Consider the following 288358-nt stretch of genomic DNA (forward strand, 5'->3'; position numbering starts at 1 on the left):
ATTTAACAAATTTTTGTTCATTGAAAAGAGGAAGTTTTGTAGATTTAAGAAAAATGTTATAAATAGAAACAAATTAAAAATATTTTTTCTATTATTTTTTGAAAAACAACGAAAAACCGCAGACCAGAGGTAACAATGCTGTATTATGAGGCCAGACCCGAATGTGTTAATGTGTGTACATTTGTTATATTATTTAATATTGCAATAAAATAGTTGTTCCCTGTCAGTGCAGCCCAAAATAACTAATCTTACAATCTGTTCATTAATATCTAGCTAGTTATGCAGAAGAAATATTTCAGTTTTACATGCATCTGTGCGTGTGTTCAAAACTGTGCGTGTGTTCAAAACTGTGCTTGTTCATGATTCTTTTGCATCCACCCACCCCCTTGGAAATAATACTGTGTATGTCCTTGCAATGTTGATGCCAGGTTATAAACAGCTTCCTTGTTATTACATTCAATTCCTCAAACACATATTGTACAAGTCAAGGTGAAAGACCCTAGTGATGGACAATTCATGTAGTAATATTTATCAATCATTTTTCTTTTCTTGTCAATTAGTTTTAATCTGCTCAGCTTCTTCATTTCCTCTTCTCTGAATATCAATGGGATTTGACATCACATGAATTATCAGCCTTGCGGCGAGTCTAAATGAATGAAGGGCAAGGTGGGGAAAAATCATTCTTGATTATTTTTTTTAAAATTTCAATCAGATTTTTGTTATTTAAATCGATTTTTTAATTTTCTTTTTAAAAAACCACACCTCAAATTGCTTGTGTGTTTTTCGGCACAGTACAGATATATACATTTTTTTATTATAGAAAAGTTTTTTCTGGTAAACAGCCCTGTAAAATGTTTGAACAGTTTGATTAAAGCAAATAATAAAAAATGTAATAAATATGTAAATATACATTTCTCTGTTTCTGACACTGTATATATGAACATACTTTGGAAAAGTTTGTTGAGTGTGTTAATGAAACTATCAAAAATTCAGTACTTTTCTTCCAGTCAAAATGAAACATTCTTGATATACTATATAATTGTAACTTCTAATATTTTTACAGTCTTTGTAGCTGAATTTGGCGATATTTTTAGAAATAGTTTGCAAAATATCAGCTGCCATGTTTATTTACAACTTAATGATAATGACACTAATTACGATTGAACATGATTAGTATTTTGTATATTATTCTACACAACATATTTGCTATTTTTACCTAAAAATTACTGAATTTTTAATCAAGAGAAATTTAATTGTGTTTACAGTTTACATATTATATTTTCCTTTCCTATGAGCTTCACCCCATCAGTACACATATTTTTTACCTTCATTTCCTATCTTAGAGCCTTATACACACCATTGAATGATTACGAGATTAATGTGATTCTGGTATCTACAAATTACTTATGCACATTATTCTATAAATTATATCCCTCTGTCCCATAATATGGTATACACACAGGATGAATGTGCTGATTTACTGCACATGCACATCCAAGTAGTTGTTGGATATGATTGTGTGTGCAGTAGTGAAGCGATCCTTCATCCAGTCAGACATTCACTGTGCAGAGCGTACCACAAGCCATGCAAAGGAAGCATATACGAATCTGAGTATGGACGTCAGTCAAGTGGGCACCCGTTGTGGCGTTCTAGGACGAGGAAACACACCAGTAACCAAGGCAAATGTGAGTAGAAACACCAAAGCAAAACAATTAACAGCCGAATGTCGTAGTGCCATTCTACAACTCCTACTCCAATTCAAGGAAAATGGAATAAATAATGGAATGGAAAAATACATTATTATGAGTATGAAATTGTAAACCACATTGTAGCCTATACCTAACATACAGCCTAACCCTCTAATGCTTTACAATGTAACATATCTATACCATATTGTGGAACAAGATTAAAATTTCACATATCTATACCATATTGTGGAACAACATAAAAGGCCTGTTTCTATACCATATTATGGAACGGAGGGAGTATCTTTAAAGTGATTTAAATCAGTGAATTTTTTTAAGTCACATGATTCAAATCAATCCACCTTGATGAAGAGGCTGTCTTCTTATGGCAACATCACAACCTTCAATACACGATTTTATATTCATAAGAATAATAACATCAGAATGGTGAAATAAGTAGTATTTTTAAAAAAGAAGTATGAAATTGGCAAAACTCTCAGCAAATTTACCAGTAAACTCACATCATTATCAGACCAATAATATCAGCTGATTAAAATATATATTTTTCAACATGCATGTGCAGTGTTGAAATGCTGTATTAAAGAAATATAAAATATTACTCACTAAAAAACTTAAAAGTTCAAGAGAGAGACAACACATTTTCATGACTTCTTTAATAATATAAGTACATTTTGTCAGCCACGCAAGGTAGAAAATGCCAATTTTACCTATCCATAACATTCACTAGGAAAAATAATGAATGCAGTTCTTATTATGACATAATATAAACGGACAATGAAGAATACATAATTAGCATACATGATGCTTAAATTTTAGGTAACACATTGTTGGCATTGCAATTAGAAATGTATACAACTATGCAATCCATTTCATCTCATCATTTAATAAAATATAATATTTTTTTCATGTGCTTTACATATTGATATACAGTCTCATGATCATTATCCTCTACATATGAAATCCGATATTATGCTTTTTATGGTATTTATACTTAAAAATCACATTTATTATGCTTCTTGGGGAAAATTTACTTTTTGAAGAACTTATACTGTTATTAGGTCAATGATACAGATACAGTTATCAGATCACATCACACATTCACATAAAAACAATTACTCAATGTCTTGTTTGTACTATTGAAACTTTCAAGAAGTGACTTCTTCAGTTGCTCCGTCAAATTCCAACTTCACATCCCCCGCAAGTCCCTCAACATCAACCTCAGATTCCGAGGCATTCAGCATGTTCAAGGTAACTTCGGCAGACTTCCCCATCATTGTTTGTTGGGGTGTGGCAGTTGTTGCAGCTGTGATGGCTGTCCTTACCGGAAGACCTGCATCCTCAAAAGCTTTCTTCTTCAAGGTTGTTCTGATCTGGGATCTGCCAATGAATTTGAATATAAAGTTAAAATTTTGGGTGTGTCAGCACTTAGGCTATTTTGCACCCGTCACATTATATGGGGTCGAGCCCCTTACCATAACTAAAAGAAACGTAATTGTTATGCCCAGGGCTTGAAAAATTGGCGACTAAAGATTTCAGCCTGGCGACTGTGATCTTTTGCTGTAATATGTACAAAATTTTAATGAATCTAATTGCAGTACATCGTAAGTTAGCAATTTTTTATATTTTTTTATCAACGTTGTGAACATTCCATAGTCAGTAACAATTTCTTACCCTTTGTCGCCCAACACCCCATTTCCTACTTTCTCAAATAATTTAACGATGTTTTGAATACCATGATGCTCAGCATCTTATACAGAGTGTTTCAAAAGTCGAACAACCCAAACTTTGGAAATGTATATCATGAAAACCGTAAGAGATATTTACACTGGGTTTTCTCCATTATAAAGCCTCATCATTCAGATATTTTTCAATGCTTAAAATTATTAGCTCACTCCGTACAGAAAATTATATAAATTAATAACCGACTGAAAGAAACATTCAAATTTTTCCAGAAATGAACTTCTGAGTAAGAAACATATGTAAGAAATTATCGAAGGGTCATATTTAGACATTTGATGACTGATGCCATGTCAGTCTGTCATTTGCGACCAATATTGGTCATGTGCAACATTTGATGAATTTTTGACTGGCGATTTTATGGGTAAGTGAAAAGTGCCATTTTTGGGACATATCTCCGTATATGGGAACACAAGCAGGTCAAAATATTGCCAACAGTCGCATGCAACATGTGTCTAAGTATTGGCTATACATATACGTGAAAAATCATAAATCAAGATTTTGTGCAGAAATTGAACTCTTTGAGAGAATACTAGACTGCCCCTGGTTACATTGAATTCTCTTCACTCACTTTCGCTGCTACTGTGCCTGTTTTTTTAATCGATTCAGCATGGCGTATTCATTGGAGCAGAGCATGTGCATTGTTGAAGAGTATTTTACTACTCATTCTTACACTCATGTGCAAGAGTTTTTCCATAAAAATGCCCTGCTTCTGCTGTACCTCACAAAGCCACTGTTTTAAAACCAGTCAAACACCAACATGTGATCCCACAAATTGTTTAAGAGTTGGTATTTATTGTTGAATATTAGTTCTGAGATGTTTTCAGCAAATTAACAATGTTTTTTAAAAATAATGTAATTGCTTTTATTTAGATAAATGCTAACATAAATTTATGAACCCAGTGATAGCCTACAGGATTAGTTTAGTGCAGAAAACCTGGTGTAAATATCTCTTACGATTTTATGATATACATTTTCAAAGTTTGAAACATACTGTAGTATGCACAATTGCTAATAGGTGGTTTCCTGGTGCTTGATTTTCAGAGCTGGTGCCTTACTTTGAAGAAAATTTTTCGAGCACTGGTTATGTCGTGTCACTAAAATATTAAAATATTCTGACTTCAGTTAAAAGCTGAGGCTGTAAAGGGGCATCAGCACACACAAGGACAAAACACAGGAAAACAGAATTATACTGGCCGGCCAGTCGCCAGAGCCTCGTTAGTCTGCAAAATGCAGTCCAGGGTGTACTACGTGGAAGTGAGGTTGACAATTTGGTGTACTATGTGGAAGGTTCACCCCTTAAACCCCGGATCTGCCAATCAGAAGAGACAATTAAAAACTATAAGATCGTGATGAAACAGACCCTCTACATGAAATACTCTATGGCTGAGAGCATTTGCAGATGCACTCAGAAAATCGTTGTCGTCCCTGATACCGATATTGCCAGTGACAGTAATCAATAGGATAAGTTGCACAGCTGCATATTCTGTCCAGGCTGACCATTAACAGATATGTGTAGTCAGTCCCAGCTCTCCTCGACATACAAGCAGCTCCTGTAAATACCTGTTAAAAAAGGATGGAGAGCAGACAGCCCCCCACCCCCACAACACACACTCCACTTTCCTCCAATCATTTACAGCTATGTCCAGTGCTGGACTGGTCATCTGACAAGGTGGCAAGGTATGGGTATGGAGACTTATCAATTACTTCCTAACGCAATCAATATGAGCATCATCACACAACATAACCTGTGGCGTAACTGCCGGCCTCACTCACACCTGCTGAGGTGGGAGATCATCCAACTGGTTGCAGGGAGACGTGTAGTCAGCACGATGAACCCACAGTTATTGTTGTAGGTTTCCATGACCAGGTTATGCTACTCATTCGTAACTCTCCAATTGCCTCACGCTGGTGAGTGGCTACCGGTCCCATACTCTCGCCGAAATCTCAGGAGCGAAGTTGTTACGATTTCCCCAGGAGACTCGAACCTGCACGTGTCACACAGCAGAAGCCCAAGGCTTGCACCTTAGACTGCACAGCCATGGTGTGGGACTCATCAATTACGAGGGCTGCTGAAAAAGTTTCTGCAATCAATATGGAAAAAGACATGTGAAATTCTGGGAATGGCTTTATTGTTTTTCAAAGTATTCACCCTTAAGATCGATACACTTTTGTATACGCTCAAAAAAACAATTTTGAAATAATTTTTTCCATTCTGAAGCTGATACCTCAGAAACCGCTGTTCGGAATGCGTCAACAGCAGCTTCAGGCGACATAAATCGGTCACCAGGCATCTCATTTTTCATGTGTGGGAACAAAAAGAAGTCATTAGGTGATAAATCAGGTGAGTACGGACAATGAGTCATTAATTCGACATTTCTACTGGACAAAAATCAACAGTTTGGTGTGCTGAGTGGGAACTGGCGTTGTCGTGGTAAAGAATAATGCGACGATTTGGGTTTGTTTTACGCAATTCATTAATGACCTCTGGCAAACAGATTGTTGTATATCACTCAGCATTTACAGTCCTTCGATCTTCTAAAGCTATTGTTGCCACATGTCTGGTATAACCGAAGAAACAAGCAATCATTTGCTTGGCAGCACTCCTCGAACGAACAACTTTTGTTAGTTTCGGCTCACTTTGAAACACCCAAACAGTTGATTGCTGTTTAGTTTCGGGTTCGTATGAATAGATCCAAGTTTCATCCCCTGTAACGATGTAGTTCACCAAATTTGACTTGCTTCGGTTGAATTTTTTGAGCATTTCTTTACACCAATTTACACGAGCCTGTTTTTGAGCTTCGGTCAAGTTGTGTGGGATCCAATGGCTTGAAAGTTTCCGTACGTTCAGATGACCTTGCAAAATCGTATGTATTGCTTTCATGTCCATGCTCAAGGATGCCTGAATCTCACGGTATGTCACATGCCGATCTCTCTCAATCATTTCACACACAGCATCAACATTACTGGCAACAACAGATGTGGATGGACGACCTTCACAAAATTCATCACTGAGAAATGTGACCATGCTGGAATTTGGAAAGCCAATTGTACACAAGTCCTATTGGATGGTCCTTCTTCCCCAGAAGCCAAATGAAGTCACTCGATGCATTGTTTCGGTGTTAAACTACATTTGAAATTATAAAAATTCATTGCCCGAAAGTGTTCACGAGAAATTTCCATTTCTCACATGAAACTACTTCTTCAAACTGCTGTGAAAAATAAACGAATACGCTTAAATAAAAAATCAAAGATAATTTAAACATAAAAAAGGTATATTCTTCAGAATTTTATAATAGCGGAACCCTAGTGCCACTGTTGGTGGTAGTTTCCAGAAACATTTCCAGCAACCCTCGTACAATGGTTCTGATAAAATGTACAAATCCAAACAACCTAAGGCTAGGATTTTCATGTCTTTGGATTTTTTTTAAGGTGAAATGTTATTCAAATTCATGTTATGAATGAATAAATTAAATCAAGGTGCTTCATTACAGAATTTGTACACATATTTGTCCATTTATATATGACTGAGAATGTTTTTACCAGTGATGAGAACGCTACATCTTTAAAAGTAGCTTCGCTACAGCTACTCTTCCAAAATGTAGCTTAGCTACAGCTACAGCTACATTTACCAAAAAGCAGCTTGCTATGCTACTCCTGTGTGCTACTCGCTACTTTTCTGCTACTTCTGCATAAAAACTTGAAATAATCATGTGACAGGCCCGTACCCAAGGGAGAGGCCATGTCCTTTGCCATCCTCGAGCTATGAAACATTTTAATTTGAACCTATAAAAACCTACAAAAATAACGATGATTTTTCAAATTTTGCAAGAATTTTGATTTTGTGCTTGCACAAATGAATGGCTTACTTCTGGGCAGAGACAGGTTAAAGAAGTATGCAGTCTGCAATATTTGGCAATTCTAACTTTATAACAACTGATGCAAGGCTATCAGACATCCATTCCTTTTAATTCATGTCCGACTTTTCCCATTTGGCTCTGACACTACTTGCTCTAAAGGAAGACTCTTGTGCCACTACAGATATTGTACTGTTTATGTAGGACATTCTGCAGACTACTGTGTAAATTTTAAAAATGGTCTGAATTTTTTTGAGTCAAAAACTGTTGTTTGATACTCGACAAATAGAAATCCATTGATTAGTTTCTTCGATTAGTGTCTCTAATGTTTCACATTAAATTACATAAAGCGGAATTTTGTATACTCTTTACATTATGGCACAAAGATTCCTCAATGATTGCAATGCAAAAACTACCATATACTAAGGGGGAGATTTAGCTCTCCACCCGAACTGCAAGGTCTGGTCCCTTTCTTTTCTGAGTTACATTCATCTTCATTTTCATGATTAGCAAAAGTTACAGAAAAGCGACGTACTGAGCACATTAATTGCTGGCACTATTGCTTTGTCATTATAGTGGGGAATGGATCGCTCGCTTTTGCACTGTAAGTTGTGTTTTACACAATAATTAATGACATTTTTCTGTCTTTTACACCATGGATATCCACAGGATTTGTTCCGGAGGTGTCGCAAACGAGGCTGTTGAGCGATGCAGCTCAAAGAAACATAGCTGTTAGCCTGAATATATTCAGTTATCTGTATATTAGAAATATTCAGATATGTAATAAATTACACAAATATCTATAATGTGCGATATTGGTATATTTATAATCTAGATTATCTGTATTTCCATGTAACAGACTTTGTCTTTACGAATCTCCTGCAAAGTAAGCGTTATTTTTGATTATTTTTTTTTAAGCTGTTGCCACATTGAAAATTTATGTCAAAATTCTGAGAAGAAATGTAGCTGTAGCAAATTTTTCGCTAGAACTACATGAATTTTGTAGCTTCGCTACAGTTACAATTTTCAAAATGTAGCACCGCTACAGCTACAACTTTTGTAGCTAGCTATAGTAGGGAGCAACTTCCGACCACTGGATTTTACCATTATTCAGTCACATGCAGCACATTTTAGCTTCTTCAAGGTACTAATAACTTTGTAGGGTCAACTGGGGGTAATTGTGAACGTGAAAAACAAATTTGGACTTTGCAGGTTCAGAACTCAGAATGTGTATTGTTTATTTTTTTTTTTTCCCTGGATAACCAGAAGGCATATGCTCTTTCGTTGATACAATAAAAAAATTATATTGAAATATTGCATAACTACGGAATAGATTGATGTTCACAATTACCCCTTCAGGTTTTGGGAGATTTTCAATTTCTGGGGTAAATGTGAACATGGTCTGTCTTTTCTATTTATAAGACCTGTAGAGTGTATCTGTGGGGTATTTGTGAATGGATGACATGTGGATCAATGATGTGCACAAACATTGTCCGTAAGTGTTCAATGTACCTGTGTTCACAATTACCCCGTTCACAAATACCCCTGATTTTTTACCATTACTTTAAATGGGGGAAATGAAGACACTTTCAAATATTTACATTTTGATATTTCTCCAAACATATAAACAGGACACAAGTGTACAAATAAATATTGGAAAGAAACAGTTGTAAGAAACATTCTTTTTCCTTTTCTCTGGAGTTAACTGAACTTTGTGCCTTGTTTGAAGAAACCTTACAAATAGCCTACTGTACTAATAAAACAAAGGGGGAAAATGTAGTTAGTAAAACAATTGAAAAGAAAGTAGCCTAATGCAAATGAAAAAAAGCATATTACTGTATATCACATTTTCTGCATAACATCTACCTTTCCAGGAAAGACGAGAGACAGTTTTTCCTGAAAATATTTTGTTTCTGGGTCTGGTAACACAGTGATGATGTCATTAAATGGAATGGAATATATTTTTTCCGTGCGTGTAAAGTTTGTTCCATTATCACCAACTATAGTTAATTCGTTCACGATCACTCCACCTTCTTCGTCGTCCCATTCATGGACACAGCATATGTATCTGTGTTCAGTTTTTTTCCTTACATTACCGAAAAATTTTGAGAATGTAACAACCCCATCTTGCATTTTCAGAAGAAAATTCTGAAACTTCAACAGTATGAAGCAAACCAAAAGCATCGCAAAGACTGATCAAAAAAAAAAGGTAAAGTGCTCCCCTGTGCTTAGCACCACGCCATGAAGGCGAATAGGGGGTGTGGGGGTAACGCCCCACACTTTCTTGATCCGGTCGTGAGTGGGGGTGATGTCATCAGCATCATGCCCCTGACCACCTTTACCCCTCCCCCCCAGGTACCCATGTCATTCGACGCTGGGTGGGCACCGGAGCCGCTTCCAACGTTAGAAAAGTTCCCGGATTTGAACCGGCCTGATATCGAACCCGGGACCTTGAGCATGGTAGTCAGACGCATTACCGACTGAGCCACCGCGGCCACTAAAATATTGGCGACTGATCAAAATAGGTTTTAATATTTAAAATAGCTGCTTTAAAAATAAAAATGGTGGCATAACTGAAGTATAGTATAGTACATGTAACAATTCCATCCAGCATTCACAATACCCCAAAACACTGTTCACAATTACTTCAAAAAGAGAATTTTAAATGGGAATAACTCTTAAACTGCACAAAATATTGGGTAAACATGCCTGCAGTGTGAAAGGCTAAAGCCTAAGCTACCAGGCACACCAAAATTTTGGAATAGAACTGCAACAGAATGCAACACATACCCGAGTTTTTAACAACTGAGAAAACTAAAAACCTCTTTTTTTTTAAAAAAAAAAAACCTTGGTTAAATGGACTGTAAAACTTAATAAAGTGGGAAAATATGTCCAAAAATCATCAGCTCCAAGAAAAATACATACATCACAATATTCAATAATAAAAATGGCCATACATCTAATAGCCTGTCTGTACTAATCAGTGTTCACAAATACCCCTGTTCACAATTACCCCAGTGGTCCCTACATTTAGCAATTTCTTAAGTGATTTTTGTTCCTATTTTCCACAAGTTGTCTTGGTGGCTGAGTTGTTTATATCACCACTGAAAGTTCAAGGTTTGAGCCCTAGTCTGTTCCAGGGTGTTTCTTTGTGAGGGTCTCTTCAGCAATTTCATCTTCATTATTGGAGAAGAGTGTGTTGAAAAAAATCATTCACTCCCTTTCTCCTATTGTGTATGTTTTTGTGGCACAAGGTTTTGTTGGCTGACAATAAATATTTCTTAATCTGGCCAAAAAGCGAAGGGCTGAAGATTGAACAGCATAGAGGTTGCAAGGAAAGACCTGCCCTGGGCAGAAAACAATGAATGAATGAAATTGTATGAAACACACAACTTCTTAATTAGAAATTTATGCCACTGTTAAGGCATTTTTTAGGAGATGTTTATGGAAATTTCAGGTCATAAATTACTTTTTTATTTTCCATAGTTTGGTGATTTTTAAGTTACAGAAATTATAGTCTCACACACACAATATAGGTTATTGAAAATGGTATCTCAACCATGGTGATTTATCCACACTCCTAAAATACGGCCCTCAAAAAAATTTCCACAACACACTTCTTAATTTTTTCACACAGATCCAATTCACAGTTATTTTGGCAAAATATTTACCTTGACCCCAAATATGAAGCACATTCAGAAAGTAGTACTCCTTTGGTAATAAAAAGAAGGAAAGAAGTTAGTTTGATTTTTCTACATAGGTGCACGCATAGTACTGAGGGACTTACAAGTTTTTTCATACCTTCGTCATACACTTTTATTGCCAGTTCATTGAGAAATGCAGTTGCCATTTGCTGCAGCTCTTCGTTGTCGACAAAGCATTTTTCCTCCCAAAAACTAATTTCATTTTGTAAAAAGATAAAAGTCCCTAGGGGTTAGATTGTAGCTGTAGGCCAAGTGCTCCCACCGAAACTTCTGAAGCAGTTGTTGTGTTTGTATGGTGACATGCAGCCAGACATTGTCATGGAGGATGATCAGACAAGAGGCCTTTCCTGTATTTTGAATGGCTCTGTTCCCTTCAGTCTCTTCACTGTCTCACAATATGTGTTCACATAGATCATCTGACCATAGGGCATAACTTTAATAAGGAGTGGGCCATATGTGAGTAGTATGATTGACTGTATTATAAACTCAGGAAAGTATGAACCCCCCTCAAGCAGATTTGGCTACACTTAAAACTAGCTCAACATGCCCATATGAGGTTTTTGCTCAAGTGTGGAACCCTGTCTAATCCAAGATTTTTGTAAAAATGTCCTTGGGAATTTCTCGGAAAGTATGACCCCCTCAGATTGATTTGCCCACACTTACAAAAGTTGCATCAGCCAGATTTTTGTCCATAAGCTTGTTAAAAATAAGTTTTTTTTTTATATTGTTTTGGACATACTTAAAATTAAGCCAAAAACCCATACCCACCCACACATATTTACTTCCGGTTTAAGTTTAATTGGATACCAGGTTCAATTTGTTTATCTAATATTAAAACAATGCAATATGCAGAGCCCCTCTAGAATTGCTCTGTGACTCTCTTATTTCTTACATCATATGTTTGCATGTTTCAAGTGATTCTCAGTATTTATGCTATTGAGATCAAAGTGATTAATGTGCACAATTCCCGACACGGTAGTATTGAACTTTTGCTTTGCATGTTTCAAGTGATTCTCAGTATTTATGCTATTGAGATCAAAGTGATTAATGTGCACAATTCCCGAGTATTGAAGCTTTGCATGCAAACAAAATTGCATCAGCCAGATAATTTTAATAAAAGCTCTCAGGAAATTCCCGTGAAAAATATGACACCTCGGGAATTTCCTGTAAAAAAGCCCTCGGGAATTTCTTGTAAAAACAAAATTCATGGGAAATTCCTGTTTTTTTCTTCTTGGCCCGGCTTAGGGTATATAAAGAGATTTTGCATTGCATCAGCCAGTATTGTGAGAGTGGCTGAGGAGTACAGATGTGTTGTTACAGTGCTTCTCATACTACAGGCCTGTTTGTTTTAATATAAAACATTTCCTATTATTCAATTTCTGATATATTGAACAAAAAGGCTTATATTTTGTATAAAAAATCTGATATTTGTTACATCCAGCTTGTTTGTTGTAATCCACTCTTATTTAGAGTCAGGCTTATATCTGTCCCAGCCTGTTATACAAAAAATCAATACATAACACAGTGCTAGGTCATTGCCATTCTAGACATGCATGTCCGTGCAGGTATTTGTGGAAGGTCAGTTTAGATCAATATTTATTCTCTTTTTCCACTTGTAGGCTATTGGCTTTACAACCTGTCATAATAAGCATAGAGTTTTGATTTAAAACCCAAAAAATTTTATATAATAAACCGAGGATAAAAATTAATAATATTAACATATTAAATATAGACAAGAAATATAGAAAGCATATTGCTGAACCCAACTGATATTTTTTATTAAGCATAGAATTTTGATTTGGACCCCAGGAAATCTTATATAATAAACAACAACAAAAATGCCGAATCAAAAATATTGTAATCAATGCAATAAAAATATATCCAGCCCCAATTGGGCTAAGCACCAAAAGATTTGTAATCCAGACAAATACAGAACTCCCACAAAAATATGCCCTAAATGCCATAGAGAATATAGCATGCAATACTTCACATATAAACATGCAGATACTTCTTCTGCACAGTCATCAATATTTCCAAACAAAATTGATTGGAAATATTTGTGTGATTGCCCTGTATAGCTTGGATTGCAAGGCCATATTTTGTAATTTTGTAGACCAGGAACTTGACCCTGTGCACCAGAAACAGGCCATAAGATGTTTATCTACAAATTATGCAAATATAATGGAGCATATAATATATTTTACAATTTTGATAACAGAAGATGATGAAAAATATAATATTGTTCCCCTATTACCCAGGCTGTGCTCAAATATTCAATATGAATACCTGATGATGTGCATGTATTTCCAGGATGACAATAAAACAATTACAGATGTGAGCAGGTGCGGGCAGCCCACTGTGCCCAATATTGAATCTGCAAAAATTTGTTGCACTGATGTGAAGAGCCTATTGAAAATTAAACTTGTTAGAATTGACAATGTTCGTATCATCGATAAGAATAATTATTATAAGATTACAGATATGTTTTCAGGTTTATTTTTTTGTTTAGATTATGAAGTTGTTAGAGCATATAATCACAGAACATGTGGCAGATATTATTACAGTGATGGCCCATATGTTGCTGAGTACATATACAGGGACAAGACTGAAGTGTTTGTAACAGCAGAGCTTGAAAAATACAGAAACATAAAATCAATAAAACATCTCATACATCCAAATTGTTGCAGGTTGTCTTATCTTATAGAGGTTTGTTCTGAGTACAATTATATCTTATCAATTATGAACAGCTCTGCTGCATGTTGTGATGATGAATATCTAGTCCCTAAACCTAACAGAGCTGTGCAGTGATGTTGTTATTGGGAACAGGATTCAAATCCTACACAGATTTATGGATAGGAGTGAAGAATTAATTTTTGCCATGAAATTATATCTAGATACTCAATATCCCTGTGCAATAATGCTGTTATTGGGAACAGGATTCAAATCCTACACAGATACAGATTCTTGCTGAGCTTAATAGGTGATTGTCATGGAAGATACTCAATATTTCTGCTGTTATTAGGTACAAAATTCAATTACACAGACACAGATATAATATCTAGATAAATAATAATGCATACAGAACTGTGGTTTCTATAAATCTATACTCAATATCCCTATACCTGACAGCTGTGCGGTGATGCTGTTTTTGGGAACAAGATTCAAATCCCACACAGAAACAGATTTTTGCTGGGCTTAGAACTATTATGGATAGGTGATTGCCATGAAATAATATCCCTATACCTGACAGAGCTGTGCAGTGATGCTGTTATTGGAACAGGATTCAAATATACAGATCCTTGCTAAACTTAGAACTATGCCATGAACAAAACTGTGCGGTGATATAATTATTGGGAACAAGCTTCAAATCCTCGCACAAATACAGATTCTTGCTGAGCTTAGAGTGAAGATACCAGTGATATAATTATTGGGAACAGGATTCAAATTTTGGAACTATTATGGATAGGTGATTACCATGAAGATACTGAATATTTTTGTTATTAGGTACAAGATTCAATTATACAGTTACAAAAATATTTATTAACAGAGCTGTGCGGTGATGTTGTTATTGGGAACAGGATTCAAATCCTACACAGATACAGAGCCTTGGAATTATTATGGATAGGTGATTGCCATGAAGATAGATACTCAATATCCCTATACATGACAGAGCTGTGCAATAATGTTATTATTGGGAATTGGAACTTAGGTACAAGATTCAATTACACAGATACAGACACGGAAATAATATCTAGATAATAATTTTTAACAGAGCTGTAGTTTCCATAAATTTATACTCAATATCCTATACCGTGCAGTGATGCTGTTATTGGGAACAAGCTTCAAATCTCACACAGATATAGAGCTTTGGAATTATTATAGATAAGTGATTGCCATGAAGATAGATATTCAATATCCTATTAGACACAAACACAGTATCAATAAATTTATAATATTTTTATATTTAATAGAACTGTGCTGTGATGCTGTTATTGGGAACAGGATCCAAATCATAGATAGGTGATTGCCATGAGGATAGATATTAGACACAGACACAGAAATAATATTTATCATTAAATTTATAATATCCCTATACCTGACAAAACTATGCAGTGATGCTATTATTGGGAACAAGCTTCAAATCAAGGATAGGTGATTGTCATGAGGATAGATATTAGACACAGACACAGAAATAATATTTTCCATAAATCTATACTCAATATTCTTATACCTGACAGAGCTGTGCAGTGATGCTATTATTAAGAACAAGCTTCAAATCATAGATAGGTGATTGTCATGAGGATAGATATTAGACACAGACACAGAAATAATATTTTCCATAAATCTATACTCAATATCCTTATACCTGACAGAGCTGTGCGGTGATATTGTTATTGGGAACAGGATTCAAATCATGGATAGGTGATTGTTATGAAGATAGATATTAGATACAGATACAGAAATAATATTTTCCATAAATCTATACTCAATATCCCTATACCTGACAGAGCTGTGCGGTGATGTTGTTATTGGGAACAGGATTCAAATCATGGATAGGTGATTGTCATGAGGATAGATATTAGACACAGACACAGAAATAATATTTTCCATCAATCTATACTCAATATCCTTATACCTGACAGAACTGTGTGGTTAATATTATTAGGAACAAGCTTTAAATCTTACACAGATATAGAGCGGAATTATTATGGATAGGTGATTGCTATGAGGATAGATACTCAATATCTCTGCTGTTATTGGACACAAACACAGAGAATGAAATAATATTTAATAACATAAATCTATACTCAATATCCCTATATTTAATAGAGCTGTGTAGTGATGCTGTTATTGGGAACAGGATTCAAATCATGGATAGGTGATTGCCATGAGGATAGATATTAGATATAGATAAAGAAATAATATTTATCTATAAATCTATACTCAATATCCCTATATTTAATAGAGCTGTGTAGTGATGCTGTTATTGGGAACAGGATTCAAATCATGGATAGGTGATTGCCCTATACCTAACAAAGCTGTGCGGTGATATAATTATTGGGAACAGGATTCAAATCTTACACAGATACAGAGCGGAATTATTATGGATAGGTGATTGTCATGAAGATAGATATTAGACACAAACACAAACAGATACAGAGCCTTGCTGAGTTTGGAATTATTATAGATAGGTAGTTGTCATAAAGAACACAGAGAATGAAATAATATCTAGTAAATAAATTTTTGGAAATCTATACTCAATATCCTTTTGACAGAGCTGTGTGGTCATAATGTTATTGGGAACAGGATTCAAATCATGGATAGGTGATTGCCATGAAGAGGTAAATAATATTTATCCATAAATCTATACTCAATATCCCTATACCTGACAGAGCTGTGCGGTGAAGCTGTTATTGAGAGGATTCAAATCCTACACAGATACAAATCCTTGCTGAGCTTAGAATTATTATAGATAGGTGTGTTATTGAGAACAGCATTCAAATCCTACACAGATACAAATCCTTGCTGTGCTTAGAATTATTATGGATAAGTGATTGTCATGAAGATAGATATTAGATACAAATTTTATAAATCTATACTCAATATCCCTATACCTGACAGAACTGTGTGGTGATGCTGTTATTGGGAAGAAGCTTTAATACTGAGCTTGGAATTATTATAGATAGGCATGAAGATAGATATTAGACACAAGCACAGAAAATAAAATAATATTTAGTATTAATTCTATACTTAATATCCCTATCTCTAACAATTACAAATCCCACACAGATACAGAGCCTTGCTGATATTTCTACAGCATGGAACTGTTATGAATCCCTAACAGAGCTGTGTTGTGTAGGTACAAATCTCACACATAGATATAGAGCCTTGTTGATATTGTTATTGTCATAATCCATATCTCTAACAGAGCTGTGTTGTGTAGGCTGCCTTGAAAATATTATTTACTCTTGCTGATATGTTATGGATAAGATGTGAATAATACATACCCTGATAATCTGATTCTGATATTTTCCACTATTGTTCCTTTATAAACGTTTTAACATACGTTCCAGCAAAATTAAAACAAAGCTGGAACGTATGTTGAAACGTTTATAAAGGAACAATAGTGGAAAATATCAGAATCAGATTATCAGGGTATGTATTATTCACATCTTATCCATAACATATCAGCAAGAGTAAATAATATTTTCAAGGCAGCCTACACAACACAGCTCTGTTAGAGATATGGATTATGACAATAACAATATCAACAAGGCTCTATATCTATGTGTGAGATTTGTACCTACACAACACAGCTCTGTTAGGGATTCATAACAGTTCCATGCTGTAGAAATATCAGCAAGGCTCTATTAGATGTTATTTCCATAGTAATCACCTGTCCATAATAATTCCAAGCTCAGCAAGGCTCTGTATCTGTGTGGGATTTGTAATTGTTAGAGATAGGGATATTAAATATAGAATTAATACTAAATATTATTTTATTTTCTGTGCTTGTGTCTAATATCTATCTTCATGCTATCTATAATAATTCCAAGCTCAGTATTAAAGCTTCTTCCCAATAACAGCATCACCGCACAGCTCTGTCAGGTATAGGGATATTGAGTATAGATTTATGATTTCATTTTCTGTGTTTGTGTCTGAAACAGATATACAAAATATTATGTAATCATGGTGAGTTGAGTCACGGATTATAATGAATCACATAATGAATTGAATTTATACTATCAAAATGTAAGAGGTATTAATACTAAGCTTAATGATGTATATCTAAGTATTCTAAATGAAAACTATGATGTAATTGTTTTTACAGAAACTTGGCTTTCCAATGTTATTAACAACTGTGAATTTATTGATACTCGCTATGCTGTATTTAGGCAAGATCGGTTACATAGAAGAGGTGGTGGCGCATTAATTGCAGTAAAGAGTACTTTGAGGACCAAGAACATTGAAATAACTATAGAAAATATTCAGATTGTTTGTGTTAAGATAATAACTAGTGTTTCTTCCATTATAGTGGTTACAGTTTATTTCCCACCTAATACTAAATTACAAATTTACAATATGTTTTTTGCCAGAATGGAAGAGCTATGTAATATACATTCTTGTGGTCTGATTATTGTAGGAGATTTTAATATTCCAGAAATTGTAGATTCTAATTACGACTTAGAAAATGGTTGTCCTCTTTCCTTAACATTATTTAGATTTTTAAGTTTACTGGAATTACAAAGCATAAATAATGTAAAAAATAACAACGGAAAAACGTTGGATTTGGTACTGACCAACTTGTCTAACAATGTCGTGGTTAATCATAACTCCTTCCCTCTTCTAAGCCCTGATGCTCATCATCCTCCCTTATTACTTCAAGTCAACCGCTTTTATGACAAAACTATTCATAATGTTAAGTCACGTTCTATTTATACATATGATTACCGTAATGCCGATTTTTTCAATATATATAGAAATCTTAATCAAACTGATTGGAATCCTTTAACATTATTTAAGAATCCCAACGTAGCATTGGACTACTTTTATGAAATTTTAGATAAAATTATTCGTAATAATGTACCCATAAGGAAGCGTAATAAGAGAAAATCTTACCCGCCTTGGTTTACACTGGATATTATAAGATTACTTAAATATAAAGAATATTATAGACATAGACGTAAATTGTCAGAATATAACCAGAAGAAATTTGTTGAATTACGCAGAAAATCAAAATCTATGATAACTAAAGCTTACAAGATTTACATAAAGAATTCTGAAGAATCCATAAAAAATAATCCTAGGTCTTTTTGGAGTTATATTAAGGGTAAAAAGAAATCAACTAATAATCAGTGTAGTTTAACCTATAATGGAGTATTACTTGACAATAACAAAGATATAGCTAATGGTTTTGCGCAATTCTTTAAGAGCGTTTTTAATGATTCTATTCCAACTTACTCAATTCCTAGTGAAGTACCTATGATAGTAAATCAACCATTAGTATTAGATAGTATTACTGAATCTGAATGTGAAACTTCTATTAGAAAACTGAAATCGAAGAAAGCTAGTGGTCCAGATAGTATACCAGTTTACATATTTAAAGGATGTACTGATTGCTTATTGTTTCCTCTATGCACCATATTTAATTTGATTATAACCACCCAAATTTTCCCCGATAGGTGGAAAATAAGTAAAGTAACTCCTATACCAAAATCTGGTAACGCCAATGAAATCATCAATTATAGGCCTATATCTTTAATTTCAACACCAGCAAAAATTTTTGAACACATTTTATATAATAGAATTTGTTATCATGTTAAACCGTATATAACTCACCATCAGCATGGTTTTATATCCAAAAGATCAACCTTAACTAATCTTATCTCATTTACCCAATTTTTGGCAGACTCATTTAACAATGGTTACTCTGTTGATACTATTTATACAGATTTTGCTAAAGCTTTTGATAAGTTAGATCATGATATATTAATATATAAGTTAGCAAATTTCGGTTTTTCGTTTCCACTGTTAAAATTAATAGCATCGTATTTAAAAAATAGGAAATTTTATGTCACCTACAATTTTGAATCATCCCCTTTATATTATGTTACATCTGGTGTTCCGCAAGGCTCAAACTTGGGTCCCTTACTTTTTATAATATTTATTAATGATTTATCCTCTGTTATAAAAAATTCTAATTATCTGCTTTATGCTGATGACCTAAAAATATTTAAATCCATTACAAATATAAGTGATTTAGCGCAATTACAGAAAGATATAAACAACTGCTTTCAGTGGAGTGTCACCAATAAGTTAGATTTTAATATAAGTAAATGCAGAACTATTACGTTTAGCAGACATAACTTATCTTATACTCATAACTATACTATGAATGGAATAGTTTTAAATAGAGTTAAACTTATAAAGGATTTGGGACTTTTACTCGACTCAAGGCTTACTTACAGAGAGCACGTACAAACATTAGTATCGGATGCATTTAGAATTTTAGGCTTTATATTTAGAACTACCAGAGAAATTAATAATATTCAAGCTATTGCTTCAATATACAATTCGATATTAAGAAGTAAGTTAGAGTATGTTAGTGTCATCTGGGATCCTTATTTTCAATGCTACCGTGATTTAATTGAAAATGTTCAGAATAAGTTCGTAAGATATTTATATTACAAAAAATTTAAAAGATCTTCATATTTAGAAAGAATATCCTATAATACTATTTTATCTGAATTTGGGTTCTCTTCATTACAATCAAGAAGAGAACTAGCCAAACATATTTTACTTTATAAATTTATAAATAACTTAATTGATGCTCAAGATTGTCTTCAGTTGATAGGATTCACAATTAAACCTAGAACGCTTCGTTCTTATTTGCCATTTTCTTTCGTTAATTCTAAAAATATTGTACATCAGAATTCAGTAATGGTTCAAATATGTAAAGCTCATAATGTACTAATACAAAATAATGTTAATATTGATTTTGCTATGTCCTACAAGAAATATTTATCTGTCATTAAACAATTTTATTCTTAATTAGTATTTTGTTTAAAAAATTGTAATTCTATATTTCAAGTTATTTTATCAATGCTAAATATAATTTTATAATACAATATAATATAACACAAACTGAAAATAGGCATTAATATCATTTAATTATTTGTGTATATGCAATTGGTTTATGTGTTTGTATATGTTAATATTTATGTTTATGTATATGTTAATATATGTTTATGTATATGGATATTATGTACCATAGTTTATTTACTTGTAAGCCCCCGTTGTAAGTGGAGCAATAGCTCTGTTATGGGGAGTATGTATAAATAAATAAATAAATAAATAAATATCTATTTTCATGCCTATCTATAATAATTCCAAGCTCAGTATTAAAGCTTCTTCCCAATAACAGCATCACCACACAGCTCTGTCAGGTATAGGGATATTGAGTATAGATTTATAAAATTTGTATCTAATATCTATCTTCATGACAATCACTTATCCATAATAATTCTAAGCACAGCAAGGATTTGTATCTGTGTAGGATTTGAATGCTGTTCTCAATAACACACCTATCTATAATAATTCTAAGCTCAGCAAGGATTTGTATCTGTGTAGGATTTGAATCCTCTCAATAACAGCTTCACCGCACAGCTCTGTCAGGTATAGGGATATTGAGTATAGATTTATGGATAAATATTATTTACCTCTTCATGGCAATCACCTATCCATGATTTGAATCCTGTTCCCAATAACATTATGACCACACAGCTCTGTCAAAAGGATATTGAGTATAGATTTCCAAAAATTTATTTACTAGATATTATTTCATTCTCTGTGTTCTTTATGACAACTACCTATCTATAATAATTCCAAACTCAGCAAGGCTCTGTATCTGTTTGTGTTTGTGTCTAATATCTATCTTCATGACAATCACCTATCCTTAATAATTCCGCTCTGTATCTGTGTAAGATTTGAATCCTGTTCCCAATAATTATATCACCGCACAGCTTTGTTAGGTATAGGGCAATCACCTATCCATGATTTGAATCCTGTTCCCAATAACAGCATCACTACACAGCTCTATTAAATATAGGGATATTGAGTATAGATTTATAGATAAATATTATTTCTTTATCTATATCTAATACCTATCCTCATGGCAATCACCTATCTATGATTTGAATCCTGTTCCCAATAACAGCATCACTACACAGCTCTATTAAATATAGGGATATTGAGTATAGATTTATGTTATTAAATATTATTTCATTCTCTGTGTTTGTGTCCAATAACAGCAGAGATATTGAGTATCTATCCTCATAGCAATCACCTATCCATAATAATTCCGCTCTATATCTGTGTAAGATTTAAAGCTTGTTCCTAATAATATTAACCACACAGTTCTGTCAGGTATAAGGATATTGAGTATAGATTGATGGAAAATATTATTTCTGTGTCTGTGTCTAATATCTATCCTCATGACAATCACCTATCCATGATTTGAATCCTGTTCCCAATAACAACATCACCGCACAGCTCTGTCAGGTATAGGGATATTGAGTATAGATTTATGGAAAATATTATTTCTGTATCTGTATCTAATATCTATCTTCATAACAATCACCTATCCATGATTTGAATCCTGTTCCCAATAACAATATCACCGCACAGCTCTGTCAGGTATAAGGATATTGAGTATAGATTTATGGAAAATATTATTTCTGTGTCTGTGTCTAATATCTATCCTCATGACAATCACCTATCTATGATTTGAAGCTTGTTCTTAATAATAGCATCACTGCACAGCTCTGTCAGGTATAAGAATATTGAGTATAGATTTATGGAAAATATTATTTCTGTGTCTGTGTCTAATATCTATCCTCATGACAATCACCTATCTATGATTTGAAGCTTGTTCTTAATAATAGCATCACTGCACAGCTCTGTCAGGTATAAGAATATTGAGTATAGATTTATGGAAAATATTATTTCTGTGTCTGTGTCTAATATCTATCCTCAAGACAATCACCTATCCATGATTTGAAGCTTGTTCCCAATAATAGCATCACTGCATAGTTTTGTCAGGTATAGGGATATTATAAATTTAATGATAAATATTATTTCTGTGTCTGTGTCTAATATCTATCCTCATGGCAATCACCTATCTATGATTTGGATCCTGTTCCCAATAACAGCATCACAGCACAGTTCTATTAAATATAAAAATATTATAAATTTATTGATACTGTGTTTGTGTCTAATAGGATATTGAATATCTATCTTCATGGCAATCACTTATCTATAATAATTCCAAAGCTCTATATCTGTGTGAGATTTGAAGCTTGTTCCCAATAACAGCATCACTGCACGGTATAGGATATTGAGTATAAATTTATGGAAACTACAGCTCTGTTAAAAATTATTATCTAGATATTATTTCCGTGTCTGTATCTGTGTAATTGAATCTTGTACCTAAGTTCCAATTCCCAATAATAACATTATTGCACAGCTCTGTCATGTATAGGGATATTGAGTATCTATCTTCATGGCAATCACCTATCCATAATAATTCCAAGGCTCTGTATCTGTGTAGGATTTGAATCCTGTTCCCAATAACAACATCACCGCACAGCTCTGTTAATAAATATTTTTGTAACTGTATAATTGAATCTTGTACCTAATAACAAAAATATTCAGTATCTTCATGGTAATCACCTATCCATAATAGTTCCAAAATTTGAATCCTGTTCCCAATAATTATATCACTGGTATCTTCACTCTAAGCTCAGCAAGAATCTGTATTTGTGCGAGGATTTGAAGCTTGTTCCCAATAATTATATCACCGCACAGTTTTGTTCATGGCATAGTTCTAAGTTTAGCAAGGATCTGTATATTTGAATCCTGTTCCAATAACAGCATCACTGCACAGCTCTGTCAGGTATAGGGATATTGAGTATAGATTTATGGAAACCACAGCTCTGTTAAAATTGTTCCCAATAACAGCATCACTGCACAGCTCTGTCAGGTATAGGGATATTATTTCATGGCAATCACCTATCCATAATAGTTCTAAGCCCAGCAAAAATCTGTTTCTGTGTGGGATTTGAATCTTGTTCCCAAAAACAGCATCACCGCACAGCTGTCAGGTATAGGGATATTGAGTATAGATTTATAGAAACCACAGTTCTGTATGCATTATTATTTATCTAGATATTATATCTGTGTCTGTGTAATTGAATTTTGTACCTAATAACAGCAGAAATATTGAGTATCTTCCATGACAATCACCTATTAAGCTCAGCAAGAATCTGTATCTGTGTAGGATTTGAATCCTGTTCCCAATAACAGCATTATTGCACAGGGATATTGAGTATCTAGATATAATTTCATGGCAAAAATTAATTCTTCACTCCTATCCATAAATCTGTGTAGGATTTGAATCCTGTTCCCAATAACAACATCACTGCACAGCTCTGTTAGGTTTAGGGACTAGATATTCATCATCACAACATGCAGCAGAGCTGTTCATAATTGATAAGATATAATTGTACTCAGAACAAACCTCTATAAGATAAGACAACCTGCAACAATTTGGATGTATGAGATGTTTTATTGATTTTATGTTTCTGTATTTTTCAAGCTCTGCTGTTACAAACACTTCAGTCTTGTCCCTGTATATGTACTCAGCAACATATGGGCCATCACTGTAATAATATCTGCCACATGTTCTGTGATTATATGCTCTAACAACTTCATAATCTAAACAAAAAAATAAACCTGAAAACATATCTGTAATCTTATAATAATTATTCTTATCGATGATACGAACATTGTCAATTCTAACAAGTTTAATTTTCAATAGGCTCTTCACATCAGTGCAACAAATTTTTGCAGATTCAATATTGGGCACAGTGGGCTGCCCGCACCTGCTCACATCTGTAATTGTTTTATTGTCATCCTGGAAATACATGCACATCATCAGGTATTCATATTGAATATTTGAGCACAGCCTGGGTAATAGGGGAACAATATTATATTTTTCATCATCTTCTGTTATCAAAATTGTAAAATATATTATATGCTCCATTATATTTGCATAATTTGTAGATAAACATCTTATGGCCTGTTTCTGGTGCACAGGGTCAAGTTCCTGGTCTACAAAATTACAAAATATGGCCTTGCAATCCAAGCTATACAGGGCAATCACACAAATATTTCCAATCAATTTTGTTTGGAAATATTGATGACTGTGCAGAAGAAGTATCTGCATGTTTATATGTGAAGTATTGCATGCTATATTCTCTATGGCATTTAGGGCATATTTTTGTGGGAGTTCTGTATTTGTCTGGATTACAAATCTTTTGGTGCTTAGCCCAATTGGGGCTGGATATATTTTTATTGCATTGATTACAATATTTTTGATTCGGCATTTTTGTTGTTGTTTATTATATAAGATTTCCTGGGGTCCAAATCAAAATTCTATGCTTAATAAAAAATATCAGTTGGGTTCAGCAATATGCTTTCTATATTTCTTGTCTATATTTAATATGTTAATATTATTAATTTTTATCCTCGGTTTATTATATAAAATTTTTTGGGTTTTAAATCAAAACTCTATGCTTATTATGACAGGTTGTAAAGCCAATAGCCTACAAGTGGAAAAAGAGAATAAATATTGATCTAAACTGACCTTCCACAAATACCTGCACGGACATGCATGTCTAGAATGGCAATGACCTAGCACTGTGTTATGTATTGATTTTTTGTATAACAGGCTGGGACAGATATAAGCCTGACTCTAAATAAGAGTGGATTACAACAAACAAGCTGGATGTAACAAATATCAGATTTTTTATACAAAATATAAGCCTTTTTGTTCAATATATCAGAAATTGAATAATAGGAAATGTTTTATATTAAAACAAACAGGCCTGTAGTATGAGAAGCACTGTAACAACACATCTGTACTCCTCAGCCACTCTCACAATACTGGCTGATGCAATGCAAAATCTCTTTATATACCCTAAGCCGGGCCAAGAAGAAAAAAACAGGAATTTCCCATGAATTTTGTTTTTACAAGAAATTCCCGAGGGCTTTTTTACAGGAAATTCCCGAGGTGTCATATTTTTCACGGGAATTTCCTGAGAGCTTTTATTAAAATTATCTGGCTGATGCAATTTTGTTTGCATGCAAAGCTTCAATACTCGGGAATTGTGCACATTAATCACTTTGATCTCAATAGCATAAATACTGAGAATCACTTGAAACATGCAAAGCAAAAGTTCAATACTACCGTGTCGGGAATTGTGCACATTAATCACTTTGATCTCAATAGCATAAATACTGAGAATCACTTGAAACATGCAAACATATGATGTAAGAAATAAGAGAGTCACAGAGCAATTCTAGAGGGGCTCTGCATATTGCATTGTTTTAATATTAGATAAACAAATTGAACCTGGTATCCAATTAAACTTAAACCGGAAGTAAATATGTGTGGGTGGGTATGGGTTTTTGGCTTAATTTTAAGTATGTCCAAAACAATATAAAAAAAACAACTTATTTTTAACAAGCTTATGGACAAAAATCTGGCTGATGCAACTTTTGTAAGTGTGGGCAAATCAATCTGAGGGGGTCATACTTTCCGAGAAATTCCCGAGGACATTTTTACAAAAATCTTGGATTAGACAGGGTTCCACACTTGAGCAAAAACCTCATATGGGCATGTTGAGCTAGTTTTAAGTGTAGCCAAATCTGCTTGAGGGGGGTTCATACTTTCCTGAGTTTATAATACAGTCAATCATACTACTTATGTGTTCCAGAACACATTGCTCGTTGTCTTGTGGACGGAAAGGGTCTGCTTGCCTTTCTTCGGTTTGGTGGAAAAGCGCAGACGATGCTATGCCATGGATTGTTGTTTACTCTTGGGTTTTGTCACCTGTCACAATGTAGGACAGAAAGTCATCACCTTCGTTTACATATTGTGTCAAAAATGCCAATGCAGCTTCCAAGTGTTTTTTTGTGTGTGTGTTCCTGTGTAAACATGCATGGCACCCACCTTTTGATAGTTCAGATAACTGGTAACGATGTCAGGCATTATGGATCATGATACGTGAGGGAATCAAAAAGTAAGTTACACCTGAGCCGTGTTCCAGTACTAAAAGAGATAAAATAATTATGCTTGGTGGCAACACTGTCTGGAATGTATTCTCCTCATACCCAAAGCAGCCATGCTGCAGCAGGTTTAGTATGTGAATATGGCACGTCGTATTGAGGGGTGCTGTGACGTCTGATTTTTGTGGGCACGAAGGCATAATCGGAGTGAAACCCATCGCCAAATTGTAGAAGTGTACGGTGAGAATGCAATGTCACACCCCCTGGTTAGGAAATGGTGCCAGATGTTCAAAGAGGAAAAAACGAACATGAACAATGAACAGTGTGTTGGGCAGCCTGCAACTGTGAACACTATTGACAAAAAGGAGCGTGTGCCAACTGTCATAACGTAGGATATGTTCAGTTCACTTGCAATCTCTTAACTGCCACATGAAAATTAAGAGATTGCAAATGAACTGAACATACCCTACAATAATGTGTCTATGCTGGTTCATTACCAGTTGGGTGTGAAAATTAAGAGACTGCAAGAGAACTGGACATATCCTACAATAGTGTGTGTATGCTGATTCATGACCAGTTGGGTGTATCGTAAACTGTGCTCTCGCTGGGTGCTGCGATTGCTAACCGATGAGCAAAGAAGTCAACGCAATTGAAATTGGACGGAATTTTTACACACAAGAAAAGAAAAACTGGTCACACGATTCGAAAAGTGCTTGGAATACCTTAGTGACTATGTCGAAAGAAGTTAAATATTCATACATTTTTGTCCAATAATAATTTTTTTCTAAAGTGTTTTGTTTGCTTTATACAGGGGGGGGGGGTGTAACTTACTTTTTTATTTTCCCTAGTACATGTGGAAAATGTGCATGCGTTCATCAATGGTGACACACCAATTGCACTGCATGACTTCATCCACATTATGCAGCAATTCATCAGTAATGACAGACAGTCAGGACATCATGGATGTTGGCCCATCCTGTTTGGAACTTCTACACCATTGTCTCACTGTTGATTCATCCCTTGCTTCATCACCATAAACCTGTACGATATGAAGATGAATTTCAGCTGCAAAAACCAAACGGCAGATTTCATGTCACACTTGACAGGATTCTTGATTTTCTAGTTTTCTGGTTAATCTTGACAGCCCACAGAAACACACACAACCACTAGCAAGATTCAACTCATGCACAACTGGCTCATACCGGGAGACCTTGGATTTCGCCTGCCTATCCTTTTGCCACTAGACTGGTGGCAGAAGTGCATGTCAATGGTACACAAAAACATGTCTCCTGGTGCGATAAATACCTAAATGCCATTGGTGACTATGTAGAAAAATAGCTCAATGTATGAACTTTCACAGTGAAAAGGTTTTGTTCAACTAACTCCATTCGTTCTTTTATTATTACCAAGCTGGACTACTTCCTGGGCATGCCTCATATGTGCCAGTAACCTTATTATACATTACTTTTCTACCTCTTTAGGCTAATTGAGATGATGAGGATGAAAGATGATCAAATGAAACTGATGAAGGAACAGACAAAATAAACATCCATGGCAGGACTTGAACCAACCAGTTCATCTTCATCATCACAATTAGTCCAAGAAGTAAAGAAGTGGCATAAAATAACCTCCATTGAAAGAAAAGGAGAAAATGAAAGTTATTAGAACACAAAGTAAGCCAATTTGACTGCCACAGTGAAAAATCTGACTAAACTGTCCACACATTCCTTCTAGAATCATGAAAGGTTAACTGATACAGCCAGAGGAATATATTTCCAGGTTCTCTGGATAAGAACAAGTCAAGTAGCATATGTTTCTGTGCAAAGGACACATTACTCTTAAAATCAGTTTCCGACTGTACTGCCCTACAGTTTTTACGTGTCATTTTTTTGTTTTATATTCAACATTCAGACTGCAATTATTTATTATTATGTGACTTCAAATAAAAGATGAATTCTCTTTCAAAATGTTAAAAAAAAATGTATTTCCAAATTGATATGTATTACATTTCAGAAAAAAGCTAATACAATACTACTGAATTATATCTCTTGCAGTCTTTCTGTTGTTTCTAGCATAAAAACACAGTTTTTGTTGTGACGTTTCAGGAGAACACATGCTCCCTTCATCAGACATTTATTTTTAGTTTGATTAAAGATACAGTTATAAATATCGTTAAAAATTTTCAACAAAAAGAATCAAGTTGAAGCTTTCCTGGTGACGAATGATGAAAAGAATCAGTTATACAATGGTTACATCATTGTAACATAGCAACTTAACTGTGAAACAAGCAATCTGTTATAATATTATTTTAGATGAAGATTTTTATCACGTTTCAAAATTATAGATCGCAAATATCATCATCTCCTTTACAGAGATTCTTGATGTATTTAGTTACATTAAATTTTACCCCACTTGTCAAAGAGATAACTCCATAGTGCGTCTATGTTGCCATTCTCATTATTCAATTTTGTTCAGTGTTCTTCTGCAATAAATGAAGCTTCCCCGACATTCAAATCTATGTTTCCCGTCACTCTTTTCAAAACCATTCTCTCTTGAATCATGTGCTTCTCCTCGATGATGTGAGCTGACAAACCCATTCTTGGATTTCAATTTATAATGTCCAAATCATGTTCGTGTCACCTCATTGCCATTTTTCTTGATGCTTGTCCTACATAATCTTTTGAACATGAACAACATATATTATATATACCTGTGGTTTCCACATTTGGGACAGATTTTCTCATTTTGTATTCATTAAATGTACATTCTAAACTTATTGGGGATTTAAAAACAATTTTTTTTAAAAAATTGCAATTTTATGTGAAAATCCCTATTGGAATGGAATACAAACTAATTTCTTTTCAACAGATTTCTCATCTCTGTTTACTTTTCTTTCTTCCCTTAGTTTTCTAGTAACTTGTTTTTTGATTTAGTTAGTTAGTCTGTTGGTGTTAGTCATTTTCTTTCACCACATTGAAAAGCTTTTCTTCTTCATTCATGATATTGAAAAGAGCTATTAAAAAGAGAATGGTTTTGAAAAGAGTGATGGGAAACATAGATTTGAATGTTCTGGGAAGCTTCATTCATTGCAGAAGAACAATGGATAAAATTGAATAATGAGAATGGCAACATAGGCCACCATCTTTAAAATTTAATGTAACGAAAGACATCAAGAATCTCTGTAAAAGAGATGATGATATTTGGGACCTATAATTTTAAAGATGTGATAAAAATCTTCATCTAAAATACTATTAAAACAGATTGCTTGCTTCACAGTTAAGTTGCTACATGTTATAATGAAATGATGTAACCATTGTATAACTGATTCTTATTTGTTAAAAATGTTTAACCATTGTTATAACTGTACCTTTAATCAAACTAAAAATAAATGTGTGATGAAGGGAGCGTGTGTTCTCCTGAAATGTCATAACACAAACTGTGTTTTTGTGCATGTAATAACCTTAGACTACAAGAGAAATAATTCTACAATGATAGCAATAGTACTGGTCTCAATATTAGAGTTATTAATATTGGAGGTTATGAAGCAAAAGGTTCTAGATTCAAATTCTACACAAGGCATGAAGCATCATACTTGTTCCTTCAATTATTGATCAATTTGCCTTTTGTGCGCATCATTGTGATTAATTTGCAGATGTGGAAAATAAATGTAAATAAAATATGGCAATACAAATAATAATAATAATAATACATGATTATTTGAACTTTTCCTTTCTCATTCTATTTTACCTTTAAAGGTAACAGTATCCATATCACAATGTAACATTATGTGTACGAGATATTACTATTCTGAAAGATATCACTTACACGGTCCTTCCTTTGATATGTTCACTTATTTTATTAAGATCATCTCCAAATCTTTTGACTGCTAGACGAAGCATCTCAATTTCTTCATCTGTCCACTTACCCCTACATGAGAAACAAACACGACAATTTTTATAAGTGATATCTTGTCTGTTGTTTAAGTGTTATATGGAATTAAAAAACAACAAATATCAATGTCTCTTATCAACATGTTACAAAAATCCTTAAATTATCTGATACTTAACTGACTAATCTAACCTCAATTACAATGAAAGAAATCTTTGTTTTGGGACAGAATTTATTCCCTCAAAATTTTCAACATCTGTAAAGTAAGGAATGTTATTACTTTCCTTGGTGTATATCCTGAGGAAAACAGCCTTAAGGATTTTTTATGTGGCGTATAAGGACACACGAATGACAACAGTCATACATGAGAAACAGGAACGTCAAAACCAGATTTTCCTTGTATATGAATTACTAATTTGTCCTAAATATTACTATTTACATACTTTTCCCAAACTTCACTATGCATATTTAACAACTTTACATTAGTGGATTGCTTTATGCAAGGCACGCACTTCAGTAACGTTTTTCTTCATTATACTGATAGCGGGCACAACTGGCAGCTGACCTATTTTTGCAACATAGCGATATTTGTCCACCAATCGTCTTCAGGGGTGTGCCTCGATGAGTGTGAACAACCAGTTGTGAAGTAGAAGTTTTAGGGATGACATCACTCTTCCATTACAACATTGCCAAGCATACGCCTGTTTTTGTTAGTTATTTTTATTTGCTTCTTTGTAGTGTTTGGCTGTTTTGTGTACTATTGAACAACTTTTATCCAGTAACGGCGCTGATCAATCCCCCCCCCCCCCCACACACACATGTTTTATAATACAGTTGGCAACAGGCTGTGTATCCGACGCTCATTTAGTTGGAAATGCGAGTGGTATAATGCTTCACCACACCAAGTAGAACCTTAACAAAGCATATTACATACGGAGAAGAAATTATATGGGGAAGCCAAATGAAACTGGGTCAGCCACCAAAAAGTTTCATTGAAAATGTATTGCCTCAAAAGTAATCTCCATAACTGTTAACACATCTATCTCACTGAAAGTCAAAATGGTCAGTTCCATTCTTGCAGAAGCTTGTCGACTCCTGATGGATCCACAATTTCACCCAGTCGCATATGTCCTCGTCCAAATAAAACCAATATCCACATGAATGTCTCTCTTCAAAAAAGTGAAAGTGAAAATCACATAGGGAACGATCTGGGATGCAGAGAGGATGTTGAAGGGTTTTCTAACCAAATCGCTGAAGTGTATCCCTTACCAGATCGGAAGTGTGGGGGTGGGTGTTATCATGGAAAAGATGATGCAGTTCGATAGCATTCTTAAATGTAATATAGATCAATTTGGAAAGTGTTTGTCAACTCTGCTAGAAATTTGTACCGTTTACAGTAGACAAACTCTAGTGTTTTCAAAAATGCCTTCTACTGTGTGCTATGAAATGTACTGAAAACTAATTGTAGATCTACTGTATAGCTACAGTACTTCAACAGTAGGGCTACTGTACTGAAAAAACAATGTGAATTAGAGTACTACATTCAAACACTTTCGCTCGCACAAACTCGATTGAATCTCCGACGCTCGAATGATTAGCTCGAATATATAGAATATCAAATATCATTTCAATGTGACAATAATGCTACAAATATGTGTAACATTAGTGCTGGTAGTTTCAGCCCATAATCATCTAAGTTTATTCATTTTCATATATTGCTATGTATTGGTCAGATAGACTAAATTACAATTTAACATGGAGTTGATGACTATATTCACTTTAGTTTCAATTTCACTGAATTTTTCACTTCACTAAGCATATTTAAAGGCCCACTACCACAGACAAATTACTGTTGTACGTATACTACTGGGCTTCGAACATACACCGATCGTTTGCCTGTTCAAGCGTTATTCGCTCAAACGAAGAAACAGTAAATTCCGTAAGCCATCTAGCATTATCCGTGCAAACTATTTGACGATCGAGCAAAAAAGCCTCGATGCAGCACTCTAATGTGAATAATAATGCATAATATTTGCTACAATATGTTAAAAAATACACTATGTTGCCATTTGTCACCGGACACCCTATACCAGTACGTTAATCTGGTCGCAGCACCACATCAGTAACGTGTAGGGCCACCTTTCGCCACAATGAAGTCCTCAACCCTTCGAGGAAGACTTTCCACCAATTTGCGATGGGAATCTTGCCCCATTCCTCCTGCAAAGCGGCAAACAGCTCAGTGGTGTTTTTTGGGCAGCATGGCCTGGCTCTAAAGCGGCACTCCAACTCGTCCCAAAGGTGTTCAATGGGGTTGATATCTGGACTTTGGGCTGGCCAATCAAGTTTTTGAACACCCATGTCCTCAAACCACGTATTGATAATGCCTGCCGTATGACATGGAGCATTGTCGTGATGAAACAGGTATAGGCCAATACCGAATTGTTCCCACAATGTCGGTAGCGCAGAATTGTCCAGAACTTTTTGGTACGCATCGACATTCATGTTTCCCCGAACTAAAACAAGAGGACCAAGACCAAACCACGAAAAGCAGGACCACACCATGATGCCACCTCCGCCGAATTTCACTGTGGGTACGATACAGTCCTGTAAACAGCGTTCACTGGGCATACGCCACACCACCACACGTCCATCAGACCACCACATCTGATAGCACGATTCATCACTCCATAGGATGGATTTCCATTCTTCGAGAGTCCAATGGCGGCGTTCCTTGCACCACTGTAACGGGCAGGCTGTTATATGCAGCTTGGGAACTGCTGTGCGACCATGAAAACCAAGTGCGAAGATCTCCCGGTGGACAGTACGATAACTTGCAGCACTACTGGAAGCTGATCGAAACTCCTGTGCCACCATCTGTAATGACACCTTCCGGTTTGACTTCACCACACGTTTCAAACATCGACGGTCACGATCTGTTAATATTTTCAGTTTACTGAGTCTGGGTCGGCATGTCATGACCCCCTCTCGCTTCCACTTCACGATAACATCACTCACTGTTGACCAGGGTATCTGAAACTTGTTGGAAATCTCACGGGTCGAATGCCCAAACCTGTGGGCTCCAATGATCATCCCTCTTTTCGACTCACTCAGTTCACGTCGTCTGTCCATATTGTCTGTTGTAGCTGGTATGTGTATTCTCAACCAGCAATGCCTTTTATAGGTTGCATGATGTGTACAGACGATCCCGAGCACTTTTTGAGGAGTGTCCGGTGACGAATGGCAACATAGTGTAATTTACAGACTCAAAGAATAAAGAGTTTAATTTAATTCTTGCAACCACATTTTCGGTGATTTTGAAGGGCATTGGAAAAACAGTACATGAACTGAATTTCTACTGTTTTCCTAATGAATACTACTGAAGTCAGATAAATCTTAATGAATAAGTTAATAGAACTCTTTCTTAAGAAATAACCCAATCTTAAAGCAGCAGTAGTTTGAATATATGATCAGAGGCCTGCACAAGACCTGGAGCAGACCCGTTCGCGAGACATCGCTCCTGAAATGCCATGCAACCTGCGCAACATCCTCGCTTGAGCAGCTTGTCTGCCCACCTGCCCAGATCGTTCCTGGCAGGCATTGTAGACCCGCCGGGTACCCGCAGTCTTACGATACCTAGTAGGTCTCAGTTCGTTCTTTCCATCAACTGCAGACCCCTCCCTCTGCATGACGTAGTTGCTTCGAGTAGAAACTGCACCGGGCCCCACACCATTCTGCAGTGTTGCCAACTGCAATAGATTTTCACTACTTAAAAAAGGGAACTCAAAGCTTCGTAAGCCACATCACCAATGAAATGAGATTTACGAATGTTGCTACCCCCCCCCCCCCCCACACACACGCATTGAAATAGGTTTTCCGTGGCACAGGATCCATAAGTATATGTCGTAAATAACCAATATACGTATATATAGTGATATAGGGCAGGACTGAAATATGTCACGTTCGACGCTGAGGTCGCGAGTCAAACAACACACTGTTCTACTGCGAACACCAGGACCGTAGCCAGCCAGGGGTTTTGCCGTTACCCTCGTTTGGGGGAGGGGGGGCAAGTACTTGGATAAACGTAACAACAACAACAATCACAATAATAGTAATAAAGTAGCATGAAAGGCATTATTATCCTCATAAATCACGCAAAAAGGGGGTAGAAGTCGGTTCTCACGCATTTGTGTTGAAACAGAGGATTAGAAATATTTTTTTTCAACACGTCAATTTCACATTAGCTAATAATGGAAAACAAGCACACAAACTATTTTTGAAAGAAAGAAAGTGCATGATAAATGCATTCCGAATGTACATACATATGGCATGTAAAATTTCCATCTACAATATTTTCTTTTCACATGGAGCGACGTATTACATAATTAATTCATCCAACTCGTAACAAACCAACATTAATAGCAAATAATATCACGGGCCGCCATAGCATTCTCTGTTTTAAAACTTTTCTCACTTAGATCGTTCGGCGCTCAGGGCCGACTCCCGCTACCCCTTTGCTACGGCATTGAACTTGATGAGACTTGTACTTTAATGTTTGACCCCCACCCTGACCCCTCCGCTAGACAATTTCCGTCCAAGGTTGTGAGCAATTCACCCTGCCCCCTCTGGTTGCGCCACTGCGTGCCTGGTTAAGGCACCATGCAATGAAAAACAATTAGTTTTCAGTGAGGAGATTTTTGTTTGCTCGATCATTCATTTAGATAAATGAAACTGTAATATTGCGTGCATTTCCTGGCAATAAGATAAAAACTGCTTACGCTGAACTGAAATCGCTAAGTATATAAATTCTCCTTGGAGAAGAAGCTCCTCCTAGGACTTCGTAGGATTTAGTAGCTACGTAAGTAGGCAACACTGGCTGCAGCCGTCCACGTGGTGATGAAACACCTGGAGCGACACGTTGCCGGAGGGCTGTTTCCTTCCAGCAGGTTTTGCAGGTGCCCAGATCTTGATGAATGCCCAGGTACCTTGTACGCGCAGAGCGCCTTGAAGACCAAGAACCCGGGTAAAGACGCAAGTCGACTCGTTGCCGTGGGCAGGCGAGCAGGTAAACCTGTTATCGCGTGCAGGCAGGCAGTGGGTAGGTAAAAGGCAGACTATGCTGGCTTCTATATATGATCATATCACTTCTTCTTTTCGGCATGGAATTTCAATGGTAATTATTATGTTTGTGTAATGCAATTGCAGACATGAGCAATCTTCTGGTCAACCTAGTCGACAGTGTTTGCTTGTTGGTTTTTCAAGCATTGAGGGTCAGGTCTTTACTAATTTTTCCTGTTTCGTGTGAATATAGGAAGAACAATATGTCAATTTATGTCTAAAACAGTATGTTTTTCAAATTTCTACAAGTGCGTTAACCACAATGAAGCTACACACTTAAAAACGTCTTAACTACATTTTCTTTTGTGTGTGAAACCATTCCTGAGTAGCAAATTCCACATGCTATACCATACAATAATTTTAGTTGTTTATCCAATTATTTAATTGCATTTTCAGTTGCATAGAATTTTTTTTTTTTCATTGCTGATAATAGTACTGTTTTCACATAGCAATATACTGAACATAATAAGAGATGTTAGTTGTACAATTATGTTACTGAAAATAATAAGAATACAGTTCAGCTACTGAAAACAGTAGACACAGTTGGGCTACTAAAACAGTAGAAAATATTAGCAGTACAGTTCATCAACTGAAAACAGTAGGCAAGCTCAAAATGGTGGCACCACATTTTGAATGCACATATCACTAACCTCACTTGCTGCACAATAAACAAATAAAAAGTGTGTACGTGCACATTGTTACTGTGCTTGCCTCCTTCCCAACAGATGGTAGTAGTGTTGGTAAACAGCAATGTTGCCAACTATTGTGCACCTTGAGTTCTATGCATGGTGATCCGTTTTCATCTACTGGGCCTTATACTTACACATATACTGAGACTGCAAATGCACGTTGTTACCAGGATTCGGAATTGGATCTTAATACTTTGTTCTATATACAATGCTACTACACTCAAATTTGCTGCCAAATATGTATCAGTTGTTACACTAAGTAAACAAAAAAAAATGTTCAAAATTATATGCTTATGTATACTGTAGGGGCACCAAAAAAGGATAATAAAGCCAGATTTTTAAAAAGAAATAGGCATTTCTTCACATTAGATTTTCCACATACGTTGAATATTTTTCTATAGTGATTAATTGATTCATTTGCTTTATTTTACTTCGTTTTTCTGCCACTTTTGCAAAGATGGGGATGAGTGATGATATGATGAATTGACACTAACAAGCATCCATACCCAGGCTGGGATTTGAAACCAGTACTCCTGACATCATAGCGCAATGTGCTAACCACTCCACCACAGGGGCCGGCTTTTATATAGTGAATATAAGACATCAAAAACTACCAACACTTCACTGAAGGGATGTAAATAATATGACCATCAATTGTGGATGAAGATGTAGAACAAATATATAAAAATTATAATGGCACGTTCAAAATACTCTTCCTAATATTTTTCTTCATATGGAGCTAATTCAAAGTCTACATAGACATTTTCTGCAGAATTATTTTATGTTTTATTTTGTTCATTTGCAGGGTAGGTTTATTTGTTAGGTCATGCAGTATGGATCAGTATCCTCCAAAATAAATATTCATCATGTATTCAGTTTTATTCCAAAGCATGGCTCAATCCACTGAAAACCATGGAACATGATATGTTTGCAAGGCAATAATATTTTCTGCAATGACATTCTGGGAAAATAGATAGGGGTGCACTGGCCTTGATAAGAGAAGATTGTACATTGTAGCTTAGTATGATGTTATTTTCCAACAGTGAAGAATACCTACGTGGTATCCAAAAAGTCGTCAGATTAGGCCATATGGTAAAATTGATGTCTTTTGTTCTGAGACTGTTTGGCTGGATATGTTTCTGGAACAACTGATTGGTTGCAAAGGACCTGTAGAATGGTTCCCATGTTCACAAGTACGTAACATTCATGATCTGGCCAACTACTGAACCAGGATCAAGGGTGAATGCCACGCCATAATCCCAGATTATGTTCCCCATGTGCTCAACAACCCTCAATTCCACCTACAGACCTGTGCGGAGCTTAAAGGAGGACATATTGAGGTCATTGGGCATTACTTTTTAGATACCGGCAGCAAGAAAAAATACTTTTGGCTGTAGTGCATCATCCGCATGCGTGTCCGAATTGTGTACCCTGGTCCCGTTGTTGATGATTTTTGTAGTATGTATTTTTGTACAATTTGTTCACTATTCTTTTAGTGTTTATGTTTTGTTGTGTGGGTAAATATATGACATGTGGATGCGTTGGTATAGTGTTGGTATAGGCTGGGTTGGCTGATCAGTTCTGTTCTTGTTGTCATATGCGATGCTTCTTTGAATTTTCTGCTGTAGCCATTTTCTTCCCTGCTTATTATCTGTGTTTTATCCCATTGTATTCTGTGTCTGTTTTCCCAGGCGTGGGTCACTAGTTTGGATCTTTCAAAGTATCCCAGCCTGAGGTTTGTTTTGTGTTCCCCCACCCTCGCTTCAAGTGTTCTGCATGTTTCTCCAATGTATTCCCTCCCGCATTCACATAGGATGCTGTAGATTACTTTTTTTTGTTTTTATATCGGGTGTGTGGGGTTTAGTGTGGACCAGGTTGGATCGAAGTGTGTTCCTGGAGTGGAATGTAGTTCTGATGTTATATTTCTTGGTTATTTTTTGGATTCTTTCGGATATTCCTTTTCTGTATGGTGTGTGGATCGTGGCCAGTGGTTTTTCTTTTGGAAGTGGGTCTGTTGTTTCTTCTGTCCATATTATGAGGTTTATTATTTTGTGTGGGTAAGCTATTGGTTTTGAGATCTTTGTAAAGTGATTTCTCTTCATTGGTAAGGTCCTGTTCGGTTTTACATATGGTTTTTGCTCGGTGCACGAGTGTTTTTACTATGCCGGTTTTTATGGACTTGGGGTGGTTGGAGATGAAGTTTAGATATTGTCCTGTATGGGTAGGTTTTCTGTGCACTTTTGTGGAAAAGGTGTGGTCTTGCCTTGTAACTAGTACATCTAGGAAGGGTATAGTTCTGTTTTTTTCCACTTCCATGGTGAATTTGATTGTGGGTCTTAGGCTGTTTAGGTGTTGCAGAAAGGTGGGCAATGCAATGTTCCCCATGTGGCAAGACTACAAAAGTGTCATCCACGTACCTGAACCAGGTGGACGGTTTGAGGTGGTGTGTGGTTAAAGCTATTTCTTCGAAATGTTCCATATAGATATTGCTGACTATTGGAGGTAGAGGAGATCCCATGGCCATGCCTTCTTTCTGTTGGTAGAATATGTCATCTATTTGGAAGTATGTAGTGGTCAAGCAGAGGTTGAGCATTTCCATTATTTGTTCGGGTTTTAGATTTCCTAGTGTGGTGTCATGTTCTAGGAGTTTCCCCTGTAGGATTTGCAATGTTTCATTTATTGGTACGTTGGTGAACAGGCTAACTATGTCAAAGCTGACTATAATTTCATGTCCAGTGAGTTGTATCCCTTGGATACGTTGAACGAAATGTTCTGTGTTTTTTGTGTGTCTTGTTGTGTTTCCTGCGAGGGGGGTGAGTGCTGGTAGTAGAAATTTTGCCAGGTTGTAACATGGTGAGTCCCTAGTGCTAACGATAGGATGAAGTGTTATGTCTGTTTTGTGAATTTTTGGTAGTCCATACATGTGAGGAGGTTTGCTGTAATATGGATTGATTTTCTTTCTTATGTTTTCAGGTATGTCTTTCTTCATTTTTCTTACAGGTGCTTGTACCTTTCTTTCTATTGTTGGAGTAGGGTCCTTTTTTAGTTGGGTGTAGCTAACTGTTTGAGTTTTCCTTGGTGTGCTGTTGTGTCAAGTACAACTGTGCAGTTGCCTTTGTCTACTGGGAGTATTGTAAAATCTCTGTTCTTTTTGAGGTTTGTGATGGCTGTTATCTCCTGTTGAATGATGTTATTCTGGGAGAGCTATATGATCTAACAGACTACACGCTACCCTGAAGACGGGAGGCAGATTCAGCCTTCGAAACGTAGGTAAATCTCTTTTAAAAAATAACAGTGGTTAAAAGTCCAAAAACTAGAATGAATAATAGATGGTATTTTAAATTCAATGTTGATTTAAAAAGGATTGTTACTTGGTTGCAAAATAACCATGTTTATTAACTCCAATAAGCCATTCCTATTTTAATTCCTTCCACAGAATTTAACACTGAACCTTGAATTCATATTCAATTTCTGTGATGTGCCCACAGGAGGGTTTGAGGATTCAGGTTGCATCCACCCAAATTTTGGGGGAAATTTTTAATTTGTTTTTTTTTTTATGATGGAAATTTGACTGAATAAACAATACAGCATTGGACAGAAGTTGAACTTCATTAACATGTACTAATCACTTCGTATACTGCTAAGGGACGGGTAATAAGTATTATTTGGGGGGGGGGAAAGGACAGTGCCCAGTTCTTATTAAGTTTTAAATAGCAGGTGAATTCTTGTGGGGAGATTAAGCATTATTTTTTGGGAAGCACTATAAAACTTATAATGACTATCAACGTTCAGTCTTAGATTATAACCGGAATTATACTGGGGGGAAGATTGAGCATTAAATTGGGGGGGACTCTTAAGGGGGAATATCCACATTTTGGATATCAATGTTAAGCCCTAGATTGGCACAGAATTTCCATAGTAAGGGGGGGATCGGACTTCGAAGTTCGGGGAGGGGGGGGGGGGATATTTAGCACTTTGGTACAAAATCCATGTGATGTTGATTTAGGTTGTAATTTTTCTGTATCATTTGGAAGTCGCATGGTATCAAGTGGATTTTACTCTGGATTATTGGCTAAGTGGGGTGGCGGTGAATGTCATAACCATTCGCCTTTGTTCTTTCACTCTAAAACAAACATAGGATACATGAAAATGCAGTGAAGTAAAATGTAGCACTCACTACTAAAGAAGAATTTTTCTATCTTATCATTAACTTGTGGGCTTTTTAACATTATTTCCCCTTCAAAAAACACTGTATATATGTAATTTATTTTCTGATATTTCAAATTAAGTGTCTAACCAATCAATTTGCTAGCTTTCTGCATGTCGAAAATTTACAACATTTTAAGACATAACTGTCGACCACTTGACAAGCTATTTCATCCAAATTAAAATCAGTTACTATATATTTATCAAAATAATTTTGGGGGGGATTATGATGAACAAATTTGGGGGGGAACTGTGTCCATGGACTTAGGGTGGGATGGGCACCCCTGGTTAAAGATCCATGGATGGTACTAGAGAGCAATTTATTATGGTCAAGTTCTCAAGTCACTTGATGGCATAACTAATTAATTAATGTACTATACTTCATGTGAGTCTACTGTTACTCAGGAATAACAACAATCATTTATTGAATTATCGTTTTTCTTAACAATGTTTCCATTAACAAAAAAGAAGGAAAGAAAGAAAATGAACGTACCCTGCAGGTGAATCAGCTGTTGGATGAAGTTGCATTGTAAGCTCACCCAGCTTGTTGAAAGCCGCACCAGCAGCAGTGAATATTTCACCAACCTGAAAAAAAAAAAAAACATTCTTAACATGGTACTGTAATATAGTGGAACCACAAGAAAAAAACCTGCGCAGACGCACGACTCCTGTGCACCGCACTCCCACGGGGAGGGGAGGGGCAGAGTGGAACATGATTTCTTATGGCCCGAGCTGAATGGAGGAAAGGAAAGGTGCGTGGAGATTTTTCACTCGAAGGTTTTTTTTTTCCTTGTGGTTGCTCTATACTAATATGGTCTGACTGTCATATACTGGATATATTTCCTCCGAAAAAGCTCTGTGCTAATACATACAACAAAAGAAAGAATGTTACACTTTCTACAAATGTCAAAAATAATTCACACTCGTTTTAAACCTTTCAAACTTTCCTCATCTTCCTACAAACCCTGTGAAAATCATCCAGCATATGTAAGTGAGATCCAGGGCCGCCGTTAGGGAACGTGAGGCTCTGTGCGAACTGTATCCGCGAGGCCCTTGTATTATGAAAATTGAAAATATCGAGATCATCAGTTTTTCGTAAAATTCTACGCTAAAGCAAGTATAGTTATTAGTATTATTATCTATTGTCATACCAACGTGCGTGTTCATCATATCCCCTTTTACCACCAATGAAATCTAAAATTTGACACCCTGTAGAGGAAGGTGTCATCAAGGTAAAGAACTTTTCTTAATGACTTTTGCTGATTGAGACCTTGTTTCTGCGCTATAAGCCCTAGAATAAATATCCTTTGTGTTTGCAGCCATGTACTGCAAATTTATTATTTAAAGCCGATGGTCACTCACCTGAGTCTAGAAGCAGCAGCAGAACTAACCTATCATCTGGTGCAGAAGATGAAATACACATTTCCTCGCAATTTGTTCCTACATTGCCACCTTGCTCACAGAAGAGTTAAATTTAAGATCACCACTGCCACTAGCACTCACGGCTGCGACTCACCACCAACAACGCTAACATTAAACCCCAGGATTTTGTCATTATTTCTGTTTATCCATCGTGGCGGAATTTGAAGCAAACGGTATTTAGAGATAGTAACATTTTTTCGAAGTCACCCTTCTAACTTTTTAAAAACATGTCCCCCCTTCTTTCCTTTTTTATAGCCTTTTGGAATCCTGACTAAAATTTACGAAATTTGTTTCGTTTCCAAGACATTTCATTTCCCACATTCGCGATTATAAATGAAATGTCTTGGGAACGAAACAAATTTTGTAAATTTTAACAGTACTGTCTCAAACAAGAATCACAAGGAAGTTATAGAATGATTTCATTGACTTGAAACTTGTTGGGACTTAGGCATAGAATCTGGCAAAATCTGCAAACGCCCCTTCTCTGGGAGGGTTTGTCAGGAAATAAAAATAAAATATCTCCAGATCTTTATTTCTATTCATCTGAGGGTAAACATGGCGAGCCAAGGCCCTTTGGCCTGCTCACCGCCTGCCTTGAGAGGTCTGTTTAAAAATCCCCTTTTTGGAAATGGATAGAGCTGTAAAGTTTGACGTCAGAGGGGTGAAAGGTCGCCACAGAAAACATAGAACGTGCCTGCTTAGAAAATGTAACAGGGCTGTAGCCAGGTAGGGGTCAGGGCGGCTCAGCCCCCTCTGAAATTTGGTAAAACTGCTTCATAAAATTTGTTTCCTGTGAAAATGTAGACAGCAGATATTATTTTGCTCAAGACTTGATCAAGGTTAAATTCACATAATAAAAAAACAAATATCACATTCTTTCATCTGATTTACGAGCCGAAGTCAAAGTAGCGGGAAGTAATTAGAATATTCTCTCGGCTTCAGCTATGTGCCGGGGTGTGTGCAAGATATTGGGGGGGGCGTATTAATTTGAATGATATTTCTACATTTTCTGTGTCCTCTTATTAACTTAATAAACCCTCCCCCCCAACACACACACACATATGTGTAGTACTGTTAAACGTTTGAAAATGGACTTGCTTTTCAAAGCTACCGCTGATAAACCGTGACCCCCTCCCCTCCCTGGACATAAATTCTGCTTACTGGCCTGAAGTGAAATATGCTTGTGTATTTTTTTATTATTATATTCGTTTGTTTCTTCTGAGAAGTAAATCTGTCCGCAAGTATATGTTGAAACTACTATAGTGGAACCACCAGCAAATAAACCTGCGCAGACCCACGACTCCTGTGCACCGTACTCCCACGAGGAGGGGAGGGGCAGGGTGGACCATGCTTCCTTATGGCCAGAGCTGAACGGATCAAGGTGAAGGTGCACAAAGAATTTTAGCTGAAGGTTCTTTTGTTTGTGGTCGCTCTATAAAATATAATTTAGAAAACCTGATATTTATGTTCCATGTTTCCTTCCGACAAGAAGTAGCGAAATCTTATTGAAAAGACAAATTTGAGGTGGGAAATTGTAGATTTGCCCTTTATTTTCTCACGAGAGTGCTACAAGCGCTGTTTAAAATCTGAAGTGCTTTAAGTAGCATCCTATAAGGAACTAAATAAAGATGAATTGCTCACCTCGAAAAGCCCAATGAAAACACAATGAAAAAATCTTGCAAACTGAGTGCTGTGCAATCACAAGTAAGAGGCAAATGATTGATTGTGCCTGCAATAGGACTGTTCTCAAACGTATGTTTATTCCACCTTTTCTTATTTTGCGTCACTTTTCTGCCTCTTTAAGCAAATTGAGCCCAAATGATGGTTAGATGAAATTAAAGAAGGAACGCTCACAAAGAAACACCCTTGCCCATCATTAGGTGAAATTTATGGATACTCACAATGAAATGAAATTAATCACTGAAGTCCAGGCCAGGATTTGTACCCGGAATTTTCGATGGGGTTGACCGCTCAATCACCTTGACCACTAAGATGGGATCATGTCTTAAAATCATAATGCATGACCTTCTTACCAGAGAACTCAATAAGAATGCCCTAGATAAACTTTTCTTGCAAACTTTGTGGGATGGAGAATTTTCATTAACAAAAAAGGAACCTGAATGATAAGCGCACAAATAAACTTGCGCCACAAGTAATGTAAACAGGTAGACAAAGTCATGTATGATTTACAACCAATGTATTTACCAATTTATCGTGTAGATGATGGCCTTGTCTCTTCCTCTACTCGACTATTACAAATTATGACAAGTTGTTAAACTATATTCACAAAGTCTTGCGGGGAAAACAATAATAGAACAAACGTAATTTGTGGTTTTCTTGGATTCTGAACAATAAATATTATGAATATGGCAAATTATTCTAAAAAATAGCGACAGCATTTTTTGAGAACTCGATATTTAATCATACTGGGGAGACATTAATTATGCAAGAGCACTGAACGTATCCATAATTTTGCAGTTCTTCACATTAATGCTGCTACAAACAACTCCAGCCCTCTGACGGCCAGGGCGTGACCCGTAGTCTGCGCATCGAGCCCCATCACCGCTGTTTTCTGCGTTTGGAGACCGGAGACCATCACATCATCTTTTCAAGAAGCTCCTCAATTGTCCTCAAGAAGCTGTGTCAACCCGAAATTTTAGGAGTTCCGACCGGGACCACTCGGTCTAAAACCAGAGCGCTAAGCACTATGCTACGCGGGAGCTATCTTCACAGTAATAGGTATGCTTTAACTAAATTATTTTTTTATCTAAAGTAACTTTTTTCTAATTTCATCTACCATCGTCATCACAATCAGCCCAATAACAGGATAGTGCGTCTTCTTATCATTGTGGTGCCCATTTGCCTGCTTGTTTTAGGAGTTTTTAGTGCCTACAAGTCCGCACCCATACTTAATACTTAAACGAGAGTGTTACGTGCTCTGCACTATTTGAAGTACCAAACACTCGAAGACAGTTTCATATTACCGGCAGAGAAACCTTGCTGCAGTTGTAAACACGGTGGTTTGAAAAGAGCCCAAGCGGTCCTTCGGGACTTTGATGCTGCCTCTTCTTTTCATCTTTTCTGAAATTGGCCAGATCGTAAATTCTAGACCCTAAAATGTGTTGTCCCTCGGCTTGAAGAGTAGACAAATAACCATTTTATGGTGTCTGTCCTCTGTCGAGCAACCATATATGACAGGAAGTCGAGGAAAGTTTGATTCACAAATACATGGCTGTTCCTTGTCGGCGAATTCTAACTGATGGCTTGACAAGAATGGACACTGTTGTCCCTTACGAGAAATTCAACTCTGTTATGGTGAAATTTTTCACTTCACAGGAATTATGTTTTTCTTCCCTCTCTTCCCTTTATTCGAATTCAATTTCGTTAGCACGCACAAGAAATTAATGAATTACTGATCTAGAAGCGCAAGGCCCCCTGTGCGGTGGCACGCGTCGCACACCCCTAACGGCGGCCCTGGTGAGATCTGACTGATTCTGACTTAATGGTGTTTAGAAAAGCATCAGAAATATATTTTAAAATATGTGCTAAAGTACTATAACATTTGAATACACCACAATGTTTTTTCTGCAGGTCTTAGAAACAATACTGCCTGTGTCACCACAGCAAAGTAACTGATGAGGAGTACTGGAATCTTATATTCTCACTAAATAAGCACTGTGCGTGTTTACCTATAGTTTTGAAAAGTTTTACACATAGCATCTTTCGGGTCCATGGTCACATTCTACACCCTCGATTGCACAAGGATTTTTCTTTTCATGAAGATTGTGTGTTTCAAATTGTGAAGAACAAAATTCGGTAACTGTTCGATCTCCGGTCAACAGATTTCTTCATTTTTACAGATAAAACTACTTACGAAAATGAGTTTCTGTAGCATTTTCAAAGTTCGTGGACGTATTTTCTTTCATCGTTGAATCTATTGGACCGGGAATTCATGTATTTTTGAAGAGAAATATATTTCCGACGCACAAATGCCATTGCTTGCAAATGCTTCCTCTACGAGTTCCGGATGTTGCATGTGTTCAACGACGTAATCCCCTGTCAGTGTTTTCAACCACGCCATTGTTTTGCAAGAATATGACAAAACGAAATATACATTCCTGATATTACTACGACCCCAAATTTTACCTATGTTTGCCTAACCTAACTGTGAATGGTATTTGGGACTATGCAGGAATGTTTCGTGGGGCATTTTTCGAACTATGTTTGCCTAACCTAACCTTACCGTGAATGGTTTGTGGGGCTATGCAGGAATGGTTCGTGGGGCATTTTTCAGTTAACCCTAGTACCAAGTGCATTTCTTGGAACTAGAATCACAACGTGGGGTCACCTATGACCCTACATTTGAACTAATTATTTAGGCATTGAATAACATTTATTCTACTTGAAATAAGGAAATTACTTACATTTGAGTATATTAAGTTCAAAACAGAAAGAAATTCATCAAAATGTCAAGTAATATTGTTTACAGAACAATGTTATTAACAGTGTTTTTTTTTTTGTTCATTTTAATATTAAGCATTTGTCTAGGTGAATATTTAGTTTCTTATTGCTTATATCTTCGCAATATTTAACTTAAAATAAACAAATCACTTATATTTGTGCACGTTAAGTTCAGATAAGAAAGTAATTAACTGTAATACCACACAATATGATTTACGTAACATTTTCACCATAGACGAATAATGTACACAAATTACAACGTGGGGTCGTATGTGACCCAAGAGCCTATAACTCTGAATATAAATAGCGGGACAAAACTTTACAACCACTAGTTTCGAGAACGTATCAAGCAGTGAAGGTACTAGAAGCACCAGCTTCCTTGATCATAGAGGTGCATGCGCAGAATCGTTTTAGTAGTCAAGCGTGTCGCCCATGACCCCACGTTGTGGTTCTAGGGTTAAGAAGGTTGGAAACACTGCATACCCACTCATGATCCACAGCTGTGCCGTCCATATTGTGTTACGGAAGTGGGTAAATTTTTAAAAGCTGGGAAACTGATGTCTTCAAATTTACAGGAGAAAGAAAGTACTTACGTAATTGAGTTTCTGTAGACTTGTGATAGGTCGTACAAGTGTTCTCTCTCATCGGTCAAGTTATTTCACCGTTAATTCAGGTTTGTATGTTGATTATTCACCGGTAATTCATGTTTTTATGTAGATTAATGTCTGCCCGATGCACGGAACATGTTTCCTGTATTTCCTCACAGTACGTCAACCGGATGTTGCGTGCGTTACATGACGTAACCTTCCGGTCAGTGTTTCAAACTACACGTTTTCGTAACTGTATGCACGTTGCAGAAGGTAAGAAACGTACGAAAATCTGCATCCGAATGTGCATGACCGTGTTGTAAATCTGTGAAAGATGATGTGTGCAGGATGCATCGTGAATTTGGACGGCATGGAAGATGCAGTAGATTTTGTAATTGAGCATGGAATTGTGAAGCAAGAAGCGGAATGTGATAAATGTGGGAGTACATGTAAGTTGCACATTGGACCTAATGGCAGGTGGAGATATTTGTGTATGAAAAGAATCCAGGGATGTGGGAAAATGACCTGTTTACATCTGTAAAAAACAAAGCAGAATATATGTTATCCTGAAATGAATTATGTTGAATTTTTGTGATGTTCAATAACTATTGAAACTAAGTTTGCCTTACCCAACATAACCTAACCTAACCTTGTCGTGCATGGTTAGTGATGAACAGGGCCGGTTCTACCGTACGTGCATTTGCACGGGGCGGCAAAATGTATAAAAAAATGGAAGCTGCATTATTTGAGGCAGTTTGGTCTTCTTGGGGCGGAGAAAATTCAAATTGAATCCATTTGCATATGTAGTATAAAGCAGAAACGGATGAGAAAAGCAATGGTTAACTGCGAAGGAAAGCGGTGTCGAAAGTTTATATTAGTTGTCGTCTTACAAAAGCAGCTATTATTGTTTTGTCAGTGAAAATTGTAAACAATGTCTACTGTGCATGTGCGGTGCCAAGTTACAACGCTATCTATTGTTTGATCGCACACCAGTCCGCCAGTCCTCAGCCCCCGCCCCCTGTTATCGAGGTTTGAGTTAAACTGACGTGTCGCATTCGGTAGTCGGAAATAGAGCTGCATTGTTCTTTGACGCGTTGATCGCGAAAGGAGGTGATGATAGATATTCTATTGCCAAATCGCACAAGATGCAATAGCAAGTAGGAATATCCGCTGTTTTTGTCGTTGCTGGTTGCACCTCATTTACGATCTTCACGGTATAACAATAGTGCAGTTAGTGTATGTCGTGTGTGAGAACGCGCACGCATTTGAGTGTGACAATGTATTGAGATGAGAGACTTGTGTATTTGAGCTGTGATTAAAACAACCGTTTTGTCAAGTCATTGTAAGAGATTTAAAAATTATTTGTTTCACTTGTAATTGTAAACGGAGGTATGTTTGATAAAAGGAAAACAAAAACTCTTGAGTGTAGAATATCATACACGCAAACGAAAAACATAGTTTTTCGAAACTGAAGCTTATTAAAACTTATTTACGTTTCACAATGGGCGAATCGTGGTTAGAAGGACTTCCCATCATCTCAATTGAACATGAAATTGGTCAAAAATTAGAGTATGGTTCTGTTATTCGCGACTTTGCAAATAGAAAAGCTAGAAAAGTTCATCAACTTAAGAGGGAAAAGGTACAAAGTGAATAGTGTAATCATGAAGAAATGTTGCGTGCTACGGAAGGGCAAAAACAAGGAAGATTAATTACTCGATATCTCAAACATGGAAATTATTTTCGTTAAAAAAAGCTAAATCCCTTGTTAAACAATCTTTCGCAATGCAAAATAGGTTAAGTATGAATGTCAACAATTACAGAATAAACGAGTTACAGACGTTTCCCGGCTTTGAAAATTTTACCATCCCACCTTAAACAATCTTTCGCAATGCAGAATCGGTAAGTTCGAATGTTAAAAATGACGAAATAAACGAGTGAGAGGTGTTGGCCGGAGATCGAACGGGTAATCAAAATTCTGGAGAGCGGAAACAAGTATTTACGACTGTACAGCTGTTTAAAGTTGAAATGTAGCCGTTTGAAGTTGCGAAGTGGAAGTCTACTTGCGGCCATGTTAGTTTCGTTGCACATGTACCGATGGATATATGTAAAAGTCTGTTTTTCAGGCTATACCCCAAGAAAGTTCATAAAAATCGCTGGCTCCAAATTTCCCGCCGATTCCGGGCTCCACCTCTGGGGTAATTAACCTTCCGCCCCTTACCGCTACCACAGACCTGTCTTCTCTATAGAGTCCCTTTTAAAGGCATGTTTTAATGTTATAAAAATTTAAGTTTCGTCGCACGTAGATCTCTAAAAATTACCAGAACGAGTTTACAATATCGGACCACTCTCCAATTGCTATTAAATCTTGCCTACTCACTAATTGAGACCTCCTAATCACGAATCTGCATGTAATAATTGGTGGTCAAGTACAAAAATGTAGAGAAAAACAAAATAAACTATGTTTCCCTAACGTAACCTAACCTTACCGTAAGAACAGCAGGTCCACTGAAGAAGACATTTTCCCAACATGAAAAAATCAGCGTGCAATACACCGTTGCCAAACGTACCTAATCAAACGAGTCCACATTCCTAAATAATAATTTTTCATTGTAGGCCTAACAGGCCTAACCTAATGTCATAGGCATTCCTCAAACACAAGGTAGGAAAACTGTTGTGAGTGTCTCTCGCCATTCTTACATGCTGAACACAATGTAACTGAGAATGTAACAGTGTGGCAACGCTGGATACAGCATAAATAATTGGGTCTCACTTATCACACAACACTTGACCAACCTTGTGTTCTGACGTCAAGGCAGAAAGCTTTTCAATTTTAGTGTGTTTAGTTCTCTTAGCGTAAACAATATTTTTTTGTCGTATTTATGCTAATGGAACCTAACCTAACAGGCCTAACCTAACCTTGTAGGCATTCCTCGTCTGACGTCGGAACACAAGGTAGGAAAACTGTTGCGCAACAAGAAATGCGAAAGAAACATGGTTGTCAATTGCTTTGCATGGAGAATCATCGTGGTATTTAACAAGGTTATTCTACAACTTCTACACGTTATTTTACAATTTCCATGCTTGACCGCCAATTATTAGATGCAGATTCGTGATTAGGAGGTCGCAATTAGTGAGTATGCAAAATTTCATAGAAATTGGAGAGTGGTCCGTTATTGTAAACTCATGACAAATTACCTTCCGCGCTAGTTTGAAACTACCTTTCTTAGAAGAAACTTCATTTTGGACGAAAATGTTTGAAATGTGTTCGAAATCGAAGGTGTAGGATGTGACCACGAAGCCCATCTTTCTTTAAAGCCACTGCTGATTATGTTAGAAACAGGTCTAACAATTAAATTGCTTATGGATTATAAATGTGTATACATATGAAAAAGTACTTACATACACACGAAACACACACACGGACAGTAACGAATCAGTGACAATGTGAAAACAAAGTGCGAAAACTTAATATAAATAATAAACATTACATTCTAACGCACGCAACTCCGTAAATACAAGTTTATGGGCTCTAAAACACTTCAAATTGCTATTAGAACACTAAAAGCTTACGATAAAATGGGATTTAAAAAGATGAGTACTCTTGTGTTCCGTACCAAAGGCAAAGTACAAGGAAGATATATTTCCTGGCATTACATTAATTGAATCTCATGTACGGGGACGTAATATTCGGGAGCAGGCTCGTAACAAGATCTGCATGATAAACTCCAAAATTAGCGCGAGTTAACTTCCTGCTAATCATTTCTTATTTTATTGTTAACCAACTATACGGTACTTCAACTGTCAAAACTAATTTATATTAGATAGTCTTTACAGCATTTTATAATCACCTTGCTTGCTGAATTCATTGTAAATTATGCTCCAGGTATTTCGAATTTGATTTTTGCGCCATGAAAAAGATTCCTCCAGTTCAAATGAAGCTCAAGCTTCTTGAATGCATTTTTCTTTCCACCAGCAAACAAACGCTAATAAAGTAACAGCGATGATAATTTTCAATCTTCGTGTCGGATCAAAAGATGATAGGGGTAGGTAGTTTACTGGAGAAGAGGAAAAGTGGTTAAATTCGTGATGGGAATCGGGCTATAGTGTCTGTACATCAAACAAATTATAGTTCAAATATCAATTGGTCGTTGTACCTCGAAAGCATGTCTTTCGCTACAGGTATAATTATGACATTGCATATTAGGCAAAGTGTCCAGCAGTAGGTTTTTCTCTTTAATGCAATGCTATGCTTCAGAATTAAACAAAAACGGCCAACGAATCAAATAACAATTCTGCAGCAGTAAAGAGTACAGTTCAAAGAGACATAATCTCATTGTCATAATTGTGTTCTATCTCTTAGATTGAGATTCTAAAGGTGAATTTAAGTGACAATGAACAATTTGGCTGTATCTCATCCGTAGTCTGCGCCCCCTCCCTGCTGTATCAGTTCAGTTCAGCTTCGCGCTGTGCGTGATTCGAGATGGGAGAAGAAATAGGATATTCTCAAATTAGAGAAATTCCATCTGAAGAAAATATTAATGATGAGCGTAGATCAACACATGGAAGGCTAGCGTGTTGTGATCCATCACATACTGTTCATAGGTTTATTGCATTAATTTTTATGTGCCTTCTTGGTTTTGGTAAGTTGCAATGACACAAACAACTTGATTCATCTCAGTAATTGTCATATCTTATCAGAATCAGATATATATATTTCAACATAGCCTGAGTCAAGGTTGTTTATTACCTTGTGTTGCTATATTAAATTAAAATGTTTCTATACGTCTCTGTAAGACACATATAATATAATAGAATACTTTCTTGGTAATGAGACAACAAAATTGCATGACAAGTATATAAATATTAATATAAAAAATTACAAAAGAAGGGAAAATTAACAGTACGTACGTTACAGTTGATAAACTAATGATATAGTGATCTTTTTAAATTTGTGTTGCATAGTTCGTGCAAATTTCAGAAGACCCGCTTTCATAAAAACAGAATGTAAACTACTAGAGTCAATTGTGGTGGTGTAAATGGGAGTTTTAATGGAGCATATACAGAATACCGGAAGTATCTTCAATTGCTTTCAAATTCGGCATAGTGTCTAATTTTGACCTCATAATCACGAATCTACAGTTAAAATTTGGCGGTCATGTCTAGAAAAGTGGGTCCGTAAACAGAGTAAGCACCATTGATTTATGAACAACTATTTTTTGGGTTGCAATGATTAGTGTTTCAAAACTATGTTTATGATCAGCCTTAATTTTCACTATCCTTGCCTAAGCTAACCTAACCTAACCTTACATGAATGGTTCGTGGGGTGAACATATTTTTCAACTTTGCGCAATACGTCATTTTCTCACATGCGAGAAACATGGTTTCCATCTTGTTGCATAGCGGTAATTGACAAGCTTATTTGCAATTTTTAACTGCAAATTCATGATTACGAGGCCAAAATTAGTGAGTATGCCAAATTTTAAAGTAATCGGAGATACTTCTGGTATTCCTAATATAGGGTGTTTTTTTTAGTGTGATAGAACTGTGAATTGGAATAAAACACATAAAAAAATAAGTTTGAAGCCAATTGTGTTTTCATTTGAAAGATAACTTTCTGACATTTACTTTTTGAAAGTAATTTCCGGCATATGTCCACCATGACTAGCTGTGATGAACCGGATTCGATCAGTCCAATTTTGAACCACTTTTTTAAGTAATTGGGGACGTATGTCGTTAATAACACGAGTTATGTTGGCTTCCAAAGCGTCAATTGTTGCTGGTTTATCAGCATACACCAGATACTTTAGATATCCCAAAGAAAATAATCCAGTGGCGTTAGGTCACATGATCTTGTGAGGCCAATTCACTGACAGCACCGATATTTCCCAAGTGCTCTATACAGAACATTGATTTTGGAAATATATTTCCGCAATTTGTAAATGTTGTTGCGGCGTCAGTCTTTCCATGATCATTTGCCAATGCTCACTGATCTGAAATGACAAAACAACATGTCATCAAAACAAAACAAATGACAGCTATCCCTATCGAAAGTTCTATCACTCTTAAAAAAACACCTTATATATATATCATTTTAATGAAATATTGAGCTCTTACTGTTGCTTTGTTTAATAGATGTGTGCGACTTAGCAATGAAATTATACTATGTGGTTCTACACACATTTCCTGGATGATTTTCACAAAGTGTACGGAAAGATGAAAGCTTTTTGAAGGTTGTAAATGGTGTTCGGCATTTGTAGAACTTTAATTTGGTGTTTTTAAGTTATGAGAAGCAGTAATTGTGCAAGGAATTCTGGAATATTATTGTTTCAGAATTGTCCCGTTTTAACCTTATATGCTGCTACTTTAGCTTGCAGAGTATTTATTTAAGTCAAGCATAAAGCTAAGTTTGCAGCAGGTTTTATGTATCAATCCGTGCGAGAACTGAGCTCAGAATCTTCCGTGCCAGTCTTGCCTCAACCACTGAGCTGCTTATATCGCAAACACTGAGAAAATCCGCAGTATTGCCAACCGCACAACACATCAAAACCCGCATGCATGTCAAGCAGAATGTATTTTTGCTTCTTTTTGTCTCCTAAAACATAAAATTTTAGAAGTACTTTCTGCGCATAGATTATTTAATAAATGTGTCATTACTTAATATAAATACGAAATATCTTCTAAACACGAGAGCATGTGTGTATATTTCGAGCATGCAAAAAGAAAAATAAACAAAGATAAAACTAAACAAAAAAATAAACAAAGATAAAACTAAACAACGATAGGCCCCTCTTCAATTTAATGACAAATTATTGTTTTTTTGTTTAGAAATACATTTATGAAAAACTTGGTTGCTTCGTTCGCAATTCATCCGTTACTGTAAGACACATGCACTTCAAGTTATACCAGCAAAAAAAGCATGATTTGTTGTTGGTGACAGGTGCATTGTCTGCTGCTATTACTCTGGTTTCAATTTATGAATCACTTCACTAAACCAGGATTCAAATCTTAGTCTGTTCATTTCTTGCTGATAATCACCCTTCCCTTTCTTTGCACAGAACAATAAATATGTGCTTTCAACAAAGACTTAATTGCCGCCAGTGGGTGAAACAATAAGCCTCCGCCTTCCCCTCTTCTTTTCTCGTCGGTTTCTTCAGCCGTGGGGGTGGTTTTGCACGGTGGTGTCCTTCAATGTTTGATTCAATGTATGCCCCCTCCCCCCCACAGAGTTAAAGCACGTCTCGTCCAAATAATAAACATTAGGGGATGTGCCGAAGCCGATTACAGAGGTATGAAAATCGGCAGAAATTGACATTTCGGCATCAACAAAAATTCGATATTTAAACCGGTACAGATTGTACTAGAGTTTTACCTTCTAATAAGTTGTATATTTTAGTTTTGTAAGATTTATTGAAAATTAGGTTATGATTCATCATTATTGTAGAGTGTTTATAGTAAAATTATTGGAAACTCTCATTCAGAGGATCAACCTAACTCAAAGAGAAGAAGTAGGTTACTTCCTGAAGTGCTTCCAAAACTCGTGTTTCTGAAGTTGAATCTGGCAGCTGTAAATTTCCAACATTAAGAACAGGAATTCATTTTGCATTTCAAAGAGCTGTTTGTGTACTAATGTTAAATCTCTTGAGAATCCATGTTCTTCTTAAGGGTTCACATAACCACCTTTTGTAGATGCAAATGTACATTCGCATCTCTTGAGAATATATATGTATATACATATGATATGCAATAGAAATGTACATAGCAAAGTTATTTTTGTCGTGCTGAAAATAACATCCCATTTCTGTTTAATAACCTTATGTATCGAAATCGGTTAAATATCAGCATCGGTTCCAAAAATTATCGGTGAGTACATCGGCATTGGTGAATTTTCAGCTTCTTCACATCCCTAATAAACATGTTTCTTATCACAGCAATATCTTTTAATACCACGGAGATTCATTTGTCGTCAAACAACAAAGAATCGTTTCCTCTTCCTAAACTTAAACCGCAAATCATTCAACACCCGTTATACAGTTTGTGCACATATTGACGGCAAATCACCTCATGCCCTGTTTTACTTTGATCATGTTGTCGTAAGGAGGATTATGCATTTAAAACAACTTGCTTGATTTGAAGAGCTTTTCCCTTCGGATGAAGCCCAAAATAACACTCGGGTAAAACCGCATGCTGAACAGGAGACCTCGATTCAGCCATTCTTGCTGCTGTATAGCACCATTATTAATCAATCACAATAAACATAGGGTTAAAATAGTGGGATGTGCAACACTGGTATCACGGATTTCACGCACTCTGCAATGTATTCAGTCTCGATCGACTCGCTCTTCATCTTCAGCGATTCTTCAGCGCAATACAAACTCCAGTTGACGAATCTGCGGATCCTATTTCGTCTGCACAGTGATTGCAACTGATCAAGTACATACCTGCTAATGGATGTATTATTTTGTCTGTATATTACAAATTATATAACTGATTTCTTGCAAGTATGCAGTTGTGTCTGAATAGAATCCATCTCAGTGGAACTATATTCTGCGTGCACGTTTGGATCTACATATGTGAAAACCTGCTGCAAAGTTGACTTGATGCTTGGCTTAAGGTCGTTATGTATGCTAGAAGTCACCCCACTCAAAGTTGCATCTGTGTCAGGCCTATTTGATGGGGACTTTGAGACATACCCCCCCCCCCACCTTAAACACTTGGTTCAAGAGAGGGTGGGTATTATGGTGTAAATGCCTAGCCAACTGAACTTTACAAGTCTAACGTACTTTAATGTTAAAAATACTAAACCTAACTACTTACAATGGCATCCAGCAATTGAAAGACCCCCCCATGAAAATAGGCTTTAAACAGCTGCAACTTCGAGCCAATTTTTTCCAAGACTTTTGACTACTGAAATCAGCTTCAAGGAATAAAAGATTTAACTTCTTATATTGCAATTTCTTCACCATCCCATGTACCTTGCAAAACACTGAAATCAGCTTCAAAGAATAAAACATTTAAATTCTTATGTTGCAAACAATTTCTTCACCATCCCATGCATGGAAAAAAATCATCGACCATTCTATAGACGTTAGTACCCCAAGACAAAATTGTAGCTATGATTTGTTGTTTATTTGCATTAATAGCATTTTCTTCTGCTTGCATCTCAGGTTCCTATTTCTGCTATGACAACCCAGGTGCACTGCAAGATAATTTTAAAAAGGACATGGACATCACAACGGCTCAGTTCGCAAATTTGTATTCCTATTACTCCTGGCCAAATGTTGTTGTCTGTTTTATTGGAGGATTTTTAATTGACAGGTATGTTTAGAGGAACAAAATTAATAAAAATAATAATACACATGGGCCCCTTGCCCCTATGTGCCCAGGTGAGCTTTGATCTACCATTACAGCTTCCATTTCAGAGACAAAAAGGGTGTCCTGGGACTTGAATCACCCTGTATTACTTGAATATGTATAATAAAAATAATATTAAACACCAATCTAAAAATATTTTTTTGTGGGCTCATGCTGTTTTATTGTCTTTCCAGTAAACAATGGGATCTCAAAAATTTAAAGTATTAAACTTCTTTTGTTATAACACATATCATGTCATATTAGTAGTTATTGAAAGATTGAAAGCTGTTTTCAATTTATATAATATTATATTTGGTTTATTTTCTATCTCTTGTACTAATTGTGGCAAGGAGGATGAATGATGAAATGGGAGATGAGACAAACACAATTATGCATCCATGTCCAACCAGGGTTTGTAATAAATTATTGTTCAGTGATTTAAGTAATTTATAATAAATAATGGCAAGTTTAACATTTTCATCATTGATATATGCGACCCGTGCTTCCATCTAATCCCATCGCTGTTTTCGGATGGCCACTTCCTGTTTCACGAAACTGGGCAATCAAAGACACGACGGTGCTGTGAGAAATTGTTGTTGAAGACAACAGCTATGACAGGCTGCTGCATTCCGGATTACCTCAAACCTCTCTTGCAGTGTTAATGCCATCATTCGTTACCTGCAACACACAAAAGTTATGGCAACTTTCAGTGTCAATAACTTTTGTACGGTTACAGCTTTCACAAAACTTATACAGCATTGCATTTCTTGGAAAACTCTAATGTGTTTTGATACCCCACATGACCCCCTTGCCATTTGAAAACTTTGACCTTGATCCAATATGGCGGACTTCAAGATGGCGACTATGTCCCGGAAGCACCCTCACCCTATGTGCCCAGGTGATCTACCATTACCGCATCCATTTCAGAGAAAAAATAGGTGTCCTGGGACTTGAATCACCCTGTATTACTTGAATATGTATTAACAAATATTTAACGAATAAAAAAAAGAATAAAGTATTTAACAAGACCACCTAAAATTATTATTAACGCTAAAATAAAAATAATGTTGAAAAAAATTATTTTACCTTAAAGCAGTAAAACAATTCCCTCATATTACACTACACCTTAATGTATTTTATATCTTATGCTACAAACAAAAATGACAGTGATGATGATGATGATGAATGCAATAATTATGAACATGACATGATTACGTTAAGGATCATGTTACTCCATTGTTTCCACAGCGAAAGAACATTAAAATCTTTCAATAGAAGAAAAAGATCCATTTAAACAGCACAATGTCTGATAGACACTGCTTGCCGGGATACGTTACAAAAATAGCTTGCCCGGACAGGGGTTAAACGTGACAATAAAAACGGTTAATCAACTCATAGAAATGATGGAAGACAGTCATAAACAAACATTCGTGTTGCCCTCTGAATTTACACATGTTTATTTATACAAAGTGTGGTTTCTTAAAATTCTGTGGCTTCCGATTTCAAAGTTAGTGATAATTTTGAATGTTAATAGGAAATCTAAGTTAATTAAATTTTTTCTATATTACATATAAAAAATGTTTTTGCTAACTTTTGTTATTATTACTAGAATATTGAATTTTTCTTTCAAAAAAATTGTTACAGAAAACCTTCATAAATGTGAGAAAATGTATTTAAAATGTAACATTACATATCTTTGAAAAGAGGATGTCTTGTAGATTTCAGAAAGATGAGGTAAATATTAACAACCTTAAGAACATATTTCCTATGATTTTTTTTTAAAAAAACAGCCAAAAACCCAAGTCTACATGGATAAACATGATGTTTTCAGGCCCATGAAAATGTTGTAGGGTCCAGGCCACTAAAAAGTATTTTTCAGTGACATTATTGGTAGGAAAATTGTATGCAGAAATAGTGAACTTACCTGATAACCATAATTCTGAGTATAAAAATGGTCAAACTTTTAACTTTCTCAGAGAATTTTGCATGTCCTGGTAAAATAATTATAACAAACATTTTTAGAAGAAAATTAAGTCCGAGGGCAACAGGGTGGTGTTCTGAATCCCTATAGCCCCCATTTGATGCTTGCGTGTGTGTGTGTGCAAGTGTGTAGCAAAGTGCAATCCAAAAATATTTTCAATCAGCATATTTGTTTATGTATTATTTTTTCCTGTCTATGTAATTGTGATGTTGAGATTTAATCTACTGTAGCATTAGATGCAAATCATGTTTCATTTTTGAAATGAAGGATTCAGTTATTTGCAAGCATGGATAACTAATATTCAGGTTTCATGACAAATCATCACTTCCGATGATTTAGGAAAATTTTTCATCTGTATTAAAACGATATTGCATTCAATGTATTTCTGTGTGGTGGGGGATGAGGTGAGTGCATGAGGCTTTAAAAATTTTCCCATAATCAGTTGCTACCCCAAGTACTGAGGTCACAGCACAACCCTAACCAATCCACCACAGGCCAGCCAACCATTTAATCTTTGTTTTACCATTCTTAATGTTTGTTTCGTGTAATGTTCTTCCAGTCCTGACGATTTTGCAATTTCTAATACACTGCTCAAAAGAATTAGGGGATAATGTGAGTTTAGACTTTGCGTGGACAGCCAGACCATAGATAGGTATGAAAACCAAGAATACCAGTCAATGGGAGGCTAACACATTCCAAACAGGCAAGGCAAAGGCCACTTGTGGAACATGAAGGCAAAATTAGTGGTCAACAGCAACATGTTACATGGGACTCACCAACGATGGAATGAGAGAGCAATGCCGCCGCATGGAGCTGGACCTCTAATATCGTGTGTGGTGTCCAGCAACCGCTAAACTGTTGCGCATCGCTGTGGCATAGAGAGAATCAGGTTATCCAACAGGTCTTGGAGGATTTTGTGCCACTCCTCGATGAGGACCTGTTCAAGCTCTTGAGGAGTCCGGTAAGGTGTTTGCAGACTTGCAATATGTCGCTCTAGTGCATCCCATGCATGCTCAATAGGATTCAGGTCAGGCGAGCACGCTGGCCAGTCCGTCCGCTCGATACCTTCCTCGTAAAGCATGGTGTCCACCAGCTGTGCCTGATGAGGTCGAGCATTATCATCCATAAAAAGAAACGTGTCTCCTATCGCTGCAGCGTAAGGTACAACTATGGGTCGCAAGATCTCATCACGGTATCGCACTGCTGTCAGCGATCCATTCCGGACACTGTAAAGGTCTGTACAACCACCGATACTGATGCCGGCCCACAAGAAAACTACACTACCACCAAACGCATGTCGTTCTTGCACAAATTGTGGATTGTTGCGTGTTCTTCTTTCTCGCCACACACAAATTCGTCGATTATCGGGATACGTGTTGAACCGAGACTCGTCATGAACAAAACCGATCGCCATTGTCCATGGTTCCACGCACGATGTTCTTCAGCCCACTCTCTGCGGGCTCTCCGGTGACGTGCAGTGTGGGGCACACACACCATCGGTCGATGGGCATACAGGCCTACCTGATGAAGGCGATTCCGTATTGTCTGCGTCGATACGCGTCTTCCCGTAGCCACGGTGAACTCACGTTGCAGTTCCGTATCATTCATTCGGCGGTTCCGACGGGCTTGTAATGCCAAATACCAGTCATCTTGTGGGGTTGTTGATGTTGACCGACCCTGCCCACGTCGTCTTCATACCGTTCCGGTATCCTGGAAACGCCTCCACAGTCTACAGATGAACCTTTGCGACACTCCACACGCTGCTGCCACAACTTGCTGTGTTTGACCAGCTTCCAGTCGTCCAATTGCTCTCCAAGCAGTGGACTCGTGTAATTCATGTTGCAGAGGCATCACGTAATCACCCTACAGCAGCACTGCCTTGTTCCAAGTGAACAGGATGACACAGAGAGGGCAGTACTTCTGCCCATTCGGCTCTACACTCCGGTCATGTGATGTGGAACGTCGGTAGCCCCCTGGTGCATATTCATTTCAACCGACTTTTGTGATTACATAACACTTGGATACGTACATTGACCCACAGAGTAATGATTTATGCATGTTAGTGGCGAATTCCATCAATATCGCATTATCCCCTAATTCTTTTGAGCAGTGTACATTGCTTAATTCATCTCTTGCTCTTGAAAATAACTCATCCATGTGTACACATACAGTAGTTCCAACTAAAAAGATTTTTTTTTTTTTATATTGGTGCTTCATATATAAATATTGCGGAAGGTACCAAAGTTCGTTTTAGTCTAATTTATGCTCAGATAGGCTGATTGAAACTGTAACTATTACAGTTCAGAGTAGGATCAAAACCACCATGTGATGTGCCTCCGCCAGAGGATCAGTTATTGTACACCTTGATTACAAGTTGATAGCATTACTACTGTACTATGCCATCGGAGAGGCCCATACAACTGAAGGTTCCATGTTCATATGTTACAACTGATTTTTTTGCATGCCGAAAACAATGATTTTTTTATTTAGTTGTACATTTTGATTGTGTACATACAGGAATACAGAGAGCAAGAATTGTTTGTTAATGATTCGTTGTTTGTTTTAGGATTTTTGGAATCAGGCTTGGAACATGTATTTTTGCTGCTATTGTTGTGGTGGGTCAAATCATATTTGCCCTCGGAGGCATTTTTGATGCATTCTGGTTGATGGAGGCTGGACGATTTGTGTTTGGGTAAGTTTGTGATTATTTTAAGTAGTCTGTATAATGAGAAATCCATGCATGGGTCACTGTTGCACCAGTGTTCAGAGATAGGATATTCAAGATGCCATGTAATTTTTAATTTGGGACCTAACTGAATATATTATGTTGCCCTTGTAGATTATAAGCAAAATTTGTTTTGAAGGAAACCCGAAATTTGAAGTAACTTGCTGTAATGTTCATTTTTCATGTTTTGAAAGGTGTGAGATGCATTCATTCATTTACATTTATACCATGTTTTGTCACAAAATAATGCAGAATGAACTGCCAAATGCAAAATTAACTCTTAAACATGAAATTTGGTGCTTATTTACCAACACGACACATTCTGAATTATCTTATGGGTTGTGCAAATCACGGAAAATTGATGAGCTCTGCTGTTATTATTTGAGAAGGAAAAATGGACTCCTTTGCAATGATTTGAACTTAATATTCTGATAATCACATAAATATGATTGGAAAATTTTTATTTTGTGTTATAAGTGCAATTTTAAAATGATATGTAGGTTTATATTTACCATTTTATCAATGAAATACCATGATGAATAATTTATCTCAGGCTATCAATTCTGGAACAGTTTCCAAGCTTTCGAGAACGTCATTCTCAGTGGAAAACACCTAAAGATGAGAGTGACGTTAGGTCTCAAAACCTTGGAATCTGTTCCAGAATGATGTATGAATTCTTCTGATTGCATATTTTGTGTACCAAACAGTGTTATAATACAAGACACTGTAAGTGGGCATTTGCCTGTAGTGTCATGTCTTTAAATAAATAAATAAAAAGCATAATATATAAAGTTTATAACTAGAAAATACTGGCCTGTCGCAAATCACGATGAAAATGGTTGAAAGGTTGTTCTAGACAAGAAATTTGGTAAAACTCCCTGATGATGACCCAGGGGAGAGTCAAACTCTAGGATGGAATGTTTTAATTTGGTGTGTGCTGTTTTTTAACCTACTGGATCCTAGATAACTCAGACATCAGATAGGTCTGGACCTACAGTTTAAAATTGAATTCAAACCACTGCAATGTGGCTTGATTACGGGGTTGGACTGTGTAGGAATCTATCCTAAACTACAGATTCTGGTCTCTAATAGATCCCTGTCAGTAAACAATGCACTAAATGATCTGACGTATAAAGCCAAGTTGTATCTCCACTTCTCATGTTTATCAGAAATCATTCATGAAGTGCCATGTGGCATTCATTGTTCCTTTGAGGTATAAAATGAGATGCTTGATTATTTATTATTATTATTTTTTTTGGTCATTCTACTTGAATGCAAAATTCACTGGAAGCAAGTTATGCAACTATATTCATGAACCACTGCAATCTAACAAAACTGGTATATGCCCTGCAATATTCGCATGCACGAGTTGGACAAAAATATGGAAACACCTGGTAAAAGCCAGACTCCCTCATCTACTACCCTGGGCATCCAAATAAGTGGGTATTCCCTCCTGAATTCACCTTGGAATTGACAAATATAAGTCCTATGTGGTCGATGATATACCATTCATCATGCAAAACCTGGATGCTGGAGGCATGTAACGGGTCTGAACTCTGTTCTCTGAAACCAACAATAGGGGCTCTATGATACTGAGGTCTGGCGACTTTGGTGGCCAGAGAAGGTGTGAAATCTCATCTTCATACTCTTCAAACCATGACAGGTATGAAAAGATTAGCTTGTCTCCTGCAGAGATTAATGTCTGGACCCGAGATGAACGTGGTCACTCAAAATGTCGTCAAAGTCCGTGTTAGTGACAATACCTTTCAAAGTGTAAATTTGGCCTGCAGAATACCATAGTGGCCAAGGTGGCTCAGTCGGTAACGTGTCTGACTACCACGCTAAAGGTCCCGGGTTCGATCCCCAGCCGGTTCAAATCCGGGAACTTTTCTAACGTTGGAAGCGGCCCCTGCGCCCACCCAGCATCGAATGACATGGGTACCTGGGGGAAACCCTGAGGGGTAAATGCAGTCAGGGACGTGATGCTGATCACATCACCCCCACTCCCGACCGGATCAAGAAAGTGTGGGGCATTACCCCCACACCCCCTATACTCCTTCATGGCATAGTGCTAAGCACAGGGGAGCACTTTACTTTTTTTTCCCCCATGATATGGAAATGCTTTACCGTTGACACGAGACAGTCTTGGTCATGCACTTGGTTTGGTGTTCTCCACATACAAACTTGTCATGTAGTTGGGACAATTTTAGATGGCAGTCTTTTTTTGCTCTGCAGGCTGCGATTTTTGTTTTTTGCACCTTTATTTTCCCTTCTTTGCATTCACCTTGTTCACCTGTAGTTTGGCAATTGCAGCTTGCACATGGTCATTCTGCTTATGGAGTCCCCTCCTCACTGCCTTTGTAGACACGGGGTTTGATAGTGATTCATTCATCTCCGATGTAGCTTTCACAGCTGTTCTTTTCATATTGGTGGTTACAATCCTCTTTTTTGTTGATCTCTCACACAGTTTACACTCCCCTTCCGCAATTGTGTTTCGCTGGTGATGCTTTTCCAGGAACACTGCATGCCATCATGACCTAGGATACAGTACCTCTTGATGAACTGGCTACTTTGGTCACATGCACCATCTAGGCAGGTAAAAAAAAGGTAAAGTGCTCCCCTGTGCTTAGCACCACGCCATGGAGGTGTATAGGGGGTGTGGGGGTAATGCCCTACACTTTCTTGATCCGGTCATGGTAGGGACCAACAATTTGCCTCCTTTGAAACGCTGAAGCTCTTTGTAGCTCAGACATGATTCCCTATGAACTGCGCAGCACAATGTCTGCAGATCAACTGTGGCAGGCTATCGGTTTGACAGGGTTCCAATCATACAGGGAAACCAACGCAAGTTGCTCCTTGTCCAGTTTCAGAGGGAAAAGTGCTTTAGTTTAACCCATTACCATGATGCAGTGTTTCCATATTTTTTTCTAACCCCTGTATGTGATATCGTTTGTAATGCTACATGTGTGTGTGTGTGTGTGTGTGTGGAGGTAGGGATGTATGCATTCTCGAGTGTGACCACATAAGAGGTAATGCGAAGTGGTTGGCTCATGGTCCTGCCACCAAAGATTCTAGGTTCAAATCCTGGCCTGGACATGGCTAATTAATAATCATTTGTGTTCATCGTAGCAATTAGCCAAAACTGGAAGTATACCAATGTAAAATAAGAAAGATACAAAAATATGTGTGCATTGATATGTTAATTTTTTTAAAAAAAAAACAGGATTGGAGGAGAATCTCTAGCTGTGGCACAGAACAACTACGCTGTACTCTGGTTCAAGGGGAAGGAACTGAACATGGTTTTTGGACTCCAACTGAGTTTTGCTCGAGTGGGATCTACTGTTAATTTCAATACAATGGGGCCATTGTACAAATGGATAAACCATTACTACACCGGGTACATGTGTACAGGGATAGTTCTAATGATTGGTAAGTATTAATAATAACATAAGAAAGATAAACATTACAGATGAGCTTTCAGCAGCCAAAGCAGTTATTGGTCAGTTGATTCAAATGATATTGCTCAAATAATGTTTTACCTGTGTCAAAATTTGAATAGAAACAGAGAAAGAAGAACAGGAGAACTATGTAAAACCCAATATGGCTATTAACTTTTTGAGGATATTCTTTCAGATTAGTCCTGTTGATGCCAGTAAGTAAATTATTGGATAAATTTGATCATCGATAAATTCATTCATATTATGCCTATATTTTTTACATCGTTTCTCTTCCACTTCAGAATAATTATGGTGATGAATAATGATTGGATGCAATTGATGAAGGTACACTCACTATGGATCACCAATGCCCAAGGCGAGCCTTTGTAGTGGAGTGGTCAGAGGGCCCAGGTTTGCATCCTGGTTAAGGCATGGGCGTATCGTTGTGTTTGTGCCATCATTCATCGTTATTGTGATTGACCCAAGCAGTGGAAAAATGATGGAAGATAACCACATGCCAAATTACTGATGGAATTCCAAGGGATGATATGTATTTTTGGTCTATACTGATGAAACACTGATAACAAAATTTTCTGATACTGATAACCAATTCTACCGATCCGATATAAAATTCCAAATGATCCTTGAATAACCTGAATCCTTGAATGACCTCCTTAATACATGTGTGCAAAAGAAGTTGCATATTTAAACATTTGCTTTTTAAAATTTATGACATGGGGATTATTCATTAAAATTACAACAAAATGATACAGGGTGGCTACTCACCTGGAATTCTGTGTATTATTAGCTCCATTAATTCTGCTTGAATTTTTCTCCGTAGATGTGAAAAAATTGCAGCTTTTATTAATCCAAGTCTCATTAAATTTATACATGTTTATAAATATCCTGAAGAAACTTTTTCACAGTTGAAGTTTTTTTTTTATGCAGGAAGCAAAAGAAAGCTCGGAGGAGACGTAATTCACTCCACTACCTGTTGATCTCTGGCCCTCTCTGTGGAGGAGAATAATTCATTCTACTACCTGTTAATCTTTAGCCTTTAGCCCTCTCTGTTGAGGAGATGTAATTCACTACACTACCTGTTGATCTCTGGTTCTCTCTGTCGAGGAGACTCAATTCACTCGACTACCTGTTGATCTCTGGCCCTCTCTGTCGAGGAGACTTAATTCACTCGACTACCTGTTGATCTCTTTCCCTCTCTGTGCAGGAGACTTAATTCACTCGACTACCTCTTGATCTCTGGCCCTCTCTGTACAGGAAACGTAATTCACTTGACTATCTGTTAATCTTTAGCCTTTAGCCCTGTCTGTAGAGGAGACGTAATTCACTCCACTACCTGTTGATTTCTGGCTCTCTCTGTGCAGGAGACTTAATTCACTCGACTACCTGTTGATCTCTGGCTCTCTCTGTGGAGGAGACGTAATTCACTCGACTACCTACTAATCTTTAGCCTTTATCCCTCTCTGTGGAGGAGACGTAATTCACTCACTACCTGTTGATCTCTGGCCCTCTCTGTGGAGGAGACATAATTCACTCGACTGTCTGTTGATCTCTGGCTCTCTCTGTGGAGGAGACTTAATTCACTCGACTACCTCTTGATCTCTGGCCCTCTCTGTACAGGAGACGTAATTCACTTGACTATCTGTTAATCTTTAGCCCTCTCTGTAGAGGAGACGTAATTCACTCCACTACCTGTTGATCTCTGGCCCTCTCTGTGCAGGAGACTTAATTCACTCGACTACCTGTTGATCTCTGGCTCTCTCTGTGAAGGAGACTAAATTCAGTCGACTACCTCTCGATAGCTGGCCCTCTGTGGAGGAGACGTAATTCACTCGACTACCTGCTAATCTTTAGCCTTTATACCTCTCTGTGGAGGAGACGTAATTCACTCACTACCTGTTAATCTTAGCCCCCTCTGTGCAGGAGACTTAATTCACTCGACTACCTCTTGATCCATTAGCCCTCTTGGTGGAGGAGATGTAATTCACTCAACTACCTCTTGATATCTGGCCCTCTCTGTGGAGAAGACGTAATTCACTCTACTACTTGTTGATCTTTGGCCCCCTCTGTGGAGGGAGGTAATTCAATCGACTAAATGTTGATCTCTTGCCTTCCATGGTGGAAGAAGATGTAATTCACTAGACTACCTTTTGATGTCTGACCCTCTCTGTGCAAAAAACATAATTCACTCGACTACCTCTTGATCTCTTGCCCCCTCTGTGGAGGAGACTTCGTTCACACGACAACCTGTTGATCTCGTGCCCCGTCTGCAAAGAAGAGAGATGTAATTCAATTGACCACCTGTAGATCTCTCGTCCTCTCTGTGAAGGAAACTTAATTCACATGACTAACTTTTAATCTCTTGCTTTCTCTGTGGAGGAGACGTAATTCACTCGACTACCTGTTAATCTTTAGCCTTTAGCCCTCTCTGTGGAGGAGACATAATTCACTCAACTACCTCTCGATCTCTTGCCCCATCTGCGGAGGAGGGAGATATAATTCAATCGATCACCAGCTGATCTCTTGCCCTCTCTGTGGAGGAGACGTAATTCACTCTACTACCTGTTGATCTTAGCCCCTCTCAGTGGAGGAGACGTAATTCACTTGACTACCGATTGATCTCTTGCACCCTTTGTGGGGGATAGAAATGTAATTCAATGTACTACCTGTTGATGTGTGGCCCTTTCGGAGGAGGGTACACAATTCACTCGACTACCTGTTGATCTCTGCCCCCCTCGGTGGAGGATACATAATTCACTCGACTAGCTGTTAATCTGTAGCCCTCCCTGTAGAGAAGACTTAATTCACTCAACTGCCTGTTGATCTTTAGCCTTCCCTGTGAAGGAGACGTAATTCACTCGAATACCTGTTGATCTCTAGTCCTCCCTGTGGAAGAGACAATTCACTCGACTACCTGTTGATCTCTCGCCCTCTCTGTGCAAGAGACTTAATTCACTCGACTACCTCTTGATCTCTGGCCTCTCTGTGGAGGAGATGTAATTCATTTGACTACCTTTTGATCTCTGGCCCTCTCTGTGGAGAAGACATAATTCACTCTACTACTTGTTGATCTTTGGCGCCCTCTGTGGAGGGAGGTAATTCAATCGACTAAATGTTGATCTCTTGTCTTCCATGGAGGAGATACATGTAATTCGCTCAAGTACCTGTTGATCTGTAGCCCTCCCTGTAGAGGAGACGTAATTCACTCAACTGCCTGTTGATCTTTAGCATTTCCTGTGAAGGAGACATAATTCACTCGACTACCTGTTAATCTTAGCCCTCTCTGTGCAGGAGACTTAATTCACTCAACTACCTCTTGATGTCTGGCCCTCTCTGTGGAGAAGACTTAATTCACTCTACTACTTGTTGATCTTTGGCCCCCTCTGTGGAAGGAAGTAATTCAATCGACTAAATGTTGATCTCTTGCCTTCCATGGAGGAAGTAGATGTAATTCACTAGACTACCTCTTGATGTCTGACCCTCTCTGTGCAAAAAACAAAATTCACTCGACTACCTCTTGGTCTCTTGCCCCCTCTGTGGAGGAGACTTCGTTCACACGACAACCTGTTGATCTCGTGCCCCGTCTGCAAAGGAGAGAGATGTAATATCAATTGACCACCTGTAGATCTCTCGACCTCTCTGTGAAGGAAACTTAATTCACATGACTAACTTTTAATCTCTTACTTTCTCTGTGGAGGAGACGTAATTCACTCGACTACCTGTTGATCTTAGCCCCTCTCAGTGGAGGAGACGTAATTCACTTGACTACCGATTGATCTCTTGCACCCTTTGTGGGTGATAGAAATGTAATTCAATCTACTACCTGTTGATGTCTGGCCCTTTCGGTGGAGGGTACAGAATTCACTCGACTACCTCTTGATGTCTGGCTCTCTCAGTGGAGCAGACGTAATTCACTTGGCTACCAATTGATCTTTTGCACCCTCTGTGGGGGATAGAGACATAATTCACTCGACTACCTGTTGATCTCTGCCCCTCTCAGTGGAGGAGACGTAATTCACTTGACTGCCGATTGATCTCTTGCACCCTCTGTGCGGAATAGAGCTGTAATTCAATCAACTACCTGTTGATCTCTGGCCCTTTCGGTGGAAGATACATAATTCACTCGACTACCTGTTGATCACCAGCCCGCTCGGTCAAGGAGACATAATTCGTTTGACTACTGGTTGGTCTGTAGCCCTCCCTGTAGAGGAGCCGTAATTCACTCAACTGCCTGTTGATCTTTAACCTTCCCTGTGAAGGAGACTTAATTCACTCGACTACCTGTTGATCTCTTGCCCCCTCTGCGAAGGAGAGAGATGTAATTCAATCGATCACCAGTTGATCTCTTGCCCTCTCTGTGGAGGAGACGTAATTCACTCTACTACCTGTTGATCTTAGCCCCTCTCAGTGGAGGAGACGTAATTCACTTGACTACCGATTGATCTCTTGCACCCTTTGTGGGGGATAGAAATGTAATTCAATGTACTACCTGTTGATGTGTGGCCCTTTTGGTGGAGGGTACAGAATTCACTCGACTATCTGTTGATCTCTGCCCCCCCTCGGTGGAGGATACATAATTCGCTCAACTAGCTGTTAATCTGTAGCCCTCCCTGTAGAGAAGACTTAATTCACTCAACTGCCTGTTGATCTTTAGCCTTCCCTGTGAAGGAGACGTAATTCACTTGAATACCTGTTGATCTCTAGTCCTCCCTGTGGAAGAGACATAATTCACTCGACTACCTGTTGATCTCTTGCCCCCTCTGTGGAGGATACTTAATTCACTCGACAACCTGTTGATCTCATGCCTCCTCTGCAGAGGAGAGAGATGCAATTCAACCGACCACCTGTTGATCTCCAGCCCTCTTTGTGGAGGAGACGTAATTGACTCGACTACCTGTTGATATTTAGCCATGTCTGTGGAGGAAACGTAATTCACTCGACTACCTCTTGATGTCTGGCTCTCTCTGTGGACGAGATGTAATTCACTCGACTACCTGTTGATCTCTAGTCCTCTCTGTGGAAGAGACGTAATTCACTCGACTACCTGTTGATCTCTGCCCCTCTCAGTGGAGGAGACGTAATTCACTTGGCTACCAATTGATCTTTTGCACCCTCTGTGGGGGATAGAGACGTAATTCACTCGACTACCTGTTGATCTCTGCCCCTCTAAGTGGAGGAGACGTAATTCACTTGACTGCCAATTGATCTCTTGCACCCTTTGTGCGGGATAGAGATGTAATTCAATCGACTACCTGTTGATCTCTGGCCCTGTCGGTGGAAGATACATAATTCACTCGACTACCTGTTGATCACCAGCCCGCTCGGTCAAGGAGACATAATTCGTTTGACTACCGGTTGGTCTGTAGCCCTCCGTGTAGAGGAGCCGTAATTCACTCAACTGCCTGTTGATCTTTAACCTTCCCTGTGAAGGAGACTTAATTCACTCAACAACCTGTTGATCTCTAGTCCTCCCTGTGGAAGAGACATAATTCACTCGACTACCTGTTGATCTCTTGCCCCCTCTGCGAAGGAGAGAGATGTAATTCAATCGACCACCTGTTGATCTCTAGCCTTCTCGGCAGGGGAGACGCAGTTTACTCGACTACCTGTTGATATCTGGCCCTCCCTGTGGAGGAGACTTAATTCACTCGCCTACCTGTTGATCTCTGTCCCTGTCTGTGGAGGAGACTTATTTCGCCCAACCACCTTTCGATCTCAGTGTTCTCTCGGTGGAGGAAGCATAATTCATTTCACCACTTGACGATATCCGCCTCTGTGGACAAAATTCCGCATTCATAAAATTCTAAAGTTGCAAAAAAGCCAATTTTTTTTGAATGGATGTTTTTTTTTTTTAATAAGAAGCTGGCTATTTTGTAAATAGACTAGAAATGTTGGCTTTTTACCAATTATGGTTAATCTATTTCAATTGCAGTGTCAGTTAAGGGTTTAGAGGTTCATTATGTCATATTTTTGAACTAGCTAATTGATTTTGTATGATGTGGCAGCCAGAAGACACATATTAGCCATTTCTTCTGCAGGGTCAAAAAGTCATGCAACCGAGACTTTGAATGTACTTAACTTTTGTATAAGCAGCGATAAAGACATGAACCTTGCATTGAGTATTAGCTTTGTCTATGTGGATATTTTTAAAACATGAAAAAAAGAAAATGATTCTCTGCATGAATGTTCAGTATAAGGATAAAGTTACTGAGGGGTAAATAAGTATTTGTACGAAGCAAGGAAAAACGTGTATAAAAGACAGACATGGAGGCACCCTCAAAAATTTTCGATGTTTGTCGATTTGCTCCTGTGTATTTATGGAATTCGCAGGGGAAGGAAAGAAAATGTCATGCATTTTGTGTATTATGGGGTTATTTATGGCATATTCATAAATTATTATTATTATTTTTTTTTCGAAATTACAATGATTACTGGCAACATTGGTCATGTCAGAGGGCTCTTCCAAGTGTGCCCAACATCTGGCTATGTTGTGCCATCAATGTCCAGATGAAAGAAAAGATTTGAAATTCATCATACAAAAAGCTAACCTACCTGTATATTAGGGCTGAGTCGATACCACTTTGAACTGATACAGATATTTATATTGGTACTCTTACCGATTCCCACCGATAGCAATACTTGAAAATTGAATTTTTTTTTAAAAAAATTTTGATCAGTATTGGTAAGTAAATAGTCTTCTTCAATTATATGCATGAATTTACTAATAAATTTGTTTTAAATCTTCAAGAATTACATCAGAATATTAAAATAGATGTTATGTAATCAAGAATACAGTTTTTCTTTCATAATTTGTGCAAAATAAAAAGAAAGGATAATTTTCGCATGATTTCCAAGATAATTAGACTCCGTGAAAATGTTGTGCAGCATTTTTGCGGACCCGTGAAAGATCAATATGCCGGAAAAGTATCGGCTGGTTTGGTGGATGATGCTTTCTGAACCGGTATCACTGGTATCAGATGATACACACAGATTGGTATCGACTCAGCCCTACTATATATTTGTTATTTTTTATACCTTAGTAACGTTTTCTCCATACTGAACATTTTTGCAGGTAATCAATTTCTTCTTTAATGTTTTAAAAATATCCACATACTGAAAGTCAATACCTGATGGAAAGTTCATGCCTGTATCGATTTTGGTTATGTACGTTCAAAGTTGCTATTCAGTGACTTTTTGAATACCCTGTAGTTATTAATTTGTTTGTGTTATACCATGTGAGTTTGTGTATATGCCCAATGCATGGTGGTAAGACTTGTAATCAAGGGGTACTAGGTCTGTTCCTCAGTGGAGGCATATCATATGGCATAATGATTTGGGTTCCATTTTAAAACTGTAGGACCAGTCCTAATTAGCCTATCAGAGTATATAATGAACAAACTCACATGTTTGTGCCATTGATATAAAAAATGAAGCAAACATTAATATTAAAGTATTAGATGTTTCAGGACAATTAAGAACTTTACTGTTCATAATACATATGCAGAACTACATGTGCATATTCTCCATTATATAATTAACGTTAGTATGCTACTACAAGGGAGAATTAGAGCCCCAAGTAACTTGTTATTGCGAATACTGTTGTTGAAAAATGGCCGGATTATTTGTTGAATGTTATAGCTCAGTGGCGGCGATTGGGTTCCAAAGAAGCTGGGGGGAGGGATTTGGTAGAGAAGGTTTAGCATAGTGCGGGATGCAAAAGTGGCAAAAAGTATGTGTTGGGGGGGGGGGAGGGGTAACCCAATGGAGACACAGTGGTTCAGGTTGCATTTTAAGCGGTAGGTCCAATCACAAATGGACTTAAACAAAATTTTACTGACAGAAAGCCAGATTATTTTTAAAAAAATAATGTACTTGTTTTTGGTCATTTTTTGCCAATGTATTTCAGTTTCTGCCTCAGTTTTAAGACCACACACAGTGTACTAGGCCAGTGTCTATTGACTGCCGGCTGTGGCCCTGTACCAGGCTGCGAGAGTTCATTAGATCCAATTGTATGAAACCCAATTTTATATTTGTCAACAAGTCGAGACATATACCAAATGGCATAATTTGTTTATTAATATTTAATTTCAAGGGTGCATATTAATGTATAAAGTTTAAAAAATTAGAAAGGGGTAAAAGTTTTGAAGAGGGCATCAACTATATAAAAAAAATTACTGTGCTTTGATCTCATAACAGTTAAGAACTACTACACGAGACTTGCTCAGTGACCCGGTTTAGCAGCTATTACATCAATACATGATACACTTGATAGCCAGAATACAAATATTTTATGCTAAATACAATTGTAAAGAGATATATATATATATATTTGAAAGTGTGATAAAACATGTAGCAATATATTCTTCCTTTCATCTTTTCTTTTTACTTTATATTCACATTCCTATGCCAAATTCAAGCATTGAAAATTATGTTAGTATACTATTAGATTCTATTTACAAAATATATACAAGACTACACTAAGTTAATGTGGGTGTGTATTTTGTATACACTCTGTAAGGAAAAAATAGCGACACTTGCTCGGATATGGTTCTCAACAAGATTCATTAACCAACACCCCAGTTCTTTTCAATTTTCATTAATTTTTTTGTGTTTCAATGCAAGAGGCTCCCTCTGGTGCTACTCTGTTGCATGGAGGCCGATGAGTGCTCGTGCGATGTGAACTTCCCGCTTGCACAATGCACCTCAAAAGCAACAGAGTAGCACCAGAGGGAGCCTCTTGCATTGAAACATAAAAAAAATAAATGAAAATAGAAAAGACCTGGGTGTGTTGGATAAATGTCATCGTTTTCGCAAAACCACCTCCCGTTTCTTTTGTGATGATAGGAGGGAGTGAGAGAGGCCTCACATGATGAGAGGTTTTCCATCGAACGAATATGGCCGACAATGCCTCCTGCCTCTCTCACTCCCTCCTATCCGCTTCATTTGAGAACATTCTTCAAAAATACGGCTGGTGGACAAAACCTGCTTTTCTTATTGTTTTAATTCACTTCATATTCTTGTGAAATCCATATCCGAGCGAGTGTCGCTATTTTTTCTTTACAGAGTGTATATTATGTAGATATCTCTAATAAGCCTACTGAAATATGAAGATTACACATGGATAAAACCATTCATTCAAAAAAGCAACTACTGCTTATGTCTAGCTGTGAATTCCATGTTGAAAGTTGTATTTTAAATTTAGATATGAGTGTCGTTTACAGTAGAGAGATAAATTGAAGCTGTGGAACAGGAAAATGCAGTCAAGTAATGTATTTTCATGGATTTGAAACACTTTGGTGAAAGAAGCCGAAAAAGCCCAACCAGAAAAGCCACGGAAAAAAACTCCAAAAAAAAAAACGTTTTTTTTCCGACCACTTCCAACTCTATAAAATTCACAATCCATTCCAGTTTGTTTCTTTTTCTGTGGGGTTCAAAAAAAGCATAAATTTCAATCCTTTTGGGTGTAATTGTTGGCTTGTAAGAAAACGTTTGGTATAAATACAAGCTTGTGGAAAATCTGTAACACTTTTCTCAAAGTAATGTGGTTCAATTTAGAGTTTTTCATTATACATCCACCAGAACGAAGTGCTTCACACTGATGCCATAGTTTTAGCACGACAACTTCTGGTTCATAGGTCCACAATATGTGGTTAATCGGAGTTAACATTGTGTCATATTGGAAGGAAATGAAAGTGTGTATGGCAGGAGGGAAGAATGTAAAATGGCATCAGGTCGAAATAATCTTTCACAGATAACCTTCTTTAATTTCCTCGAGATCTAGCATGCTGAAATTGTTGGTTTCAAGCTGGCAGTCATGAAAATTGGAAGCCGACAAATATCAGTAGACTCTGCAGTAATCACCGATTAGGACTACGGGTGTGTGGAATATTGAATAGTCAGTACTGGTACTGGATATAATACAGGGTAATTCAAAAGTCTCTCAACATTTTAATCTAAAAGCATTTTATTGACAAAATTGACAGCGCTGCTGAAAAGTATTCTAGAATATGTAACATACTACGTGGGTAGAATAATAGTTGGCAAAGGGAAGACGTGCTTAAGGCCACGGATCAAGAAAACTATACCCTATCCCAGTAAATTACAAATCAGTACTTTAGAAGCGTATGATGCGTTGTTACCCGTTGCTTCAGTCTTGTAAGAGAACCACGCCGATACCCGCAAGGTCAGGCTTTTAAATACACCCACAATAAACAACCCCGCAAGCAATTTCAATTAGTTAACGTTAATTCGCTTGACGTAGATACTCATCAAAAATACAATATCTCATCTAGATACAGTTCAGGAAACACCCTGTATGATAATGTTTCAATACCTTTGTACAAGGTGTAACTATTATCGTACATGAAATGACACATTCAACCTCATCAAAATTAATACTGCTTATTGCCAATAGAATTCTTGTAGGATACAAACAACATCAATATTTCAGATAATTTTTTACGTAACCAATTTATTATATTGTATCATGTAACAATTGCAAATGTTTTAATACAATTGATTAACAATATGTCGACGAACCAGCATCAAAATTGTAACTAGAAAAGGGTGCAAAAAAAATAACTAATTAATTACGTAAACAATCGTTTTACCAAGAATAAGCTGTAAGAATAACAACTTCTTTTTTTTTTGTACACAATGTACATTAAAACGCGTGTTGCTTGATTAAGCTAAAAATACTTCACCACTAGTAACATTAAATTAATCAGTAATACTGTACCAGCTGGAGATCGTCGACAGCCATACACTTCAACAAGGCACATTTCAGCTGACTTGCTGGATTTCTTCTTCTTCTGGGTCTTTCTGGATCCTGAACAGGTGGAGGTATTAACTTGATAGGTATACCTGAGTGCTGGTCCTTCCTAGAGAGGTGTCTGTTCGTCTTCGGCACTGGCTCACTCAGAACCTTCATCTTTGGGTTGGTTAATGTCAGTCTTTCCCTTAGCCTCTTTACGTCAGGAAAAACTTTACATACGCCATCCATCGCAATGTAGTTTCAGGAGCACTTGCAACACGTGGTTTACATGTCCCAATCTTGACCTCGACTGAGCTCTTACATGTCTAGTTATTTAGTAAATAAAGGAAGAAGCACAGCTGTGTGACACTAATGCCACCTATTGATACCAATGTCAACACCAACGTATTGATACCAATGTCAACACCAACATAAGGTTCAGGAAGAACGCATTCATATGAACTACAAGCTGTATTACTCTTTCACATTTTGTTGCCCTCGCACATTACAAAACTCTCTTTTCATTGTTGCTAAATAACATTTTCCCTTTACATTTGGGATTATTAATACCCTGGGAGCATCTTTAGCTTCCCGTTTCTTCGGAGACTCTCGCTCTGGCATGCCCTTTCATTTCGGCCTTTGTGCTCTCGAAGTTAGGTACCTCGACCCATATATCAACTCAGGTTTTACTTAAGTACACTTCATTTTGTACTTTCGTTGTCCCACTAGCCTTTCTTCGGGTTCTTCGTTTAGATATATATTTTGTTCACACACTAGCAATGACATCACTTTCTACGAGTCTTGTTTTCTGTTCACGAAGTTGTTTACATTTTCAGAATAGGGCCCAAATAGATTTCTTAACACATACTGGAAAACAAATAATGGTTCTTCTTCTGAATCAGACTAATTCTTCAGATGTTTCTCTTTATCACCAATAGCTAATGCTTCAGTCTTTACTTTCCTCTTGACCACACTGATGGTAAACTATGGACTCATGAATTTGGATCAACTTTCTCAGTCTTTTAGTAGTTCCTTATTTCCGTTCGTCTTCAAGGTGTATATGATAACAAACTTCTGCATCAGGCTTCATGCTATAAGTGCCAATGAAACTAGGCAAGGATGCTTACAGCTGTTTAACACTAAAACTGATTTCCTCAATGAATGTTCACTCTAGTTTTCCACTATGGGGCCTCACGTTGGGCACCATAATTTATGCAACGTTCTCGTGAGAGAGAAGCGGAGTCAACTGCGGTCACAACGGCACATAAACTAGTCGGCCTGGACAAAGCTCGACTTTCTCAACCACAGAGATACCTAGTTGCATAAACTACCCATAATACTAACTTTCCCTTCAGCGGCATCATGAGAATCTGTTGCTCTCAGGGTTCGGGTGTTAAGAGCGTTCACCGAAAGTTTCAGAGGTAAGGGGCCCGATAACACTAGTTCAACAGAAAACACAGCTGGAAGGACTTTTATGTCTGTTTTATTGTAACAAAATAATGTGTGTGTGTGTGTGTTTATTTATATATATATATATATATATATAAAAACCTAGAACAGATATTTAAGAGTTACAGTAAGATTGTACTCAGACACATAACTCTTGCTGACAGCTATTATTAGTCTCTGGTTAACAATTTCCACTACAGACCTTTGAACACATCAAAACTATTACCTGAATTTACAAAAAACAACATTCCAATATATATACAGGAAGGATAACTAAACAACGTTGGAGTGACGGGGTACCACACGGAATGAGACTGTGTCCAGGAAATAAAATTTTGCTCTACCACTGAGCTACCGAGCCGGCCTGGCTTCCCCTACATTTTTGCTGGCGCTGCTTTACCTGTGTGAAATCGTCTCTGCAAGTGCTACTGCTACGGGATCTGTTGCCTTTGAAACACTATAGGCTCGGTAGCTCAGTGGTAGAGCAATGGCACGGTTTGCCAGAGACCCAGGTTCAAGTCCTGGTCGAGCCTGCATTTTTCGCTGAAAATCTACATAGATCTTGGTTTTGTTTTGAAGCTCTTTGCAGCTGTTTTAAAAACCCATTGTCATTGTCAATTCGCATTGCGAAACCGATTTTATTCAGATTTTTATTTAACACTGTATGACTGCACATGCGGTGTAATGATAATAATAAATAGGGCTGAGCCAATACAGATGCCGATTACCAGTGGTATCAGTATCGGAAAGTATCGGTTGGAATTCATCTACCGATACCAGCCAATACTTTTCATGGGGTATGCAAAAATGCCTCATTACAATTTCGCAGAGCCCTATTATCCTGGAAATTATGCAAAATTCAAACTTTATTTTTATTTTGTAACAATTTTTCACCCAAATTGTATTTTGTCATTACATAACATCTATTTTAATATTCTGATGTAATTCTTGAATATTCCAAAGCAAATTTCTTGGTAAATTGATGCATGTAATTGGAGAATAATATTTACACACCAATATTTGATCAATATTTTGAACAAATTTTAACTAACTAACTCTCTAGCCTTCTTTAACCCGAAGGTTCATGGCTGCAGCAACACAGGCCTTCCATCTTTCCCTATCTTGAGCAAGATCTATATACTCTTTTCCATCGCTACCGATTTCCTTTAGGTCCATCTCAACGTTGTCCCTCCATCTTCGTCTTGGCCTTCCTACAGGTCTCTTACCATCAGGTTTCCCAACAAGAATCCTGTAAACTCCTCTTTCCTCTCCCATTCGTGCCACATGGCCTGCCCACCTAAGTCTTCTTGATTTAATTATTCTAATAATATCTGGACATGAATACAAATTATGTAGTTCTAAATTATGTAACCTCCTCCACTCACCTGTCTCCTCATCCCTTTTAGGTCCAAAGATTTTCCTAAGGATCTTATTTTCAAATACTCTCAATTTATGTTCCTCTTTCAATGTAAGGGACCAAGTTTCACATCCATATAATACTACAGGCAAAATTACTGTTTTGTATATTTTAACTTTTAGTTTCTTTGAACAAATTTTAATTATTACAATTTTCAAGTATCGGTATTGGTATCGGTGGTAATCGGTAAGAGTATCAACATCGGTATCGGTTCAAAGTGGTACCGACTCAGCCCTAATAATAATAATAGTATGTAATAATACTTTTATCTGCGCTAGTACCAATACATCACTATCTGAAACTGGCCTTGGTATTTGAGTGCGGTGAGTGGTCGACTTTCAATCTTGCTACTGAAGTTCCTGCCTGGGTATAGGCATTCTTTGTGTGTTCCTTCATCAATTTTGATCTAATCATCACTAATCTTCACGATTAGCAAAAAATGCCAGAAAAGGAACGCAAAATTACAGGAGAAAATGTCAATAACCTAAAAAACTTGTAAAGTCGGGAAATACAGTCCCTACCAAAAGTTTAAGACCACCAACTTTTTTCATATCAATGAATCCTGGCCGAAAGTTTTTGGTACAAATATGGAGTGAAATTGTATGGAAGTAATATAATGTGTGTGAGGCATATATTGCCGGAAAAGTATTGGTATACGTCTTGCAGTTCTTGAGATACGAAAGTGGAAAATCAAATTTCTTAACTGAAAAATCCAGCATTTTGAAGTACAGATGAATGTGTACACACGTAACCGACGTTGTTATGACAGTACTGAATTTTTTCCAGTATTGTGGAACATGCATGAAGATTTTGGTGCAAAAAAAAATCCAAAAACATTTTCTCGTGTTTTATATTTTTTAAAAAAAGAATTCACATAATAAAAAACATACAGCGAAAACTGAGAGGTCTTCAGATAACAATATCTTCCTCAGCGACTGGGCTGGAGTGAACAAATTGTATGAGTCATTAGTTGAAATGTGTGTCAATATATGGTGCAGAAAGACATATCTCGAGTAGCAGCATTGTGCAAGTCCAAACCTGTTTTCGTTGCGCTTGATAATAAACAGGCTGTTTGAATCACAAGCTACATGATAATGGGGACAAAATCTGTGCTCGTGGCCATGAAATGGCAAATAATTGGTATGTACAGATGCAATAGGTCTCATAGAGAAATTGCAGTTGCATTGAATGTGAGTAAAACCTGCGTGACGAACAATAAACAAATTCAAGCAGCAAGGTACATTGGTTGATAAACCATGCTGCGCCTGCCCCAGGGTAACGTCTGTACGTGAGGGCTGGATTATCCCAAGACTTGCCACACTTCAGAAGCAACAATGGCTTGGATTCAAGCGAGGGAAATTCCATTGTTGCCTTGGCCAGCACGATGTCTGGACCTGAATCCTAGAGAAAACCTATGGAATCCCATTGGTCTTTGTGTAGCCAGACTACAGCCAAGGAATGTCCAGGAATTTAGTGAACAGATCTCCCAACTATGGAATGAGATTACGCCCCAAGAATGCCAGAAATTGGTCCGTAACATGTGAAAACGTGTGCAAATGTGCTTGAAATTTAAAGGTGGACGTATTGACTATTAAAATTTCACACTTCGTTCATCTAATTTCAGGAGAAATGTTTGTTTCCAAGTATATTTTCAAAGTTCAGATTTAATTATTTTACAAATTGTACCTTTAGTTGCATCTATTAATTATAAGTACATTAATATGCCCTTACACTTTCTTGATCTTGATGTACTTTTCAATAACATTACATAATAATTCCAATTTTGTATTAAAGTGTTTATTTCATGAAAAGCACTCGCATATGTACTTTTTCTGTTTGTCTGAAAAACACATGACAAGGTGGTGTTAAACTTTTGGTAGTGACTGTATTAAATTTGAAGTATCACATAATTCCTTGAATTCTATGTGAATTTTTCTCCGTAACTTATATTAATCCAAATCCCATTGAATTTATACATATTTATAAATGCACTGAATGCACTATAAATGCGCAAGCTTAGTGTTTATATTTATGGGGGAAGGAAAATAAAGCTGCATGGAAAATAGAACAGAATTCTCTCAATCCCTTATTTTGTTAGTGTCCTTTGCAGATCAATCTACGAGGCGTATTTTTAAAGTAAGTACCGTTTTGAAATTCCGCCGCTGCAGCGCTGCGGTCGGTGTCCCGTGCATGCGCACTGTGTACCTACATCTGTTGGCAAGCCATAGATGCCATTGCGGCAACCATCGATCGTGTATACATTTGCTTTTGCATATTTAAAATGCCTCCGCCGATTGAGAATCCCGCCGACTGTGAAATACGCGCTGTTATAAGTTTTCTCAGTGCTAAAGGCGTGAAAGCAGTTGAAATTCACCGTCAGATTTGTGAAGTGTACGGACAAAACATTATGAGTGATGGAATGGTACGCAAATGGGTAAGAGCTTTCAAAGATGGCCGAAAGAATGTTCATGACGAGGAACGGAGTGAGCGAACCTGAGTGATCACTGTCGATTTGGTGCAGAAAGTCGACGAAAAAGTGAAAGAGAACAGACTGTCTACGTTTTCTTCGTTATCAAAGGAGTCCCCTGAAGTTTCAAGAAGTGTTATCTACGAAATTGTTACCGAACGCTTAAACTATTGAAAATTGTGCTCACAATGGGTACCAAAAATGACGACGATAGCCTCAAAACTGCCGTGTTGCAGTGGCTGTCAACTCAAGCGGCAAACTTCTATGACGACAGAATACAAAAGCTTGTTGTTCGATATGATAAGTGCCTTAATATTGGTGGCAATTTTGTGGAAAAGTAGATAAAAGTGTGGTCTTTCATGTAACAATAAAATTGTTACAAAAAGTTTACTTGTTTTTTTGTACATATCAAAACGGTACTTACTTAAAAATATCTGACAGACTGAAGATTGTTACAAGATAAGATATCTTGAAGTTGGTTAGGTAAATTTGAGTTTGTAATTCTTAAACAATTAACAATTATTCGTAGATTATCATTTCCCGTAATGTTTGTAGATGTATTTTAAGTCTTAGTATGTGAAAATATCAAATGTATACTGCACACCTTAAATTAAATATAAATATTGGAGTGTATGTACATTTTAAGTTAATTTAATTAGAATTATTGAACACATTGGAATCACAGAGACCCTTTATATTGTTAATATATTTGTGCATGTGTATGTGTGTGTGGGGGGGGGGGGGTTCAGAAGCACTAATATGTAAAGTTGAAATAGAGAGAACATCTGCTTGTACTCTTGATTTTTTTGCAAAATTTGCCTTGAAAACCAGAAATTATAGTTGAATTTTAATTATCATGGTCCTAGAGTGGCCAGCTTGTGGTAGAATTTTGCACTAAATATTAAGATATCTATACATATATCAGATCAGTAAAATAATTGGTAATTTTGCCAATACAAGTGATACATCGATATGCTTATATTGCCCGATACCATACCGATTAATCTGTACCATGCCTATTAAAAAGCAAAGAGAATAAAACCGGGACTTGAACCTGGGACGAAAGCATGGGTCCAGCACTTGGTGGGTGTGACCACCAAGGTGTCACTGCTGTACTCTGGATGCAGCGCACTGTAGCATTGAAGGAGTTTAGAGAGTGTAAATGTCAAAGCAAATTTATGGACAAGAATTGTATAGCGAATGACTCCTGTAACTATGCTGCAAGTATCTTATTTCCTTTCATATTTTTCCTTTTTATTTTTTAATTTTGAAAGGTGACAATGAGTGTGTTTGAAGTGATGATTTTTGATGCATCTAAAAATGCATTTCTAATTTCAGCTTCCTCTACCTGTGTTATGTCCTTCATATGTGGAGTTATTCTGGCGTGGATGGACAAGAGAGCAGAAAAGATCCTGAACCGAAAGGACCCAGGTGCAGGAGAAGTGATTAAGATAACAGACGTCAAGGATTTCCCACTCACATTTTGGTTAATCTCTCTGATTGGCGTTGCTTACTACGTGGCAATATTTCCCTTCATTGGCCTTGGCAAGTAAGTACTGAATCATGTGTTAAAATGCCACTGTTTATTAACCCTCATGATGATAATAATAATAGTTAGTAGTTATAATAATAATTATGAATAAATAAAATATAAAATGTTTGTAATTCAATTTTATTGAGTAATTGTTACAAAATTTCATTAAATATTGTACACCCCTTAAAATTAATTGGAGACGAAATAGCAGTTAGAACAATTTTTATTATAATTTTATTATTCATGATAATATTCATCAGGGCCCGGATTTTGATGGCATGTCATCTTTTTTTCCTTATGTACTATGCATTGCTTTTGAGTATTAAAATCCTGATTATGAACCTCTGATTATAAAAATGTGAATTTTATTGTGCATTTTTCATCATATTTTCTATTTTTTAAGTTTTAGGTCATTTTTCATGTTTTATGTCATTTTTCGATAATTTTTTTGCATTTTACTTCTTTTTTCTGGTCTTTTTTGTGTAATTGCAAAAAAAAAAAAGTCAAGTAATTGCATTACGTTTCACTCACTCATTTTTAGTCAGGAACTTACATTTATCGCCTTGATGTGTGTAACAATGAAAACTAAAATTCTATTGTCACATGATTGTAGGAACAAAGCAATATGCTGCTTGACATTACCTACTGCAATTGTTTTGAATAAGTTAAGATTTTTACAGAGTTATACTTAACATTCACATACATATCGAAATTTCAGTTCTGTTACAGAAATAAGAACTATGCCGTACTAATTGTCATACCCTGAAATGGAGATAAAATTTTTAAGTCATTTTTAGGTCATTTTATTGATATTTTATGTCATTTTATATATCATTTTTCAGATATTTGTATGTCATCAAAATCCAGCCCCTGTTAATAGTTATTATAATAGATACAAAAAAAATCTTCTAATCTAATTTTTTGATGCAAAAAACTCACTATAGGCTGGTCTGTTGCAACTTAACCCCTTAAATGTGGAATTTGTTGAACAAGTCGCTACTGGAAAATGTAGGTTTTTCACTGCAAAATGTACGTTTTTTCGTCAAATTCAGTATACGTCAACCGCATTGTGCTGCTGAAGTGCAGAAGGCGTATATATACACTTTATGTTTGTTTCAGCTATATACGATTTACTGTGGTGTATATAGTCACACAGACATTTGGTGAGATAGTTCTAGCTGTAGTAGAAACAAAAAATAGTAGCAAGAGAGGAAAAAGAAGAATATGAAAAGAAAGAAGGAGAGAAAAATTAGTTTTGTCTTCTTCTTTTTCGTCCAATTTTTCTTGGGAAAATTAATGCATATAATTGAAAAATAATATTTACACACGTTTTGAACAAATTTTAATTTTTGCAATTGTCAAGTATCGGTATTGGTGGAAATCGGTATCGGTTCAAAGAGGTATCAGCTCAGCTCTACTGTTATTAACTCAGCACTAAAAACGTTGATTTAACGGGTGCAGTTCAAGTTGTCCTACTCAGAGCCCTGTAGAACCTGCCCAAAGCAACAGATTGCCCTGAAACTTGGTATAGAGGCCACGGAGATCGAATGCTGACGGAAATAATTGTTCAAATTTTCACCACTTGGTGCAAATGTGGCACTTAGGATTATATTTCCCATACTCGAAGCCCAAACAAAGCAATGGATTGTGCTGGTGAAACTTGGTACAGAGTCCATGGAGACCATGTGGAAGAAAATGCTGATGGTAAAAAGTTCAAATTTTTACAACCAGGTTGAAATGTGGCACTGAAGTTACAACCACCAGTAGTTTGAGTTTATGTCAGTACAGCAATGTTCAATATTTATTTATTTACCACAGAATTCCAAATACAGCTTTGGCCATTTTACATTGGAATATAATAACAATAGAAATAACAAAAAATAACAATGGAAGTAACAATAAATAATAATAACAAACTAAAATACATAATTTTTCCCTTCATACTTCACGTTTGTGCATACATACATAGAGATGCCCTGTTAACATGAACGACCCTTGACAGTGTGATTAATGAATGCACGAAGCATTTCCCAGAATGTTGTTCACTGTGCACCAGACTTCAGCACCACATTCCAACCTGGTGGTGAAATTTTGAACTATTTTTTTATCAGAATTTGCTTCCCCATGATGTCATAGCCTCTACGCGAAGTTTCGGCGGAATCAATTGCTTCGAACGGGCTCCAGAGATCTCTGAGCAGGGCAGCTTTAATTGTGATCTCCCAATATGTAATCTGATGACCTGACCTGCTATAGTACGTATATTGTGCCAAAACAGTAGTGACGTAATGTGATGTTCAGCTTCGACTTTATATCTAAATGTCCTGTCAGCCACAGGTTGTAACTTCACTCTTCATGTAATTTTACTTTGAACACATGTTATTATTTCTTTTATATAATCTTGTTCTACTGGTGACAAAGCTTTGTGTGTACACCCCTGCTTTGTGGAGTACCACACCCTGATGACTTTCTGAAGACACGCTGCCTGACATAAATGATAAACAATAGTGCTAAAGACTAATGTACAGGGTTATTATAAATGATTGACCCGATTTCATAAATTCACTGTAACTTTATTATTTGACAATTAACCCGATTTCATAAATTCACTGTAACTTTATTATTTGACATATTGTCAATAAACTTTGCAGACATATAGAAAAACTCAAAAAGTTTTTTTGAGTTGCAGGTTCGCTTCTGATTTCTGCCACGAGAGCGCAGCAGTGAGAATTTATTCGATATGGCGACAGGCAGAGATAAAGCTTATGTTGTGCTAGAGTTCATAGCGCATGACTTTGTCATCAGGCGTCAGGGCTTGTAGCAATTGCAAGCGGTAAGGCTTCTTCTTCAATCGCTTCCGTAAGATCTTCCAAACGGTAGGCTATGGAATGTTCAGCTCTGGTTGCTTTGTTCGTTGACTTCTGTGGGCTTTGTGCAAAACTCGCTCGCACGCGCTCAACCGTTTCTTCAGTCACTGTAGGCTGACCAGTTGATTTCCCCTTACAGAGGCATCCTGAAGCTGTAAATTGTGCATACCATCGCCGAATGGACTTGGCAGTTGGTGGATCTTTGTTGAACTTTGTTCGGAAGTGTCGTTGCATTGTTACGACAGACTGATGTGAATGAAACTCGAGCACAACATAAGCTTTCTCTCTGCCTGTCGCCATATTGAATAAATGCTCACTGCTGCGCTCTCGTGGCAGAAATCAGAAGCGAACCTTCAACACAAGAAAACTTTTGAGTTTTTCTATACGTTTGCAAAGTTTCTTGACAATATGTCAAATAATAAAGCTACAGTGAATTTATGAAATCGGGTCAATCATTTATAATAACCCTGTATATTGATCCATTCTATTTTAGTGTATTGTGTAATACAAATTGTTACAAAATTCCATTAAATAATTGTACATTCCTTAAAATTAATGTGAGAATCATAAAATGTAACATTTAGTACCATTTTAATAATTATTCACAATAATAATAATAATAGTTACAAAAAATAAAATTCTTGTAACCAATTTTTTTATTTGATGCCAAAAAACTCACTGCAGAGGCGCTGAATTGAAAATTAATGGATGTACTGCTCAATGGGTTAAAGTGGATACAAACTAACTTTACATTTTCTGTCATTTTTGTTACCAGTGTGTTTCTTCAGTCTCATTAGACATACATTCAAGACCTTCAAAGTCAAATTCATGTCCTAAAATGATCCTTTTCTTACATATTTTTATTTGTCCATTTTTTCTCCAGGGTGTTCTTTGAAAGAAAATTCGAATTTTCACCAGATGCAGCGAATGCAGTGAACAGTATCCTGTACATAATATCAGCCATTGCTTCCCCTCTTCTTGGCCTTCTGATTGATAAAGTTGGGAGGAATGTGTTCTTTGTCTTCCTCTCTGTTTTAGTTACCATAGGGTGCCATGGGCTTTTGGCATTCACGTTTGTAAACCCATTTGTTGCTATGGTAAGCATTTTTGTATTATGTATAAAGAATAGAAACAATTTTCTACTTAGTTGTATTGCTATTTTGGGCACATATTCAGCTTTATTACAATATTTCATCAATAGATGAGATGGCACAGTGGGAGCGTAGTCACCTTGTAATTCAAGGGATCCCGGTTCGATACCCGGTGGAGGTACATAGTGGTTTGGATCTCTCTTTAAAACTGTAGGTCCAGTCCCGATTAGCCATTACTGTGCATAAAGTGGACTTAAAACATCATATCAATCATGAGATGGCGGGGGGGTGGTTATTTATATTAGTAGTTGTAATTTAATACTTGAATATCCATTGTAGTATATTTATGAATATTTTAAAACTAGGTTAGCACCGTATTTACTCATGTATAATGCACACTTTGTTCCAAAAATTTTGCCCCCAAAAACTGTGGTACATATTATGCACGAAATAATTCAGACAACCAACATTATAACCACACATATTTCCACTATGTCACTCCATATAACCCGTATATATCAACAGACACAAATAGAACTTACCAGGTTGAATTTCTTTGGTAATAATATTTAAAAAGAAAACACTACAGAAATGAAATGACCATTTCCCATAATTTTTCATTTTGTAATGGAACATTTTCCAACCGAGAAAAGAGCATAATTCGAGCATACACTTCACATCATACAGGATGTGTATCAGTGGTATTTGTTGGGTGAGAAATAATAGAAAATGACTTACTGAGTGCTGCAAATCCATAACATATTTTAGATCTCGCTTTTTTCTACTACAGAATAAACAAGGTGGTTATAGACATGAAAGCTTTGAGATGCTAAACAGTGGAGGGAGCAGTGGGAGGTGGCGTGGGTTTGTGACTCACTGTATGCACAAGGTGATATTCTTGTCTTGGTCCACATAGCAACAGGTGACTCACTGATTTGGTATGATGTAATTTGCTCTTGATCAGCATAGCAACAGCTTTACAACCTGCAAATAAGAAAGCCATTTGTTGAACCTGAATTGTACTGCCCATGTATAATATATAATTGTAGCTTTTCCGCATCAAAAGCCAGGGTGCACATTATACAAACACGCTCAATATTTATGCGTAAGTACGGTATTAGTATGGGACAGATTAATTGGTACTCTATTGGTATTGACCGATATAAGCATGTTGATACATTCATTTATCAGTAAAATTGCCACTAACTTTACTGATATGATATATATACAGGGTGTATCATAAGTAATAGCACAAACTGACACAGTTGAAAGTACACAATAATAGAAGCAAAAACGTCTCAGTAAACATTGGTCTACAAACGAGCCGTTTTCGAGATAATTCCAAATGTGTGGTTACAAGGTGCCACTGACTTCATTGTTTGTAAACGTCGGCCCAGTTGGTAAAATGCTAATAATACAATATGAAAAGTCATTGGAGATCTCATTGCTCTTATTGAACATTCTACTTACTTTAACAAGGAATACAGTTCTACGTTAGTATGTTACATGTTACAATTACTGTACACTCGTACTTGTTCAAGTAGGTGTTCAAAGTGTTATCCTTGCATCTGGATGCAATACTGTATGCAATTCCGCATTGAGTTTTGAATTTTTTCGAACACCCCCGGTTCATTTCGGAATTAGACTGTGTACTGATTGTATCCATCCTGTTTGATTAGAACACCACCTCTCAGAAATGGTCTGTTTTGTAAACAAAGAGCAAACCTCGGAACGCACAGGGAGTAAAGCACTCAGTGTTTACAAAATGCAATCAGTGATGTCTTCTAACCACACATTCGCACACACTATTAGCATTTTACCAACTAGGACGATATTTACAAACAATGGCGGCTTGTAACCACATATTCGCATTTACAGTGGTCCCTCCAGTAGTCCGGCATTGAGTGAGTGGGGAGCGTGAAAGGGAAAACAAGTTACTGCATGTACATACGTACATATTTTGTGCAATAAACATAGGTGTTGCTATCATTTTTTTTTAAATGAACCTCCACTAATCCGGCAGTCCTCTTGTCTGATATCTGCCGGATTACTGAGTGATTACTGTATCTCGAAAATGGCTCGTTTGCCGACCATGTTTACTGAGACTTTTTTTGCTTCTATTATCGTGTACTTTCACCTGTGTCAGTTTTTCGCTATTACTTATGAGACACTCTGTACATATATGTGAATAACCTGTAATTTAGTACAAATTTACTGACATTTTGTTGTTATTTTTATGAATATAAATGCATAACTCATACAGCCTGGTTTTGTAAAGCACATGCAATTTTGTTTTGAAAGCCAGGGCCCATTGCACACACCTTAAATAATCTATCCCATTTATGTTCTTCAAGGAACTTTTTAATTTTTTTTATTGGTATCGGTAGAACATCAGTGTTAGTAAAAAATTCATATCACGTTATCTGTAGTTAATATGTTAATGTTTCAAATCAGTTAGTTCATGTTGACTTGTGTACACAATTGACAAACTTGTTCATAACTATTTTATATTTATTTTTTCAGAGCATCATGGGTGTGTCTTATTCCCTGCTGGCAAGTGCTTTGTGGCCAATGGTGTCACTTGTTATACCTGAATACCAGCTTGGAACTGCATATGGAATGTAAGTTGCACTTTTCTTTATCTTTTATCTTGCATTTATTGTCTTTACAGCCATGGATCTTCAAGTAGGATTTGTGGTGCATGTTTAGGTTGTATTTTGTAAATATAATATTTAAGGCTGAGCCAATACCGATACCAGGGGTATCAGTATCTGTAAATATCGTTTGAATTTTTTTCGCCGATAGCACCCGATACCAAAGATTTTGAGTGGCTAGAGCAGCCAAGAGAATCTTCATTTGTGAAGATTTGTCCTTTTCAAAGGTTCGTCCACCCTTCCTTGTAACAGCTTGGTGTCCCACACAAGAATTCCATGTACATTTCCGAAAATGAACCAGATGACAAGATCAAAGGCAGGGCTAAAGTGACATTAAAGGCATGTAACTGCCTGGTGGTCAACACTATGTGGAAATAAAGGAAACCATTCGTTGCCAATTCTTGCTCACAACCTCGTGGGTTAAGAACGTGACATTTTGAAAACCAGCATAATATAATGCTAGGCTCATTCTGGAGTTTCTGAGAAAATGATGAATGTCACTGTGGGAGGGAGGGTTGTGGATTTTCTTCTTGTGCTCTACTCTTCTTTGTGACTGCTGCCCGATAACAACACTTCAGTGACTTGTTTTTATTGCAAATGACAGAGAATAATGGACAACAGGTCATACACAGAGCTGCCAAATGAGCATTAATTACAGATCTGTGTTTGTGTATATTTTTATGTTGTTTTCCTCCCTCTCCAGGTTAATCCAAACGATGAGAATGTTGTTTACATTTCTATTTATTTTGCATTCCTTGTGCAAGCTGTACGTTATACACACTATATAAATTTTATTTTACACACTGTAACTTTCTCTCTCCTTAAGGACATGTATAATGAAATTGAGGATCATGAAATAAAGCAGGGACACTTATAATAATTCACCAATTTTTTCGGTGTATCTGCAACACTATAACAATGCTTGCAACATTTCAAAAACTTATTCTTATTCTTTTGCATCCTCTGGGGGTAGAAGGAAGTTCACATAAAATGTCACAGGACATTTTAGATGATATAATGCTATATGAGGATAATTTTCGAGTATTTAATATCATTAATAGAATGTGATGTGATGAGTTTTGTGACTCACTAACTAGCCTTTGTTATTTTAAACTGGAATTATACAAGTTTCAGTATCGGCATCGGTATCGGTTGGAATCGGTTAAGGTATCGGTATCGGCTCAGCCCTAATAATATTGAAAGTCAGTAAATATTCAATTTAAGTGTCCGTGTGTATCTCAGAATCTGCAAAGAAGCATCCTGACACTTTTGCACTCTGTAAATTATGGAAAATGCATAATTTTCATAGTTTTGGTAACATCATTGTGGGAAGAAATGAATTTTGTGAATATAAAATTGTCTTATGTGAAATTATGAATATATTAAGCTTTATTCAACAGAGTCTTGACCTCACCAGACAGGAACTTTTCCAGCACATGTTTTTCAAACTTGTCACGAAGTACTAAAAAATCATAGCTTGAGAACTAATTGTTGTAGAGAGATGAAATTGGTGAGAGAATCGTAATCGGGTCAACCTCAATTGAAAGATTCTTTTATATTAAATTTATGTTTCGTTTTGCATTGTTTATAAAGTTTTATTCAAAGCAGTTTTAATATGTGCACGTGTTATTGTAACTTACTGCAATGTCGTATGTTTTCTTCCAGTATGCAGGCTGTTCAAAATTTGGGTCTTGCTGTGATAACCATGTTGGCAGGAATAATTGTGGATTCTGGTGGATACTTATTACTAGAAGTCTTCTTTTTAGCATGGCTGTGTGGTAAGCATTGCTTTTCATTGTCTCTGATGAAGATTTTAAAAATGGATTTCTTCTTGATTATATGGAAAACAAACATCATATTACTGTGTATTCTCGAGTACCCCATTCACCTTTCATTTTTTAATACTAAACTAAATACAGTTGACTCTTTTTAATTCTGAATATTGGAAATTCAAACAGATGTTTATTCCCCTTGAAATTCCCATTAAAACCAATGTCTAAAGTTCATATGTAATTCGAATTTGAGAACTTATTGTTTGGATAATTCAAAGGCAGCTATCTAGAGACAGCCATAGGAAGGAGAAAGTTCCTGTTTGGTGGTATGCAGCTTCCACCCTCTCTTCAATAATGTGTCATTGCCCACCCCTTGTGTGTGTGTAGGTGTTAATGATTCTTTTTTTAAATATATATATATAAGGTATATAAGGTAGATAAAAGATCGACGACACTTTGAGTAGAGGCACAGAATACTGACCGTAGCGTCTCTACGGTCAGTGTTGCCAGAAACAGTTGAAAGGAAACACGAAATATTTTAGCCAGTGTTTACTGTAAGGTGGGTGGGTAGTTTCGGGGAGGAGAGGAAAGAGTTACTGGTTGGCTAGGTTGAGTCCGGGGGGTATAGTGGCGTGCATTCCTGCTATATAGGCCCTTTCCCATCGCCTGCGGAAAGATGTGTCAGAGCGGGGGGGTAAAAGGTGGATGATGGCAACACGGAAGCAGTTATTGAAGGTGGTGTTATGGCTGTTGGTGTGGATGGCAACTGTGAAATCGGAGTTTTGGGTGGAGGAACGGTGATTATTTATCCTTAGATTCAAGGGGGTGGAGGTTTCGCCTAGGTAGAAGTTGCCGCAGATTTGACAGATGAGGGTGTAAATTAGGTTGGATGAGTGGCAGGTGCCCTTAGGGTGAAGGGTGAACTCACCTGCCGCTGTAGGGATCAGGAGGGTGGGGGAGGTGATGAGTATGGGGCAGGTCTTACATCTGGGTTTGTTGCACCTGTGGGCTGGGGGAAGGGGTGCGGAAGGGGTAGGGGTGTTTCGGACCAAGATGTTTTGGAGGTTGGGGTGGCGACGGAAGACGACCCTAGGTTTATCCCGAAAGATGTCTCTGGTCTCGGGATCACTGTGCAGGATGGGGAGGAGGGAGTGGAGGGTATGTCTGATTTTCGTAATGTGAGGGTGGTATTGGGTGATCAGAGTTGGAGGGTTGGTTTTGGGTTGTTTGGTGCGGTTGTGGGAGTTGGCTCTAGTGATTTGTTTGTTGATGAGGGTGGAGGGGTAGCCACGGTTGGTTAGGGCTTGGTGCAGGCGTAAGTTGTAGTTTTGGCGGGATGAGGGGGATGAGTTGAGGCGCTGGCCTCTGAGGGCAAGGGAAAATGGGATGGCTTTTTTGGTGTGGTAGGGGTGTGAGCTGGAGTAGTGGAGATACTGGAGGTGGTTGGTTGGTTTGATATGTATGGATGTTTCCAAGTGGTCTCCCGCAATGTGGATGTCCACATCGAGGAAGGTCACTTGGTCTTTGGAGTGGAACCAGGTGAATTTGAGGGTGGTGAACTCATTTAGTCGGTTTAGGAATGTTGTGAGGGAGGGTTCTATTCGTGTGGTGTTTACTGTCTCCTTCATTATTTGTGTGTGTGTGTGTGTGTGTGTATATATATATATATATATATATATATATATATATATATATATATATATATATATATATACATAATTTGTATTTATCTGCCCTTCTGGCACCATTTCTGACCCTATTCCTGTATATATATCTATACACAAATACAAATTATGAAGGAGACAGTAACCATTACCACACGAATAGAAATAATTCAATATTTCGCGATCTGAGTCGCATTTTCAAGAAGGAAGATAAAAGATCGACGACACTTTGAGTAGAGGCACAGAATACTGACCGTAGCGTAAAAGATGGATGATGGCAACACGGAAGCAGTTATTGAAGGTGGTGTTATGGCTGTTGGTGTAAATGGCAACTGCGAAATCGGAGTTTTGGGTGGAGGAACGGTGATTATTTATCCACCCCCTTGAATCTAAGGATATATATATATGTATACAGGGTGTTGTTTTAATGGTGCCCACGGACCACAGAAACATGTAGAGGACATCAAAACAAACAACTTTTCTCTGTTACATTTTATGGTTAGTTTTATCGTTTCAGTGCTACAGTCATTCAAAAAAGCTTGCATTGCCGCTTGAATGCTGGCAACCCAACACAGCATTTGATCGCATCTGTGACGTCATTTCCTGCAGCGAAACAGTACACGGCAGTGTTGCAAGGAACACACAAATTTTGTGAAAAGTGACAGACTACCAACCACATTATGAGCTGTAAAACTAAAATAGGAACACATCCAGCAGACTGAACACACAGGGTAACACACCCTACCAGCCAGAACGCTAGCAGTCATCCCAGGGGAAGGGGGAAGTGAACCAACGATACGAAAAATGGTAAAAAAAAACAAGGTATTCAGAATGAAGTGGCAATATCGGATTTTGTCTCTTAGCCTACATCTTAAATATAATCACCAACAACAAATTATATTTTACTTACAGTTTACATGTGGCTGTTTACGCCCAGCTACATGTCAAATATTTGCAAATCTCGTTGCAAGGTTGATATTTACAGGCTTGTATATCCATTTGTCCTGATACATGTGTTGTGGAGTCCTCCCTGATGGCGCAGTGGTAATGTTGTTGCCTTGTAATCAAGGGGTCCCGTGTTCGATACCCGGTGGAGGCACATAGTGGTTCGGATCCCACTTTAAGCTGTAGGTCCAGTCTCGATTACTCTTTCTGTGCATAAAATGGACTTAAAACACCATCTTAAAACAAATGTGTTGCGGTATTGTGGTGCTGATAACGGAAGTATCCGAGGTTCACGTTGTTACATTATGGCTAAAACACGTACAACCACAGTAACAATGTAATCATGAATCGGAAGGGAATATACAGTGGTACCTCAATTTTACGTTTTTCAGGGGTCAAAGCTAAAAAAACTTAAAATGTGGGAAAATGTAAAATCGAGGAAAATTTTACAGCATTTTGCAATGTCGGGACAATCAAGATTGAATGTATAATGCAGGAAAATATAAAATTGGGGTTCCACTGTAGTGCCATATTCGCAGTTGCAAACTATTACATGTGTATCTGTTGCCTAGATAAACACAGTCGTCGGAGAACTTGTTTTCCTACTACTTATATCCCTTTATTTTCAACCATTTTCATTTCTAGCCTACCTTTGGAATTTTGAGTTCTTTCATTTCTAATTTCTCAACTGTTTTGAGTGTCACAGACAACCAGTATCAGAAGGATGAAGTGGATAGACTAAACTGTAGAAACCAACGTGGCAATGAGATTTGCAAATATTTGACATGTAGCCTGAGACAATATTCAATATTACCACTTCCTTTGAATACATTGTTTTTCTACCATTATTCGTATCGTTGGCTCACTTCCTGTTTGATTACAGAATACATTTTGTTTTGTGATACATAATGTGGCTGGTTGTTAGCTATGTCATTTTTCACAGAATATGAGTGTTCTTGGCAACCCTGGCACGCATCACTTTGCGACAGGAAATGGCATCACAAATGCAATCAAATGCTATGTTTGGGTTGCCAGCATTCAGGTAGCAAAATGGGCTTTTTTGAACGACTGTATTGCCGAAACGACACACCAACGAGAAAAATGTTGCTGAGAATAGTTGTTGGTTTTGATGTCCTCCATAAGTTTCTCTTGTCCGTGGGTGCCATTAAAATGACACCCTGTGTATATATATGCTGGTAGATTGGAGTCAAAATGTGATTAATAAATTTCAATTCAGGGATCATAAATCCAGTAAACTGAAACAGGACTTAAGGGACAAAAAATGTCTGAAACAGGAAAATCTGATAAGGGAAACATGAACGTCATCCTAACAAAAAAATTTAAACATCGTCATGAAACAAAAATACAAGCAGGTTAAAAGGATTCCGCCTCCCTAGAATCATCTCAGAGACTAAAACTTACTTACAAAACTCCCTAACTTTCTGAGATGTGGACAAACTATTGACGGATGCACCACAACTAAGTTTCATCTATGGGGTTACCAAGAATAAACAAAACAGGATGGTCATTATGCCCGATAATAGCAGGATACTCCCACCCGGGATACAAACTTGCAAAAAGCCCTCCTAAATAAATTGCACAAATTGAAACCTACCTTCAAATATTGTGTGGTCAATATGAGAGATGTCAAAAAACAAATTGCAAGCCTTCCAAATACAGACCAAATCCACCTGGGCAGCATAGATTTCATTGTTCCATTCCATTCCATCCAAAGCCCTGGAGGAGGTAGAGAAACTACTTGTCGTAAAAGAATTGAACCCTTAATCAGAAGATTTCCTGGAAGCCTTTAAAATATTCTTAAACAACGAATTCTTCACCTTTGAAAAGAAAAAAAAATTCACCAAGCCGAAGGCCTAGCTGAGGAGCCCACTTCCCCCATGGATAGCAAATTTAGTATTGGAGGCATACAGAAATGAAGTCAGGTGAAAACACTCCTTTCCCCACATCATTTCACACAGATATGTGGACAACTTCCTTATTATATAAAAGGGACGAAGAAAAGTTGGAAGAACACGTCAATAGCTGGAGCAGTGTGTGTAGAAAGAAAGTAATGGTACCTAAATTTCCTCGACATCACTATTCAGATAAAATAATAGATTTGCAACAAAAATTTACCGCAAACCCACTTCAGGATCCTGATTCATACATAAAAATTCCAACCACCCGGACAAAATGATAACATCGGAACAACTTTGTCAGAAGAGCCTTGCAAGCAACAAAGTGTTAAAAGAAGAATTGGCTACTCTAAGGCAACAAGCCATCCTCAGTGAATACATTTCCAACATCATAGACCAGAACCTGCAAAAAGTTAAACATAAGGAAAAAATCGGTAGCAACGCTCCCATAAACGAAAAAGAGCACTCCCGACTATGGATAGCCATCCCATTTGCACCAAACTCCAACTCATCCTAGAAAAACGGGAGTAAAAAGTAGCATACAACAAACCAAGGAAATCCACAGCTTAGCTTAACGCAAAGCGAAGCTTAGCGGGCTTCAAAACTTACACAAGGATCCTTTAATGAACTCCAGCATCTACAGTATTTAATATGAATGTAACATGAAATATATAGGCCAATGCAAAGGATCAAAGACAAATTTGCAGACCACATAGGATACATACGCAGAAAGAAAGTTCTTCCGTGTTGGTCAAACACATCACAGAAACCAACCACCAATTACCACAGGATTGTGTTTCCTTTTTTACGCATGCTAAAGGAAAAAGAGTGCGGGATGTTAAGGAAGATGTACACATGATTAAAAAGACAAATTTATCTGAATGACAATTTATTTGAAAATTTTTATTTATCATGGTGTAACACAGTCAAACTTAAAACCCATCTCCCCTAACAATCAATCTCAACAACCAAGAACTTAACCAACACTGCAAGACCGCAACAACATTTTCTGCAGACAGAGCAAGTAGCATCGTCTTCGCCATCTCTCGACCAGCCCTCATGATGACTCCGAGATGGAGTCAAAAGCTTGGACAAACTTTAAAGTGTCTTTTTTCCTGCTGTTCATGTGTGTTGTGTTGTTTTTAACTAGTCATTAATATTAAAAGTATAATATAAAAATATATACACTATGAAATACTTGCATTTCGTGAGTATCTGTTTTGCGATAAAACAATGTTTCGGGATCCTACTGTTCCCTTCTTCAGGTTTTCGTCTATGCCAGAATGATCATTACGTAGCAGTGTCAATTAAGGCAAGGATTGAGGTGACAGGTAAAACAGGCAGGTAAAACAGTCCTGAAGAAGGGAACAGAACGATCCCGAAATTTTTGTTTTATCGCAAAACAGATACTCACGAAACGTAAGTATCTCATAGTGTATATATTTTTATATTATACTTTTAATATTCATAACGTGAGTAAGTCTCATATGCCTCAAATATAAGTAGTCATTAATTGTAATTAATCATAGAATAAGTATAGCAAGAACTCATAATTGAGCTCTGACTTTCCTAATGACATTAAAACTGTGACATGCCTAACATTACATGTATTTATACATACTATTGGAGTAAAAGTAATATGTAAGAAAAAAAAGATTTGCTTTTTTCTCATAGACTAAGCCGGGAAGAAAGAAACTGATTTCACCACTGTAATCGGCAACACTTATATTTAGGGCTCGGAAGTTGATGGCCTAAATAATGTCAAAATGTGACCTATAGAATAACCTTAAAATTCATTAAAGATGACCTAAAAATAATTTTCGCTCTGAAAATGAAAGCTTTATTTTTTCATGAATTACAAGAGAGCAGTCGAATAATTCGATAAAACCCGTTGCTTGGTGGAACTACTCAAGCAAGGGGTTAAAGCAATAAAGTGCTAATGTAGTTTTCTTTATTTTTACTTCAAGGTTACATAAAATACACAGCAAGGTTTTTCTGTGTAAGTCATTGGTCTTCTTTCAGAATGAACCTTCCACGGAACAGTTGTCAGCTATCATCTGAAAATACGGTTGTGTTTCACGTACATCAGGTTATATATTTTAAAATATTGACTAACTTTTACTTTTACTTTAAAGCCACGTATTAAACCGATAGGCTACCAAAGGAACCTCAAGGTAAGCTTCACACGAAGTATTTTAAATTTGCTGGCAGAAAAATAAATTTACTGCAATAAATTATTTAATGCATTGCGAAACATTCAGTTAAAATAATATTGTACCTTTTCATTAACCATATTTTCGATTAATGGTGAACTTGCTAATGTCAGGAAATTTAAATATGTAATTTATGCTAACAAGTGCATTTAAAATTCAGAAAACAACGAGGGAGAAGGAAAAAGCCTAAAAAATTCAATAAAACAGGAAAAAACACTAAAATGAAAAAGGAAAAAAGGCCGAAATATGCAAAAAAAACACAAAAAACTGTTTTCTAGTTCTAAATGAAGGAAAATGGACTGATATCAGATTAAGCGTTGTTTTCAGGGCTCAATAAGAGATGATTTGTTATCAACTTCCGAACCCTACTTATATTACAATAGTCAGACCAAGTTTCTCAGGAGAGAGAAAAAAACATGTAACACAGTGTATGAGCTTCAAAATTTTGATATTTACCCAGCCAGACTCTGGTCTCGAAAGTCAGGATGAGCTCACCATATATGAAAAGCTGCTTGGCAGACCTTGATCGTCAAGGCAGTTCCTCCATGGAGATTTTAATTTAGTGTAGTCTACTTTGTATCTCACCTGTCTAATTAAAATCTGTTGAAGCAATAATACTATAAGATTTTTTTAAATTTCTCTATGTATGTTTCCAGTTGCCTTAGTGGGATCGGTCCTCACGTGGATTCGTGATTCAGGGACTTCTGGGATCCTCAATATGACAACCACCGAGAGAGAGATCTATGATAGAAACAGACTGTAAGTAACCATGAGGTTATTTGATATTGATGGTTGAATTTTGAAAGTAATATGTGAATTTTTTTTAAAATTTCGTGTTCCACTGACACATGTTTCTGATTTTGCGTGCACGTGGCTATTCCTGAACTGGAAGTCATCACTTCGTCATGTGAGAACCACATGGACATAACTCCAATTTATCAGATTTACATGGGAGAGAAAATAATTTATTCTTAGCAATACACAGTGGGGCAATTTGAAATCGAGACTGGTGCTGTAAAAAATAAACAAGTCTTCATAGAAAGTTACTTACCAGGGATCATTCAAAGTAGGATCCTCCTGCATCCTCACATCGTAGCGCAATGCCTACCAGTGTATGGAAGGATTGCTGAAATTCGTTTTGTGTAACGCTGTTTAAAATCCAGTCGTAGCCTTCTTGATTGTTGGTAGATATAAAAGTAAAAACCTTTCAGTGCAGATTTTGGTTTAGGAAATAAAAAATAATCACATGGAGCCAGATCCGGTGAGTAGGCAGGGTGTGACAACACACAGTCTATTTAGGGCCCAAAAGTTATTCGCAATCACTGTCTTGTGACTTGGGGCACTGTCATGAAACAGACGCCAGCTGCCATCATCCCGATACTCGGGCCTCACATGTGTTATTCCTTGCATCAAACGTTTCAGTACCTCAAGATAAAATGCAGCAGTAACAGTCTGTCTCAAATTTCAGTCTTCAGTAATGATTGTCCTCACTTTCTCAACCAATTTTGGTGTTCTCATCATTCCTGCTACACCTGGATGGTAGTCGTGTTTAATTAGCTCTCGTCCTTCACTTAAATGCCTGACACATCCAAATACACGCGTATAGGATAAACAGTTGTCCCTATAGACTTGCTACAACATGTGCAACGTTTCCGCAGTAGTTTTACCCAAGACTGCACAAAACTTGATGTTTGCTCTTTGTTCCATGTTGAAATCACACTTCCACGACACGTGCCCACATTCAACAATGCCACAAGTGGCAATGTCGCTCAAGGTCAACGAGCTCTGCGTCGATTGTTCATGAGATACCCGTTACTTTTTCGCACCACAGAACTCTTGCACAGTGGCGCCACCTACCGAGCAAAAAAATCAGTCTCGATTTCAAATTGCCGCACTATGTATGTCTGACCAAGAAAAGTCAGAAAATTGGAGATAATGTGATTCTACCGCTAAGGAGAAGACATGGAGATACATCAATATGACTCCAATGAGAGCTCTTCAGAGGAGATGCATTTAACAAAACTGGAAACTGGATTTTTGGAGTTATGTTCCTCAGGTTCTCACACACAACTTACTCCAGTACATTGTTCCTTTTCTTTCTTTTTATTGGTGGCGGAGGGGCATCAAATATTTTGTTGTGTGTCTACTGACTGTGTAATATTCTGTTCAGAGTTGAAAGTAAAACCTTGTTGCTTCTCTTTATATTCATTTATATGTGAACTGCAATGCTATTTTGAACTTTTTGTGGGGATGTGTTTCTCTTGGACAGTGGACACATGTGCATACTTTTTAATGCATATTACGGTGGTTTAAAAAATTACCGAATTTGAAAGGCAGCAGATAAAAATGATGTTGGGTAGACAAACTATATTTTTCTTCCTGCAAGAAAAATGCAAGAGTCAGTCAACAATAGTTTTGCTGGTTGGGTCTGTGGGAGTTGTTTATCTTATTCATTTGCAGTGTGGAAACATAGAGGAAACATAGAATAAGTTACGTGTACTGCAGAAAGAACTTGCCCCAATTTTTATTTTGTTATTCAACCAATCTCCATGCCAGAGTGGTTAGTGTAGCATGCTACAAAACCAAAGATTTTAGCTTCGTATTATGATTAAGGTATGAATGTTTCATTGAGTGGTCAGGTTACAATCTCTCCACCAAGTTCCAGGTTGGGCATGGGTGTTTGTTTGTGAGGTGTCCCTTCATAAATTTCATCTATTCATCATTCAGTGGCCAACCTCCATGGCAGAGTGGTTAGCACAGTTCACTATGATGCCAAGGGTTTTGTGTTTGTGAATCCAAGCCTGTGCCGCTTTATCAATTTCAAATATGATCACTCATCCTCATCTTCACAATTAGGCAAAAGTGACAGAAAAGTGAAGTAAGAGGAACCAAATGAATCAGTCATTTAGTGTTGTTACCAGGCAGTTCCATGACTTTTTGTTCTTCTCACATGCTTCCCAGGTGAGTGGGGGTTTATCCAGCATTTCTCAGAAAATCTACGTGGCACTTCTTGTGTTGGCCTTTCCAACCTGTCACAAGAAGGGTGAACAAACCTTTGAAAGTTATAAAAATTCAACTCATTTTTTTTTTTAGAATTACACATTATTTTCTTAATTTGCTTTCTTTATTATCATAGTGGTATTTTAATTACAGAGCGGCTGAAGTTTTGGAAAGGGAAAAGCTTCTGGCGTCAGGTTCCATGTCAGACGTAACTCCTCATGACCTCCTGCAGGCAAACTCGGACTTCCACATCCGAAACAGATATTTGTCAAGGATCGGTGCAAATGTAAGTTAGCATGCACATTCTACATAACATCATGCATGATTTCTGTTTCTGTGTATAAATAGATAATTTGTTGTTTTCAGCTCTTTAAATATCATCATTGAGGGAACTATATTCTTCCCAGAAACTGGAGTGGACAGAGACATTACCTAGTAGAATTAACCATTTTTGTACACATACAGCTAATAATTGGTAATATAAATCTCACGCAAAGCAAACTTATTGGTTATAACAACTTGTAAATTTCTAAGAATGTCAACATCATATCACACACCCTGATGAAAAATGTACAAGTATAAATAAACTATTTGTATCAGAATCCTTGGAAACTTTACATCAGGCCTTGCACGAAATTATTTTATCTTGCATGCACCTCTGTAGGTGGTTTATACATAAGGTTCAAACTCTTTTTGAATACCTGGATGGTAAAGGAAACTATATTTTTAGAAAATACCATATTTTGCTTATCTATTAAAATAACTTACATATATTTTATTTGAGTTAAAGTTAATCTTTCACAATTGACTCATCATGGAAAGAAACATGTTTTATCACATGCTAAAGTGTATATCCAATTACAGTATTTTGCTATAAATTGGCACTTGTGGATTGAATTCATGGTATCATTCAAGATCTGTTCCCCTCTTGACAGAAATTCCCTCTTTTTCCAAGAGTTTCCTTCGAATAACTCTGATTAGTGTCTACATGGTGACGTAAGGATACCTACATTAAAACTTATTATTTATTGTAACAAATTTTAAATTTTGTTGGATCCTTCCACCATCAGAACAATAGAAGCTAAAACACTCAAACATGTGTGAACACAAAATAAAAACATGAACATTCAGATATGCTTACCTTACAATTATAATTATTTTGTAAAGTCGCTTGATTCCAGGGACCTGTAACGTAACGCAATTCATTGGTATTTGTCACCGTTCCATGTTATTTCCTTACCGGGTAGTGCGTACCGGCCCAAGTGCTGTAAACCATTCCAAGGAAAATACCAGAACCTCTTGGTAAGGCGAACAATAACGCTTCTGCTATACCATTCCGTTTGTACCCGAGAGTGCTTCAGGGATGACAGCTTTGGGTACATGGGTATTGAATGGATCAGAAAATTTATGTCACGTAACTCTTCATTTTAAAACTTTCATTGTTGAATTCTTGAAAAATCGATAATAACTAATATTAATGGAGGTTGTAGGTAATATATACAGGGTGATTGGTAATTAGATGTATTCCCTGAAAGGAGTTAAAAGTAGAGACAATTTGCAATAAATTTGACCATATGATACCCCGTCCGAAAATTAGTAGTTTTCGAGATAATCGAGTTTCTATTGTTTTTTCTAAAAATGACAATTTTCCACATAAAAAGATGAATTGAGAAAAAACTGATAATTGTAGGGAACTTATTTAAGCGTTTTCTGATAGCTAACAAACAAGTGGTTCGTTTAAAAAAAAGTTTTTTCCAAATAACAATCACTGTAAGTACCGGGTGGGTCTAAACTTACAAGTGATGATAAAAAAATGCACTCTTAGTTTACTTGCCAATGTATTAATAACAAAAATGGTATGACACGAACCGTACAAATTACTTAAATTACTTCCTTGTGTCATCAGCTATCCAACAAGGTACAAATGTTGCTAACATTTACATTTGTGTACAAGAAATAATACTTCATTCATCTTCATGTGTATGGAATCAATGAACAATACAATTAAAGAACATTACACGTCTTGCTCAAAGTGGAGCAACATGACAAGGCACCGGTAAACTCGCAAGAAGAGCTCAGGGAGAGGATCTTAACAGCTGGTCAACACGTCAAGGTAACCATCACATCACGAGTTAAGAGAACAAATGTCCGTAAAAACCCTGCGTGCCTGCATTCGTAACGGAGGTGCCCACTTTGAGCAAGACGTGTAATGTTCATTGATTCCATACACATGAAGATGAATGAAGTATTATTTCTTGTACACAAATGTAAATGTTAGCAACATTTGTACCTTGTTGGATAGCTGATGACACAAGGAAGTAATTTAAGTAATTTGTACGGTTCGTGTCATACCATTTTTGTTATTAATACATTGGCAAGTAAACTAAGAGTGCATTTTTTTATCATCACTTGTAAGTTTAGACCCACCCGGTACTTACAGTGATTGTTATTTGGAAAAAACTTTTTTTAAAACGAACCACTTGTTTGTTAGCTATCAGAAAACGCTTAAATAAGTTCCCTACAATTATCAGTTTTTTCTCAATTCATCTTTTTATGTGGAAAATTGTCATTTTTAGAAAAAACAATAGAAACTCGATTATCTCGAAAACTACTAATTTTCGGACGGGGTATCATATGGTCAAATTTATTGCAAATTGTCTCTACTTTAACCCCTTTCAGGGAATACATCTAATTACCAGTCACCCTGTATATAAAAATAAATATGGAATCGTGAGATTTGTTATTAATAATGTTACTTTTATATAACCAATACACGTAATATTAGGGTGCAATGTGATGCCAACATATTAAAAAAAAATCTTTTCAAGCAAGATATTGAAAGTTCGACATGATGATAGTTTATGTAATTAGAATATTACCAACTAATACATGTGGAAAAAAGGGAAAGTTAATGTACGCCATATTGAGAAATGTTACCATCTAAGTTACAGATCTTAAATTCGGGTTGACCTGGCATTGCCAATCAATATGAATTTGGTAAAACTGGAAATTACACGCCATATTGAAAAATATCACTTCTTAAGATAGAGAAGTAAAATTCGCTTTGACGGTAGCTTATGCTAATTAGTGTATGGCAAATCAACATGATTGTGGAAAACCGGAAGTTGATGGATGCCATATTGAAAAAGGTTACCTCTTAAGATAGAGAAGTGAAATTCGATTTGGTGGTAGATCTTGCTAATTAGTGTATGTTAAATCAACATGATTGTGGAAAACCGGAAGTTGATGGACACCATATTGAAAAACGTTACTTCTTAAGATAGAGAAGTGAAATTCGGTTTGATGGTAGCTTATGCTAATTAGAGTATGACAAATCAACATGATTGTGGAAAACCGGAAGTTGGTGGACGCCATATTGAAAAACGTTACTTCTTAAGACAGAGGAGTGAAATTCGGCTTGATGGTAGCTTATGGGAATTAGACCATAACAAATCAACATGGTTTTGAAAAACCAGGTCCATGCTTGATTCACTGTTTTATTGTCAACTCATTTAGATTCTATTACATACTACAACACTACAGGTCCTGGGTTCATATCCTGATCTGAGCATGGGTGTTCCTTGTGAATATTCCTTCATCAACTTCATTATATCATTACTCATGCTCATCTTCACAATTAGCCAAAAGTGGTAGAAAAGCGAAGCAAAATAAACTAAATCAGTCAGCCTATTGGAATTCTCTGCAAGTACTATGTTACCACTGATCAGTGACGTGCACTGAGGAGTAGCTAGTCTAGCAGAGATAGATCAATCAATCTCACATTTCGAATTATATTCAAATCACAATATGTATTGCCTTGTTAAAGCCACAGTTCATATGCAATACTTCCATTTCCACGCTCATCTCGTCCATCGGTGTGATCCGCGGGCTAAGCTGGCTGGATACCCTAGCTCGCTCTTCTTCCGCCTGACCAGTTTCCAGATAGAAATGGCCGCCCGAAGGAAAGAGGAAGATTTCTACCTCTACCTCCCTTGCCCCCTCGCCCCCCGTTGCAATGGTTGAAAGCCTAGGCTTTCAGGTCCCCCAGTCTATCTCCTATAGGACAAGTAGGGGATTGGTTTCTCATAGATTATTTTGTAAATCCTCTAAAGAACTCAGGGTAAAATTTTCTGCAGTACTTATGTTCTCTGTATTTACACAACCTTTTACACGTTGTACAATATGTATGTATAATATGGATGTAGTTTTATTATTTATGAAATGGGAACGTGTTATGTGCAGACAATAATGTTATGCTTTCTTTCTTTTAAATATGGAATATATAATGATTAAATTACAAATATTTGCTCAGGCTCTCACTCGTTTTAGTAGTGTTTTATTTAAATATACTACTCTTGGCCTCTAACAGTCATAAATACGGATGTATTTATTTGGGCAAGAGAATGCACATTCATATTGTTGTTGGTTTGGTTTATTTAACTCGCTTTTCTGCCACATTGGTTGTCGCGAAAATGAGGGTGAGTGATGATATGATGAAATTGATGAAGGGACCTCATATGAACAATCCAGACCGGGATTCGAACCCGTGATGAGTGCGAATTCTTGTCCTATGTGTTGTACTCTGCAGTGAATAATGAAATAAGCCAAATGAATATTATTGAAGAAACTACAAAAAAAGTGTGTTTTGTTACCTGTTTTGTTTCTGTGCATAAAGTGTACTTTAAACACCAAATCAACCAACCATGGGAGAGTGGTTATCACAGTGCGCTACGACACCAGGAGTTCCGAGTTCGAATCCCTACCTGGGCATGGGTGTTGATTTATGTTTGTCCCTTCATTAATTTTATCGTATCATCTTCGCAGTTAACCAAATGTGACAAAAAGCGACGCTAAGCAACAAAAATCAAGTCAAATCATTGATTGATTGTTTGATTTGGTTTATTTTACTTCGCTTTTTCGCCACTTTTGGCTAATCGCGAAGATGATACGATAAAATTGATGAAGAGACACACACAAAGAATACTCATGGCCAAGCCGAGATTCGAACCCAGGATCTCTGGCTTAGTAGTCAAATCAAATAGTTTTTTTATTTTCGAATGTGGGTGTGGTTTACGTGTACTTTTTTTTAGTACTCTTTCATCATTTTGCAATCTTTTCCTGTTATCGACATTCTTTTTTTAGGAATAGGGGTGTGACCCACACCAACCCCATCCCCCTTGAGCACGCCACTGACTGCTACCCAAAGTGTCGACGTCACCACACGTCACTGCCACTGATAGTTTTGTGAGATGATTTTCACAGAAATAACATTCCTTTCTCATTTCGTATTGTTAGTTATCATCACTTTTCTGCCACTTTTGGCTAACCAAGACTATGAGGATGAGTAGGCAAAAATGATGAAGGGTTACTCACAAAGAACACATTGACTAGGATTCAAACCCGGGAAATTTGATGGTGAGATCAAAAATCAACCACTTAACACGCTCAACCAATGGGCTGGCAATATTTCTTTTGTGATACAACTATTACATTTTTCTTGATGTTTCAAGATATACAATTTTATGGCATTTAAATAGTGTCTAAAGGCCTAACAAACACTTATTTTGATAAAATAGAACTTCATACAGTGGCCAGCGAGCCGGCCCCCATGGCGGAGTGGTTAGCACATCGTGCTACGGCACCAGGGGTCCCAGGTTCGAATCCCAGCCTGGGCATGGATGTTTGTGAATGTCTATTCATCAATTTCATCATATCATCACTCATCCCCATCTTTGCTAATTAGCTAAAAGTGGCACAAAAAGCGAAGTTAAATAAAGTAAATCAAATCATATCAAATCAATAGTGGCCAGCAAAATGATTAGAACTTTGACAAATCAATTTTTCAGGTTTCTTTGTTCCGGAATAGTAACCTTTAGCATCCGCATGGTTGAATTTGGAACCACGCCTGTATTTCTGTTGAGAACACATGGTCGATATTTCGACCAGCAGCACACGGCAGCAATTAACATGCCATTTCTTGAAAACTACACATGATATTTCAGTTTGATCTTTTTCTATCTGTAGTATACATACGATGGTATGACACACTCGAATTACAAAATAATATATCAATTGTTACTACTATTAACAAGCAAGGTTTGAAAAGGACCTTATTTTCCCTTCGTTATCCTCACATTATTATGCGATAGATCTATAAAACTTCAAAATGGCTGCATCTTATTGAAAATTTTAAATACTACAAGCAAGAATGAGTAAAAAGCAATATTTTAAGCAACGTCTGAAAATTAAGTATTCAGGGGGGATGTGGGGCAAAGACTTAATTGTCGAAGTCTGCCAGGACCACGTGGTAGTGCACAGCAGCAATTAACGTGCCATTTCTTCAAAACTGCACATGATATTTCAGTTCTGTCTTTTTTGTTCATTAGTATGTATACCTCTGAAAGTATTACATACTCAAATTACAAAAAATATCGATTTTTACTATTATTAACAAGCACTGCTTGAAAAAGCCCTTCGTTTCCCTTTTGTTACTATGGGATAAATTGAAGATAAAAGGTTATAACTGCTCAACCAGTGCATCTTTTTGAAAAATTTAAATTTTATATGTAAGAATGAGTAAAAAGCAACATTTTAAGTAACATGTGACAATGAAGGGTCCAGGGGGAAGCGGGGGCAAAAGCCCAAAGTTCAAATTTTTTGTAATTATGCAAAATTTCTGAAAGCTATAATTTCAGGGTTTTTTTTTTCAAAGTTGGCAACACTGCCGCTTTATATAATGTAATTATTTTTTTACTGAAGAAGAATCAGTCTGATTTCAATGAAACTTTGTGCTGTTCGAGGAATATACCACCACTATATACTACATTTTTTACATTCACTTCAGTCTATTGAGGGAGAGACAGGGGCAATTTTTAAAAAAAAATCAATTTTATTCTTCTTGCTTTAACACTAATTATGGGGAGGCAGAATGTATAAATTTTACTTCCACCAAAAAATTCCTGTCTTCAAGAAAGATAATAAAACCAATTTTATCTCTCTCGTTAGTTTGTTTTTCTTCTTCTTCTTTCTTTGCGGTAAGTTTGAAAAGGTGCTGCCATGCTGGCTTCAATGGGAAAACAGGCGCACAAGGCTCCATATGCTAAAGGTTAATTTGCTACCCTATTTATCATTCCCAGAAACATGCATTCATGAAATAAAGTTAACGAACACAACATTAAAACTGTTATATTGCTATATTTCATTTTACTTTTAATTTATTTTTCTGTCTTTTTTTATCTTATACTGTCATGTATCAAGGGTGCTAGGTATCATTTTTAATTTATTATTTTAATCCACTTGGCACTTATATTTTGTTCATTTCTATTATATTCAAAGCCTTACAAACTCATCTTGCATTTTTCATCTTGTTTATAATTGTTCTTTTATCCTATGTCTATTTATGAGAGCATGATTACTGATTCCTCTCGTGATTCTTTCTTCTTTGTTGTTACTCAAATGTTCTTTCCATCTCTGTTTTATAACTCTTCTTGCTCTCCAATATATTCTTTTTCACATTCCTCATATGTCATTGCATGTACCTCTGCTACTTTTATACTCTTGTTTTCTATTGACTATGATTCTTGTATGATCAGAAGCACCTTTCAATGTTTTGTCTATTTTGTATGCTGAGTTTATGTACAATATATTAATGCTTTTGTGTCTTGTTTTATTCTGTTGACCTATGTAATTTGTAATGTTTTAATTTACTACTATTCTGTGTGCATGCTCATGGTTAATATTGATTTGAAAAGCTTAGAAATTTCTATTCCATGGTATTGATTTCAAGAGTATGATGCCAGGTATTAAAGAGAAATGTTGTGTGTTACAATTCTAAAGAAGAAGAGGGGATATTAAATATCAACCATCTTTATCTGTGGAAAGTAAATACAGTACACTTTATTTATCTTTTACCTGATTATTGTAAAAAAATTGTGGTAAATAAAATGGCATTGCTTTCACTTAAAATATATATTATTTCAGACTGAATTTTTAAGTTCATAAAATCAGATATTCATTTCAATACGTATTAAGAAATATTTATTGCCCTTTTTTTTTATTTCTTCCATGCTTTATGAAAAATAGTATTCTGAATCTTAATTCAGATTGAACAGATACTGATGGCTTTATTTTTACATTTATATTATTTATTTATATTATTTATTTACATTTATATTTACATATATAATATATTAGGGATGTGACAGGTTAATCGGTACTATATTTTACTGATACAATATATCTATAAATATGTTATAATTTAGAGCAAAAATCTGCCATTTCGTTATCATTTCTATGGATAATATCTATGCCATAGTTTTTAAAAAAATGTCTAAATATGTAACGTCTTTAGCACTGCAGTCACCTGGAAACACACATTTATCAAGGAGGTCAATGATCCATGCAGGTTCTTCAAGAACCATTTGGGATTTTAAATCTGATCGGTAGAATATTGGTTATTGGTATTGGTATATTTTTATTGGAACTTTATCGCTTTCAGCCCACCACTATAATATATATAGTGATGTGACGAAGCTGAAAAATTACAGTTTCCAATATATGTAATTTAATATGAGCGAAGTGCAATTTTCAGCATGCTAGAAAAATTTAAACATTTGTTTCTGCAGAGATTTGTACACCAGCACAAAAGCAGAGGGCATGCATTTGTTATTAATCTTCTTACTTTGTTGCATATTTCTAGACTTGAATTGTAAGCCTCTACAGACAAAACAGAGAAAGCATCTGCTTGGACAGTTGAATTTTTGGAAAGTTCGCCTTGAAAAATGGGAATTTTACTTGAATTTTATCATGGTCCTAGAGTGGCCACCCTGAAGGCATGCTGAATAGAATACCATTTTTTTCTTCTCTTCTTCCCTTATTCATTACTCAGATGTACAATGTATAAATTTCACCTCTGCTAAAAGTGTGGGGCGTTACACCTACACCCCCTATACGCCTTCATGGTGTGGTGCTAAGCACAGGGGAGCACTTTACTTTTTTTTTTCTGCTAAAAGCCTTGTTATTCCAAAAAACAAAACCAATTGAATCTCTCATTGACAATTAGTTCTCGAGTTACTACCCCTTGCTACCCCAAGTTTGAAAGCATGCACTTGGAAAGTTCCTGTCTGGAGAGGCTCCCGTACACTAGAGGTTAATATCACTTCAACCTTAGTGATACCACTTCAACCTTAGTGATGTGATGCGATAGAAATGGTTACATATTTCCAACGTGTCTAATTGAAGGACATGAGGTATGGTTTCCTTCATGTAGCATGAGGAGCCAAACAGATGAGAAATATATGGGCCTGAGGTCGGACAGATGCTAGAATTTTATATGTGTGTTTACGGAAGTCTTGTTTTTCAAGTAGAAGAAAGGTTGAAGAAGAATTGGTCTACACGAAAAATTCCTAAGCATTGCTGTCATTAGTGAAAACCTTAAGTTGAATGCAGGTAAAAGGTAAAGGTAAAGTGTTCCCCTGTGCATAGCACCATGCCATGAAGGCGTATAGGGGGTGTGGGGGTAACGCCCCATACTTTCTTGATCCGGTCGTGAGTGGGGTGATGTGATCAGCATCATGCCCCTGATCGCCTTTACCCCCCAGATACCCATGTTATTCGACGCTGGGTGGGTGCCGGGGCCGCTTCCATCGTTAGAAAAGTTCCCGGATTTGAACTGGCCGGGGATCGAACCCGGGACCTTTAGCATGGTAGTCAGATGCTTTACCGACTGAGCCACCGTGGCCTAAGTTGAATGCAGAGTGGATGAAAAATCATGATTTTTATTTAAAAAATCATTTTTGATTATTTTTTTTATTTAAATGATTTTTTATTTTTTTTTAAAAAAAACATGCTTTAAATTGCTGGTATGGTTTTTTGCACCATACATATAGATATATGATTTTTATAGAAAGGCCTTTTCTAGTAAATTGCGCTGTAAAATATTTGAAAATTTTGATTAAAGCAAACAAAAAATAAATTATATGTAAATGTACATTTTTCGGTTTCTGATACTGTACATATGTACCTATTATGGAAATGTTTGTTAAGTGTGTTAATGAAACTATAATACATAATTTCAGTAATTTTTCTTCCAGTAAAATAAAAAATTCTGGATGTACTCTACAAGTGTAACTTAAAATATTTTGTAAGCTCTTTGTAGCTGAATTTTTGATATTTTTTAAATGATTGTTTGCTAAATATCAGCTGCCATGTATATTTACAGTTTAATGATGATAACACCATTTACTGTTTAACATGATTAGTATCTTGTACAGTGTGTGCCAGTGACCATTATTTAGTAATTGCTAAATTAAGAGAAAGGCTCTCAGTGATAAATCATAAGCAACAAAATCTAAAAGTTCTAAAATTTGATACAGGAAAGTTTACTGATGAAAGAATTAAGAAAGATTACCAAATGAAACTGTCAAATAGATTTGATGTTTTGCAGGATTTAAATCATGATGAAAATATAAATGAAACAGACGTAAATAAGAATTGGGAGCACATACGTAATGCAATAGAATCAGCAGCTAAAGAAAGTATAGGATACCATAAACCGAGAAAAAGTAAGCCATGGTTTGATAATGAATGTCATAATCTAATAGAAATAAGAAATCAGGCTAGACTTAGGTGGTTAAATAACTCTGATGATACAAATCTAAACAATTATAATAGAATAAAGCGAGAAGTTAACCACACATTTAGAAGTAAGAAAAGAGATTACTTGAAAAGCAAAATTAACGAAATTGAAACAAACAGCAAAAATAAAAATATCAGAGATTTATATAAAGGTGTAAATGAGTTTAGAAAGGGGTGGCAACCTAAAGTAAACTTGATAAAAGATAAAGACGGTGATTTTCTAGCTGACCCAAGTGATATTCTAAATAGATGGAAGAACTACTTTTATGACCTTTTAAATGTCCACGTAGGAGATAAATCAGAAGTGAATGAAGTACACACAGCAGAACCTTTAGTTCCAGAACCTAACTTGACTGAAGTTAAAGATGCTATTAAAAGGCTAAAGAATAACAAAGCACCTGGCATTGATTTAATACCAGCTGAGTTAATTAAATATGGTGGAAATTCATTAATATGTCAAATTCATAAATTAATTTGTTTAATATGGAATAAAGAAGAAATCCCTCAACAGTGGAAAGAATCCATAATTGTTCCTGTGTTTAAAAAAGGTGATAAAATGAACTGCAATAATTACCGTGGAATTTCTCTACTCTCAACAACATATAAAATATTATCTAACATTCTTTTAACAAGACTAACACCATATGCTAATGAAATTATAGGTGATTATCAATGTGGATTTAAACGTAACAGATCAACTACAGATCCAATTTTTCACATCAGACACACACTTGAAAAAAAGTGGGAATATAATCAAAATGTCCATCAGCTATTCATTGATTTCAAAAAAGCATATGATTCGGTCAAAAGAGATAAACTATATAATATATTAGTAGAGTTTGGAATACCTAAGAAGCTTGTTAGTATGATAAAAATATGCACCAGTGAAACAGAAAGTAAAATTCGTGTGGGTATTAATATGTCTGACAAATTTACAATTCATGATGGGTTAAAACAAGGAGATGCATTATCTCCATTGCTCTTTAATTTTGCCTTAGAATATGCTGTTAGGAAGGTAAAAGAAACTAAAGAAGGACTAAAATTAAATGGTGTGACTCAGTTGTTAGCATATGCAGATGATGTAGACTTACTGGGGGATGATGTGAATACAATTAAGAATAATGCTAAAATATTTTTCAAAACTGCTAAAGAGATAGGTTTGGAAGTTAACAAAGAGAAAACTAAATATATGCTTACAGGCCGAAACCAAGTGTTAGGTAATAATCAGAATCTAATTATTGATAACAACTCGTTTGAACCAGTTTCCAAATTCAAATACTTAGGAGTAATATTAACAAATGAAAATTATATTAAAGAGGAAATAAAAAGTAGGCTTAATTCAGGAAATGCATGTTACTTCTCTCTTCATAAACTTTTGTCTTCTCGTTTAATATCTAAGAAACTAAAAGTTAAAATATACAAAACCGTAATTTCGTACCATACCCCGTTCGGTTAAGAAATATTGACCCTGGCAGGCCTTGTCAGCTCCTGCTCAGAATGTGTAGAATAAGCTTTCTACAGGAAATGGTAAGAACACTGGCCTTTGGCAAGAGGTGACGAGAGGCCAAGCGAGGGTTTATATACGTGCGCATGAGAGCGACACGAGGTCTTTTAATCTGGAATCATCTGAGAAGCAGGAGCTACTGGTCTTATTTCTAAACCGAACAGGGTAAGCTAGTCTACACCCATTCTGCCATTTGCATTGCTCTTCAGTCTAGAAACGAATCATGAGTCTATTTTAATGAATATTTAGATATTTGTACCTGCCCGTTCAGGGCTGTCTCTACCATCAACTAGTATTAATAGTACATCCCTATTTAAGATCCCCGCGTCCAGAGGAACGCTACGTGGTGGATTGATGCAGGCCTTTTCATTTCCTTTTGGAAATGAAAAGCGTCAAAGACTTGTTTTCTTAAACAGACATGAAAATTGAAAGGATAGGCATCGTTACGTGGTTAGAGATGATTGGGCTTTTCATCCATTTTACGGAATTGTGATGAAAATTAGAGTTACGTGTTCGAGTTGCGGAATTTTTCATTTATATCATTCGAAATAAATGAAAATTGAAATTTGTTAAATAGTGACATGTCAGAATTGTTTTTTCTCCGCGAATCTTTATTTTTGGGGAAAGCTGCGTAGCACGCAGTTTTAATGTTAATGATGGTTAATGTCGATACTCAGCTTTAATTCAGTCCTTACCCACCACACCCACCCAATAGGCTAATCACCCGCTGCATTAAAGCACATTACAATGCGGAGGAAACGAAAATAGAATGTTTCCTTTGGTAGCCACGGGCAATGAGGCAACAGCTCTGCGCCCTTGCTTCGTCGCGGTTTCCCGCGTCGATGCGATCTGGCATAAGGTACGTCCGTCATTCCGCGCGCCGGAAGGTTCGATGTCGGACATTCGAGTGTCATATTCCGCCCAGAATTTGGCCAGCCCGGGCACGTCTACCGACGAGCCCTTGTCATTCCGCTCCTAGTAACGCCGTGGTTCGCTCGAACCCGGTACTTTCGGTCAGGCCCTGATGGCTATGACAGAACTACCACCTGGGAAATTATCATCAATTCCCAGGATTTTATCTAAATTTTGAAAGTGGCATTTGATTTTGATGACCCTTGTCCTTGCAATAGTCTCTTGAAATACAATTTGGTATTTTTTTATTTTTTTTTTACATGCATTTGGTGCGTGACTTATAATAGTTCGGCTATAAACGATACGACTCAATCACACCATGGTGTGTACTTAGTGGGTCACAGCAGAGAGTATTGCTGAAGTCAATTGTGGTTTTAATTAATTAAAGTCCTTTAAAGTTTCAATTTCATATATATTTTTAAAACAGACCGTAACTTGTTAATGATCCGAAAAGTAACGCCGTTTGTGTTTATGTGTTTTAAGTTTAAACTGTTAAAGATTATCATAAGGAGGATATTTAATTTTATCACGTATAGTTTTGAAATGCACAAGGATCAGTGGTCGACTCACTCGTAATTAAAATGACTGAAATCTCCTCGGCCCGAAGATGGGAGTCTTGGTACTAATAATTGTAGTGCAAATTGATAAGGAGATAGTCGAGAGAATACATGAGTCAGTCGCAGTGCATTGTTTATTTTACCTTATTTAAGGAATATTTTTTTTACTAAAGTAAAGTTAATATGTGAAAAAACGAAACGCTAATTATATTTCTAAGAATAGAGGAGCAATTATATGTCCGCTACTATACGCTGGCGTAAGTAGTAAGAGTGACGCTACCATTCGTTTAGAGTATATCCCGCTCGTTGATTCAATGTTCTAGCTAAGGATTAATAATAGGTGTTTTAGTTGTACGTGCAGAAATACCGGTAGTGAAATATAAAAGAGTGCGCAAGTGTTTATATATATGTTTTAAGGAATAGAGGAGCAATGATGTCAGCTACTAAAGGTAGTAAGTGTGACGCTCCCTTCCATTAGTTTTAAGGTTATGTCTTCCCCTACGAATTAATTGTGTACACAGAGGTACCCGTAGCAAGAGGAATGACACTGTCATTGTAGCGCAATGACATAAGAATGACTTAGTCTGCATGACTTTTAGTTTGTTAAAACACCATAGTTAGGCGTAAGCCAACTTGTAATGAAAAGTAGAACGAGACGTAAGCGGTATTCAAGGCGTGGAGTATTTCACATATTAACGAGATTTTTTTGTTATTATCCATATATTTATTGTCTCTTTCAGCTATTTATTAAAGGATAGCTTAATATTCCTCCTTTTGCGTTTTTTAGCTTTGAATTTTAAATACCTTAAATTTCATGTGTATTTATATTATGATATTTATATTTCAAGTTACGGCATTCCTTAATGTTTAAATAAACACTCTTCAGCATTATTCAACAGATTTCGTGTGGTTATTTAATCGCATCGCAAATCACTAAATAACTAAATAGAGATAAAAGTTAAAAAGGTTGTTTAAATTAAGGCAAAACTGGTTGTCATTTTTTTCATTAAATAACGATGAAGTATTGCGAATATTATAATCAATCAAGCCCTCCCCTTAGGTATAATCACGTTTACATTCCGTCAGCTTACGATAGGTTTAAACACGCAAGTTTAATCTCTGCACCGAAAGCACGATTCATTCGTTGTTTTCCTTTTGTTCCTTCGAACTCAGGATATGTGCAGTCGCAAGACTCAAGTCCAGGATTTTCCTTCCATGTAAATCGCCAGATTTCCGTGCGTAAATTTCCAGCTTCGCGTTAGCGGAAGAAACGTATCCTATTTCAGTCTCCACGAGAGAGAATTTGATGACACCTTTTTTTTTCCTTCAAGTGTCGGGATGGATGCGGAATTTGTTGTAGATGAACTTTACACTCAGCTGGCTTCGACAATGAAATTCCTAGTCTCCAAACGAGGTGTGAATAATAGCCTCTTCAAGGGCGCTTATTTATGCGATTTTTTTTCTCGTTCCTTCAGAATTTTCAAAAGTTTCCCGAATGAAATTTAATTACTTCTTACAGATTAATTTCATGTTAATCTTCGTAACGTAGGTAATAGCGAGTAATTGTGCTTATATCTTAATTTCCCACACGTCATAGACTTTAGTTGAAGTAATATCATACGAAAGGAACGTGATAGCCACCAAATGTTTTCTAAATCAATAACCCAGTTTAGTTTCAGTTTTGAATTTACTATTATCCTATTACTAATTTGGAACTTCATTTTAACTGTTTATTTATGCTATACGTCAGGCGTATGCAAGCGCAAACCAACCTTGACTAGTGAGCGTTTAACAGTGCGTCACTATGTCGCCTTGATTTATTCATCCATTTTTATGTATTTTTGTAATTAATGATCTTAACGTCATTGGAGCCATGTCATTTACTCTTTTATTATATCTTAGTGATCCCGAATTTACTTGTGGCTAGGTCCGTTTTAACAGCTGTGACGTTACCAAATTTTGGGTTAATTATTTTTTTTTCGTCAGTTCCTCATTTTTTACAATGTTTTGACACTTCTGACATGATATTAATGGATTTCGTCGGGTTAATTTTCTGATACCAGGGGATATATTTGATACCATCTACATATTACTTTTATATATTTATCAATATTTCAACCTAGATATTTTCGTTCATTTTTTTGTATAATGATCATGTCCCAACAAAGGGCATTTAGTGCCATGTCATAACTTTAGTTTATATTGCACATTATTTTATATTTGGGAGAAGCCAGGGGCTATATATATAATTTAGTCAATATAAACATATATTACTTTGATGAAGTCAGATTTTCATTTTAATGGTGTTCCAGTGTTAAGGCGTCAAATGACATTTTCCGCCTTTTATTTTATTTAGCCTTCATTCAAACTTTGTTTTATAATTTATATCACTTATTGGGCAGTTTATTTTATTTTAGTTTACTTATCTTTACTCATGATTTTCACTTGCCTATAAAAGACGATTACTTTACACATTTTTTATATATTTTCAATATTGAATGACTGTGAGCAATGTAGTTTATTCCTATGTCCAACCTGTTTCCTTCCCTGTTCGGGAATTCCAAGAGTTCAAGGAATTTCGAAAAGTCCAGTGATTTTTTTTGAGGCCGGAAGAAGAACGCATTCCTGAAGGCTTTGGAGCCCACCAGCCTCCTTTGGGCTTCAGCGGTGTATGTCACGTAGCAGCACCGAAAACCCTATTCCAAGTGACATCCCAGGACCAGAAGAGCGCCAGAACCATAAGAAGAAATGTCATCTTACAGAGCAAACCCCCCCCCCCCCCACGACTCTAACCCCCCTTAAGAAGAAACATGAACATCTTTCATGTATATCGTCCCCTTTTGCTCTGTAAGGCCAGGCAGAGTATTTCACCACATATTGGAACTTTCCGGGTACAGTCAACGACCCAAATGTGTTGAGACCCAGCCCTGTGGATCAGCAACCTGCCAGGCCACCTGTGACGTTTCATCCTACCAGTGGCCATAATTACAATATGCAATGGCGTCTGCTGTGAACTTTCGGGGGCCTATCCTAACATCCCCCCAGTGTTCGCCATTGGACAAGGCATATTTTTGGGGCTTGGAACCGCTACTTGGAGTGGCTTCCCATGGACTACCCTGTGTTCGCCCGCCCCACGGCCCACGTTTTTTTTCATCTGACCTTTGCTGACCAGTATTCCGGAACTTTCCACATCGGGATTCGAATCCGGTCCCCCAGTGAAAATGATCGGTCAAGGACCGTGTATGTCACAGAACAGTGTTTCGTACCCCAGGACTCCGGGGTTGGAATGTATTTGGATTGCCCTGCCGTCTCATTTCTCAGGTCATAGTGTGCACACATAGTGTGCTAAGAACGTCAGTGCCAAGTGCAAACATAACCTTCATCTATTTTTTCATCTTCGTGTGGTTGTGCGCAGTCCAGTGGAGTTTGGTGTTTACCACGGTCTTTTGCTCTCGCCTCGAACTGTCATCCTGATGAGGCGGAAGATTGCGAGCATGCGGCATTAAAGTTTCTCATGGATTACGTCTGGTGCTTGGTTAGCATTTGTTTAGGGGCCAGTCGCATGTATCGCATTACGCTGCAGTGTGTTGAACTTTCCGCTGACTCCACGGACCTGCGAACAACACTTTATATCGCATGTTGACCAACCGTCAGCATTGTTGATTACGAAAGACTCTTCCAGCGTGTGGCTAATGAAAACAAAAGACTTTCTTTCAGCTTTCAAGCTTGAGCTTAATTCTGTTCCATTTAATTTTCGGTGAAGGGTCTCCGACATTTTTTTATTATTTTATTTTATGTAACCTTTTTTTTTCATGTAATAAACAACAACCTTTTAAATTTTGGTGAATGGCAGAAGGTTCAATTTAAACTTTTCATGACTACAATTTCAATTTTAGAAATTGTCTTGCAAGAGGGGGTGTCGTACCATACCCCGTTCGGTTAAGAAATATTGACCCTGGCAGGCCTTGTCAGCTCCTGCTCAGAATGTGTAGAATAAGCTTTCTACAGGAAATGGTAAGAACACTGGCCTTTGGCAAGAGGTGACGAGAGGCCAAGCGAGGGTTTATATACGTGCGCATGAGAGCGACACGAGGTCTTTTAATCTGGAATCATCTGAGAAGCAGGAGCTACTGGTCTTATTTCTAAACCGAACAGGGTAAGCTAGTCTACACCCATTCTGCCATTTGCATTGCTCTTCAGTCTAGAAACGAATCATGAGTCTATTTTAATGAATATTTAGATATTTGTACCTGCCCGTTCAGGGCTGTCTCTACCATCAACTAGTATTAATAGTACATCCCTATTTAAGATCCCCGCGTCCAGAGGAACGCTACGATTTTGCCTGTAGTATTATATGGATGTGAAACTTGGTCCCTTACATTGAAAGAGGAACATAAATTGAGAGTATTTGAAAATAAGATCCTTAGGAAAATCTTTGGACCTAAAAGGGATGAGGAGACAGGTGAGTGGAGAAGGTTACATAATTTAGAACTACATAATTTGTATTCATGTCCAGATATTATTAGAATAATTAAATCAAGAAGACTTAGGTGGGCAGGCCATGTGGCACGAATGAGAGAGGAAAGAGGAGTTTACAGGATTGTTGTTGGGAAACCTGGTGGTAAGAGACCTGTAGGAAGGCCAAGACGAAGATGGAGAGACAACGTTGAGATGGACCTAAAGGAAATCAGTAGGGATGGAAAAGAGTATATAGATCTTGCTCAAGATAGGGAAACGTGGAAGGCCTGTGTTGCTGCAGTCATGAACCTTCGGGTTTAAGAAGGCTAGAGAGTTAGTTAGTTAGTATCTTGTACATTTTTGTGCACAAAATGTTTGCTATTTTTGCCTATAAAAATTATTGAATTTTAAATCAAGAGAAATTGAAGTATGTTTACAGTTTGCATATTACATTTCCTTTTGTATGAGCTTCACCCCATCAGTACATATAGTTTGTTTCCTTTCTTATACCCTAATAAACACTATTAAATGATAACGAGATTATTGGATTTTCACTAAAAGTGATTCTGATATCTACAAAATCCTTACGTACATTATTCTATAAATTATTTATTTAAATCAGTCCACCTTGGTTGAAATGCAAGCATTTTCATTCTTTTAATACGTACACTCCTGATCAGATAAAGTAGCACATTCTTCAACTGTTCAACCTTATAAAATGTGTCACTTTATGTGAAAACAAGTGTACATGTAACTTGAAACACATTTATTATTATTATTGATATTTTGTTAATAAATTTAATCTGGCTTGGAGCTATGATGTAGTCGGTATTGCATCTGACTGCCATGCGGGAGACCCACGTTCAATTCCCAGGGAGGGTGATGTAAAGTCAGCCTTATTCATGCATAAAGAAGCCTTGAGGAACATAGTGCTCATCGCATCACAAAAAAAAAGCATGAGATCGGGAATGTGTGGAGCTCTATCTTAACCACCTGTATATCTGCCTTCATGGTATGGTGCAAAGTGCACTGGGAACTCGACCTTACTTTTTACATATCAGCTTGCAATTGCAATATATGAGAAGAAATACTTAACCTAGAATTCAACAACTTTTTTTTCTGCACATTTTGGTAGAATTGAAATAAAAGTGCACCACTGCACAACTGTACCTCATAAACTTAACACAGGTAAAATTATTGTTGTTGAGATGTTATTTATTTTGTTGAGTTCCTTTTGACAAAATTATAAGTTCTGTAAGTATTTTTAATAAAGTGTTTAACATCTGTGTTAACAGTTATGTAATTAAAATGAATTTTGTATCTTGCAGCTGCCTTCTCATTACAATGTCAACCTAAAGGCCTTGGCGTACAGAGCATTAAGATGAGGCATTTAAGCATTACTCGCTACGCCCTTAGAGTAATACCAACGCAGGGTGACCATCAAGTTTCTTTAAACACGTGATAATGAATTCCTTTGGAAAGATCCTGATCCGTACTGTGTTCCTTGAAGAAAGTGTGTGTTTGTGTATGAGTGTGTGCATCGTTGCAATAAGTGAATGTGGCATCACGTTGGACAATTAAATTGATAGATATTGTGATTAAGCCCACTATGTGATATTTCTTATTTATAAGTCAGAATCTTGGAAGGTTTTTTACTATAAATAGTTGTCGAGATCTTCAATGAAGAAAGTGTCCGTTTGCAAGCCAATTCCATTTTGTTAGTATTGCCTAGGATCAAATGCTGTTGGAATAGCAAAGCTAGTATGTATAATGTGGTTTCATTATAAAGAAAGAAGATATTTTGGTATTACCAAAGAGAGATATGTGTTACTACATTTTATTACAAATAGCAATTTTTTGTGTGTCTTAATGTTGGCATTTGGCTCAGTCATGACTGTACAATATGGTCTACTGAATCACAACAGTACAGAGAAAGAAATAATTATACATATACTGTTAATATTTTTAAAAGGTATCTTTCTTACTTCGTTGATCTTTAAGAAGTACATATGAATTTCTGAAATTATTTTATCAACAATTATATATTGTAGAATGCATTTCCTTTACATAGTTATATGTACATATTTTTTTCATTTAAGGAAAACAGGTCATATATTCACTGTTCACAGTACAGACAAACTCTTGTAAGTGCATATGTGTGATCAGTGGTAAATAAGGGGGAGAGCAGGAAATAAAACCAGCATTTGGGCTTTCACTTGATATATGTACCTAAAAACTACTGGTTTATTACTCAAAATCATAGGAAAAGTTGAATCAAAATTCTGTTTATTTCATAACAATTGGACATAAAATTATAATTTTATCTTTTTTTATCACATAAAGAGTGACTAAAATAGTAGGGATGGAACAGATCCATCGTTACTCTATCGGTAGCGGCCGATAGACATATTAGTGTATCGGTAATATTACGGATTGTTTTACTGATCTCATATAAATATCTTATAATTTAGTGCAAAATTCTGCCATTTTTTAATAATTTTTATGGCTAATCTCCATCCCATACTTTTTAAAAAAAATTAAATGTCTAAATATTCAACTTCTTTTGCACTGCAGTCACCTGGAAACACACATCTATTAAGGAGGTCAATGAACCGTTCAGGCTCTTCAAGCAACATTTGGAATTTTATATCGGAACTTTATCGGTATCGGCCAAAGTTTTATATCGGCCCATCCCTATAAAATAGGCAATGTAAATAAACCTATCATTGTCTTGTGTTAAAGCAGTTTCTCTAGATAAACTCTCCTCTAAAACTTTTTTGTGTGTTCAAATAATACTTGCTACTATTGTAAACTAGATGGTAGAAATATGTTAAATACTATACCTGAAGTACAGAAAACAGAAATGCAAGAGTTGTTTTTTAATATAAGAAAGTGTTTTATGTATCATTGTAATGGAATTGTGGAAACTAAATCTTATGTTTTAATTAACTGCTTTCTTCCATTATCATGTGCAAAATTGTATTATATACAGAAAAAATCATCCACATGTGCAATTAGCAAACTGCATATACATTTCTTTAGAAACTTATTTCACCAGACAAAACTTGAAAGCATTTTGTAGTAGCCAAATTATGTTTAAAAGTGGAAGTCATTAGGAAAAATGAAATTACTGTTTAAATTATTTTAGAATATTTCGATTATTATATTTTGTTTGTTATAGCAATATTAGAGAGGTTGGTATGGCAACACTGTGTTTACATATTTATCTCAAAGGTGGTGTAGTTTTCTTCAGTTCTGTTCTTTTGTGACAATTATTTTAAGCGCTTTGACTATACATAATTTTACAGACATGTGTCTTCACTTAGGGAATGCCATATTTGACCAGTTATGAATAAGAAATATTTTTAAATTTTCCTTTTTTCTTTATTTGTAGAAAGTTTAATTTGCATGTGTAAGTTTTTCTTTGAAACATGTTTCCTTTATGGCAATGCAATAGTTGCCTGAATGTAGGAAATATTTAGTTGTGCTGTTAAATGCAAAATCCTAAACATATGCAAAGAAAAACAATTCCAGAAAAAAATTGGGAATAGGAATGTTAATATTTTTAAGTTTTACCAATAGAAATACTGTCATTCATAACTATATGTATATATTAGGGATGAGCTACAACTGATGTACCACTGATACCAGCCAGTACTTTTGCATAGCCTGGAAATTATTGCATAATTTTATTATTTTGACAACCACATTGTGGAGAGAAATGGAATTTATAAAACAAAAAACAGGATTTTACATTTTCCCACGTTATACATTCAATATTAAAAGTCCCAATAGAGCAAATTGTTATAAAATGATACTTCATTTTAAGTTTTTTCACCTTGGTCCCATGAAGAATGTTAAATCGAGGTTGCACTGTATTTTAAAGCAAAATATTCGCAGATTGATGCGGTATAGTTCCAAATAAAACCACAGTGTTCATCTGGAAAATCCAGACAAAATAAACAGTGTATTATAGTAAGTGTTTGTCAAAACGTAATGTTCTACCCTGTGCTTTGCACCATGCCATGAAGGCATATTGGGGTGTGGGGTTAGGGCCCCCACTTTCTTGATCTTGCTCGAGCTGGGGGTGATGTGATCAGCACCGTGCCTCTGGCCACCTTTACCTCCCAGAGTTTCCTCCAGGTGCCCACTTTATACAATGCTAGGTGGGCACCGGAGCCGCTTGAACAAGTTGAAAAAATCCCGGTTCTCCCCCACCGGGGTAGTCAGAAAATTTAATTTACAAACAAACTTTTTTACTTGCGAGTTCTGTCATTCATTGTGAACCCCTTTCACTTTGATCACTGCCTGAAGTGCAAGCATGTCCTCTTTAATTGCTTTCCTTCCAAATTTGTAAATGCTGCCTCAAAAGCAGACTGGAGAGATGCCATGTTTGGGTGCCTGGACTTGGTAGTAACCCTTTTAGTAATGCTCCAGATAATAGTCACAGAGAAACCTGATGAAACCTGCAGCTTTGATTTACAATGAACACATGGCGACCCTCTTGGTCTTGGCAGCCTCAGAAAGTATCTGTTCTTCACATAGGACATGTATCTCAGGTTCTCTTCAGCGACCCAAGATTTGCATGGTGGCCTCACTCACCCCTAAAGTATTTGCCAGTTTCCTAAGTGACATCCCTTGGTTTTCCTAATGAGCTCTTGGGCTATCTGGGCAACTGCCGAGGTTCTTGTCTTCTCCTTCAAATGAGTTGTTCTTGTTGAACGTATAACCCTCCTTGAAGTTCACCGAGGCTGCATACTGATGTCACATACAATCCATCTTGGGTACCCAAAGAATGTTATAATTTCAGTCAGCAGGCTTCCAGCATGAAGACCTTCAATAATCGCCGCTATCCAATTTTATTCCGCACTCAGCCATTTCGACATTCTGCATATCTTATACACACATCTGGTCTTGACACGTCAACAACCAACTACTGCTAAAGTCAAATTTAGTGGAAGCTTCATCTTGAACTTTGTCCAGTTTTTGTTGATACATGGTGTATATTTAAAAAAAAAAAAATATTCTGATGTACTTCAAAATGGTTCAATTTCCAACTATCTGCATTAGTATAGCTAAGACTATCAGCATAGATTGTACACTGCATGTGTATAATTTATAAGAATGTAAATTCTGATGTCATTTGCTGTTTTATAAATATTTTTGGTATTCTCTGAATTATTACATTCTGTTCTGATGTCAGTCATTTGTAGGGCTAGGATTTTAATGACCAAAAAATCACCAAAATATGCAAAATATGACCTAAAATTTTACAAAATATGCCCTTATAACTGGACTGTTTGAAACATCAGTATCTAACATATGCTGAAATATTTTCACATACATACTATTTTTAATTCACTTTATCGGCCCTGAGTTGTAATGCACAATGAATACTTTCTGTAAATTTTCAATTAAAAATTAAAAAGATTTTGCTGCAGTCCAAAGAAAAAACCTCAAGTCAACATGGGAGTAAGAACACATCCACTTCGAAAATGACTGTATATTCCTTGAAAAAGCGAAAATATGCTGAATATGACCGAAAATCCATCAAAATATGCTCTATCACATAGAAACGGTCAAATATGCCAAAATATGCCCTTAAGAAGCACCTTAATTCAATTAGTTTCTTCACAATATGAATTTCTATATATTTAGGGATCACATCACTCTTACCAAACAAAATATGCTAAGTCATGAAAATCCTAGCCCAAGTCATTTGTATTCAAGGGGTCCTGGGTTCGATACCTGGTGGAAGCACATAGTGGTTCGGATCCCACTTTAAACTGTAGGTCCAGTCCCAATTAGCCTTACTGTGCATAAAGTGGACTTAAAACACCAACGCAATCAAGCAGACACGGCAGTATTGAATACCATTGCATACTGCCAAAAAAAGCACTGGTTATATATCAGGAAGTTATAGAAGTCTCGGATGGATTTCATTAGTTAAAAACTAAAAACTGTTGAAGATAGCAACTTGCAGATTTTGCTTTGCAATTGGCAACTCAAAAATGTTGTATTGACTCTTATCTTCCACATCAACATGAGCTTTAGTACCTGCAGAATACGCATATGCGTTCGACATCTTCCTGTCTTGTCTTGAGTCTTCCACTTCTTTTCCTGTCAAGGTCACTGCCAGTCTCCATGCCCTTGTTGCACAAAGCCTTATTGCTGTTTTCCAGATAAAGGTTCTCACTGATACCTCGTTCAGAGATTTCTTTGTGTTTGGATAACCGATTCTGTCTAGATAAAACATATTGTACATTTTTTTTGTGCTGTTATGTTATTCTATATCAATACATGGTGTTGGTATGACATCTGGTGGAGTATATGGAAACTTTCTGAATAGACCATTGCAATGTGCAACACCTGAAGTGCTATCCTTAACAGTTTTGTAGTTATTAATGACTAGAATCCATCAGAAATGTCTGGGACGGACTGTATATATTTTCCATTGTTGAAGTTGGCATGCATGTAATATGTGTAGGCCATAGATTAGAGGACATAGGGAGATTAGCATAAAGTGATACTGTATGGTGTATGCAAGTTTGAAAAATGAATAATAACCACTTGGAAAAGAACAATTTAACTTAATTTTATGTAACATTCTCATCTCTGATTTTTAAAAACGGATGTAAAAAATTTGGCTAGTTGAAGAATGGGATTAATTTCATTTTGATGTAAAACATGTAGTCTGTGAAGAGAAAAATTCATTATTAATTTTTGTTCTTCCAAGTTCATGTGCACTAAAATTTTATTCACAGCAAATGATACCAAATACATTTAAAATCTTGTAATGGAATAATTGATTTATTGTAAGACTGAAGCCTGGGAAGTTGGAATTGTGCATGACAATATGTGCAAAAACACAGAAAATGTAAATTTATTTTCATGCACAATTTTGAATTAGCATCATTGCATAACATGAAATGTGGTTATGCTGTGCAGCAAGTTTTGGCATTTGCCCACTTTTCACCCCACTGAGGGAAATTCATACTGATTTTTGATTGTAGACCTTTTTTTTTATCTTTCCACAATGTATATTCTTTTTATTCTTGTTGTACTTTCTGTAGTCATTTTGTAAATAATAATGCATTTAAACTAGAATATCCACCTTGTTTCAAAACGATTTGAACGATTTCAACTTGTTATATTTTATTCATAAATGGTCAAGATACAATTTCACACATATGTAATGTAGCTGTCCAAGTTTAAGTTCCAATGTTTATCGCAAAGCACCCTTCGTTACTCTGTACACTTCAATATGGTAATTGTTAGCTGGATGCCCAATCCATAGATGTGATGTGACAGTCTCTCGTGGAGGAACTCACTTACATTAGGGTGGAAGTGGCATTGGACTCCATCGAGCTGATATATAAAGTTTGCACTGTCATGTGTCAGCTGTGGCACAAGCCACGTAGTCAGCATGTTCAAGAATGTTTCGCCAGTTACGGCAGCCATTTTACAACTGGTCAACCTGACACCTGGTGGCAGAATTTAGAACTATTGGGAACATTCCAAAGAAAACTTAAGGATGTGTTCAAATGTATTTCACAGCATATTTGATCGGTGATTATGTTGTATTGCTCATGGAACATGTTTTTATCTTTCAAATCATTTTGAAACACTATTTTTTTAGATTTGTAAATGGTGAATGTCTCAATCTACTTAATTTTCAGATCATTACTCCTGTCCTAATTTGCTGTAGCATTTCAAAGCATTTACAGTGATACTTTTAATAGTACGTACAAAGCATGTATGTGTTTGAGAATTTAAAAAAAATATTGTGTAACAATTTTTTAATATATAGAAAAGTACAGTGGAACCTTGATTTTACGTTTTTCAGGGAACTAAGCTGAAAAAACGTAAAATGCAGGAAAATGTAAAATTGGTGGAAATTTTATAACATTTTGCTATGTTGGGACCTTCAAGCTTGAATGTATAATGCAGGAAAATGTAAAATCCGGGAACATAATATTGGGGTTTCACTGTATATATTTTGAATCTGTTGCCTGGGAACTTTTTTGGCTACTAAGCAATCCTAATTACTTTAAGATGTGAATGTAAAACCTTCTGTATTTCTGAAAGGCTTTCATTATATGTTGTGATATTGTTATTGCAATTGTATAAATTGCAAAAAAAAAGGCTGAGAGTTAAATCTATGCTCATGTTGCAAACAGATGATATTTGTTAGGATGTGTATAATATTGTTTGCCATTTTTGGATTTTGTCTGATCTAATCTTCATTCAGAGATAGTAAGAAACCTTTTTGAAACATTTTATATTTATTACTTTCATCTTCTGATGACGGAATGAGTTGAAATAATTTAAGAAAAACATATTTCTTCCTTTAATGTATGTACGTGACTTGATACATGTTTAAGCCAACAATAATATTGACACCATATCTTTCTTGTTATGTTGTCGGTTTCATATCAAATATCATATGCAGGGATGAGTACTTATTATCCTTAAGTACATATATTGCTCCATATTTGTTTCCTTTGCAAAATTTGAAGCAAAATCAACATTCCACATACAATATTATATGGAAAGAAATGACAGTGATATTATTTATTTGCTTTTCATATAAATACAAATGTTAAAAACTGTCATTAATTACATATAATACTCAGGGAAAATTGCAACTTATTCTGATTCTAACAAAGAAGCATAGTTTCCAACAAGTACTTGTAGAGAGTTATGCAACAATCTCCCTATAAAGAATATTTAAAGAGATGGATTAATATGAACAATTGAAAATTGTACTGTGCCTCATAAATGTATATATTTTATAATGGGTAACTGCTGGTGTGCATTTTAAAAGAGAGGTATGACAATCTTTTTGTTAGTAGATTCATTATTTCTTAATAGTGATTTATGAGAGGGATGTTCTTTGGTTATACAAAGTATATATTGTATGTATTATTATGTAATACAGCATGTCCCAAAATGATTATCGGGGTTTCATAGTCGTTTAATTTCCCTTATATGTGGGGTACAAGGACAAAACTTATATGAGAGTAAACAATTCAAGTTTACATAGTGTGCTTTATAAATGTTCAATGTTAGCACCTTTCGTGACATGGCACACATCCATCCGGTAGTCCAATGCTACTCGGTGCTTTCGTTCAGCACACTTGGATGTCCGGAACTCTTCCCTTTGCAGACACATCCAGTTGTTTGAAACTTATTAAACTATCAACGAATGTTGTTATCAAACAGAGGATTACTTCCAAATAACGGTCGTAAATCTCAACTGAACTGAAACAGCAGAACCACACTTTGCAAATTCAATGACACAAATTGACTTCTGCACGGGAGTTGCCATCTTGTAATACACCTACGCCGCTGTGACTGATGGGGAAACAAATGATAGGGTAGCAAACTTCCACAGCCGTTCTTATCATACATGCACAATATAAACATTCATCTTTGTATACCAATTACTTGAAACCCTAATAATCATTTTGGGACATGCTGTATAAATATTATTTTCAGTTAAGGAGTGTACCAAATTGAAAATGGTCAATTTCTGTTCATTTTCCAATTCTGATTTTTCCTTCAGCAAACCTTTCTTTTCTCAATATGTAGTATAATGTTAAGTGAGATAGCCATAATATGCTTTAGTTGTATGTATGAATATTATGTTTAACTTACCAGTACTCTCACTACTGCAAAATAAGTGCACTTACATGTTGTAAGTAATACTAAATAAGTGTGTGGAAAAGAAGAATGCAAATCAGTATGTATTAAATCATTTGACTGGGATAATTAAAGAGAATTACTATACAATTGTACAACAAAAGATACGTGAGAGTGCTGGAAAAGTTAAATAAATTTGTTTTTTGAGTGAACGTTAGCATGGTAAAAAGCAGTACTGCATGTATGCTGTTTAAATTGGTATAAATCTGTTAATGTAAAGTTACACATGTTTGTGATTTATTTGAATCTATCAAATGTTTATATTTTGTAAGATGTCCACTAATATATTTCAAGCAAAAAAATAAGAAAACTAATTATTTTGGTAAGGAACCCATTATTAGTGCAGTTGAATTGAGTGATGCATCCTCAGTGACAGGTTGTGGTCATCAGGCCATTCCATCGAAAAACAATTTACACAGCAGAAACAACAGAAAAACTTCACGTATTTGGTGAAATGTCTTTCGAAATATGATGACCAGTTTCCAGAAGAACATTTCAGACGTACACAAATAAATGAGATTCACAATAATTGTCCACGTTTTGAAATTCAAAATGAACTGATACAGGCAAAGAGCAATGATGTCAAAATGGCTACATTAAAAATAAAAAAATTGCATTCTATATTAGTTTGTAAATGAACTGGACCTAACACAAAACAGCACAACGATGTTTAACATGCAACAGTTATTGTTCATTGTTGAAGCTCCTTACAGTAGCTATGAAGCTACGCAGCATGTATAAGAATTCTATTGAACTTTTACTTAAGGTAAAAGTTCTTTAGTACCGGATATCCATTCAAAAGTGGAGAGATGCTGGCAGCTGAGGGACAGTATGTAAGTTTTTGAATTTTATTATTTTCAGTCTCTTTTCTGTAATTTCTGGCTAATAGCGGCGATGCGAATTTACTGATGATGTGATTAAATTAAAGGACACTTACAAGGACACCCATGCCAAGATCGAGATTTGAACCCGGGAACTTCGGTGGCAAGATCAAAAGTCTGTCACTTAACACACTCGGTCACCGAACCAGCATGTTTATGTTGATTTGGCTTCACTTTTCTGCCACTTTTGGCCACTCACGAAAATGAAGATGACAGGACAGTCACAAAGAACACCCATTCCCAGGCCGGTATTTGAACTAGGGACCCGATCAATGCTATATATGTTCAAAGGTGTTTGTCTGTAAAATAGATAAACCTTGTGACCAACAGGTCTTATGCCAAAGCCTGCCAACCAGATTTCAGTTAGATGGCACCTAGTGAACTCATAGAATTCCATCACTGCTGCTGTATACAGCTTGATAGATTAGATTGCAGAATGAATACTAGTTATTCTCTTTATCTGCTATTTTATCTACTAGTTATATCCTGTGTGTTATATTTTGTGCTAACAAAATATAACACACAGGATTTTCCTGAAGTTACTTGGATTCTTGCTGTAACACGGTTATGCCTGGTTTCCATATTAAACACACGATAGTGCCTGACCAAGGCAGTTTTTTTTTTTTTTTTTTTTTTTAATAATTAAAAGTACTTTACATGTTAAATGTTTCCACCCTATATCTCATGGATTCTTGTTATTCGAATGACAAAAAAATCTGTAGGATCTCTCCTGATAAGGTTTTACCCTACTGTTTGGTAGGAGACGATGTGGAAGTTCCACCTAGGACAATGGGCCTGCCTCTGCGTTGGTGGCCCTATACTATGGTGCGATAGTACATGACGTTTTCCGAGCTGTACGAGTTTGACAGCTCTGGAATATTGCTGGGTCGGGAAGGTCGTATGTTTGCTCAGCATCCACTGTTGTTATGCTGGGGTGAACTTGACAAGCTTGCCGCAGTACAATTACAGTAATGACAGTAATCCCTGAAATTTTCCATGTCACTTCAGGAAATGTAGGTATGTAATGAAGTAAGTCCTCATAACCAGTATGTACAGTACTGTGCAAATTAATGCGGACAAAGAGAAAAATATACATTTTTTTTAGTTTTTACACTCTTTATGTGAGATAATCAAATAAATACGTAACAGATTTATACAAGTAGTATCAGCTAACTTTTTGATGCGTACTTGAGAATGTTTACAACAATTGCAAGGTTTGAAGCATTGTTGTTGGTGTTTCATTGTTGTCGTTGTGCAATGCCAATATTATTAACCAACAGACTTCTGTGAGAGCTTGGCTGTAGTAAACACGCTTTTGTTGGGCTCCGTGTTCCTACGAGTTTTCATTATGGATATAACACCCAGAAAACGTTCTAGAATTATTACACTGAGTGAGAACACATCCATGACTGTGCGGCAAATCGCTGAAGTGGCTGGTGTTGGGAAATCAGCGGTGTCAAAAATTATCAGAAACTACAGGGCAACTGGTAGTTTTTCTACAAAGTGAAAAGGAAAGTGTGGTAGAAAATGCAAAACAACACCTAGAAGTGACACGTTACTGCTAAGAAACAGTAAAATTCACCCATACAAAACAAGTGTGGACCTGCAACGTGATTTGCTTTCTGCTGGGATCAGTATTGATGCATCAACTGTTCGACGTCGCTTACTTGAAGTTGGAAGAAAATCCAGGAAACCGGTTAAAAAGCAATTGTTGACAGCTAAAATGAAGACGAAACGCCTAAAATGGGCTAAGAAATACCAGAAATGGACAGTCGCTGATTGGAGGAAGGTAATATTCTCAGATGAGGCTCACTTTGAAGTGCATGGCTACAAAGCATCTGTTGTGCGACGAAGTCCAGGTGAACCTTTACGACCTGAACATTGCATTCAGACAGTCAAACACCCACCCAAGCAAATGTTTTGGGGATTCTTTACTTGCAGTGGACCTGGAGGGCTCGTACCAGTGGATGGAATGATGAATTCCGCAAAATACATTGACATATTGAGGCGCAGAATTGTCCCACTCATTCAAAATCCCACTAACGACGGACAAGAAATTTTTCAGCATGACCTTGCTCCTTGTCACACATCAAACTCTGTACGTAAATTTGCTTCTGACAACAATTTAACGATTCTAGATTGGCCAGGGAATTCACCGGATATGAACCCCATAGAAAACTTATGGGGTATTGTGAAGAAACGTGTTGCAAAAATGGACTGTTCAACGAAGCAAAAGGTCATTACCAATGTGATTCATGTGTGGTTTCATGACAGTGATATCAAAGTTATGTGTTCAAATTTGGTTCAATCAATGCCAAACCGCATCAAGCAGCTAATAGCAGCCAAAGGAGGACATATTTCATATTAGTGTAAGTGTACGTTATGTACATCTCCAAGAAAGAGTAAAAAATGGAAAAAATATATATTTTTTCTCTTTGTCCGCATTAATTTGCACAGTACTGTAGGTATTCAAATAGTAGGTATGTAATGTTAGACCATTAATGGTTCTTTCTTTTGGGTTTGCGAAGTAATTCCTTAAGCTTGTAGGTTAGGTTGAGTGATAAGTATTTCAAGTGCTTTATGCAATTTTCATTACCTTAGATTTGTGTATGACAGTATTTGCACACTCTAAAGGAAGAATGGTGTATTATATTCAACACTTTTACTTATGTCAACCAGTGCCTACAATTTGGAAAGAAATATTTAACATTAAATAGACGAATTGCAGAAGGTTGTTCGGGATATATCCAAACAACTTTCAAGGTGTACTGACTTCAGCCAAGCTGCCACCACTGGTTGCATTCTATCAGACCACCAGCATTGTGAACGTACTGGAGTTTCCATTGTAGCAAACTTTGTTCAAGAATGGGCATAAAATTTCCTATCCCATTCCTCTCTGCAGGGTTCACAAAGACCGTGGAGGGTGCCTGGATGGCGATTTTTCAGACATCGTTTCAAGAGTCTGAATGCACTGGCCACCTTCTGCATATTTGATTATCTTTGATTTTAAGCAGCAACCTATAGATTTAATATCCCCCCAAGGAAGGAAGTTACTGGTCTCCTAATGGGTGTCTCTCCAGGTGTCAATCAAAATTCTCAGGGTGGACCAAAACTAGAACTGTTGGCCTGCAGTTAGTAGAGGGATCTACAAGGCCTAGGAGAAGAAAACCCTGAAAACAAATCACCTAAAATGAAAATATATAAAACGTAAGAGACCAGTAATTATGTACAGCTCTGAAGTGTGGACTCTCTCCAAGGAAGATTAAAAGCACCTGAGAGTTCTCGAAAGAATAATTATCTGGAAAATCTATGGACCCGTAAGGACGAATGATGAATGGAGAATCAGAAATAACAAAGAAATAGATGGAATACTCGATGGACAAGATATAGTTAGATTCATAAAATCACAAAGAATGAGATGGATGGGGCACGTTGAAAGAGTGGAAGAGGAAAGATTGCCGAAGAAAATAATGAAAGAAAGAATGGATTCAAAGAGGAGAAGAGGGAGACCAAAATCAAGATGGGGGATGAATTCATCCAGGACCTGAAGAAGATGGAAATATGAGAATGGGAGAGAAGAATACAGAATAGAGAAGACTGGAGGCACGTCGTGGAAGAGGCCAAGGCCCACCAGGGGCTGTAGAGCTGGATGTTAAGGTAACAAGGAAGGAACAAGGACAATTTAATAATTCAGTTTTATTAGTAGTAGTATTAAATGTTTATATCTACAGTAATTACACGTAAAAAATATACAAAGTACATATTCTTAAAGCTCCCACATCGATGCTGAATATGGATGGAGAAGTAATCAATGTGTTGACTGTCTCCTTCAGATAGCTTTTGCCTTGGTCTGACGCAATGGTTGAGCCTTTACAATTGGCTTCAGCAGCACTTCTGCAGGACAAAGTTTGCCCATCAACTCAACCTGCAACAAACATAGAAAGTGAAATGCATATTGCAATTGCAACATTAAACTATTCAAGGAAGTTTATGTAGAAATTTCAGCAAAAAAATGCAGGCTTGAGCCCAGGTCTCTGGCATAGTGTGCCTTTGCTCTACCAACTGAGCTATCAAAACTGAATCCTGGTCAAACCATATTTTTCACTGAAATTTCTACATAGTACATCTGTCTGTGCCATATTGTAGGTCAAGGAAATTTCTTTCTAAGTTCACTTTAATGCTATTGGGCCCACAGTTTAAGTGAAATACTTCATAATTATTGATGATCTTTGTAACTGCTGACTTTTTTTTGTGCTGAATACTTTATTAAATTTCAAATTGTTAAGACTGGCAATGAATGTTTTTCACATAATTTGGGGAGAAAATGTTCTTAATATAATACATATATAAAAATACCATATTTACTATAGAACATGGTGCCTTCTAAATAACTGCACAACATGATGAGGAAGTGCGTATTACTCACTATTGAATACAAAATAAATACGTAAAATAGTATTAAAACTTTTCAAACTTACATGAGTGAGTATATGTTAATCCGGACGACGTTTCAGTGGTAATACTTCCTTCCTTCTTCAGGTCTAACTAGAATTCTAGACACTGGACATGGTGTCACGTGAAATAGTGTAAAATAGGAATATGGTTAAATGGATCTGTAAAAAACACTTAAAAATCCTGGTTATTAAAATCGTAAAAATCCCTATCCAGGTGAAACACTCTAAAAAAATACTATAATCCAAAACTAAAAGATTAAAAACCAGGTGCCTACATGGCAGCCGAGGAACTCCCATCCAGCAGTAAAGTGAAGCGCATGGGTAATGGTCTACATGCGCAGAGTTGGAGATTACCTCCTCCCCCACGGGACTGATTCCCCTCAACCGCAACGTCACCAATCCAATGAGAATTTGCTTTCTTCCCCTACAACTCTCAAAACTTCGGCGGTGACATGAAAACCCAACTTAGCGTAATTTTTACCGGCATTATCCCATTTTCTAAGGAAATGTATCCACCCCTCTTCCAAATTACCATCATCCCTATTGAGGTTATTGCTACTTCCTGTGCATATATATGCTGCTTCATATATGTTCCAGTCCAATTTATTACTACTTTTTCTAATAACTTCCCTTTTTATAATTTTATGCTTGCTTTCAATAATGTGTTTTGCGAGGCCGGTTTTCGGAACCCCTTCTCTGATATCTTTATCATGCTCACCCCATCGGATTCGCATGCTCCTTCCCGTTTGTCCTACATATTCCTGTGCTATGCACAGGGGAGCACTTTACTTTTTTTTTTTTAATGGGATAATGCCGGTAAAAATTTCGCTAAGTTGGGTTTTCATGTCACCGCCGAAGTTTTTGAGAGTTGTAGGGGAAGAAAGCAAATTCTCATTGGATTGGTGACGTTGCGGTTGAGGGGAATCAGTCCCGTGGGGGAGGAGGTCATCTCCAACTCTGCGCATGTAGACCATTACCCCCGCGCTTCACATTACTGCTGGATGGGAGTTCTTCGGCTGCTATGTAGGCACCTGGTTTTTAATCTTTTAGTTTTGGATTATAGTATTTTTTTAGAATGTATCACCTGGATAGGGATTTTTACGATTTTAGTAACCAGGATTTTTAAGTGTTTTTTTACCGATTTCTTTAACCATATTCCTATTTAACACTATTTCACGTGACACCATGTCCGGTGTCTAGAATTTTAGTTAGACCTGAAGAAGGAGGAAGTATTACCTCTGAAACGTCATCCGGATTAACATATACTCACTCACGTAAGTTTGAAAAGTTTTAATACTATTTTACGTATTTATTTTGTATTAAATAGCTGCAGATCTAGATTTTGAGGGAAGAAACTTAATTGTTTGCTTTTTTAAAGTTGATTCCACTAGCAGTTTTATACTATCACTGCATGGTCTGGCAAATCTTTTTGGCCCAAATCCATTAATTTTTACTTGTAAATATTTTCCTAATTTTTAATGCTTCAAACTTAATTAATATGTGCCCTTGAAATTTAATGCTGATAAATAATTTTATGACATAATTGTAAAGAGTAGTAGTTTGACTTGGTCTAGGCTTGTTGACAAATATAAAATTAGGTTAGAATTAGTTGTCAAACACTTGGATTTAATGACGTTGTGGAGTTTTCTCTGGTCAACATCATGAAATTATGTTTGATAAGTCCTGGCTTTCATTGACATGTTGCATTTTGAATACCGAAAAATCCCAATTAATACTAACTGCAAAAACTAAGGTTATATTATTATACTCAAGAAAATTATAACTTATATACCGTATTTACGTGTGTATAGTGCACGTGCATGTATAATGCGCACTCTGGTTTTGGATGGGTAAAAGTGACAAAAAATTATACCTTGTATATATAATGCGCAGTACAATCCAGTTTCAAGGAATGACTTTCTTAGTTGTAGGTTGTAAATCTGTTGCTATGCTGATCAAGAGTGAATGACGTCATACCGATTCAATTGCTCATTCCTCCTTTTTCAAAATATATACTTTTTGTTTCCGTGACTAATGTAACATTTATACGAGGCACATTCAGGACCTTCCAAATAGCAGTTAGCAGCACAAGATTTCTTCCATTAAGGAATTTACACACTCCATGTATGTCATATTATTTGGCCAGTAATACATTTTAATTTTATTATTTTTTCCTTATGTTTTCTTTCATCCAAAGTACCATAAAAATCAGAATGTTCCTTCATTTTTTGATGAACTTATTTCAACCGCATTTCACATTAGTGTCGTTATCTTGTATGGAATACTGTTTCCATATGCAGAAACTGCAGGATTCAAGCTTTACAATGATATATAACAAGATAGGGTTCCATAATCTAGAAAAATCAATGCAAGTGTCCCAAAATCATGGAATGGCCCTGTACGGTTTCATGTTGGCTGTCTGAATTATTTCCATGCATAATATGCACCACAGTTTCTGGGGGCAAAAATTTTGGAAAAAAGTGTGCATTAAAAATGAATAAATACGGTAATATTATTATATAATTGTGTTTTATATAATATTATAGTATTAGTATTACAGGGTGATTCAAATGTGTCTTGACATTTTCCTTATGTCGCTATTGAATGGTTTTCAGAATGGGATAAAATACATTGTTGTTTTCCAGCAAGATGGTGCACCATCCCCATTTCACCGCAATCTTACAGGACTACCTCTGTGGCAACTTCCCTGAAAGGTGGATCTACCAAGACTTTGGGTGGCTCGATCTCAGACCTGAGTCCCCTAGACTTTTTTTGTCTGGGGTTTCATTAAATCTAGGGATACAAAGTAAAGATCCACACCATAGAGCACTGTCACAGCGAATGTCTGCAGCAACAGGGGAGATCACGCCAGCTATGTTGGAGCATGTGTTCCGATCTAAGCAAGAGAGGTGGATGCTATGTTTAGACTTTCATGGCCAACACATTGAAATGTACTGAGTTTGTCTTCTATTGTAGAGCACTTTTCAGCAGTACTGTTAATTTTGTCGATAAAATGCTTTTTGATTAAACAGTAGACAAATTTTGCTGTTTTCAAATGTCTTCTACTGTGTACTGTAAATTGTACTGAAATCCTATTGTAGATCTACTGTACAGCTACTTCTGTATAGTAGGACTACCGTACTGTGCAGTAAGGTTACTGTACTGAAAAAACAATGTGAATAATAATGCATAATACTTGCCACAATATATTACAAAATCATTATTGACTCTAAGAATAGACAATTTTTTTTCTTGACATCATATTTTCAGTGATTTAAAAGTGCATTGGAAAAACTGTACATGAACTGAATTTTTACCGTTTTTCTAATGAATGCTACTGAAGTCAGATATATGTTAATGAATAAGTTACTACAACTCTTTCTTAAGAAATGGGTTAACCTTAAAGCAGCTAGTAGTGTGAATACATTATCACATCAGTTGATTTTTTTTTTCAGCATGGAATTTCCATGGTTATTATTATATCTGTGTAATGCAATTGCAGAAAAGAGCCATTTTTTGATCAATGTAGTGAACAGTGTTTGCTTGTTTTGGTTTTTTAAGCATTGAGGGGCCAGGTCTTCATTTAAACTAATTCTTTGCTGTTTTTGTGTGAGTATAGGAAGAACAATATGTCAATTTATGTATAAAACAGGATATTTTTTAATCTTCTACAAGTGTGTTAATTGCAATGAAGCTACACACTTAAAAACGTGTTGACGGGTTGGATTTTTTTTGTTGTGTGAATGCATTCGTAAGTATCAAGTTCCACATGCTTTACCATACATTTATTTTAGTTGTTTATACGACTTTTTCATTGCATTTTCAGTTGTGTAGATAAGAAATTTTTAAATACTGATAATTATTGTTTTCATACAGCAATATACTGTACACAATAAAAGATGCTAGTTGTACAATCATGTTACTGAAAACATTAAGAGTACAGTTCAGCAACTTAATATAGAAGAAACAGTTGGACCACCAAAAACAGTAGAAAACATAAGCAGTACAGTTCATCTACTGAAAATAGTAGACACAATTGGACTACTAAAAACAGTAGAAAACATTAGCAGTATGGTTCAGCTACTGAAAACAGTAGAAGACAGTAGCATTACAGTTCAGCTACTGAAAACAGTATGTGTTTCTAAACACTCATTCATCTACTGAAAACAGTAGACAGAATTTTCAGTAGGGATGTCAAGATACTTTTGAATCACCCTGTATATACTTTTATTAACCCTTCGTTGGTATAAGTGTTCACCCTAGGATATAATCATAAGTTTTTGAGTTAATGGTATCTCCGTCTGGTCTTGTGTAGCTGTCTTTTGTAATGTCTGTGGCCAGACGATATCAGCTGTAGATCATAGCACTGCTCTCATTCTGGGTACACACACCATTTAGATGAAGGTCTGAGTTTTGTGAGCCCAAAGCTCACATATATACCAACCACGCAACCATTTTACTGATGCACTGACATGCCTATATCAGCTAATAACATTAGGGTACTGATTAATGTATTCAATCACTAAAATTTACTGATACTGATAGAAAAGTGACTTAAAATTTTGCAATTTAAATAATTTATTCCTAAAATATGAAACTATGTATTTAAACTTATATGACCATAAAGAGGCTTATTTTCTATAATTTACGAAAGGTCAGTAATAAAATTCGAAGTAAAGTACAGGTATCTTATAGAAATATGTGTAAAAATGATCACATTTAACAATAAACATACCATATAGTGTAAGGAAAACATACCTCAACTGTCGTGCCAGTTTCAGCAAGGTATAGCGGAACATACGCAAATGCTATTGGTTTTTGCAATGTGTAACTAAAACAACCAGATGTAGTGTTTCCAACAACCTGTAAGAACAGAGAATAATATACACAGTGCATCTACTAAATTTTAAGACAGTTGGCGCTGTGCAACTGTCAGGTGAGCCAACTACCGGCCAACTACGGAAGCAGTTAGCAATAGGTGTCAAGTCATTGCAGGCAGTGTCTGGTGTATGCGAGTGTGGTAATGTCTGTGCCTTGTGCGATTGAACAGAGTTGTGTCAAAGTTGCCCGTCATGAATGCTAGTGAGGAGCAGAAAGGCCGAAGAGTTGCAGCCTGTGAAGACTTGATTTCCACAGCTGATAGTGACCCTGATTTCTTCAAAAAAAAATTGTAATGGGTGATGAAACTTGCTGCTACAAGTACAACCTTGCCACAAAACGTCAATCGGCTGCATGGGTTGGGGAAAATTCACCACGACCGAAGAAAGTTTGACTTGAAAAATCTCGTGTGAAGACGATGCTAGTATTTTTCTTTGACTTGAAGGGTGTTATCCATGAGGAATGTGTCCCGGAAGGTCAAACTGTGAATCAACGGTACCACAAAGGCATAATGGAAAGGCTTCTTCAAAGGATTCGGCATGTCCGACCGGCTATGGCTGCCTCCAATGACTGGTTCCTGCTGCACGACAATGCCCTCGTGCACAACGCCACTACTGTCAGACAGTTTTTGGCCAAAAAAATGTGACTGTTTGACCACCCCCTTATTCACCGGACTTAGCACCTGCGGACTATTTTCTGTTCCAGAAATGAAAATCCCCATTGAAATGTTATGTTTTCGACTCTGTTTGTGACATTCAGAAGAGCATGATGCGTGTTTTACACTCGATTCCCGAAGGTGACTTCTACCACGGCATCCAGAGACTGTACGACCATGCAAACATGTGTGTGTACTTAGAAGGGATGTATACTGAAGAATAAACAATAAAAGTTTTGATTGCTTTCCTGTAAGTATGTTTTTCATTCCAGTCCTAAAACTTAGTAGTTTTAGTCTCTATCATATTGAAAAAGTAAACATTAAAATATTTGAGTGATAAGCAGTATTTTTACTAGGACGGAGCCAGTACCCATACCAGTGCCCTCTAACCAATTCCCACTGATACTGATGCTTGAGCATTGTAACAATTAGAAGTTGTTCAGACAGGGTGTACATAATAAGTATAGCAGTTTCAACATTTATTTCTCGTAGCGATGGGTATGCATTGGATGAAAGAAGAACTGAAAAATTTGTTTAAAAATATCTCATTGCCGTGGGCGACGACACTCACTGTCGAGAAATGGTGACTCCCCAGCATCTACCATGGCCATCACATTCTCCTGACTGCAACCCATGTGATTTCTGAAAGACTATGTTTACGTGCCACCAGTACCGACCGATCTGCCTGAATTGAGAAACCAGATTGTTTCAGCCATTTAGTCCATCACACCAGATATGCTGATACAAGTGTGGCAGGAAATGGAATTCTGACTGGTGTATGCTGTGTTACCAAGAGATCACACATTGAACACTTGTAAGCTGCTCAAACTTGGACAGTTCTTCTTTCATCGAATGTAACATTTGTTCTCATACCCTGCTGCTAGTAAATTTTTTTTAAAAAATGAAACTGATATATTATTTTATGTGCACCCTGTTTATATGGTGCAATATCCTTCTGAGAACCAGGCAGTGGCGGCTGCATAATACGTGCTACCGTGCTATAGCACATTACTCAATTTACTAAAATGAAAAGAAAGAAAGGGACACATTTCATAGATTGAAGAAGTTCAATAAAACATTGAAGTGAAATAAAATTTCTCATGTTAAGAGGCTTAAAATTTGCAGTGCGCTGTGTGTTTTCCACATGATGTTAAAATGTATACTAGGCTATTGGCTTCATAGCACGTTTTCGCCACCTCCCGGTGCCTAAATACTCCCCCATCGTGCTCCTCAGTTCTTACGGGGAAGGTAGGGTCTCAGCTCAGGAAAACCGTCTGCTACCGTGCTATACAGATCATCAGCACCTTTAAGTGTTGCCATCTCAATATAAGACAAAAGTTCACAGATTACAGATTCAGACACAATTTTTTTTTTGCGCGCTTCATTGTCAGTCACGCATGTGAAGCGGTTATTGTCAAGGATGAGTTGTGTTTTGTTGTTCCAAGCAGTGGCGTATGCAAGTTTGTGGCCAGGGACTCGATGGGGCTACATCTCATCTCGAAATTTTGAGTTTCGGATGAAAACATGAAGGTTTAAAGCGGTGATTGCAATTTTTTTTATAGTTTATTTTGCCCGTACCTAAAAAGCAGCTATATGATCCGACTTTTACAATTATAGTCCCCTCGGGGGAAATCCTTTTTATGCTAGCAGTTTAAAGTGAGAGTGTGTATGTATGTGTGTGTGTGTGGGGGGGGGGGGTCATTTTAAATGCAAGAAACATCTATATGCAACATGCATCTTTGAAAAGTCACGAGCCACCGCTGGAGCTAGGTCAGCTCATTAAGTCCCATAACTACTGTGTGCTGGCTTTAGAGAGTAGATTTCATTATTTTCAAGTACCTCTCCAATTATTCTCATGATGCTGCTTCAACACCGAAATTGTGAAGGCTTCCACTGGGACCACTCACAAGAGCACTGAGCATTTCACTTGCAGGAGACCACATCAATTTACTAGAGTATTGCTCTGCAACATTGAATTACGTTGGAATATTAAAATTATCTGTCCTTTAACCATGAAATCCATTTTACATATAATATTGATGCAAAATAATTTCCTGAATAATTATCCTCCGCCTCAAAAATGTTGCAAAGCATTCCATGATAAACACAAATTCCAGCAAAGTATTGGCCTGTATCAGTGATTAAAAAAAAAGGTATCACATTCAGCTAATTTCATGTGTATGTCTTCTTCCCCCTCTCTTTTTCCTATCTCTCTTTTCCACCAAATTTGGTTAAAGCATGTCCAACATCCTGTGCAGACCTACATACTACACCACACTACAACAACTTTCCTGACACAAGTAATGAAATTCAAACGTAACATGATATTGAATGAACATACATGGGTCAGTCAAATATAAACTGATTTTTTTTCCGTACAGCTACACAAGCAAACGTATCTACTTAAGACCAATCGGGGATCAATGTGGTTGTGTCTGACACTTGACCTATATCATCTTCGATTCAGCCAGTAGTGAGTGAGTGCAATGAGTAAGAAAGCAGTGTCAGTCTAAGTTGCACAATGTATTATTTTTAAATTATTTCTCCAAAGAGGGTGTAAAGCCAAGTCAAATTTTGCCAAAGATTAAAACAGCAATTTGGTGGTGATGCATTATCAAAATCCCAAGTGATTGTGTGGCATAACAAGTTTGTGAGTGAATGTGAACACTGAAGAATGCGGCCCAAAATAAGCCTAATGGCAGACCACATTCAAGCAGTTCGGCAGCTGAATCAACAAGACTGATGCATAACATTGGATGACAGTGAATGATGATTATTATTGTTTGCTTTTTGACCAAGCTAAGGCAGCCTACAAGTCCAAAAGACTCTTAGGCTGGCTTACATCCATAGTGTAATTCTTCTGCATGGCAGCGCGAGACCACATACCCTAGCTTTAACTCAAGAAAAGGGTGTCCCTGATGGAGCAGTGGTAGTGTCGTCCCTTGTAATCAAGGGGTCCTGGGGTGGTTTGGATCCCACTTTAAACTGTAGGTCCAATCCCGATTAGCCTTGTTGTGCATAAAGTGGACTTAAATCACCAACTCAATCATTCAGTCAATCAATTAACTGAAGAAAAATTTCCAAAATGCACTGAACTGTGATGAAACATCCTCCATATATCCCTGACCTCTCATCCTGAGATCATCGTTTGCTTCGACCACTTACGGAGGCATTGGAAGGTTAATGTTTCAAGAACGATGAGGAGCTGGAGGAGCTCTCTTGTAATCAGCTTTGGCACCAACAACCATCTTTCTACATTACTAACTAACTAACTAACTCTCTAGCCTTCTTAAACCCGAAGGTTCATGGCTGCAGCAACACAGGCCTTCCATCTCTCCCTATCTTGAGCAAGATCTATATACTCTTTTCCATCCCTACCGATTTCCCTTAGGTCCATCTCGACGTTGTCCCTCCATCTTCGTCTTGGCCTTCCTACTGGTCTCTTACCATCAGGTTTCCCAACAAGAATCCTGTAAACTCCTCTTTCCTCTCCCATTCGTGCCACATGGCCTGCCCACCTAAGTCTTCTTGATTTAATTATTCTAATAATGTCTGGACATGAATACAAATTATGTAGTTCTAAATTATGTAACCTTCTCCACTCACCTGTCTCCTCATCCCTTTTAGGTCCAAATATTTTCCTAAGGATCCTATTTTCAAATACTCTCAATTTATGTTCCTCTTTCAATGTAAGGGACCAAGTTTCACACCCATATAATACTACAGGCAAAATTACGGTTTTGTATATTTTAACTTTTAGTTTCTTAGATATTAAACGAGAAGACAAAAGTTTATGAAGAGAGAAGTAACATGCATTTCCTGAATTAAGCCTACTTTTTATTTCCTCTTTAATATAATTTTCATTTGTTAATATTACTCCTAAGTATTTGAATTTGGAAACTGTTTCAAACGATTTGTTATCAATAATTAGATTTTGATTATTACCTAACACTTGGTTTCGGCCTGTAAGCATATATTTAGTTTTCTCTTTGTTAACTTCCAAACCTATCTCTTTAGCAGTTTTGAAAAATATTTTAGCATTATTCTTAATTGTATTCACATCATCCCCCAGTAAGTCTACATCATCTGCATATGCTAACAACTGAGTCACACCATTTAATTTTAGTCCTTCTTTAGTTTCGTTTACCTTCCTAACAGCATATTCTAAGGCAAAATTAAAGAGCAATGGAGATAATGCATCTCCTTGTTTTAACCCATCATGAATTGTAAATTTGTCAGACATATTAATACCCACACGAATTTTACTTTCTGTTTCACTGGTGCATATTTTTATCATACTAACAAGCTTCTTAGGTATTCCAAACTCTACTAATATATTATATAATTTATGTCTTTTGACCGAATCATATGCTTTTTTGAAATCAATGAATAGCTGATGGACAATTTGATTATATTCCCACTTTTTTTCAAGTGTCTGTCTGATGTGAAAAATTTGATCTGTAGTTGATCTGTTGTGTTTAAATCCACATTGATAATCACCTATAATTTCATTAGCATATGGGGTTAGTCTTGTTAAAAGAATGTTAGATAATATTTTATATGTTGTTGAGAGTAGAGAAATTCCACGATAATTATTGCAGTTCATTTTATCACCTTTTTTAAACACAGGAACAATTATGGATTCTTTCCACTGTTGAGGGATTTCTTCTTTATTCCATATTAAACAAATTAATTTATGAATTTGACATATTAATGAATTTCCACCATATTTAATTAACTCAGCTGGTATTAAATCAATGCCAGGTGCTTTGTTATTCTTTAGCCTTTTAATAGCATCTTTAACTTCAGTCAAGTTAGGTTCTGGAACTAAAGGTTCTGCTGTGTGTACTTCATTCACTTCTGATTTATCTCCTACATGGACATTTAAAAGGTCATTAAAGTAGTTCTTCCATCTATTTAGAATATCACTTGGGTCAGCTAGAAAATCACCGTCTTTATCTTTTATCAAGTTTACTTTAGGTTGCCACCCCTTTCTAAACTCATTTACACCTTTATATAAATCTCTGATATTTTTATTTTTGCTGTTTGTTTCAATTTCGTTAATTTTGCTTTTCAAGTAATCTCTTTATTTACTTCTAAACGTGCAGTTAACTTCTCACTTTATTCTATTATAATTGCTTAGATTTGTATCATCAGAGTTATTTAACCACCTAAGTCTAGCCTGATTTCTTATTTCTATTAGGTTATGACATTCATTATCAAACCATGGCTTACTTTTTCTCAGTTTATGGTATCCTATACTTTCTTTAGCTGCTGATTCTATTGCATTACGTATGTGCTCCCAATTCTTATTTACGTCTGTTTCATTTATATTTTCATCATCATTTAAATCCTGCAAAACATCAAATCTATTGGACAGTTTAATTTGGTAATCTTTCTTAATTCTTTCATCAGTAAACTTTCCTGTATCAAATTTTAGAACTTTTAGATTTTGTTGCTTATGATTTATCACTGAGAGTCTTTCTCTTAATTTAGCAATTACTAAATAATGGTCACTGGCACAGTCAGCACCTCTATGTGTACGAACGTCAATTATACTAGTATGCCTTCTCTTATCAATGAGAATATGATCTATCTGATTATGAGTTTTACCATCTGGAGAACACCAGGTATATTTATGGATATCTTTATATTTAAAAGTGGTACTTTTCACAATTAAATTCTTTGAGGTTGCAAAAGTAATCAATCTTATACCATTATCATTACTTAATTCATGAAGACTTTCTTTACCAATCGTGGGTTTAAATGTCTCTTCTTTGCCAATCTGTGCATTACAGTCACCTAACAGAATTTTCATATCATACTGAGAAAATTTATCAAAGACCTGTTCTAACTCTGTATAAAAATCATCTTTAGTATTACCATCTTTATCTTCCGTTGGTGCATGTATGTTTATTAAAATAATTTTACACCACCTACCCTGTAAAACTGCATATGATATCCTATCATTAATAAATTCTACTGTTTTAAGAGCTGAGATAATTCTATTATTTATGAAAAAGCCTGTTCCAAAATTATGATTTTCAGTACCACCATAGAAAAAAGTATAATTTTTAGTTTTACAATTCCCTTCTCCTGGCCACCTAACTTCCTGAACAGCTACTACATCTAATTTATACTTGACTATCTCATTAACTGTACACTGAAATGCCCCAGATCGGTAAAGGCTCAGAACATTCCAGGTGCCTAATTTAATATCCTTATTCCTAACATAGATCTTATGCTTAGTCCAGGGACCTCCCAAAGTAGTCCCCACCCGGAGATCCGAACGGGGGACTATTTTACCTCCGGAATATTTTACCTTGGGAACATCCATGGCCTTATATTGCTGATTCTTGACATGGCTTTTTACAGTGCAGAGTTGTCAGCTCTACGCCTAACCCCCAATATGAATGGAGGAACTACTACACAAGACAAACACAAACACATTAGACAGCACAACTAATACACAAGACACACACAAACACATCACAACTATAACACAATATAAACACAAACACACCACAACTACTACACAAGACAAACACAAACAGATTAGACAGCATAACTACTATGCAAAACAAACATACTAGACTGCACAACTACTACACAAACATACTAGACAGCACAACTACAACACAAGACACATACATACACACCACCAATACTACACAAGACAAATAGAAACACATTAGACAGCATAACTACTACACAAGATAAACACAAACACACTAGACACCACAACTACTACACAAGACAAACCCAAACACACTACACAGCACAACTACTGCACAATACACCCAAACACATAACAACCTCTACACAAGAAAAAACAAAATTATGTAAGTAAAATATCTAATATGCAATCTTTCTACATTACAGGCATTAAAAATTAGCAATCTGCCGGTGGCAAAAGTGCCTTGATTGTAGTGGAATATGTACAGGAAAATGATCGATTTGTACTTTTGCAATATGTTCATGTAGTAAAAAGTTTGAGCAAAATTCTTGTTTATATTTGACTGGCCCTAGTAAAATGTTGCATACAGATATAAGCTGGGGACATTATAGCAAGACCAGACATTTATTTGGTAGGTCAGAGATAGAGCGTTAAGCATGGAACGCCAAAGACTCTAGTTCAATTCCTGGTTGAGCCACAGTTTTCACATAACTTTTCAATGAGTTGTATTAAATATCAATTAAAGATTTACCTTTCCACAACACCACACAGTCTCATCACCTTTAGGATCAACATTTTCACTGTCTATGACCACCGTCACTAGTTTACGCTGCAGTCCTTCTCGTAGCTCCTGTTCGAGGGCTTCTTTTCCTAAGAAATTTTGCTGTAAAAGAAGAAAAATAATTATTATTTTAGACAATAAGAACCAGATATGCTGATTATTAAAAATGAATTATTGCTGGGTTCACATCTTGGTCAGTTCCTCCTACCCGCTTCCCTGCAGAAAATTCACATTATTTATTTCAAATTTGAAAACATTTTGATAGCTGATAACAGAAATACATTGCAGTTATTTAGTACACCAGTAGAATACCTAGGGGGAAAATAAGTTAACTTGAAAAATGTATGTAAAATGCAGGAACCATGTCAGAACTTCATGTTTTCTTATACTACTTAATGTATGAGTTTTCAAAATTCCAAAATGAGATTTTTATGTGAGAAGCCACACAATATAAACTTCATGGCTAAAAATTTTTCCCTAATTTTCTAAGGTATTTTTTGAATGATGTATATAAAAGTTAATAATCATCTTGCTTTCCAGTACATTAACAATATGAAATGTGAAAAAATTAAGAAATAGAAGAAGCTTCCTGAGCATATAATAATAATGATCATGGAACGGATCTTCAAATGATGCTAAAATCATTCTTATTTGTATTATCATGGTGAAATCTGGTATGCAACTGCACACAGTCTCATCATCTTTAGGATGAACATTTTCACTGTCTATGACCCCAGTCACTAGTTTACACTGCAGTCCTTCTCGTAACTCTTGTTTTTAATTTTTAACATTTTTATACATTAGCTTTTAGCACATATTTTACATATTGTAGTTATTTTCACATATAATTTCCATATTTTCAAACATTTTCTGATATATATTCCACATGCTTTTACCACATTTTCTTTTTGTGTTAAATGCCAAAAGTTTTCCGTTTATCTGTATTCTGTTCGTTTTGTAGTCTCTATTCATTTTAAATCTTGACAATAGACAATACATCTTGTATTCTAACATTCTTGTCAAGAATAGAGAATGGTATCTTGAACTTTTGTGACGAAAATCATTGCATATTTTAAATATGCCTATTTCATGCAATATTGAATGCAGTTTTAGTCCATTAAATCTGTCTTTAGTAAAAGAAAGTTTGGTAATCCATTATTTTCGTTAATATAAAAACTAGCACATTTTATTTTTGAATTTTGCATTACAATTAATGTCATGTAAGCCTATTTTTTTAATACATTGTTTTGCTAACAGAAAATAAACCATGTTGGTATTTGAGTTTTGCATTACAATTAAAGTCATGCAAATCTAATGCATTTTATTTAGCTAGGCGAGCCACTTGTATAATGAAAATTGTCATTTTCCACAATTGTAAGTCCATCCACATTTAAATTAAAATAACTAAGTATACATTTACATATCAAACAACTTTTTAGTCCACATAAATCCATTTCCTGGTAATAATAAATTGGCATTATAATAATAGTTTATTGTTTTTGGTTTATAATAATAATTATTTAATTGAAGTGGAAGCTCAAGTTTACATTTTTTAGGCCATCAAGTTTAAAAAAATAAATTAGAATACAGGAAAAGTTTGTAACAATTTGATAATGCAGGGAAATGTAAAATGAGAGGTCTACTGTATTATTATGGCCTCCCCGATGGCGCAGTGGTAGCGTTGTCGCTTTGTAATCAAGGGGTACCAGGTTCGGTACCTGGTGGAGGCACATAGTGTTTTGGATCCCACTTTAAACTGTAGGTTCAGTCCCAATTAGCCTTACTGTGCATAAAGTGGACTTAAAACACCAACTCAACAACAACAATAATTCTATTTAACATTGTATCAGAAGCCTGATACTTCCCATAAAAAGAATCTCATGATGAACATGTTTGTGAGTGTCCTTTTATCATTTCATTTTTTTCATTCATCCTCATAGTCCCTAAAGAAGCATAAAAGAAATGGGAAACAAAGAAATATAAAGATATGTGTCATAAGAATAATTTTTCAGTATGATTAGCATATTTGCTTTATTGAGTGCTTTTGTAACAATGTCAGGTATTTCTCAAAAATGCTTCATAAATATCACCAGTGCATGTAATTCAATAAGTAGCCACGGTAGTTCAGTCGTTAGGGCATCTGACTACCATGCGAGAGACCCGGGTTCAATCCCCAGTGGGTGAGAACCGGGCCTTTTTCAACCTGTTCAAGCAGCTCCAGCACCCACCCAGCATAGTATAAAGTGGCTACCTGGAGGAAACTTGGGGCTAAAGGTGGCCAGGGGCGTGGTGTTTATCACATTACCCCCAGCTGGGCCTAGATCAAGAAAAAGTGGGGCCCTAACCCCACACCCCCTAAACGCATTCATGGCATGGTGCAAAGCACAGGGGAGCACTTTACTTTACTTTCTTTTGCATGTAATTCAATTTCATTATCATAGTTAATCTTGTAGTGTACATAACTAATTAAGGGCCTGCCTGACTCCACCACATACTCATATGTTAACTATTTATCTTGTATTCTTACCTTGTCCATTTTCAGAAACGGTTGAAGTCCTGCTTCCAGAGGTGATGTGTCTGTGTTCATTTCAGCTCCCCACATCCTAAATCCCTTCTCCATTCGTAGTACGTTAAGTGAGAAGGTTCCAAAATCACCCACACCTAGAATAGGAAATAATTTTTCTATGCAAAATTTAATTCAGTATCACGAGAAAATATTTCGTGAGCAATCTTAGTCATGTACTACTTCAATTGAATAAATAGTTTTAAAAAATAATAAAAGTTCAAGGGTTCCTACAGTCAAAAGCCACTCATTTATTTTCTTCTATAGCTCAAATGCAAGTCCAAATTTCTTGGGGCTGCATAATACACTTTATTTTATTTCATTTAAACAATGATCTATCAAGCAATTCTCAGCTAGACTTTGCATATACTTGTCAGTACAAACCATCATAGAATTTATCTACTTACTTTGTTTTCTTGTGAGCTTAGTGAAAGGGAATTTTTCATGTGCAAAATTACCATTGGGAAAAGGGATGCAATTATTTTACTTCCCTTTAAAGCTCAGGCTTTCCCAAAATAAAACAAGCTTCAACTCTCCATGACAAATAGTTCTCTTCCTACACTTTTTTGTGTGTATAAATGACAAAAGAAAACAAGTGAAACATCAACAATAGTTTTGGAGAAATGGTATGAATATTACATACAGTTCTGTAGCAGTGGGAAATGTCCCATACAAAATGAATTAACTAACACAGACAACTTTATAAAACTTACCGAATTCCTCTCCTGCTTCAAGAAGCTTTTCGTACAATCCTTTAACATCGGATTGCTTGCAATACAGCTCCCAACCAAGCTCTCCAGTGTATGATATTCTCAATGCTAGCACTTTGATATCTCCTATAGATAGCTGGGAAAATGAACAATAAATCATTTTGTGTAGTAAGCGTTTACTGATTTCCTCCATTTTTAACTCTTCTCTACTCTCTCTCTCTCTCTCTCTCTCTCTCTCTCTCTCTCTCTCTCTCTCTCTCTCTCTCTCTCTCTCTCTCTCTCTCTCTCTCTCTCTCTCTCTCTCTCCCCCCCCCCACCACAGGTGCATGCTTCTAGATATTTATTTAATAGTTGCAATTAACATTCATTGTTGTTCATAGTAAATAAAATTTCATAACCAAGACAGCTTTGTGCATATACAGGGTGTTTCCGAAGCTTTGAATCAAACTGGCAGGGTGGATGGAGACTGACCCAAGTACCAATATGAGATAAGGAACAGTGGCGGCTCGTGGTGAACCAAAGTGGAGGGGCGATAGCTCACAAATTTACTGTACTAGTAATGTGAGTTTATATGATGAATTTCATATAACAGGTAAAGTAATAAGAAATTGATATGTTCATGTTTTTCCAAATATCATATTTTACCCGTTTGCACATATTATAATAAATTAATAATTATTTAACAGTAATGCGAAAAAGAAATAGAATTCTAACAGATTTAGTCGTAGCATTTTTTTACTTAGCAGGGGAAAATTCAGAAGAAGGTATATTAATTTTTACACAACTTGATAAGCACAATAACAAATATTTATGTGCATTGATCATAAAAATTTCTAGTAAAAACTTTACACATAAAAGTTTCCTGTCCAACATGACAAATTGATATGTGAAATAGGGCACCAAAATAAATATCTCACTGCAGAGCATTTGTGTTACCAGAAGGTCTTCAGTAAAAACTTCAAACTTACCAAAAATCATCTTCAGACCTGCTTGTAACTGAAATTTATCCTTCTGTCCTTCAACGTAAAATTTGAGTGTGAACTCATGACCTCCCTTCTTGCACACTTGTTCTACAATCAAATTTTGTTTTTTCATCCAGACTTATGGTAGAAAACTTTGCACCAACAATTCCTCCACACTGTTCATCGCGATAAATGCACAACTACAGCACACAACTACCGGAAAGCTTCACTTTTGCATGGAAAATGAAGAAACAAGTGTCAATAGTATCGTATTCCGATCTGGTCGTTTTATTGCTTCGGGGTTGCCAGACAATTTGCCAAATTTTCAGAAATTTGTAGTTCACATTTTCCTGTAGCAGCTCTTGGTGAGTTTAGATGATGAGTTTCTAATTTATTTAACATCCGGCTTGAAAAGAAATTAGACAACTTTGTCACATTATCGGAATTTTTTCAAAGACGCTAATCAAAACATGTAATTAAATCTACATGATGTACTTCACATCATTGTAATCCAAATGTACTTTCCACTAAACTCTGAAAAAATACAATGCATATATACGATAATTTTGCATGTAACAAGAATCTACAGCCGACTTCCTTGGCTAGCATACCGCATTACAAAACCAGGGCTCCTGGGTTCGAATCTCGGCATCGGTACAGCACCTAGTGTGGAAAACGGCATGCTTCTGCACTCTCTGGCTGGTTCCACTCGAAAATGACCCGCTAGAGCCGCTGGTGTTGACTGCTTATAATGGAAGTAAATGGAGTTTTCGCTCCAACGTCTGATTCTTTTACATGAAGAATTTCTATGAATGTGATAATTGCTATGATATTAGGTACAGTGGTCGTGAAGATATTAACAAACATTCTAGACAGTCGACTACGTCCTGTTATCGTCATACTTTCGTTAATAATACGGGAGAAAAAATACGCGTGGAATGTTCGTGGCAACTAAATTTTTGTGTATGATTTAGGTTCATTATTATTATTAATATCACTGAAGCATTGATATTTACTGTCTCTTTTCTTCCGCTTTAAACTAATCGCGGCGATGATGATAGTGATGATTGCATGAAATGACAAGGGGAACCCCACAAAACTTTGTTAGTGCCATCGACATGAGTGTAAGGCAACTTTCAAACCAATGGGACAAGCAACACAGGATGTTCACACTGTCACACTAGTGACACACACTTCCAGACTGTAAAATACCATTCATTGCACATGAGGGTCCAAACAGTAAACGACACGTTCATATGGCGTATTCGCGTGCTACTTGTTACTTCGGTCGGAAAGCTCCTTAAAGGAAGGGTGCTGAAACTGAAGTGATGTGCTACAGGGGAAGTTCCCAACTAAGTGACAAGCGACATGGTGCCTTCAGTCTATTAGCAAGCGTTGCTTGCGAACAACAGATAGGTGACACGATAAACCGCACATTACAACAACAGATCTAGGCGACACGATAAGCCACACGTGTCGCTTTGTCGCTTCTGTGTCGCTCAAACTGGGCCATTTCCTCAATAGCTTGCAACATGTTGCCGTGGTTTGTTGTTCGCTAGTGTTGCCCACGAGACGAGACTTTGGCCTGTCTCGTCTAGTGAAAATGCTGTGAAATGCTGTCTCGTCTCGAAAATATTCGTTTGTCTCGGGACACATGATCAATCTCGTCTCGTCTCGAATTTTTAAAAGCCTGTCCCATCTCATCCCGTGGGCAACACTATTGTTCACGCATACGCGATGCAATGAGTGTCTTGCTTTAGTGAGACACTTATCGCTTGAGGATTTCACCAACCGAACGCTGGCCTGTGTTTTCCGTCATGCCGCTACGATGTGAAATGTTGCTCTTGATTGGCTCCTTTCCAAGTAACATGTGTCACTTCGGTATGAAAGTTGCCTTGGACCGAATGACCCATGTCGCTTTGGTGTGAAATCCTCGTATCATTTGTCGCGTGTCGCTTTGGTGTAAAATCTCCTTGAGGAAACGGTGCAGTCAGAGCTTTTGTCCCTACGGTTCGAAAGGCTGCATTGATTTCCGACTGCTCGCTTTCAAGCGACATTTGTGGTTTGTCACCTCGGTATGAAATATCTCTCAGGATACTATTTATATTCTAATAATATAGGAAAATAAATTCTAATACACAGTCCAAGACCTGACGTCCGGAATCACATTGCGATGTTTCTTCTTGTGTCACGCATGCTATTCATTTATTAATTTTATTTTACTTTTCTTTCCAAATTAATGCCATTTCGTGACTGCAAATCACTCCACAAATATAACTGTTTCCATCAATTCACTTACCGCCTTTCTAGAGAAACAAATCTACACAATATATTCCAAAAACTAACTAAGCCGCATTACTTTCATAACCAAATCAGCACCTGGGTCGATCGCACTGCCATCTACTTGTCATCGTCTCGGGGAACCAGTTTCTTGGGTCGTTTTCCACACTACGTTATTCAAGGCGCTGTAGCATCGGTATGTGTGTTCTTTGTGAGTGCCCTTCCATCAGTTTCATTATATCATCACTCCTCCTCATCGTCGTGATTACCAAAAAGTAGCAGAAAGTGACGATAAATAAAAATCAAGCAAAAGTCGGTAGTTATTCAGTTACCGATATTTTCTTTCCTCATTGGAAATTGCTTAATTTATTGCTCTACTCTTATGTCATAAGTGAATAAGATTATGGAATACAGAAAGTTTTTTTTTCAACGGTTGGTAATTTTCTATCTTCTGGAAACTGCATTGCTTCTGGCAACTCTTCATTGTTTACAGTTCTCCGGAGAGAGGGCCAGTTTCGCCTAGGGGGTGGGTTTGGGATAACAAACCCTCCATCCTCCCTTGAACAGATCCTGCGGGTGTTATTCCCCAGTTCCCTCGATTCTTACCCCTCACGGCCGCACCTGAGAATGCTCTATGTCTCATAAAGTGGGAGGATGGTGCCCCGCCAGATTTCTTATGTAGTTCCGTATTCCCCCGCACGGTGGTGTGTAAACTTCGCAATTGTCGTGGAAGAATGAATACAGAACCAACTAACCAATGATCTATAAGCAATGGAATATTTGCAATTCAGACAATGTAAAAGCTAATATATAAATGTTAATGTAATGTTTATTAACTTGTGGTTACACACGGAAGTGCGGTGTCCGTATCATCCTTATGAGCGGCCGCCGCTGATAAGGAACCTCGATCTGGAAATGCATCATTAAAAAGTTAAGAGCCTAAACTATTTGGGGCAGCCTATGGCAGTGGAATAAGACAACTGACAGACGTGGCTTGTAGATTTAATACAGACATTACTACATCATAGACTCTACAACAAAAATGTTATATTTGTTGTTGAAAATGGTAGCCCTCAGTGTCGCAGCATCGCAGGAAGCTCTGTGGTATACTCGAAAATACCTGGAGTCATTCTGACTATGTTTGTAGGACTCTGGGGTCTGCCATTTTGAACAACTTATATAACGTTTTCATCACAGAGTGCTATGATACACTGTAGTAATGTCCCATATTAAATCTACAATCCGCATCTTTCAGTTGTCTTATTCCCAAACCCAACCCAAAGTAGTTTTGGCTTATAACTTTTTAATGATGCATGTTCAGATCCTTATCTCATATTGGTACTTGCGTCAGTCTCCATCCACCCTGCCAGTTTGATTAAATGCCATGGAAACACCCTACATAGTCATAATTGCTGAACACAAAAATTTCTTTCAGAAGACATAACTCTTTGCCAACCAAGTTATTCTACATCTATATATACACACACACACATACACACACACATATAATCTCGACACATTTTTTTCTACTCTTGACAATGCAGCTAGCCACCATGAAAATTTGAAGTTTTCCTGTGTTTGGTGAGTGTTTCCTCTCTCCTCTTTCACTTTATACATAGAGTGCCAGAAGGGCGGATACACAAAATGGTGTAGGAGACAGTAAACACTTACCACAAATAAAAGGAGATGTTGATATTTTGCAGCTGATACCACATGATCACAGTAGAGTGACTCTGTTCTTCTACTCTACGGTGATCATGTGGTATCAGCCACGAAATATCAACATTTCCTATTTTTTGTGGGAAGTGTTTACTGTCTCCTACAGGGGTGGCACCAGGGGGGGCGTGAAGGGGTGCTTGTGCACCCCCTAATATTCTTCCACACCCCCTTCAGCACCCCCTATTCAAAACCTATGTTATTGTATACAACAGCCAAGCATTGAAAGAGAAGCCGCGTATATTTTCCTGTACTCTGTCGGCAATCTCTATAAAGATCAGAGGCTGTTGTCTTTTCTTTCGTCAGTATTGTTGTTCAGAATTGTTTCTTCTTTTATTTTTCTTCTTTTAAGTAGCCTGTTTGTGTTTTTCGATATTCGCCTACAGCTCAGTGAGTTCTTTCTTTTGGCATCATTGTTAAACGGCTTTTTTATTGTCCGCCTAGTTGTTGTTGCTCTTTTCTCAAAGACACACTGGAACAAAATTTCAGGTACTTTCAAGAAATCTTCGTGCTCGGGAAATTATTTAACACAAGTTGTATCGTGACCTAGTTTACCTGTTAATATGTTCCACGTAGTGAGGTACCATTTCAGACTTTGCCGAGGAGCCCAAAGTTTGCGAAAAAATGTTACAGTTAGTTGATGGGGATAGTGCGGCAGAAGGGGATTTGAACAAAGATGAAGTTGCCGTGCACTTTGCGTTTTGTCCTGGCACTGCAGTATCTAGGTAAGATGGAAGATAGCCAGTGGCACAATCACAGGGGGCATTACCTCCCACCCCCCAACCTTGGTCGGAAATCAATTCTAGGGGGGTCAAGGGTGCAAACATTGAAGTAAGGAAAAAGCAAGGCTAGCAGAATCTAAGAGCAGCAGGACAAAAAGATACGCAAGATGTTATAGTTTTAGTTTTCATGTATTTCTTTATATATATATATATTTCGTAATTTTTTCATACATTCCTAAAAGTTCAGAGCCGTAGCTAGGGGCGGCAAACAATCTACATTAAAACGTTATAAATAAGAGAGAATGTGGCACCCTATTACATTAATAGTGTTTTCAGTTTGCAATAATTTGAATCTATTTTTTTCTTTTACAAGCGAAGTGAGCAATATCATTATTTTCTGTAATGCATTGTAAATTACTAGATAGAGAAGTAAGATCAACTATGTACTTCAGATTGTTACTGGCTGGACCCTGTGACTGAGTGGTTTGGACATCACGCTGCGACGCCAATGGTCCCGGGTTCGAATCCTGCTCGGTATGATATGATGATATGATTTATTTGCATCCAAGGACTACAATTTTGTACAAATAGGTACATCTGTAGTATAGATCTTGGTTGCTTGCAAATGTCCATTCATCAATTTCATCACTCATCCCCATCTTCGCAAATTAGCCAAGAGACACAAAACGCAAAGTAAAATAAACTAAATCAATCAATCAATCAGATTGTTACTGCTAAGCAGTTTGGTCTTAAATGCATAAACAATTGTTTGGATCAAAAGGTGCGTGCACATTTCACAGATTTATATAATATTTGCTGTTGGCTTGTTATGAATCGGATGAATTGATTATGTAATGCTTTTAAATAATGTTATATATATGTATTAAAGAAACTTTTAATACGTACACAATTTAGTGTTAACATGTTGCATATGTATTTTGTTATTTTTTACGTAGCTCCATGTCGCATGTGTATAAAATATGTTTGTTGTACATGAAAGTTATATATGTCATATGTACAAAAATAATTATATTCGTCATGCATTTTCTGTATTTCAAAAATACAGTTTGTATGCTTGTTTTCAATTATTAGCTAATGTGAAATTGAATGTGTTTAAAAAATATATTTCAAATCGTTTGTGCAACACAAATGCTTTGTTACCGACTTCTCCCCTTTTTGCGTGATTTTCGAGAATAATAGAGTCTGCTGCTGCTGCTACTACTACTACTAATAATAATAATAATACTAATGTCATTATATTATTATTATTATTAGCATTATTATTATTGGCACATTTATCCTGGTACTTGCACCCCACGCCAGACAAAAATTCGTGGTTGCGCCTCTGCTAAACATGCATGCATATTTCATGCTTTCTTTATGTTCAGCATCGCAACCCCTAAATTTTATTCTGCATCCCCTCAGCACCCCCAGATGATTAATCCTGGCACCGCCACTGCTCTCCTACACCATATTATCTTTGTGTGTGTGTGTGTGTGTGTGTGTGTGTGTGTGTGTGTGTGTGTGCGTGTGTGTGTGTGTGTGTGTGTGTGTGTGTGTGTGTGTGTGTGTGTGTTTCAACCCAGTTTTCCATTTGTGTTTAAGATATTTATTATTTTGGAAATAGAAGTTACCATTGTGAACTTCATTTATTTACCTTCATTATACGAATCGAAAATTAACATAATTTTAAATTATCACAGTACTTCAATAAGAAAGGGTTTACTTATTAGCATCCAGTATATCTTATCAGAATTTGGAAAGAGTGCATTTTATTTTATTGAAGTTCCTGCATCAGCTTCTTTTATACACAAATCGAAAGGCTATTTTGAAGTTCTTATTCTTTTTCTGTATTTATTTTTGTTCATTCACTTGTAAAATTGTAAATAACCATACAGTTTTGGAAGACATATTACGTATAATTGCAAATATGAACTGCAGTTCAAAAACTAGTTTCCTGTTATAGGAACTTGTTCTTTTTGGAAAACAAATGCATATATGTTTCATCTAGGAAGGATGAAAAATTATGCACAACATTCTAGACTCTGTTTATAATAAAATAAGTTATTGTATACATACATCTTTGGCACTAAGGAATGGAAAATTCTGTATGTCAGCATCTATTAGCTTTTGCATCAGATCTCCTGCTTTTGGTCCAGCTATGCTGAGGCATCCCATGCTGTCAGACTTATTTTCAAAAGTCACATTGTAATTTCCGAGACGAGCTTTCTCTTGCAACCACCTGAAATTTGAATAAATTTTAATGATAATTTGCCCTGTCACTAAGAAGAAAGTTGCATACATTAAAGCTTTTCATTAGACACTACTATAGAGTTTGTATTCACTAAAGTAAGAAAATGTATTCAGAAATATTTAACTTTATGCCACACGCAGGAGATGTGCTATCTTGAATTTTAAGCAAAAATTGCAGGCTCAGTCTGGACTGAGGTGTGCTGTGCCATCGGCAGGGTTTGGAAAGTTAATTTCTAAAAGTAAATGAGTTACAGTTACTTGCTTCAAAAAGTAACTGAGTTACAGTTACTAATTTTAAAAAAGTAATTCAGTTACAGTTGGTCATTTTAAAAACTTAGTTTCAGTTACTGATACTTGAAAAGTAATTGTAAGTTACTTTAACAATTATCTTATACTGGAAATTTTCTTGCGAACAAGTAACACACCATCGATGATCATTAATTGTAAAAAAAATAAATTCAGGGTGTCCATAGATTATTCAATTTTTACAATATTACAATATCTTTAATATAAATATATATATAAATATATGGAGTGACCTATAGATGCAAACTGGGATCGCAGGTCACCAAGGCATGTAGCCCAAAGGTACAGCGAGTTAGGAACAGAATGGTGCTCTCAGTCTTGCCGGCAGGAGGAAGTATGAAGAAAATTGGGTGAACACTCTCTCATACTGCTTACCTGGCCCAAACTGACGCTGGCTGACTGGTTCGTCAATGGTCTACTTGGCTTGATGTTGAACGTGAGTCTAAACGACACTCTATGTGTGTTGTAATGTGGCTGGAATAAGACTGTCCGTTTCCCCAAAGACTGGGTCTTTTATTCACAATTAAAAACTACACTTATGTACTTATGTACTTATTAGCAGTTTTTGCCTCCTTCGTTACTACCGGGTTGCACTCCTCTATCAGGAAGACAGAGAGAGGGATGTATTTCATGATTTTCAAGGTTAACCCATTTTCCCTCATCATTCTCCCCAGTAAGGCAACATTCATTTGTTGATGGTTGCGTCCTATGGCAGGTGTCTTTATTACATATATATAAAAAATGTTTACAAGTTGTAAAAGTGAGTGCGATTTACAGAACACACTGTATTTGGAAATCTCTTCTTAACAGGCATTGTCTACAGACGTACTGAATGTGTTGATATCAGACGGTTGAAACTCCATCCCAGATAGCATGTAAGTTAACTGCAAGTTAAATCGACATTCGATTTAACTTGCAGTCAACTTACATGCTATCTGGGATACTCCGGCCAAGGTCGTTGCTGATGTGGTGTCCTCCAGCGTGGGAATCGTGCATGCCTCAGCTTTACAGCCAAGCGCTAACCTCGGAGTATCGGGTGAGACAGCAGCTTCATATCGTAGTGTCTCTAGATCTTCGTGTAATCTCGTTGGTTGCCTGGAGTGGGTTTTTCTTTCTCATTCAGGGGCGTGTGGTCATCCTGTAGTTTGGGCTCCTTTGCATTTGTCCTTGTCTGGGATGGTTTGTGTGGCTGCATTGGGAGGTGGCCCTGGTACGGGTTGTCCTGGTATAGCCTCTAAGGGGGTGACTGGTTAGGGGTTGTCCTGCTGTAGGCTCTCTGGTTTGGCTCTGGTTAGGGGTTGTCCTGATAGCTTCCCTGGGGTGGCCCTGTTATGGGGTATATGACCCTTTGATTAGTGTGGAAATTTCCTTTTTGATTTGGGCATAACTTAGCCCATTGAAATCTTCGCACATTTTTATGTCATTGAATAGTGTAAGCACTATGTCTGCGAGGAACAACGGAAGCATTTCTTTCTTCCGTGGTTCATCTCAGTTCATAGCTTTTTCTGTACTTTCAAATTTAGGAAAGAAAGTTTCCACTTCTTCTGGGCTTTTTCCCATAAAGGGTGAAGGGTAGATGGCTTGTGGGATGATCAGGGGATGAGTCTGGTTGTGTGGTTGTGGGGTACTTGTGAAGGGGGTGATGGGTTTTAATTTTCACCGGGGTGTTTGTAATCCGTTCAGGAATCTTGAGTATTCAGTGGCGGTGGTTCTGGAGCATGTGAAGGGGTTGTGGATGGGCTGCAAGGGAGGCATCAGGGTTGTCGGTGTTTGGGGAGCAATAGCTATTGCCAGTGATAAGATTTGATCGAGGGATTAATTTAAGTCTGCATGGAGGGACTCGTTCATCTGGTGGGAAGTGAGTGTTAGTGTTGTGTTGAGATAAACAATGATGTGATTGGTTAGGGTTTCATTCTTAGGGGAGGTTAGTAGTGGGGAGCATTAGTGACTGGGGATAGCATACATTAAATGTTACAGAGACGTGGAAGTTGAGGGAGGTAGAGCTTTTATAGCAATAAGTGTAAGAGTAGTAATTAGGGATGGAAAAAAATTAGTTATGGAACGCCTATATCTTCAACAGGGGTGGAGTGGGAGGTTCTCAAGTCAAAGGTAATGAGATTAATTGAAGTTGCCATGCATCTGCACCATGTTGCGTGACCTATAGATGTGAACTGGGATCGCAGGTCACCAAGGAATGTAGCCCAAAGGTACAGTGATTTAAGAGAATGGCAACATCAGTCTTGCCGGCAGGAGGAAGTATGAGGTACTGCTAACCTGGACCAACCTGCCGCTGGCTACTGGTTCGTCAATGGTCTCCTTGGCTGGTTGTTGAATGTGAGTCCGAACGACACCCCACGTGCCTGGTAATGTGGCTGGAATAAGACTGCCCGTTTCCCCAAACACTGGGTCTTTAATTCACAATTACAAACGACACTTATGTGTCATTCTTGCAGTTTTTGCCTCCTTCGTTACTACCGGGTTGCACTCCTCTATCAGGAAGACGAACCTGATAGTGTCAAAGGAATTTCCTTGTTTAGCCAGCAGCATGCATGATGTTGTTTGTTTGAATGGGTCAGCGTACTGTACAGAGAGAGCAATGTATTTCATGATTTTCGAGGTTCGCCCATTTTCCCTCAACAATATATATATATACAAATGCACTAAACACATTGAGGGAGTTAAGGGGGTGGGATAAATCTTGATGATGATGAAAATCCAGTCAAACATCTTCAATCTTCCTTTAATTCTGTTGATCCTTTATAAAATATTCCACATTCCATAGACATATTTTAAATATTCTGGCAGGAATTATTCAATGGCCATTGGTTCTTATACTGCTTGCAAGAGAACAATTTTTCTTTTATGAATGAGTACGTAGTAAATAGGCTCCTTGACTCGAGCTCACTACATAACAGTTAGCAACAAAGTGGATTCCTCTCTGAGAAACTTCTAATTACTACATAGTAATACCAATAAACTTTCTAAGTGGAGACTCAACACTATTCCCTTTAGTTTTCATTGCACTTGTTCCAAATAGTTCCCTCAATTTGTACTCACGAGCCCAAAGAACTTAGTTCACCATCACATAGATTTTACTCATATCAATGTCTGTGCCAGACTGCCAAATGAACAACAAAACATTAACGGTCACAAGCAAAAAAACGTGAGGAGCTCTAACCATCTTTTCCAAAGACACGCAGCCAATATGATTGAAGTTTGAAGAAGGGTGAGTTGACTTTTCAGGGGTGCATATCCAGGATCGGTTACATGATCAAATATCATAAATTTGATATTGGTACGTTATATGTACAGGCAAATTTTTCATATTAATTCACTGGTTGATTTCTTTACTTTGCTTTTCTGCCACTTTTGGCTAATCAGAAAGATGACAACGAGTGATGATGTTGATGAGGGACACTCGCAAAGAACACCTGTGCCCAGCCCAGGATTCGAACCCAGGAACTCTGCCATTGTAGCATGCTCTGCTAACCACTCCACCACACAGGTTGGATTTTTTTCATATTAGCCATCAACTGTTATTTGTAACTTGTGAGAGTTTGAGAGGAAAAAGTAAAAGTAATGGAACTCACCTGAGATCATGGAGTTCGCTACCACTCCCTGTAAGAATGAGAAACCTTTTGTTCTCAAGAGCTGTCACCGTGAACTCTGCATATACCTTCCCAGCCTTTGTCAAGCAATGAGTTATACAAGTTTTTCCAGTCTTTGGTGGAGAATTTGATGTTACGTTTTCTAGAAACTTCCAGGAATCTGGACCTCGCAGTTCGATTTTCCCAAATGGAGACAGATCAATTATTCCAACTTTATTCATTACTATGTCACATCCATTCATCACAGCTTTATGCCAATTTGCTCTGGAAAATTGCAATAATAACAAACATATTATTACTATCGCAAAATGGAACACATAAACACAATCAAAATTTGTTCTACGAGGGTCACTATTTATATTTTGAGCCTAACAATGAAAAAACAGGAATTTGGCATTGAAAACTGCTTTATTGTTTTTCGAAGTATTCTCCTTTGTGGTCAATACACTTTTGCATTCGTTCGAACCATTTGTCAAAGCAGTTTTTCCAATCTTCTTGAGACACCTCCATAATATGGTTTTTGAACGCATCAACGGCATCTTCCGCCGACGAAAATCGTTGTCCACGCAATTTATTCTTGACATTCGGGAACAAGAAGAAGTCATTGGGTGCCAAATCAGGACTGTACGGCGGATGACCCATCAATTCGATTTTTTGACTGTTCATAAAGTCGGTTGTTAGACGAGATGTGTGCCAGCTGGCATTGTCTTGAAGAATGATCCGACGGCGTTTGTTTGTTTTCCGTATTTGACCGAAGACCTCTGGCAAACAAATTGTTGTGTACCATTCAGAGTTGACCATTCTACGTTCCTCTAAAGGCACAGTTGCCACATGACCAGTTTTCCCGAAAAAACAGGCGACCATTTGTTTCGATGTGCTTCGAGCGCGAACAACTTTTGTTGGATTCGGTTCATCTTGAAACACCCATACAGTCGACTGCTGTTTACGTTCCGGCTCATATGCATATATCCATGATTCGTCACCTGTTACAATCTTATATATGTCTTTTGAAGCACCACGATTGTATTTATTGAGCATTTGTTTGCACCAATTGACGCAAGTGTCTTTTTGAGTTTTTGTCAAATTGTGTGGGATCCAACAAGAACATACCTTTCTCACAGCTAAATGATCATGTAATATTTTATATATGCTGGTGGAACTAATGCCTATGGTTGCCTCAATCTCACAGTATGTCACATGACGATCTTGCAGTATTAGGTTTTGCACAGCATCAATGTTTTCTTGAACAACAACTGATTTTGGACGACCTTCGCGAATCTCGTCGGTGAGCGAATGGCGGCCACAATTAAATTCATTATACCAGCGTTTCACAGTGGCAAAGGATGGGACTTCATCGCCAAATGTGGAAGTAAGTTGATCGATGCACTCTTGTCTTGATAATCCATGTCGAAAATCGTAAAAAATCATCTCACGAAAATGTTCACGTATAATTCCATTTTATTGTTGTCGCGCAATCTCCAAGGCAACATAAACAACACAAATGAAGCTATTGACAAAACATTTGAAGTACGTTATGGTCAATAATGCCAGACGATTCCGTGCAAACGTCAAATCGCGCCTAACTTCAATCAGTGTTGCCAAGGCTCAAAATATAAATAGTGACCCTCGTACTGGACAAAGAAAAGTAATTGCATTAAAAACATATAAGAATATATTAAGGGTAAATGACTCAGAACTAGACGTAAATAGTTTTCATCTGCACATTGCAACATGCCATAGAGGCTCATAGGGGAATGTGGTTGTAGGGTCCCCACATTCACGACCTTGGCCATTGTGCAGGTGGTGTGATCAGTACTATGCTCTGGGTGCTGCTACTTGTTTTCCCCAGTGTTGCCTGCAGGTACTAATTTTATTAGAAACTGGGTAAACCTCACAGCTGTCCCATGCAGGATCATAGTCTGAAAAATTCCCACTTGATCTCACCTACCCAGGGAATTACACCTGGGTCTCCTGCATGCCAGTCAGACATACTACTGACTGTATCTCTGTGGCTCCTAGATATACATAGCATGTGATTATGTTCATTCAACATAACCGCCATATCGATTTATTAGTAAAACATGAAGAAATTGACTTTCAATTTCGTTCACAGTTACTATTAATTGATAAAGTAACTGTTATTTGTAACTGTGTTATAAGTAATTTATTACTTCCAAATATTTTGTTAATTTCTGGAAAGGTGTTTGCAGAAATGGGGGCTGAAATACAAGGAATGCCATCAAAATTCAACCTTTATTTGAAAACAATATTTCTTTTTCAGCATGAGACTTAATGTAGCAAAAAATATGATAGTATGCATTATGCTTCCTTTGCTTTATCTTGCATAAACAAACCTGTAAAAACTTGGTTCATAAGGAATCTCTTCTCCAGGACTGGAAAAATAAGAAGGCTGCTCCCAACCTGTATGGAAGTCCATATGAGCTCCTCTTGCTTTCATCATTTCATAAGCTCCACTCACTCGGCTAGTTGGTCGTCCTGTAGCAATAAGAATACATATACATCTTAAAACAAACAGAAACCAAGTAATTATATTTGCTATTTTTTTATATACATTTTTTTATATTAATAAAAATTATATTTTGAGTTTGAGAACATTTAGGACTTAACGTTTTTGCTATTTGCAGGCCTCCAAAAAGAGTTTCATTGCTTTCCTCACATCCAAGTTTATCCAAAAACCAACAGTTTATTGAATTTGTTTGTTGGAAACTCAAGATGATAAATATCGTGCAAATTATTTTGTAGTTGTCAACACTGGTGCTGTAATTTGAGATGAATGAGGTGGACAACAGCCAGCTGTTCTGCAAATTCCAGCTCTGTCCAATGTCAGGGAAGTTAGTCTTAACCCCTGAACGTCAACATTATTGACAGGTTTTGCACATTGTGAAACTTAAAGTAATACTTTAAAGTTTGTATACATGCAATTTGGAACAGTTGCAATGATTTATTTAAATAATTCTGTGTTTTTAATGAAGCAAATGTTCATCTTAGAGATTGTGTTAACACTTATATGCTTTCTGTTATTAGTGTCTGGTTTCGGCTTGGCTCTGCTATTGTTGAGAAGCTCAAAAGCTCCGAATCGCATTTCATCCTTCGCCACATGCTGCTTTGGGAGCATTGGTTTCCAGCATAGTGTGGCCACAAGCAGAGGGTGTGGAGCTTGCCAATGGGCTGCTGATGGAGTTGGCAGCCACAAAATTTCGTGAAATCGAGTGTGATAGAAATATAAAGTACTACATTAAATAATATTTTAATACTGCAGGCAGTGCTTGCATTTGTTTGTATTATATCGTTGCAACTGGCTACACTGTTTACTTTCATGTCTTTGCCTTCCTTTGTCCATTATTTGCATTGAGTTTCTATTATCATTATTTCAGTTTTCAGATGTAACACTGATTCCTTTGTGTTTTCATTTGGCCTTATTTTCCAAATTAGTAGTTTTCCTTCTGGCAATATAATCTTTGTAACAGGGTCAACAAGCCACAAGCTGTTTTCCAGTTCTCAACAAGGCCACAAGCAGGATTTTTTTTCAGAGGGTGTTGGGGGGGGGGGGGGCAGAATAAGATTTCATATGTTTCCTTTTGTTATGGAAACTTTATATTTTAGGTTTTATTAGTATTATTGTTATTATTATTGTTCTTTTAAAAATTACAAAATTGAAGTTGACTTGAAAATACTTGGCGTCATCTATGATTTTGTTGAACAGTTATTTTCCATTTTGTATTTTTATGTATTCTTTAACTGTTAATTCTTGGTAGTGTCTGAAATTTCTTGCAGTTTATATTCCGAAAGTGCCAAAATAATCACTTGGGGGGGGGGGGGAATTTGAAGATCAAATTTCAAGGTGTGTTTTGAGTTTATTTTTAAGTCCACTTTATGCAAAAAAAGGGTAATCTTGACTGGACCTACAGTTTAAAGTGGGATGCGAACCATGTGCCTCCATTGAGTGCATGGTAATTTCCTTCAAATAGAGTTGCATTTATTGTTGACAAGAATTAATTGAGGTGACTGCAGCTAAACATAATAAGTATATTGCAAAATCATGAAGCAGTTTTAGCCAAGAGATAACTGTATTTTGACACATACCTAAAATGAACGTGTTCTTTAACAGTAACACTTAGAGTATTTTAGAAATAAAGCTATTATTTTGCATCACTATAACCCTAAATACATAACAGAGTTATGGTTTTCTTGGAGGAAGGTGAAAAATTGAAGAACCAAGTGAGAAAGATGAGGAGGTAGGGTGAAAAATAAATGGACACGAAAAATCCATCTTGTCCAGGTGAAACTTTTATCTTGAGCCGCCCCTGTGGTCATATCCTTATTTTTTCTTACTGTGCCATAAAAATCAAGAAAGAATTTAGGGAACTTCCCAAAATTTACCTCCTTAGGAATAGAAATTGATATCGTTTCTTAAATCTTATTTCAAAAAGACTGACCTGCAAATCTCTCCTCAAAAGGATGAGTAATTGCTCGATTCAAACCATAGGATTCCCTTGCTTTTCCAAAGGTAAAATCTAGTGTAGTCCAGTCGCTGAATCTCAAGGGATCGGCTTCAATCAGTTCACCAGGAGGTTCGCCACGCACGATCCAATCTGCAAGGTACTTCCCCATCCCTCCTGCATGGATTATGCCATACCTGGAATTCATAAACTCGTTAACAATAGGGATGTGATCAATTAATACGTTAACCTTGACCTCTAAAGGCTGTTGAAGCTTGGAGTTTAGTTCATTGTGGGTATATTTTAGTGGTAAAATTGCCATTAACCTTTAAAAGCCATCTGGTTCCATATTTCAGAATAACAGAACACACCCAGCCTTATATAAAATATGTGATTTGTAAGAGATAAGCGTCTACTATTAGTGCATGGAGTGCTAATGCCACATTAATGCAAGTCACGTGTTAACCAAGATGACATGTCCGATATCACAGCATGTCAATGCATACTACATGTGATTCATGGATGGCATTAATCTAATCTAGGGGTGTAAGGGGTGACCTTCCACATAGTACACCCAACTGTCAACCTCACTTCCACATAGTACACTCTGGACTGCATTTTGCAGACAAACGAGACTCTGGCAACTGGCGCTATGGCCTGTATAATTCTGTGTGTTGTCCTGTTGTTGTTGTTTTTTTGTCTTTATGTGTGCCCCTTTACAGCCTCAGCTTTTAACGAAAGTCAGAATATTTTAAGATTTTAGTTATGCAACGTTAGAGTTGTTATTTGTAACGGTAAGGAGCTGGACCCCGTATAATGTGATGGGTGCAAAATAGCCTAAGTGCTGATGCACCCAAAATTTTTAAATCAAATTCATAATTCATATCTAATCTAATGTGATGGCGGACAAATCTATGAGTGCAAATGTGAAACAGGGTATTATAGTGGACTCTTTTGATAGTGAAATTCACAAGAGATTTCCAACATATTACAGTAATAGGGCTCTTAGCCACAGTAAAACATTTGAATCGTTCAAATTTTAAAGACAACTTTACATCAGTGCAAGGTGATCCAGCTGAAGAGGTTTGGAGCCCACTGCAGAAATTTCCAGGAATATTCAGCAAATGGAATCCTGATCCTTGAAAATCGATGGATAACATGTCATTAACTTGCAGAAGAGATTCATTTTTCTTTGTAAAGTTTGAATATAATCACAAATTCGGTGTGGTTTGATCACTAAGATATTCTGATGCTGCAAGACAATGCTTGCCTGCATACTGCCCACCATACGATTTCACACTCCAGGAACTTAGCTTGGATTTAATGCCACCCACCTCTTAGTCTTTATCTCAGTCAAAGCAATTTTCCCTTGTTGGACCCTTAAATAAGTTCTTCAGAGGCCAGCATTTCAGCAGTGACCAAGAGGCGAACTTGATTCCAGCATACTGAGGAATCTTTCTATGCAGCTGGTATCCAAACACTAGGAAATGCTGGGATAAGTGCATCGAGAAATAAAAGTGGTTTCTATATTGTCGAACTGTGTCCAGTTATTCTGAAAAATCAAAAGTCCCAGTTTGACTTAAAATCAGAATTCTATTTGCTATTGGTTTACACAAGTACAGAACAATTGTAAATTAATGAACTCAAAATGAATCTCCTTGGTGCAGTGGTAGCGTCGTTGCCTTGTAATCAAGGGGTCCCTGGTTTGATACCTGGTGGAGAGACAGAGTGGTTCGTTCAGATTCCATTTTAAACTGTAGATGCAGTCCCTATTAGCCTTACTGTGCATAAAGTGGACTTAAAACACCAACAAATCAATCAAAAATCAAAATGGGTCTTCTTCACCACCACCACCATAAAACAGAGAAACATATATGTTTCATTTTTTTCTTGCTTAAATGAATTACCAAAAAGTCAACATGCAATGCCAATAACATTAATCCAGAACAAGGCTGCTCAAACTAAGGACTGTGGGATACACCCAACCTACCAATGGTCTTTATGTGGCCTGGCTTAGTACTGATAAGTGGTATAGGTGTAGTATGTCTCCACATTGGAAGAAGTAGAAAGACAATAAGTGTATTATGTCTCCACATTTGAATAGGTAGGAAGTTCTTCATTTTTTTATTTATTTTTTTTATTTTACATTCACTTAGGTTAGGTTAAGTTAGGTTAAGTTAGGAGTGTTCATTTAACACTGCAAATCAGAAAACTGACTCAATCAGGACGTTTAGAAGAATGATAAAATATCTAAGCTAACCTAACCTAACCTAACCTAACCCACGTGAAAGTAAAATAAAGAAAACATATGAAAGATCAGTCTCCTTCTGATTTTCGTATGTCAAGAATGTGGATACATACTGCCGTGATTAAATGTGGAGACATACTACACCTATACCCTGATAAGTTCCATCATTTTATTTTAAGGCAATATCTTTAGTGTGAGCAAAATATAATGTGGCCCAAAACAAATAACTGAAGTAGAAAATTGGCTCAGAATATGAAATGTTTGGTCATCCCTGATCTAGAATATATACTTACGAAAAGCCAACAGCTAACCACATATTTGGTAGTAATGTAGGCCCAATGAGTGGAAGAGAATCCGGAGAGTATGTTATAGGACCTGATACAACTGTCTGTATTCTTGCACTGGCTAAACAGGGAATCGCCTCCATTGCAACGTTCAAATTTGGAGTTATTCGATCTACATCGGGTTGGAAAAGTTCCTTGCCGAAACCTTTGGAGACAAAAAGGTGTTCAGATTAGAATTTGGATTGCTTATAAACCTATGGACACATACGTTACAGTATTTACCAAGGACAAAGGAATACATAATAGAAACACATTACACATGTGCAAAACAGTTCGTTTAGTTACAGATTCTGCCAGAAGTGGAGTGGAAATATAAGTTTCCAGGTACCTCAGTTATCGTACGTATGATGTGATACATGATATCACTTTTACTGAATTTGATTGTATCACGTCCATGACTATATGCAAACTATGTACTATCTTGTAATTTAGATGAGCTTTCTCATTTATATGAGTGGCCGCGGTGGCTCAGTCGGTAACGCGTCTGACTACCATGCTAATGGTCCCGGGTTCGATCCCCGGCCGGTTCAAATCCAGGAACTTTTCTAACGATGAAAGCGGCCCCGGCACCCACCCAGCGTCGAATAACATGGGTACCTGGGGGAAACCCTTTGGGGTAAAGGCGGTCAGGGGCGTGATGCTGATCACATCACCCCCACTCACGACTGGATCAAGAAAGTGTGGGGCGTTACCCCCACACCCCCTATACGCCTTCATGGGATGGTGCTATGCACAGGGGAGCACTTTACTTTACTTTTTTCTCATTTATATGGCACTTCAGTATAAGATAGCTGTATATTAATAATATACTAAATTCCTTGGTGCATTCATTGCCTTTGAGGGCCAAGACCTGCAAAATGCCTTTTTCTTGGGTGAGGTGTGGTCAACACCTGACCAATGCAAAGTTCCAGTTTCTCCTACCTGCTGCTTATTGCTTGTTAGAACAGGTTTCCCTGCTACACAGCCCATTACAACTTGTATCTTTACCTGGGTTCTTTCTCTTCAAGGTGCTTTGCGCTTATAAGGCAACTAGGCATACAACAAGAAAAGGAAGGTCTGCAAAATTTGCTGGAAGGAAACAGCCTTCAGACAGTGTGTTGCTTTGGGTGATTCTTCATCACGTGGACAGTTGCAGCCAATGTTGCCTACTTCTGTAGCTCCTAAATCACAAAGTGCTAGGAGGAGCTATATCCTCAAAGGAGAAAACAATTATTTTGCCATTTTAGTGCCAGGAAATGCACACCATATTTACCGAAACTAGTATTTATGTATTCAATAGGGTTAATAATAGCAGCTTCATGACTCATTTGATGTTTCCCTGGAGGGAGCAAAATTATCATGACATTTGACTAAACCAAACAAGGCAAAAAAAAAAAAAAAAGGATGTTCAAAGAAGGCAAAATAAAAAGGATATTTTAGAAAATTTGAGATGCATTAGATATGTTTGTATTTTTATAATATCACTTTTCTATATCTTTAGGCTGCGTGACTTGGATGTGACGTGGAGGTGATAAGATTGCAAGTCCTCGCTCTTGGTCTTCAAGGTGACACAGAGAGATAAATATCACGAAATGGATTTTGAGGATATGTTTACGACATATTCGTGTGGAGAAATACTACAGAAACCTATTTCAAAGTGTGTGTGTGTGTGTGAAGTAGCACACTAGCACCATTTTTTAATCTCATCGGTGATGTGGTTTATGGAGCTTTGAGTTCATTTGAGTTCATTCATTAATATGGTATGCCATTCATATTAATAAATGAAAGTAAACAATATACAACAAAAAATGCAAGATAATCATTATTAATCTGAAAAAGGGAGATGTTAATATTCACAAAATAAATGAATATTTATAATAAAGCACATACACACAACAAAATGAATAGCATTAATTGTTTACTTTCTTAAATTCAGAATTCATTCACCCAAACAGTTTAAAGGAAGAAGGAAATGGTTAAATTTATATGTAAGAAACAACTTTTGATTGTAGAAATTAAGATTCTTCCATTTCTTATGAATTCAATTGATTGATTATTTTTAAAAAACTATATCCTTTATTATGTATGTATTAAATAAGTAAGATAAAAATTGGAGCAATTATGAATTATTATGAATTGTGAAATAATAAATTTTGATGAATATAGGTGTTTTTCAATCAAATTTCTGATACCTGGAGGAACTCTATCCAGTGCCCAATCTTCACATAATTTCATGGTTTCCGGTGACTCATAAGGTCCTACCACTAAACCTTTCTTTTCCTGGCGCACATAAAGTGAACCTTCCAAGTGTCTCAGAACAGGAATCTCCTTCTTCAGTGCTTCAAGTTCAGGTATGCTTTGTGTGACAACATACTGATGATGCACAGGAACTAGAGGTAGATCAAGACCTGCTAATTTACCAACTTCACGTGCCCAAAAGCCTAAATGAAGACAAGTAATGGTTAGAATATATGTAACCTATACCTTAACAATCGTTAGGTGGGAAAGTACCATATGCCAAACCTCATTTACTTGCCCAATAAAGGTGTTATTATTAACATGATACTTAACTAAGTAGCTGAAGTCAAGTTTGGCATGTACTTACCCATACAGTACACAATTATCCAGAAGATGTCTTACAGATATCTTCTGGTTCTGGACATTCATGTCGAAGTTCTGGATATCCATAGGATATCCAGGAATGTCCAGTAAACTGACGAGATCAACAAATGATAGCCATTTCACAATTAACAAATGGCCAACAGGAAGTACAGCCATCTTTATTTCCTGTCAGCCAGGCAGCCATATTGAATGAGACAGTTAAATTTCTATGCTGATACTTAAAACATGAGTGTCTCCCTAGAAGATTTGTTTTAAGAGTAGACATGTTCAAAGCACTTCCATAATGAAAACAATTGTGTTGAAAATTTCTTTGCATCACTTGCAAGTGAGTTTTATCTGGTTCTCACAAACTTCATACCTACTTCAATATAACTTAGGAATTATTTACCCTTTCTTAATTGACTGTAAATTGTCTGCAAAATTTATTCAATCTGTATTCTGATTTATATCAAAAGCTATAGTTGTAACTACATCTCTGTAGCATTTACGAGGGTCGTACAATTCAAACTGGGACTTTTGATTTTTCATAACAACAGGAAACACCCAAACATATATAAAATACATTACTTATAATAGACAAGAGTCTACTGTTACTGCATGGATCGCTAATGATACAGGTAAAGTGAGTCAATTGTTAAACAAGTTGACAGACAAACTTGTTTATGTGGAACACTGTGTTGTGATGAAATTTCTTGTAAATGAAGTTGTAAAATCAAGTTAAATTCACAGAATATTTCAAGCATAGAATGGTGATGGGACTCTTAGTCACAGTAAAACATTCGAATGGTTTAAAGACAACTCTAATCAGTGCAAAACGATCTCAGCTGAAGTGCCTCAGAGCCCACTGCAGTGGTTGCCATGAACATTCAGCCAGTGGAAAGTCTGAACCCTCAAAATTGGCAGATTACATGTCACCAACTTGCAGAATCTTTACGTCGGAGCTTTGAACTCAATCACAAAAATTGCCTGGTTTGATATCTAAATGCATTCTGTTTCTGCAAAGCAATACATGCCTGCATATTGCTCACCACACGATTTTCACAGTTGAGAATGAATTTACTGTCACAACCCCCTTACAATTCTGATCTTGCTCTAAGTGATTTTCATCTCTTGGCTCCTTAAGGGAGTTCCTCGGAGAACAGCATTTCATCAGTGATGAAGAGGTGAAGCAACCAGTCCAATCATGGCTCTGGCTTGTATCCAAGCACTAGTGGAAATACTGGAATAAGTGCACTAGTGTAGAGGAGAAATAAAAGTCATGCCCCTCGTACTTGAAATATGAAGGGATGGGTGGGTGTTTTGTAGCTCCCACTACCCCTCTTTCAAAGGCAGTGTATAGCACTGGCTTGGAATAGCTTTCTGAATGAGTCCTTCACATGGTACATTGAAGTGATTAGAAATATTTCAATTTAGGTGTGACAAGATTCGTGCCTTTTATTCCCTCTTCATTATCTCAATTATTAACTAGGTCATGATTCTTCAGATTGGATTAGTTTATAATAAATTTGTTATTTTCACTATATATGCAAATCAGGGCAGACTAGGAGAGCCAATAAGAGGGTGGAATTTCATTAGTAGTACACTTCACAAATCCTTCCTCTAAATAAAAATAGTCATGTGGACATAGAGAAGACTTCTTTCCAGTGCCGTAGCAAGGGGTGGGTGAAGTGGGCGACCACCCAGGACCTCACGCATGAAGGAGCCTCGCATCCCATAGGATTGATATGAAAAATGTATTAAATAAAAGTGAGAAAAATAGATGGAAAAGGATAATTTTTTTGTGGGTAATAAAATTATAACATTCTGTTCTTATCTGGCTATAAATTCTAGTTTAATGTAATAATTTGAATGAATATGTCAAATCAGATGCATAACATACAGATGATGTTTCTCATGTGAAACATTTATGTAAAAATTCACAATAACTTGCTTAGACATTTTTATCCATTTATTCTTTTCTTGAATAAAAAGCGCTTTGTCTTATATTTTCTTCTTTCTCTTGACCTTGCACTCCCATTTTTAATATGTTAACAATAAAGCACCTTCAACTGACACGCGGCAAGGTGTGAGGAGGCATTTAAATGCTTGTGTTGTTTTCAACTCAAGGAGGAATGGATAATATTGTATTAGCAGTTCTTCCTTTCATCCTACAGCTTCACATGCAGTGATTGCCCTCTGTTTCAAGTACAAAGATGACTTATCCTCCAAATTTCCTGATCACGTTCTAAGTTTCAGGAATGCACTCAAATCTGAAATTACCTCAATAAGTGCTTTGGGATATTTTTTCATTATTAGCTTCCAGTGTTCTCTTTAACCTGTACGGCCTTCTGTTTGTTTCTTACTCTTTCAGTAACAGTGGTAGTGTCATCACCTTGTAATCAAGGTATCCTGGCTTCAATACCCGGTGGAGGCACATAATGGTTGGGATTCCACTTTAAACTGTAGGTCCAGTCTCGATTAGCCTTACTGTGCATAAAGTGGACTTAAGACACCATATTAATCAATCAATCTTTCAGTAACAGTCACGACAGAAGAACTATCTTTTTCGAAATTGAAACTTATGAAGAACTCCTGGAAGCTAGTGCAGAGTAGTATGATTCAGGGCAAATTTAGCTGACTCAGTAATCTCACTGTTAAACGTGAAAGATCTATTGATGTTGTGAATTAATAGTATCATTCGTAGCCTAGAAGTCAGCTTTCTGTTAAGAAGGGTGGGGGAGGGGATAAGTAAGCATTTTTATTTTCTTCTATTGAATACACAAATGTCAAAGATAGACAAAGTTGTAACCTATGAAAATTCACAGGTAGAGGTTCGATTTGTATCATTATGTAATTATTAATGTAAGTGTAGCCACAACCAGCCATTCAAAGTAATTACTTAAATTTCTTGGAAGAATCTGACTCTACATGGGCGTCCCAAATTTGTTTCTTGTGGGTGCGTACTTGACGATTTTGTTACGCCACTGTGTCAAATATTTAATACTACTGCCCTGGGGGATAAAGGTAGCCAGAGCTTAGTGCTGATCACATCACCTCCAAAATGGCTGAGATCGAGAATATGTGGGGCCCTATCCCCACATCCCTTAAATGTGCCTTCATGGCACGGTGTTATATGCACGAAGAACTTTACCTTCCGTTTACAAGAAGTATTCAGACGTATACAACATAATGAGATTCACTGTCCTGAAATTCAAAATTAACTGTTACAATTAATGTGCAACAAAGTCAAAATGAATATATTTAAAAAGAAAATCAAATTAGCTGTTCTATTGGTGAGCCCAACTTAAGAGTTCAGTATGGGGTTTATGGCGACAGTGTTACCGCATGGTGCGCAGTAGAAGAAATCTCCAGTGCACATCGAGCGTCTGCTGTAGTACATGCAGAAACAAAAGTTAGTGGTCAACGGGAACTGTTCAATACAAGAATGTAAATTCTTCCTCCATGATTTGGTGGAAAGCTGTTCATTCTTGCAGCTGATGGTCAAGAATTATGACGGTCCGTGGAGGAAGATTTGAAAATAACTGTTTCCGAATATACTTTTCATACGCCTTGCTGTCTATTTTATCACATATGTCGGCAGTGTATTTTCTTTCTTTTATGCACAGAAAGGCTAATCGGGACTGGACCTACAGTTTAAAGTGGGATCCGGACCACTATATGACTTCACCAGGCATGAAACCTGCGACCCCTTGATTACGAGGCGACAGCATTACCATTGCGCCATCGGGAAGCCTCTTTCACATTTTTCGGTCCACTGTCTCATTTGAAACAGAACTGTGTTCTTCATACCGGCATACACCAAAGCAACCCCCTCCCCCTGCCATTGCATTTTAATAAAAATAAAGGGATTAGAGTTCGATATCCGGTGGAGGTACATAGTTGTTCGTATCTCACATAAAACCATAGAATTAACATATCTGTGTATAAAAGTGGATTTAAACTCAATTAATCAATTATTAGTAGAGGTATGAAATAGATGAAATTCTGTTGTATTTGTGTGAACAATGATGACAGAAAGAGACATAATTACTTCGGAATTATTCAATCTAAAATGCTCTCCATTTGTGTCCATCAATTAACATTATTGCCTTGCAAGCAACAAGTCCTGGATTAAATTTACTTAAGTATCTCATAAATCTATTCTCATTATGCATTTGTGTCAAACCTTGATTTATTCTTTTAACTATCTGGAAAAGAACTGCTCAATCATTTTATGTTCTTTTAATATAATGCTATGAATGCTTTCTATAATACTTGGTCATCCATTGGGAAGAGCAAGTGAACCAGGGAGAGCTAGATCCGCCAATGCAGTGTGCGATACCTGTTCTCGGAGAAGAATTACCCAATATGAGAAAGCACGCACACAAATAACAAACCACTTGACCCCACGGAAGCCTATTCACGAACTTTTGCCTGGCCATTCCCCGTCCCTTCCCCTCTTCCCAACACATGTTTGCAGCAAGTGGCAACAGGCGGAAGGCTGTTATTTTTAACTCCCCTAATCACGGTTAACATAAGAAAGGAAAGCACCTTTTTTGAATGGTCCGAATTGTAAAAGAAGGTGTAGACCATCATAACCTTATATTCCCTTTGCTCTTTGCATATTTATTATTTCCTCTTTGAATGTTAACAACTTTTGTTTCTGACAGAAACACTCTTGTTTGGGGGTGGTGATCTCAAAAGTTAAAGCCCATAACAGCCCATACTGAAATCTTAAGTTGGGCTCCTCTATAGTTGATTGTACCAAAGATTCCATTAAGTTTTAAGAATTGTTGATATATTGAAACCGATTGTGTTGAAGAGCTAGTAGCTAGATATTTTGGCGCCCTAGACAGGATTGTCATTAAATGCCCCTTCCCCCTTTTCTACCAAGCACTGACATTTTATGTGCCTCGATATTTTCTTCTTACGCCATGGTTTGTGATATTTACATGCTACAAATTTTGAAATGAGGAAACAAAGAAAAACTCATTAATAATAATATAGATTATATTTAAATATTCGTAATTTGCATTTCTATTTTTTTAAAAAAAGGATTAGCATATTTAAGGATATTTCAGTTGTCTTAGTGCCTGAAGAACATCTCTAAAAGCATAATATTAGTGCTACTTTGTGAATAAGAAAATTGCAACAGTGTTACAACAATATACCTCTGCCAAGTGCAAATTTCTCCTGTCGCATATTATTAAATATAATTTTCGTTAGAGAGTTAGTTGGTTAGTCATGTGTTTAAAGAGTTGACCATCAATTAAAACCAAGACCTTCATGATAGAATAGCAGTAACACTGTTGCCTTGTAAGGAGGCGATCCTAGGTTCCATCTCTATTGGAGGCACATTGCACAGTGGTTCAGATTCCACTTTTAACTGTCCCGATTAGCCTGAGTGCAAAAGTAGACTTAAAACAAACACAAACTAAAACAAAGTTCACCTGCTGCGTTCACAACTCTGTTTGCAGTTATAGCTCCGTGCGGTGTTTCAACCATCCATTTGCCATCTGGAAGACACTTCAGATTTGTTACCTCTACAGGCATGTAAATTTCAGCCCCATACTTCCTGGCTCCAACAGCCAGAGCTTGGGCCAGAGAGTATGGATCTATGTGCCCGTCATAGGCATTGTAAAGTCCTGACAATATCTGTGGAGAAAAGAACAAGGGAAGAGATTAATTAGCTGAAAAAATATCAGAGTTTCATTCTTTAATATCTGTAGCAGCTTTTACTTTAGGGTTACCAGATATCCTCTTTTTCCTGGATGTGTTATATATTTCAGTCTTACATTTGGTGGCCAGAGGAAATTTTAAAATAATTGTAAACGTCCTTCATCACAAAATTTGAGTGAAGAAAATACATCTTTCAGCTGGAGAATGGCCAATCACAGGGTAATTTAAGAAATACTGGCTCATTCGAGAAGTATGCCTGTTAAAGCACATGACAATGAAATATTTCTTCAAGTTCTCCTGGTGGCAAATAAAGAGATTTTCTCAGCTAGAGGAGACTGACACTAACTCTCAAAATCTTGGAAGTACATTCAGAACTGACCTGGCTGATATCCGGAGTGCATCTCTTTACCTGTGGTAGTGTTATTGCAAATTTTGTACTCAAGAATTCATTTAAAACCTCACTATTTTGGCTAACATTTCCTAGAATTATATAAATTATTTACTGAGAATTACTGTTTCCTAAATTGCAACCTAATGTCCTACACTTTGGGACAATATGTTCTACTTCTTACCTGTAGTGATCTGGTAACTCTACTTTAACTTAATTTTAAAAATCTACATAAATTCAAATTCTTCATTGCTCCAAAGAAGACTTTACTTACTACAGTTGTCTGCCAAAAATTCTATTATGATACTGAAAATCGGAGCAGCCTGAAGGCTCCTGCAAGTAAACTTTGACCCACCCTACTGAACATAAGATTTCTTCCTTGAAACTTCCAATATGTTGAAATATTCAAGAGTAAAAATGAAATATAGAATCTCTAGCTGCAAGTCAAACATTCACATCACATACATTACTTTCTAATGTGTTCTAGAAATATGTGTTACTTACTCCAAATGTTTTGTGTCCTACATTTTGACTTAAGGTCCTACATCTCAGGACAGAATGTCCTACATTTCCCTTATGGCGATCTGGTAACCCTACCTACCCTCCCTCTCCTATGACCTCAAGCACATCTTGGTTCACAATATTCCATCACCTCACAACAAACACCCTCCCACTCACAAATAGAGCCAACCCCGATGCAAAAACTGTCACATCCTCATCGCCTTTCTCACTCTCTACAGGCAAATTTATCCTCCACCCAAAAGGAACCTGCCACATCTCAAACCTCATCTATATCCTCACCTGCAACATCTGAAGTGCTTTTACTAGAGGGAAGCATTCACATCTCAACCTCACAATCAACAACAATGCTTTTCCACTCAAAACCTGGATCTCACTATTGCCATCCACCAACCCTCATAATACCCCCTTCAATAAATAATTCCAGGTAACAATCATACACTTGTTACCCCAATCCACCAACACCTCACTAGGAGAACATTGGGAGACAGCTTAGATATCAGCTATGAGTGCAAAGAGAAAGAGTGCCAGTGCAACCTGAATACAGCCACTCAGTAACTTCCCAGCCCCAAAATAACATTCCCTTTCCACCCATCATTCCTATTTTTATCCCAAACCTGCCCTTCACATTACGACCTCCACACATCACACACACACACACAAAAACACACACACACACAAACACATTCACTCTGCCACTCACACCACTCCCGTGGTGGAGTGGTTAGCACATTGTGCTACGATGCTAGGGGTACCAGGTTTGAATCCCGGCCTGGGCATGGATGTTTGTGAGTGTTTATTCATCAATTTCATCATATCATCACTCATCCCCATCTTCGCAAATTAGCCAAAAGTGGCACAAAAAGCAAAGTAAAATAAAGCAAATCACTCACTCACTCATTTAGAGAAGTCTGGTAAAAGAACCATGTTTCTTCATGCTGACTTTATCTAGCTCTTGACCTGGCAACCATACAGTTCAAAACTTACTTCTGGCCATGTCCGAAAGATGCAAGACCGTACTTGAAGCGAGCATACTTCGAGAATGGTCTCACAGTGTGGTCTTGACGTCGTGGACTGGAAGTATAAATCTTTCAAACGGCACTTCGACTGCAGCACCAAATATGATCAGTATACTCGTATATCCATTGCTTTTCCACGTTTTGAACACTTGGTTTTCCCCAGAGAAATCACATAGCATTTGCAAATGTTCATCTACATACATTACCACACATTAGAAGAACTGCAAGAAACAACTTCCTGGCTTTCTACCTCCACGATTTCAAACAAATGAACAAGTCCACTTGTCACGTGACCAAGCCTGCAACTTGGCATGCTCTGCCCTGTGGTCTCTATACCTTGTTAACTTGGTGCTTTCGAACTGTACTAGGTGACGTCACTTCCGTCAAGACCATACTTCAAGTCTGTACTGTGTACCTTCCGGACAGAGCCCTTTGACCCATATTAGTGTTGTGTCACTTAGCAAGATTGAGTCCAAGCAAACCTGTCATGCAGTGTTTACCTATGCGATAGCATTGGAAAATCTATCACAAAGGGCAACTTTCAAAATTGTGACAGCAGTCATGAAACAAAATTGTGACGTGTATCATAAATTCACAGGGGCGGCACCAGAAAATTTTGACCAGGTGGGCAGGAGACAAATATTGATAATTTACGATGGGCAGATATAAAGTTTTGAGTTTGACAAGCATGTATTCTCTCACCCTCTCCCAAATTCCTTTGTGTTTCTTTTGCCTTTTCTCTTTGCTGCTTTATGTCTTTTTTATCCTTTTCCACTATTTTCCCCTGCTTGTATTACCCTCCTCCTCTTCTCTCTCTGTCATAACCTTCGCACACACACACATGGATAAACCTTCGCCAAATCTTGATTACACTTTTCTCTATCCACTCCAATCTAGAAAAAAGTAGCGAAAGGACTTGATATTGTCACCTGTTAAAAGTTGCTTTGCTATTCCTGTGTCAATCTTGATATAATCTCTGTATTTCTCTCAAGTGCTGCTTCCCTGATGCCCTTCAATTGTTCAATGAGTACTGTACTTTGTACAAAGGATATTTTATCTTATCCCTTTCAATTAAGTAGGAATTTAACATAACCCATACTTTATTAGGTGAACGTAGCAGATCAGCTTAATTGATTTGATTTATTTAACTTCTCTTTCTTCCACTTTTGGCTAATTGTGAAGATGAGAATTAAGTGGGACAATCACAAACACACATAGGCAGATCATAAAACAAGCTCCACAGAGGATTGTACTGGTTGCGAGTTCAGACGCCAGAGCCTCGTCAGTCTGCCAAATGCAGTCCAGGGTGTACTATGTGGAAGAAAGGCTCACGTTTCTTAGGTGTCAGATTAGAGTACATTGTTTCATTCATGCGAAAATTATGAAAAATATGGATCAAATTCTTTACAAATGCAATAAGTATATCTGCATGTGAAACTGGCTTCATTCCCAGGAGAGGGGCAAGACCTCGTGCTTCATGGAGGGAGCAACTTTGGACCAAAACTACATGAAATGTAATTTTATCGTTTTAGGTTCGGGAAGCAAGTTATGCCAAAATTGTACATTTAGAGTTGTGCAAGTCTCAACTATCCACCTTTGATGCTACTGTTAACTTACTTTTCAAAATGAAATATCTTGTTTCTTCTTGCGATACAATGTTGTATGTCCCATACAACATATATCCCAAGTAACCACCACCGTTGGGCCAACGTCAGTTTTTACGTGGAAAAGGTTGGCTTTGCGTTGGTTGGCAAATTGTCGTTGGTCTTATGTTGGGCCAACGGTGGTTGTCAACATTTGCCCAACCATGGAAACGTGAGTCAAAATCAGTTTTAAAAACAACTTTTTAATGCTAAGACAGCTTTCAGGAGAATGCTGAAAATTCTAGAGTGGAAAATAAGTGACATGTAACAATGTTTCTTTTCGAATATTTCAGTCACAGCACATACTGGAAATATAATATATTTTTAATGAAAGTAGAAGCTATTTTTAACTTGCAGTCACTCACCAGTCCTTTGTGAGCCACCATACATGAAATACATATTTGTAATTGCTTATTGTTTCTCTCTTTTGCTGTAGTAGAACAAGAACATTCTTACAGGTATTATTGTGAAGGTGGTTAAGCAATGTTATGTGCAGACTAAATTCCATGAAAAGTGGAAAACTAAGTAAACTGTAGAAGGTTTTTGAGCTACCACTTGAAGGTATGCTGCCTTGAAAACAATGATACCATGTGACTGAGAAAGTGCTGTATTATTTTATTTTCATAAATAACTTGAACTATTGTTTACATTTGGTCTCACAATAAATCATGTATATATCAGAAAACCTATCCATTCTTTAGTTTTCAGTATGTTGGGCCCACCATATGTTGGCCCAACATAAAAACCACACGTTGACCAAACATTGGAACTATGGCCAAAATTACCGTTGGCCAACAGTATGTTCTTGCGTTGGGCCAACCATTGGTCAACCATTTTCAGTACGTTTTGCCCAACGTTAGGCCAACCACTTTTGGTTACTTTGAATTCAAGGATGTTGACAGAAAGTGTGGTAAACATAAACACTGACACTGATAATAGTGAAGAAATATTTTTGTTTTCTCCATAATTCAAATGAATGATTTTGAATATACAGATTTAACCATGTTATTAGTTTTTAACTGAAAAGAACACTGCTTCCTCATTGAGGGTTAATGAATGATCCTTTTATTTGGCTCACAGCGCTGTTCTGAATTAATACATGCATATGAATGTTTGCATTTAATTAATGTCTTGTTAGGAAAGTTTTAAAGCACTTTTGTTCATTTGCATTTAACTTTACTGGCATAAAAACGAAATTTTTACACAAGATAAAACTCAAAATATTAAAAATAAAGGAATCTGTGCAAAATAAATATCAGAAATGCTAGATGTGGTAATTACTTAGGAGTAATACTAGCAAATGAAAATGATATTAAAGAGGAAATAAAAAGCAGGCTTAATTCAGGAAATGTATGTTACTTTTCTCTTCATAAACTTTTGTCTTCTCGTTTAATATCTAAGAAACTAAAAGTTAATATAGATGAGGAGACAGGTGAGTGGAGAAGGTTACATAATTTAGAAGTACATAATTTGTATTCATGTCCAGATATTATTAGAATGATTAAATCAAGAAGACTTAGGTGGTCAGGCCATGTGGCACAAATGGGAGAGGAAAGAAGAGTTTACAGAATTATTTTGGGAAACCTGATGGTAAGAGACCAGTAGGAAGACCAAGACGAAGATTTATTCATTTGTTCGTGTTTTTAGATATTTTTTATATCATATCATGATTGTGTACTCCCACTTCGGAAAAGTGCACTTTGGCTGTAGATAGATATACATCTAGCCACAGAAGTGTTAATTCGATCACCAAGTTTATGTTTCAAGTAAGGAATGTATTATCTGTCACCATATTTTGTAGCGATTTTTGCTATCTTATTCGGTCGAGTCATGTAAATCTAAAGGATAATAATTTGTGAGCCTTTCTAGTAACGACAATATTCATAAGATAAATACACACGAAGTCAACACAATAATATATTTATTGATGCATTCTTATTTTCCCAAATAATTATTAATACTTCTTTAATCTCTTCAGGTGGGCAATCGGGTGGGCAGAGGAATTTTTGGGTGAGCACTTGACCACCTGTGCCCACCTGTCCCTGTAAATCCATGTAAAGATGAGATTTCGAAGAATACTTCAGTATATTTCACATACCTTACAGTTGTTGAAGTTGAATTTAAAATTTTGGGTGCGTCAGCACTTAGGCTATTTTGCACCCGTCACATTATACAGGGGCCAGCCCCTTATCATTACAAATGACAACTCTAACATTGCATAACTAAAAATCTTAAAATCTTCTGACTTCTGTTAAAAGCTGAGGCTCTAAACGGGCACTCAGCACACACAAGAACAAAAAACACGATAACACACACAAAATTATACTGGCCATAGTGCCAGTCGCCAGAGCCTCGTTAGTCTACAGTCCAGGGTGTACTATGTGGAAGTGAGGTTGACTTTTGGGCCCCTACGTGGAAGGTACCCCTTACACCCCACATACCTTTCAGAGAATAAGGAAAAATCACAATACTCATCACAACTTTGTTTCATAACTCCTGTCACAATTTTAAATGTTACCCCTTAGGATGGAAGATCCAATGCTATCAGATAGGGAAACACCACATAACAAATTTGATTGGACTCAATCTTGCTCAGTTGTCTGCTGGTGATGCCACGACTGATATTGTCCATTTCAGCTATCTTTTATCTCAGACAAAATTTACAGCAACAAGAAATGATCAATTACATTTCTGGTTATAAATAATGAAATCGTATGTTTCATATTTACACTGACTCAAGTAAGAATAAATTACTGAAATATTTGGTTTATGTGTGTAAGAAAGGAATGATCATCTGTATTCCAGACATCCTTCATATTCTATTCTATATTTTAGACATTGAATAGATAAGTTACCAGTTAATAGAATATTTCAGCTTTCTTACTGTGCTCATGTTGAGGACAGGGCACATCTTCTGTATTTCTTCTGGTGAGACAATTCGCTGTGGATTTTTGTGGTATCCCTGCTTTGACATTTGGTACCTAATAAAAGTTTTGTAAAAATAGTATTCTGTAGTAATTTTCGTTGCATACTTTTCTACATTGTTTACACTTATTTTCAAAATATTAAGTAATGTATTTTAACAAATAGCTAATATACCTTGCTGTATATTTTATACATACACACAGACAAGGGTGATTGGTTGATTAATTTTAGTTTATTTTACTTTACTTTTCTGCCACTTTTGACTAATCGAAAACATGAGGATGAGTGATGATATGATGAAATAATAATAATAATAATAACACTGGGGAACAGTGAAATTGCGGCACAGTGTTTGAGAGCTAATTTAGGGCAATTTCATGCTGCTGAATAATGATATAATAATATATTTCCTGAATTGGCTCTAATTTATGAAATAAATGCAACTAAACCAAAATGGCGGAAACATAAGACATACATATAAATGAACTTCCAACAACAATTTAATATTTCTTTTTGTGATTACAATCATTATTATAAAAATAAATTTATATAGGCCTATGATCAAAATAATTAAGAAAATATGTACACAATGAAGTAACAAACTATGTGAAACGTTTTCTATACGATTTCCTGCTGTATTGCTTTTGAGGACAATCCCTCTGTAAGCTCCAACAGTAGTCGGCCATCACGTGGCGATCCCACCGTCCCTGGTACCTTTCTTCCATTATCCTTATATCCTGATGGAACCTTTCTCCCTGTTCTTCACTAAAATCACCAAGGTTCTCAGGGAATCTGTCAATGTGGCTATGTAGAAAATGTATCTTCACACTCATATTAGCTCCCAATTTCTCAAAATTTTTCAACATATTTCCAACTATATCGGGGTACTTTTCTGCTGTGTGATTCCCCAAAAAGTTTTTGACGACGGACACAAAGCTCAGTCAGGCCTCAGATTCGATGTAAGACATGTAAGTTGTAAAATTGGCATCATTTATGAGTGTACGAATTTGTGGTGGTCCGTCAAAGATTCCTGCCTTCAATTTTTCAATACTTAGTCCTGGAAAAGTGTGGCATATATATTTGAAACAATCACCACTTGTATCTAAGGCCTTGACAAACTGTTTTATCAACCCAAGTTTAATATGCAGTGGCGGAAGGATGATTTTGTCCCTATCTATCAGCGGTTCATGAATGATATTAGCTTTTCCCGCTAATATTTTCCCTTGGGGGCCAAACTTTTATCGTCCAATGCTTTTCTCTAGCACGACTATCCCACAAACATAGGAAACAGGGATACTTTGTGTACCCACTTTGCTGTCCTAGTAAAAAAAATCACCATCTTCAAATCCACACACACGAGCCACTTATGTTCAGCATATTCAATTTTTTTCTAAAACCATTTTTATGTTTTGGTATTCTTCCTTAAGGTCTGTTGAGTGTCCGATATATTGCCTAGCAACAATTTACAAATAAATAAATAAGTTTATTATGGGAATTTCAGCCCATTATCAAATTTTGATATTACCGAGAAAAGCGTAGAGTAATTTTACCTCCTATATTTTCCATGGTGTGTTTATTTTTATAACTGGAGTCAATTCAACTGAACCAATCATACAATTGGCAATAACAGCTGTTTTGTGTGCTGAAACTGTTATTAAACTTTATGCCGCAAAATAAAATCTTTTTTTTGTTCCCCAGTGTAATCTTTATTCATCTGCTGACCCATTTTGCATGGCTATGGATTTGGCCAGATACATAAAAATATAATATAAACTATGGTATATAGGTTATTACAGTATAAGAACAAAAATTTTTGCATGCTGCGCATATGGGATAGAGAGGTTTACATAAATTCTACATTATATTCACAATATTGAAAACAATGATAAGCATGTAAAATGTATATGTAGTACATGCATAATTTTTAAAAATTAGAGATACGTTATTCCATCTATGACATTAATTGAATTTCTTTGTATACTTGATACTTGTGCCCAATCTAATTTATAGTTCAATAATGTCATACATAACTCTGTCTGTGAGGTATTTTTTGATTAGCTGCAATATTTTCTTAAAGGGAGTGATATTTTTTATCCAAGAGAGAAGGTTGTTGTGGAATTGTATACCTGCAGAATGTGGAGATCTGTCTGTCAGAGTTAATCTATTAGTCTGGATATGGAAGTTTTGTCTTTGTCTTGTATTATGTCCATGAATTTTTTTGTTTCTAACTTGTGTTTTGTAAATAAGTACATAGATAATAGATTTATAAATATACAGCGAGTATAAAGCCATAATTTTGTTTACATGAAAGGCAGTACTCCATGTGGATTGTATTTTGCATATAAGTCTAACAGCTCTTTCTGTAGTGTGAACACTCTTTTTGTATGTACGTGAGCTGCTCCTACCCAAGTTATAATACAGTATTCTAGGTGAGGTTAGATAAGACCATAATAAAGATTCATATTGATTTCCATGATATTATATTGTGAAAGGATTGTCAATAGATAAAGATTTTTGGTGAGTTTATCACAGATAAGCGTTAATTAACGTTGATGATCAATTCTAGAAATTTTACATAGTCTAGTTCATGTTCGTCTAAGTAAACCATCAAGTTATCAAAGTTCTTCTTGTTGCTTGATTGATTGATTTAGTTTATTTTACTTCGCGTTTTGTGCCTCTTGGCTAATTTACGAAGATGGGGATGAGTGATGAAATGATGAAATTGATGAATGGACATTCACAAACAACCAAGCCCAAGCGGGATTCAAACCCGGGACCCTTGGCGTCGCAGCGCGATGTGCTAACCACTCGGCCACAGGATCCGGCAGTTCTTCTTGTTGCCAGGGTTTAAAAAAAAAAGGAAATTTGTTTTTTGATGGTTTACATTTAGGCTATTACGAGGGTCACTATTTATATTTTGAGCCTAACAATGAAAAAACAGGAATTTGGCATTGAAAACTGCTTTATTGTTTTTCGAAGTATTCTCCCCTCTCCTGTACTATCGATACACCGCTCCATTCGAATCTTCCATTGCTGCAAACAGTGCTGGAAATCATTTTCTGAAACCATGTTCATAACCTCCATCGCTTTTCTTTTCACAGACCCTACGGTCGTAAATCTGGTTCCATTCAGTGCTGATTTGACCTTTGGGAATAAAAAAGTCACACAGAGCGAGATCCTGTGAATAGGGTGGATTTTCTAACACTGGGATCCCATGCTTGGCCAAAGAAACCTTGACTGACAATGTCGTGTGGACAGGAGCATTTTCCTAATGAAGAATCCGTGACTTGCTTTTCCGCAAATCAGGTCGTCATATTCTTACTCACTCATGAAGGGTCGTCAGCACCATAATGAAATAATGTTGGTTGACAGTTTGACCTTCGGGTACCCAATTCGAATCAATTCACCGACATTTGCAATGTTTGGTTCCGTTTTTTTCGTGCAAGGCCGTCCAGGATGCAAGTCATCCGCGATCACTTCTCGTCCCTCTTTAAACCTTTAAAACCCCTCAAACACTTGTGTGTGTGATAAACACTCACCTCCGTACACTTCATCCAACAAACCATAAGTTTCTGCGGCGGATTTTCCGAGTTTCATAAGAAACTTCACATTGATACTTTGTTCAACTTTCACACTTAACATTTTTTCGACGGAGCACAGATGTACGGTTCACTTCGTCCACAATCTACAGCGGAACTGAGTGCCGTGCACCCTGGACAATCACACAGTTGATAGGCAGGATATCACGTTATACACTCATGCACCGCTTGAGCTTGACGTGTTTGCCGTTTGTCAACAGCAATATCAATCCATTTTTTTTCCTAGCCACACCTCGTAGTTTGTGCACAAGTGTGTTGTGGTTGAGCGAGTCAAATGCTTTGGACAGATCTAGTAATACTGTGCTTGGAATTTCATTGTCCTCCAAGGCTTCAGTAATTATTTTTATAGAAACTGATGAAGGGGCACTCAAAAGCACGTCCATGCCCACGCTGGGACCCCTTGTGTCATAGAATGCTGTGTTAACCATGGCGCCATAGAAGTGTGCCCACAAGGGTGATTCCGAATTTTGCATAATGATATTTTTGGAACATGTGTATGAGTGTAGAAATTATACCGTGTGCAGATAAGGAACGTTTGTCTGTCCCACTGAGCATCGTGATGTCTCCAGAGCCTGTGTCACGCATGTGTAGGAGGAGAAGGAGAGAACAGTTTCCATGCTGACAAGATAGGCTCCTTTTTGGCACTCATGACTGTTATAGGCACTGCCAACAGATATTTTACGTATACATATGCACTGCATATACAACGTGTCCACAAAAACATTCCGTGATTATAAACGACCACAAAATTTTAATTATGTATGTTACGAAATTTATACCGATACTATTTGGAAGAACAGCTCCAAGAATTTTTGCAGATGTGTAATTGTTGGCGTTAACTACAACAATAGATGGCATAACAATAAAAGAATGAAGAAAAGGAAAAAAAATATTTCGACTGTTAATGGCATTGTTGTTAGAAGCAAATTGTGTTACTGTTGGTGTTTACTGAATGTTTAGGTTTGCATTTCAGTTCAGTGTGAATTCTGTAGCTTTTAGAGATTCATGGCGAACCCACAGGAACGTAGCTGGTGCGTACTGGAATACCATAACACACGGAGTGTAGTGACAGTTCAGCGTGCCTTCCTACAGACCTTCAGACATGCGGCACCTACTGACAAGATGATTCTGAGATGGTACAGAGATTTTGTAGAGCAAGGATGCATATGTGATCATAGGAAAGGCCATTCAGGGAGACCATCTGCTAATGTGGAAATTGTGGAACAGGTGCGGGAGACATTTGTACGTAGTCCTATGAAGTCTGTACGTAGAGCTAGCCTGCAGTTAAATCCTCCGTGTCCAAAATCCTACGTACTCGTTTGAAGTTTCATCCCTATAAACTGCAGTTACTGCAAAAGTTGAAACCTGATGACAAGTGAAAAACGACTTCCTTTCTGTGAACATTTATTAACACTTATGGAGAATAATGAGGACCTGGCAGCGAAAATAATTTTCAGGGATGAAGCAATGTTCCACATCAATGGACAAGTAAACAAACACAATGTTAGGATTTGGAGGACTCATAATTCACATTTTGTTTTGGAGGTTGAATGTGACGTGTGTATCGTATCGAAACTGAAAGTGTATGGCCAATTTTTCTTTCACCAGGACACTATCAACGGTATGAATTACCTTGATATGCTCAGTGAGTGGCTTTTTCCACAATTAGAAGAATGTTGATTTGTAGTTGTTGTTGATTTGGTGTTTTAAGTCCACTTTATGCACAGTAAGGCTTATCGGGACTGGACCTACAGTTTAAAGTGGGATCCAAACCACTATGTGCCTCCACCGGCAAACCCTTGATTACAAGGTGACGACATTACCACTGTGCCATCGGGGAGTCCCCCACAATTAGAAGAAGAAGACAATGAATTTATGTTCCAACAAGATGAAGCACCTCCTCACTGGCATCTTGATGTTCAGAATTTTCTAAATGAGAAAATTAAAGGAAGATGGATTGGGTACTCCGGAAACAAAGATGCTGTGTTCTGCAAGTGGCTACCGAGGTCCCCTGACTTGACTGTCTGTGACTTCTTCTTATGGGGTCACATAAAAGATCTGGAAGTTCTGAAACATCGTATCATTGCTGCCATCGGGACCGTCACTGTAGGTATGTTGGAATGCGTGTGGCATGAGTGGGAATATCGCCTTGATGTTTGCAGCGTGACAAGAGGAGCACACATTGAGTGCCACTGAGGTAGGTAGTTGGGTATTATTTTTTTATTTTAGGTATTAAAAATTTTTGAGTTTATGTTTCTAATGGCACCAATTTTATATAAATATGAGTACTGAGAGCGATGCTATATGTGTTTATAATCACGGAATGTTTTTATGGACATGCTGTATAATACTTATATGGAATATGCAAATAATACTGTTCCAAACGATAAAGAACTAACTTGAATTTTCTGTGCAATATCTGCAAACGTTCCTTCTATTTCATCTAGATCTAGTTCTTGAAATCTTTGGTCAATTCCGGCATTATGTCAAGGATCTGTTCATGTTTCAGCCAACCTCTGTGGCAGAGTGGCTATGATGCCATGGATCATGGGTTGAATCCTAGCCTGGGGATGAGTGTTCTTTGTGAGTGAGCCTTCACCAATTTCATCATATCATCATCACCCATCCTCATCTTCGCGATTAGCCAAAAGTGACAGGAAAGCAAAGTAAAATAAGACAAATCAATCAATCATATTTCATTAATAGGGCATAGAGAATTCCCTGAAATGCTGTTACATCTTTCTTTCTGGTTCCACCCATCAAGATTTTGTACTCTCAGCCCCTCTTCCTCACTATCTTTCTTGTCTGAACCTTCCTCCTCTTCCCTTCTCTTTCTTACCCTCTCATCGCCCTTCCTAGGGTAAACTCTTGTTACATTAATTAGCATATGCTGTAGTTGAAACATTTAGCAACTGGACTCAGGAGCCCAATTTGGCATAGACCACCTATACGATGATCTAATTGAAAACTAGTCAAGATTCAAGCTCAAATGAGGTAGAGGAGGAATTAAATTGCTGACTAAAGAGAATCAACTATTGACCTATTGGTGTTAAAACATATGAAAACTTACTTCATTTCATCTACTCTTTCTGGAGTTGTCGCCAGTCGAATACTTCCAGTACGATGGAAACCTACTGCTTGTCCTGTTTCCCTCTCCAATTGGGAATACAAGTTTATACTGAAATGAGAATTAAGTGAGAATTACATAACATCTTATCAGTGGTTAACCTGTAATGCTAAGGCAGTACAAAGGAAACAAAGATTGTACAAACAGCAGCTAAGTTAAGAGTAGGCATTCTTTGCTATTTTTGTTATTTTTCTTCCCTGTCTAATGTTTGAAGTAATAGAATTGTGCTTATGCTGGACCATAAACATTGTTTTCCATTTTTCATTTCTTAAACGTCATATTTCGGAAAATAGAGTGAATGAACATGACAATGAATAATTTGCCGACTATGTATCATTTTTTCTCTGCTGTACAAGCATAAGTAAACAAACACAAAAATTAAGTTAAGACATGTATGTGCCTTTAAGAGTATGAGACATGGTGAAGATGGGACAGGGTTGCCACAAGCTGAGAGCAGAATTCAGATTTTCCTTTGCAAGGGGAAAAATTTCACATTTTCTAGCAATTTATCCTTTCATCTAAACAAATCATGTAATTATAATAAAATAAATACTAGTGTGACCTATGTTTGTGTACATGAATAATGTTAATATGTTAAACAAATTAATCATAACCACATACACATCCTCACTAGTGGGCTACATGTCTCAAGAAGAAAATTGTTAAACAAATAAAATTTTAGTATAGACATACAGGCTATTATCATCTTCAGGGATTAAAGTTTCCGGAAACACAGGCTATTACTCTAATGGAGAGCAAATAAGAAGTAGCAAACAAATTAATTATTAGAAGTTTTTTAATCATGGGTGAGTTCGGAACCTTTCCCTGAAATTTTGGTATTATTTATCAAATTTCCCTTATCGCTTGAAATTCAGTCCGAATTTGCCTCTAAAGAGCGAAATTTCCCTTCACCTGGCTACAGTCGTATTTATCCCAATACCTTTTGCAAGTATGTAAATATGTAAGTTGATTTTTTGCGCACACACAGACACACATATCGGGGCTGCCATGACTTTTGCAGCTATAGATCATAAGTTTAGACATTTTGAATAGAATTAGATGATACTTTGGAATATGAATAGTGTCATGACATAGAAAATAGGAAAGATTTTCAAGCTTATTTTACAACCATGCTTTTAAATTTGAAGCTCTGCTGTTATGAGTGTGCTCTTTAAGATGCATGCGTGGGCACAAAACAACACATCTTCTACAATCTTCCAGAAATTCATCAAAGTTAGCTGTCAGTCTTAAAACAACTCAATGAGAACTATGAGGACAAGCCTACCTTGCTGGTCAGGTCAATCCTCAAGTGAGAAGTGTATGAGAAGGGTAGCCCAGCTGGAAATATTATTGGTACCACGTTTCAGTGTATGAGAAAAATAGAAAGGAAAACATTCACATTTCTAACCTCTTACCTATACATTTCTATCCCAAAGCTTTATCACCCCACCCTTTTCTTAACAATTTTCACCCTGAACTCTGTGTTATTCAGTTACTTGTCCAATTACCTGTAATAGTGGATTTTCTTCATATTTGCCATAGGATGGTAGAATGCAGTAAGTCCTGCTGCATGCCATGTTGACCCTGCTGTGAGTTCTGACTTCTCTAGCAAAACAACTCCCTTTTGACCCTGCAACAAAAACATAAATGTTGAATGCAAAGAAAGATCTCACTTGTAAACAAATACTTAGACCTACACCAGTTACAGATCTCCCAATCAGTCATAGATTTCCTAATCATGTGAATGAGAAGGAACGTGATTAGATAAATGTGATGAGCAGTAGAAAAACATCAATGAAGACAAGGTAGATGAGGGTATATGCTGTCTACCCTAAAATTTGATAGTGATGTATAAAAAAAACTGTTATTTTTTTTAAAATTTACCATATTTGGTATAAGAATAAGCATGGATCCACATCCCAGTGAATGTGGCAATTCCATGGACCTTGGTCTCAGTGGTTCAAAATAAGGTAAGTTTCCTTAGTACCTCAAAAATAAAAGAAAATTGTAGTAATGAGATCTTTCAGCTTTGTAACAAGTTTTCATCAAATTCAGTTCTCCCAAATTTGGAGGAAGACTTGAAACCTGTGAGAAAAAGCTTTTATTTTATTTCTATTTAGGGGTGACTTGTGCCCACTGAGATGGGAATTGGCATAATTTGTTTCAAGTTACAAAAAAACAGAAAACTTGTTATTTTTATTGTTAATAACAGAAATAAAGTTCAGTCTGTTAGTATTCAAACAGATTAGCCAAAGTAAAAACTGCATTGGATTGAAAAATTGGGATATAGGAACGAGTTTGTTTTCTTATTGTACAAGTATAATGCAATCGAATGAATAAATGGTTTCCTAGTTTTCAGAATTCCAAAAATTATAGCTATGTTTCAGGTTACACAACATAAATTGAATAACTAAAATGTCTCCCTTACTTTTTTCTTGAACTATGTGTTTAGAAGTTAATATAGAAGTTGAATAACTGTGTGCATTTCCCTACCCTAACTCTATGAAATGTAAAAAAAAAAAATGAAAATCTGTTGTGCAGGATATTCTTACCTGGTGGCTTAAGTAGATGTCTCTCCCCACGGACATAATAATAATTGACTGATTTGGCTATTTTCTGTTGCTTTTTTGCCACATTTTACTAATTGCGACAAGGAGGATGAGCGATGATTTGAGGAATGGTGAAGTGACACTCACAAAGAACATCCATGCCCAGGCTGGGATTCGTACCCAGGATCCCTGGCATCCTAGCATTCTCTGATAACTTCTCTGCCAAATAATATTAATAATAAATTTGTAATACAATTGATGTATTTTCATTAGTTTTAATCATAACCATAATTACTATAATTGTTATTATTTATACTATTCAATGGCCTGATGCCCCCTATAAAAATTTTTGCTATGCCCATGTCTGAAAAATTGGCCTGTCAGGGTGCAATCAGACACTTAACCTGAGCCTGACAGTTTAAAGAGGGCGATTCACGCCACTGTTGTGCTTCTCATCAGATGTTCGGAACAGAGTGACCAAAACTGAGAGTGTGAAATAAGTCCTAATGTGAAACCTCGAACCACACGACCTAGGTATCCCCAGTTATTCCATGCAGTGCGAGCACGAGAATGGGAGTTTAGGATTCTAAATCAAACAGGTTCCCGCTTGGTCCTGGCAGAACTAAGTGATCTGAGAAGAAAGGCCTTCATTTTTCTCTCATAAATGACCAGTATTTCTGTGTGGAATGAACAAGTGCATTGAGAGTTCAGATTGTGTATTTAATACCTTCCTTTTGTGGTCCTCCATTGTTTACATAAACCACAAACATCATGCCAGTAGTACTTTTTTTTTGCCCTTGTCACATAATAAAAAATATCAGAAGCCTATGTTACCAATGTGTGGCACATATGAGTTTCTGAACGTGAATTGCCTGGAACCAACATTGTTATTTTATTTATACCTACTTCTTAATGGACTGAACTGAGTTCCTTTGAACCATTAGATAATGAAAATAAGGAGGAACAATAGATTCTTACTATTTTAAGTGGATGCCATTCCCCCAGCTAGGAAAATTTACACAAACTAACTCTTTCCTCTTTTCGTCATTAGTTAAACTATGTAAGCAACCCTCCACATATCCCCAAGCATTCCACATAATAATTTATGCTTCAAGTACTTGCAAAGATATTTGAAGACTAAAATTGGTAAACGCTTGTAATTGCCACAATAATTCAAACACCGTTTTCCACGTTAAACTGTGAAATGTATCATGCTTTATAATGTGGTAAACGTGAAATGTTGCTGGTAGCCCACTAAGTAGTTCAAAGGGCGTGTAAAGAGGTGAGCACGTTCTTACGGGCTGATGTGCGGAACGATGCGATTTCCCAACACTTTCGTTTTTGGCACTTACAACGCTTACCACTTTTAGTCCTCATTTAATTAATGGTTTCGACTTATTCTTTCCACCCTTTTACGTATCCTTCTTTTTCCTAAGGAGAGAGTTCGATGAAGCTAAAATTTGAAGAAGCTCTAGTTTTCTGATAGTTTATTTCAGAGTTTTCAAACTTTTGTAGTCGTGGCCAAAATCTACACTCACCTCCCCTCAATACTCATAGTTAAATACATGTGATGTGACCATGATCGATCGACACAACATTTCTTCATGTGTTTATTTACTGTTCGAACACATAAAAGTAACGAAAATATAATGTGTGTAATTAATGCAGGTACTGCACAATTTGTTAATATTTATAAGCTGGTGTCAGTACATTCAGCAATACGATATTCATGATAAATACAGACAGTAAGTAAAGCTGGATACAGGCATACAGCAATGTTTGGATTTCTTCATTTAATTGTAGTCCTGTTTCTTTCAACAACTTGCTCAATGTATGAAAGCAATCACGAATGCTTTCAACTTTAAGCTTTTTCTTACAAAGCAGCAACTTCTTTTTGAAGGCTGATACCTTTTCCGATAGGTGCAGGATTCCCTTGTACCTTGTAGTGGTACATTCAGAACATTCAGTTTGTCGAAAATATCAGAAAGGTATGCTAATTTCTGTACAAATGCACTATAAATGAAGTTTTCATTTCTTCTTTGAGGTACCAATCCGGAACCTACGGTGGCAAGATCGTTAGTGGACCACTCAACATACTTGACCACCAAGGCAATCTGGAGTTCGTCACAGAATCCAGAGACCATACGACTGATGTTTAGCTGTTGGGATGGCCTCTGACACAATAAAAGTGAGGGAATGCAAATGGACTAAAATGAAAATGTCCAATTGAAAGATATAGCAAACAAACTATACAAATGTAAACATACCAATTTAGCCAGATGGTATGCAATGCCACATCCGAGAGCTCCACCGCCGATGATCACAGTCTCAGCTTCCTTACATAATTCCTTATTCAGTGGTTTTGCTTTCTTCTCAGCTGCTACATCACTGCAATTACACTTACAATCAATTTATTTACAGACACAGTAAAGGGTCACCCTGTTCGCTAGGCAAAGGGGGCATCTCAGCAAAACAGAAAAGGATGTAAATGAATAGACATCATGATGCGCTAAGAAACTAATATTGTCAGTTTTCTGGGAAAAACATTAAAAGGAAAATAATTTGATATTATGCCCCCACTCATGACCGGATCAAGAAAGTGTGGGGCGTTACCCCCACACCCCCTATACGCCTTCATGGCGTGGTGCTATGCACAGGGGAGCACTTTACCTTTTTTTTTATTATGCTCATCAGTGCCTGATCTACAAATTTTGGATCCTCCTTCAAAATATTTCTGAAGGCCCCTTCTATATAAATTAAACACACGTAATTGTTAAAGGAAATGTCAAAGTTTTGCTGTTATTGAGATTGGAAGAAACACTTGCGGTTAGAAAGAAATTAATGTTTAGCTTATGGTATAGGTAGTATTAAGCAGAAGTTACTAGCCGAATACTTCTGCATGTTAGCCAACTTAAAATGAACAACAAATCCTCTCCTGTGTCCTCTCATCTTACAATATTTCCGTGGTCTTTTCTTCTCTACTCTGCGGTGCTGGACAAATTACTACACTTATTATTTTACATACACATGTTTGTGGTGCCAGCCAAGGCCTCCCTAAAGGTTTACTCATCTAGGTGGACAAGCATGTTAGGTTGTCGATGCACGGACTTGCCACCAAATGTTCTGTTACAGCACCTTGAATACGTAATGTGGAAAACGACCCAAAAAATGTATGCTGGGCATAAACAGCCACCTGTAAGCTGTAAGTCCAATAAAGATTAGTTGAGTTGAGTTGACGACCCAAGAAACTGGTTCCTGAGATGGATGACAACATAGATGGCAGTGCGATCAGTATCACAACTAATTTTCTTATGAAAGTAATGCGGCTTACTTAGTTTTTGGAATATATTGTGTAGATATGTTTGTCTTGAATGGCGGTAAGTGAAATGATGGAAACAGTTAGGTATATTTGTGGAGCGATTTGCAGTCACAAAGTGGCATTAATTTTGAAAAAAAAGTAAAATAAAGTAAATAAATGTCATGCGTAATACAAGATGAAACATCGCAATGTGATTCCGGACGTCAGGTGTTGGATTGTGTACTAGAGTTTATTTTTCTATGTTATTAGAATATAAATAGTATCCTGAGAGATATTTCATACCGAGACAACAAACCACAAGTGTTGCTTGGAAGCGAGCAGTCGGTAATCAATGCAGCCTTTCGAACCGTAGGGTCACAAGCTCTGACTGCACCACTTCCTCAAGGAGATATTAGACCAAAGTGGCACGCGACAAAAGATGCGGGGATTTCACACCAAAGCAACACAGGTTCTTCGTACCAAGGCAGCTTTCAGACCAAAGCTACATGCTACACATGTACACTACCGACAAAAGTTTAAGACCACCCAAAAAATCAGTATGGAGTTTTGTATGGAACAAACAGTTCCTGTCCAAGAAAGACGTGACGATGATACGCATGGAAAATGCAATGTAGTCCAGTTGGAACCTCGCAAGACGCGAAACCAATTTTTTTCCGAATGTGTAGCATGTAGTTGGCAAAATGGAAAGTGACAAGAACGTTGCTGAAGCTGGCAACATTGCAGCTGTGTGCGTGAAACCGGTCAGTACGGTAGCCAGCCTCATTCGCATCCTTATCAGTGGCTCAGGATCAGTTGCTGTTCATGCAGACGACATTGTGAGCCCATTATTGTGTGTTTGGTGTGCAAGGTAAGTGGAGCTGTGTGAAATGGCCCGTCATCGTGAGGAACAGGCGATTTCGGTTGAAAAGCGTGCTGTGATATGTGCACTGAAAAATGAAGGTTATCCGGAACGCGAAATAGCAAGAAAACTGAATATTTCCAAGACTGGTGTTCATTGTGCATTGGACAGATACCGTAAAACCAACAGTCATGCTGACCATGCACGTAGTGGAAGAGCTCGTGTAACGTCTGCAGCTGACGATAGATATATTACAGTAACTAGCAAACGCAACAGGCGCCTAACAGCACCAGTCATCGCTGCTTCCCTGAATAACAGCAGAGTGACGCCTGCGTCTGTGTCAACGGTGAAGAATAGGTTGCGTGAAGAAGGGTTGCATGGCATAGTAGCTGCTAGAAAGCCGTTGTTACGACGTGTGAACAAGACGAAATAATTGGCCTGGGCTAAAACGCACCAAGGTTGGACTGTGGATAACTGGAAACGGGTACTTTGGACCGACGAATCCAAATATGAATTATTTGGCAGCAATAGGCGAACCTTTGTGCGTCGAAAGATCGGCGAGAGAATGAAAGAAGAGTGTCTTGTTCCCTCAGTGAAACATGGGGGTGGAAGTGTAATGGTTTCGGGATGTTTTTCCGGAAACCAGATGGGGGACCTTCATAAAATTCAGGGAACATTGGTAAAAGAAGGGTATCATCAGATATTGGTGCACCATGCCATCCCCTCTGGTCGTCATCTTGTTGCTAATGGGTTTATTTTTCAACAAGATAATGATCCCAAACATACATCCAAATTGTGTACGCAGTATTTGGAACACAAGGCAACAGAAGGGGCATTAGTTCTCTTGACGTGGCCACCACAGTCTGCTGATCTTTCACCAATTGAACTGCTATGAGACCAAATCGTTAGGGACATCAGGAAGAAGTTACCCAGCAACACTCATCACCTATAGGAATTCATCAACGATGCCTGGCGTAACATTGAACCATCCTATCTGGAAAAACTATTGGATCGCATGCCACGTGTTTGCGCTGCTGTCATTAAGGCCCATGGCGGACATATTGATGAAAGCAAAATATGAGGTGACATTCGTATGTATAGTGGATGTATCTATGTTTGTACATTGCCAAGCTGATTCTTACATCTGTTTGTTGTACATTAATTACGAAATACACTCATTTCTACTGATTTTTGGCACTTTTTCCTGGTGGTCTTAAACTTTTTGTCGGTAGTGTAGCTAGGAAACGAGCTAATCAAGAGCAATGTTTCACATCGTAGCGACATGATGGGCAGCACAGGCCAGCATTCGGTTGGTGAAATCGTCAAGCGATAAGTGTCGCGTGATGCTTTGGTGCGCAATCTCCCTAAAGCAAGACACTCATTGTATCGCGCATGTGCGAACAACAAACCACAGCAACACCTTGCAAGCTATTGAGGAAATTACCCAGTTTGAGCGACACACAAGCGACACGTGCGCCTTATCAGTGTCCCCTAGATCTGTTGTTGTAACGTGCAGTTTATCGTGTCGCCTAGATCTGTTGTTCGCACAATAAGCAGCAAATGCTTTCTAATAGACTGAAGGCACCATGTTGGTTGTCACTTCGTTGGGAACTCCCTCTGTGGGGTGTTGTTTCGGTCTGAGTACCCTTTAAGCAGCTTTCCGACCGAAGTAACAAGCTTCCTGCGAATACAACATATGAACATGTGCTGAACATGTCGCTTGCTGAACGGTTTGCCGTTTGGACCCTCGTGCGCAATGAATGCTATTTTACAATCTATGTCACTAGTCACATCAGTGTGAACATCCCGTGTTGCTTGTCCCATTTGTCTGAAAGTTTCCTTACACTCATGTCGATGGCACTAAGGGAGTTTTGTGGGTTTCCCTTTGTCGTTTCATGCAATCATCAGTTATCATCATCGCCGCGATTAATTTCAAGTGGAAGAAAATAGACAGTAAATATCAAAAATACAAATGCTTCAGTGTGTAGCTTTTATCTTAGAAAAGAAATTATCATGATAATAATAATGATGATAATAATAATAATAATAACCTAATTCATACACAGAAAATTAGTTACCAAGAGCATTCCACGCATATATTTTCTCCTGTATTATTAATTAAAGTCACGATAACAGGACGTGGTCGACTGTCTAGAATGTTCGTTAATATCTTCAAGATCACTGTACCAAGTATCATAGCGATTATCACATTCATAGAAATGCCTAATGTAAAAGAATCAGAATTTGCAGCGAAAACTCCATTTACTTCCATGATAAGCAGACAAATACCAACTAGCGGGGTCGACACCAGCGCCTCTAGCGGTATCATACTCGAATGGAACCCACCAGAGAGCCCAGAACAGTGTCGTTTTCCACACTACATATTCAAGGCACTGTAGTTCTGTCTTGACAGGTGTTCCTTTCTTTGTGTCCATCGTCAATTTATTCTAATAATAATTGAAACTCACCCTTACGATTATCCTAAATACGCAGAGCGACGTTAAATAAGTGAAATACAATACATTTGTCCAGGGACGTCGTTAGGGGGCAGGGGGGGGGGGGGCACTGGCCACGCGAAACGTTCACGTGGCTCCGGGAAAACTGTTCTAGATTTGCTGAAAATTTTACTTTCTTGACAATTATTGCAAAATAGTGTTTCAGTAAATTTTGCTTTCAGTTTGAAACACTGTTCTTGGATTTGAGTGGCACGAACCCCAAACAATACATTTCTCTCTCGTTTTTCTTGTTCTTGCTATTGTGGATGTCAGTGTAGGAACCTTGCACTTCGATGTTTCTCGGAATTTTGAGGGAGCGGTCTTACCACCCCTCGCAGGTCAACAACAAGCAGGGTTGGGTGTTGCCGTTGCGTCCAAACAATGTTTCCAGTTTGAGTAGTTTGTGACCAGATTGAAGAACAACCGCTTGTGCAGCGGTAAACCACATATATGCAAACAGTTTTAAATAGTCCCGAATCAGAGCGCAATGCACGCTAAAATAAGTATAATGGTGGCAGGATGCCTATGTAGATTATCATATCTCCGGGCAAGTAGTAGCTACCTGTATTATTCGCACCAAATAACTATTCTACTATTGAAACAACGTGTTAAAATTAATTATCTTCACAAACTGTACGATTTCTTGAGTCGCATATTATTTTTTTCGATTTCGTGAAGACCGATTTTTGGGAATCCTCCTTAACAAACGATGCCTCCCCGATGGCACAGTGATGGCGTCGTTGCCTTGTAATCGAGGGGTCCCGGGTTCGATACATAGGTGGAGGCACATAATAGTGGTTCAGATCTTACTTTATACTGTAGTTCCAGTCCCGATTAGCCTTACTGTGCATAAAGTGGACTTAAGAAACACCAACCCAACTCAACTCCTTAACAAACGTTTCGAAGAATCGAAAATTTAAACAAGTAAATACATTTTTGCTATTTTGAAGTATATTACTATTATTATTATTATATCTATTTTTGGTTCGTATGAATCTGTCTCACGCAATAACTTTATTTTATTGAGTTAACTACAATAACCAGCCCTTGCAATAAGTCACTGGAAAGACATACCTACCTGTGTGGTTGCACATATATTTAAGCATCTATAAATAAATAATAACCCATGGCTCGACAGCCCTGGAAGGGCCTTGGCCTGTCTCCCGACTGCAAGTCTCCCTCCCACAATCCTACCTAGAGTTGTGGAGATCTTTAACCAGTAATAGAGTGGGGAGTGACGTGGGGTCAGCACGTCGAACCCCCAACCGTTATAGGGTATATCCGTGAAGAATAATTATATTATTGTGGTAAGGAGTCGTTGTCATTTAATAAACTTTATTGATTTATTCTATCAGCATTATTTAAAATATAGTGCCATGCTGAACTTAACAAAGGCACATTGATTGCTAAATGAGGCAGGTTCGGTTATTGGAGTCTTACAATGTTTTACACAGTCCGTTCGAAGAATTTGAGAATATTGATATTTTTATCAAAAGGACCACCCCCGAATAAATATCTGTGGATGTTTATAGGTTTCATTGTATTTAAGAAAGTAATTTTCCTGTGCAACTTTCTTCCGTACAACATGTCTTTGCCACTCAGGCTGAAGAGCCGATCCATAGGTGGAACGACCTTGGCAGAAAGGAACTCTGATTGGCACCATGTTGACAAGACTCAAGAAGTCCCGCAACCGACAGAACTCGAAGCGCTCGGATTGACATACGCTTTGGTTGAACACAAACAGATGTATTGGTAGGAAATGCAGTTAATGATTTTATGGCCTGTTCCTTTCTGGGAAGTCGTGCCAGGTTAAACCTTTTGAGTTGTCGGCCACGGCGAAACGGCACAAACAAGAAGGTGGCTAGAACTTTCTGGGTTCATTATTTTATGGTTCAGGATTGACAATACCAGGTTTTTCAAATTTCAAGAGGCAAAATTCTACTGTTTGTCCCTTTTCTGGCGCGGGATGAATGAAAAAAGTCGCGGTTCCTTCAGGTTCCCACACTCAACCCTTATCCTCATAACCTACAATGAAGGGATAGGCCGGACCTCCCCCATGGCGCAGTGGTAGCGTCATTGCCTTGTAATCGAGGGGTCCCGGGTTCGATACCCGGTGGAGGCACAAGTGGTTCGGATCCCACTTTAAACTGTAGGTCCAGTTCCGATTAGCCTTACTGTGCATAAAGTAGACTTAAAACAGCAACTCAAGGGATAGGCCATAATAAGCCTTTGTAATGTACCGACTTTACATCGTTCCTCGGTAACTTTCCACTAATTTTCAAGAAACATCTGCCTCCTCTTGTCCTACTCTGTTGGTATGGTGATCAATTGATGACTGTCAGCTAGTCTGAAGTAGAGTTTGGTCTGAGAAGTGGTTTCATAGTTAGCTTCCGTAAACGTGAGATTCCGGTAGGATCACGGAGTGCTTGTGATCTCGTTTTCATACATTGCGAGTGAAATTTCGATTGATTTGGTTCATTTTACTTCGCTTTTCTGACACATTTGGCTAATTTCGAAGATGGGGATGAGTGATGATATGATGAAATTAATCAATGGACACTCACAAACACCCATGCTCAGGCCGGGATTCGTCCCCGGGACACCTGGCATCGTACTCCGTCACGGAGGCCGGCCAATTGAAATTTCAAGTGTGAAGCTGCCAACTTGCCTTCCTTTGGAAAAAATGAAGTAGGATCGACTGATCGACCAAATGTCCAACGGGTTTGACTCCCAGGGCGGTTGATCTCATCTGATAAAGAATAAGTCACATTTCATTTATGGAAGGAAACGAGGTATGTAGTAAACTTTTTATAGAAGTGTGCATGCTCTAGAAATATTTCATTTCAAAATTCTGCATATTTGTATGACTTTTTGTGATTTTTCTTCATTTTGCCTCCACCAGGGTTGTGAAAGGTTCAGGAACCCATAAGTTGTAATGGTACTACTTTACTATACCTGAGACACCTGGGAATCATTTCTTTCGCACTTTTTTACATTGCTAACGTACTATTCTGCATTCCGGAACACTTATTTAGGTGAAATAATTTAATTTGTTAGGAAAGTAATGTATATTTCTTGCATTTACGAGTACTTACTGTTCTTGTTTATTTCCACACAACATGGCGATAGCTTACCGTTGATCGTTCCTTGAGCCAGAAAAACCATTGACGTTAGCCCAAAAATTCACGATAGCCCCACAAACCATCACGGGGACGAGGTATGCCTACTAGGTTAGGTTAGGTTAGGCCTGTTAGGTTTGGTTCCATTAGCACTCCTTTCGTTCAATTTAGCATATACGGACAATACGAGAGCGTATTGTGCTCTCATGCAGGAAGCAAATGGCGGCAGCAGCAATAGCGCGTCGGAAATAGATTTTCGTACAAAACCACATGCATTCGCATTAAAATGAATCAAAATTACATTCCCGAACATCAACAACGCTACAGAAAATGATTTGCGTAAGTACTTTCTCCTGTAAATTTGAAGAAATCTGTCTCAGGTATAGTAAAGTGTTACCGTTGTAATGAGTTTTATTGGATTCCGTAACAGGACGTGTGCCTTTTTTATCACACGATTTAAATTCGCACCAAGTTGCGAATTACTTCGTTTCAATACAGAGCTTGGACCCTATTTAAACTGATCCGGAAAAAATGTCCGTTGATTCATCAGGAAAAAAGGTTCCTGGGCCGTATTTAAATTCAGCCAGAAAAAAGGTTCCTGGAGAAAATTTTAATTAATTCGGAACAAAGGTTCCTGGACCGTATCTGAAAAGAAAATTCCTAGACAGAACTGAAAAACTTTACAGGTGATAAGGTTCCTTATGGTTCAGAACCCATTTACGGTTGCTGATTTTCTCTCCTGGACGGGAATTGAATTTACTTAAAATTCCTGGACTTTTAACAACTCTGGCCTCCACCCGCAAATGCAGACGCTGTGGCTGCTGCTTAGGTGGTAAAGTTCACTAGACATACAAATAGAATTAATCCGAAGTTATATAACGAATAATAGTTACTTACGTAATAGTATCATGAAATATGGAGAGCCAAATTACTTATCAAGCATTCTCTGTTATTTGCCTATCCTAGTGGGAGCGAAAATCTTTTGCCCTTGGTGGTGAACTCGGTTCCTGAAAATTCAAGACCGCATTTTCTAATTTGCGGGCAGACGGCTCTGTGGTTGAGTGGTTAGCAGGTTACGCTGCGTAGCCGAGTGTCCCAGGTACGAATCCCAGCCTGAGCATGTACGTATCTTCTTTGTGACGGTCCTTTCATCAATTTAATCTTAACTCATTCTCATCTTCACGATTAGCCAAAAAGTGTCAGAAAAGTGAAGTAAAATAAGCCAAGTCAATCAGTTATTTCTATTTAGTTATTTTACGCCTCTTTTCTACCTCTTGGGTTAAATGCGACGATGAGATTCAATGATGATCCGAAGGAATAGCGATGAGAAAGACATGATGCAACCACACTTGTCCAAGGTCCGAACCTGGGACCTCTGGTTTCGTAGCGCGTTATGCTCATGCTTCGGGAGTGGAATCCTTTGGATGAAAAACTGTAAAAGTAGGGGGAAAGAAAACAACACTGTACTGTGCAAGAAAAAAATAACATGTTTAGGTCCTCTAAAAAAAACTACAATTATTCAGTAAAATTAGTTTTGAAGGACAAAGCCTGCGAAGTGTTTTTCCATTCGGTGACGCGTGGTCATCACATCGAGTCCCATCTAGTTTTGAGAGCGGAATTCGCTAATATATATTGCTTTCAAGTAGCTCCCCAATTGTTCTCACGATGTTGGGCCATCACAGAAGTTTTGGAGTTCCTACCAGAGATCGAACCTTGAACAAGTCGTACCAAAGACGAGAGTGCAATAATTTTAGCACACGGAAATTTTGTTATTTCTATAGCCATCATCATATATCCAGTTTCGCACGCGCAAAGAAGATTACTTTTAAGAAATTAGATGTGTGTATAAAATTTCTTATATATCGTCATCATTCTCCAATGTGTACAGTAAGACGCCACAAAAGACTCGGGCATGTCCCATAGCATAAGTGTTTAACGGGGGCGCCTTGCACTAAAAGACGCCGGATTCGATTCTGGTATAGACAATATACATGGGATGCCTATCTTGAACTCATTACACAAACATTTCATTTTCGCACCATTGTCATACTTGTGCACCAGATTCCAGCACTCCTTTATATCTAAAGACACGCTGTTCTCTACTTCTCAATTTTCTTCGAGCAAATTTACAAATCTAAGGAGTAAGGACTAATGACATTGTTCTTGGTGTCTCAAATCTAACATAATAAGAAATACATGGATTTTAATGACTGTCTAGATGTCATTAAGTTAATGAGTTCATTCCGCATTTAGATTCCCGAATAATGGCCATGGATTTTGCGAGTCTATATCCGTAAATTTTAGAGGGCTACAGGAGAATATAATGTTCTCTTCTAACAATATATATATAGCACACGCACATACATATATGTAGGCATATATGGTATATTAATAGTTTTAGTTTTTAATGGTTTGATAGAAAAAAAGTTTCCCCCCCCCCCAAACTGATCAACCTAGGTATGTTCCTGCATTTGTCCTTCACTGAAGCTGCCACCATCACCTAACTGTGAAAACATTATTCCCACTAAGATAAATTTTCATATACAGAGAAAACTTCTCATTTTAATAGTAGAAAGTTTTTAAAGTATTTCTGAAGGATCTAAGTAATGAAACAAAAATTAGGCTTCAATTTGCTTTAAAAACTGTTGGTTCTTAAAATGAAAAATAACATATCTGAATATGTGCCAAGGAAGAATCGGGTCATATCCCTACGGCGCTTTGGAAAAACTCGGCATTGTGATTAGAAAGTTCTGTCGCAACTAAATCGAGACATGTAGCAGACTTTGTAAATACATAATTATTTTAGTGTTTCGTTCAACGTGTTTTAGTGAACCATTTGGTATAGCTATTATGTACAGCTGTTGCTAATTCTGCAACTTGGTTCGACAACAGGCAATGTTCTGAAGGACAGTTCAACTGACAACTAGTCACGTGACCTTCCTACATTTCCCGCCCTCCTGACTTTGCATGGAAGACAAGTTGCTATTGATTGAATGAATTGTTGTTATAAGTCCACTTTATGCACAGAAAGGCTAATCGGGACTGGACCTACAGTTTGAAGTGAGAACCTAACCACCGTGCCATGTGCCTCCACGGGGTATCGAACAAGGCGACGACGTTACCACTACGCCATCGGGGAGTTGCTGTTGAGACGCACAGAATCGACCGATCACCGAAAGATGCAATGTGTGTTGCCTACCCTTCTGCATTACTTGCTTATGGCGGAAGAGCTTTATTCTACGAATTTATTTATGTTGCTAAAGCATCTGTTACTTCACTCTACAGAACGTTTGAATTTCTGCGTGTAATAAAATCACTTTCACTTCATACCGTGTAATGTATCACTCACAAAAACCTCTCCAAACCCCACCATTCTTTCTGAGAGACCCTGTGTGTTGTGTGTGTGTGTGTTTGTGCACATAGTGGTTGAACTTTGTACCGTCCAAATCAAATACGTTCCTGTGTCACTGTAAACATAGCATGTACATTATGCTATTTACACAACACTCTGACGTTTGTTTGGAAGAGTATTTCAGTTGAGGAGTCGGTAATATAATGAACCGACAGATTTTCATTTTGAAGCACCAGAAAGATAAGTTCCTCCTTCAAAGATGGATAACGCTGTTTCTTCAACTTCAGCCTATTCAAACAAGCCACGAAGCCTGTTGACTTGCTTTTGATAGGAAGTTCTGATAGGAAATCTAGTTCTAACCGGACTCAGTAAGACCTTTTCAAGAGTTTGCATCTAAATACTTGATCTGTATCGAGTAGCCATGCTAAATAGATAACCTGCAATAACCTACCGCCCTCTGTGGCAGAAAGGTCAGAGGTGGCGTAGCTCCAACACTAACTAACTCTATAGCATTCTTAAACCCAAAGGTTCATGGCTGCAGCAACACAGGCCTTCCATCTGTCCCTATCCTGGGCAATATCAATCCAACCTTTTCCATCCTTACCAATTTCCTTTAGGTCCATCTCAACGTTCTCCCTCCATCTTCGTATTGGCCTTCCTACAGGTCTCTTACCATCAGGTTTCCCAAGGAAAGGCAGATACGAATTTCATGAATTCATCCTCATCGAAGCGATTAGCTCAATAAGTAGCAAAAGCGACGTAACTGAAATAGAAATTGAGGTTGCTAAAGCCTCCCCTATAGTGTAACGATAACTCTGTCGCCTAGTAATCAAGGGGTTGCGGGTTCGATTCCCGGCAGAGACACATTTGTGATCCCTTTTTAAGCTGTACGTCCATTTCCGATTATCCAATCTGAGCATAAAGCGGGGTCAAACTTAAACACACGAAATAAATACAGGTGGAAAGTTTTATTTTCTTAGCAATCTCTTGTCTTCTGTTTGTCAGAAATTATACTTTCCACGGTAAATTTTGTTCCATCTGGCAACACTACTCAGATTATAGCGTTGAGCCACAGACGGAGCCTACAGCGATGGTTTGATTGGTTTACTGATATGGTTAATTTCATTTCACTTAGCCAAATGTGGCAGAAGTGATGATGATGATAAGATGAAGTAGAAGAAGGGACACTCACAAAGAACACCCATGTCCAGTTCGGGATTCGAAACCGCGACCCCTGAGGTCTACCACGTGACGGAAAGTGAATCCATGGTTACCACATGCACCGAAATTCCTTTCCAAAACTATGATTTATGATTTTCCATGGGATTGTATAGTCAGTACATATGAGTACATGCTGCCTGCGTTTATTGACACAGTTCTAGGCTGAGAGTGTTGCTAACTAAGTATTGTAAGACACTAAAACGTCTTTTTTTTTTTACTTCTCCACTAAAATCGCTCTTTCCAAACACATGAAGGATTCTACTGCACATGGCATCTATTGGTTACAAACCACAGATCAGAATGACGCCAATCGCAAAACTGCAAAGTATGATGCGATAATTTCTCATAATACTTCCTCCCCACCCAAAAAAAATATATTCTAGAATTACGTGTAAAATATATCAGTAGATGAGGTTTCATAAGGCAGAAAACTCGGTGTGAATATCTCTCTCAGTTTTCGGGTTAACAGATGTCCCAGGAATTTTTGGGGTAGTGCCGCGCATAACTCTAGAGAAGGGGAGAAAGCGAGCGGTCGGAGCGAAGCAGTGCTTGCTGTTGCAAACTGCTGATATTTGCAATGGCTTTGGCCTCTCCTTTCTCTCTCACGTGTTCATTAGTCGAGCAATCTCCAGTCACTAATTGCGCGGAGGACTTGTTTCCGTTGGCTTGCCCCAGACTCCTGGAACAGAATAGAGGGTTGCGCGAGTTTTGAAACACTCTTTATATGACTATAATTCATGTACGTTTCATATAAACCCGTCTCATAAATTTTCGGGTTCATCATAAGATTTGTTGTATGTGTGTCTGGTTTTTCATATAAAAATTTACACAGCAGTTATCAAATATGCTACATTAAGTGACCTAAAGACAAGAACTAGGCTATTTGATTTGATTTTATCGGTAGGTCATGAGCGAGGTCTAATTTCTCAACTGTAAAAAAGCATGACATTAAAATGATAACACTAAGAAAAAGGATCTTCATCATTAACTCAGTCTCATTCACAGGGAGCAATAGTTCACTAACCTGGAGGAGAGTCGTATATTATTTGCCAGAATTTTTTGTCCTTGTTTCTTCACAATATGCATCCAGCCCCATTGTTTACAAGGTCCATGTAGATGTAGCATCGCAAAAAAATTCAAAACACCTGCAACAAAATTAGGATTTGGTGCATTACTACAACGAAATCTCCCGCTTTCTTTAAGAAATGTTAATTATATGTATGATATTCTGTTCTGTCAAGGCATAGCAATTAATATACGTTAAGTGTGGAATATTCTCCCAACGTCAGCTAGAGTGGAAAAAGTGATGATAGAAAGTTAATGGTGTGAACAACGTTGGATCAAGTACTGGTGATAGGCACACAGGGAAATGTGTTTGCTTGGAATAAACAAACATTTTTTTTTAAATAGGCGACAAGCAAATTACTGTTCATCGTATCAAACGTTTTAGGAATCATGCGTATTTGTTTAAAGTCACCAAAGAATATCTTCAAAATTTATTAAAGGCTACCAAATTTTTTGGTTATGCATGCAAAATATAATGAAAATAATCATGGACAATTTGCAGAGCAATACTTGTGCATTCCACTGCACTTTTGACATTCGTGGACTCGGAGTACTTCGAAGCAGTGGCGGCGATTGTCTTCCAAAACTTGGGGGCAAGGTGTCAACACTGGGAGGGGGGACAACGACAGTTTACTTTCGCTTGGTAGGTAAGGTTTAGCATAAGATGGGGGCTAAAGTGGCAAAAAGTGGGGCAACAGTTCCCCTCGCAGCCACTGCTTCGAAGTGTAACTTTTTGAACACACTCACTTTATTGTCACCATTTCGAAACGTCTTGGTTTGCGTGTGAAAGATCCGCCACTGTTCTTTCATTGTCTTCATGCGGATTGAAATTTGGGAGGGGACTAGAGGGCCACAGCCCCCGACCTCCGCCTGCAAAGAGATCTTGACTGGGGAAAATTTTATTGAAAATGGCAACAAAATGAAAAAAATGATATATTTGAAAGTGCTAAAAGCATAAAAAAATATAACTAACCATCTGACATAATTTGGCATAAGAGTTGCCTCACGATGTTATTAGCACTGAGCCTCCAAATATTATATAAATCCGGTTCTGTCTCAGCGCGAGCAAGGGGGGCTATATCCAAATCTCCAGGGATTGGCGTTTCTTTTGAAGTAATAAAATGGTGCTTGGAAGCTTAAGATTCTCACAACCTTCCACGACTGACTTTAATAGTACACGGAATTGTTTTTTAGTCGCAAGTGAAAAACAGTAACAAGTTTGCATTTGAAAGCATTGAAGAACGATGGGTTTTGCAGATCTCTGGACAAAAATTGCTGACGACAATACAGTGATTTATCCACACACCCCAAACACCTCGTAACTTCCACAGCACTCCACTCAAATGTATCAGTTCACGGTCATTTTGGCCCTAATTAACCCTTACACCCTCTTAATACGAAAGTACACTCCGCCCTTCCTGGAATAAACTCCTACTACAGCAGACAATAAATTGTGTATGAGAAAGGAACCTTATAAAACAGGTTAATGGTCTTCATATTTCAATGAAATAGCTATGGGTCAACGTTCTGAGCAAATAAAGTTGTATAAAAAATAGCAAGTAAGCATTACACAACAAAAGACAAGATCCCGAAATTAATGATTTTAAGAAAATTATAATGCAGAAATTCAGTAGGTCGCGGACTAAAGATATTCTTGAAAATTGCTTCAAATTGTATAATTTAATATTCGAAGAAGCATAAAGACTAGTCTTCACTTCGAAACAGAACGAAGGAAAATCCCTATGAGGGGACTAGAAATTTCAAGTCATGCCACCAGGTAGCGCTACTGCATGCTCAGAAACAAATTAGAAGAATCATCATTCCATCTTCAATGTTCTGTGGCATTTGTGCTTTAGTTACAGACTGGAAGCGATGTTCTTTTTGTTTGAAGCCGCGCATCTTCGCTCGCGCATAGTTCTGGAAAGGAGGGGGGTAGAAATATGTCGGAGATGCGCATTCTGATTTCAGCCTGCAGAATGTACAATTCTGGATCTCAACATGTAAATCTAATGTAGAGTTATATCCTTCTTAGTAAACTTGGAAACTGCAATCTTGTGTGGTGCAATCTTTCATTTACAAGTGGAAATATGAAGGTACGCTTGCCACCATGATGGTATCCGGCGGTTTCGAAACTTTTGGCTTCAAGTTGACCCATGTTAAAAGGTCTACGTTTCGGGTCTGGTATTTGGAGGTTTGTGTTGTGCACACCAAACAACTTGTACGTTCATATCAAATACTAAGAGTTGCTTCACTGTCCTTAGGAATATTTCATGCAACATCGAGACTATGATAATTGATTACTGATAGCAGAAAAAGGCATAGACATGGGACACTGTCTCAGAGAAACTCGAAATAAAACAAAGACGCAAGATATAACTTAAGATTAAGTAAAAGAATAATAAACCTTACCTGATTGTTGCAGAATGTTTTATACTTGGCTTTCTGCTTTGTCGATTACATTGGTCACACGATTACGCAAACAGATGGCATTAAAGCATAATATCGTATCTTAGAAACAAGTAAAATTTATTAACCTTTACTGATGTTATCGTATTGGCAAGCACCCCGATGTCGCAACACTTTTTTTTTGTCGGTGTGGAAGTCAGCAAAGCTTGTGTCTCTAACTCTCTTTCAGCGAGGAATATGTATTCGATTATCATCATGTATATACTTTCTGAAAATTGTTTTGCCTCACCCCAACTCACCTTTGCACTTGAGGGTGAAAAAGCCGTCACAGGTCAACTACAAGGCAAAAACCGAACCAGCTTGAGCAAGACTCTAAGAACGAAGATAAGGTACAAAGATACTCGGAATAAAAGCAAAACTATGGCGTTTTTATCAAATGTGCGTTGACATGAACCTTGAAACTCCCTACCCACATACACAATTAAGGACTAGAATCTTAAGAACTATGTTTTTTCCAGTAAGGGGGGGGGGGGATTTTACATTCACGTTTCTAAAAATTTCCAACTGTACTTAATTATTCACTCTTTCGAAGTATTGCAAATAGTTTTAGCTTGTGTGTGTTTGACTAGATTTTTGTTATTTAGCGTCGCTTTTGTGCCACTTTTGGCTAATTGCGACGATGAAGATGAGTAATGATATGATCAAATACACTTACAAAAAACATACATGCCCACGCCAAGATTCGAACCGGGGATCCCCTATCGTCAATTTGTGTGTGTTTTTGTATGTATGTAAGCTAATTTTTTTTTTATTATTATTTTTTGTATTTTAAGGGGGCGAACATATGAAATTAATTTTCGCGTTTTACATGAAAATAGTTCCATTTCTCAAAGCCTTGTTTAGAAGGTTTTATTACATTACAAATGCAGTTCCATATTATTAAATTTTATCCTGGTTGCAAAATATGGATACCTCATGACATTGAGGTTCTCATTTAAAGCTAGTTACAAATGTAGGAACTCGTTTACCGATCGAACTGCAAACTTTGCACTACAGACCTACATTTCTCGTTCGATTACTGACATGGCATCTACCTTTCTTTGTCTTTATTCTTTCCACGTTTGATTGATTGAATTGGGCTATTTTATTTCGCTTTTCTGCCACTTTTGGCTAATCGCAAAGGTCAGGATGAGTGATAATATGATGAAACTGATGAAGGGACACTCACAGAGAACGCAAATGATCAGGCCTGGATTCCAACCCGGAACGGCGAGATGGTAACCGATCGGAGACATGCCGTAAACAGGTCTCCAACATATCTTTAAAATCCAGCATGTACCAGTGCAACGTTTGTCTTGCCTGTGTGTGCGAAAGCTCCATTATTTCATCTTCCCTCTCAGGAAAAACGTTCACTAGTTCACCATTTGTTTACTCCGAAACGTAAACAATGCAGTTAACAGATATCAATTTTCCTTCGCAACAGTAGCGATTTGAACATCAAAAATAGATGTCCCAACAGCTATGACCTAAGGTTGCAAAAAGAGAAAAAAAACTAATTTTAACCGGAAAGGAGAGAGACAGGGGGTATTATCAGTCCATCAATATTTGACGTCAGTGGATAGTTTTCTCCTCTGCTGTTCGGTCTAGTCACAGGGGTGGAGTTTTCTTTGATATCGTCATTTTCTTATCGTGGTGGGTGTGAGTAAAATACTGGTATATAAATGAATCGCGCTGTGCTAGAACTTCACCACGTGGGTAAAGCACGTCGACTTGAAAATGGCTCCAAAGAAGGTAAGTGGCAGATTCTCGTTGTGTTCTGTTGGCTACGCAAGTCCATTTACAAAGTTACAATTTTCCAAACAGAAAATATCATGTGTAACTTGAAGCTTCTCTGCCAACGATTGTTAGTTAGCGTTGTGTGATACTTGTACTTGCAAATGAAGTTCTCCTCCAATCAGTGGCGGATCCGGAAGATACACTTGTGAGCATGGACATAACTTCAGGACTAATTTGAAGGGGGGCAAAATATAAATTGGGGCTTAACTTTGTGGGAAGGCAAAATCGAAATTGGCACTTAAATGACGGGGAGGGCAAAATCGTCAAAAAGTTTTCCATCCCATGATAATAGTACTTAGGATTATTTGGTAAATATCTGTTACATTTGAGACATCAAAAATATTACTCTTTATTATTTTGCTTCTCAGGTCCCAGGAGGTTAACAAAAGTACATTGATTGGTTTGATTTGGTTTGATTTGGTGTTTTAAGTCCACTTTATGCACAGTAAGGCTAATCGGGACAGGACCTACAGTTTAAAGTGGGATCCGAACCACTTGTGCCTCCACCGGGGATCGAACCCAAAAGTACATTGAACTTGTGATTTTTTTTAAACCTGAAAATTTGGGGGGGGGACAGGTTACTGCTTTGGTTGGGAGGGGCGAATCAGTCGGTACCTCACCTTACCGAGAATCAGTTCAAAGCTACACTTGCACTGCATTATATAAACAGTGGTGGTTTGCAGAACTAACTAATTCCAAAGATTAGTTTTTTTTTTTTGTTTTTTTTTTTTTGCAAAAATAGGGCCCAGGGCTGGAACGAATGGTTATTATTGTATGTCGTCATCATAATTTCTCTCATTACCATGGTAAACTAAATGATAAAATGAGGAGTAAAGCAAATGAACAAAGAGATTCGATCCCCTTTTGAGGCATTTTGCACAGTGGATCGAATTCAAATGTAAACTAGTGCCTCCCCGATGGCGTAGTGGTAGCGTCGTCGCTTCGTAAACAAGGGGTCCCGGTGGAGGCACCCTACTGGTTCGGATCCCACTTTAAACTGTAGGTCCAGTCTCGATTAGTCTTACTGTGCACAAAGTGGACTTAAGAACACCAAATCAATAAAATTTAAACTGAAGGTCCAATTCCGATTAACCTATCACGAGTGGACTTTAATCAAACGTTAAAAACTCAAGCACTTTAAACTTGATGATAAGATTTTTTTTATTTTGATTTGCTTTATTTTACTTCGCTTTTTGTGCCACTTTTGGCACCATGAGTGATGACATGATGAAACTCATGAATGGACACAGACAAACATCCACGCCCAGGCCGGGATTCTAACCCTGGACCCCTAGTTGATGATAAGAGACAGAACATTTGAGTCTTCAAAAATACTAGGCATAATAACATAATCAAAAACGTGGCAGTGGATCCACGCTTGCCCCCAATCATGATTTTTTACGGATGACCGAAAATCGTCATTGTTCAATCGGCCTAGTATGTTTTCTGTTCATTTTGTGCCCAGATAGACCAATTGGACACAGAACATGTGTGCAATGTGCCTCTACCTATCGAACCAGGACCAAAGCAGCAATCATTCCATCGACACAACTATTTACAGACAAGAGAAATCAATGTTTTTCAAGTTCTGTTCTTGATCTAGAGCAGTCTACGGCTGAACCTCGCCCGTTAAATAAAGGAATTATTATTTATTATTATTATTATTATTATTATCTTGCCCGTTGCTGACAGACAAGAGAACGAAGTTCGATTCCCTGTGTAGCTACGAGTATAAGCTACCACAGCCGGAATATATCTGTAGGGCCAACATTTCTGTGATATTTAATGGTAAGTGTACCAAAATACTGACGCCAAAAATTCGTCGAATTGCTAACAATCTGCAAAGTAAAGAACGTTTCGTTATCACCAAATGGTAAACACGAACAAACAATGTTTATGTGTAAAAGAGCAAATATGCGGCGATCCTGGCAGGGATTTAGAGGAGCTTAGGAGGCTAAATTTGCAAAAGGGCCTCCACTGGGCCTGTTTTGATAAAAAATAATTAAAAATTGAAATGTAATATTATAAAAATATAACTGATCTGACAAAACGTGACCTAAAAGTTATAACTCAAGGAAACCTCACATTCAGATAGCTCCTGGCATCCGCATATATGCCGTGCCCCGTGGCAGAGTGGTTAGCAAAGCGCTACGGCGCCAGGAGTCTCGGGTTCGAATCCCGGTGTGGGCATGAGTGTTCTTTGTGACTGTCCCTGCGCCAATTTCATGATAATCATCACTCATCCTCATCTTCGCGATTAGTGAAAAGTGGCAGAAAAGCAAAGTAAAATTCACAAAATCAAAGCATTTGCATATACCTGAGAAGTAAGCCAAGCCATACCAAACTTTCAGGGTTTCTGCGTCATTGTGATATCCATTCTGATCTACTGGTACAATTTATTCATACATTTCAATATTCCATGGTTTTGCGAGGATATCATAATAATTTTACTCTATTATGGATATTTCATTCTTATTTCTTAAAAATATTTTTGTGTCTGATATACTGAAACGAGCGTTTTCAACATCGCGGAATCTGGGGTAGGTATTCTGTTTGCCATACTACAATATTCATATTTCACATCAGGATATTATTGAAAGTGTTAAGTTGCAACATTAACATTATTCAGTATTAAATATATAACTATAGTATATCATGAATAGTTTTCCATCTCGCAAAGATCGTGTTGTGTTTTCAATATTTAGCTATTTTATGTCCTAAAATTATGCAGGCAGACTCGATGGAAGGGGGAAGTCCATATGGAATCCCTCGAATTTTTGGTGGAGTCATGTGTCGGAGAATAGTAAAAAACAGATTTCAGTAGTTAGTAGTTTTTTATCTCATTTATTATTATTTGTAATCAATGCTTTTCAGTTAGGTATAGTAGGCTATATATTATTTTTCTCGTTACCTGTTTTCCGAAAAACTTATTTTTGTCGAAGATACTGTGTCTATAGGATACGTTCTATGAATACTGCAGCTCAGATTTATATAGAATTATGCAATAATATATCATGTATCACATAGTTTTCTCCTGAAAATACAATTTTGATAGTCTATAACAGGAATTAAGATCAGTTTAGTGAGTCATCCAGCAAAATAACCAAACAAGAAAATAAAGTGACTAAAAAAAATTGAATGTAAAAACGGTTCCCGAATTTTCAAAATTCCAAAAATGAGATTTTTTTTTTTTCTTTTCATTTGAGTGGTCACAGAACTTAAACTTTATGGACGAGAATTCCGTTCTCAATTTCATAGTTATTTCTTGAACGAAATGAAACATGAAATATTTTTTAAAAAAACAACAGTTCTTCCGTATATACGCAGGGTGAGCTGAGGGGGCTATAGATAAATTCAATTTTTTTAAATGAAAGCAATGCAAACCACCGTCAAAAATGACCCCCCTATTACCATTTTTTATTTTAAGCAACTTTTAAAACGAAGGTAAAAAATCGTATTTACGAAATATTTTATAGTGTATCCCGTTCCTATCTAGGAACGAGCTATGTAGTGGATTGGATAGATTTGCTTTATTTTACTTCGCTTTTTGTGTCACTTTTGGCTAATTTACGAAGATGGGGATGAGTGATGATATGATGAAATTGATGAATGGACACTCACAAAGATCCATGCCCAGGAAGGAGCTATGTGATACCCACTTTTACAATTCCACTCTCCCCCCCGCCGCGAAAAAATATTCTGCGTACGCTAGTGCTCCCCAAGGATGTTATAATGATATTTAATAATGATAATAATAATAATAAATTAGCAATAAATATTTTTATTGTTTACATTACTGTTATTTTTATTATATAAATTTTGTTGAGAAGATATTAACTTTCCAAGTTGACAGTGAATACTTTTTGAATAATATAGCTTATAAAATTCCCAGATATTCTCATAGGTATATCTCAATTCTCACATGCCTAAACAAGGCAAGAGGTTTAGTAGCTGATCTTGTTGAAACCTACAATTGGAATTTATGTTGATGTATAAGATTGTAGGATCCACTGTTTTATTTTATAATTATGTATTCAATTTTTTAATTTTGTATAACCAATTTTGACATAGTGATATACCTGGTTGTTTAATCGTTATCATCACTTCATTAAATATGATTATTATTATTATTAGAAAAATACACAGTTAATTGCACAATATTATATAACAATAAACAATTATTAGTATCAGAGATATAATAGATCTCGTTGAAAACTGTAACTTGAAGTGTGTATATATGCTAACTTGTTATGTTATGTTATTCTACAGCTTACGTATTTTATTCGTGTAACTTTGTACTTTTGTATTTGACTTAGTGCTGCAGTAGGTTCATACTGTGCTCAATACTTAAAATAAACTATTATTATTGTTATTATTATTATTACTTCTAGACAATTTTATATACCTATACCTAAGAGGCCTGACTTGACCCCTACAACAAATGTCTGGCAACCTTTAGCCCCAATCTTCCCTATGCTTAAAAGCAATCTTGAAAGAAGTCCTGGGCAAGAATTGAGCAGGCATTGATACTGCTGAACCGGCCAAGCGTGATACTTGAGTCATTTTTATCAATCATTGTGCATGGAAGGCTGATACAGAACGGAAGCAAGCATTAATTTTCCAGTAGATATCACATTGACAGTAGTGGGTCCGTATTATCTTCATAATATAGGTAACTTCACATTTGTCCATTGTCAGATCATTGTTACATCATTTTCCTTTCTTGCCTTCCAGGGTATCCTCGAGAGGCTCGCCGAGGGGGTGGTTGTGGGGGATGGAGGCTTCGTGTTCGCTCTGGAGAAGAGAGGGTACGTGAAGGCTGGCCCCTGGACTCCTGAAGCAGCCTGTGAACATCCTGAAGCAGGTAATGTGAATCAACATGGCTTTTTTTCTTTAATATGTGTAAACGCAACCACTTTCCCTCATTTCAAATAAAACAGTGCAAACTTGCTGAGCTCATTGCCTTTGCAGCCTTGAATTGATTTGATGTTCTAAGTCCACTTTATGCACAGTAAGGCCAGTCGGGGCTGCGCCTACAGTTTAAAGTTGGATCCGAACCCTGGACTCCTTGATTACATTACAAGGCGACGACGTTACCACTACGCCATCGGGGAGGATATGAAAGAACGGAATAAAAAATATTCAGTAGCAAATAACTCCTGGTTGAATATGTGCAGCCGATACGAAGCCAGAGCTCCCAGAATTCAAAGTATAATATGGCCATTTCTTTGTATTGGTTCAATCAATCATCCTCATCTTTGCGATTACCCTGGAGAAGTGGAAAAGTGAAACATTTGGAATTTTCTTTAAAATATATATTAGAAAGAACTTACACAAAGTCCTGCTACCGTTACAATGAAACTTAACTCCTAAACTATATGAGATAATTACATACGGTTTTTTTTCAACGTGTTCTACAGCTCTCGAAGTTTTATTTACAATTACCATACTCAGCATACCACACACATTGTGCCTTCTCCTGTGCTGTCGTCATTGTCACTCACAACATAATCTGCAAAAAACAAAACATTAAAATAATAATAAAATACCACTACTTATTAAAACTTTGAGAGCTGTAGAACACGTTGCAAAAAACCGCATGTCTTTATCTCATAAAGTTTAGGAGCTATGTTTCATTCTAATGGTAGCAGGACTTTGTGGACACGCTGTATATTCTCAGGCGAAAATGTTTCCAACAATATCCCTGCATAAATCTCTAATTAATACACATTATATCGACTATGGCTGGTATCGAGAATGTGTGGAGCCCTTTACCTGACACTCCACCACGAACACACAAAAAATATAGGTGTGTGTCTATATGTATGTATGTATGTATGTATGAAATTCGTCACCGTGGCCTTCCGTGGCTTTGGCTCGGGCTACGGAACATGCGCTGGTTCGAGTCTCCCGGGGGAAGCGAAACAACTTTTCTCCTGAGATTTCTACCAGCGTAGCCACCAACCATCGTGAGGAAATTGGGGAGTTACGACTGAGTAGAGCAACTCGGTCATCGAATCCTACAACGTCGGGCTGACCACACGTCACCCAGTAACTGGTTGAATGATCATCCATCTCTGCTGAGGCATGTGGGACTGAGACCAGCAGTCGATAGGTAGGTCTTGGCCCTCAAGTGCTGTTGCGCCACATGTTACTTTTTTTACTTATACATGACAGGACTTCATAATGTTATCCCCAAACCTTCACATATAAATATAAATCCTATCCTGGTACCACTTCGGAAATCAAATTCGGGTCTCCAGTAACATATTCACCACCATCTGAACCACCAATGTTCCAGTTAGAGAGATCATTTTAACCTATAAAACATTCGTGTCTCATTTGATTTGAATCACTGTGGAAATCGATTTTTTAGTCTTCTTTGTTTTTGTTGCTAAGCGAAACATTAACATATTTTGATTTATTTTTCTCCAGTTCGTCAACTTCACCGAGAGTTTCTCAGGGCAGGGTCTGACGTCATGCAAGCTTTTACTTTTTATGCCAGCGATGGCAAGTTGGACAACAGAGGACACACTGCTGGACAGCAGTTCTCAGTAAGTAGTCACGTCAAATAGACTTAATGATCTATAAGTTACTAACTTAATTTTACAGTCACTTTATTCTGCATGAGATGTAACTCGTACAATATGTTCCATGCATTAATTGTAAGCGGACGTCTCTCACTTATGGTCATAAATTTTAATTAAATTATAATTACGCTCATGTATTTTAAATATAAAAAATATAGAGATAATTAAAGTAAACCTTTTAACAAGTACATGATTATGGACATTTTACTTATTCTGTTTAAAAAAGTATTTTGTAGTCAAGGACGTATTTAAAGGGGTCCAGGTGGTCCGGAGCCCCCCGAAAGATTTAATAAGTAGTACAAAAATTAAATAATGAAAGTAATGGATTAATGAAATAATCGAGGGTCATTTATTTCCTCCAAACTTATTGGAAGGAAAGGATTATATTGTGATCATACGACTTTGAATGACAGTAGAAGATGATTTATTTAAGATTTATTATTACTTGCAACGAGACATTCATAAAATATTACCAGGAACTTTACTTTTCGTCAACTGGATCTAACATCCTTTTTTTATACTCAATAAATATTCAATTCTTTATCTACCTGACATTAATTTTTTATTTACAAATAAATAAGAATATTTTAATTAATACTATTGTAATTAATTTATTATAATAATTATTTTTGTTTAAACGTTATTATTATTTTGAGACACTTGGTTCGAACCATCCCCCCCGAAACATATTTTTAGATACGTGCCTGTTTATAGTGCATGATTGTCAGGGTTAATAAGCTACACACAATTTTCACACAAATATCAACTTTTTTTTTTTTTTTTTTTTTTTTGAGAATTGGTTGAAAACATTGCAAACGTCTGGCCGAAGAAAATTCACTACCATATGAAAAATAATTTCGTTACAGTTATGGTTACTCATTTTCAAATACGTAGTAATGTTACTTTCAGAGACTGACTGCAGCAAATAAAGTCGCTCACTGTAAAGTCTAGAATTAAGCGATCGACTCCAATTCAGAATAGCAGTTCCGGAGACAATGACTGAAACCAGCAATAAATCTCCATGGAATCTACTCTCTTTCCAGAGCAACAACGAAGTCTGTGAAAACAATGCACGTGACTTGTGAGCTAGCTCATTGGTAATTTCTCAACTCAGCACATCCATAGAGCTTCAGCTACTGAGTGTTCATATGGAACAGTTGCCGTCGAAATCAATCAGTGAGATCCCTCCAAGAAAACGTGGATTTCTTTTCATCGATTTCGTACTTGCAGTGGACGAAGAATAGTTCGGGCTCAACCTTGCTACCTAAGTCTCCATATGTTTGTGATTGTCCCTTCACTCATCGTATTATCACTATTCATCCTTATTTTCGCGATTAGCCAAACGTGGCAGAAAAGCAAAGTAAAATGAACTAAATCAATCAATCAAAACAAGAACAGGGCCTCCCCAATTACGTCACCGCCTTGTAGTCAAGTGGTCCCGGGTTCTATACCCTGTGGAAGCACATAGTGCTTCGGATCCCACTTTAAACTGTAGGTCCAGTCTCGATTAGCCTTAAAGTGCGGAATTAGCTATATTAATTATACACACCATCATGGCGTGCCTAACAATGTCAATAATTATAAAATGTACTGCATTGCTTCCCCATAACATACTTTAATGTTTAATTTTTATTTGGGAGTGTTTTCTTGTTTTTTCTAGTAGGTTTCCATTATTAAGGAAGGATGTCCTTATATTTTAAGCTTAAATTCAATACATTTTTCTGCCACCTAGGCGTAATTAGAGTTGATCGGCCAACAGCTATTACTGTTACGCCCCTATTATATTCTTATACAACAGAAAAAAAATCTAAAATTCATTGAATAAAAATATGAGCACATTTTCAGTCCTTTATTTACTCACTATAACCTTGTCCCAGCTAACTGTAGAGCAGGGTCGCGCATATCGGCAGAGGAGGAGAAGGAGAATCGAGTGGTGAAAGCGCAGCGTTGCCAACCGTACGATCCAGACCTTAGTCCGTACGCTAAATGCACGGCTTGTCAAAATTTGCTCTTCCAGTTTTATCCCTAATATTTCCCTAAGAAATTCTTAAGCCAATCGTACGGACCTGTAGAAAAAAATACGCTCCGTTTGCCATGTGCGTTCCGTATTATCCTTTTCAAAAGTTTGCAACGCTGACAGAGCGAAGGAGGAAATCGGGTAACTCCCGTCGCCCATTACACAATCCCGTTTCTCTCACTGTTCATTGGTGGAGCTGTCTCGCGTCACTACTTGTGCAGAGACTTGTTCTCGTTCGCCTGGTCTACAGTTAGCTGGTACGGAGGTTTTTTTTTTTTTTAATGCAATACAGAAACTTCAATTATATCTTTTTAGGGAAAGGCAATCAACAAAGCGGCTTGTGACATTGTGAAGGAGGTAGCCAATGAAGGAGGCGCCCTGGTGCTGGGCTCCATCAGCCAGAATCCTATGTACCTCAGCGGCAAGGGGAAGGCTGTCGTCCAGAGTCAGTTCAAGAACCAAGTCGACGTGTTCGTGGAAAACGGCCTCGACTTCCTGCTGTGTGAGGTAAGGATCGTCTCTCGCTCTTTAGAGAATAAGGACCGTTTTAGACGAATGCCAGTTTTCCTTGCCATTTTTTCTAAACAATACCGGTATGTGCTAAGATCGAATATTACTGTGTAAAGCAGGGTTGTTCAAGGTCCAGGAATTTTAAATATATTCAATTCCGGTCCAGGAGAGAAACTCAGCAAGCATGAATGGCTTCTGGACCGTAAAAAACCTTTTTATCAGTAAATATTTCAATTCGGTCCAGAAACCTTTCTTCCGGATGAGTTTAAATACGGTCCAAGAACCTTCCTTCAGGCTGAATTAAAATTTCGGTCCAGGAGACTTTTTTCCGGATCAGTTTAAATACGGTCGAGGAACCTTTATTCCAGATCAGTTTAAATAGGGCACAACTTCCGTATTGAAATAATACAATACGCAACTTGGACCGAATTTAAATTGTGCGAGAAAAAAGTTCCGGTCTTGAAGCAGAATCCATTAGAATTTATGTGTTCCTGGACCGTTCACAACCCTGGTGTAAAGTGAAGAAATCTCATAACATTTTCATGTCATAGAATATCACATGGCATGTTTCACAGAGTCGGTCCTAATTTCCTTAGCATTTCGCACAACCAATCACAATCGAGCTCACGGTCACGAGTGCAGATGTAATGGCGGCGGCGTGAGATGTAAACAATGTATCACTTCACGTTTTCAAAAGCTCATAACTATAAAAACGAGACGAATGACGTTTCCTATAAAAAGGTGTTAGGTAGAAATCAATTGCACTGCTTAAATACATGCTTCATGTGCACATGCAGCACGTATGAAAGAATAAATTAATTGTTTCATTTGGGAACACCGGGCACTGGCTCATGGACAGAAATATTTCAATGTATAGGTGAGATTGATGTTTACTTAACGTTACAAAAAAATTGTTGAGGTTCAAATTGTTTACAGGATATCATCTCCTCTTTTAAGTTACATCTCTTTAAATTTACTGGTTACTACATGACAACAATGTAACTCGTATGCTTTTTCGTGCTAATAAATATATTTGAAATTGAACATACGCAAAATAAGCAAGAAATAATAATACTTAAAGCATTACAATAACGTTCTCTGCACGTTTCGCATCACAATAGAAATATTAACCTAAATGTTATGTGAAATGTTTCCGTGTAAAGTCTTGTCTGCTATGAAAAATGGAATAAGATTTTTGGAAGCATTTATGCTAGTAATAATGTTAAAGGAAATACTTCAGTCTAAAGCAGGGCCAACACATTCCACATCTTAAACAGAAACGGAAATATACAGCAGGGTTTCAACTGACCCTGAGCCAAAGTGATGAACCCAATAATAATAATAAAGATCATGGAAAAGTCGTAGAGTGTTGTATAACCTGGAAAAATCAGGGAGTTTGTCTTGGTAAAGTGTGTGACAACGTTTGTAATAGAAGTCATTCTGTATTCACCTACCACGAGTTTTTCCAGAATTTTCCATGGAAAAAAGTTCGTATTTAAAGGGTTTAAGAGTAAATTTAGAGCCAAAATGACCATAAATTGGACCTAAGGATGTTGAGGAAATATTGGAAGTTGGGGGTGCGTGTATAAATCATTGCATTTGTTACTAAGTTGCTACAGAATTGTGTAAACAGGTTAGAAGGATGTACCCCTTACAACGCACATGTTCAAAAAATATTAAAATTAATATGACCTAAACTGATTTGAAAACGGTGGAAATAACACACATTTTTCATTTCAGTATTTTGAACATATTGAGGAGATGGAATGGGCCATTGAGGTTTGCAAGAAGACTGGTCTGCCAGTTGCTGCCACCATGTGCATTGGCCCTGAGGGCGACATCCATGGAGTGTCTGCTGGAGACTGTGCTGTCAGGATGGCCAAAGCTGGAGCACATATCGGTACGTTTTCAGAGAATGCAATCAATTATAATGGCCGCAACGCAAATAATTGGCTTAGAGGTGCATTAGTCAGCGTAATGATTATGTGTTTAAAACCTGAGCAAAGAATTGATCTTATTTTGTGTTAGTTCCATCACCTATTTATTAGTTAATCATTAATTCTCAGATGCATAAAGCCACATTGAATATGAAAATTATGTTAAACTCTCTCTCTCTCTCTCTCTCTCTCTCTCTCTGTGTGTGTGTGTCGTAACAAACATTTCCCCCTTTTTACGTCATTCATGTGTTGTAACAAGCATGTTTCCCCTCTTCACTGTAAATTGGTATAGTTAACAGGGGAAACATGTTTGTTACACACGAATCAACTTCTGAGATGTTTGTTTCAAGCGTCAACACGTTACAATTAGTTGAGAACTACTTGACGTATTACAACGAAACAAACGCCATTCTTAATGTATTTTCCCCTACTTTCAATTGCACTATAAATAATATGGAGTTTCCACTTTAAAAGAACGTAAGTTTGTTTTGAAAATCGTACTTCCTTACGTAGTTGAACGTATTGTATCCACAAATTTAATTAACCCCTCTCATAACTTTATGACTACTGTGAAAGTAGTTTCTCAATATTTATTGTTTTTCAGGAAATATGTCCGATGGTAACTTTAGGTGACTCACCCTGTACAATGTAATCTTTCCTCTCCAAGCTTTTTGTGTTTTTATGTAAATACATAATATATTAACTCAAGTATTGGTTGGGTAATGACATTCTGTAGTGGTGGCGGATGTCTCTCACACATTGAGGGTCAAGGGAGCACCATGGAATGAAGAAGAAAACGCTTACTTATTCTTACTTTCTTTTAGTTGTAATTATCATCTCTGTTTTTTCTTGTATCTTCTTGTTTGTTTTCGATTTTCTTTTCTCAATTTTGGTGTCTCTTTGTTCGTATCTACTTCCTCTAATTGATCATTTCTTTTTCTATGTTTACTCTCCCGTTTTATGTCTCATTTGCTTCTCTATTCTCTCTATGTGTCTTTCTTCTGTATTTCTTTATTTCTCTCTCTCCCTCTCTTTCTCTTCCTGTCTATCTCTGTCTATTTTTCTCTTTGCCTGTCATCTATGTTTGTTTTTCTTTCTTTCTCTGTCTCTCCCTTCTATATTATACTTTCTTTACTCTGGCTTTGTCTCTTCCTTACTTCTATTCCTATCATTCTCTCTCTTTCAATTTATCTATCTGTCTGTTTCTATCTGCGTAAGTGTATGTTTTGTCTCGCTTGTTTATTTCTTTTTCTTTCTCTGTCTCTCACTTATGTTTGTCTTCTTTTCTCTCTCTCCCCTTTTCTCTGGCTTCTTTAATTATTTTCCTGTCTATCATATTCTTCTCTCTCCCCTCAGCTTAAGACCCTTCTACCTTCTGATAACATGTGAACAGACGTTAAGATAATATACTTAAATACATAACTTTTCGATTTTGAACTCCTTAGAAAATTTCTGTTGCCTCCCATGCCCCTTTGTTTTTGTTCTCGACCGCTAGGCTTGTTGCTATTTTTGAACATCTCCAGAGCCTATCGCTTGATTTTAAATGTCAAAAAAGGATCTCTGTTTAGTAAATGCCGTTTAACCATCTATTGTTTGTGATTAGTAAGCAAGTGATCTTTAAACTAGCTTCAGTGGTGTTTGTTTTGGATTTCTTTTTTTTTGGGGGGGTGAAGTTAACGCCTAATTTGTATTCGTGGTAGTGGATTGCCTTTTTTAGACATCGATAAAAGGGGGCAGGGAGGGTCGTAATTTACTCTCGTGTTAATTGGCGAGCCCTGATGTATACATGATTGTTCCTTTGTGAATATCCCATCAATTTTATCTAACCATCAGAGAGGCAGAAAAACGACCTAAGTTAGAAAAAAAAAGATACAATAGATGACAAACGGCCAGATAATAGTTATTTACTCACAAAACTAGCATAGTTATATGTATGAATTTCAATATCCTCGTGTGAATCTCCTCATCAGAAATGTTTAGTATTTATGTATGTATGCATGTATGTGTAAAAGTGTCTTTTTTAGATGCTTTTCTTCACTTTTAAAAATAAATTGTCTTTGTGTTCTTTTCTTTGCACTTTTTTATTATTATTTTGTCGCATGTATAAACTGGGTTAGGTGGGAGTACAGCCACAGGCTAAACCTCGCCATTCGATAAAGAAAATTTGAATTTGAATTTTAGAAACCTGAACAATTGCTTAATTTTAGATGTCAAAAAGAGTACATCAACTGTTTTATTTGCTATTAAGTTAATTGACGGTGTATTGTTTATTTTAAACATTTCAGATAGCCTCTCCCCAACCCCAGTTCATGAATGTGAGATAAAACCATAGGTTCTAGTATGCAGTGTGTAATTTGGTGTCTACTGGTATAGCGTCATTTACCTGCGTCTATTTTCTTACTATAGTGGGAATCAATTGCCATTTCGACCCATTCATATGTCTGGACACCATTCGTCTGATGAAAGAAGGGTTGGAGAAGGCAGGACTGAAGGCCTACCTCATGACACAACCACTCGCTTACCACACTCCGGATGCCAGCAAGCAGGGCTTCATCGACCTTCCAGAGTTCCCGTTTGGTGAGTGTCGCGTTGCCACCACAATTGGCATGTTTTATTAGCTGGCGTTATGTACGGTCAAGATAAAACTTCCTACTCACATCTTTAAAAAAATCTTGTATTGTTGTATTTTGTCATTGCTCATCTTGTCGGCTCAAAAGGAATAATAATTATAAAAATTGTAGGTTATTTTTTACTATTACATAACAACAGAAGCTCCTTCCTGATCACATTTCCCTTCAAATTACTTCACCATAGCATTCTCTTAAATACCTTGTGTAGTATTTTCTCTCTCTTGCAATATCTTGTAAGTGAATAAAGTAAATATCTGGCAACAATGATCGATATCATATTGTAGTATTTGAAAAATTACTTTCTAAAAATAATTGAGTTAAATATATTTTACTAAAGTAATAACTCAATCACAGTTATTACTTTTGAAGTTTAACTCGGTTACAGTTACCTTTATTTTACAAAGTAACAGTAAGTTACTTTATACTAGATAAACTATTTTTATTATACTTCATACGTACGAAATATGGAGGCAAGAAATTTCAAAGTAAATTCTAAATTTATACTTTGCAAAAATCACGCTACGATGAGGCCTATATGAAGATTTAATCTCTGTTCATATTTCTTTTAGTAAACCATATTACTGTTGAAACGTACCGAAACTACTACACTGTAGCTACAAATAACTGTTCAATCCGTTATTCGTTAGCTGAAAAGAGCAACTCATTTTCAGAAGTAACTAGTTATACTTACTACTACTTGAAACAAATAACTGTCATGGAGTTGCACATGTAGAGATAAATTATATGTATTATGGACTTGAGTATGAAACAATAGTAATCTTTATTGACACTACAGTGAAGATGGCCCTCGAACATGTTAATACTTGTTAACGTTATTTAACAGCACTATTATTATTTATATTATTTATTTATAACCAATAAAATGCTAATATCCTTGATAAAGTTTTCACAAAACATGTGACATCACTGTAAATATTTATTATTTGCACAGTAATAGAGCAGATTTGTTACCTATGTTTAAAATTTTTATCAACTTCGTGTCATAATTTGTTCACGATTTGAGCACATTTTCTCTTCAAAAAATTAGAACTCGAATTTTTATATACTTATGTTTTGAGAATTTATTTTTGAAATTATTATTTGCAGCTTTGGAACCAAGAATTTGTACCAGGTGGGACATACAGAAGTATGCCCGTGAGGCTTATGAATTAGGAGTTCGTTACATTGGAGGCTGCTGTGGATTTGAGCCATATCATATCAGGTAAAAGACAAAAGTATTCCTAATCTAATACACATATGAACTCAACTATCATAGCTATTGAAATAATAACACTACCTCAATCGACAAATTTATACAGCATAATATTGGTTCCTCTATTTTCATTCTTTAGCAAAATTTGATTACATATATTTTTCCTATCCGGCGCTCGTGGCAGAGTGGTTAGCACATCGCGCTACGAAGCCAGGAGCCCCGGGTTCGAATCCAGGCCTTCGCATGGATGTTTGTGAGTGTCCATTCATCAATTTCATCACATCCCCATCTTCGCAAATTAGCCAAAAGTGGTGAAAAAGCTAATTAAATAAAGCAAATCAATCAATCAATCAATATTTTTCCTTTCACGAAGAACGATCTGATCCATGGAATGAATGAACCTAACTTAAATCCAATCCAAAACGCTCAGACGAAATAAAACTTTTCTACACGTGGCACATTACTATTTTTAAAATTATTTTTTTATATATAATTTTTCAGGCTCAATGCTTAATCATAGATTTACAGAAACCTAGAAAAAGCAAATTGGCAATGGAATAATGCTTAAATTCATATATGTATATATATATATATATATATATATATATATATATAATATGTATATATATATAATATGTATATATATAATATGTATATATATATATATATATATATATATATATATATATATATATATATATATATATATATATATATATATATATACCTATATATACACGCTTCTCCTTTCCTCGTCGTTGACTAAAACTAGAAGTTTGATATGGCATTATTTTACAAGATGATATTCAAAATTATTTTCGCGGTTTCAGCACCCTATCATTTTCTAATTGTAATGAATTTAAAAAGAGCTGCCAGTGTATGCGGGAATATAACCAAAATTTTCAATTTAGGTGGGAGCTGCAAGCTCGTATTTAGGAGGGTGTAGGGTGCATTTAGAGCCGAAATGGCCATAAATCGGGATCTTGAGGAAATTTGAAGGGGTGTTAGTGGTTTTTGGGAGTGTTTCAGTAAGGCACTGCAAGCACGCAAGTATCTGATTTCGGAAGGAATGCTCGTATAAACTTGCCTTATGTATTAATGAAGAGACCAAATCATCCCAATCGTCATAAATGGTCAAATCAAATTTTATATTGTAATAAACGCGAAAAAGCATTTTGTTTATTAAATATTACTGTCTGGCAACTCTGAACCTCCTAACCCCTCTAAATACGACTTTGCAAAATATGACAGATAACTAAGAAAGTTGTACATAGTAACACCGTAATCGTGGCTTTGATTTCTGAGTGATTATGATGTCATACTTTTAAATGACGCCTGTTATGGGGAGAGCAATGTGCGTACTTTGGTTTTTCTAAACAAATCCCGTTATCGTATGTTATCCTGTGACGATACACGTTTACAATAACCCTATGACCTTCATTGATGAACTGAAGGCTTTGTAGCTGCTGCATTACAACACTGAATATCCTGGAAAACATTTGGAAGAAAATTTAGCATCGCCTTTAATATTCTGCAAGGAGTTAAGCAAGCGTTTATCCAAACACGTCTAAGTTCATTCTTAGGGGTGTTAGGGTAAATTTGCATCCTAAATGATTAATGGGACCTTTGTGACAAAATGTTAGGGGAATATTGGGGCATTGTGGATAAATTACGAAAACCCCGACAATAATTTTGAATCATCTTGTAACAACAGGATGTCCCCGTTAAAAGTACCCCGATCAACAGTTACATGCTAAGGAACATGAAAAGAAATAAATTGTGTGTAATGATGACCTTGAGTACCTAACATGTTTCACGTTACAATGGACTATTCCATTTTGCTGGTGCAATGCAGCCGTCATTTACCTCATACACAAATGTCTTTGAGACGGGACACTTTTAACTGGGACACCCAATGTATAACGTATAATAACCATTTCAGTACACTTTAATGTGAAATTTCATCAGTAAGGTTACAGAAATGGGACTTTTTTCTCGAAATTTTGTCAAACTTTGTAACAAACTGATATATACTAGACGTTTGAATTCTATTTCTAATGGACTTTTCTTAAAATATCTTCCAGAGCTATATCCGATGAACTTGAAAAGGAACGCGGGAAGAAATGCCCTGGCAGTGACAAACATGCAACATGGGGAGGTGGCCTTCTTATGCACACAAAGCCATGGGTCAGAGCAAGGTTAGTTATTGAACATCCACTGCAAGAACGAAGGTAATGCAGACAAAACCACGTGACTTATAAGAAATAATTCCTCTCCTATGTGTGTTATTGTGTTATTTGCTGTACAGCTCATAATATGAAGTCCCGCAACTTCAATAGAGCAGCTACGTTGACCTATTGCTTTCTTACATTCACCCTATTTCTACGCTCAACCAATAAGGTTTCACAGAAGTCAAGTGTATTTGTTTACATTGGCCTTGTTCTTACTGCAAAGAGACAATAGTTGGATTACTCAATTATTTTTATATATATATATATATATATATATATATATATATATATATATAATTTCGATAATATTGGCATGTTAAAACTTACAGACACGATCTATGTGTAAGTGTGTGTCTCCATTATTACATCCAGTGTTGGGAAGAATCGTAACTGTAACTTGCTATTTTTAAAAGTAAGTAGCTGTAACTGTAAGATCATTACTTTTCTGCAATGTAGGTAACGTTATCAACAGTTATTTTTTCAGTTAATTTACTTTGAGACACTCAAATTGTTAACTTGAATATTTGTAACATGGGGAAAAAGTTGAATTTGGCAACGATTTTTGAATTAAAATCATCAAGCAAAGCTGACTCCTTGTTCCATCATTTTTATTTGTTGTAATAATATAAATATATGGAGACTTCAGATTATGTAGAGGTGGTCAGGGGGCACTTGCTCCCCTGAGATATCTGGAAAGAATTGGAATGGTGAAATTGTAACGTGAAAACATGGACGAGAGGTGCCATGAAAGACAGCAGGTTAAGTGGTCTCTAATGTATGATGCTTTATGAGAATTTTCATAACTGGGGGAAAACATCACCCCACGCCCCCCACTTTGAGGACTGCTGCCCCCCACCTGAGAAAAAAATTCTGCGGAAATATAAATAAAATATGTGTAAGTCTTCATGTACTCAAATATTTTATTAGAATATATACAATATACACTCAGTTACATTTCAAAAGCGTATACAGCTACTGTCTAAGAGTTCCTTTTTAAAATGAGTAACTTTAACCCACTTACTTTTTAAACCAAGTAAAAGTAATTTTCCCAACATTGATGTAATAAAGGAGGATCTGCAGACGCACGCACGCACACGTACAGAAGCACATGCATCTTTAACTCTGTAGCATTCCAATATTATATATAATATGTATAATATACATTATATTGTAAAATATATTATGAATAATATGTAACTGAAGTTACTTTACAGTTACGTTTTGCACGATATTTTCTTATCCACAATCAATGATCATTAATTGTAATGTTGAGTTGTGTAGACTCAAATTCTGGTTTGTCGTCTGCTGTGACGTCACCACTAATGGAATCCATTCATCACTGGCTGCTTCTCTGCTTCCCATTCGCTTCTATCTGTCCAGCAGACGTCAATTTCTCGTTTCCGAGCGGCACAGAAACTGTCGAGCGATCACTAGCGCGGGAAACGTGACAAGTTGGAACAAACGCAGTTTAGTAGAGAATCTAGCTCCGTAGAATATTGGCTTTGGTTGGCGAGCTTTCATCTTCAATTTGCCTCGACAAAACACAATAGATTACAGGTTTCGCCGCTCTATATATGCCTAGTGTGCATATAATTTGTGTAGCAGTTTCTGCAGGCTTATTAATTACCAAATACTCACATGACTTTTAACTTTTACCAGATTCAAATGTGATTTTCAATCAATCTATTCACATTTGACTTTTGTTTCCAGAGCAAGAAGAGAATTCTGGGAGAATCTGAAGCCTGCATCTGGTCGGCCATATTGTCCTTCGCTGGCCAAACCAGACAACTGGGGCGTCACCGTGGGCAACAAGGAACTAGTGCAACAAAAGGAAGCTACTACACCAGAGGAATTGACTGAACTTCTCAAATTCGGCAAGAAATGAAAGAAATGTAGGCTATACTCTTTGAGTTGATTGCACTTCACATTTTTGTATAACATTTCAATGCAAGTTTGGAGCACAATAAAACATTTTTGTTAAAAAAAAAATCTATTAGATAATATTTGAATTTTTAAAAATGAAGTATGGTAGAAGAAACGAAATCACGTTAAACTCTCTTCGATGGAACTTTCTTGGAAGCAGGAGAATGTATGAAATTTGTGGGATACTCCCGAGCAACAGAATATTTTAATTTCGTGAAACTGCATATGCAACTCCTTACAACACCGAAAAACTTTCACAGCCCGTAGCGACAGCAAGAAGATCAACCTTTGCAGTAATGATTTGATAACTGAGGTCTCCTTTAGACCCAACGAACCACTGTCGTACGCAGAAGGGGGCTGATGGGTCTACAGCCCCTCCCGAATTTCTAAAAAAATCCAAATTTAAAATGACACCAGTGAAGAACTTGGCAAAAACCAAAGTGGTAACTGAAACCCGACTTAGAATGACACCGGATTACAAATTTTGTGTTTGAACAACCTTTAGAACGAAAGTTGGAAATTGTAATTATAAAATATTTTATAGTGTATCCCCAAGCAGCTATGTAATATCTACCTTTACAATTTCTGCCCCCTCCGAAAAAAATCTTGCGTACGCCCGTGCTACGAACACTCAGAAAACAGTATTTTCTAGTCTGTGTGTATGCTGACATGTAGGACAGATTCACTGTTGCCAGTGTCATTTATTTTTCTTTCGGAAAACATACTGGAATCTATTGTACATTATGGAAATAGTATAATCTATCAACATATGAAGCAAATGCTATTTCACGTTGTTTTCGTTTTCATTATAGAAGGGCTTCGTAAGGAGTATTCACATTCCGTAAGGCGGCTCTTGTATCTATTACTTGCGCAGCCCGTCCTAACATACAACAAAAAACTTGTCGTTTTCCAACAGAAAATAAAACTATCAGTGGAAACAATGAATCTCAGGGTTGCCAGGTTGCCTCAAGTTTAAACCAAGGGACAAAAATCTCAATCATAAGTTGAAAATAAAGTATAAAATTGCACAAACACAAGCGTTATTCTTATAAAATACCTACTAATAGATAATGAAATGTGGGACTTCGCTAAGTGACATCGAGGAGTGCAGACGTGTTTCACGCGTTCTCTGTGAGTGCGACGTTGCCGGTTGTGCGCGCTAACGATGGGGATCGAGCTGTGCGTCTGGAGAGCCCGTATAGGCTCTTGGAATAACCGTGGAGGGCGGAAGTTGTTGCAGTTCTGCAGCGAGTGTACGGTGATTATAAAAATGGAGTCTGTTGTGTGTGCAATGGTGTTGATGGCGCTGCTTTTGATAGGCGGCGTAGAATTGAACCCAGGACCCATAGACCGCGGGGATGATGTTAGCAGAATTCTGGAGAGGCTAAAGGCACTGGAGGGCATACCCGAAGCAATCCAGAACATCAACCACAAGCTTTCGACCCTGAAGCAGGTCCACGAAAAAACAACCAATATTGAGGCCGGGCTGGCTGCGATTGGGAGAAGAATGGACGACTTGGAGAGGGAGAACCGTGAACTGAAGGAGGAGAATAAGTGCCTGTGGAGACGAGTCTGGACAGCTGAAATCCAGATAGACAAGGTGGTTGGACACTCGAAAAGAAGTAACCTCATTTTCGATGGTGTCCGGGAGGACGGCCGCGAGACCTGGGAACAGAGCGAGGAGAAAATCCGGACACTGGTGAAGGAAAAGATGGGGGTGGAACTAAATGACATGGCGGTGGAGAGGGCCCACAGACTGAACTACCAACTAGCCGGATGCAGGCCCATCATAGTGAAATTTCACCATCACAAAAAGAAGGAGGAGATACTAGCCAACAGAGGAAAGCTCAAGGGAACGGAGATATACGTGAGGGAAGATTACTCTCCCTATATCGCGCGGCAGAGGCAGCTCCTGACCGACCACATGAGGGATGCCAGGAAGGAGGGGCATCGAGCTTTCCTGGCCTACAACAAGTTAATCGTAGACGGCAAAGTATACATGACTAACGACGAATGCTCGGACATCGTCTGCGTGGGACAACGTCGGGACGGATTCGAGACCCGCAGATCAGTGTTGCCAACAGCACGAGAGAAAAACGGGCTAAATCGCACCCAAAATGGAGCTAAAATTCACATCCAAGGGGCTAGATTTAGAAAGGTGGGGCTGCGCACTGAAAAAAAAATCTGGTTCTTAATTCTTGGGTGTTTTTGTGCAAAATTTCTGAAACTCAAGAACCACAACTAATCAACTGTCAAGATGAGGGGCATACGCTCCACTAAATTAAATTTTCTTAACTTAAATAATTTATTTGCCCCTTAAATTGTGGTGCAGTAGATTACACAAAAGCATTACACATTTTCGGCATATTCCTCCATCATATATATGCACACGTACACTCACACACACACACGGCCGCATGCACGAACTAGTCTCTGGGCGAGCCTCACTGTTACGAACGATTCGTCGATTCCGCAGCGCACTTCTGTGAACTTTCAAGAACCAGATGCAATGCAACTGAACAAAGATTCACATTGTCTGGAATCGACGTTATCCATAATTCGCCTCGGCTACACAGCATACCCCAAAACCAGAAACAAGGGGATAAAGTGACAATGTGCACTTGCTACCTGCTCCCCAGGAGGGGTCGCAGGACGAACTTGCAGGTGCAGAGGAGGGTCGGTTAAGTGAATTCTTCTTTACAGTTTACTGAAATACCAAAAAAACATTTCATTACTGAAAGGGCTAGATTTGTAGCAAGATTTCTCTCTGTAGGGCTAAAAAGCCCCTTGGGGCTTTTGCTGAATTTTGGGGCTGAGTGCGTACTCAAAAGGGCCAGTTCTGGCCCCAAAAGGGCCAACTTGGCAACACTGCCGCAGATCCGAGAAGGAAGATGGGAGATTTGGCAACACGGCAGCACATTCCACCACTGGACCAAGAAATAACAACGGAGATTTCACGTCTGGAAAGAAGACCAGGGACGGCGCCATGCCGAAGGCGAGTGTAGCTAAGCTGGTGGACAATGTGTGTTTCGAACCTCCCCCCCTGGGGCAGGAATCAGTCGACCGCGGAAGAAGAGACCCGAGGCTGCGTTCCAGAAGGGACACCGATTGACGCGTGGAGCCACACGGAGACAAGGAGGGGGAGGCCCAGGGGACATTAGAGTTGCAGCTACGGAGATTTCGGCGCCCAGGGCGTGAATCGCACTTGCAGGCGGCAGGAGGGGGTGACCAGAGCGACAGAGAAGAGAGGCCTTCGGAGCTGCAGCCGAAATCAGTGCAACCGCCGGAGGGAGACAAGGATGATTCTGGACACTTCCAAGATGCAGGTGAGGGAACTTTCTCTTTTGTCCAAAATGTGAAACGCTCGATCAACGACCCCAGATTGCGTATCCTAACCTGGAATATCGAGGGTCTGGAGAAGAGGGTGCGGGATGAGAGTTTTATGGAATTTGTTCAGCAATTTGACATTCAGTGTTATATTGAAACTTGGGGAAGATCTAATAGTGTCCCAGAGTCACTGGGGGAGGGGTTCTCGAAAGTCACGTGTAGGAGGGCTAATAGGGGCAGGCATCCGGGTGGGATAGCAATCATATTTAAACAAAAATGGAAAAAGTTCATAAAACCACTAGATATTAATTATGAGGGGATGCTGGGGATTCAATTTTCGGGAGGGTCTCTGAACTTCATGCTAATAGCAGTATACAGGCAACCACCGGGGTCAAAATTCTACTCAGAACAGTTTTTCGATAACCTTGGAAACTATTTGCTGCGTTTGGGGGAGGATCACCCGGGAATCAGCATCGTAGTCACGGGCGACCTGAATGCTCGCATAGGGGGGGAGGAAGTTCCTTGGGATACTTACCGAGAGATCGATGGGGTCCAAATGACGGATGACAGAATGTATTTGGGACATAGGCGAGAAAGCAGGGACAAAACTTTAAACGCGGGGGGGAGGGCGCTGTTGGATCTCTGTGCGATACATAGGATGCAGATATTAAACGGCAAATTTTTCGATGATCAACCAGGACACTTTACGTACGTGGGGGAGGGGGGAAGCAGCACAATTGACTATACCATATGCTCACTCGATTTGCTGAAAGAAATCAGGGATTTTCGTGTACATGCCCAAACGCATTCGCATCATATGCCTCTCGAATTCTCCCTCCAGTACAAAATAAACGGGAAGGCAGTTTTCAATAACAGTAATACGAAACTCAAGACAGAGCCGGGGAAAAATATACGTAAATACATATGGACAAAGGAGGGGGAGGAACGATACGTGGGTTTTATGGGGGATGACATAACAAAAATGATGCGTGAACGCATGTGCGCAGCCTTAGACGAATCCAATATAGACGAAGCGGTCCAGCTGGGATATCATATCTTTGAACGTGCAGGAAGAAATATGGTAAAGGGAGGGGGGAAGGGGGACAGGCCTGCAAAGACAGGGTGGTACAACGGGAAGTGTAAAGCGATGAAAAAGAAACTAGATCACGCGTTAAAAGGGTATAGATACGTAAATAGCATGGAAACCAGAAACAATTATATATCGAGCAGAAAGGCTTATAATAACATCTTAACGGAAGAAAAGGAAAAATGGGAACAGGGAAATTTTGAAGATATAAAAAAGGCCGTGGCAGAAAAGAATAACACCGCTTTGTGGGGCATATTACGGAAATTACGGGGACAAAAGAGCAACTGGGCACATATTGAACCTTACATTTGGGAAGCACACTGTCGTCGTGTCGTCGGGGGGGAAGGGGGGCCACCACGCCTAGAAGTTACGCGGGAAATATACTTTTTAGGGGATTTCGTTCCGATTCTCGACGAAGATATAGGGGTCGACGAGATAAAAATGGCGATAAGGAAACTGAAAAAAGGGAAAGCGGCAGGACTTGACTCCATTGGGGCGGAATTTTTCAAAGCCAACGAAACTGACATTCATATGGTGGAAGCACAAAGCAAATTAATGGACAAGATTTTTAAACAGGGGTACTTTCCGAAGGACTGGGCAAGCTCCATAATCTGTCCTATTTATAAAGGGAAAGGAGACAGAAATGACGCAAACAATTTCAGGGGCATTTCTTTATTACCTATATGGAGTAAAATTTACACACACATCTTAAACCGTAGGATCCAGAAATGGACAGAAATATTCGACAAAATTTCACCACTACAAGCGGGCTTCAGGAAAGGGTACAGCACGTTAGACAACATATTCATATTACAAACTCTCGTACAGAGGAAAATAAAACAGAAGCGGGGAAAATTATACGCATGTTTCATTGATTTTGAAAAAGCATTTGATAAAGTTCATAGGGAAATTTTGTGGGGAAAATTGTATGAGAAGGGAATGTCCGCGCGCATGATCAGAGCACTGCAAGCAATATATGCGAGGGTAGAATTCGGAGTAAGATGCGAAGGAAACCAAGTCTCATCACTGCAGCCTTCGCTCAGGGGACTCAAACAAGGATGCATCCTTTCACCAGTGCTATTTTCACTGTTCATAGATTGGGTAGCGCATGAAATTAACATGGACCAGGATTCTATCCCATGTATAGGAGTGCAAAGTATACCAATCCTTATGTATGCAGACGACATAGTCATCTTGTCCGAGACAATAGAGGGTCTTTAAAGGGGCATAGATAGCATATATGAGGGGTGCATCAAATATAAAATGAAGGTAAACATTAAAAAGACAAAAATTATTGCTTTCAAAAATGGCTACATATTTAGCAGACAAGAGACATGGACATACGGGGGAGAGTTAATCGAGCGGGTTAAAAACTTCACATACCTGGGGGCAACGCTCTCCATGACAGGGAGTTGGACACACCACATAAGGGCAAGAAAAACTAAAACAAAATTTGCAATAGGACAAGTCATAAGGACAATAAATAAGGCACCTCAAATGCCTTTCCCGGTCATTCAAAACCTCTATTCATCAGTAGTGTTAGGTACATTAAACTATGGAATAGAACTGTGGGGGTTAAGGGGGGACAACACAATAATTGGCATACAAACAGAATTTTATAAGAGAGTAATGGGCGTAAGCAGAGGCACGGCCAACTGTGGGATTCTTAAGGAATTGGGACTGAACAGAGACGCGGTACAAGCACGGATGAGGGTTGTTAAATATTGGATGCGATTATCACAAGAGGGCCAAACTACGCTGAGGGGACAATGTTTGGAAATACAGACAAGAGAGCATAACGTTTACAGCTGGGGCCTGGAAGTGAAAAATCTTTTATATAATAGCGGAATGGGTTGGGTATGGGAAGAGGGAGGAAGGGGGGGCATCTCAACAGAAAATCAAATCAGGGACAGGTTACTCGACATAGACAGGCAAGAAATAATAGCAGACTGCCAAACAAAGACCTCAATCAGGGAACAGCTAAGAGTAAGAGAATGGGGGAAAGCGAAATATATCCAGTTCGTGGGAAAAAATGAAAGAGGCGCGCTGGCATGGTTCAGATTAGGGGGATGGAAACAACTAAGAAAGAGAAACGAAGCAGGGGAAACGATATGTCCTTTGTGCGATGGGGAGGAGACGGACGAGCATATCCTACTGCACTGCCCTTCTACACGTGACCTAAGGGACAAATGGATGAAAAACTTAACAGGCAGGGAGATGATAGAAGTGGTAGACGACAGAATAAAGATAAAGGAAGCGGCGCAGCAAGTGGGGAAATACCTGGGAGAGGTAAGAGAACGGCGGGGGAAAGCTATTAGAGAAGGTAGCGAAATGAGTGATCATGCTCCAGACGAGCCATCTTTATAGTGTAAGTGTGTGTAAAGCAACATGTATGCGTGTTTTGGTGAGAGTGCAGGAAAAGAGAAGTGAGGAGAAAGACTGAAATAAGAACTGTCGAGGGAGGGGAAGAATGTGTATATATGGAACAAAGTAAGAGACAGCTTAAACGAAGACTAAATGTAACAAAATATTGTAGAAAAATCAAAAATATGTAGTGCGTACAGCCTATGGCTCGCACAAAAAGAAAATAAATCTAAATCTAATGAAATGTGCTTTAGTATGCTTGTGCCCCATTCCTGGAGCAAACTGCATTATATCGCTGTGACAGCCATGTGCTATTGAATATTCTTTTCAATCTGCTTTATATTTATTACCACTATTCTTCCACCACAATTGGAAATCTTCTTCCTTCAACAATGACTTGCGAAATATACCCACTCGTTTTGTCTTCTTTGTATTAGAAAACTCTACCTTTAGGTATACCACCCATATCGAAACGCTTACAACAGAACCTACACAATGGCCGAGATCGAGAATATGTGGGCCCCTATTCCTACATCCCCTAAATGTGCCTTTATTGCACGGTGCTATTCTTATGGGGAACTTTACCTATCCATGTTTCTGAACACTGTAAAAAGTGGACCAAAAACGAAATAACGTTGTCGCGAAGGGGTCGCCGCCAAAATATGGAAATAAAACCGAGGATTTCCATGGTCGATACCCTATTGAGGTACATAGTGGTTCGGATCCCACTTTAAACCGTAGGTCCAGTCCCGATTAGCCTATCTGTGCATAAAATGGACTTAAAACAACAACAATTCAACACGGGGAAAATGTAAATACAAAAGAGAGAATAGCATACACATTTCCGAACGAATGCTGCCTGGTCGGATTTGGCATTTACTCTGGGAATAAGGAATAATTAACTCTAAGTGCACTCTTTCTTCTTGTATAGGAAACAAAAATCATTTTAAAAAACGTTCGGAATCATTTTTTTGCCTAGAAATTTATGGCTCAAATACACAAAATACATTAATATACATCTGCTTTATTTATTTCTTCACTTACTGAATAGTTGCTATAAGCATAGTGACGTGCCCAAAATTTTCTTCTTTTTATTAGTTAGTCCTGTATTTTACCCATCGCTAAATCCCTTACTCACACTCCACACTGTTAAGTTGGCTAGCTAGGTCGAGTTAGATTATTCCTGTTGTACCTAGCGCGCACTAGCCATTAAAAATCTCTCTGGTTGAGCAACTTTCTTGTCACCGAAATACTCGTAGAACGTAAGCGTTGATATGGGAATGCGCGCACTGACAACTTTTAAATCACGGCGATTAAAAAGTTACTGCATGCACCATTTTCAAGGTGATGGAACTGTTGCCCGGAAAAAATTAAACACGCAGGTTTCAACGTGTTAAAGCGTACTGGCGATTTTTTATCATCCGAATCGCTGTTCGCTAGCTGATGGGCAAGAAAGTCTCAGTGTATCGCGAAGCAGCCTGTTGTTCTGGGCGAATGTACAATGTCGTTTGATGCAGATCGTTGTATGTGAACGTTGAAAATAGAAGTTTGAAAGAATATTGGAATAAGAACAAGAAATAATTCCGTGGATCTTCGTAGAAAAGTGGGGTTAACTATCGCCTGCAGAAAATAAGGTACATTTTTAGTTCAAACTCAATATAAGAACTGTGATAAAGTGGATATTAGTTAATATTTGCACAATACTCGCATTATGTTTGGCAACAAGGAATATTTCGTATATTTACATGTATATTTCGATCTCAAGCCAGCCAGAAGTGCCGCGAGACCACCAGAAACTCTGTGGAAAAACGTATGACCTATACAGAACTGAAGGTGACTTTTTTGACATTTGTTTATTTTTCGTTGTACAGAGTTTGAAAAATGGAAATTTCTTTCACTGATTGTTTCCGATTTTTTCCAGCTCTGACTTTATCCCGATATTCTAGTTGCAATTAGTCATAATGCACTGTTATTTAAGAAAACGCTTCCTCCCGAACTAGTTCAGTTTGAAAAGATAAGCAACAAGGAACATAGGCATTTAGAAGTAAAAGAGCGTGATGTCCCTCAAATTTATTTATTTACTTCACCTATAACAGAGCTTTCGCTCCAATTACAATAGACTTACATATATATATTTTAAACAATTAAAAAAAAATACAATTACAACAATACAAAACAAAAGAAGAAGAAGGAGAGCAAAACTACAATAATCGTTTCATAAAGAACACCAGCACAAGTATTTTAGAGAACATAAATCCAAAAATTATATTCACTGAAGTAGAACAAGATACATATCTATATACAGACTGAGACATTTTTTTATAACTATACACATGTAAATACTCATAAACGAATATACACACATACAGGGATATATACACAGAAAACATCAGAACTAATTTATCGCTAATGCGCGCTCGACAAAAGTACGAGCAACTTTATTGCCAAACTTTTTAATAGCTGGTGCTCGCTAGGCCTTAACATCTCTGTCTGTTGTACATTTGCAGCTTGGAGGCCAGTCACAACTCCCTAACTGTCAAATCAACAAGTGAGCCACCGACGTCAGCTCAACCCAGCACCTATCACTAACCCTCTTACTCACGCTCTGCGCTGTTGGTAGGCTCGCTCGTTGGACAATCGGCTGGCTGTTGACTCACTGGAGTTGCCCATTGCAATTTAACTGCCTCATTTTATGGGGGTGAATGGAAGATACGAATACCAACAATGACACTCATTTTAGGCAAGCCACATCGTAGGCTACATCCTGTTCAGCATTCTGATTATTATAACAATTTAGAAACAAAAACATCAATGGGGACAACACATTAAAACACAATTTAATTCGATAATAATAAATACTTCAGTCGCAAAATCTCTGTAGTCATGGTAGTGCATTCCTGGATCACATCAAATCGAAATCTGACTTGTAGTGGTTTCTCCTCCTGTAGCGATAGTAAACGATCCCTCCCCCCGCCAGGAGGACTACGGCAGGCACCGCCACGCCCACAGCGATGATCATCGGAGTGTCGTCAGAATCGTCTGCGCTTCCGCAAACTTGAGCTAGAAAGATAAACCAGTAGTGTAATTTATGATAATATAAACCCGAGAAAGTATGAAAAAATATTTTATTTAAATATTAATTTCTATGATTGCAGTTGTTGTGGCTCCAGCAAAATCAACTAATTCTTCTTTTTCATTAGTGACCATCAACTCAATGTAGTCTATTCTATTATGGCACACAGGAAAATATAATGTTGGGGATGGATTGTAGATGATCGGCTCCATTAATTCAGAGTTAGGTTTGAATGTTGCAATGATGCCAGTTTGTTTGTGAGTGCCTATGCCATTTGATTTGGTGATCATACCCTCGGCCACATTACAGTGAATATTCAGAGTCTCTATGGCTAAGAATTTAGGTATATTAATGGCAGTGTGTTTGATGGCTGGTTCAAGTTTTGTGTTGTTCTCAAAGCCTAACAGCTCTCCTATAGTACCCAGATCTACTGTTTCTGTAGCAGATACAATCTCTACTCTGTGAGTGACAGAATTTTGAGTTAACACTATACCTCTGGGTAACTGAGCATTTAGAGTAGATAGATTATATTGCCCTGGAGTGATGACAATTTTTTGATCACCAACTGCAATTGTGTTGTTGTGGTGTGTAATATTAGGGATCAAGTACATGCCATAAAATGCTCTGAGAGCTATTGTTTTGGGATACACTATATCATCATGTAATCTAAGTTTCAATATTGAATTTTGGCTGGTGAGATGGAATACCCCCATGATGTTTTAAATACCACAAGGCTTTTTGAAAATCTTCAATTGATGGTTTATTTATTTGAGACAGATATCTAAGAACAGATAAACACAGATGTCCACAATTAACATCTTTGAAATTTTGAACACGGGCATTATTGTAATAAAGATTAGTTGATTTTAGATATTTTACTAAATTTTCAGGTGGAATACCTTCAAATGAATCAAACACAAATGCCTCATCTTTTAAATATTTAAGATAACAGATCCAGTGAGTGCCCTGATTTTTGTACTTATCCAAATTAACTATGCCACACTCTTTGTTGAGTGGTTATTCTGGTAAAGAATCAGACATGTACACACCTCTAAAATTTTTGATGCCCAGTGGCTTAATTAAAGCTTCAATATCTTGGTTTGTAAGCGGCTCTTGTTTTTTTTAAACTTATTCATGGCTCTCTTAATACCTTTGCCTTGTTTTTCCATAGCTAGATTATGGCGCTTCAATTCATCTAATTATGCCTTATTCTTCTTGGCATCTATTACTGTTTTTGCTATAGCAGCTGATCCCCCAGCCAAGCTCCCAACAGCCCCAAGTGCTGCTAAGATGGCAGGGATAGTAAATATGAAGCCACCCACATGTGATTTTTTTCTAGATTGCTGTAATTTTTTTAATTGGGGGGTACTAAGTAACAATTTCATACCATGGCCCTTGGCAAGACAAGATTTTTTTTTTCTTGCGCTGCTTTTTGGTTAAAAGACTATCAATAGTTTTAAGAGATTTAAGACCTGCATAAGGTATCTGATACATAACACCCTTGGCCTTCATCCTAGGTTTATTATATATATATATTCACAGCCCCCACCCCAGTTTTTGTTTGGTGTTCATAGCTATGGTGGTCCCCAATGCTGCTATTCTCTCACTTAAAGAAGCATCTTTGCTTACAAATCTACCAAATGCAGCCTCTTCTAATTTTTTGTCTGCAACATGTCTCTTGTCAAGATCAGTATGTGTGTTGTATGCTATGTCATGGTCTCTACAAGCGGCGTCTAGGGGATTAAAACCAGGGTCCCCTCTGTTTAGTCTATGGTTTAGTTTGGTACCGGGACCACAATACTGATAGCCTGGAATGTGTAGCTCAAATGGCAGCTTGTTTATGATGTCATTAACCAGCCCCCGACCCTCAGAGATATTCCAAAATTTAGGTGGTAGAGTATTAATAATTTTTATAAGATATCCAATCCCCTTAGTGTCATTCACTATAAAATTAGACAATTTGGTGCTTATCATGTCCATAATTCCAACCTTTTCATTGTAAAAATTGTGGTTGCCAGCATTTTCCTCCCCAGCTATCACCAGCAACCTATCTACAAGTTTCCTGACATCATCAACACACACAAATTCTTTAGGCAGGGTGTTGTATTGTTTGATCCCACTACCTGTCTTGATCTGTGACCATATGGGCTTGATTAAGTTGTTGTATATTGCTCCACTGCTAGACTTGACTCTTTTTTGTGTGGGATCATTGTTCTGGTACAGAGCATCTGATTTTATTAATATTTCTTTGTAATGCTCATAATCTTGATCTGTATAGCTGCCAGGCCTTTTCCTAGTCATCAGTTCCCACAATCCAGGTGTGCCGGGATATTTAACAAAACCAACTCTTTCTCCAAGATGAGATTCTGAATATACAATTAGATCATCTCCCATAAATGTTACTCTAAAATTGTCAATTCTATGTATGATGCTACCATCACGCTCTGTGTCAGCATATAAGCCAAAGACCTCATCTTTGTTGTCTTTAGGTGTGCTCAAAAATTTTTGAGCAAGAAGACCCAATTCAATAGGATCCTGAGTAGCTTCAATTCTTCGATGAGCAACATTACTAGGTGTATGAATACTAGAAAGTGGGGTGATTGGATAATCTAATATGTTCCTAGCAGCTACAGGTACAAGCTCTGTGATCAAATTTTGATTTTGCTTTGTAACAGTTTTGATATTTTTACCTAATTCACTAATAGCATCAATAATAGGCTGTTCTGTTTGCTTGTGTTGTTCATAGATTCCTCGGTTCTCTGATTTCCATCCCTTAAATCTTTTTACAAGATAATCTCTTAACTTAAGATCATCAATGATTGGCCTTTTCATGGTTATTTATATATGTTTCAATGTCTAGAAAATTGTTGATTTTATGTCTGTATTTGCCACTATTGGGTTTCCTTGTCATATCAATTGTGACAAACCCATAGCCTACTTGATTCCAGCACCTACTGCAAAACTTAGAAAAATCATTGTAGCTCAAGTTCCCACCTACATATTCATCATGTATGTGTTTGAGGTTGGTATGATCTTGATGAAACACACATATAAAATTGCTGTTGTCTCGGATCAGCTGCTTCGGTATTTTAGAAAAAGTCTGTGCCAGGTAGAAGCAATCAATGTTTTTGTGCCGCCCCTGTGTAAAAAAATTTCTAACCTTGTTTTGATTATCCAGTATAATGTCATCAAACACAACAACAGAATTATCAAGACATTCATGGAGTGGCTTAACATCTGATTCAAAAGTGGCTATATCCAGTCCATCATATAGCTTCATCAGCTGCTGATATTTTAATTGTTCCAAGCTCTTAGAGAAGACATACAAGTGCCTGTTTTTCCAGTCTAACCAGTTGGGTGCCAATAAAAAATTATCAATCATTAGTGTAGTTTTACCACAAGCCGATGGCCCAACAATAAGACATCTAATATTATCAGGCAACAGCTTGCCATTTCTCTTAATCTGCTGTTCAGGCTCTGGCAGTCTTTTTATAACATCCCAGGTGTTCATAGTATCACTTTGTCTGCCTCGATCCAGCTGTGTTCTGGGAGTCCTAGCCATTTGACAAATATTTTGTTGCCTTTTCTGCGGATGATTTTTTCTATAAGATATGTGTCAGGCTGCTTAGTTTTGCTGAGTTCTTCTTCATAAAACCTGCCTTTGAGAATTTCTCCTCGGTGGTCTTTTATTATATATGTGTATCGGGTCCCAGGTTTAACTTGAACCACTGTATATAATTCAGTGCTCCAGTTTCTGGTAAAGCCTCTTTTGAATAAGTGCTTATATATGCTGATTCTTACTTGATCACCAACCTTGTATTTAGCTTTTTTTGTTGTTGGCTGGTATCTAGGATAATAAACAGTACTGATCAATTTTTGCTCATCAGATGAAGTTACCTCAGAGGGCTTCATGTTGATTGTGGAATGGACCGAGTTGTTATATTTATGTAGAAGTTCTGGAAGAATATTAAGCCATTTATAATTACCTTGAAGTGTAAATTGTTTAGACATATGATTTTTTAGGGTTTTGTTGAATCTCTCTACAATTGAGGCCTTGAGATCACTGTAACTCGAGTAATGTTGTATTGACTGGCTTTTAATAAATTGTTGGAACACAGAATTATAGAATTCTTTGCCATTATCTGTTTGCAGATAGTGCGGTGATCTTCCACTCTGATTGATGATTGTCCTGAAGGCTTCTGTAACACATTTTCCAGTCTTGGATTTGAGTGGCACAGCCCAGGTAAATTTTGAAAATGTATCTATGACAGTGAGTAGATACTTGTAGCCCTTGTTGATCTTGTCTAAGTTTTTCAGCTGTCCACTTGCCATCTCAACCAAGTCACACTGCCATAAATCATCTATGCCTTTTGTAACCACTGGCAGTCTCTTATAATTATGTCTGGCTTGTCTGTGTAATTCATCAACAATAATTTGTCTAGACATAGTATGTAAACAAGAATATTGCAACTATGGGGTGTTCAGCAGCTGATACTACAGGATTTTCTAAATATAATTTGTCTCCTATTTGTATATTAAATTCCAGAGAGCCATCATCTTCAGCATAAGATGTTTCTAATGTATTGGGGTCTGTAAAATCTTCTAACTCTACACTGGTGATTTTTGCTTTGTTATCAGCATTTGTTATTGATAAGGTAGGGTAGTGGTGTGCCTGTGGTTGAAGCCAATATTTGATCTTGATTGGTCTAAGTGTGCCCACAACAAAAAATTGGTAATAAAATTGTGCAGGGGACAGCATATATATTTTGCCTCCTGGTGTAAATGGTGAATCATATTCTTTGTTGGGGATACTGTACAATTCAAGAATTACTGTATGTTTAGGATTCTCGATTAGGCCAGTTATTTCTTTTTCTGCTGTGAGCAATCTACTTGTTACAGATTCAAGGTGCTCATTGATAGTCCTAACAACATCATCATGGCCTGGCTTGATCTTTATGTCCACAACAAGTTTCTTGTATTGTTGCACAATTTCTTGAAGCTGGGTGGCAAAAACAGACAAAGCATTTGCTTGATTGGATTCCATGGTCCCTAACTGTTGCTTGATATTAGCTACAATTTGCTGTAAATTTTCAACAACTGCCAATTTTGAATTTTGAGCAGTAAGATCATGGACTTGTCTTCTGATATCCTCAAACAGGGCATGCAGTTCATTAATATAAATCCCAGGATTTCTTAAGAATTGAAACAAGAATGAGATGTTGAAAGGGTGGCAAGAAGTTCACACTAGTAAACCATACACCTACTTACGTGGCAGAGGTGTCGTCACACGGATGTGGCACATGAGAAATTTTCAAAATCAATTAGTGTAAGGCCCGCTTTAGACGAAAGCATTTTTCTTTGCATTTTTCTTAACATTTGTGCCATGACCAAAAAGCTATCATGTACATTAGAAAATCTTATGGCATATTTCATGGCATTTCTCAAGGATAGGATCGGTCCTATTTGCGTAGCATTTTTCGTAGCATAACCAATGAGAAGCGACCTCTAGGTCACGAGTTCAGGTGTAATGGTGGCCGAGTGAGATGTAACGATGTATCACTTCAAATTTCTAAAAGACGTTCACTATTCAACCGAGAGAAATAACGTTTCCTATAAAAAGGTTTTGGTTACAAAGCAATGGCGTTGCTTAAATGCATACTTTATAACGTATACAGTACACGTGTGGAAGAATGTATTAGTTGTTTCAATTGTAAACACAGTGCACTCACCATAGATGATGTAACTTGACGTACCTTTCGTGCTGTATATATTATACATTGTAATTGCAAAAGCTAACCAAAATGCTTCCGTGTAAAGTATTATCTGCTATATGATTTGTGGAAGCATTTATGCTAGAGTCGTTTTCACGTTCAGAAGAGACAACGGCGCTTATGGAGAAACAGCACAGTGTTGCCAATACAGCGCTAGCTCATGTCGCCGGGAAATGATGACCTTCCTTCACAATGAAGGTGTTACATATTTTGTATATATAATGATAATTATATGTAATTATTAACATTAATATTATACTGTGAACGTTACAGTTACCGTTTTTACTATGATCCATTGCGATCACTACACACGCGAGTGTAATGCACGAATATGACACTTCAGAAATCACTTAAAAAAGTAAAAATCACTGAGAGCTCACACAACTGAAAACACTTTTTCGGGAGAGGGAAAAAGTCTAAACAGACCAAAGCAGATCTCTCACTCAAGTAAGGGGACCCTGGCACATGGGTTAGATTCAAGTTGCAACCCAAACAAACAAATGAGTTATGGCCCAAGTGAACTGATAAGACGTGAATGACTCAAGCAAGGCATGTCATATTTCTATCTTGAAGCCCCATATTTTGTCACGTGTTGGAAAGCCTTTCAAAGGTTAATATGGTGTATATGAATTTATGTGTACGTTGGAAACTGAAAGGTGATCTTCATTTCAGCATTAATGTCGACAGTAATGTAAACGAAAACAATGTGTATTTGCGACAGCACTAATGTTGCTCACAACAGCAGCATTGGAAATAATTGTCAATTATTAAATTTAAGTAATTTCAATTCTATTATAACAAACTGCATGAAGTTCATATTTTTACTGAATGGAAATAAAATGACAACTGGAAAACTTGGTGGTGAGTAGCCGGAATGTTGCGGTGAGTCAGCTCAAGATGGCCAGACAACGTTTCCTTACTTCGCGCGCGGTTCGGGTTAAAAATAAACTCCAAATGCATGGAAGTAATATTTCTGGGAACCTTTGAGTGGTTATAAAAAATAATTTCATTATTTTCTCCACAACTTTGTCGCTGGAAATTTTTACTTGGAATTACAGAACAAAAAATGGCCAGCGACGACATTTTCTACTGCACGAATATAAAAAATCTCCACATACTTTATTTGAATATTTTTTAATGCAAATATGCTTTAAAGTATTGATAAATTCTGAGTACCACCGTCACCTATGACAATTAAAAAAAATGCCAATTTTTTTCATAATGAAAGCTTCAATTTTACGGAATGTTTCAACGTTAGGAATGAAAACAATGTAAAAATTGTGTTTTCACAGAAAATTTGCGTTTTTAATTTATCTAAAATTATGTAAGCAAGTTACCAGTTTTTTGTGTTCACCATCGTATTCTCCACAAAATTTCCTGCAAAACTGCAGGTACCGATTTTACTTAAGCTAAATTTGTAAATCCAGAAATTTGACAACAGCGCGCTCGTATTTCCCATAAGAAAAGCATTGCCCATAAGAGCCCATTGTGTCTTCTGAACGTGAAAACGACTCTAGCAAAAATGTTGAAGGAAATGCTTCCGTCTAAAGCAAGAAACACGCCAGACACAAGCACGCAAACTTGGAGCGATAGAGAGAGAGAGAAAGAGGAATACAATGAACAAAAGAAAGAGATAGGGAAGACAATAGGAGAAATAAAGAGAGGAAGTAAAAAGGGATAGAGCGAAAGAGAGAGAGAGAGAGAAAATGGAAGGGGAAACAAAGAATGTAAGACATGGGAACGAAAGGAAGCAAGAAGAAGAAAATAAATAGAAAGGAAAAAGGGAAGTGAAAAAGAGGGAAGGTACAAAGTAAGACAGATAGAAGCTGTGAAAGAAAATGAAGACAAAGAAAGAAAGAAAGAAATAGAAACACAAAGGATGAATAACATGAGTAAGAAATAAAGAGAGGAAGGAAGAAAATGAAAAGGGAGAGAAAAAGAAAAATAAAGACGGGCAGAGAGAGAGAAAGAGAGAGAGAGAGAAAGAGAGAGAGAAAGAAAGAGAGAGAGAGAGAGAGAGAAAGAGAGAGAGAGGGGGAGACAAAAAGAAATAAAGAGAGGAAGGAAGGAAGAGAAAAAAGGGAAAAGATAGAAAAAATGAGTAAGATAGAGAGAGAGAGACAATAGAGAATCTGTTTACATACATAAATACTAAAGCAAAGGTCTCCACAATTGAGCACACCAGAATGAAATTCTCTGGTGACCCAGTCCTATGTTGCATGCTATTTCTCACATTTCCCAAAAGAAAGCCGGTATACAAATGGGTTTAAATCGTTTTTGTTTTTTTACATTGTAATTGTAACCAATTGTAAAATCATAAACTTTTATATTATATTTGAAATTAATAAATCAATATGAATGGAAATATTACGCGATAAAAAGCAAAAAATAGGAGAGTTAGTATGTAAAATAAAGAAATGTGAAAATGTAGAAAAATAAATTAACAATGATATAGGGTGTATCAAAATGATCTGAACGATAAAAACACGTTCCATGAACTACACAACATAATCACGGATCGAATATCCAGTGAAATACATTCACACACATCCTTAAGTTTTTTGGAACGGCCCCAGTAGTTCAAAATTCTGACGCCAGGTGCCAGGTTAACCAGTTGTAAAATGGCTGCCAGTGGTGAGGAGAAAGCATTTTTGCGAGAGTAGGTCGGTCGTGAGCATGCAACGTCACCAGATGCATGGACAACCTGGTCAAAATTCATTTTTTGGTCTATGAGCTCAAAATACAGATTTGTTTTCACATATTCTATCATTTTAGGGAAGGAACACAATATTGGACAGTATTATTCAGGGGCGGCGCGTGCCTTTTCAGTCAGGCAGGGCACATTTTTCTTTTGGGTGGGGAGGGGGGCAGTTAGCCTCTATATTCCTCTTTAAGGTTTTTGAGGGGAGTTCCTTGATATGGAGTAAGTAAATTGTTCGAACAATTTGGAATAAAATTAACATTATGATCAAGATATCTCTCCAAAGAGCATTAAATACTCACTACGTAGGAATACGAAAAATCAGCAACATATGGAACAAAAATACATGAATAAAAAAAAAACCTCGAATACTGACGTCGCTTGCAGTAAAACTAAACTTTGGGTAGATACTGGAATGATTTGGAAAATGTTACACTGCAGTTTCTCTTCCATTGTCAATGAATTGAAAGGCGTAGATATTAAAGTTTCTACATGATTCAATGTCATATTCACCAAGTATCCACTAATATCAATGGAAGATGATGCAGCGTTAAGTTCAGTTACAACACTTTACATTGGCCATGTACCCCCAAAAAGTTCGTTTATACTTACGAAGATATTCTGCATGTCAAGTTGCTGGAACACAGACACAATTACACAAATAAATAATCACGTACAGTAACTATAAAATCGCGAAAAACTAATTATTTCATAAGCGACCAATACGCACAGACGGAACGCAACGCAAACTCACACACTAACTCAAATCCAAATCCGTATTACAATGGGAAGAAAAGAGGATCTTTTTGAAAATACGAGGGACTAGTTTGTGCAATAAAAAGTGTTGTCAACTTTTCAGGTCGCCGGAACAAGCGCGAAGAAAAGCATTCGAGGGATTTTTTTCTATCTTATTGCTGCAGGCTGGAAGAACGAATGAACTGCCTACCAAGCGTTGGAAACACTGAACGGTGAACGAGGCAAACATGAATGGGCAGGGCACCTCGTTTACTGCCCAGAGACGGCTACGAATTTTGCGCTTTTCCATTGTGAGGGGACCGTCCCTTGCGTATGCTGTAAATGTTTGGATCAGTCAGTGACGTCACGTCTCCAGGGTAGAGCCGAAATTGGACTCTCTCCAACAGGACGGAGAAATATATTAACCTCGCACAGGGTGCATGCCCTGTAAGTCTGGTTGCAGCAACGTAGGGGTTGAGGGAAAAAAAAAATATTTACGCGTATATACCGATCGTCTCTTCAGATGAACTTTTTATGTTAAAATTGATTGTTGTGGGGCAGTGCCCTAGTTGCCCTTTATGTAACATCGCCACTGGTATTATTATATTTTAATGCCAATTGCACTCACCATACAGTAAACCACGGCTTATGCGTTTTTCAACGTATTTACAATTTCCATCTCCATCGATTTCAACATCAGCCAGTGACTGGAAGGGACGTTATAAGGAAGTCTAATACATCGTTTTGAAGTGTCTATCTCAGACTGCTCTGTGGAGAGGACTGACTGGATTTAAGGACTCGAAGGATTTGATGCATCATCTCCCCCCCCTCCCCTCCCCGAGAATTGATCCGAGTATGGCGTTACGGAAAATACTTCTTCATATGCTTGTTTCCGGCATCTTGAGCAGCCGAAATAATAGCTGGACCATGGACAAGTCTTGTGAATGGAAGCTGGCATTTAGATAGAGCGACAAGTGCAGCTCGATTTTCTGCTTGGGCCCCATCTCAAATTTCACCACGTCTAGACCCAGTCCATAAGATAGTGCCTATAGGATCATTTCTTGAGGAGGTCCCTGTCTATTCCCGTTAGCCTATATCCACCACCTTTTTGGAGTTCTGGGGAAAAATATTTTTTTCCATATTTTTGTCGTTGGACGTCCCATTTCCCATTTGCCTTGGTGCGTCTACCATAATGATGCCTAATTCCATCTTCATCTCCGCTTGTATCTTCTGTTTTGTTTTCTTCGTCAACTGTTTATCTATCTTTCAACTCACCTGCCACGCTTTGATTTCCATGCAGTTCCACGAAGTGTAACGTAACCTGGAGAGGCTAATCCGGAATGTGTCCAGATTTTCGTTCCTGCTAAAATCTATAATACCTTTTTATATTTGGGAGTCTTGCCACACACACAATGCCACTATTGTGTAGATATGGGCTAATTAAGCGCATATACAATTTTTCTGTGGTTACCTTTTTTAATTGAAGCCTGATCGCCAGCAAAATCTTGCCGTTGAAGGTCAAAGATTTTGTCAAATAGCAACTTTTCCTAGATTCTCACATTCATAGTGTATCTTAAGCTGCACAAGGGATGTGAAGAAAATGTCTGTGTCTTGAAATCCCTCTTCCTTGGCCCTCTGCTTACATTGAAATTGCCCAGATGTCCATCCCAACCTAACTTAAGAAGAATAAAGATCTCGAGTATCCAATAGCATTTTACGACTTTTTTAAAAAAAGGCGCAAGAACGGGAAAAAACTACTTTTGGATCCTGAAACTAGAAACATTATTCTAACATAAGATGGTTTACTTGAGCTTGTTTGAGTCGTTTTGTAACTCAACGAGAAGTATCAAAAAAGAAGACTGTCGCTTTTAGCACCAATTGGTTCCGGCACATTAACAATTCAATAATTAATTAAACCAGATGACAAAAGTATCTCCTTATAATTAAAGCTTAAAACTAACAAAAAATAGGATTCAAACCGAATTGGCATCCGATAAATGTTTATAAAGACACAAAACTAACTATGTGGAAAAGTCCGTGCTGCAAGAAACTAACAAAGATCGCATCATAGCCACACTTCAAAGGTTACTAGCCAACTGAGGGCCACACTTATTGCGTAACATCAGGTAGTTTTCAAAAGAATGGACCTTTTACTCTAGAATTATAAGGGTAATAGACCTACTTTCGTAATTTCAATTTTGGGATTTTGGCCAGGTTTGCATTGCCTTGGACCACTGTGGCATTGACCAGAACATGCTGAAGCGTGCCTGGATGGAGTTAGATTACCGTATTGATGTGTGTAGAGTGCAGAGTAACGAAGAGTGCTCACATCGAGCACTTGTGTAGAGTGAGATTATTTCCGTAACAACTGTGGCCGTTCTGCGCAAGCACCTTGGGAGCGACTCGTAACTCCCGACGCCTCCAATCAAGAAGTGAACCGCTGACGTCATCCCTACTCTGCGCCTCTAGCTAACTCTGTTGCTCACGCTGTACACTCGTAGGCTCGCTGGCTAGACTCGCGTAGTCAGCTGGAGATGTTCCGAATGCACTCGGACTCTAACTTCGCGATAACCATTGGCACTTAAATTTGGACAGTTACATTACATATGTGTGGAATTGTATCCTATTTTGACCATTTATGAATAAAATAATCGAGTTGAAATCGTTCACATCATTTTGAAAGATTTGCGAAGATAGGATGAGTGATAGATAACATGATGAAATTGATGAATGGACACTAGGGTGTTTCATTTTCTAAGGCAAAAAAAAAATGTAAAATTTTTGCAGACTTTGCTTACGCACCGAGTCTCAGTGATGTCTTCTTCTTCTTCCTCTAGTCCCCTTCTGCCATCATAGCGTAGGGATGGTTGCCTCGATCCATCTCCTCCATTCCTGTCGGTTTCTCATCATTTTCTTCATTAAAATTATTGTCTTATTCCTTTCTCTTCCAATCTTTTCCATTCTGTCTTCAAACATTATTCTTGGTCTTCCTTTACCTCTCCTACCTTGCACCTTTACTTCTAGAATTTGCTTTACCTTTTCGTCTTCATTCATTCTGAATACATGTCCCCACCACTTTAGCTGTCTCTTTTCAATTATTTTCTCTAGCGACTCCTGTTCCACTTCTCTTCTTATTCTTTCATTCCTCACTTTATCTCTCCTAGTCTTATTAACAGCTCTTCTCAGGTATTTCATTTCACTAACCTGAATTTTACTCAGATGTTTATCTTGAAGTGGTAAACTTTCCATTCCATATGTTAATGTAGGGACCAATACTGATTTGTATAGCTGCATTTTTGTCTTTACTGCCACTTCTTTCTTTCCCATTACTGTTTTACTGAACTGATAATATACTGTATTTGCTTTTCTTTTCCTATTTAGGATTTCTTCATCACACCTACCATCACTTGTTATGATGGTTCCTAAATATTCATATTCATCTACTTCTTCCAAGTTCTCGTTTCCATATCTAATTGCTATTTCATGATCTTTTTCTCCTTTTGCCACCTGCATAACTTTACTCTTCTTAATATTAATCATCATCCCTTTTCTCTCAAGTTCTTCTCCCCATTCTATTACGCTTCTCTGTAAATTCTCTTCACTCCTAGCAATTAAGACTATATCATCAGCATATAGCAGTACTTGCAGTTGTACTACTCTCATATTCCAATATCCTATTTGTACTCTTGGGGTTCTTCTTTTGCAAATTTTAGTTATTTCATCCATTACATTAATGAAAAGTAAAGGACTGAGACTATCTCCCTGTTTAATTCCTTTTTCTATTTGAAATTCCTTAGACTCGTTTCCTTCTATTCTTACTATTCCTTTTACATCCTTATATACACTTCTTATTGCTTTAATAAGTTCCTTAGGTACTTCCTTACTTTCTAATGCCTTCCATAGATATTTTCTAGGTACCGAGTCAAATGCCGCTTTCAAGTCTAGAAATGCTAAGTATATTCTTTTATTTTTGTCCAGCATTTTCCCCATGATTGTTCTTAATATAAAAATGAGTAGTATAATTGATGCTATAACCAGGACGAGAAATGATGAACCCCCCTCAGGCAGATTTGGCTACACTTAAAACAAGCTCAACATGCCCTTATGAGTTTTTTGCTCAAGTGTAGAACACTGTCTAATCCAAGATTTTTGTAAAAATGCCCTCGGGAATTTCCTGTGAAATTATGAGCCCCCTCAGATTGATTTGGCTACACTTACAAAAGCCACATCTGTGAGATTTTTGTCCATAATTCTGTCATAAATATGCCCCTTTTGATATTTTTTTTGGCTACACCTAAAACTAAGCCACCCTCACCCACACCCACCCATACACACACCCACCCCTCACATACACACCCACTCACACACACACACATACACATACATATTTACTTCCGGTTTAAGTTTAATTATACACCAGGCCCAATTGTGCAATATGCAGAGGCCCTCTAGAATTGCTCTGTGACTCTTTTATTTCTTACATCATAAACATATGATTTTTCACCTATGAGAATAACACTACATATGGTGTCATCAGGGAGTGTTTCGTGGAATTCACAGATAATTTTAATGTTTGTCCTGTCATTAACCACAACTTGTTTCCTTTTTGAAGTGTTGATAACAAACATGGGTTTCTGTGCTTTGAATTCATCTGGTGTGTAATACATGTCGGTATTGCCAGTAGTGACCCTTTTGTATGCTGTAAATGCTTCATATAATTTAAGGAAATCATCCTTGGACATGTCTAAATTATAATTTTCTCTAGGGAACACCTCATTTCTGCCATTTTTAAGATATATGTTCTTGATGTTGCAGCTATCAAATTTACTTGATTTTTTTTCCTGATTGTTGTGTCTTCCAGTCTGAAACAGTACCACCACAAAATCCGGCATGTCATATTGTATACTGGAGAATGAATTTGTAGCATCAAACTCATAATAGGTACCAGTGGCAGGCTTCTGTACACATTGATATGTATAAAATTCTAAAGGTACCTGTGGATTTTTTATTATATCTGCTTTGTATTTAAGAGCATAACTGGCTTCATATTCAACAACCGGGATTCTTAGCTCCATAGTCTAAATAAGGCACTTGCCTTCATCAGGTAGGGTATTAGGCAGAGCTTCCCCGGTAGAGTTTAATGCACTGTACCTCATCAAAGCATTATTATCATTGGCAGCTCTTCTAAATGTGATTCTTAAACCACCCTTCCACATAATATCTTTGTAATCTGAGAAGAATCCTGGCAACAGGCGCATGGGGAACAGCACAGTGTGGCTCTTGGATAATATTTTATCACCAGCCTCAAATCCGCCTATTTTGTAGTAAGAAGCCTCGGTTTTGGATAATTTTAGTGTGGCCAAAGCTGTAGAGGTAATGCCGGGGTAATCCACTCTGTTTATAACAACACCATGTTTTCTGATCTCAATTTCAGAGAACAGATGTGGCACAAAATTGTCTACCAATCTTATATTTGAATTTGCCGGATAATCTGTACCATCGAGCTTTACAACATCAAATTTGATGTATAGATCTGCTCTGTGGGGGTGTATAAAGCCATCCCCTACATCAAGATCAACCTCAATCTCTGTGTTGGGTTGATTTAAATTTGCAAAGGTCCTCCTGTTTGGGGGGAATGATTGTAGCTCATAACTCTCAATATTTTCCATTTTTTTTTGTATGTATTTTTATTTAAATATTAATTTCTATGATTGCAGTTGTTGTGGCTCCAGCAAAATCAACTAATTCTTCTTTTTCATTACTGACCATCAACTCAATGTAATCTATTCTATTATGGCACACAGGAAAATATAATGTTGGGGATGGAGTGTAGATGATGGGCTCCATAAATTCAGAATTAGGTTTGAATGTTGCAATGATGCCAGTTTGTTTGTGAGTGCCTATGCCATTTGATTTGGTGATCATACCCTCGGCCACATTACAGTGAATATTCAGAGTCTCTATGGCTAAGAATTTAGGTATATTAATAGCAGTGTGTTTGATGGCTGGTTCAAGTTTTGTGTTGTTCTCAAAGCCTAACAGCTCTCCTATAGTACCCAGATCTATTGTTTCTGTAGCAGATACAATCTCTACTCTGTGAGTGACAGAATTTTGAGTTAATACTATACCTCTGGGTAATTGAGCATTTAGAGTAGATAGATTATATTGCCCTGGAGTGATGACAATTTTTTGATCCCCTACTGCAATTGTATTGTTGTTGTGTGTAATATTAGGGATCAAGTACATGCCATAAAATGCTCTGAGAGCTATTGTTTCGGGATACACTATGTCATCATGTAATTTGAGTTTCAATATTGAATTTTGGCTGGTGAGATGGAATACCCCCATGATGTTTTAAATACCACAAGGCTTTTTGAAAATCTTCAATTGATGGTTTATTTATTTGAGACAGATATCTAAGAACAGATAAACACAGATGTCCACAATTAACATCTTTGAAATTTTGAACACGGGCATTATTGTAATAAAGATTAGCTGATTTTAGATATTTTATTAAATTTTCAGGTGGGACACCTCCAAATGAATCAAACACAAATACCTTATTTTTTTAAATATTTAAGATAACAGATCCAGTGAGTGCCCTGATTTCTGTACTTATCCAAATTAACTATGCCACACTCTTTGTTGAGTGGTTGTTCTGGTAAAGAATCAGACATGTACACACCTCTAAAATTTTTGATGCCCAGTGGCTTGATTAAAGCTTCAATATCTTGGTTTGTAAGCGGCTCTTGTTTTTTTTTTAAAACTTATTCATGGCTCTCTTAACACCTTTGCCTTGTTTCTCCATGGCCAGGTTGTGGCGCCTCTGCTCATCTAATTCTGCCTTATTCTTTTTGGCATCTATTACTGTTTTTGCTATGGCAGCTGATCCCCCAGCCAAGCTCCCCACAGCCCCAAGTGCTGCTAAGATGGCAGGGATAGTTAACATGAATCCCCCCACATGTGATTTTTTTCTTGATTGCTGTAATTTTTTTAATTGGGGGTACTAAGTAACAATTTCATACCATGGCCCTTGGCAATACAAGAATTTTTTTTTCTTGCGCTGCTTTTTGGTTAAAAGACTATATAGTTTTAAGAGATTTAAGACCTGCATAAGGTATCTGATACATAACACCCTTGGCCTTCATTGTAGGTTTATTATATACATATTCACAACCCCCACCCCAGTTTTTGTTTGGTGTTCATAGCTATGGTGGTTCCCAATGCTGCTATTCTCTCACTTAAAGAAGCATCTTTGCTTACAAATCTACCAAATGCAGCCTCTTCTAATTTCTTGTCTGCAACATGTCTCTTGTCAAGATCAGAATGTGTGTTGTATGCTATGTCATGGTCTCTACAAGCAGCATCTAGGGGATTAACACCAGGATCACCTCTGTTTAATCTATGATCTAGTTTTGTGCCTGGACCACAATACTGATAGCCTGGAATGTGTAGTTCAAATGGCAGCTTGTTTATAATATCATTAACCAACCCCCGACCCTCAGAGATATTCCAAAATTTAGGTGGTAGAGTATTAATAATTTTTATAAGATATCCAATGCCCTTAGTGTCATTCACTATAAAATTAGACAATTTAGTGCTTATCATGTCCATAATTCCAACCTTTTCATTGTAAAAATTGTGGTTGCCAGCATTTTCCTCACCAGCTATGACCAGTAACCTATCTACAAGTTTCCTGACATCATCAACCCAGACAAATTCTTTAGGCAGGGTGTTGTATTGTTTGATTCCACTACCTGTCTTGATCTGTGACCATAGGGGCTTGATTAAATTGTTGTATTTTGCTCCACTGCTAGACTTGACTTTTTTTGTGTGGGATCATTGTTCTGGTATAGAGCATCTGATTTTATTAATATTTTTTTGTAATCCTCATAGTCTTGATCTGTATAGTTGCCAGGTCTCTTCCTAGTCATCAGTTCCCACAATCCAGGTGTTCCGAGATACTTAACAAAACCACCTTTTTCTCCAAGATGAGATTCTGAATATACAATTAGATCATCTCCCATAAATGTTACTCTGAAATTGCCAATTCTATGTATGATGCTACCATCACGCTCTGTGTCAGCATATAAACCAAAGAAATCATCTTTGTTGTCTTTAGGTTTGCTTAAATATTTTTGAGCAAGAAGACCCAATTCAATAGGATCCTGAGTAGCTTCAATTCTTCGAGGAGCAACAGGACTAGGTGTATGAATACTAGAAAGTGGGGTGATTGGATAATCTAATATGTTCCTTGCAGCTACAGGTACAAGCTCTGTGATCAAATTTTGATTTTGCTCTGTAACAGTTTTAATATTTTTACCTAATTCACTAATAGCATCAATAATAGGTTGTTCTGTTTGCTTGTGTTTTTCATAAATTCCATCCCTTAAATCTTTTTACAAGATAATCTCTTAATTTAAGATCATCATTGATTGGCCTTTTCATGGTTATTTATATATGTTTCAATGTCTAGAAAATTGTTGATTTTATTTCTATATTTACCAGTATTAGGTGTTCTTGTCATATCAATTGTGACAAACCCATAACTGTCCTGGTTCCAGCATCCACTGCAAAACTTGGAAAAATTATTGTAGCTCAAGTCCCCACCTACATATTCATCATGTATGTGTTTGAGGTTGGTATGATCTTGATGAAACACACATATAAAATTGCTGTTGTCTCGGATCAGCTGCTTCGGTATTTTTGAAAAAGTCTGTGCCAGGTAGAAGCAATCAATGTTTTTGTGTCGGCCCTGTGTAAAGAAATTTCTAACCTTGTTTTGATTATCCAGTATAATATCATCAAACACAACAACAGAATTATCGAGACATTCATGGAGTGGCTTAACATCTGTTTCAAAAGTGGCTATATCCAGTCCATGATATAGCTTCATCAGTTGCTGATATTTTAATTGTTCCAAGTCTTAGAGAAGACATACAAGTGCCTGTTTTTCCAGTCTAACCAGTTGGGTGCCAATAAAAAATTATCAATCATTAGTGTAGTTTTACCACAAGCCGATGGCCCAACAATAAGACATCTAATATTATCAGGTAGCAACTTGCCATTTCTCTTAATCTGCTGTTCAGGTTCGGGCAGCCTCTTTATAACATCCCAGGTATTCATATTATTATTTTGTTTGCATCGATCCAGCTGTGTTCTGGAAGTCCTAGCCATTTGACAAGTAACTTGTTGCCTTTTCTGCGAATGATTTTTTCTATGAGATATGTGTCAGGCTGTTTAGTTTTGTTGAGTTCTTCTTCATAGAACCTGCCTTTGAGAATTTCTCCTCGGTGGTCTTTTATTATATATGTGTTAAGGGTCCCAGGTTTAACTTGAACCACTGTAAATAATTCAGTGCTCCAGTTTCTTGTAAAGCCTCTTTTGAATAAGTGCTTATATTTGCTGATTCTTACTTGATCACCCACCTTGTATTTGGCTTTTCTTGTTGTTGGCTGGTATCTAGGATAATAAACAGTTCTGATCAATTTTTGCTCATCAGATGAAGTTACCTCAGAGGGTTTCATGTTGATTGTGGAATGGACCGAGTTGTTATATTTATGTAGAAGTTCTGGAAGAATCCCCACCTAGTGGTTGCAGGACCTTGTAGTTGGTGGTGGGGCTTGCGTGCTCTGATGATTCACTAGGCTATACCGGCGGTAGCATAGCTACTGGCAGGGTCTCCCATGCCGGGCAGGCTAGTGAAGAGGAGCCAGACTAAGAAGCAACCTATCGGTCAACGGCTCCAAAGGCGGAAGAAGATGGACGATCATCTCAACGGCGGAGGAGGCGGATGAACCAAGAGGAGTAACACCTCTTTAAAAAAACCATGGTTCAGCTGGCTCCGGCTGATAGTACCATGTAAGGGCCCCTTGCCAGGGTTACGGCGAAGTCCTCAACGGCAGATGCGGCAGAGAAGGAATCCTTCGGTATGGCGCAAACGGCGGAAGAGGCAACCCATTCTCTTGGGAGTAATGAAGAGAAAACCACTGCCTTGTGGTGAAGAGGGATCTTCAAAGGTTAAGGGAGAAAACCCCTACAGAAAATCGTCCTGCTTGGAGGTCTAGGTAGCAGCCCTATCACCAAGATCGGGTGCTGTGGGTTAATAACCCGCACACCTTAAACTCCACTATTAAAGAAACATCCACGAAGAATAGCCGGACTGACTCTAAGATTACGACTTTTGGCATGAAAGGGAAAACGAGAATTGGGTGTTGGAATGTGAGAACTTTAAGAGAGAGTGGTAGACTTCAGCAAGCAGTAGCCCAAATGCAGGCCTACAGGTTGGACATATTGGGGATCAGTGAGACAAGATGGAAAGGATTTGGAGAGATGAGAACTAAAGATGGATTTACATTCCTATATTCAGGAAGAGAAGAGGAGGAACAACATCGGGATGGTGTAGGTATTCTCTTGAGTAAGATAGCAAAGAAAAGTTTATTGGAATGGAACCCTGTTTCTGAAAGAATTATAACTGCGAAGTTCAAAGCAAAGGTGAGAAACATTAAAATAGTACAATGCTATGCCCCAACAGAAGTTTCAGACATAACAGAAAAAATTGAATTTTATTCAAAATTGCACCAAGAACTAGTACGTAATAAGAAAGACATATGTATCTTGATGGGAGATATAAATGCAAAAATTGGATCAGATAATGAAGGAATAGAGCATATTATGGGTAGACATGGACTGGGGGAAATGAATGAAAATGGCCAGTTATTTGTTGATCTTTGTGCAGAAAATGACCTGATCATAGGTGGAACTGTTTTTCCCCACAAAGATATCCATAAAGTGACATGGGTATCACCTGATCATGTGACAGAAAACCAAATTGACCATGTTTGCATTACCCGTAAATGGAGAAGATCCCTCCTAGATGTAAGAAATAAAAGAGGAGCCGATATTGGTAGTGATCACCACTTGGTAATTGCAGTCTTTAAACTTCGGATAATGGCAGCATGTAAAAAGTTTTCAAAAATGGGAAAGAAATTTGATTTGAAAAAGTTAAATGATAAAGATGTAAGAAATAGATTTGTATTGGAACTTAGGAACAGGTTTGAAGGTTTACAAATGGAGCAAGATGAAGATATAGAAGAAAGAGAAGAGGATACAATAGAGAGAAAGTGGAAGAAGACCAAGAATAATTTGATAGAAATAAGTGAAAACATTTTAGGATATAGGGAAAGTAATCAGAAAGACTGGATGTCAACGAACACATGGGATAAAATTAAAGCTAGAAAAATGAAGAAGGAAGAATTAAACACTGCAAAAACAAGAACCCAAAAGAGTTCGCTACAAAGACAATATAAAGAGCTTGATAGAAAAGTGAAGAAGAGTGCTCGAAATGATAAACGCAATTGGATAGAACAGCAAGCAAGAGTAGCAGAGGAAGCAGCAAGTAAGGGTGATTTAAAACAACTTTATCAAACAACACGCTTACTATCAAAGCGACAATTTAAGAAAAATATACCAGTCAAGGATAAGAATGGCAGGCTGTTAACGGATAAACAAGAACAAATGAAGAGATGGAAAGAACACTTTGAAGAGGTATTAAATAGGAACATCAGAGAAAATGACAGAACGAGAGAAATAGAGAGTGAGGCTGAAGAAACTGAAGAAAATGAAGAGCGTACAGAGATGAGAATCTCAGACCTTCCTCCTTCAATTCAGGAAATCAAACTAGCACTTAAGCAACAAAAGAATGGGAAAGCAGCTGGAATAGACCAAATTCCACCAGAGATTTTGAAGGTAAATGTGAACTTGATGGCAGAAATATTATATGAAGTGTTGGCGGCAGTTTGGGAAAAAGAGAAAATGCCAGAAGATTGGAAAAGAGGTCTTATAATAAAAATTCCAAAAAAAGGCGATATGACAAATTGTAATAACTGGAGAGGAATCACGCTGTTATCGGTCCCAAGTAAAATACTAACTAGGGTTATATTAAATCGCATTCAAGATAAAGTAGAAGCCAAGATTAGGAGAGAGCAAGCAGGATTTCGTTCTAGTAGATCCTGCACAGATCAAATCTGTACATTAAGGATTATCATTGAGCAATGCATAGAATGGAATACTAGATTGTATACCATCTTTGTAGATTTTGAGAAAGCCTTTGATTCTATAACAAGGGAAAAAATGTGGCAAATATTACAGAAGTTTGGAATACCACTTAAGATAATAAGGATAATTCAGGAGTCATATCGACAATACAAGAGTCAAGTTATTCATGAAGGAGATGTTACAGAACCCTTCGAAACAGAATCTGGAGTGAGGCAGGGATGTATTCTGTCGCCTCTTATTTTTCTTCTCGTAATAGATACAGTAATGAGGGAAACCGTAAAGGGAAAAAGAAGAGGAATGCAATGGGGCCTTATGGATAGATTAGAAGATTTAGATTTTGCCGATGATGTGTGTCTGTTGTCAGAATCTTATAGAGATGCAAAAACTAAATTGGAAGATCTGGTTGTAGAAGCTAAAAAATTCGGACTGACATTAAATAAATCAAAGACTAAAACAATGCGAATAAATGCAAGAATCCAAGATTACATTCAATTAGAAAATGAAATATTAGAAGATGTAGACAATTTTACTTACTTAGGAAGTGTAGTTGCAACAAATGGAGGAGCAGAACATGATGTAAAACAACGCATCAAGAAAGCAAATGGGGCCTTTGTACAACTCTACCCAATATGGAAAAGTAGGATTATAACTACAGAAACGAAGTTAAAGATTTTTAGAAGCAATGTTAAATCAGTATTGCTGTATGGAGCAGAATCCTGGAAAGTCACAACTGAAATCACAAATAGACTACAAGTTTTCATTAACAGGTGTCTCAGGAGAATATTAAATGTACATTGGCCAGAAGTAATCACAAATCAAGAACTTTGGATACGAGCATCAGAAGACCAGATTAAAAACCAAATTAAAAGAAGAAAATGGAACTGGATAGGACACACACTAAGGAAAGCAGACAACACAATTGAAAAGCAAGCACTTTACTGGAACCCTCAAGGTGCTAGAAAAAGGTAAAGACCCAAAAGCTCATGGAGACGTACTGTTGAAGAAGAAGGAAAACAACAGGGGAAAAGTTGGAAAGAAATGAAGAAGATCGCATGCAATAGAGTGAGATGGAGACACTTCGTGGATGCCCTATGTTCCAATAGGAACGAAAGGAATTAAGTCAAGTTAAGTCAGTCTGGAAGAATATTAAGCCATTTATAATTACCTTGAAGTGTGAATTGTTTATACATATGATTTTTTAGGGTTCTGTTGAATCTCTCTACAATTGAGGCCTTGAGATCACTGTAACTCGAGTAATGTTGTATTGCCTGGCTTTTAATAAATTGTTGGAACACTGAATTATAAAATTCTTTGCCATTATCTGTTTGCAAATAGCGCGGTGATCTTCCACTCTGATTGATGATTGTCCTGAAGGCTTCTGTAACACATTTTCCAGTCTTGGATTTGAGTGGCACAGCCCAGGCAAATTTTGAAAATGTGTCAATGACAGTGAGTAGATACTTGTAGCCCTAGTTGATTTTGTCTAAGTTTTTCAGCTGTCCACTTGCCATCTCAATCAAGTCGCTCTGCCATAAATCATCTATGCCTTTTGTGACTACTGGCAGTCTCTTAAAATTATGTCTGACTTGTCTGTGTAATTCATCAACAATAATTTGTCTAGACATAATATGTAAACAAGAATATTGCAACTATAGGGTGTTCAGCAGCTGATACTACAGGATTTTCTAAATACAGTTTGTCTCCTATTTGTATATTAAATTCCAGAGAGCCATCATCTTCAGCATAAGATGTTTCTAATGTATTGGGATCTGTAAAATCCTCTAATTCTACACTGGTGATTTTTGGTTTGTTGTCAGCATTTGTTATTGATAAGGTAGGGTAGTGGTGTGCCTGTGGTTGTAGCCAATATTTGATCTTGATTGGTCTCAGTGTGCCCCCAACAAAAAACTGCTAATAAAATTGTGCAGGGGACAGCATATATATTTTGCCACCTGGTGTAAATGGTGAATCATATTCTTTGTTGGGGATACTGTACAATTCAAGAATTACTGTATGTTTGGGATTCTCGATTATGCCTGTTATTTCTTTTTCTGCTGTAAGCAATCTCCTTGTTACAGATTCAAGGTGCTCATTGATAGTCCTAACAACATCATCATGCCCTGGCTTGATTTTTATGTCCACAGCAAGTTTCTTGTATTGTTGCACAATCTCTTGAAGCTGTGTGGCAAAAACAGACAAAGCATTTGCTTGATTGGATTCCATGATTCCTAGCTGTTGCTTGATATTAGCTACAATTTGCTGTAAATTTTCAACAACTGCCAATTTTGAATTTTGAGCAGTAAGATCATGGAACTGTCTTCTGATATCCTCAAACAGGGCATGCAGTTCATTAATATGTTGATTAGTTGGTAGAGTGGCCACTGTCTGAGTAAGTTGTTTGATCTCTGTCTGGATATTCTTGATATCTTCTGATTTCAAGATGCGATTCACTGCTCTCTTAATATTTTTAAGTTCCTGTGATGTAGGCAGATTTGACACAGTATTTTGCAAAGATTCAAGTGCCAATTTCACATCATTTAATTCAGAAGCATCAACCACACCACGCATAGCATCTTGGAGCAGGGCTATATCTGCCTGAGTGGGTGTTGATTGTTGTAAAATTTCAAGCTTTGTTTGGATATCATCAATCAAGTGATGAAAATGAGATAGCTCAGATTCAGTGTTGAGGTTTTCAAGTTTTGTGATCTGTTGCTGGACACTGACAAGGGTGTCTACAATACCAGGAAGGTGAGATTCTAGAGATTCTTGTACATTTGTCAGATCACTTTGTACTGCTGCTATTGTACCCTCAAGATGGGTTATGGTACTTTGAATTTTTCCAAAATCTTCATATGTCTCGAGTTGCAGCTTGATGTTGGCAACACTCCGAGTTATAGCACTCAAAGCATCAGAAGATGGCAAGTTGTTCATAAAATTTTCAAGTGTCTCAATTTTTTCTTTAACCTCGGCTATGGCATTGTTCAGAGGGTCCAGATTAGGTATCTCCAGTGATTGAATCTGTTCCTTTAGAGTGGAAATCACTAGATCAAAATCTTCTTGTGATTTTATGCTTTTGACAATTGTTTGGAGCTGTGTCTCTACATTATTAATCTGCTCTTCCAATTGTTGTTTCAATTGGTCAGAGTTGGTGGCCTGGGTCTTAAATTTGGCTTGAAGAGCTGCCACAGCCTCTTCTAAACTTTGAAAATTATCTAATGTTGCCAAGTCAGTATATTTTTGAAGCAGCAATTTGAGTTCAGAATCAATTTTAAGAAGAGGGTCCATGCATTGTGATTGTAAATTTGTAATTTCTAGTTGAAGACTGGCATTCAGTGTGGTTTGTAAAGCTTGTAAATCACTTCTTAATTTTTTGACTCTGACATCAAGCATCAGAATCTCATCACTGTGATCTTCATGTCTTGTATGGCCAAATATATCATTAGGCATTTTTGTTTTAGTGGTTATTTATTATTGAATATCTAATTCTTAATTCTATAAAAAAAGGTATAAGCTTGTCATGGGATCCCGGGACCTCAATATATAAGCAGTCACCAGCAGAAACAGTATATACAGTGCCAGAAATCATGTTTGAGTGCTTAATTCTATAAATATTTCTCCCTATTGAAATCTTGACATTACCCTCAATCGTAATTGACCACCTACAGGTAATTGGTAATGATTTAAATTATTGTTAAATATGTACAATGTTTTACCTGTTTCATCATCAACATCTGTAAGTATGCTGTTCAGATGAATAATTAACAAAGCACTTAGTTTAGATATTATATTAGAAGAGGGTGCTGGTGTTGGCAGGTCCATAATAGCCTGTTTTTTGAACCCAAATAAGTTCATAGGCATGTTTATTTATTTCAAATCATGCTCTGAAATTGGGCATTGATTGCCATTTTTCAAATCACAATGACCCCATGGTAAAGTATGTATGCCACATGATAAAATGCATCTCTTATCATCATGTGGGTCCAGAGCCACTTTTCTTACAATATTGCTAGTCAACAAGTGATCCACACTCTGAATTCTGGATTCTGATGTTCTGATTGTGCTACATGATTTGAGGCAATTTTTGTAATCTTCAAATTCAAGCTCTTTGTCTACAGTCACTCTGCCAATGCCCTTGGCCTTTTTGGCAACAGCGCCACTACATGTTTCAAAACTGTACATCTTGGCCCTTAGCCCAGCAAATGCCACAATAACATCACCAAGTGTCTCATCTTTTAACTTGCCAGGCACCTTTTTGTTGTGGGGGTGAATTTTTGAATGTTCACTGGTATCAAAATATTCAAGCAATGCAGGCTGTGTTATATCTTGATAAACATCTTCTGTTTGAATATCAAGAACAAAACTATCTGTGTCCATGTACATCAGTTTTACACGATCCTTATAAAAAGGCTTCAACACATCATAATACAATTTTAACAAGTGTAATTTGGCCAATTCCAATATCACAGCCCCTACATAAATAGGCTTATCAAACTTAATCTTTGTTTTTTTCATGTTGAAAAGTGCCATATTTTCATCATAAATTTTTCTATAATTGAAATTAGGCTTTGCAATCAATTTTTTGCTCCGGCTGGGGTCAGTAATTATTTTAACATCAGTATATTTTCTGACATTTTCTATTGTTTTGCCATACACTGAATTGACCATCAATTTAAACAAGGTCTTATCAAATTGGCTCATTGCAGATGTTCGAAGCTCTGTGTTTGTATCAATATATGGCTTCAACCATCTTGAGTGCCTGAACCTCAAAACTTTTCCAACTTTGGTCACTTGAACACCATGATGCATCAGGAGATGGAGGTTTTTGTAATATATGACATAATCCTGTTTCGGCTCTAGAGTCATCATCAATTTCTTCTGTTTAGAGCCAGGTGAGCACTCAACCTCAGGAATTGGGGGCAGATCAGAAAATGTGTTGTGTAAATCATCAGGAATTGTCAGATCAACCTGTAAGAACAGGCCATAGTCACTTTCATCAAAATCCTTAAGATCTTCAATATTGAAATCTTCAACCCACTCAAGCCCTGCATATGGCAGTTTATCCATCATAGCATAACCATAGAGGCTGTTGGCATCTACATACAGTATATAATTTGATGGCAGTGCTGGATCATAATCAGGAATATATTTGTTATTTGCTCTGGCATATCTCTGAGAGCATTGCACCATGCCTCCTCTTATACATTGCTCCATAAACAGATACATGTCTTGATCCTGAATCAGATCCAATTGCATTTTAGTATTTAAAAACATTGCAGACCATGCTAGGCCTGGCGCACTGTAAAAATACATTGGATCCAGCTTATAATTTTGCATGGAAGATTTTCTGAATGCCTGAAGTATATCAGCTAAGAGGGTCACATCAAGTTTTAAGTATGCCTTGTGATAATCACCAAATGTCTGGCATTTTAAATTGTTCCACATCAACTGGGCATGGTGATAATCTTCATCAGTGATTCCAGATCCTCTGATTTTGCTGTAAAACTCTTGTTGTGGTGGCAGAGCACACTCATCAAATTTAGAAAAACCTGTAACACAATCATATGGATATACACCCTTCCGCCTAATTAATTTCAGGTCCTGATTTGGAAACAAAACACATGTGATTTTGAATTGATCATCAGATAATTGACTGGCCAGTGTAGCCAGGCTAGCCGATAAAATTCTGTAGGAATCAAGAAATCTTAAGTGAATAGGAACACCATTAACTTTAATTATTTTGCTAATAGCTATACATTTCTCATCATTTTCTGCTAAAATATTTAAATTCTGCTTCTCAAATCCCTCGTACCTGATCAGATGATGGAAATCATAATTAGATGCACCATGGCAAAATATGGGGACAAATTTTGGTCTCTGGATCTTAATATTACAGCTATTACACAGGGCTATTAAGAATTTACCATCTGTATGGGAATGGTGATGTACCTTGATATTTGTATCTGAAAATTCAGAATCACATACCGGGCATTTTTCTGCATTGTTGAAATCTTCAATCTGTTTCTCTGTTAAAGGCAACATAGGTTTTGATTTTAATAAGACATTAGATGCTATGTCCTGGCACTCATTTTCTATTCTATGTGCAAATTCTTTGATGGCATCTGGTCCCATGTATAAGTGTGGTTCACTAGCTACACCATCCCTTATAATTATATAACAAAAGCTAGAAGGTTCATGTAACTGGTATGGTGTAATTGAAGATTCATCAGGATCTGGATTGCAGAATGCAAGGGGTTTGAGGTTTGATTCAAAATCACAGACTATATATGCTGGGTGTTCCAACAAGGCTTCAAATTTTTTGAATTTGGCATTTTCACTTGGATTAGGCATCACCATATGAACAGGTTTATGATTGCCACAGTATTTCAGATGCTCAATTAACTTGTTTTTAGCAATTTCTGCATTTTTTCACGAAGCCCATTTACCATTTTTTGACCATCAAATACAGTTAAACATCTTCGGCACAACTTGAATATTGTCTTAGATTTGTCTAGTTGTGTTCTAACTAAAGCTTCAAGATTATGTATCAGAGTGTAATGGTATGTGTCATCCCCTTCAATTAAGAGCAAATCAATCGGAACAGCAGAATCATCATCAAATGTACTGATTCTGAGAGGTGCTATCAAGCAATTGCCACGGCCAGTAGAACAAATAAATACATTAATAGATAATTGTTTACCATTGATATTCCTGGCCTTTTTTTTCAAATTTATCAATATTCTGAATAGACATTGGATATTCTAAACCCTCCATTGCTTCATCAAAATCATGTTCATGTTGTTTGTAATAACTTATTCGCTCAGGATGCCTTGAAACTGGATACAAAGCAGCTAAAATACATCACAAAAGGCATTTCTCATCATTATTTTTTATATTAACCACGGCTTGTTTGTTTTTAATATTGGCAGGTAATGGCAAATATGTAGATCCTTGTAATGGGCTGAATTCAGAAATATTAACATAGAGCTTGTGTGGAGATCCGCATAGTCTCCATCCAGACTCTTTTCCAGCAAATTCAGAGTGTTTAATATTCAATTGATCTATCAAACTGCTTATTATTTTGTCTGAATTTGCATTTGAATATACAGGTACAGTTTCTGTTATGTGGGGCTGTGTAAATTTTGTGCCATTTGGCTTCTTATATTGTGTAAACAATTTGAGGGACAGCTTATAAGAGCCATTTTGTGCATTTAGAATTGCCTGCACATCAGGATTTATACTGTTCAAAAAATTCTTAATGCCACATCTTGGTTCTGATACAAAACGGTGATCCCTAAGTTTGGCCATTAAAACTGCTATGGATGGGTTCATAGCGTGGCTGCTTTGCCGGTCTAGCATTAACAGGTGCTTCATGCTTTCTTTTCAGACCAGATGTAGATGGTTGTGGGGGCAATATTGATAACTGTGCAGAACAAGTATCTTTATGTTTATATGTGAAATATCCCATGCTATATTTTCTATGGCATTTAGAGCATATTTTTGTGGGAGTTCTGCATTTGTCTGGATTACAATTCTTTTGGTGCCTGGCCCAATTGGGGCTGGTTATATTCTTATTGCATTGATTACAATATTTTTGATTTGGCATTTTTGTTGTTTTTTATTATATAAGATTTCCTGGGGTCCAAATCAAAACTTTATACTTAATAAAAAAAATATCAGTTGGGTTCAGTAGTGTGATTTGTGTGTGTGTGTGTGTGTGTGTGTGTGTGTGTGTGTGTGTGTGTGTGTGTGTGTGTGTTAATATTTTTGGCTTTGGTATTTATATAAAATTTCTTGGGGTTCAAATCAAAACTCTATACTTAAACCTATGACAGGTTGTCAAAAATTCTGTATATTAAATCAAATAGATTTGTAATTCAATTTATACAAATCTGCAATATTTTTGTGTTTAAAAAATATGAGCAGCACTGCAACAACACACCCTTTCTCTTCAACAACTCTCACAATACTGGCTGATATGCAATGCAAAATCTCTTTATATAGCCTAAGCACGGACCGCATTGAAAACATCTGAAACAATAAGCCAATCAGAATATAACACATCATCACATTATGTCATAACCAACCAATCAGAAAACAACACATGTCTAATAATTTATTGCATAATATTAGGTAGTAATTTGTTGCAAAACATGATGCAATATAAATAAAGCAGAAATAGGCCACAAGTAGACCGGAAGTAAATATGTGTGGGTGGGTATGGGTGGGTGTGTGTGTGGGTGGGTGTGGGTGGGTGTGGGTGGGTGTGTATGTGGGTGGGTGTGGGTGGGTGTGGGTGGGTGTGGGTGTGTATGTGGGTGGGTGTGGTCAAGATCAAGGTCAAGATCAAGATCAAGGTCAAGGTCAAGGTCAAGGTCAAGGTCGGGGTCAAGGTTGGGATCAAGGTCGGGGTCAAGGTCAAGGTCAAGGTCGGGTCAAGGTCAAGGTCAATACAAGTGTGTGTGGGTGTGAGTGTATGTGGGTGTGTGTGTATGTGGGTGTGGGTGGGTGTGGGTGGGTATAGGTGTATGTGTATGTGGGTGTAGGTGTGGGTGTGTACATGGGTGGGTGTGGGTGAGGGTGGCTTAGTTTTAGGTGTAGCCAAAAAAAATATCAAAAGGGGCATATTTTTGACAGGATTATGGACAAAAATCTCACAGATGTGGCTTTTGTAAGTGTAGCCAAATCAATCTGAGGGGGCTCATCATTTCACAGGAAATTCCCGAGGGCATTTTTACAAAAATCTTGGATTAGACAGAGTTCTACACTTGAGCAAAAAACTCATAAGGGCATGTTGAGCTTGTTTTAAGTGTAGCCAAATCTGCCTGAGGGGGTTCATCATTTCTCGTCCTGGTTATAGCATCAATTATACTACTAAAATGTGATCTTGAGTCTGTCTCCCAGGTCTAAATCCAGCTTGTTCCTCTTCAAGTTTTCCCTCTATGATTTTTCTCAGCCTTCTTTCCAATATATTCGTATACATATTATATACCACTGATGATAGACATATTGCTCTATAATTATCACATTCCTTATTACTCCCTTTCTTGTGTACTGGCACAATTATGTTCCTTTTCCACTCTTCTGGTATAGTCTTAGTTCTCCATACTTCCCTTAATATATTCAGTAGTATTTCAGTCATTCTTGGTCCTCCATATTTTATAAGTTCTGGTGCTATTCCATCCCATCCTGCTGTTTTCCCAATTCGTATCCGTTTAATTACTTCTCTCACTTCATTCTCTGTTATCATCATATCTTCTTCTACATGCTCCTCCTCTTCTCTGTTTCTTATTCTCTCATCCTCCTCCTGTTCCTGTTCCTGCTCCTCATCTTGTTCTTGCTCATTTGTCCTATCCTTGAACTTTTCTTCATAGTATTTTCTCCATTCCTCCATCACATTCTCCCTTCCTATGACTAGTACATTTTCCTTATTTCTTATAGCTCTTGCTGCTTTTCCCCATTTTCCTTTCAGACTTTTGACCATATTCCAGAACTGCTTTCTATGTTCTACAAAACTTTGTTCAATATCATTTCCAAACTTCTCCCATGATTTTCGCTTTGCCTCCTCTACAGCCAATTTACTCTCATTTCTTTTTTGCACATATATTAACCTATGTTCCTCTGATATTAATTCTAGGTAATTCTTCCATGCTATCTTTTTCTCTTTCACTTTCCTCCTTACTTCATCCGTCCACCAGTTAGTTCTTTTCCTTTTTGTATTCACCCTAACTTAACCACATACTTCAATTGCTGCATACAGTATCACTTCCTTAAATTTTTCCCACATACTGTCAATTTCCATTCCTCTTATTCCCAATTCATTCAATTTTTCTTCTACTAGTTCCTTATACTGTTTTCTCTTCTCTTCCTTAGCCAGCTGCTTTACTTGTATCTTTTCAAACTTCCTATCTCTTTCTCTATTATTCCTCTTAAATCTTGTTATAGCTATTAGCAGTCTGTGGTCAGTACTCAATTCAGCACCTCGAATTACCTTTACATCCATAAAGGCATATCGAAGTGCTCTTGCGTAAATTATGTAGTCTATTATACTCTTTGCCTCCTTTCCCTCAGCTTCATAAGTGATTTTATGAATTTTCTTATGCTGGAAAAAGGAGTTTCCCTGTAGCAATTGGTTCTCTACACAGAATTCTATTAATCTTTGTCCATTTTCATTTATCACACTTTCCCCTCCATATGGTCCCCTACAACCATGTGACCTCATCCTATTGTTTCCAGTTCTACCATTAAGATCTCCCATCAATATTACCTTCCTATTCTCTTCATTCTCTTTATTCACTACTCCTTGTAATTGAGTATAGAAAACTTCTTTCTCCAATATGTCCTGATCATTTGTCGGGGCATACATTTGTATTATTGTTATTCTTTCTTCCATTTTCAGTCTAACTACTATTATCCTTGAATTCACTGGTTCCCATGATTCCACCCTTTCTTCCATTTGCTCATTAACTATTATTCCAACTCCCTCCTTAGCTCTTCTTCCTCTACCTACTCCAACATATCTCAGCACATATCCTCTTTCAAGGCACATTATACCACTGCCTTTCTTCCTTACTTCGCTTAGTCCTAGTACTGCTAGTTTATACTTTTCCATTTCTGCTACAATCTCCACTTCTTTTCCATTAATTGTTTTAATATTCCAAGTTCCAATTCGGATATTCCATTTCCTTGCTTGTCGTCTTTTACTAAATCCATCCTTTCCGAGGCTACCTTTATTTCTCTGAATCCGCTAGTTTTAGCCTGGTGTGGGGGATTAGCCCAACGACCAGGCTGATTTTTATTTTCAGCGTTTTCTCCCATATCCTTTGGTGCTCCCACACCCCTGCAAGGCAGCAGTTGGTTTTGGATATTTGACTGCTGGAGATGTTCCGAATGCACTCGGACTCTAACTTCGCGATAACCATTGGCACTTAAATTTGGACAGTTACATTACATATGTGTGGAATTGTATCCTATTTTGACCATTTATGAATAAAATAATCGAGTTGAAATCGTTCACATCATTTTGAAAGATTTGCGAAGATAGGATGAGTGATAGATAACATGATGAAATTGATGAATGGACACTAGGATGTTTCATTTTCTAAGGCAAAAAATAAAATGTAAAATTTTTGCAGACTTTGCTTACGCACCGAGTCTCAGTGATGTAAAAGATATATATGCCAAATTTCAAGAAGATTGGATAATATTTAGGGGTTGCACACTTTCATCAGTTTTGTAAAAGTAGGCAAAACATACGATATTTCAATGTTAATTACTTTTATCGGGTAAACTAGAAATCACAAACTTAAAATAATATTAAAACTAGACACTAAGATTAATAGGTAGTATGATAGGCAAAACATGTGTTATATTAATCAACTTTGAACGATGCAATCCCTTATTTTGTTCGCTTGGTGACGACTTTTCTGTGATGCTCGACTACCCTCAGCAAGAATTGTTTTTCTTGTTCGTCCCTGACCGATTCGTTAAACTTTTTTATCAGAGCAATTCCTCTTTCTGAGGTATCATTGACCACCTTAAGAGCGTTCACATGGCTTCTTAGAGAATCACTGCAGTATTCTGTCACGTCGTGGATCCCAAACAATTCAAAGAACGTCTTTGTTTTATTAGTAACGAAATGGCTCAGGTCTTTTCCTTCAAAAACTAGGTTTTTACCCTCTAATTGTTTCATTTCCTTTTTCCTTGCGGGTTTGGTTTCTAAATTTTTAGTCATATTTTCTTTATCAGCCTGAGTAATACGTTCGTCCAAAAAAGCCAATCCTACGTTTGTTTCTGACAGATACCAAAGGTGTCCCTTAGCAACTGTGAGAGCACTTTTTTGACGTCTGCATCTGGGTAAGTGCTCAGAAGCTGTAGCATATCCAAATCATTATTTGGAGCCCATTGACTTACAATTGCCTCGTGCCAAAAGCGAACATATATGAGGCTGACAAAATGTGCAACCCGTTTCATTCCTTTCAATTATCGTTGAGGAATATTCAACTGTTTAGTGAAGAGGACAATTTTAAGTGCATATATTGCCTTTGCCATCCACCTTGCTTGATGCAGAGCCCCTGGGATCCTGAAACTGAAGTCGTTTTGAGACCAACCTCCTAGGTACAGGAGTGAGAGTTGTAATAACTGTTTGTAGTCTTCTCTTGGATGACTTCCGTCTTTTAGGACATTTTGGATGTAGTTAACCATTGTGACTCGTTGTTCTTCTAGAAAGCCTTGAACGGGACTTTCTTCATCCAGCATTGTCGTATATGACTTCTTATCAAGTGAAGCCCACAGACTTTGGAACTTCCGAAAAATCTGGATGTCAGAACCACTTGATGGTACGCCACAACACTCCTCAAACACTCCTTTCATGGATGTGATGACGGCAAGCCAACCACAACAATGTTCGTCCGAATTCCCTTTCAATTCTGGTACATGCCCCTCGGATTAGTCCTGTATTAGATGCTGTAGTATCAAAACACATACCGATGATATTGTCACGTAGCCCAAATCGGTCCACTTCCCGAATAACTACTTCAAACCATTCGCTCACCAGTGCTTTTCAGGGCAACAGGTACTCCAAGAAAATGCTTAAAATCTTTGCCAGTCACTAGAACTGCAACTCTATATTCCAAAGTTTTGACACTCCCATGGGCAACTGAGGGCAACAGTTTACTATCCCAATGCAAGACCAAATGAGGAGGATTTTCAAAGAGTGACTCTTCGATTTTCTTTGCCATTTTACTTCTATTGATCGCCCGAGCGATAGCTGTAGCTGGAGATACGGAAATTGTTGAAACATCGTGGCCAAGGCTCTTTGCAGTTGCTATAAATGAAGTAATTGCTTGTCGAATAGAGAGCTGTTCTCGATCCCAAGTAGACGTGAGTGTCTGATCAAGAGGTTTTAATCTAGGACTTCAACGTAATCTTTTCGTTACTGGAGGCGAAAACGGCCTCTTCGTCACTAGGTGCTGATGATGATGGAGATGAGTCTTCCAGTATAACTGTCTTATTGATTTCAGCGATAGCTTTGTAATGTTTATTCTAATATGAATCATTTTTGTCTTCTTTTGTACACTTAGTTCTTATTTTCGAGGCGAACACCTTGTCTACTCCACTCATTGACGAACTCATACGATCTTCTCTTTGTGAACTAAGAAATTCTTTATCTTCTTGTGATACGCTAGTCATGTCCATCACATTTTTCCGGGAAATGTCAAATAACTCGACGAGATCAACTTTCAAAATCTGCCGTTTCACATTTGCTTTATCCGTGTTTCTCGATTTCTCTTTACCCAGATTTTGGTATTCTTCGTACAGCTTCTGAATACCAGCACGGATATTCTCCTCCGTATTAACAGGGATATTTGCTTTCCTCCACACTTCCTGTAGTTTAGTACTGGTAGATTTAGCAGCATCCGAAAGTGTTTCTTTCATTTCCTTGTGATGGTAAATAAAAACTAAAAGTACTTGTTCCTTTGAAGGGAGCCGGGCTCCTAAAAACTCACCACTAGGCGCCTTTTCTAGCAGCCAAATTACTCCTTTGGTTCCCATTTTAAGTTCAATTACCCGCAAGAGATGAAATAAATACATGAGAAGCCCATTAGTACAAAGCACTTCAATATTAGAAATTTCACTAGTTTGGGATAAAAGTGATCAATGTGTGCAACCTTTAAATATTATCCAATCTTATTGAAATTTGGCATATATATCTTTTATATCACTGAGACTCGGGGCGTAAGCAAAGTCATATGAAAATCACATCTTTGGAAAAATGAAACACCCTAATGGACACTCATAAACATCCATGCCCAGGCCAGGATTCGAACTCAGGACCCCTGGCGTCGTAGCGAGCTAGATAATGAATACGTCCTGTTATAGCTATCTCTATTCTTTTACTATCTTTTACCTATTCATGTAATAATAACAATACAATATTAATTAATTTGCATATAAAAAAGGTAAAGTGCTCCCCTGTGCATAGCACCACGCAATGAAGGCGTATAGGGGGTGTGGGGGTAACGCCCCACACTTTCTTGATCCGGTCGTGAGTGGGGGTGATGTGATCAGCATCACGCCCCTGACCGCCTTTACCCCTCAGGGTTTCCCCCAGGTACCCATGTTATCCGACACTGGGTGGGCGCCGGGGCCGCTTCCAACGTTAGAAAAGTTCCCGGATTTGAACCGGCCGGGGATCGAACCCGGGACCTTTAGCATGGTAGTCAGACGCGTTACCGACTTTTTTTTTTTAAAGGAAAGCCCCTATGCGGAAGCTTCCCCCATCACACTTCATTCACTCATATCATTACATTCATATTTCAATTTCAGGACTTTTCAGGACAGACAATCACAAACATCCATGGCCGAGCCGGGAATCGAACCCGGGACCCCTGGCGTCGTAGCGCGATGTGCTAACCACTCCGCCACAGGGGCCGCCCTGACTGAGCCACCGCGGCCATATTTAATTAATATTTAATTTAATATTATTAAATATTGCATATTTAATTAATATTTTAATTTAATTAAATATAATTATTCTAATTATTATTCTAATTATTATTATTATTATTATTAATATGGCCGCGGTGGCTCAGTCGGTAACGCGTCTGACTACCATGCTAAAGGTCCCGGGTTCGATCCCCGGCCGGTTCAAATCCGGGAACTTTTCTAACGTTGGAAGCGGCCCCGGCGCCCACCCAGTGTCGGATAACATGGGTACCTGGGGGAAACCCTGAGGGGTAAAGGCGGTCAGGGGCGTGATGCTGATCACATCACCCCCACTCACGACCTGATCAAGAAAGTGTGGGGCGTTACCCCCACACCCCCTATACGCCTTCATTGCGTGGTGCTATGCACAGGGGAGCACTTTACCTTTTTTTTACCTTTATTATTATTATTATTCCCATAGGTATATCTCAATTCTCAGATGCCTAAACAAAGCAAGAGGTTTAGTAGCTGATCTTGTTGAAACCTACAATTTGAATTTATGTTGATGTATAAGATTGTAGGATCCACTGTTTTATTTTATAATTATGTATTCAATTTTTTAATTTTGTATAACCAATTTTGACATAGTGATATACCTGGTTGTTTAATCGTTATCATCACTTCAATAAATATGATTATTATTATTATTAGAATAACACACAGTTAATTGCACAATATTTATATAACAATAAACAATTATTAGTATCAGAGATATAATAGATCTCGTTGAAAACTGTAACTTGAAGTGTAAATATGCTAACTTGTTATGTTATGTTATTCTATTTTATTCGTGTAACTTTGTACTTCTGTATTTCACTTAGTGCTGTATTAGGTTTCATACTGTGCTCAACACTTAAAATAAACGTTTATTATTATTATTATTATTATTATTATTATTATTATTATTATTGCGACACTTGGTTAGACCCTCCCCAGAAATGTATTTCTAGATACGTGCCTAGTAGCATAGGGTAAATCCGAGAGAGATGGCCAACCGCTCTCGTTTTTTCAACATTAGCCGGATTTGAATGTATCTCAGTTTGCGGCAAGCTTTTGTCGAAGCAACAATTGATGAGAAAGTTCGTTTGCTTATTGTTAAAAGCCCGCGAGTTTTTCCTCATTATTATTTTCAGGCTTGTCGAGTGTCTGTTGAGAGAAGTGTGTGGAAGTCAAGCGTTCCTAGGAGAGAATATTTGGGAGTTTAACATAAAAAGCAAGGGACGTTTGGATGTTGTATTTAGATTAGGTTTCTTGTTGTAACTCTGGCCTGTTTTCATCAGACACCATGGCCATCTCATCCGTACAAATGAGATAGATGGCCAATTTTTTTCCGGGAGAGTTGGCTACCGAAAGATGATGTAACAGTACGGTCTTCCAATGAAAAGGCATATCTTTACGATTTATTTTGTTATTTTTATCTTCATGGAGCAGCTATGGTGTAGTTGGTGTTGGCCCCTGTGGCGGAGTGGTTAGCACATCGCGCTACGACGCCAGGGGTCCGGGTTCGAATCCCGGCACGGACATGGATGTTTGTGATTGTCTGTCCTGAAAAGTCCTGAAATAGAGATTTGAGTGAAATGATAGGGGAAGCTTGCGCTTGGTAGGGAATCTGACTGCCTCGCGGGAGAGCCGGGTTCGGAAGGAAGACGTGTGTCAGCGAGCTCCGAAGTGCAGTGAAGCGTGACAAGATGGGGAATTCTCTTGTGCAGTGGCGTTGCGCCATAGGATTGTGGAATGCAGGAGGTAAGAAGTGGTCGATGTTAGTTATGAACGTGCAGAACAGCTCAAACGCAACCAGCATGTTTTTCGTGGGCATTGTCGTTGCGATTGCCTTAATTATCTCTGGTGTCGAACAAAATCCTGGACCTTATACAATGGAGGACATTGCGACCAAATTGGATTCTATTGACAACAAGCTTGACAAGGTGACTGAAACAACAGCAATGGCCCAGATCGATATTAAGCAGCTAATAACAGAAATAAATTGCCTCAAAAACGAAAATGCGGAGTTGAAAACTAAACTACAGTTCTGCGAACTTAAATTGGATGACTTGGAAAACCGATCAAGAAGGGACAATTTAATTTTCCGCGGTTTTAGTGAAACGTCCGGAGAATCTTGGGACTGTTCTGAACGGCTCGTGAGAGACGCTTTGTGGAACATTCTGGAGATCGACACGTCTGACTACGACATAGCGAGGGCGCACAGACTGGGATCGGGACACAACAGACCCATCATTGTAAAGTTTTCAAATTACAAATTAAAAGAAACCGTTCTTGCTCGTGCGCGCTTCTTTCGTGGAACTGGTATCCGCGTCTCCGGCGACTACTCGAAACGTGTTCGCGATATCCGCAGCGAGTTCTGGAAATACATGGAAGAAGCCAGAGAAAACAATCTCCATGCAACAATGAGGTACGACAAACTTTACATCGAGGGTAAAATATATACGTTGAGCGATCTGGATGCTAACGGACTGCCGCCTGTGACCACGGAAGAGGTGCACCAAAACACAGAAGTGAATCCAAATGCTTCACCTACTGTGGAGTGTAGCGAAGTGCCTTTTTCTTCGAGTGGAGTGAAGGAACCTCTACGCTCCGATCATCCATCCACCCACACCCTTCGATCGCCTAAGGAACCGTCGACGTCGAAGGCCCCGGCCGGCGCTGAACTCCCCGTCTCCTCCTCCCGACCCCCTCAAGAACCAGGGTACAGAAATAGAAAATCCTACAGCGAGGTGACCAACCACCCCAAAACAAAATCATCCATGCGGAACGGAAGTTCGAAGCCCGCGACGGAGACAACGAGCAGCACATCGAAGCCTCCCCCTTCCAGAATTGTAAACGGTCACCAACACCCGAGGCGTTCCCAAAGGACCCCGACTGCCAGGAACCAGGAAAGCAGGTAGGATCTGTGGAATCCGGAGAATAAAGAGGTCGTGCAGCTACGTAGTGAGGTAAGATTAGAAAGTGACGTCATCTCTACACATTCCCAAGCAAGTAATGCTCGTAACTATTTGACGTTCTATTATCAAAATGTTCGCAGTTTGAGAAACAAGAGTAGGCCTTTTTATGAGAACGTACTGAGCCGCAATCTAGACGTAGTGTGTGTTAATGAAACGTGGCTAACGTCGTCTCACCTGAGTTCCGAATACTTTGATTCCCGGTACACTGTGTACAGATGTGATCGAAGCCGTGACCTTAGTGGCAAAGTGAGTGGAGGTGGTGCACTTGTGGCTGTAAAAAACGACCATTCGTCCTTTTTGGTGGGAGAACCGATGCAACAGCCTGACTCCATCTTAGTTAAAGTATTGCTTAACAAGAAATTTCCTCTCTATATTGGTGTTGTGTACTTCCCCCCCAAATCAACTAAGGCATTATATGACACATTTTACGACCTTGTTGAAACCCATACTAAGCCAGGTGATAAAATACTATTCTGTGGTGACTTTAATTTACCTGAAATTACAAGTGTAAACGCTGATTTATTAAGTCTTAAGCCAGTGTGTCAAGATCTACAACTTTTTATGTCTTACCATGCTCTCAGAAACGTAAACAATATTCAAAATGTAAACAATAGGTTACTTGACCTTATATTAACGAATGTTAGTAATATAGATGTAAGCAGAGAGTTGCACCCTCTCCTACCGGAAGACACACATCACCCCTCAATAATAACTGAGATCCAATGCCTTTCCGTAAAATCAAATAAAAAGTCAAACCAAAACATTTCCACATACAACTTTAAGAAAGCAGACTACTCAAAACTCTTCAGTTTAGTTTCAGAAACGGATTGGACGCCAGTAAATAGCGCCGTTAACGTAAATGAAGCTGCAGATATTTTCTACAGATTAATTTATGGCATATTTGATCAATGCATTCCCCTTAAAAAACTACAGAACTCAGCATATCCTTGCTGGTTTACGCCTGCTATAGTGAAAAGAATTAAAGTTAAAGCTTACCATAGGTTAAAATGGAAGAAAAGTATTACAAACAAAGAATATCATCGAGAAAAATTTCTTCAGCTTCGCGCACAGGTTAAGAAAGACATAACTGTAGCTTACACTAATTACATAAAACAGTCTGAAGACCAGATAAGTGTGGACCCTTCTCGATTCTGGTCCTATATCAAAAGTAAAAAGTCCCATCAAAACTGCGAAGCTATTAAAGTCGGTGCAGACATATTAACAGACGAAAATGACTTTGCCTTTGCAATTTACTTTCATTCTGTGTACGCAGCCGAAAGAGCTAAATATGACGTAAATAATCTGAAAATAAATATTGCTAACGAACAACTTGATATTTTCACTTTGCGCAACATCCGCGTAAGCGAAGTAGAAGCTGCCATCAAGAATTTGAAATCCAAATCAACGACCGGCCCTGACAACATACCACCATATATAGTTAAAGGATGTTGCGATATTTTAAAATATCCCTTGCTGCAAATTTTTAACCTTTCCCTGGATACCAATACTTTTCCTTCAAGATGGAAAGCATCGTCCGTCTGTCCTATCCCCAAGTCTCACCAAAGATCAAGCCTAGAAAATTATAGACCGATAGCAATCCTTTCTAGTCTTGCTAAAATATTTGAACAAATTATTTACAAGAGGATGTTAGCACACGTCAATCCAGTTATCTCTCCTTATCAGCATGGATTTACTCCAAAGAGGTCTACCGTAACAAACTTAGCTAACTTTACCCATTACGCATGCAATGTACTAGATAACACAGGACAAGTCGATGCAATATACACCGATTTTACTAAGGCATTTGACAAAATTGATCATTATATATTACTACAGAAAATTGCTTCATTCAATATTTCACTTAATACTTTAAATTTCTTTGCTTCATATTTAGCCGATCGAACGCAAACTGTAATATACAGGAAAATCAAAAGTCGCCCCTTCACACCATATTCTGGTGTTCCCCAAGGGTCCAATCTTGGACCGCTTTTGTTTTTATTACTTATCAACGACTTACCCAATTGCATACAAAATTCTCAAAAGTTGCTTTTCGCCGACGATCTTAAGCTTTTCTACGAAATAACTACCTCTGAAGACTGTTTAAAACTGCAGGAAGATGTAGACAGAGTGATCTCTTGGTGTGAAAGTAACAAGTTGGATCTTAACCCAACAAAATGCAGCGTAGTCACTTACACAAAACGCAAAGCATCTTGTGTATTTCCATACCGTATTAAAAATGTACAAATCACGCGCAAAAATGAAATTAAAGATCTCGGAGTGACCTTCGACACCAAGCTCAAATTTAATAAGCATATCGAAACTGTTACTAACGACGCTTTCAAAAACTTAGGTTTTATAATCCGATCAAGCCATGACTTCACGAAAATAGAACCAGTGAAAATACTTTACTATTCCCTCGTACGGTCAAAACTAGAATATGCGTCAGTAATCTGGAATCCCACTCAAATAAATATAATTCATAGACTAGAACGTATTCAGTCCAAGTTTCTTAGATATCTCAAATTCAAAGCCTGTGGCGAATATCCAGCATTCGATTCATACGATAATCTAGTCTCAGAGACCAACTTCAACAAACTAGCACTCCGACGACAAGTAAGTGACCTGCTCTTTCTGTATAAAGTAATTAACGGTATAATAGACGATTCCAACTTATTATCAGCCGTATCATTTAATGTTCCCAGTTCCAAGACACGTCCCAAGCACAAAATCTTTCATTGCCAGAGAGCGAAAACTTCAATTCTTTCTGCCTCTCCGGTGTGGAGAGCGTGCAACTCTTTCAACACAGTTTCATGTGTAAATAACACAATCGATATTTTTGCAATGAGTTTATACAATTTAAAAAATAGTATTACTGGAACGCTGAATTTATTGTAGTAATATTATGTAATTAGAGCACCATAATTGGGCTCGGCCTGTTGAGCTCTATCAATAAATAAATTATAAATGTGTGATTTCAGGTTGTAATTTTTCAAGCAATCTCCCTGCACAAGAGACTCTGGGGGGGTCCTTCAGCTTCTTATCATGTGTATCTGGGGGAAAACCTGTGTGTTTGGGGGGGGGGGGGAGTAAAGGCGGCTGTAGCGCGGTGCTGATCACATCATCTGCACTATGACCGAGATTAAGAATATGAGGAGCCCTACCTCTGCACCCCGTGTGTGCCTTCAATGACGGTGCATTGCACAGGTGGATACCTTTACCTTTACATGTATGGGGATATTCATTTTTCTTAATAAAAATCTACAGCATTAAGGTCAGTAGCCGGCCTCTGTGCCGTAGTGGTCAGCGCAGTGCGCTATTACTCCATAGGCTCAAATCCCGGCCTTCATCACTTTCATCATATCATCACTCATCCTCATTTTCGCGATTAGCCAAAAGTAACAGAAAAGCGAAGGTCAGTCAACTTGATGTTCCTTTTCTCATTCATGCACTACATTCATTGATGTTTGTTTGCCCTGTGGAAAAATAATAACAAAGAAAAACAAAGTGTGGTAGTGTTTATGTTGATAGAAATGTTTTTTTTTTTAATTCCCTGTCTAATGGTTCATTTTTGTTTTTCAAGGCAGTAATGTCATTAGCCTATTAGTGCGAGACATTATTTTTCAAAAGTTCAGTTCATAATTGTATAATGGTTTAATTTTGTTTAGAAGGCAGAAACTTGATTATTAGTGCGATACGTTATTTCACAGAAGTAAGGTTTGTAAATGTTTATGCATAATGAATACAACAAACTACTTTTGCTATGTTAATACACTTTTAGCTATGCTTGTTAACTTCGAAAACTACATGGCCATCTATCAAAATATCCTATCGCCATATCCCCCGGGTGCTTAGGGAGAGATGGCCAATGTATAATTTTTAAAAAATCCAGTTTTTCTCGCCTCAAAGGATATTTTTATCACAATAAATCATGTCGCTGTAAAGTTTGAACTTCAATTACCTCATTTAATCTCTTTCATGAATTATTTATTGACAATTCTTCGGTTGGTAGGGCACTGAAAAAACCATGGCCATCTATCCCGGAGTTACCCTACTGCAGTTTAACGCGTTAGAATGCTAACAAGTACCCCTGTATCTTTCCCTTACCTGCCATGAAGTCCGTGATGTTCTTTTTGTTGTAAGCCTGGTACTGTACGTCACTCAACTTCACCTGTGCATCACTGCCATCCATGCGAACAGTCTGTACTGAGTTGCATTTATAAGATTTCTCCGTTGAAGTTGTGAACAAACTCAAGTTAGCTGCGTTAAAGGATTTCCGTGCACCTTGAAAAAAGACAGAAGTCAGTTAGTTAGAGAAACATTAACCTTACTTATCCGAGGGGGGCTGTCAGGCCAACCATCTCTATTTTTTCGATCTTTCGACTGTGAAAATTTTTACAAAAAATGAAAAAAAAATTACATTGTTCTCTAGGTGCAGTCAGAGCTTGTGTCCCTACGGTTCGAAAGGCTGCATTGATTACCAACAGCTTGCTTCCAAGCGACACTTGTGATTTGTCGTCTCTGTATGAAATATCTCTCAGGATACTATTTATATTGTAATAACATAGAAAAATAAACTCTAGTACACAGTCCAACACCTGACGTCTGGAATCACATTCTTCTTGTGTTACGCATGCTATTTATTTATTTATTTTATTTTACTTTTCTTTCCAAATTTATGCCATTTCGTGACTGCAAATCACTCCACGAATATAACTGTTTCCATCAGTTCACTTACCACCTTTCAGGACAAACATATCTACACAATATATTCCAAAAACTAACTAAGCCGCATTACTTTCATAAGAAAATTAGTTGCGATACTGATCGCACTGCCATCTATGTTGTCGTCCGTCTCTGGAACCAGTTTCTTGGGTCGTTTTCCACACTACGTATTCAAGACGCTGTAATTGTAGTTCCAGTAGATGGCAGTGCATTGGCGAAAACGTGTGTTTTTACTACGGGCAGCATGTCCAGACAAAGAGAATACAAATTTTATGATATTTTTGTCGAAACTTTCTTAGTTGTATTTAAACATATTTTTAGATTGTAATGCCATTATTAAAGTTGAAATATGCGCAAAGAAAGTAAAATATGTTAGTGTTATGAAGATGTAATTTTCCCCAGGTATCACATTTGATACCTCGGGACTCAACCATTACTTTCTTCACCAAAAATACGAAGCCGAAAAAGATCGGAAGATCCTTTTCTCTTGCTATTCAGATGTATCAATTGAGAAGTTGTAGAAATAGTTACACTTACTATTTTAGTTTAATTGTTCAGAATACATGTGAAGTGAGAGTGTGTGTGACTTGGTAGGCTATCTTGCTCTATTTCTATCTATTTCTTACTCTATTTCTCTATTAGGATCATTCTTTGTCTAATTGTAATATACAAATAAATTGCAGAGCTGATACATTGACGATGACAATGATGATGATTTAATTGTTCAAGAATAATTTTCAGGAGATTTTTCATCAAGTGAAAATTTAAATGAACGTATGGACGAAGTGAAAGAAATTATGAAAATATTGCAATTGTCAAATTATTTGGCAATAGATCGATAAGCATAGTTTCAAATGAATATATCGTGGAGCCTTTGGAAGACTGTTGACGATGGTCAAGGAAAGATGATGGGAATATTCAAGTCCCACAACCAGTGGCGGCGAGTAAGAGGGCCAAGGGGCATTTGCCCCACACTTTCTGTTCCACACTATGACCTCGTAATGACCAAGAGAAAGTGAGCTGTCCTTGCATCCCAAGATTTGACACCAAAGCGCTGCCACTGCCTATGACTACATGTTGTGAAGAACTGCATCATCAATATGGGATGTGCTGATATACAGGATGTCCCAAATAAAAGTATACCCAGATCAAAGTCAATTACAACATTTTGTATACTTCTATTTGGGACACCCTGTACTAGGTGGGGTTTTGAGCAAATACTCAATGAGAGCACAACAAGTTGGTCAGTCAGATTGATTCATCACTTCATCCATTTTGCCATTGCTATTCCTGGATCCAAAATTGGACGGCTGCTAAGGATAATGGGTGGGCTAAGAAATGCATTTTGCCTTACTTTAACTTCTCTGAAAAGTTTATTTCTACTGACAATGTCACCAATAATATGCAAAATGACAAAGAAAGTGAAGATAAAGATTCTCTTATCAGGAAAAGAGGCCTCGAACACCAACACAATTGCCATATCTGTAAGCCAGCAGTCACTCACTTACCATGCCCCCCCCATAATCGCCACCACTGTTTGAATAAAGTAATGTAAAATAATTCCCATGATAAATGCAATATATCCAAGGGGTATGAAAGTAGAGTATTTTAAATAAAACGTCACTACAGTCATTTTTTGTATGTATTAAATTTCCTCATTGAGCCCCAAGGTATCACATATGATACCAAATGTGAAGTAACATTTTCCTCGTTGAATCCTGAGATATCATATTTGATATCTCTTCTAAAAATATTTCTAAATTTAAGGAGGGGAAACACTGCAATATTATCTTTAGGTAGGTGGCAAATGTTCCAAAACTTCAAATTTTGTGAAAATTTGGCTTCGGGACTGAAGTGGATAAGGCACTTACAAATTTCACAATTTAAGTGCATTATTGTTGTGACTTGGTGCGTTACAGTATAATACATAACGACTCCCTACGATTGTACTTCTATTTTCATTGTTGTTAATAATTGGAATTTTTTTACATATTACATTTTCCGACGTGGTTTGTAAAAATGTTATACATAAATTTTATACATAGAATATTATATATTTTATGTAAATTTATACAGAAGAAGAGGCCTTCCTGACGTGGTAACGTCGTCGCCTTGTAATTAAGGCGTTCCAGGTTCAAAAACCGGTAGAGGCACATAGTGGTTCGGATTCGACTTCAAACCGTAGGTGCAGTCCCGATTAGCCTATCTGTACATAAACTGGACTTAAACCAACAATTCATTCAATCAATTAAAAAATATCTTCTGTTTCACCTCTCGCAACTTCTAGGGTGGTCTTTTTTACAGGAATTATAAATTTGAAAATGTTAATGAGACAAGGAAAGTACAAGGTGAAAATAACTGATCAATGGAAATAAATGTTAACTTCACACATAATAATAAATATCATATTTAAACTATTTTTCCGGATTCTTTGTGGAGTTTCTCCAATTCCGACACCCGCTATTGAATCACACACACACACTCAATCAGAAAAGAACATTAGGGCCTCCCCCATGGCGCAGTGGTAGCGTCCTTGCCTTGTAATCAAGGGGTCCCGGGTTCGATACCCGGTGGAGGCACAAGTGGTTCGGATTCCACTTTAAACTGTAGGTCCAGTCCCGATTAGCCTTACTGTACATAAAGTGGACTGAAAACAGCAAATCAAACCAAGAAAAGAACATTAGACGTTCTGTAGAATCTAATTTTTTGTAATGTTCATCTACGCAGCTAGCACGAAACAAAAGATACCAAGTTTAGTTCTCATCATAGTTCATCAAGAATCATTATTTTGCGCGTTGGAGCTATCTTGCCGTTGCGCTTTACTACAGGGTGGCTCAAAAGTCACTTAACAGCCCCGGTACAAGGCCACTGCAGCGCGCAACATGGAAATGGTGATGACCAATCGTTATCAGGAAAAGGGGGGACCACATTGACGCCACCCGCGCGGTCGGCGGCCATCTTGATGTCCGCCATCTTGAATTCAACTTCAGAATTTTAAATGGGAAGGGGGTAATATGATATATCAAATCAGTCTAGAATTTCACGAGAAATGCAATGGTTGATTTTTTTCGACGTATCTTTAACCAGTAAAAAGTTATGACTGAATTCTTGTACTAATTTGCTCCTTTTCGAGGTGTTAGAAAAATGCCTTAAAATTTGATTAGCGCATAGGTAACGCATCGAGATCAAAGTGACGTCTAGGGAGAGAAGTTCGCATGCCATTGCACAAGATTTTAATCGGATACATCCACGAAGAGCTGCGCATTATGAATGGTTGTCGCGAACAATTTACAGTGTGACGCTTCCATTGAATTAAAAGTCCTTCACAGTGACAAGGCTAATCTTTATGTTCATAAGGAAGTTCATAAACAGAATATGCGACCCTTGTCATTTGATAACTAAATTTGGACAGAAACTGCTTCACAACGTTCCCATAGTGTTCTGGTGTTCCTCCCTATTGAAAAAAAATCTGTAAAAAGTACCTTGTTCTATAAGCAAGGATGAAAAAACCTGTTCATTTAACAAATCCAAGTAGCCCTAAGCATTTAAGGTTCCGTTGATGAAAAATTGACTAACCAATCGTATTCCACACAGCACGCCACACCATTAACTTACCAACACTAACCATTCAGCTTTGATCTGTCGAAAATGGGTTATCAGATAAAAAGCATCGAATATTCTGTTTATAAACTTCTTTATGAACATAAACATTAGCCTTGTCACTGTGAAGGACGTTTCATTTAACGGAAGCATCACACTGTAATTGTTCGCGACAACCATTCATAATGCGCAGCTCTTCATGGATGTATCCAATTAAAATCTTGTGCAATGGCATGCAATCATCTCTCCCTACACATCACTTTGATCTCGATGCGTTACGGATGCGCTAAACAAATTTTAAGTCATTTTTCTAACACCTCGAAAAGGAGCAAATTGGTACAAGAATTCAGTCATAACTTTTTACTGGTTAAAGCTACGTCGAAAAGACCTTCACCATTGCATTTTTCGTGAAATTCTAGCCTGATTTGATATATCATATCACCCC

At 37.4% G+C, this 288358-nt stretch overlaps 4 protein-coding genes and 2 non-coding genes across 7 annotated transcripts; 4 read left to right on the forward strand and 2 right to left on the reverse strand.

The window, feature by feature from the left end:
- Window positions 1-2344: 2344 nt before the first annotated feature.
- LOC145985693 (BPTF-associated chromatin complex component 1) lies at window positions 2345-51091 on the reverse strand. Its single transcript, XM_083119762.1, has 4 exons — window positions 50851-51091; window positions 41026-41117; window positions 30460-30561; window positions 2345-3083 (listed from the first exon to the last, which is right to left on the reverse strand). Exons 1-4 carry the CDS (start codon window positions 50866-50868, stop codon window positions 2852-2854), a joined length of 444 nt encoding a protein of 147 aa, XP_082975888.1. The 5' UTR covers window positions 50869-51091; the 3' UTR covers window positions 2345-2851.
- A 352-nt stretch (window positions 51092-51443) lies between these two features.
- Window positions 51444-128320, forward strand: LOC145984895 (lysosomal dipeptide transporter MFSD1-like). Its single transcript, XM_083118268.1, has 11 exons — window positions 51444-51642; window positions 56167-56317; window positions 60901-61026; window positions 64283-64488; window positions 81939-82149; window positions 85882-86095; window positions 88613-88710; window positions 90409-90521; window positions 97910-98012; window positions 100407-100539; window positions 119648-128320. The coding sequence occupies exons 1-11, from the start codon at window positions 51483-51485 to the stop codon at window positions 119702-119704; spliced, it is 1572 nt and encodes a 523-aa protein (XP_082974394.1). The 5' UTR covers window positions 51444-51482; the 3' UTR covers window positions 119705-128320.
- Window positions 77179-77249, forward strand: TRNAT-GGU (transfer RNA threonine (anticodon GGU)). The gene has a single exon. It is a non-coding gene; the product is annotated as a tRNA-Thr (tRNA).
- Window positions 128321-132645: 4325 nt separating the features above from the next.
- Window positions 132646-217465, reverse strand: LOC145984896 (dimethylglycine dehydrogenase, mitochondrial-like). Of its 2 annotated transcripts, none has more exons than XM_083118270.1 (18): window positions 217441-217465; window positions 207699-207819; window positions 194598-194718; window positions 191290-191411; window positions 189725-189832; window positions 183015-183111; window positions 176333-176537; window positions 170474-170722; window positions 168252-168447; window positions 165708-165907; window positions 163605-163746; window positions 161233-161514; window positions 157163-157325; window positions 149407-149539; window positions 148658-148791; window positions 146101-146232; window positions 138118-138222; window positions 132646-132830 (listed from the first exon to the last, which is right to left on the reverse strand). In XM_083118270.1, the coding sequence occupies exons 2-18, from the start codon at window positions 207797-207799 to the stop codon at window positions 132735-132737; spliced, it is 2586 nt and encodes an 861-aa protein (XP_082974396.1). In that variant the 5' UTR covers window positions 207800-207819; window positions 217441-217465; the 3' UTR covers window positions 132646-132734. The 2 variants fall into 2 exon arrangements, with proteins under 2 accessions (XP_082974396.1, XP_082974395.1); XM_083118269.1 differs by lacking the exon at window positions 217441-217465 and adding an exon at window positions 210149-210283.
- On the forward strand, window positions 211828-231092 carry LOC145984898 (betaine--homocysteine S-methyltransferase 1-like). Its single transcript, XM_083118271.1, has 9 exons — window positions 211828-211936; window positions 216716-216845; window positions 218417-218535; window positions 220904-221095; window positions 222839-222998; window positions 225442-225612; window positions 226773-226887; window positions 228963-229076; window positions 230820-231092. The coding sequence occupies exons 1-9, from the start codon at window positions 211922-211924 to the stop codon at window positions 230992-230994; spliced, it is 1191 nt and encodes a 396-aa protein (XP_082974397.1). The 5' UTR covers window positions 211828-211921; the 3' UTR covers window positions 230995-231092.
- A 55725-nt stretch (window positions 231093-286817) lies between these two features.
- On the forward strand, window positions 286818-286892 carry TRNAT-UGU (transfer RNA threonine (anticodon UGU)). Its single transcript has one exon. It is a non-coding gene; the product is annotated as a tRNA-Thr (tRNA).
- The last annotated feature ends 1466 nt before the right edge of the window (window positions 286893-288358 follow it).

The sequence above is a fragment of the Lepisma saccharinum genome, chromosome 3 (assembly GCF_977018435.1).
Source record: "Lepisma saccharinum chromosome 3, izLepSacc3.1, whole genome shotgun sequence".
NCBI classification, from domain to species: Eukaryota; Metazoa; Arthropoda; class Insecta; order Zygentoma; family Lepismatidae; genus Lepisma; species Lepisma saccharinum.

Bases quoted from the DNA above. Each gene is read 5' to 3' on its own strand.
- LOC145985693 (XM_083119762.1), bottom strand. The intron at 30,562-41,025 runs GTACGTTCATTT...TTTCTCATGTAG, and splicing joins ACAGCTGATTCACCTGCAGG to GGGTAAGTGGACAGATGAAG. The intron at 3,084-30,459 runs GTAAGTGATATC...ATTCATTGGCAG, and splicing joins CATATCAAAGGAAGGACCGT to ATCCCAGATCAGAACAACCT.
- LOC145984896 (XM_083118270.1), bottom strand. From the start codon at position 207,799: ATGCTACATCTACATGGACCTTGTAAACAATGGGGCTGGATGCATATT. The intron at 176,538-183,014 runs GTAAGAAAGCTG...TTTTCTCCACAG, and splicing joins CTGTCCTCAACATGAGCACA to ATATTGTCAGGACTTTACAA. The intron at 138,223-146,100 runs GTAAATCTTTAA...CTGTTCTTACAG, and splicing joins CTGTGTGGTGTTGTGGAAAG to GTTGTTGGAAACACTACATC.
- LOC145984895 (XM_083118268.1), top strand. From the start codon at position 51,483: ATGGGAGAAGAAATAGGATATTCTCAAATTAGAGAAATTCCATCTGAA. The intron at 82,150-85,881 runs GTAAGTACTGAA...TTTTTTCTCCAG, and splicing joins CCCTTCATTGGCCTTGGCAA to GGTGTTCTTTGAAAGAAAAT. The intron at 100,540-119,647 runs GTAAGTTAGCAT...TGTATCTTGCAG, and splicing joins TGTCAAGGATCGGTGCAAAT to CTGCCTTCTCATTACAATGT.
- LOC145984898 (XM_083118271.1), top strand. The intron at 218,536-220,903 runs GTAAGTAGTCAC...ATATCTTTTTAG, and splicing joins CTGCTGGACAGCAGTTCTCA to GGAAAGGCAATCAACAAAGC. The intron at 221,096-222,838 runs GTAAGGATCGTC...TTTTCATTTCAG, and splicing joins TCGACTTCCTGCTGTGTGAG to TATTTTGAACATATTGAGGA.